Source organism: Rhineura floridana, chromosome 2 (assembly GCF_030035675.1).
Source record: "Rhineura floridana isolate rRhiFlo1 chromosome 2, rRhiFlo1.hap2, whole genome shotgun sequence".
Classification (NCBI taxonomy): Eukaryota; Metazoa; Chordata; class Lepidosauria; order Squamata; family Rhineuridae; genus Rhineura; species Rhineura floridana.
The window spans coordinates 53,201,364-53,489,721 of record NC_084481.1 but is presented as its reverse complement, the minus strand read 5'-3'; the positions used below and the strand labels follow the sequence as shown (position 1 = coordinate 53,489,721).

Below are 288,358 nucleotides of genomic sequence, written 5' to 3'. Positions count from 1 at the left end.
TGAGGTAAACCTGAGGGACACTGGATGGATGCCATCCAGACTTAGCAATTTTTCAGTTTTTATTTTGTCTTTTAAGCCAAGAGCTTAATATTTAGAATCTGTCCAGCTGTCTGGTAATAATATTCTGGATAAAATGCTCTCTGAAGTCTCTAATTGGGAGTTGATAGCGAGATGGAAAAGAATAATCCAGTCATGAGATCTGTGTATCTAATAAGGCAAACATTCTCCTCTGTGTGGAGCTCATAATAAAATAAAAACGGGGAAACAGTATTTGCAGTACTGTAAAATTGAATTAGGAGGGCTATGAAGCAGAAAGCTTGTTTACAGTATGCAGGGAAAAATATTAAACATCTGTGAAGTGAAAGATGACCATTTTCTAGGACAACAGAGCTGTAATAAATAACGATTGCGAAACAGAGCAGAGCAAATAATCAAATGTATGTGTATTGTTAATGATACATATAAGATATATAGGGTAATATGCAACATCTTGGCAGCAGATACGGTGGGACTTTCCCTTATAAACTCCATGCAGCCCCCCCCCGTTCTCCCAATCTGATCTGGACAGTCCCCCAGTCCTCAGGAGCAGATGGGGGTGGCGTGCAGGAGGGCTGCAGGAGGGAGGGGAAGCCCTGCTGTGCAAGCAGAAGTCCATTGGAGGTGAAGAGGGGGAAAAGCGAAACTTACCACAGTAGGGCCTGTCTATGGTAAAGAAGGGTAGCTGGAACATATAGACGCAAAAGCCCAGTTCACAATTTCACATGCAACATTAATCCATAGTTTAAAATAAATGGTGGTTTAATGTACACAAGTGTTTTGCTCCACCCATGCACCTGATTGCGCTACAAGAAACAAGCCATGTTTCCCCCAAATACACCAAAGCCTCATCTGCACCTTACATTTAATCAGAGCTTGGAAGTAACTCATTATTTTTAACGAGTTACTTGTAATTAGTTACAATTTTAGATAACGAGTGTGTAATTCCATTACATTTGGCAAGTAACGGAACGACTAGTAATTTCCCTACTTTTCAGCTGCAACTTTAACGTTTCCACGTTAGGTTGGACGTTACTTGGGGTCGGGAACAAGGGGAAGTCAGCTCCTGGCTGTGATTGGTTAACACAAGACACGTGCCTCACACTGATTGGACCTCTGCACAGACTCTCTCTTCCCTCGTGATCTGTGTTAGGAGGCACGAGGGAAGAGGTGAATAGGCAGGGGGGCCTGCTAGCGTCTGACTCTGAGAGGAAAAAATGGACGCCGGAGGAAAAAGCCAGGGCAAGGAAGGCAGCAGCAGAATGGCGAAGAGCTGTGGAGGTGAGTGATGATGATTTGTGTGTGTGTGTGTGCCCCGGTGTGTGTGTCTTCGGCTGGAGTCTCTGGTTTTGGGGGGTGCCTCCGGCTCTCTGGCTACCACCCCTTACTCTCTGGACTCTCAGCTTCAATTTAAAAAAAAAAGTAAGTTTCTAGGTGGTCTAATTCCCGAGATATACACCAAAACGTCAACCGCCCCCCCGCACAACTTTTTTTTAAACAGATCCATGCTCTAGCTACAACTCCCATCAGCCCAATCCAGTGGCCATGCTGGCTGGGGCTGATGGGAGTTGTAGTTTAAAAAAGTAACTTTTCAAAGCTCTGGCTGTAACCCCGCCCTTTCATGATTGTAGCCAATGACGCCAGAGTTGTGACTTGTTGATCCAGGCATGCCTAGGCTGAACGTCAGAATATGGTGGCTTTGAGTTTTTTGCAGTTTGCGTAAGTAATATGGCTTATTTTTTTCCCCCTCTTCTGTCCAAGTGTCAGACCCTGGGCTATGAAATATGAAAGTATTTAATCCAATATCTGCTTTTCTGGGAGTAAAGCATGTACCTGCAGTAAACCCCATTGAACTCCATTAGGACTTGCTTTTGAGTAGACATGGTTAGGATTGTGCTGTAAATTAATGGGACTTGTGAGTAAACATAGTGCAGACTTGTGTTTGTGTTGTAAATCTCTCTCCCTCCAACCCTATTTTTAAAGAAATTAGGCAGGGTTTATCACAGTTTTTATTATGTAGGAAACTAATACTCATTTTTTAAAAAAATGAATGAAGTTTATTTATTTATTTATTTTTATTATTTGATTTATATCCCACCCTTCCTCCCAGTAGGAGCCCAGGGCAGCAAACAAAAGCACTAAAAACACTTTAAAAATCATAAAAACAGACTTTAAAATATATTAAAACAAAACATCTTTAAAAACATTTTTAAAAGCTTTAAAAACATTTTTTTAAAGAAAAAGTTTAAAAACATATTAAAAAGCAATTTCAACACAGACGCAGACTGGGATAAGGTCTCAACTTAAAGGACTTGTTAAAAGAACAAGTTCCTTATCACTTGAGGCTGCAGTTTTCCCTGGTTGAGTAAGCCCCATTGAATACATTGGGACTTGCTTCTGAGTAAACAAACATAGGATTGCACTATAAATATCTTTACAGGTTATATAAATAAACATATTTGATAGTCATGCTTATATAAATATTTTCATAGAATCATAGAATAGTGGAGTTGGAAGGGGCCTATAAGGCCATCAAGTCCAACCCCCTGCTCAATGCAGGAATCCAAATCAAAGCATTCCCGACAGATGGCTGTCCAGCTGCCTCTTGAATGCCTCCAGTGTTGGAGATCCCACTACCTCTCTAGTAATTAGTTCCATTGTTGTATGGCTCTAACAGTTAGGAAGCTTTTCCTGATGTCCAGTCGAAATCTGGCTTCTTGCAACTTGAGCCCATTATTCTGTGTCCTGCACTCTGGGATCATCGAGAAGAGATCCCAGCCCTCCTCTGTGTGGCAACCTTTTAAGTACTTGAAGAGTGCTATCATATCTCCCCTCAGTCTTCTCCAGGTTAAATATGCCCAGTTCCTTCAGTCTCTCCTCATAGGGCATTGTTTCCAGTCCCCTGATCATCCTTGTTGCCCTCTTTTGAACCTGTTCCAGTTTGTCTGCATCCTTCTTGAAGTGCAGAGACCAGAACTGGACACAGCACTCAAGATGAGGCCTAACCAGTGCTGAATAGAGGGGAACTAATACTTCACATGATTTGGAAACTATACTTCTGTTAATGCAGCCTGATATAGCATTTGCCTTTTTTGCAGCCACATCACACTGTTGGCTCATATTCAGCTTGTGATCAACAACAATTCCAAGATCCTTCTTGCATGTCGTACTGCTGAGCCAAGTATCCCCCATCTTATAACTGTGCATTTGGTTTCTTTTTCCTAAGTGTAGAACTTTGCATTTATCCCTGTTGAATTTCATTCTGTTGTTTTCAGCCCAATGCTCCAGCCTATCAAGGTCCCTTTGAATTTTCTTTCTGTCTTCCACGGTATTAGCTATGCCCCCCAGTTTTGTATCATCTGCAAATTTGATAAGCATGCTCTGTACCTCCTCATCCAAGTCGTTAATAAAAATGTTGAAGAGCACTGGGCCCAGGACCGAGCCCTGTGGTACCCCACTCATTACTTCCACCCAGTTTTGTCATGCTGTGTCCCTATAAGTATCCAATTGCATACTATGGTTGTACAATACTTCCTTTACATTTTAAGTATGCCTTGGGGTAGTCATGGTTCTCCATTGTTTTCATCCTGAGGGGCAGATAGGCTGAGAAATGGTGAGTAGCCCATGGTCACCCACTACACTTTATAGCTTATTTCCATTTTGAAAAATTAATTAAAACAATTTACATGCAGGCAAACTTTATTAAGCGGATTCACACAATATGTGTAAAGCACATCCAACTCGCATTTAAAGCGCATGACTTCCCCTAAAGAATTCTGGGAAGTGTCATTTCCCCCTCACAGTTATAGTTCTCACCACTCTTAACAAACTGCAGTTCCCATGATTCTGTGGTGGGATTCATGTGCTTCAAATGGGTGTTGAATGTGCTTTAAAGGAATGGTGTGGATCTGCCCTAGGTATGATGTTCATTCAAGAGTGAATTGAAAAGAACAATTTTAAAAGATACGTCTTACTCTTACTCATTTTTCAGAACTCTTTCTGAAGTAAAGGGTCAAATCTGTAAAAATATTTGGAGCAGCCACATTAAAAGATAAGGGCAGGGTATTCCAGGCAGGGGGTTGCCAACCCTGCTTGGATATGGATGTCTTTGCAGAAGAACCCTAGTCAAGGTTTACCAACAGCACAGTCCAAACTATATCTACTTAGAAGTCAGTCCTGTTGAGTTCTATGGGGCTTAATCCCTTAGTAAGTGTGTTTAGAATTGCAGCCTTCAGGAGCCTCCATCTTTACTCCCCAAAGCTCCCATCTAACATCTCCACAACACTAGGCTCCTTTGTCTCTGCTGTGGCCTTCTGGTGACTGCCCTAGCCTGAAGGCACTTAACCCTTCTTGCTGAAAGCAAGTAGGCTAGATTAAATGTTCCCTACCCAGGCTCATATATATAAAATATAAAAGATAAATGGCATTTTGTCAAAAGTATTTTTGTCTACATTTTATACCTCATCCTTGGTTTTCCAAGCTTGGCATGGAATGCTTCTCATACAGAATTAATTTGAAATGCTGCATATTTATTATCATAATCATCATATTCAAAATAAAAAATATATGTACCGCCTTCAAGTTGATTCCAATATATGGTGACCCTATGAATAGGGTTTTCATGAGGCTGAGAGGCAGTGACTGGCCCAAGGTCACTCAGTGAGCTTCATGGCTATGTGGGGATTTGAACCCTAGTCTCATTTTGTTCTCACAACAACCCTGTGAGATAGTAGGTTAGACTGGCCTAGGCAGGGTTATTTAGTGAGCAAAAATGATGCAAATAGGATCTCTTTTAATTGTGCTATCGACCTGCTTACTTCCACTCTGACTGGGGGATCTTGCAGCATGGGGAAGAGATGGGGGCACATCACAGCTGAAGTTCACCCATATAGGAGCATTATCTCTTGTTTATTACAGAGACGCCTGTTGCAGGTTTTGCTGCTGAGAGCAGCAGTCAGTTAGTGCGGCCACTTGAGTCACAGCTTGTTGATCCTGAGGAGGCAAAACTAGAAAGTGAGGTTCAGAAAGGAGGCCCTGTGCACGAGGAGGAGGAGGGCATGAAGCAGTGCCAGTTGCCCACAGCCACATCTGCAGAACAGCAAGTACCATGGTTTGGCTTTGAGAAAGCTTGTACATTTGTGAGCCAGAGTGGGAAAAATGTTGTTGTACGATGCAATTACTGCCTTCCAAGGATCAAAAATCTGAGATCAGCTGTTTCCTCCTCATCCAATGTGAAGAAACATTTTGAGGTAAGCCTTTGCCATGCTGGTCCTCAAAGAGTGTCCATTGTCTATTTATGTTTAAATTGTGAAGTTTCTTTTCAATTTTTTCTTGGATTCATGCTTTGTTCTTCTTCCTCAGAGGGCACACCCTGAGAAGCTGAGAGCAATTGAAGAAGCAATAAAGGCAAGGAGACGTGGCCTTCCTGAACCAATGCATGACACCCCTCCTCCCAAAATGCTGAAGCAGCGGCAGACAACCCTTGAGAGGTGGGGATCTGGCAGGGAGCCTGTCACCCAGAGCAATCTCGACAGGAGAATCATTGATTTCAGTGTAGAGGAGACATTACCTCTTCAGACTGTGGACAAACCATCATTCATTAATCTGGTTCGCATTGGACTCCCCAAAGATCTCAGCATCATATGTGCCAAGACTCTGAGAGACAGAATTGAGAAGAGAGCATGCCAAATGAGAGAAACTTGCAAACCGAATGGGTGCTGTGGCATATATAGCAACCACTGCAGATTGTTGGACCAATGGCAAGAAGAGTTACTTTGGGGTAACAGCCCACTGGATCAACCCAACTACCGTGAAACTTGAGGTCGGGGCCTTGGCTTTTAAGCGTCTGAAGGGGCGCCATACATACGATGTCCTTTCAAAAGCACTGCATGATGTACATGTGCAGTACAGGATCCACAACAAAGTTATGTGCACTACTACAGACAATGGCTCCAACTTTGTGAAAGCGTTCAGAGTTTTCATGGCCAAAGAACCAGTGGAAGCTGCAGGCACCAGTGACGATGATGGTGATAAGCAGGAGGAGGAGGAGGCTGAGGTGGAGTTTGTGCCTATCTGTGAGATCCTGGACACAGGACCTGAGGCAGAGGAAGAAGCTGCAGACTCAGGAGAGGATTTTGTTTTACCACCACACCAGAGATGTGCTAGCCACACTCTCAACCTTGTGGCAACACAAGACATAGAGGCCATGCTTTCTGACTCCTCCAAAAGTAGTCTTCTTGGTCCTTTCAAGAAACAGTTTTGTTCCTTGATGGGAAAGTGCAGCAAGTTGTGGTCCAAGCAGAACCAGTCAGCCCAGATTGCTGAGTATATCCATGCGCAATGTGGTGTGTATCTGAAGGTACCGAGTAAGACCAGGTGGAATTCCACCTTTGATGCGTTGAAGCAACTGCATGAGCTCCTGTCAACTGTGCCACTAAAAATGCATGCCATAATGGACCGCTGCTCCTTGTCCAGGATCACAGCTGCTGAGATTGAAGTGGTACAGGAATACACAGAGATTATGGAGCCACTAGCCCAGTCCCTAGATATCCTGCAACGGGAGAACGGCATGTTCATGGGGTATTTGCTACCAACGCTCTGCAATCTGGACCGCAAGTTAGAAGGACTGGAAAACAAACCTGAGAGGTACACATACTGTTTTCAGCTGCTGAGAGGTGTGCGCGAAGCCCTAAGAAAGCGGTTTGCAGCTATCTGGGAGGACAAGAGGCTTCTTCTGGCAGCCTGCCTACACCCTCGCTTCAAACTAGATTGGCTGGAATCGTGTCAGGCCACCACCCATACCAAGAAGTAAGAACATTAGGGAAGCCCTTTGGGTGGATTACTCCAAGGGAAATGTTGTCTCAAGGGAGGCATCAGAGGGCTTAAGGTGGTAGGCAGGGGCTGGTCCTTTTCTTCCTGGGGCTCCTCATCACAACCTTGGGTTGCTGCAGGTAATCCTTAAGGGTCTGCTGTGCTGCCCCATGAGTGTGGTGACTTGGTCACCTTCCTACCTTCCATGTCATCATCCACAGGCTCAGGCTGGACCCTGAACCAGGGGACATGACAAGCATCAGGAAATGAAGAGCAGATGATGGTTTCCTAACATATATGTGTTAACATATCCTCTCTCTTTCTTAGATACACAATGGAAGCCTTGCTGAAAGCTGAAATAAAGATGGGTGTACTTAATGAGGACAGTGATCAGTCTTCAGATAAAGACCAGGAAGGAGATGACTTAGAAGATGACTTCTTTAACTTTCTGCCCCAGGGCAAGAAGTCAGCAGTGGACACTGCTGAGGAGGAACTGGTGAGGTACCTGAGGTCTCCCAGCAGGGAAGTGTCATCACTCCATGGCTTTCCACGTGTGCTGCGGTGTTTTTTGCAGCACAACACAGGCATGCCTTCAAGCGCCGCAGTAGAACGCCTGTTCAGTACTGGTGGCAACGTAATGACTGTAAAAAGACATTCCTTGTCTGACATGCTCTTTGAGCATCTTGTTCTTTTGAGACATAACAGAAACATATTATAAAAGCATTTCAAGTGTAAAATTTGATTTCAAGAGTTGGGGTATCTTCATTGCTTGGGGGGATGTGAGATTCTGTTATGCCATTATGTTAATCTTATGGATAAAATTTTTTATTCTACTACCCCCTGTGTGTGTGTGTTTATTTTTAATATTGTTTTAGGCTTCTTAGATGTGCAGCAGCCAAGGCCAGCACCTTGTAGGAGTTTTTTAAAAAAAAGTAAGTGAAATGTAATTGTAGTGATTACTTTTGAGAAAAAGTAAAGTAATCAGTTACTTTCAGAGCAATTGTAATTGTAACGGTAATTACTACTTTTTTGGGCCAAGTAATTGTAACTAATTTATTACTTTTTAAAAGTAATCTTCCAAGCTCTGCATTTAATGTAGTACTGTGCCACTTTAACAGTCATGGCTTTCAGGGCCAGTTCCAAGGGGCAGCCAGGTGGGGCACTCGCCTGAGGGCCCCTGAGGTTACAGGAGCCCCTGGGGGGGCCCTCTGCTCCCCTTCCACAATTCGCGGCAGGATAGCTGCCGCGGATCGCAGGGTGAGAGCTTCAGGGCTCCGCCATTCCCTTCCTAAACTTACCTTGTTCTGCGGTTGCACACGCAGCGGTGCCCTTAAGAAAGATGGCAGCTGAGGTTTTCCTAAGGGGCTGAAGCCTCTGCTGCCATCTTGGCTGATGGCATGCATGTGTGCTGTGCGCTCTCATCCCTGCCATGAACCAAGATGGCAGCAGAGGCTTCAGCTGCTTAGGGAAACTTCAACCACCATCTTTCTTAAGGGCACCGCTGCATGCGCAACAGCAGAACAAGGTAAGTTAAGGAAGGGAATGGTGGAGCCCCGAAGCTCTTGCCGTGCGCGAGTCACGGAAGGGGAGTGCTGGGGCCTGGGGCAGGCTTTTGTCCAAGGGCTCCAGCGTGTCTGGAACTGGTCCTGGGCGCGCGCACATGTGTATGTGTGCATGTGCACATGCGTGCCAGGGCCCAGGGCAAGCTGGTGCCCAAGGGCCCCGGCATGTCTGGGGCTGGCCCTGATGGCTTTCCCCAAAGAATCCTGGAATCTGTAGTTTGTTGAGGGTGCTGAGAGTTGTTAGGAAGCTCACAAAGCTACAATTCCCAGACTTTGCTGGGAACTAAAATTGATAATTAAAACTACACTGGAAATTGTAGTTTCCAGAGCAGGGATTCACATGTCATGGCAAGCCATATTCTTTGGAGAACTTTGGAGGTCATCTAGTCTAATTGATGTGGGATGCAATTACAGCATCCCTAAAAGGTGTCCACCCAGCCTTTGCTTAAATACTTTCAGCAAAGGAAAGCCTGCCAATTCCTCCCAAGATAGACTCCCAAGGCAGGAAGGAGAGTAGTCAACTCCCAAAAAAGGGACCAGCAAAGAAGGCTTTTGAGTTATATCCCCATAGTTTTACCACTTCACCTACAAATTACTGCTTCAGTTAAGCAGACACTTGATTCCAAATTCACAAGGCTAGTTGGGCTTTCTTTTAGATTTTTCTTCTCGAGTGGAAGGGATAAATTTGCATAATGTTTTAGGCATAAATAGGTCTGGTGTCATTTTTCATCATCAATTTTGCATACACTGTCCTAGATCTAAATCAGTGGAGTTATAATTCCAAGTAACTCATAATAAACTGCTTTTTTACATACCACTATAGATAATTATAGACAACAGAGGCTCACTACAGAGCTTGAGAACCTTTACTGAAGAAAACTAAAGGCCAAATCCACAGTTAGTTAAACTGGAGCACATTATATAATGCATCCTGTTTTGTGAGATTAGGGCTAAGTAATTAGGAAAAAATACTTGGGAGGATGATATAATGAAGATTTTTTTATATAAATCAGTATGATGTATTTCAAATAAATATGCATCAAATGATTGTTATTGAAAGTATGGCCAATTCATATGTGCTATGGCACAGGAGCTACCAAGTGATGCCCAGAGTGTTGGGCTGGAAAAAAGGGGGTCCATAGTTGGCCCTGCCAGGGAGCCAGGGATCTAGCAGCTGCCTGAGCATGTCAGATGCTGATGCTTCCCCTGGTTCTGTTTCTGTGGAAAACTGAAATATAAAAATAAAAGTCTAGCTCTCTGTGGGAGTTCAGGCACCTTCTTCAAACAGTGGAGTGCACAGCTAATTACAACATGCTGGATCTTCCAGTTTCAGTGAGGCCTCTTAAATGCACTTCAGAGTTCACATCTTAAATAGTTTCAATACCCAATATATACACTACTGTAAGAGATCATCATTAGGGCTTAATTTGTAAAAATGGAACTGCTGGTGCTAAAAGCTGGTCACTTTCTCTTATACGAAAGCTCTCATCCAAGATATGCAAAAGGTGGTTGTAGTTACACATTGGGGTGAAATGGGCACTCTGTACATGCTCAATAGTACTCTTTTTGTTACTACTTTTCAAGCTTTAGAGTTGAGGCCTGGCACTGAAAATTAGGCTTCCTGGGCGAGGCCTGACTCACATTAAGTCTCGTCTTTCAAGTTTGTGTTCTGCTTGGCCTCATTTAACCTCAGTTCATCAGTGTAGACAATATTATTAAGGCTCACTCTATGGTTTACAGTATGTCTCATCAGATCAGAGAAAGAGTGAAAACCATTTTTGTATTCTTGAAATGACTTAGATGTAATTGCTCCAGTCCATCATCCATAATAGCTGTTGTCAGACATTACACAGGAGCACAACAGGGGTAACAACAGGGAGCTATGCCTGAAGAAAGGAAAGGATATGATGTTCAAAATATCAAGTATGGGCTTGCAAAGAACTCAAGAATAAAGGAGACAACCTGTTCCTATTTGGGAGTGATGGGGGGGTGGGTTTCTCCAATATTTTCCAGCAAGTCTTGCCCTTAATCTGGGCTATCTGCATGCTGGAATTGGAAGCTGGAAATTGATCACAGATATATGCATTTCCTTTTTATTATGGCATTCAGTTCATTTTATTTGTCTAAGCCATTGGATGTAACCAAAAATAACAAAGTATTGTGGATATATTAAATTCATAAAAACAAACTGGGCAAAATACCATTATTATTTTTACAAGCACAATCAACTCATATTCAGACAGTATGCAAAAAATAAATTATATGAATTCCTCCAGCCCATTAAATTACAGAGCACAAAAATCAGTCCCAAATTTATACATTTGTTGAAAACACTGTGCTTATTTAAATTGCTGCTGCAATGTTGTTCCCAAGAACAGATGTCTCTCTTTTGCAGCTGATTATTGAAATGGTAGAATTTTAAAAAAGTTAAGCAAACAATTTAATATATGGAATTTTATTAATTTTTGAAAAACTACAAGCAAGACGACCCCCCCAATACTACAGGATACATATACATTTCTCTCTTCTTGTTTTAATACTCATCTTAATCCCTGCAAAATGTAGCATGAAAATTAAGTTTTGAGATTACCTGTAATTAGCATATAATTTTAAACATAAGTACGGTAATATATGAAATTTTGAAAGGGCTATTCAAAATTTCATTGCCCCAAAAGTTAAAAAAAGGTAACCACAATTACATAATAGAACAATAATTTTTTTCCTCCTCCCTTTATTTTAAATGATAGAGACATTTCTGAAAATAACTGAACCATTCACCAGTTGTTTCCTAGTAGCTTCCTATTATACCTATTTCAGAATAAATATCTCACACACAGAATTAAACAAGAGAGATTCCACATCTTTAAAGACTAGTTGCCGTCATCCTCTTGAATTTCATCAAGGCCTTCAGAAACAAAGGCATTAAACAAATAATTTCCTCTGCAGGGAGGCTCTTGTGAAGAGAGTCTTGTGTGTGTAAAGCACTTGTGTACTTGAAAAACATTGAATGCAATGCTTTAACCAAGCTTTGTTATTTTTCGTTAGACGTACATTGTGTGGTTGCTGCAGTGAAGAGTTTTTATGTGTACTTGTAGAACCTTTGTATTGACACACAGCATTTTAAAAAAAATAAGAATTAAACTAATAGATGCCACCAATTTAAAAAAAACATTTATTGTGATTTGCTCGGACCAAGCCTACGCAGAGGTTACATTATCTTTGGTCTGATTTGTTTTTTGGGTGGTTATACGACATGAGCATTTGTCCGGCATTAATCCCAATGTTGTCGACAGGTGTTTATATATCTTCCTGTTAATCATTCATTCAGTCCATCACTTTCCAAACCACAAAAAGTCTGATTCTTTTTTTAAAGCGGATTTGTTGTGCTAGGGCAGCAGAGTGCTTGAATCCACTTTGTTTATTTAATTAGATTTCTTTCCTGCCCTTTACCATAAAGTCCCAGGATGGATTACAATGATCAAACATAAGAAGAAAAGTGTAAAAAGAGTTAAAAAGGATTCCATATATAAAACAATTAAAAACAATTCCATATATAAAATCAATGCAGACAATTCCATATATAAAAAGTTTAAAATCGTTCCACGATAAACGCAGACTGGGATAAAGGCCTCTGCTTAAAAGACTTGCTGAAAAAGGAACATTTTCAGTGGTGCCAAAACGATGATAGAGGTGGTGCCAGTCTGATATATAGAAGGAGGGAATAAAAAATGTAGGTGCCATCACACTAAAGGCCCACTTTCAGTAGTGTAGTGGCAAATTCAGAAGTGCAGGGTCCTTTCATGACAGTCATGTCACATCCCTGTCACAGCCACAGGCACTTTCTACTTTTCCTCATCGCCCTTATGCTCTGTGTCATCTCCAAGTCCACACTCCATTACAACAGATGTCCCTACAAACCAATCAGCTTGAAAGGGGAGGCTATGTGTTAGCTACTGAGAAGATCCTTCTCAGTGGCTGACTCACCTCTTCTCAGTGGCTAACATGCTCCCTTTTCATGCTGATTGGCTAATACATAGGGACCTGGCTGGGACCCTATCCAAAAAAAGTAATAGGTCTATGACCCTCCATGACCCTGGATGAGTACATCCCTGCCCACTTCTCATATCATATAGAACTCTTGATAAGATGGTATCTGCAGCATCTGTTCCTTCTACCTCCCTTGCTTCACTCCCTGCACCTTGGAAATAGGGTGCTAGAACCTCCCCCCTCCCTGCAAGACTATCTACTGCAGCTGTGCAAAACCTCAGGCCAAATGTCACCCTTCAGACTTTTCTCTCCAGCCCTCGGGACTCTCCCCAGGCCATATTGTTCACCAGACTGGTCCACATACCCTCAAATGTTCTTGCCTGTAGAAGGGTATGAGTTAGGGATGGAAGGATCGGTCAGTTTCATTTCTCTCAGTTTTCCAGTCTTAAATTCAGTTCTGCACATTTCTGCAGCAATTTGTAATTTCTTTTTTTTTTAATCCTCTTGAAAATTCTCAAGGATTTTAGTGAGAATTTCTCTTACTAAACACATTTTTGTATGCAGTTTTAACTAATAAGACCGCCTCCTTTCCTATAGACCCTCTTGGGTGTTCAGATCAGCAGAGGGGGCCCTTTTGGTAGTTCTGCCACCCTCGGAAGCTTGGGTGGTGGTGGTCCAGGAGAGGGCATTCTCTATGGCAGTCCTTAAACTGTAGAACTCCCTCCCTACCAAGGTGTGTCTGGCAACTTCATTGTACAACTTTCAGCAAATGCTGAAGACACATCCCTTTACCCTTGGCCTTCAACACCTGAGATGTATATTTTTTGAACCTACCCTATTTTCTGTGATGTTGTTTAGGTTGTTTTTAACTGTTTTAAAATTGTTGTAACCCACCCTGAGACCTTTGGGTCAAGGGTGGATCATCGTCATCATCAGGCTATGGTCTGAAGGCACATAAGGCCAGCTCCCTGCTAAAGCTTAGCAGGGTTTGGTCTGGTCAGTGCCTGGATGGGAGACCTCCTGGAATCATATGTAAGCCCCCTTGGGTTTCATGAACAAAGAAAGAAAGGCGGGGTATAAATGTAATAAATCAATAATTCATCATCACATTTTTGCAAGCAATTTCACCTAATATAACGCATTCTTATATGTTATATTCACTAATGTATGCATTTTTGCACACTTTCCCCTAAAATATGCATTTCTGCAAACACTGCTTAGTTGGAGAACTGCATCTCAGAATTTGGATAAGTGCTAATTTCAAATGATGGCTGTGTTTAAATGTGAACTGAATTGAATTTCTCCTCCATTCCTAGTATGAGTCACACATCTTTTGCTCTGCCCACTTTTGCCTTGGTCTCTGGCCCCACCCCCAGCCCCGGTTTATAGGGACTGAGCCCTCTCTGGGATGATCAGGCCCCAAAGACTGTTGTGGTAGTCAAGGCTGATTAATGTTCTGTCATTTTTACTCTGATCAATTATTATGTCAAATTATCTTCGTCATCTTCATTTACATTTGTTATTTGCTTTGTACAAAAAATGTCTCAAAGGCTTGGGTAAATAGAAATGTCTTAGCCTGGTTCCTAAAAACTGACAATGGTGGCACCAGGCACATTTCCCTGGAGAGAGCATTGCACAAAAGGGGGGTCAGCACTGGAAAGGTCTGTTCTCTTGTGGCCACCCTCTGCACCTCCCTAGATGAGGCACATGGAGAAAGTTCTCTGATGCAGGGTCCAGGCTGGTTCATGTGGTTCATGACTGTGTTTTAGTAACTGTGTAATTGCAATAAACTCATTTTAACAGTACTGAATGCAATAGCTTATAACCTTATTATTTGTTCATTAAATAATTGTTCCAGCAACCAACAAGTCTTCAAACCACACCTAATTGCAACTTGTTAGCTTAGCCTTTAAGGTTCTCAGCTTCTGAGGAGACCCTTTACTCCTGGGGAGATCTAATTATTTTGGGCCCTGAGGTATGCAGTCCATTGATGGGTAGTTGTCTGAAACTGTACCTTCTGACATCTCTGTTTTGGGTGCTGGGAGGTAGCTGTCTTCACCTTCTGATCCTGAAGGTGAGAGTGCTGCCTCAGGGGAACCAGGGACCTCATCCACTGGTCCCTCAAAGTCCTCTGCTGCAGATAGGCCTGGTGACTCTTCTCCAGGGATGCTGGGGTAGTGCATGGGTAGGGAGGCCTCCCTAAATCTTCAGACTTTGTATTATCAAGGTCTTCAACTGAGGAGTCATTCCAGCTTAGGCCTGGATAAGGCATAACACACTGATGTCTGTAGTCTGAACAGAAAGAATCACAGATCTGGCACCTTTCAGCACCACCACAGCACAAAACAAGGATCTGAGGCATGGATGATTATAGGTCCTCATGATTCTTTCAAGGAATTCTTCCCAAACCATCAGATCATAGGTCATCTCTTTGTCCACAGATGTGTACAGTGATTAGATGATGGTTTTGTTGGCATCCACTGTAAGAATTAAGATCTATGAGGATCTGTGCCGTGGATTAATATTTTGTGCCTGGTGGCCCTGACAAGCACCACTTGTGATTTTTATTTTGCAGTCTATGGAAACCAATTATTCAGTTTGATGGTGGGTTTGTGGGGGGATCCCATATACAAATCAGAGATTAATGATGATCCATTTTTTTTTATTTACTAGAGCAGCCATTTTATAACTTGTGATGCCCCCATGGTAGTTCTTGTTCAAGGCAAAGCCATTTATCGTATTTAGAAATGGTGTGTGTCTGTTGTGACTTGAAAATATATTTATCCAGTCAGTGTCAGGCAGTGTAATGTGATATCACCCACAATTACATCAATTTCTCTTGGCTGCACCCCTGATTTCTTCCTCTATCTTAAGGTCACTATCAGCGTTTTGGTGTAGTATCTCCAAAGTTCTAAATTGTTTTGTTGGCTGTGATATTCCCACAACAGTCACTCTTTGGAAGAGTTCCTTTTAAAAGAGAAATCTTTTTTTTTTAATTGAACTCTATGTCCTCTTTGTCATATATAGCAACTCTCCCCCACGCTACCTTTCCAGATCCTTTCTGTTGGTTTTATATCCAGGAATAGCCTTGTTCAAATTCTCAGTGTTTTACCAGGTTTCCGATATGCCCATTACGTGTGTGTGTGTGTGTGTCTGTATACATATTTTCACAAGATTGTCATCATGCTGTTTTTCAAGGTTCTGAGGGTGGAGATTAGCAACCAGAAATAAGCAACAGAAACCACCTGCCAAGCCAGCCTGTGTTCCATCCCTGTCTGAACTTCTGTTTTCCAAGGTTCTAAGGGTGGGGATGGGCTGGGACTGAAGGACAACAGCCAGAAATGAGAAAAAGAGCCAACTTGCCAACCAGCCTGCCCTCCGGTGGTGGCCTGGCTGCACCTCTGCTCTGCCTGCATTGCTCTCCTACCACTGACTACCCTTTACCCAGAGGGGCAGGAAAAGGTGCTCTATATGCTCAGGTGAGCCTCTTTGGAATACAGGGAACCTGGCCAGGCATCTTGGACCCCTTTCCATAAAGCCAGGTACTCGAAGCAGCAGCAGCATTTGGTCTCTCTCTCATGCTTTTTGTGTTCTCCCCCTCAAGGAGGGGGGTGGGATGCTACTAAGGTGACAAAGTAAGTGCTTTGACAGGACCCTTCCAACTCTTATTCTATGATTCTGTTCTATGATTTTGCCTCACTTACACTCGCCTGGGAATTAATAAATTCCCAATTCATCCACAAGAGCAGAGTGAATCCAGGTGGAGCTGGCAGGGGGTTATAGTTGTTGAGCAGAGAGAACAGTGTATTTATATCTATATTTTAGAACCAAGTACCAGTTTCTCCTATTTTGGCTTTGAGGTTTTTGGCATTAGAATATTAACATTACATCTCTCTTTAATTGCTCTTTTGTGTGTGCAGTTTTCCTCTGATAATTTGTTTCTGTATGGTCATTCTAACACCTAACCCTACCACAACAATGAGGACCTGAAGCTTCACATCATTGCTACACGACGATGCACTTTGTGTATTAAAAATGCTATGGAAGTTATTACCACTACTTGGTTTTTTAATAAACCTCTGATGCGATTATGAAGCAGGAAAGCATTCCTACCGTTAAACTATATAATGTTTTATAAATTCATGCTCCATCAGATGTCAGCATTATTTGTAAAGGTTTCAAGCTTTGATGCTCAGTCAAGCATGCCAGCATCAAGCTATTTGTAATGTACCATGAAAAAAAATAAGTGAAACCTATATGTGAAGCTATGCTGACTATAGGAAATGCATCTTTTCTTTAGTTCACAAAGACAGCAACATTCTTTTTAAACCTTTATAGTGGATTCTCATGTTAACGGAAGCTGAACAAGGTACCATAATGTCTCAGTCTTCTGAATCACAGTTCTGTCAGAATTGCTCACCTTTATTCCATAAAGGAGTTATTGGATTCCCAGCTAGGAGAATGAAAGGAAGAAAACATGTTGACTTTGGCCTTAGGGCAGTGGTTCTCAAACAAGCGTTTCTTTTTGTGAGTGTGTGTACCACTTGACAATTGCTGGTCATCTTGGTAGACCACTTATTTTGCTGTACAAATCAAAGGATGTAATAACTAGAATTTTAATAACCATAATCTTGCCTTTATAATGTGATGGACTAAATATGAAGCAAAATAAAATGACATTTATTCTTTAGTGCTGGCATCATCATTAAAATCAGTGCATTTTAAAAGCATTAATATTAGGCCAGGCAGCTGAAAAGGGCTACGTTAACTATTTCTTTTGGGGGGGGGAAACATTAGTAGACTATCCCAGTGCTGTATTATGAAAATAAAGGACCCCAGGACAAAGCACCATTCCATCAGGGGAAAAAATCAGTCAGGTGTAGGGCCAAGTACAGATATTCATGACAGTTCTGCAGCCTTTCCACAGACCACCAGAATTGACCACAATATGAGGACAGCTGCTTCAGGGCAATGCTTATTAAACTTTTTGAGCCTGCAGCCCCTTCTAAAGGTCTTCTATTTTCCAAGTCCCTGACCCATTGTCAGCCATCTCTTTTTGGAAAGCAAGCACACGGAATCTGTGCATGTCCACGGTTGTGTGTGTTAACAATCTGTGGCTTAGGGCACTATTATTTACTTGTTAGTTGCCTCATACCCAATGGTCTCAAGGCACGTTACAACACATTTTAAAAACATACAATATAAAATAAATTTAAAAGCATACAATATACAAAATTGAAAACCCAAACAAAAAGGATTAAGACAGCATACCAAAGGCTTGAGTGAAAAGGAATGTCTTTACCTGGTATCTAAAGATGGATAGAGAAGGCACCAAGCATCCCTTTCTGGGGAGAGCATTCCACAGCTGGGGGACCACTACTGATAAGACCCATTCTCATGTTGCCACCCCCTGAGCCTCCTGTGACTACAGTGGCATTGGAAGAGAGGATCTCAAACACCCTCCTAAAACTGCCACCCAAGGAAGGAAGCAAAGAGGACAGAAGTTGTCAGAAACTCCCATACATTCCCAGCTGTCTGCAGTCTTAGTGATTAGCATAGTTTTGATGGCTGCAACAGCGAAACTTTAGTGCCAGGTAAAAAGGTCTCTCTGGCTCTGCTACAGGATCCTCTTTCCCTTGAACTTCAATGAAACCTCCTCAAATTATCTTGTACCCCTTCTAGGGCACCCACTGCATAATTTGGGAACCACTGTAGTAGGGTTAATTCATGTTTATCTTATTCACCCCACCTACATGTGGCCTGTTGAAAAGCTCTTCCATATGGCAGTATTCCATATAATGGTTCAGCTTGCACATCACTGTAAACCATAGCTTAAAACAATCTATGGTTTAGTTTGAATGAACAACCTGATGGTGCACACTGCTCAGAAGTTTCCATTGTGTCTCTCCCTGCTGCAGACAAAGTAAATCAGAATCTGGCTTGTCATGTCATCTGAATCTGGGCTCACGATTTATCTCCAAACCACAGGTGATAACAGAGGTTTGTTCTTGGTTTTCTGCTCTTGGTTTGTATTCAGTAAGTGCTGCGACTGAAGGGTTACTAGATTAAAAAAGAAAAACTAGTTAAGTTACTCATTTGAATTTGTTCCTCTGAACTAAGAGGGACATGCTAGAGTCCTTTTTCAGTTGGTCATGCAAACATTTGACTGCTATGAACTGCAAGCAATAATAAGGTGCAGAATATTTCATTGATGGTCATGTGACAAACACCTATTTGGAACATCGAAAAGTAGCTTCTGATGTAGATCATCTGTTGGCATTCCCCAGTAAAGCTTTTACACTCTTATTCTATCTTATTTTAAGAAAAATTGAGCTTTAATGATAGCCTGAGGCTGCACTTCTAATGTTTTGAGGGCAGGCACTACTTTGACTCCCCGCTATGTAATCTGCCTCTGTTCAGCCACAGACACACACAGTGCCAATAACTACACTTTTTGTAGCATGGCAATGTGACAACACAAGACTATGTAAATATGTAATCCTGCTTTTGCTTATGTTTATTTGCTAACATATGTCCATATTTGGTAAGTAGAGAGGGGAATGGTAAAATGGAATGTTAGGGAGTGAGTGTTTGGTGTGAATGTCTCTGATTGGGTGTTGGATTCTTTGCTTGGGAGGAGGGAATGAGTGAGGGTTTGTGTTTAAAATATACTGAAGATTTTGTCAAGTTCGGGAGTCAGTTGGTTTTGGATAGTTAGATTAGGAATTGGAGTAGAGGGTGATGGTTGGCCTGGGTCTAATTAAGATATAGGGCTCATCCAAATGGAGCGGGATAATCCATGTTTTCCATATCCGGTTCGTCATCTGACAGTCCTCACTTTGCCTGTTTGTTTGTTCTTTCCCAATTAAAAAAACACTTTTTTTGCACCCACACACGCAGCAAGAGGACCCGTACTTCTTACTTTTTCCCAGCTCCTCCCATAACAGCCCCCCATCAGCCAATTGGTCCACAAAAATATGACGTATGCTCCTCTCCACCTTTGCAACAAAGCACAACAAGGCGCATGCGCTTGAACGTAGGAGCGCGAAAGTTTGAATTTCCAGTGGCTGTAATGGAGTTCCTTGCTGCTAACCACTATGGAGCAGGGCCGGGGGTGGGGGTGCCTCCAGGTGCCTATATGTCAATAATTACTGCATTTTGGTTGGCTTGTTTTGCGATATCTCGCAAAACCAACTGTATGCTTTTCTACCTTTATGCAAAAGTGACCGCTCCTCTCCCTTTTCCTGAAACACACGCCGGAGTTTATTGTTTTTAAACACACACAGGGAGAGCAAGCAGGTCTTTGCAGGAGTGGCGGAGGAGGGGGAGCGGGGAGGAGGGAGGTGTGGCTCTGGTGCCCAGCACCAGCCAGCAAGCTGCCACCACTGCCAGCAGCAGCAAAGTGGCTAGGGCCCCCCTCCGAGCCGCCCCGTCCATGCCGGTTTCCAGGCAGTTCCGCTGTGGGGTTAGGATCCGAGCCGGGGGGGGTGGCTGAGAGGCGTGCTCGGAGCTCAAGGGGGTGGGTGAGTGCTAGGAGGGGTGCTATGTTGTGGGGAGGAGCCGAATCAGGGAGTTTCCTCCGCGGTGTGCCGGTGAGCAGGTTGCCCAGAGGAGAGGCAAGTTAGGAGCACTTCGGCAGAGAGCAGTGGTGGGGTGGGGGAGAGAGAGCCGGTTCCCCCCCTCAGGCAGCCGGAGTCCCCCGCGGCCTCACTGTCACTCTGCCGTCCTTAGCACGGAGGGCGCGCTCGCCTCTCCCTTCAGCTCCAGCAGCCTTTGCTCGCAGCCTGTCTCTTTCAAAGTGAACTTAACCTGAAGCTTAAAGCACAAAGCGGGGAGCACACAGGAGGAGGGGAGGGAGCAAGTCAGATCCACAAAGGTGGCTGCTGCCTTTCCCCCACACACCTTGTCCTTTTTTGGGTCAAGTTGGGGCAACAATCCAGTCGATGGGAGGAGATAAGCAGCGCATGGTGTGTGCATGTGGTGGAGATCTCCTCTCCACCCGGGTATATATCAAGTACTATGTAGGTAGATGGAAAGGATAACGAACATGGGCTGCAATCCTAGACATGTCTACTCAGAAGTAAGCTCTATTGGGCGTTATGTGTCTGGGATTGCAGCCTTACATGGGAGTAAATCCCACTGAACCCAACAGAGCTTACTTCCGAGTAGGCATGTCTTGGATTGCAGCCTTAGTCAAGGGAAACGAAAGAGGAAAAGTGATCAAAACAAACACAGATGAAAAACAAGGAAACCTCATTTAAAGCGCAATCCACTACATGTCTACTCAGAAGTAAGTCCCACTGTGTTCAGTAGGGCTTACGCCCAGGTAAGGGAGTTTAGGACTCTTCCCTGAAGCCGGCCGGAGAGAAAGAGGCAGGGAGAGCGAGAGAGAGAGAATGTGGAGGAGCTGGGAGCCACCGCCAAGCACGGCAGCCCAGTTCGCAGGCTGGGTAAAAAAAGACTGCTCTTGCTGCTTCTGCGCAAATGCAGATTTTTGCATCTGCGCAGTAGAAGTTGCAGAGCCCCCCAACACCACACCATTGCTCTGATTGGTTCCTTTCTCCCCCCCCCCCGGGCTTTCGCAACAGTGGAAATACATGATTGGCTGAGAATGAGGGAAGGGGTATGGGGAACTGCCCAAGAACCGCCCATCAAATGCCCACAGCTGTAAAGTCCGTGGTATTGCATCCGAGCGCCTGAAGGTACAGCAGATGATTCCCGATTTAAAAAAGGAAATCGCATTTTTTGCTGTAATGCCAAAGCGGATTTAACCGCGCAAAAATGCACAAAAGCGCGCGAGGTCATCTGGATGACCGAAAAATAATGAACACACAAAGCGATCATGTCACACATTATACAGTCGTCTGGATGAGCCCATAGTTAGATAGTGTAGTGTAGTGATATATTGTGCTGGAGCTTATTTATCTGTAAGGTTTAAAAATTATCATCTGAAGATAATGTGTGTGTTTTTATTGGTCCATACTCACACCTATGATTAAATAATTATCAGTCAGGGAGGTGGTGAATAAACAAATGGTACTGAAACTAAAATTCTTAATTTACAGTGTCTCTCGGCAAATACTATTAAGGTGTTTCATCCTGAAACTGGTGGCAGTATTATACCATAAGGGTATTCCTTGAAGGGAAGGACTGCTTCATATACAACCTAGCAATAACTATATCCACAGTGGCTTTGGGGTATCCAGGATCACCCAGACAGAAGGCTGGGATACTGTGGAGTGCCCAGGCTGTGAGTGAAATTATTGTACACAAAGGTTGGGAAGTGTTGAATAGCTTCTGTATATGTGTAAAGGGTAGATAATACATTGTATAGAGGCTGACATCCCCCTCATCTGCTGCAGGAAGGCAGGCATAGGTGGGTGGGGACGTCACAGTATCAACTAGGTCAGTGCACTAGAAGGGACTGAAAATAATTCAAGCAGTTTGCATTGCCACTTTGTGGTGGAAAATACCCCAAACTTGCCCATCCAAAGCCAATGCAAAAGGAGAAAGCATAAACTAAAAAGGCATAACACACAACTTCTTATACCTTTCAGTGTAAAATGCTCAAAATTGCTAAAGAATTTAAACTCAATAAAATATATTATAAATATAAAATAAGCAAACAAGACTGAAGACAGATGAAATGCAGTATAGCATAGCAGTCTTTATTTTTCAAATTGAACAACAGAGTAAAACAACTTACATGTAAATGCATCAGTGGCACAAATCTGATGTGAAATGGTTTTCAGCAGGTGATAAAAAACAGAAGAGATATTACTGTGTGATACAGATAAAAGCAATGTGAAGAGAATATTCATTATAGTTCAAGAGGAAATGCATAGCTTTCTAAACTTCTGCCAGTTGTACATTTAGAGAAGGAACTTAAGAGCCCTGCTGGATTGGGCTAAAGGCCCATCTAGTCTAGCATCTTGTTCTTGGAGTGGCTACATGACTATGGGAAGCCCTCAAACAGGACCTGAGTGCTACAGTGTTCTCCCAACTTGTGATTATCACCCATGATACTTCTTCTTCTTGGCGATCACTCGTGACCGAGTAAGATTGTCTTAGAAAATACAGTCTTTAACAATGGATCCGTCTGAATCTGTATCCACCGCCAATGTACCAGACCATGACTAGGGGCTTCTGGATTTCACAGTCCTGCCCCCGTCGCCATTTGCCAATTGCCGTGGGACTTTTGTTATGGAAGATGAAGCAGCCTTTGCCAATCTAGTGACCTCCAGATGTTTTAGACTACCATTCCCATCATCCCTAGCCAGCACAACCATTGTAGTCTAAGACATTGCAGTCCAAAACTCAACTCTTATGAGTTTTAAACAATACTCTTTAAGTGAAGGGAACTGACTACGCAGACGTACTTTGTAAAAATAATATCTGCTCCATTGTAAAAACACTGAATCACACATATCAGTGGATCTTATTTGATGTCTTGATGGTTGTAGGACTGGCGAAACCGACTAAGTGTAGTCAATGTAATTTTAACATGATTCTTCCTCCTGCTAAATACACCTGTCAGTCACCACAAAGGTAGTAATATTCAAGCAACATGTCTTGGCAGCAGCTTATTCTCTCCCCCCCCTATTTTATTATTTTATTATTTTATTCTATTTTATTATTTTAAACTGTTTTTGTTTTTCTTGACTATGTAAGCTGCCCTGATAATTAACTGAAGGGCAGAATACAAATATCCAGAGAAATAAATCTTCAGCTAGGCTTCCATGATAGTCAGCATCATTACTCAACATCTTAGGTGCATCCTTGGATCAGGAAACAGATTAATTCTAGATACATCTTTAAAGGGTGTTGATGAGCAAGGCCATACAATTATCTGAAGGGATAGCATGGTTTATAACTGTTCCAGAAAGACTGCAGGGTATAACAGATAGCATGTTGGAGAAATGTAATGGACAGACACCCGAGTTTCAAACAATCAATTCACTGGGTGACCCTGGGGTGATCGATATCCTTCCATCTAATGTAATTCACAGGACTGTTGTGAGGATAAAATGTGGGTGGGTGGGAGAGGGAGAACTATGCTATGCTAAATAAAACTAATGCAGATACTCAGCACCAGCCCTACTCAGAATAGACCCACTCAAGTTAATAGACATAACTAACTTTCAATAGGTCTACTCTGAGTAGGGCTTAGCTGAGTACAACCCATACTGTGAAGGCTCCCCTGTGAACCTCTGGTTGTACTTGCTTTAGGACTGGAAATCCTGATTCCCAATTCTGTCCTGATGTGGGGAAAGTGCCAGTAGCAACCCAAACAGAAGTTGTTTTATGTTCCTTTTAAAATAGCATTCAAAAACGTATCACATCCCTGGAGCTCACAGCCTATTCTAATAACCCCGAAAGGTTCTTAACATCAGCACTGAGCAATATAAAATGGCAAGCTGCATGGTGCTGTCTCATCTGTTCTGTCCTTGAATTCAATGCCACTCAAGTGGCAGTGGGCATATTTTCCTGTAGGGAGATAGTCCTGTATGGGGGGGGGGGATGTCACGTGTGAAGTAAATAGAAGGGCAAGTACCACACAGAAGCTAGTTTTTCCTTGTCATTCCACTTTTATTAGAATAAGAAATTGGCAGGTTTCCGGGTGGAAGCTCCCATAACTGTTTCTGGATATTAAAGGACAAAAAGCTGCCCCATCTGTTTCTTTGTGAGCCTTCCTAATGATTCAGCGGGAGTATGAAACTGTTAGGATTCTTTTTTCTTAATAGCCTTCATACCCACAAAAAAGGCTAGCAACAAAATTCCAGACTAAGCATTCTGATGGTATACTAACAACCCCCACAAACACATAGCAAATGTTGTAGTCTTTCTTCTAAAGCAAAAGCAATAATCTTCCCATAGTCATTTCCAAAAACAAAATAGCTCAGGTGTGATCAGCTGGGCCAAACTGGAACTGAGGAGGTATGAAAGTAGACCCCACCCCCCAAAGTCATATAACATGTCAATTCACCTGCAAAAATTGAATAGCTCCTCTTTCACATAGCCACATCTTTGGTGTTTTCACACATATACTAGTAGTAACCATACTTATCAGATTTTTTCCAATAAGGAAACATCTGTATTTATCATCATCATCAGCAGCAGCAGCAGCAGCAGCGTTTGTATACCACCTCATAGCCGAAGCTCTCTGAGCGGTTTACAACAATTAAAAACATTAAAAACAAATATACAAATTTAAAAACACTTGAAAAAATCAATTTAAAAACACATACTAAAATGCCTGGGAGAAGAGGAGAGGCTTGACCTGGCGCCGAAAAGATAACAGTGTTGGCGTTAGGTGCACCTCGTCAGAGAGATCATTCCATAATTTGGGGGCCACCACTGAGAAAGCCCTCTCCCTTGTTGCCATCCTCCGAGCTTCCTTCGGAGTAGGCATCTGGAGGAGGGCCTTGGATGTTGAACGTGGGGGGCAGATTGGGATGTGTACAACTCAAATGTGGTATTGTGTGGATACCCCCCCTCAAAAAACCCCAAGTGCCTGTGACACTGCAAAAAAACTGTAAATGGCTTGTGTGGAAGTACCCAATATAATGTTGCAACTAAATTGCCCAGTTAACTATGATTTAAATAATCTTCAGAGTACAATAAATTGTCCACATAATGATGTGTGAAATAGTCATGGTCCCACTCTTTTAGCAGGGCCCAAGAATCATCTAGCTTTTTATGGACTGCATCCACTATTTCCCACAACATCAAAACAATATTCTTTGTAATAACTACTCAAACTTTGAAAAGAACACTGATGAATAAACAATGTAAGGCTGCAAAACCTTTCTCAATTTTTCCACTGTGCTATTATCAACAGATTACCTTGCTTTTTGCAAAATTCAAATGCTTCATCAAAGTTTGAGTTTTTGAATACTGTGGAAAAGCTGTAGCAACTTCTTTCAAATTTTATCTAAGGAATAGATTTTTCATCACACAATCCCTTATGTTCAGTTGGTTTCCTTTCTGTGACAGAAGGAATAGTTTAGACAGACAGAACAGAAAGACAGAATTTGTTCCCAAGATCTAAAAATTTTGCATTTGTTTACTGAGACAATTACATGATATAAGGGTCAATCCCATGCAGTGCTTTTTTTCTGATTGAATTTACTGGTATGGCGTATTGGCACCTTTTTTGTTTTGCTGCCCATGGCAGCTATTTTGTGCTGGCTTTTATCAAGGTGTGAGCACTGGGACCTCACTTTTTACCCCCAAAAAGCACTGATCTTATGACTGTAAAAGAGGACTTTGTGTATCCCATGCTTTAGGCAGATTACCAGGAGGAAATGGGGCAACTCTGTTTTTAGTTAATCTTTTCCTTTCTTACAGAATTTCCCCCTAGAACCTTAAAACATGTTGTGACCACATCACACACCATTTACTATTCTTTCACTGCACCATTTTATTTTTTTACCAGGCAATCCCCTCCTTCCAAACTTGCTCTACTGAGGCAACTGGTTGTACTTTTCATTGTATTTGGGTATAGTTTTCTTCTTTTCTTAGGCAGGCATATTATTACTAAGTTTGAATATCTGCTACACAGATGAAATACATCTCAACATGGAGTGTTTCAACAGGGCCCTTTCATCATTTTAATTTCTTCTTTTAATATGATGCTCAAAGGTCAAAATGGGCTGTTTGCTGATAGGGTTTCACCATTTAACATAAGAACCAACTTACTGGGTGGAATATGGCAAACTGCTCCATTCAAAAGTCTCTCACAGTCAGTACATCTCCAGTGTCCAATAGTATCAATGCAAACACAGTTTCCAGAGATATGCGATTCCCCATCTCTCCAGAATGTAACTGAAGGTTTCGTACCATCAGACCACTCAAAATTAAGGCCATTCTGATAAAATAAGTGTTTGATTATCTCTTGCAGTTCATTAAGTTCATTTTTGCCCTTTCTCACAAAATGTAAACCCTTCCTCCCTCTTCCATCAGGACTCTGATGGTCAGGAAATTCTTCACCAAGGTATTTTACCTAACTCTTTAACACTTAATAGGTCATATGACACATCACTATTAGGGATATAAGTCCATCTAGCTCAGTATTATTTACACCAGAAATTTGGAACCTGTGGCCCTACAGATGTTTTGGATTCTCATCGACCTAACCATTAGCCCAGCTGGCTGGGGCTGATAAGAGTTAGAGTCTAACAGCATCTAGATGGTCCATACATTCCCAGTTCCCGAGTGTACACACTGACTGATAGCAAGCAACTCATTAGGGTTTCAGACAGAAGTCTTTCTCAGTCCCAACAGGAGATGTCAGAAATGAAACCTAGGACCCTTGTATGCAAAGCACTTCTACCACTTAACTACAGCCACTCCCAGTATAAATATCAGATGTTTTTAGAGCTAAGGTGAGTGGCAATAAAGACACTGAAAAATATATAGTAGACAATTTTAAGGATCCATCTGCATGGACATTTGAATGGAGTGCTAAGTATTTAGCGTACATCTGACCCTTTTCAATCTATATGCACCTTATATTGATCACCAGCCTACCTGCTTCCCTAAGGTCTGCTAAGGAGGCTGTTTGTGTTCTGGTGGTGGCCTTTCTGTGACTGCACCACAGGAGGTCCAATTGCCCCTCTCTTTGTCTTTTATCATCTAACCAAGACAATTCCATTCCAGTAGGGATTTAATGTGCCAAGTTGAGGACTTTTACCAGCTGCCCCTCTTTATTCATTTTTATCTGCTTTGTGTCTCTATCTTAACTGGGCCTTTTTTTGCAACTATTTAACTGTTTTAGTTAAAATTTGACTGATCTTATAGTTTTATAGGACATAAAATCTTCTAAACAAAATAAACAAAATAAATAAATATTCACACTAAGGAAGAAGTGCAAGCCTGCATAACTAGAGGACAATATTAAAGCAGCATCCTTACATTTCTTATTTAAACCTGGGCTACATGTTACACTCACCTTGGGGAAGCAACCAAAAATTGCATGCTTGTGACATGTTACTCCCCCAACTTCTTATTACAGTAGGGCCCCACTCATATGGCGGAACTCCATCAATAAAATAGTGCTTGATGTCTGAAAAATGCTGTAAAAGCAGAACAACTGCCGTATGAGTGGGGCCTTACTCTAATTGAAAGCCACCGTATTAGTGGAACGGGCCACCGAAAAGACGGCCCTACTGTACAATATTTATGAGTCATTAGCTTGCAATATGGTACCAATGTATTGAATCTTTCTGGCCTTCCTCCACATCACTGGCTGTTGTTGGAAGAGATGGAGCAACGATGGCTATGTACACTACACACCATGTATTTAAAGCACATTTAAAACACATTATTTCCCCCAAGATATCCTGGGAATTGTAGTTTGTTAAGAGTGCTGGGAACTAGCCTTTTAAGTTGAGACCTATCCCAGACTGCATCTGTGTCAGAATTGTTTAATATGTTTTTAATAATATTTTTAGCCCTTTTTTAAAGTTGTTTTTTTTAATGTTTTTAATGCTGTTTTGTTTTAATGTATTTTAAGATCTGTTTTTATGATGTTTTAAAGTGTTTTAGTGCTTTGTTTGCCTCCCTGGGCTCCTGCTGGGAGGAAGGACGGGATACAAACAAAATAAATAAATAAACAAACTGTAGTTCTCTGTGTGTATGTGAGTCCCCAGGCTTCTTTGGGAGGGAAAAGTGCTTTAAATGTATGGTGTACATGCAGCCCAAAGTAGTGACTTGAGCTAAGGATGCAGAAAGTGCTGAATCAAAAGGCAAGATGCTGATTAAAAAGTTATGCAAGGCTGTCAATACAATATTTTCAGCCCAGTAGTCTGACTTCACCTTTTGGGGGGATGCAAAGCCTGACCACAGAACAACTCCTTTGAGCTCTGAGTTCCCTAAAATAGGGTTCATCTGTACCTCCATGTCTGTAGCCATGGGTTTTAAAGCAAGGATATTTTCTGCATCTAGCAGAAATTCCTGTACCACACTGTAGATCTCCAGCACAGCTCACTAGTGCTAGTACTAGTTGACAAAACGTGCTCTGGTTGATGAAACATGAATGATACAAGTACAGATCCACATTCCTGGCTGTCACTGGATATGCTTCCTGCTGCCTTCTTCCCAATATGCACATCTGGAATTCCCACAGCCCTACAGTCCAGCTTGACCTGCTCTGTGTTGGAATACTGCCCTCTGCTCAGGAAAAGCACCCCCCCCCCCAAATTTTGACTTGTTAGGTACAAAAATGTTCCATTTTCAGACTTTTCTGGAAATCAGTGTAGCCTAAGACAAATGTGTACCAAACTCTGGCTTTCTTGGTGGCCTGGAATACCATCCCATTTGGGGAACACACCTCTTGTCCACTCATTTCTAGATAGAAGCTTACAAATATCCCCTTAAAGTCTTTCCTAGCAATCAGTGTGTCTTGTGCTACGTGTATGTGTCCAAGAAGCACCATAACCATTTGGGAATACAATCTGAAAGACAGACAAGTGATGTCCCATTTTCACATTATTTTCTTTTTAGTAATCAGGTGTATTTTGGACTACACTTCTACTATACTTCAGAGCTCCAGCCTATTGGGAAGTACCATGACTTTGATACTCCTGGGAATGAATCAGTGAATTAGTGAGTCCTGACAATATTTTTAATATAAAATGTTGTATTCCTACTGGCGAAGCTTATTACTTGGATATTTTCCCACACACTGCCCTTCTCTGCTCTGATATGCATTTCAACTATCTGAATTCAGAAAGGGTTGAACCAAGTTTTATTTACAAACTCACTATACATCTTTATCTAAGCTACTGGGAGGAAGGGTGGGATATAAAATAAATAAATAAATAAATAATATAGATTATATTTGAAAGTACTTGCTAAATCATAGCAAATGAGCATATATTTTAAATATCTACATCTGAATCCAATCCAATGTGCACAGCCCAATCGATTTATAATTACAGTGAGGAAAGCTTGGAGATAGTGGTCTGAAATGCTGACCAGTTCAGCCCCATTTTCCTTGCAGGTAAAAAGGAAGCTGAAAGGCAAAGTCCAGAGGGTCAAATCACTCCAAAATACTTGGGAGTTGTTTAAAAACACAATATTAGAAGCTCAACTGGAGCGTATACTGCAGCTCAGGAAAGGTACCACCAGGGCCAAGATGATGCAGAGTCAAAGAAGCTATTAGAGGCAAGAAGGCTTTCTTCACAAAATGGAAGTCTTGTCCGAATGAGGAAAATGAAAAGGAACACAAACTCTGGTAAAAGAAATGCAAGAAGTCAATAAGGGATGCTAAAAAAGAATTTAAAGAGCACATTGCTAAAAACAAAAACAACAAAAAATATGTAAATACATTAAAAGATAGCCACCTGTGATCTTTTTGGCGCCTTTTGAAGACTTTCCTCTTTCAAGAAGCCTTTTAAGTTGAGACCTGTCCCAGTCTGTGTCTGTGTTAGAATTGCTTGTTAATATATATTTTTAAATAATATATTTTAACCCTTTTAAAAAGATGTTTTTAAAGCTTTTTTTAAAAAATTGTTTTTAACGTTTTGTTTTAATGCATTTTAAGGTCTGTTTTTATGATGTTTTAAAGTGTTTTTAGCGTTTCTGTTTGCTGCCTTGGGCTCCTGCTGGGAGGAAGGGCGGGATATAAATCAAATAATGAACAAACAAACAAATAAATAAAAAGCAGGAGTTGGAAGCAGTTGAACCCTTGGATGACAAGGAAGTCAAAGGTGTGCTCAGGCAGGATAAGGAGGTTGCACACAAAGTGAGTGAGTTGCTTGAAACTCACATTTAGTAGGCACTAACTCCCCAGAATGCAGTGGGATTTACTTACTTCTCAATAAGATTAAGAGGATTTTGTTAGTAACCATCAGTACTTGGAAAATTCATTTTAAAAAGGAACAAAATAGTTCAAGTTCATCCAAATGCACTTAAAGTTCACAATAATTTCTGCCTGCCACACAGCTGTTAAAGGTACAAGAGTGCTGCTTTTCCCCAGTGTCAGCCCTAAACTATACAAAGAGCTCTAGTGAAGAGTAAAAAGAAAAGAAAACACACATTTGGGCAACTTGATAATATCATTTTAAATTAAAGCTTACTTATCTGTAATTGTATAAATGTAATAGTTAGGATTTTAGACTAGGACTTAGAAGTCCAGGGTTAAATTCTACACCCACTGAAATAAACAGAGTGGAATTATTATAGGGTTATTGAGTTACTACAGCTAAATCACACCTCCTCCTTGGTATAGTTAAATATTACATATGTGAGACTGTAAGTGTCACTTCGATGGAGAAACACAGCAACTATTATGTTCAGGATTATGTTTATTTAAGCTATGCCTGGCTTATTCCCTGGTACACAGACAGAACCTTCCTGACCTGGAGTGGTATATTTAAGTATCATGAATAATAGTTTTTGCCTAAAGATCTCCATAGTTTCTTTTAAAAATAAAATAAAACCAGTTCTATAACGTGTACATTCCTATTGCTCAGAGAAAAACAAATAGCAGTTGGGGAAAAATATATTTTCAGATACTTTAAATAAATAAAAAATGTCCAGCCCAGTCCGTTCTTGGGGCAGTCTGCCACCAAGAATCTCCTCTCCCTCCCATCCTCACAATAAAATAGTCCAGTCCAGGTCCAGGCCTTGAAGAAATCAGATTCTCCCCCCTACACACACACACACTTATGGTGACAGCCAAACATGGAGGGGGGACGGAGAGGCAGTTTGCCACCAAGAATCTCCTCTTCTCCCCCACCCTAACAATAAAAGGCCCAGTATGGCCAATGAAGAAATCAGATCCCTCCCCCATACACACACATCCCTTATGATGCCAGCCAAACATTTTGGGGGCAGTTTGCCACCAAGAATCTTCTCTTCCCCTTACCCTGACAATAAAAAAGGTCCAGTTTGGCTCATGAAGAAATCAGATCCACCCCCACCCCCCCGTGATCCCAGATGTACAAAAAAGGATGGAAGAGAGAAAATTCAGATGAGGAAACTTGAGGCAATTTTTGAGATGGGAAGAGTGAAAAGCTTAACCACCAATATTTATTTCTTATTATTTATTTAGTATATTTGTATGCCGCTTTTCATCACCAGGTGACCTCAAAGCAGCTTCCATAGCAAGTACAAAACAATATAATAAAAACAATTCAGTATATAATAAAAAAACTACAACAGTATCAATAAATAACACCACAAAATATCACAAAACAGGCTGAAATCTCAAATCAATCTAGTCTGCAATAGAGAGAGAGAAAATGAGAGAGAGAAAAAGAGAGAGAATATTAGCCAGTAGTACTGCAGTGTTCACTAGACGTAAAACATTTTACTGTATATTTTGTTGCAAAAGAAGAGATCAGATATATGAACGTAAAATTATAGCCGGATGATTGTAGGTCATTTTTGTCTTGCAATACTGGTTGTGTCTATTATTTGTTAAATAATTAAATTGCTTTACTAAAATTAACTCAGAGTAATTTATGACTCATATGGTATGTTAAAATAGCACATGCTTGTATTTTCTTTAAAATAACTCACTGGGGATTAACAAAACTGAGAAAAAGACATAGAAGGGGAAAAGGAGAGGTTCTATTTTTAGCAGACCTTTAAAACCCCACTACTCCATTTGTTTAAAATCAAACCCTATAAATCTACTCTTGATTGTAAGGTAGACATCAGCAACTGGAGGCCCCATGGCAAAATCTGTATCCCCTGTAGTTCCATTGCAGGAACCAACACAAAGGCAAAAGATATACGTGGGAAGAGCAGCATCTATGGCAAAGAGACTTAATAATAGTTTATACTTTGTTGCACAGGGAAGGCCCAGGCCCATTAGCCTCCAGTTTTTCTTCAAAGTGGCCCTCATGTAAATCCATCTTCTATCCCCAACTGTAAGCATTGACAGCAGATAACATGTTAATTCTGTGTACTGTACAATGACAAGCACTCTGTTGATGCAAAATAAATGTTAATTTAAATCCCATGCCTTGTCCATCATGCCTTCCAAAGAACACAAATGACCCTGAAATACTTTATCACACTGAAAGAAAATGGAATATGCAAATATGCTTTATTATTTGTTTGCTTATTTGTCCCTGGGAGTCACACATTCAACAACGGATTGAGTGCTCATGGCCCACAAGCCGTACACAGACACACATGCAACAGATGTGCACACACTAATTCAATATACATAATAGCTTTACCCAGTTGCAATCCCAGCTATTTACCTGGGAATAAGCGCTCTGAATTAAGTGAAACTTTTAAGATTGTGCTGTTTGTGTATTATACAGCCATGAGAGTGGCTGTATACTATAGTCAGCATGGATTTTTCGCATTCTGCAATGTTAAATTGAAAATACCCCATGCCATTCTGATGCTTCCCATAAGCTCATTTCAAAACAAAACTTTACAAAACGTATAGTCCTGAACTCAGAAATGCTTGTTTAACAACCCTCTAAATTTTCATGGCAATACACAAAACAGGCAGAGAGAATCGAGAGTTCAAACAGTAAAAGAGAGAGAGAGAAAAACCAGACCCCTTTTAGACTTTTTTCTGTTAGAGTTCTCATCATCTGTTGAAATTAATTAAAAATCAGCCATGTTCACAGAGTACCTGTAATCCTGTTATTATTGATCTTGCCCCATACTTTGACCTTCATCTTCTGCAGTTTAAAGTTAAAACAATGCCTGGCTGATTTTTAATTAATTTAAGAAATTTGGCCCCCTCTAGAATGCACATCTTGACGTGGTGAGGGGGTTTAAGAGTGTTGAAGAATCTAAGAGCAATGCCGTCAGGAGTCTAGACCAAGAGGTTAGCCTCCTAGCAGGGGCACCCAAGGCGGAATGGTCAAAGCTGAAACACCAGACTAAGATGCATCCAAACTCAGAGGAAGGCAATGGTAAGCCACCTCTGAATATATCTTACCACGAAAACCCTATGAACAGAGTATCCAAAATGCAACACGAGATAGTGCTAGAAGATGAGACCCCCAGGTCAGAAGGCACTCACCGAGCTACTGGGGAAGAACAAAGGACAAGTATGAGTAGCACTGTGACTGACGCAGCTGGGTCAAAGCTGAAAGGAAGCCCAGAGGCTGATGTGCGCAGATGCGAAAGGAGAGTCTGGAGTTGTACGATGCACACAATAGGAACATGGAATGTGAGAAGCATGAACCAGGGAAAGTTAGAAATTGTCAAGCAAGAAATGGAACGCATGAACATTACAATACTTGGTGTGAGCGAACTAAAATGGACGGGAATGGGACATTTTCAATCAGGCAACTACAAAATATTTTATGCAGGAAATGAGAAATCAAGAAGAAATGGGGTTGCTTTAATAGTGAGAAATGATGTAGCAAGAGCAATTAGGAGCTACAATGCAAGGTCTGAGCGAGTGATATCAATAAGATTAAACAGGAAACCTATCAACATAACCATCGTCCAAGTTTATGCTCCGATGGCAAACTCAGAAGAAGAGGAATTAGAGAGATTTTACACAGAAGTACAAGAAGAAATTGATCACACACCAAAACAAGATGTGCTGATAATCATGGGGGATTGGAATGCAAAAGTAGGGAACAGAGAAGAATTAGGAATTGTGGGGAAATGGGGCTTAGGAGAAAGAAATGAGGCAGGAGAAAGATTTATTGAATTCTGTGAAGCCAATGATTTGTTTCTTGCGAACACATTTTTTGAACAACCGAAAAGACGACTGTACACATTGACATCACTAAATGGTCAATATAGGAATCAAATTGGTTATATAATTGGTAGCAGAAGATGGAGAATTTCCATATTTTCTCCAAAAACAAGACCAGGAGCAGACTGTGGTACAGATCATGAACTGGTCATATCGAAAATCAGAGTAACGCTAAGGAAGACTAACAAAGCAATCATAACGCCAAAATACAATTTAAATAACATCCCAGAAGCATATAAAGATCAAATAAGGAACAGGTTTGAGGCTTTAAACTTAGTTGACAGAGAACCAGAAGAACTATGGAATGAAGTCAGAGATGTTATCAGGGAAGAATGCAAAAAGACAATACCTCTAATTAAAAAGAGAGAAAGACCTCAATGGATGACTGAAAAAACTCTTAAAATAGTTAAAGAGAGAAGGAAAGCAAAAGCAAGAGGAGATAGAAACACAGTCAGAACCCTAAATACAACAATACAGCACCTAGTACTTAAGAACAAAGAGAACTATTACAATAGGTATTGTATAGGAAAGGACAACAAAAAGGGTAGAACAAGAGCCCTTTTCCAAAAGATTAGAGAAATGAAAGGGAAATTTAAACCAAGAGTAGGGATGTTGAATAATCAACAGGGCAACACACTGACTGACCAAGATGAAATAAAAGGAAGATGGAAGCAATACACTAAAGAACTCTATAAAAGAGATGACAGGATGACAGATCCATTCACGGAGGAACCGTATGATGAAGAACCAGAAATTTTAGAATGTGAGGTGAAAGCTGCTCTTAAAATACTTGGAAGAAACAAATCACCAGGAATAGATGGCATACCAATAGAGTTGCTAAAAGCTACTGAGACTGAATTTGTCCAAATTTTGAGAAAAATTTGTCAAGAAATATGGAAAACTAAACAATGGCCCACAGACTGGAAGAGTTCCATATACATCCCAATTCCAAAGAAAGGGGATCCCAGGGAATGCAGTAATTATCAAACTATTGCCTTAATATCCCATGAAAGGTAATGCTTAAGATTCTACAACAAAGGCTCTTACCATACATGGAGCGAGAAATGCCAGACGTCCAAGCTGGATTTAGAAAGGGAAGAGGTACCAGAGATCATATCGCAAACATACGTTGGATAATGAAACGGACCAAGGAATTTCAGAACAAAATCACCCTGTGCTTTATAGATTACAGCAAAGCCTTTGACTATGTAGATCATGAAAAACTATGGAATGCTTTAGAAGAAATGGGGGTGCCACAGCATCTGATTGTCCTGATGCGCAAACTATACTCTGGACAAGAGGCTACTGTAAGTACAGAATATGGAGAAACCGATTGGTTCCCCATTGGAAAGGGTGTGAGATAGGGGTGTATTTTATCACCCTATCTATTTAATCTATATGCAGAACATATCATACGGAAAGCAGGATTGGACCAAGATGAAGGAGGTGTGACAATTGGAGGGAGAAATATCAATAATTTAAGATATGCAGACAATACCATACTACTAGCAGAAACCAGTAATGATTTGAAACGAATGCTGATGAAAGTTCAAGAGGAAAGCACAAAAGCAGGACTACAGCTGAATGTCAAAAAGACTAAAGTAATGACAACAGAAGATTTATGCAACTTTACAGTTGACAATGAGGACATTGAACTTGTCAAGGATTATCAATACCTCAGCACAGTCATTAACCAAAATGGAGACAATAGTCAATAAATCAGAAGAAGGCTAGGACTGGAGAGGGCAGCTGTGAGAGAACTAGAAAAGGTCCTCAAATGTAAAGATGTATCACTGAACACTAAAGTCAGGATCATTCAGACCATGGTATTTCCAATATCTATGTATGGATGTGAAAGTTGGACAGTGAAAAAAGTGGATAAGAGAAAAATCAACTCATTTGAAATGTGGTGTTGGAGAAGAGCTTTGCGGCTACCATGGACTGCGAAAAAGACAAATAATTGGGTGTTAGAACAAATTAAACTAGAACTGTCACTAGAAGCTAAAATGATGAAACTGAGGTTATCATACTTTGGACACATAATGAGAAGACATGATTCACTAGAAAAGATAATAATGCTGGGGAAAACAGAAGGGAGTAGAAGAAGAGGAAGGCCAAATAAGAGATGGATTGATTCCATAAAGGAAGCCACAGAACTTACAAGATCTGAGCAGGGTGGTTCATGACAGATGCTCTTGGAGGTCACTGATTCATAGGGTCACCATATGTCGTAGTCAACTTGGAGGCACATAACAACAACAAAGAAATTTTGCATTGAACTCTATGATGTCAGGCATGCTCAGTAAGAACCAACTGTCAGTGTTCTAAAAGCCAGACTCACAGCTGCTGGGCTTGCCTAATCAGGGGGCCACACCCACACCAGACTTTGATTTCACTTGAGACAGTCATGGCTTCCCCCAGAGAATCCTGGTAAATGTAGTTTGTGAAGAGTGCTGAGGAGACTCCTATTCCCCTGACAGAGGTCCAGTGGCCAGAGTGGTTTAACAGTCAGCCACTCTGACTGAAGCTTTGTGAGAGGAACCTGGCATCTCCTAGCAGCACTCAGCACTCTTCACTAACTACACTTTCCAGGATTCTTTGGGAGAAGCCATGACTGTCAAAAGTGAAATAAAGGTCTGGTGTGGATGTGGCCTAGGGATACCAGATCTCTGGCTTTCAGCTGGAGACTCTGGCATCTGGGGGCCATCTTCAGACTCCGGTCAAATCACCCCGAAATACGGGGATCTCCAGCTTTCCAGGCTCCTGCCCAGCTGTGCATGCATGCTTCACACATACACCGAAGGGGAGCCATCCTTGCTCTCTGCTTGCTGGGAAGGGTTTGGGCAAGCTGCTGCCTCCCCTCCCTCCCTCCTGCCCACCTTCTTGTTTGCATGCTCATTCACTCAGCAACTAGCTACCACATCCCTCCCTCTCTCCCTGGTCCCGCCTCACAGCTGGGGACTCCCTTGCACAAGAAGTAGTGTGCAGCTGCGGCAGCAGGTGGAGGATCACCTGGGCAGAACGTGGCCAAGCGGGTGGCTGTGCCATGCAGGGCTTCCCCTGGGCAGCGGCCGCAGTGGTGGCAGGGCTGGAGGGCGGCAGCAGGCCGTGCAGACAGGGGGCAGCAGCAGCTGGGCGGCTGACAGGATGCGGCCGGGGCTGGGTGCGGGCAGGTGGCATCCCTCTGCCCGCAAGCTGCTCTGCACGTGCAGCCTCTCACTCTGCCTCACCTATGTCTGCTACAGCCTTTCTTACTGGCACACAGGGCCAGTTCTAAAGGGCGGCCAAGTGGGGCACTGGCCCAAGAGCCCCGGAGCTACAGGAGCCCCTGAGGGGCCCTCCGCTCCCCTTCCACGATCCGCAGCACCATCTGTGGATCGCAGGGAGGAGCTTCCACCTGCCCGCCATTCCCTTGCCCCACCTACCTGTCTCCTGCCTTTTAGCATTGCCCTTAATGAAGATGGCGGCCATGGCTTCCCTAAGGTACTAAAGCCGCTACCGCCATCTTAGTTGATGGCAGAAATGTGCACATGTAGCACGCACATGTGACATCAACAAAGATGGTAGCGGAGGCTTCATCCCCTTAGGGAAACTGCGGCTGCCATCTTCATTAAGGGCAATGGTAAAAGACAGGAGACAGGTAGGTGTGGGGGTGGGGGGGGCGTGTGCGCATGCCCCGGCATGCCTGGAGTCGGCCCTGCTGGCACGTCTGTTTAGAAGCAGCCACACTATTATAAAATCTGCAAAGACAGCACAATAAAGTCCATACAGCACAATATAACTTTATATGAAATAAAATTTTAGGCTCAAATTGCTTTGCTGTCACAGGCCTATTAGTTCCAGTGAAATGTTAAGTGCATTTTTATAGATAGCACTTTTAGTTTAGACATAGCTTATACTGTGCAAAGAGCCAAAATTAAACCCCAAATAAGTTTTAGGCTAGGTTCTTATTGAATTATTTTTCCATATGCTTATTTAATTAATAAATAAATATGTAATTCACCCAGATCAAATTCCAGAAGCTTACGTTGATTCCATTTTTAGGTAACAATACTAACTAGTAATCAAGTAATAATGAGATGGTAGAGATTCTTCTACTAAATGTTCATTTCAGGTTGGAGCTCTTTATTGTGTGCCGTTGTATATGTTTATGATAATTTCATTTTTATATAATATAAATAGGAGTTTCCAAGTGACTTCAGTGGGACTTTCTTCTGACTAATGATGCATAGGGTTGGGCTATAACTATTCTGCTGCCCTGGGCTCCTACTGGGAGGAAGGGCGGGATATAAACCACATAATAAATAAATAAATAAAATGTTCTACAGCAAGTATTATGCCTTTGTTGTTGTCATCATCATCATCATTTATTTATATAGTGCCATCGGATATAGCACTGAACATAAAATAAAACAATAAAATCAAGTCCCTGCCCCCAAAGGCATACAATCTAATTAAAATAGAATGCAGATAACAAAGGAAGAGAGGGAAAATAAATAGTGGACAAAGCGAGGACTTCAAATACACATACAAATCATAGAAAATAAAAAACCTAAGTTGAAATTCCAAAGTCCCTCTGAAGTGGTGTTTTGTTTTTGTAACTTAATTCACTATATATTTTATTTTTAAATAGCTTCTATTTTCAATATTTATTATGCAGGTAATAAATCACACATGAGGACTCTTATGCTGAAAGGCCTGTGTCCATCTAGGTTGACAAGAAATGGGTTTACAGCTCTGCATTTAGCAGCTTACAAGGTAAATTGGTTTCAAATTAAAAAATTGTATTAGTGGTCTCATTCTTTCTCTCCCCCTCTGTCTTCCCGTCTCCAGCACTTGGTCTTTGGCAGTGCTATGGCAGTGAGCCAGGTGTCAGGAGCACTGGAAATTAAAGTTGTCTCAGTGCTGTGGGTGTTTGGCTTACTGCTACAGCAGCTCTGGGGCAGTGGAAGGGAAACCTCCCTCTCTTCCTCACTCTTGCTGTTTTTGAAGCAGAAATGGGAACGTAGAGTGACTGGGGTGGGGCGAGTTGAGACAAGCATGTTCTACCTCCACTGCTGGATGCAGTATGCTTCTGAACAGAGCTTGGAAAAGTTCCTTTTTTAAACTACAACTCCCATCAGCCCAATCCAGTGGCCATGCTGGCTGGGGCTGATGAGAGTTGTAGTTTTAAAAAGTAACTTTTCCAAGCTCTGCTTCTGAATACCAGTTGCTGGAAACTGCAGGAGGGGAGAGTGCTATTGCCCTGAGGTCCTCATTGTGGACTTCCCGCTGGCATCTGGTTGGCAACTGTGAGAACAGGATGCTAGGCTAGATGGACCATTGGTCTGATCCAGGAGGATCTTTTTATGGTCTTAAGGAGAGAGCAGAGCTTGGAAAAGTTACTTTTTTGAACTACAACTCCCATCAGCCCAATCCAGTGGCCATGTTGGCTGGGGCTGATGGGAGTTGTAGTTTTAAAAAAGTAACTTTTCCAAGCTCTGGGAGAGAGGAATTGATTTCTTCTGTGTCTCATACTACAATCTGAACTAGAGAATGTGTGGGAGGGTTGTAATGCTTGTTTCATATTTAAAGCAAGCATTATCAGCTGCCAGAATTTATCATGCAAGCCTGGAACGTAACAAACATTTTAACTTCTATTCATAACTGACACAATCAAAACACATGTATTTTGAACCTAAGTATCTGTATTTGAATCCAAAAAGTGTTGTAAAAGTGGCCTTAATGAGCTATACATGACAAGCTCCTAGCCTTTAATTTTTCACTATTGGAAATTGTCTGATGTATCAGATAAATGAAAGATGTACAACATTTTTTGCAATTATTTTCAATATTGCAGCTATGTTATTAATTTTTTTATCTCATGCTATGAAAGCTCATGGAGGGTTATAATAAGGTGAAAGGTTTCATTTGAAGAACTCAACATACATAAGGGAGATATTTGATACAGATTTGTTCTTCCTTGATATTTTTCAGACTCTTACTCATACAGTTAGAAGGATTTTTTTCATAAAGTACAGCTGGGAAAAATTAGAACTAAATCAGGAGATATATATTCATGATCTCTTTATCCAGAATAAAAGTGCTTGATCTTCTAGGACAGGGCTTCCCAGATTGTGGTTAGTGGGCCCCAGGGTCTGCAAGCTACAGGTGGCCTGTGGAATGCCGGCATTAAATACTCATATTGATTTTTAATTGTATTTTTATTGCTTCTTTTATATCTTATATTGCAGGGGTTCCTAAACTGTGGTTTATGGACTACCTTCAGGTGGTCTGTGGCATGCTGGCATTAAATATTCAAATTGATTTTTAATTGTATTTGTATTGCTTCCTTTATTTCTTATACTGTATTTTATTGTATTACAGTTTCAATTCTATAGACTTTATTTCTATGTAAGAAATTTCTATGTAAAAAAATAAAAGAAGCAATATAATACAATTAAAATCATACCGCATCTAGCACAGCACAATTGCTACAACACATAGAAAAATCATTAAGTGGTCCGAAGGTGCCAAAAAGAGTACTATGAAGGCACCTGCTAATGTCAACAGGCAGGGAGTTTCAAAGCTGGATAAACTGACGGGAGTCTTTGCACCTTGTCCATCACTAAAGGACTGATTTCTTACAAGAGCAGAACAAGTACTATGTGGCACTTGTAACCTGGAAAGCACATCTTGAACTTGGCCTTGCAGCAAATTGGCAACCAGTGCAGATTTCAGAGCAGAGGTATTATGTGCTGATAGAGTCTCACTCATGTCAGCAGTCGTGCCACAGCATTCTGCATTAACTGCAGTCCCCGGGTCAGATTGTGCTGCATGGGGATTTCTGTGACCTTGGCTGATTGGCTGCCAGGATTTTTTTAGTTTTGGTTTTCGGTTAGGAATCCTGACTGGTTGCGGGATGCTTAGTTTTCTGCCTTACTCATAGGAATCTTTTGTGATTGGTATGGTATTGCATTTAGGAAAGCATCACTGTCTTTTCTTTTTCTATTTGCATTTCATTTACCTTTATCCTCACTCCCTTTCATCCATAGAAGCAACAACAGTGGTTCTACGTGCTCCGCTCAACCGTCTTAAACCCACTGATGATGCACCTTGTTGTTTGTTTCTTGCCCAATAGTGGTAAAAGAAAATTCACATACTGGGCAGCGTGGCTGCAGTTGTTGTTCCCAAGCTGCTGCCTATGACGGTAGACCAAATTGTGTGTGCTTTCTCTCTGACAATTATATTCACTGGAATGGGGTTGGCTGATGAAGTGAGTTTATAGCGGCCCACAGGGGAGACAGAAGTGGGTAGAGAAACTTCTTACTCATTTCTCAGACCTCTTTCTGAAGTGAAGGATCAAATCTGTAAAGAAATTTGGATGTTAAAAGGTAGGGGCAGGACATTCCAGGCAGGGGGTTGCCAATCCTACTTGGATATGGATATCTTTGCAGAGGATCCGTAGTCAAGCCTTACCAACAGCACAATCCAAACCATATATACTCAGAAGTCCTACTGAGTTCTATGGGCCTTAGTCCCTTAGTAAGTGTGCTTAGAATTGCAGCCCTTCTGGGGCATCCATCTTTACTCCTGAGTGCTCCCATCTAACATCTCCACAACGCTAGGCTCCTTCCTTCCTACAATGGCCTTCTGGTGACTGGGGGCACTTAAACTCTTTTTGCCAGAAGCGAGTTGGGTATATTAAATGTTCCCTACCCGGGCTCCATTTTTTAGGTAAAATTTCTATCCAATCAGAGAAATGTTTTTGTATGATATTTTTGATACACCAAGCAACTGTGGTTGACGCTTAATGTATCATGCTTAATGACATCACTTGGGCCCGCCCCATGATGTTACTTGAACCTGCCCTGTGACATCACTTGGACCCACCCCATGACATCACCCAGGCATGCCCCATGACATCACTTGGACCTGCCCCCAAAATCTCAGGGTTTGGGATGCTTCTGACCTAGCAACCCTAATGTGGCCAGAAACAGTTTTGATTTAAATTTGGGTGGGAGGTTACATGTGCCTGCTGTAGAATAAAAAGGTGGGGGAAACCCTGAAACAGAATGATACAGTTCACAATGTTTTCCTTTTGGAAAGGGGCTTCCCCTCTGCCCAGTGCCCACCCACCCAATCTCCTCTCCTCCCCTCCCTGCCCCCTCTCCCCCCTCCTCCCACCCTTCCCTTCCCCCTTCCTCCCTCCCCATCCTCCTCCCCCTCCCCTCCCCAGGTCAGTTTCACCTATCCTAAGCATGATTGCACAGGAGTAAATCCCACTGAACTCAAAAAGCATGCAAATGATCAAACCTGCTGTTCTCTCCTCCTCCCTCCTATCCCCTCCCTTCCCCTCCCCATCCCCTTCTTCCCTCTCCTCTTCCTTCCCCTCTTCTTTTTACCAAATTCTTCCAAGCTACACAGGAAGTGGATGGGACTGTGAAAGACCAACCCAAATTATGTTTGCATTTTAACAAATTTGTAGGGCAGTACAATATGTCAGAGAGGAGGTCAGGTCTCCTGCTCCCCTTGTGCATTCACTATAGCTGCCCAATTTTCCTGCTTTTTAAAGTTTGATAGAGATATCTGTGGGCTATAGGTACGTTCCTAAACTGCAAGGTTTTTTGCCTATTAGTGAATTTTTACTTTCTAAAAAAAGGGTAAGCAAAAATTATTATTTACCTTGAGCCTTCTGGCAGACAAACCCATAATTTCTTCCACAATTTTCTAGGGACCATTTTCCCATTGAACTGAAACTAGGCTTATTTAATATTGAAGTACATAGCAGAGCTTTTTCTTGAATATCAGCACTGTAATCAGGGTGATTCTGTAATTAATGGATTACGGTGGGAATCAATGTAAGAAGCAATGTACAGGGTTTTTAAAGCCATATTAACAAAATAATCAAGAGAAAAATATATAGAAGATTAGTTACCTGATACAGTAATGAGAAGGTGCTGACAGAGCAACAGATTTTCTAGTATTTTTAAAAAATTAAAAGTTTAATGAAATTACAGTGAACGTAAGACCCACCCTACTGTATGAGAGTAAAGACCTATAACAGTTCAGCAGAGCTTGGAAAAGTTACTTTTTTGAACTACAATTCCCATCAGCCCCAGCCAGCATAGCCACTGGATTGGGCTGATGGGAGTTGTAGTTCAAAAAAGTAACTTTTCCAAGCTCTGCAGTTCAGCATCCTGTTGTCACAGTGCCCAGCCAGAAAGCTATCGGCAGCCCACAAGCAGGACTTGAGTGAGACGACGTTCTCCTCACTTAAGCTCCCCAGCAGCTGCATTTAAATATATTTTCATGTTATTTTAAATTGTATTGTTTTAACATTCGATGTTTGCTTCCCTAGAGAGGAAGGGCAGGGAAGGGGGAAATAAGTAAGTGCCATTTATTAGAAAGGCCTGAAAAGAATGATACAAGAAAGTCCAATGTCAAAAAACACAAACAAAAACTCCACATAAAACCACTTTAACACTTGCCTGCGCTGCTTCTACTGGAGACCAATTGGAATATTCCACTTCTTGCCCATTAACCCATTTTTCATAATCATTACTCTGCAGACCGATCCAGACATTTGATTTAAGCCCAAACAGATTCATTGTTATGAAAGCTAGAGAAATAGATCACAGTTAGAAATAAGTCACCTGTAGATATACATCAAGTAATTCAAGATGGGATACATTGTTAACTCGTTAAAAACAGAAGCAAAACAAGTTAATTTTACTCAATGCCATTTTTTCAGAGTCTCTGAAATCACAGTGAGAAGTGAAAAGGCAACTGATTAAGCCAGTGGGAAATTCCAGGATATTATGACTTGCTGCTGACAGGGTTTTTTTCTTTTCCTGCCTACTCTCTGGTGTATTTTGCCACTTATGCGTGCTACAGCAGAGGCTTGCAGCATGATCTATGTATCTTTACTCAGAAATAAGTCCTGCTGAATTCATTGGGGCTTTTTTTGGCAACTATTCTCAGAATTGTGACCACCCACGTCATGCTTTCTTTGGAAGGGAAATTAAAAAGCTGCCGCAGAATCCTCCACCCCAGCCTGGTCCTCAGCTGTTCCACTATCTTTCCAAAGATGTTGTTTGCTCTGGCAGCAGCCAAAACAAGAAATGCAGCCCAAGCAATAAAAAAATGCAAACCACCGAGGCCTGATGGATTGATGGGGGAAGGACACAACAGTGGCTTCTCCTCCTTTTCCCTCCCAGAGCGAGTGTGAGAGGGACAAAGGTTGTCATGCTACGCACAGTTACATGGGAGTAACTCAATTGGGTTTACTTCCAATTCCAAGTAATCTCTCTCTCTCTCTCCTCCTCGTGCTCTGCCCACCTCCGAGTCCCTTCACCAAGGTTGTGGGGATACTTCACCACTACATGAATAATACAAGATTGGGCGACTAGAGTGGTATCCAGATCTGGCACTTTACCTAGCAAGCACTGGCATTGCTTAGTATCACAAGTTTTGAAATGGAAAAGTTCTTCTTTTCAGTATCAGGTGAGGATCCACCTGCTGACAATGGAAGGCATGGCTAAAGTCATTTTCTGTAGGAGGTGGGAATGCCTTGATCGTCAAATAATAAACCTTTAACTCTGGAAGAGGTTTTACGTGGAAGCAGCAATGAGGCCATGCTTTGGCCATCTGAGGAGGTCTGGCATGGAGGATAGATCATTTGCCCACATGGGTGAAGTGCTCATGACCATGGTAGCTGATGTGACATCTTTGTGGTGGTCTTTTTCATCTCTGCAGTCATTTGGGTCGAACAGCATGTCAGCAGAACACACGGGCAAGAGAGCTTTAGCTGCAAAAACTGCTAAGGGAGGGGTTGACCTTGGGTGTTTTCAGGTCAGTCATTAGGTCTCTGGGTAGAGAATAGGGTTGCCAAGTTCATAGCCTGAGACTCATCCTGTATCTTTAGGAGAAGAGAAAGTAAACCAAGTGCAGGTGTTCTTGCAAATTCTGTAATGGGAAAAACCACAAGGTGGAATTCTCCCTTCCCCCTGCACAACTTTTAAAGATAAAGAAGACCTCTTGGTTGCCAGGCCCGGCCTTCCTCTAACCATTCCTTATCTTGTTTGAACCCCTAGAACCCACATATGTCACAGACTGGGACTCCTAGGAAGGTATAGGGAAGCCCTTGTGTGAACTGGAAGATGCTGATGTAATTCCCTCCAAAAAGCTCCTGAGAGCCATGGATTACTTCAAAGTGGCCAGTTTACTCTCTTGGTCCCTGGACTGTATTCGGGTAGAGAGAGAGAGAGGTCTGCTGCTCTGCACAATGTTAGGGCAACATCTGAAAATGTGGTTGCCTAAGTCACATATTCCCAGCCCTTCCCTTCCTATCTGGGTCAGAGGAAGAGAGTATTGACAGGGCTGGTGCCTGCCACTTGTCTTTCTGCTATTGTTCTGACATTGTCTGAAAGATTTATCTTTCTCCACCCTTTCCCCTTTTTGCAAGGTTCTTAAACAGCTCAACAGAAATCCTGTCTTGCTCTCCAAAGGAGAAAGACGAGTGGGCATCAAGTGTGTGAGGGGGTCACACCTGCCAGGAAATAGTTTTAGCCCTGCTTTCTATTCCCAGGAGGTGGGTCCCTGACTTCTGATAAAAGAGATGAGAATATATATCTCTTTTGACAACATTACTTTCTTAATGGAAATACAGTTTCCCTCTTTTAACTACAGTGTTCAGAGTACTGCTGGAAGACGTGATCTTTAGCACTAACTAAAATGTTGTGCAGTAGTATTTTATAACCATAGTAGAAAAAAGCAAATATTTGAATCTAAAATGGAAAACTATTATTTTAAGAGTTGTAGGAACCTGATTTTTGATCCTCTCACTTTTTATCAGTACCAATAATTAAGAAATAGCCTTCAAAACCATTACAACTCCCTTGTGGTTTTATTTAAGGTGTCTCAGACATCCATTGGTTAGGTCTGGGATCCTGTTCATAAAACCAAGTATTCATAGAGAGAAATATTTATAGCACCTTTATTAAAGTGTTCACTTGTATACCTTGTTCAACTTCATTGATGTTGTATACCTTGTTCAACTTCATTGGTGGCAAAGCAGCTACGGACACACTTGGAGGAAGCAGATTATTTAGATCCTTTCCAGTCGGGCTTCAGGACTGGACACGGAACTGAAACAGCCTTGGTCGCTCTGGTGGATGATATGAGGAGGGCGTTGGATAGGGGAGAACATACCTTCCTCGTCCTCCTGGACCTCTCAGCGGCTTTCGATACCGTCGACCACGGTATCCTGTTGAGTCGCCTGGAGGAATTGGGAATAGGAGGCACTGTTTTACAATGGTTCCGTTCCTATCTCTCCGGTAGATATCAACGGGTAGTGTTGGGGGATGAGGTTTCAGACCCTTGGCCCCTCAACTGTGGTGTGCCACAGGGTTCTATCCTCTCTCCCATGCTATTTAACATTTATATGAAACCGCTGGGAGCCATCATCAGGAGTTTTGGGCTGCAGTGTCACCAATATGCGGATGACACGCAGCTCTATCTCTCATTTAAATCTTCACCAGAGTTGGCTGTGGATACCTTGTCCAAGTGCCTGGAGTCCGTAAGTGGATGGATGGGAGAGAACAGGCTGAAGCTGAACCCCGATAAGACCGAGGTATTACTAGTGGGGGACAAGGGAAGGTTGGGTGATTTTGACCTGATACTTAATGGGGTGAGTTTGCCCCTGAAGGACCAGGTCCGCAGTCTCAGGGTCATCTTGGACTCCCAGCTGTCTATGGAGGCTCAGGTTTCTGCAGTGAGCCGGGCAGCTTGGTACCAACTTCATCTAGTACAGAGGCTGCGACCCTATCTTCCCATACATCTGCTCCCATGAGTGATACATGCCCTGATCTCCTCTCGATTAGACTACTGTAATGCGCTCTACGTGGGGTTACCCTTGAAGATGGTCCGGAAACTTCAGCTGGTACAAAATGCGGCGGCACGCTTAATAAAGCAGACCCGCCGCCGCGATCATATCACCCCAGTGTTGATTGAATTACACTGGTTGCCAGTTGTATACCGGGCCCAATTCAAGGTGTTGGTTTTAACCTTTAAAACCCTATACGGTTCCGGCCCAGTTTATCTGAAGGAGCGCCTCCAGTATCACCAAATATGCCGCCAAACAAGATCAGCCTCACAGGACCTTCTCTTGGTCCCACCGACCAAGACAACTAGGTTGGTGCGGACCAGGGAGAGGGCTTTTTCGATCGTGGCCCCCACCCTCTGGAACTTACTTCCCTTTGACCTTCGGCATGCCCCCTCCCTGTTGACTTTTCGCTGAGCCTTGAAGACCTGGCTCTTCAGGCAGGCCTATGGGATCTCTGGGGTGGGTTAGGTTTTACACTATATCAGCGTAAGATGGTCTTCAGATGAGATGTTATGACATTAATAATGTGATGATTATGTATATAAGGAGATTGTATTTTATATTGTATTTTATATTGTAAGTCGCCCAGAGTGTCCGTTCAGTCGGACAGATGGGCGTCTGCTAAATAAAATTTTATTATTATTATTATTTCAATTGAAGCAAGTGATCCATCATAGTGATTGCAGAATGCTTGGGCAGAATGCCAGCTCTTCAGGTGCTTGGGTCTTTTGGAATCTGCACCAGAAAGCACTAATCTAAAAAGGATATAATTAACTGGAAATCTTAGGATGAGACATGTGATCACAAGAAAGGAACCTACTGAAGACTGAGTATAATATTTTCATTGCCTATATAGTAAGTAGAGAAATTTCAATTGTCTGTTCGTGTGCCTAAAATCTTAAAAGTACTGACAATGGTCTGGTACATGTGTCACATCAAACCATCATTTAAAATAAAACATGGTTTAATGTGAATTATTTTATTTATTTATTTATTATCATTATTTTTACCCCGCCCTTTTTCCAAAACTGGAACTCACGACGGCTTCCAGATAAAAGCACACATATAATTAAAAACATACAAAAGTCTAGATTAAAATCAAATTAAACAATTTGCAGTATTAAAACCATTCATACATACAGTTAAAATAATTCAAACTCAGTTTAAAATAATACAGTTAGGCAACAGCAATGCAGCACCCTTCAAGACCTGTCCTTAACAGCTTTCACTTCCAAAGGCTTGTTGAAATAAAAAAGTCTTTGCTTGCCGACGGAAGGACAGCAAGGAGGGGGCCATTCTTGCTTCCCTAGGAAGGGAGTTCCAAAGCCTTGGGGCAGCCACCGAAAAGGCCCTATCTCGCGTCCCCACTAATCGTGCTTGTGAGGACGTAGGTATCGAGAGAAGGGCCTCTCCTGAGGATCTCAGGGCCCGGGCAGGCTCATATAGCAGTATGTTAGTGGATGTTGCTGAAATCACAAGCGCTTCGCTCCTGCCCTGCCTCTTGCTGCACTCCTGGGAAACAAATCATGGTCTGGCTTGTCATGTCATCTGAATATGGGCTTTTGGTTTGTTTCTCCCAAATAAACCATTACCAGTAATAAAGAACAATCCTTGGCTTCCATTCATGGTTCGTTTGGAGAGAGGTGAGCCACAAGCCTTGTTTGGCTGACATGAGAGCCAGACCAAAGCTTGTTTCCCAGCAGCACAGCAAGAGTGGGTAGGATTGAAATGCTTGTGATTTCAGCACTGTGCAATATATGGTTTAATGTGAGATATGAATAGGGATGAGAAATCTATTGGAAATGGACTATCAAGTGGATTTCCTTCCATCTGCCCCTTTCAACCCTCCGGCCAAACAGGAAAACCCTCAAGGTGCCAAACCAGCAGACAGCAGAGAGTGTTTATTTTTCATTCTGTTTCAGTTTGGTTGTTCTTTCCTTATTAATTGTAGTTTTTGGCCGGCATTATGCAGTTTGTTGTTTCATTCTGAGCAGATGTATTTATGTATTTTTTTATATTTCAGAATTTACTCTGTAATTGATTTTAGATTGCCCTTGACAAAGGGTTCTGTCAACACCCGAAACACTTTGGGCTGCAATAAAAATGTCTATTTTCACTCTCTGCTGTCTGCTGGTTTGGCACCTGGAGGGTTTACCTCTCTTTGGCTGGAGTGTTTTTGGGTGCTTCCCTCCTTGCCTTTTTGCTCCCTTTCAACCCCCATCACAGCACAGGCTATTAGATTCTTGCTATTCACCTTAGATCTCGACAAGGAAAGTTTTTTTTTAACATGCTCATATTATAACTAAAGCAATTTATGTTATTTACACATTCATTAATGTCTAATTGCTGCCATCCTAACAGGGTTCTCTTTTTTCTAAAGTGTTGTTTTTTGATATGGTGTGTATATAAACTGTTTGTTGTTAGAGGCTACAATCCTGACCATGTCTTTTCAGAGGTAAGTCACACTATAGTGCTTACTTCCAGCCTTAATCCGCTTCCTACAGGGAATTTTAAAGACCAATGGAATGCATTATTCATTATTGTTCTTTTCAGATTGAAAGAAGTGATGTCTTTTGTTAACTGTTGACTTTATCTGTGCTCCTCAGTTAAAGACTGGAGATTTCAAGCTGTCAAACACAAAATCATGCTTACCACAAGCATTTAAAATATAAATTAGCTTGAGCATTAAGTTTCAGCAGATGCACACGCATGACTACTTTCTGTATAAAATACACATCTATGAAATAAAAAGTTGCATTATGAGGAAGGACCTGGCCTCGACCCCTTCCCAATATATGTACAAAATAATCAATATGCTTATAAGAGCCAAAAAGGATTTCTATATACTTATATATTAAGCTGCAGTAGCAGAGTTGCAGAGGAAATGGGGAAATAGTACACTGACCCAGCTAGCTGGAAGAAAGCAGAAGCTGTGGTTAAGAGAGGGATTTCACATCTAGTAGATACCTTTTTGGAATTGGAAATAACATGAAATATGAAAAAATGTATGTGACATGCAAAAGGTATGCATCACATGCTCTGAAAACCTCTTCCTCAGTAATATGTCAGTCTCCATATATGGTAAACTTGATGCTTGCCTGCCATGCCTATATAACTATGTGTTACTATGCTTCATGTAGAAAGACTTTCCTTGTGTTCAGGTAACTGTCACTTGACTCTCTCTCTCCTGATGTACATCAGTATTTTCTTTTATTGCAATAAACTTGTCCAATTGACTGCTTCTCCTAAATTTATTGTGAAGTGAGCTTCATTCCACAATTACAAAAATGACTTAAATAAATGGCATTTCACTGGAATTAGAGTACCTATAAAATGTTTAATATGCCCAAAGAAAGTCATACAATCCAGGACAAAGAGCAAAATATCAACAGGGAGCAAACTTCCCTCTCTGAGTGAAGGAAACAAGAAAATATTAAGTTTATGCAGAACTGTAAAACCAAGACAGCAAGGCTGCAGTCCTAAACCTGCTTACTTGGGAGTAAGACTAACTTAATTCAGTGGACACAGTGAGGACTACAGCCATATATGACTTTGTGATCAACCATTAGCATCCTCAGCCTTTCCCAACCAGTGTGCCTCCAGATGTTGTTGGACCACAACTCCCATCAGCCTCAGCCAGCATTGCCAATGGTCAGGAAAGATGGGAATTGTGGTCCAACAACATCTGGAGGCACACTGGTTGGGAAAGGCTGAGCTACCTCATTAACTTTGTCTTTATGGTGTCACAAGACTTCTTGTTGTTTTTGCTGCAAAAGACTAGCCACTCTGGAAATTCACTGAAAGACAACACACAAGGAAGGTAGTTGATTTGTAAGTATCTGTTGGTGGTTCTGTCCCCAGAGGCTGATGGATCCAATTGGTTTCCAGGTGGCTCTGGGGGATTTTCCAGCTAATATGCCTGGCATTCCTATTGAAGCCCTGGTCATCTGTTGAACATCTAGATGGCCCAGGCTATTGACATAATAGCTCCTGAGCACCTTCTCCGTCTTGATAGAGCCCAGCTATCTCCTTGGAATGCAATGATTTTAACTTTTTAAAATTGATTCTAAGTGTCTTTGGGTTCACTTTTGTGAAGAAAAGCAACTAACAAATTTAAGAAATAAAGATGAACACCCAGTGTAACAGCTGCCAGACCAGTTTGGACAACAGCAGCAATACACCTACGCTTCAACTCATTTGCTCACCTAGACCCTTCTCTCTGAGGCAACCAACATATTCATTGGCAATCACTCGTGGCCAAGTTAAGATTGTCTTCCAAGATTAGCTGACCTCTATTTGGGACGTTCATGGGCCAAGACTTCCCAGTTGTTGATGTTCATGTTATATTTTTTTAGATTCGCTTTAAGAACATCTTTAAACCTCTTTTGCTGTCCACCGATATTTCGTGGTAATGCTCTTTCCAGCGCAGTGCAATAGACTCTATCCTTAAGAAGTTTGGTACCATCTATTGAACGTAAGGGATTTGTACCGTACTTTGTTGGTCCATAAATGGCCTTTGGGGCATTAAAAAAGCTCCATGCATCATGAGCATCAGCAAAATGCTGGATTTCTTGAGCTTTCTTTATCCATCAGGTGTTCTTAAGTTCTCTAGTTCTTCTTTGGACCTCAGCCTTGGCACTGGCATAGATTTTTTTCTTAGCAGCACAGTTAATGTCTTTCTGTCATATATGGAACGCTTTCCTTTTCTTGTCAATGTTATGTTCAATCTCACTATCATTCTTATCAAACCAATCCTGATGTTTCTTAGTTTGGTATCCAATAGTTTGTTCACATGCTGCAATAATGGATGTCTTCAGTTTAATCCAGAGTTCCTTGACATTTTCAGGGAGTTCAGTCAGTAGATGTTTCTTGAGAGTAGTTTGAAAGCAAGCTCGCTTAATAGGATCTTGAAGGGCATGGATGTTCATTTTATGCCTTGGTTTTCTTCCTTGGAGCCTATGTTGAGGAACAATATTATTGGCCATTGTGGATCAAATTAAACGGTGATCTGTCCAGCAGTCCTCAGCACTCGTCATGGCCCTAGTGAGGAGTACATCATGACGATCTCTGGCATGGACAATTACGTAATCCAGGAGATGCCAATGTTTACTGTAGTGAGTATAGCTAGGGTAAGTTTTGTTGGGTTGATTGTCTGAATCTCTCACAGTATTATGCAAATATATCTATTGTTTAGCCTGGTTGAGGGCAATCAGCTTTAAAGGAAATATATGCTGCTCTATTTTTGTATGTACCTTTCTTTTCTTTTAAATAAACTACCCTTTTATTAATGGTGTGTATCGCTTGGGGCTATGACTTTAAATTCAGTCCTTGATCACTGGACGCTATGACTACCATTGATTAGTGTGAGGTAATGCCCTAGAGCAGAGGGTGTAACAATAGGTCTGCTCTAGGATCTCCGTTAGTGCTCTGAATTCCCCCTATTCAGAGTGGTAGCTAAGAAAGGGGTGGTGGCAGATCTACTGTAAAACAAATCCTGGAAGAGGGAGAGTTTGCCTGGGAAGCAGTGATCCAAGGGAATTGGGACTGTTCTCAGAAGCAAAGAACCCCCTTGGGGTGCTGAGGTCAAGGGACCCCAGGGGGACAATCTTTGACACCACTACAAGGTGACAATTCAGCGAGGGGAACCGACATATATCAACAGCCAACAAGCCAGTCCTGTGGGAATTGTGGGTTGAAAGAAGAATTTTATACTTTTCAATGCTGCCAACACAGAATAGCACATTTAAAACAAGAAGTTTTAAGTTCCCTGCCCCTGGGCAGCTGCTTAAATACAATATTAAGGCAAAATCTGGACCAAATACAGGGGACACACCAGACCTATTACTCATGGCATGTTCCTTGGCATTCTCCAGAAAACTGAACAATTTCCTCTGTTCCTTAGTATGTAATACACTAAGCTGAGCTGTGGACTAAACCAGACAACAGCAGAACACATAACTGGGGACTTGCCTAACACCTGCCCAATGCACAAAAGTTTTATGCAGCATTAAGCCAGCCACCAGTGATATTAGACTGAGACTAATTCGACAACAGCAACAAAAATCCTACATCGAGCCTGCTGGACACCAGCACGCTTTAAACGACTAGGCATTTTGCCCACAGACGAATGCTATGCTGGCAGCCAAATGAATAATCTTTCATTACTGGAAATCCTGAGCATACCAGGCAAGGACGGTTGGAGCAGGACCTTTTACGATTAGCGGCTTGTGAGAAAATCCTGTTTAGCAAACAACATAAAAGCACATACTTTCAAGAGATTTAGAGTGCCTTCTGAGAGCTTTTGACCAAGTAGCTTGCTGAGCTTGGAAAAGTTACTTTTTAAAAATACATCTCCCATCAGCCCCAGCCAGCATGGCCACTGGATTGGGCTGATGGGAGTTGTAGTTCAAAAAAGTAACTTTTCCAAGCTCTGCCTTGCAACTCGCCATGAGAAGTGGGAGGCACAGCATAGAAATAGGAACCTTAACAATCCACCATTTACTCCACTGACAATATGACAAAATTGATAATATGACAAAATATTACTGAGGCTGTCCACAGATTCAGGAGAACAGTGTGAATATAATTTCAATATGTTAGGAGACTCACCCTACTATACCAGGGTTCTGCCAAATTAAGTAACCACTTTGGTACTACTAGGTTGACAGGCATATTTGTTATTTTCAGGAAGGTGGCTCTTATTGGCTGCAGCTATAACATATGGTATCAATGTGTCCAGTTCCTTCACATATACACTCAACATTTCTGTTGCTTCTGACCTAACCTAATCAGATTTTCCTATAAATCAGGGGTCACCAACCTTTTTGGGCCCATCAGCACTTCTGCAAACAGGATAAACTGTCATGGGCACCACATACATTGCAACTGATTCTACTGGCTAGAATTAGGGGTGGGGAGAAATTTGAATTAATTTGCATTTAAAGCTGAATCTATTAAATTTGCACTTTCTGAAACAATACGGGAACCGAAACAGCTATTCTTTGAAACTCACACTTATCTGAATTTTACAATGCAGTTCTCCAACCAAACAATGTTTTCAAACATACATACATTAGGGGAATGTGCATATAAAAATGAATATACTAGTGAATAACATACATTGTTAAGAGAAATTGCTTGCAAAAATGTATACTTTAGTCAAAACTGCGTAGAAAAATGAGTTCGTTAGGAGAAATTCACACTAAAATACTGAAGAATTTTCATTGGGATTTTTTTAAATGCGCAAATTGCTACAGAAATGTGGAGAACTGAATTTAAGATTGCAAAAAAAGGGGAAACAAAGAGAACTGAAACTGGCAAATCTTTCAATCTCTAGCTACAATAGCATGTTTTTTTCAACCTTAATTTCAATGGGGGTATAGATGGTGGTGGTGGGGACCCTCTCAGGAAACACCTTTGCAGATGCTCATGCACCTGTGGGCAACAGGGTGGTGACCCCTGTTATAAATCTACGGGAACAAGATGTATATGAAAATCTTTTCTCTTAAACACCGGCAGTATTCAAATGCATAAAAGTGTATTTTCATACACTCTGGAATACCTTTGTTTGTTTAGACAAGCAAGAGAGTACCTTGAATGCAAAGTAAAGCCATCCTTTGGGACATACTCCTTGATGACTCTGCTGATTTGGTATTTCTCTCTCAATAGTCCATATATTTTTACGTTTGCAGATACAAGTTAAGAGAATTGGTACAGCTTGCAAAGCCCCAAAACTCTAACAAAAACAATTACATAATTCATAATAAAACTAAACTTAGTGCATAAATACAGATCTAACAGCACTGGATGTTAATTTACATTTCATACATACTTAAAAAAGTAGAACGATATCCAGTGCCCTTGTTCTGTTAGCACAAGGGTTTCTGCTTACACAGCAGAACTTCCTTATCTCCCACCCTTGCATGCATCCCATGCCCTTCCCGGATCTGCTGTGGAGAGTTGGGAAAACCTCTAGAACAGATTTAGAGGGCATAGGAGGAGGGCGAAGGAATGAAATTTCACTGTGCAAGTGTAAATCCTTGAGCTAACAGAACAATGGACTTAGTGCTAATTTGGATACAAGCCGTTATAATTAATGGACAATTATTATTGAGATTTATGTCAGTGCCAGAAGAGCAAAGCAGATGTGGAGTCCTAGCTTATTTAATCAAACTATATTCCCCCAACAGTTGGCGCTGATGCAACACCATGAACACATGAAGAATACTTATGTATTTGTGTTTTTGTTGAAAACTCAGTGTAAGAAACACAACAAGCTTGATTTTGTTCCTGCATTCTCTTTCTTGCAGCTGGCGATTACCAAGATAAAATGTAATTTCTCCATGTGTGAGGACTGGATTTTCACAAATGAAGGACAATTTGGTGCCCATAGTGGAATGAAGCACTTGGATTGTGCCATTTTGATTGTACTCTAATGCTGAAATCCTATGTTCACTTTTCTGAGAGTAAGTCCTATTGAACATAGGAGGCACACTAACTATAGTTCACAAAGTTCTTTGATGAGTAACTTTTGTTAATAGGTGCTTAATATATTAGTAAAAATGACATTTTTTAGCTTGTTTGCTCACTCAAATAGGGTTGCAGAGCAATTGATTTCATGTAGGAAAAGACAGAACAGAGAAAAGGGAAATACAAAACAAGAACATATGGCTCCTAGAGGATTTGCAGTCTGGATGACAAACACAGCACCTGTGATCAGAATTCTCAATACAGCTCTGGCCAGAAAAAAACTAGTTTTTGGCTATGAAATGCATATGCATAATTTGTCATAAAGCCACTTTGTGTTTCTGTATTAATAACCTGGCAGAAATGTTATAAATATCTACAGTCTTATCTTAAAACATATTAGGTTGGATCCAACCTAAATTAGACTGCATTCCTATTCATGTACAATATATTATGCAATAGAAATTGTTTCTTAAATATTTCATTTACTGGAAACTGGGGGCAAGTCCTATGAAGTGAGCCTTGCTTCCAAATAATATGTTTTATGATTTAAGCTTTAGGACACAAGTGATTACCTGATACCCTACCCACTGCCATTTTCTTTGTAAGCTACTTCGAAATGAGTGCTGTGCAAAATAGGAACATCTTTTCTAACCACGTGCAATTTAGTTTTGTCAACAGCCTTGCCTTGAACTCCCAACCCAGCTTAAGTCATGTGTAGTTGGATCACGTGACCAGTTACGCTAGAATGTGGATGAAAATTCACATGTAATAAAAAGTAATGCAGCATGTATACCTGACATCAGAAATTAGATATGCTTCCGAGTTAAGCCTACAGTTACCGAACCAGCAATTGGTATACATACAGAAGCCTGCTTCCATGTGCAGTTCTCCTTCAATGCAATCTTATATAGGTCTATTCAGAAGTGAGCCCCACTGATTCAATGGGGCTTACTCTCAGGTAAATATGTACAGGATTGCAGTTCTTATCTGGAACTTTGTAACAATATAAGATTCAATTACTCATTGATGTATAATATATTGTTACTTTTGAAAATTAATAAAATGTATTTTTTAAAAAATCACTCACTGATGACTAGCCAAAATTTAAGCTATGCTGAGCATGGGGCATACCAACCTCTGTACCTGTGACATGAAAATCATTATGTTGTTATTTGAATGATCCTCACCAGTGTGTACACAAGCAGATATTTTAGTCTAGGATGCAAGCTGTTGTTAAGAAACGTTTCCTAAAATGATCAGGAATACAAGAAATAAAAATATAAAATGAACCTTTTTGGGAAGAAACGAAACCACATTTTTCAGAGTCAGCATAGGTCTCTTTTCACCTTCCTCCCAGTTCTGGCACAATAAAGGTGAGCCACCTGTCCATCTGTGTAGATATTTTAAATATTTAGTTATTTAATTGGAAATGACAGTCAAAATCCTTTATTCTAAGCCTAGGGTCAGATTAATTTGAAGGTAAAATGGAGCCATCTTGACAAGCTAACTATACAATATCTGGGTCTGGTCAGGGCCTGGATGAGAGGTTACCTTGGAATTCCATTGAAGAAAGCCAAGAAATGAAAGAAAAAGATATTGCAAACTCTAGAACAGTGATTTTGCCTTCATTGGTTTGTTTATCAATCAGTTTATCAATTAAGTTTTAAGATTTTTTTTTTAAATCCCATGATCATCAAATAAAAACATAAAAGGAACAGAGTCAACTCTGGTAACATAACAGTCAATGAAGCTTGAAGGTTCCAACATAATGGAATATATTCCATTAACCAATATATTCCAATATAGTCAGCATGGATTTTTCGCATTCTGCAATGTTAAATTGAAAATACGCCATGCCATTCTAATGCTTCCCATAAGCTCATTTCAAAACAAAACCTTACAAACTTATAGCCCTGAACACAGAAACTCTTGCTTAACAATCCTCTAAATTTTCATGGTGATACACAAAACAGTCAGAGAGAATAGAGAGTTCAAAGTGTAGAGAGAGAGAGAAAAAACAAATCCCCCTTTTGGACATTTTTCTGTCAGAATTCTCACAACCTGTTGAAATTCATTAAAAACCCGCCATGTTCACAAAGTACCTATAATCCTATTACTGACCTTGCACCATACTCTGACCTTCATCTCCTGCAGTTTAAATGTTAAAAAAAAAATGCCTGGCTGATTTTAATTAATTTAAGAATTTTTGGCTTGAACTCAATGATAATGTTGGGCATGCTCAGTAAGAACCAACTGTCAGGGTTCTAAAAGCCAGACTCCCAGCTGCTGGGCTTGTCTAATCAGGGGGCCACACCCACACCAGACTTTGATTTCATGTGAGACAGTCATGGCTTCCCCCAAAGAATCCTGGGAAGTGTAGTTTGTGAAGGGTGTGAGGAGACTCCTATTCCTCTGAGAGAGCTCCAGTGGCCAGAGTGGTTTAACAGCTCCTTTCACTAACTATACTTCCCAGGATTCTTTGGGAGAAGCCATGACTGCCTCAAGTGAAATAACAGTCTGATGTGGACAGGGACAGCTTTGGTTTAAATTTGGGTGGGAGGCTACATGTGCCTGCTATAGAATAAAAAGGTGGGGGAAACCCTGAAAAAGAATGATACTGTTCACAATGTTTTCCTTTTGGAAAGGAAAGGGGCTTCAACTCTGCCCAGTGCCCACCCAATCTCATCCCAATCTCCTCCCCCTCCCCTCCCTGCCCTCCTCCCCCTCCCCCCTTCTAGGTCAGTTTCACCTATCCTAAGCATGATTGCACAGAAGTAAATCCCACTGAACTTAAAAAGCATGCAAAGTATCAAACCTGTCCTCCCCTCCCCCTCCTCCCTATCCCCTCTTGCCCCTTCCCTCTCCCTTCCTTCATCCCTCCCTTCCCCTCCCCCATCCCTTTCCAATCCCCTCCTCCCACTCCTCCCTCTGCCCCATGGTCAGCTTTACCTATCCTAGGACTACAATATGGGAGACCAGGGTTCAGATCCCCACACAGCCATGGAGCTCACTGGGTGACCTTGGGCCAGTCACTGCCTCTCAGCCTCAGAGGAAGGCAATGGTAAGCCACCTCTGAATACCTCTTACCATGAAAACCCTATTCATAGGGTCACCATAAGTTGGAATTGACTTGATGGCAGTCCCTTTCATTTTCAAGCATGATTGCATGGGAGTAAATCCCATTGAATTCAGTAAGCATGCAAATGATCAAACCTGCCCTCCTCCTCCCTTCCATCACCTCCCTTTTGCCCCACCCTCCCCTTCCAATCCCCTCTTCCCTCTCCCTCTCCTCCTGCTCCCCTCTCCCTGTTCTTCCTTCCCTCTACTCTCCCCTTTCTCCCATAGTCATTTTTCCTATCCTAGCCATGATTGCATAAGAGTTAATCCCATTGAACTCAATAAGCACGCAAATGATCAGGCCTGCCTTCCCCCTCCTTCGTCTCTCCTCTCTCTTCCTCCTCCCTTCTTCCTCTCCTCCCCTGCCCACTCCAGCCATTTCTCCCCATGGTCAGTTTTACGTATCCTAAGCATGATTTCACAGGAGTAAATCTCACTGAACTCAATAAACATGCAAATGATAAAACCTACCCTCCTATTCCACCTCCTGCCTGCTCCTCTCTCTATTCCCTGTGGTCAGTTTTATCTATCCTAAGCATGATTGCACGGGAGTAAATCCCACTGAACTCAATAAGCATGCAAGTGATCAATTCATTCTCAGCAAACTTGCACAGGATCCCATTTCTTACCTCCCGGGCTAAAAAGGAGGGAAATTCACTAACAGGCAAAAAACCTTGTGGTTTAAGAATGTACCTATAGCCAACAGATAATTCTATCAAACTTCAAAAAGCAGGGAAATTGGGCAGCTATAGTGAATGCACCAGGGGAGCAGGAGACCTGACCTCCCCTCTGAGATATTGTACTGCCCTACACATTTGTCAAAATGCAAACACAATTTGGGTTGGTCTTTCACAGTCCATCCACTTCCTGTGTAGCTTGGAAGAATTTGGTAATGTGCCTGAACTGGCAGTTTGAGTGCTATGGCCAGGCCTTAAACCAGACTGGAATGGATTGAAGTAATGTTTCCTACAAGCATACCTGAAGCAGGACCACCAACACCTCCAACACCTTGCCCCAAAAGGGGTATTCACCACTGGGCAAGCGTTGTTTAACACTTCTGGGTCCAGGGAGGTCCTCTTAAGGAGGGAATGCACCTCCACCTCCTTAAAGGTGAATGGCACTTCCCCCTCCTCCAGTGAAGCATTGATCACTACCTGGACGCATCCAGTTATCTTGCTATGGCTAGTTCTAAGAAGCCAAGATGGGTAAGGGTCAGTGGAGCAGGTGGTCAGCTGAACTACTTAGAATTGTAGAATGATAGAGTTGGAAGTGGCCTATAAAGCCATTGATTCCAACCCCCTCAATGCAGCAATCCAGATTGAAGCATACCCGACAGGTGGCTATCCAGCTGCATCTTGAATGCCTCCAGTGTTGGAGAGCGCACCACCTCCCTAGATAATTGGTTCTATTGTCTAACGTTAACAGTTAGGAAGTTTTTCCTGATGTTCAGTCAAAATCTGGCTTCCTGAAACTTGAGCCCATTATTCCGTGTCCTGCACTCTGGGATGATCTAGAAGAGATCCTAGCCCTCCTCTGTGTGGCAGCCTTTCAAGTACTTGAAGAGTGTTATATCTCCCCTCAGTCGTCTTCTTCTTGAAGCAGCTTGAACACTCCTCTGGCCACAACAATCAAAACAGATCCAATACAGATGGATCAGACAGTGCTTTGGATGCCTCCATTGGACTTGTTTGAACTGTGGCATCCAACTCTGCTTGAATCTGAGCAACTTAGTCCCAAAAATGCCTTGCAAAGTTGTTACAGCAGGCTGTATTAATCAGAGTGCAGTCCTATGCATGTCCACTCAGAAGAGTGAAGAATTCAGTGGGACTAAAGTGTCCCAGATAAGCATGCCTAAGAGGAAGGGCAGGATGTGCTGAATCAGTGCTTGGTTGCAATAATGACTGGATGAAGGACAATAAACTGAAATTTAATCCAATATCTTCTGGAATGCCTCTCCTGATAGGAACCTAACCTTAGATCTTCTTCTGAAGCCCTTCTCCAGGTCCCGTTTTTTTGCCGCTGGGCGCCATTTTGGTCAATGGGATCCGCTTTACAGCAGTTTTCGCTTTACAGCGGGAGTCCGGAACGTAACCCGCTGTATGAGCGGGGCCCTACTGTACATTTACATTTTTTACCGTGTATATACCACTGTGGCATCCTTGGTTTCACACCTGTAACAGAAATAATTAACATTTTATGCCAGCCATGCAATGGGCTATCATAGAAATGATTTAACTGTGTTCCTCTCTTTATCAACCATATCTTTTGCTACACATAAACAGACTAATAAAAAAGACACTACACTCAAAATAAATATACTGCCTTGTAATATTCAAATCCTAGTGACTGTACATATGTTCTGCTGCTGTTTGGAGTGAAGATATCATCAGCTGTAGTCCTCATTCACCATGTACTATATACACATAAACACATGAAGCTGCCTTATTGTCTGATCCCCGCATCCAGCAGTGATCTGGCCTCAAGTTGGAGGTTGTAGGGGCACTGGAAGGGGAGCTGGGTCAGGGCTCAGACTAACTGCTGAAGAAAGGGAGACCATTGCACCTGAGGCTGTTGGACAATCCTCATGGGCTCTTTCCTGAGCCTGAAACACCAGATGCCTTCCACCGCAGATCACCAGTCTGGCAGTACAGGGAATGCGCCAGGAAGGATGCTATGAAATGAAGAAGTGCCCAGGCCAGTGGGTTGACCCTTTAAGGCCCTGGAATTCTCTCAAGGGGGTGGAGCCTGGAGGAGGCAGTCTGGAGACAAAGGCATAAAAGGTCTCAGTCTGGTCCCAACCTTTGTCAGAGGAAGTTGCTCAATTGGACCTGGCTGTGGTCTAGCATTTGCTGATTTCTCCATGGGATTCAGCATGGACCAGAGCACAACATTTATACTGGACCAGACCATCGGCTCATCTAGCCCACTATTCTCTACTCTGACCAGCAGTGGCTCTCCAGGGTCTCTGGCAAGTCTTTTCGATCCCCTGCTACCTGATCCTTTTTAAACTGGAGATAATGGGGTTGAACCCATGACGTTCTGCCAGTCATGGTCAGCAGAGTGGGGTTGCTCACTGGCTTCCCAATGGCACATGTTGGACTGGCTTTACTGCTGTGCCTGCACCATGCTCTCCATTGCCTCGCCCCTCACTCTCTCAGTAACAGGCAGTGATATGGGGAGTTGGGAAGCAAGGTAAACAATGCCACTCTGCCCCACTGATTGCTACTGTCTTCTGCATCCAAGGGATGTGCTTTACTACTCAGCTTTTCTTTATAAAATAGTCATTGTCATTATAGAAGCCACACATATACTGAAATATTTTTATTAAGCTTTTTTACCTTTTGGTATCTTTCATATCCATTCACACTCAGAATTGCAATGTAGTGGCGCAGCCCAGTTCCTCACATTATCTTCAATATAAATGGTTTCTAAAAAGGCAGATGCAACCTGCCACAGAACAGTGCATTAAACTGAATTATGATTTGGAGGCAACGTTTAGTATAATCAGCAAGGAAAAAGACTTTTGGATAGTGCATGGTCTTCCTTTTTATTTACGTTCTTGATTTATTTGTTGTTATTCTAAAGGACTGTTCTCAAAGTGCATTTTATACTCTGCTACAGATACTCAAATATAAAATACATGTGTACTGCGTCAGATATGATGGGCACATTTGTATAAATTACTACTTTCCCCTCTAAACTGCAGAGAAGCAGCAAGCATGAAAATATTAGCCCCCCAATTCTGTGTACGCATGCAGATGCTCTCTAATCATTCTGATTTTGACATTTTACATTTCCTTTGAGTGCAATATTTAAAATCTCACTCCTGAACATATGCATTGCAAGGGCTTATCAATATTTATTTATTTATTTATTTATTTATTCATTTATATCTTGCCCTTTCTCTGAGTAGGAGCCCAGGGCAGCATAGTCCTGTTAAAAGACATAGGCTGCATTTACATGTAATGCTCAGCCAAACTATGGCTTACTCCAAATATGTGAACATGCTGGCTCCCTGGGAGGAGTTCACAATCACTCTGCACCTTCCCAATCTTTTTAGATCAGCAGGGCATGACAGTCAAGCCAAGGTTTGGCTATCCAAATATGGGGATGTGATTAAGCGATACCCTCGTGAAATGTAATCTGTAGTCAAGGTTTGTCCTATGATTATAAATCATGGTTAAGGAGGAGAGAGCTTCATCATGATCTCGTGTTTGGACAACATGCTAAGATGAATCTTGGCTTAGCTGCTGTGCTCAGCTAAAAGGGCCAGGGAGGGACAAATTGGGTGTCAGCTCCTCAGACTGAATCTTGTTTTGAATGGGCAGAAACTTTATATAAGTGTAGCAGGTAGATGTGCAGAAACAAAAAGTTGTATCTAATGGTAACTTAATAGATAGTCTTTCCTCTTACACAACTCGGGGCATCCAATTTTCATCGGTCCCTCCTACATTCTGCAGCTCTTATCTCATTCTGTTCCAGATGATCCCAGCATCATCAGGAGCAGTTTTTTGAGGGATTGGAGACTTAGATGGGTAGGAGAGATGAATGAAAATCGAGTTTGGGCATGCTTCCTACTATGGCAAAGCTACCACTGGATACAATCCAATTTGTTTTCTATTTTGCTATGCCTGTTGTGAGGTAATGAGAAAAAATTACAGGAGTTCTATCAGACCATTCCCAGGATCCTCCAGCTACTGGGTTTCTTTTGTTAAGTCCAATCCATCACTATGCCTTTCTTCATCACTATGATTAAACAAACAAACCCCAGTAGATTAAAAACTGATAGGCACTATTGTATCTTTTCATAAATCAGAATCAGATGTGTGAATGGAGATGAGCAGAAATTACTGCACAGTCCTGAGCTTTTGTGAAAGGGTGACTAAATTTCTGACCTTTTGAAAATAAGGAGCAAGGCGCATGCTGTAAGGGGAAGCCTCAATTAGTCATAAGGAAAAGCAGCCTCAAGAAGCTGCAATTTTGATGGGAGGAGTTGTGGGAGAGAAAGGTGGTGCTTAACACTTTTCCTTCCAGGTAATTTTACACTCTAAAACTTACTACCAAGCTGTTTTGCTTGGCATTATTTGTGGGTAGGAGCCCATTTTCTCAAACGAATGAAGTGTTATCCTCAGTAAGGCCAGAAGACCATGAAATGCAAAAGGTAAAGTCTGTAGCATTTCTGTGTTAATGTTATTATCTCCAATTTACCTACAGTATCAGTACAAGAGAAAAATTATATTCTTTTTAAATTCCAACTTCAAAAGATCATTGTCTGAAAAAAGTACTACAAACCAAACATTCATTTGATTTTTGCCTCTTTTCTGGAAATGTTTCTCTGGTCTTAAATATAAGCCTTACATGTGAAACATTGTCTTCACAAGTTTGTCCAAGAAATCCTCTTCAAAGGCATGTGTAAAACTGGCAAGATGTGCTCCAAAATCTTGACACAATGTTTCTGCTTCATCCCATGACCTTTTTCATCACACTTTTTCACTGTGAAATACCTGTGTAGTAAAACACACACACACACACCAAATCAGTTTGAATTGCACATTGTCAAAACACTATGGGAACTGGGGAGAAAATATATAACATGCTCAAATTGGCAAAAGTTCTGCTTTATAAGAAATAATTTTTTCTCTTTTTGTTTTCTGTAACCATATCTCTCCATACCTTCCAAGTTTTTCCTGCTGAAAATAGGGAAATGTGTCTTAAAACTCCATATCAAGGGTCACTGCCTCAGCTTGGCCCCAACTTATACATTGTTAAAGGGTCTACTCTGCTTGCTGTATGTTGTATTCATCTGCAGAAAGGGTAATGGCAGGTTGTGCACTGCACGGTGCTTTAGTATTTATGTGCCTACATTTATATGCACATGCTCGAAAAACAAGTTGCATCCACCCCTCAACTCAGAAATTCTAGAGACCCACAAATGTAGCTTGAGAATAGCAACTCGAGCAACTCACACTAACAACAGTTTAAGAAGGCATCTCAGAAGTCAAAAACAGCAACAATACAGGGACATTGATTTCCCAGGAAAACGAGAACTTAATGTCATTCTGGCATATATCATATTTATTGTCCCAGAAAGGATTCCTAGGTCCATTTCATTTGAGATTTCAATAGAACTTTGTCCCCTTTTCACCTTGTAGCAGTTGAGCAGATTGCGGTCTGATTCCCATCCAAACATGGATGAATTAAAAGGCTTTTCAAAATGTGGTTCTTCATTAGGGTAATTTTCTCCATGGAATTTGGCTTTTTTGCTTACAAAGTGACATAGCCTTGAACCTTGTACAGTTTTTCACCTCCCAGACACCAATTGGTTCCTGCTGTCGCATAACACACCCTCCAGGATGCCCTATAATGGTGAGGTGGATAGAAGAGAGGGAAGATATTTAGTATTTTGAGTGCCATTATCCTTGTTCCAAATGAGGAACTCATTTTGGTTGGATAGTAGGTGTTTCCCTTCCAGAAGAAAGAAATAGAAGGAAGCTGTCTTCCCTGCAGTTTTTGCTACCATTGGATGCCACTCTTTCTTTTAATAATCTTAAAATAGCTATATTTTCTTTTCCTTACCCCGATTCTGAGTGATGCTTATGGCATCTTCCCTTGCATCAAACATTCAGTGCTACCTAAACAAATATCCATTACCACAACAAAAGCAAAGCAATGTTTAAAAACGTAGCAGGAACATTTAATGCTGTTACTGGTACATAAACATAAAAAAACTTTAAAATGATTTATAATGTCATATTCTAGAACATTGAGCTTTGTTGTCTATTGTTGTCCAAAATAAAGATTTATGATGAGCAGGAAAAGAAAACTATTACTAACCCCAAAACTGTAACCATTGACTTACGATTCCCAGAATAGTATCTAAATGCCAGGGTTTCACAAAAGAAAAAATATATCATTCTGATCCTTGTCAGCAGTCCTTTTTTTTCTTTGCTTTGGAAAGTCTCACTTTCAGATCCTTTTGTCTCCACACTACTATATTCTAAGGAACCAATCCTTGCAAACTTACTATGGAAGTGAGATCCACTCAATACAGTGAGCCTTTTTTGAGTAAACTCATAGGGCGACACTGAGGGCTTATCCAAACTGAGCGGGATAATCCATGGTTTCCATATTCGGTTTGTCATCTGATAGTCCTCACTTTGCCTTTTAGTTCAATCTTTCCCAATTAAAAAAAATGTTTTTTTGCACCTGCACATGCAGCGGTAAGAACCCTACATTCTTTTCGCTTTTTCCAAACTCCGCCTCTAAAACCTCCCCCTATCAACCAGTTGGTCAGCAAAAATATTACATATGCTCCTCTCCCCCTTTGCAAAGAAGCACAATATGGCTGTAAAGGAGTTCTTGTAGCGGAAGGAAAGGGAGAAGGAGGAGGGTGGTTGGTTTCAGCCTGCCTCCGGAAAGCTTTGTCAATTTCATTCTACTTGCTGGGGTTTTTGCTTCAAATCATTTGCGGGAAGGAAAGGGAGAAGGGGGGGGACATGTTTCTTCCTTTTTTGGAGAAATAAGTGCAATTGCCAGCATGTGTATCTCCTTAAATATCCATAAAGGCAAAAAAGCATACATTCATTTAAGTGTAATATCGCAAATACTGCTGGTCAGTTTCAGCCTGCCTCTGGAAAGCTTTGTCAATTTCATTCTACTTGCTGGGGTTTTTGCTTCAAATCATTTGCAGGAAGGAAAGGGAGAAGGGGGGGTGACATGTTTCTTGCTTTTTTGGAGAAATAAGTGCAATTGCCAGCGTGTGTATCTCCTTAAATATCCATAAAGGCAAAAAAGCATAGATTCGTTTAAGCGTAATATCGCAAATACAAACAAGAAAGGGGCTGCTGGTCGGTTTCATGCCTGCCTCTGGAAAGCTTTGTCAATTTCATTCACACACCCCTCCTTCTCCCTTTCCTTTCCCTGGCGAAATGATTTGAAACAAAAACCCCAGGGGCAAGTAGAATGAAATTGACAAAGCTTTCTGGAGGCAGGCATGAAACTGACCAGCAGCCCCTTTCTCACTTGCTGTGCATTGCAGATCTCACCCAGAGCAGCCGCCCAGTTTGCAGGCTGGCAAAAAATAAAATGCATCTGCGCAGTAGTTGCAGACCCCCCCCAACACCCCACCATTGCGATGATTAGTTCAATTTTCCCAGGCTTATTCTCGCACATGCGCAAAAGTGCAGATACGTGATTGGCTGGAATGAGGAGAAGGGGCAAGGGGAAACGCCCAAGAACCACCCATCAGCTGTAAAGTCCGCAGTATTGCATCCTACCTCCTGAAGGCACAGCGGATGATTCCCGATTTTAAACAGCAAATTGCATTTTTGCCAATATTGCAAGGAGCGGATTTAACCCGCGAAAATGCGTAACAGCGCGAGATGTCATTTGGACGACCGAAAAATAATGAACACACATAGCGGGCGTGTCACACATTTTGCAGTCGTCTGGATGAACCCTGAATGTCATTAGTAAGCTAACTTACAGCACAATCCTATGTCTATTCAGAATGGGATCGGCTAGCTGGTGCCACTTAGAAACCATTTTGTAGATCTAATAGGCGGTATCAATTCAAGTTTGTTATTTGTCTGCAATCCATTGCTTTTACTGGTCTGATTTTTTTCTTCCAAAAAACATCAATATTTACATTGATCTGTTGAAAGTAGATATTGATATTCTGAAAAGAAAGTTGCTTCACTGTCTCCTTCTCTTCCTCTGTGACTGAGGCTGGTCAGTTTTCACATTAACAAGCAGAAACCAACTATTTTTCTTTTCAAAAGGAAAGGAGGAAAGCAGCTTTCAGTGTCCCACCCTCCACTATCCTGTCTGCTTGTTGGTCCATCTATCCAACCATCATGCTCCTCTCCTCCTGCCTGCCTGTCCCTCTATCCTCCCACCACCCACCCATCCAGCCTACTTCTCCCCTCCCTCTCCCTCTATTGCTGGTCCCAGCTAGCACCTGGGATGCACACCTCTGCCACCTGCCATGCAGTCTCTCATTGCTGACAACTGCTTGCTGTGCCTCCTCCCTGCCACATGCAGCTCACACACATATGCACACACCCTCGCATATACACTCAATCACACACACAGTATCAGGATGGAGGGAATTAGCAAGCAAAGACAGGCTGATCAGTTTCAGACAGATTCTCCCTCTCTTCTCCTAACCAGTTACAAGTTAGCAAGCAAAGCAGGCTGATCAGTTTAACTTACATCCGATGTGGTAAACATCCAGCGTCAGGAAAAGCAGCAGAAATTCGCAGATTTCAGAATTGGTCCAGAAAGATAGCAGACCTGCGAATTATCAGGGAGTCCAATGCCAATTCTGATTTCAATGAAATCCTCATCTATCTCTACTCAGAAGTAAGTTCTGTTGAATTCAACGGGGGCCCCAGGGTAATGGGAGTTAGGACTGTATCCTTAGCCAGCAGTCCACCCGCAGTATATACAATGAAAATGTCTGGGAACTGATGCATGCATCACTAGACCCAGTGTTCAGATGGCTTAAGTTCATATTATGCTACAAAAATGTGTCTGCTTAATGTGTCAATTAAAATAACTCTGCACTTGGTCATTAAAAAGGTGATGTACCCTTGTGTCTTCCCTTGCCTTTCCCTGTGCTGTCTCTCTTGTTCCCTGCAGATCTGATCATGTTTTCCACTGGATTCAAGACAGATGCCTGAAACAGTGTTACAGAACTACTGTTTGGCGATACTGTCAAGATGCACATGGAACTCAATATAACAACTCGAGCAGAGCAATCCCTGTTGACAAATTATAAAACCTATAGCAGTCCTAGTTATCTAGGAAAAGGATATAAGAAACACCAGATAGCTATACCTTTGAAGCCTGTTAATATTTTCCCTATAATCAACCAGTAGAGGTCACTGTTGAAGGACAAGAGGAATCATTCTCCTTATGAAACCAGGCATGTTTGTCGTTCCAAGTGCACATGAAATGAGTAAGCAAATGAAACTTCAAAATGATGCAAACTAAAATGACTGTGCATTACTAAATGGAGGCAGAAAACAAACAAAAAAATGGTCATAGGGCTGCTGTCTCAAGTGGCAGATAACTGCAAAAGCTTACAAACACCAATTATAGATTTTCAGCCCATCAGTTGTACAAGTACCTACAAGGCAACTGTAATAGTGGGGCCACTAGCGGACTATGTGCTCAAAAAGGATTGCTAATGAGGTAAGTGTATGAGTTGCTAACCATAAGAACGGAATCAGGAAATTACGGATGCAATCTTAAATGCACTTACTAGAGGAGCAAAGTGATTAACTTCTGGTTAAACACTCATAGGATTGCACTGTAACCATGAGGTGTGTGGTGAATATAGAAGATATTTGTTCAGAACTTGCTATTGTATCACCCACAGCTAGAATCCTGGCCCCCAGCCAAGACTCACCTTTGTGAGCCTCACTTCACCAGGCCTAATTCTCTCACTTCTGCTCTCCCTTTCCAGGCTTAATGATGCTCACCATCACATGGCCATGCCCTCCCCCCCTGTCCTGGGATCACTTCTCCTGTACTGTATCTAACACCCTGCTACAAATGGAATTAAGTAATGGTAGAAATACATGGGCTCCTGCTGGGAGGATGGGTGGGATATAAATCAAATAATACATACATACATACATATTTATTATTTATTATTATTTTTACCCCACCCTTTTTCCAAAACTGGAACTCACGGCGGCTTCCAGATAAAAGCACACATATAATTAAAAACATACAAAAGTCTAGATTAAAATCAAATTAAACAATTTACAGTATTAAAACCATTCATACACACAGTTAAAATAATTCAAAGTCAGTTTAAAATAATACAATTAGGCAACAGCAATGCAGCACCCTTCAAGACCTGTCCTTAACAGCTTTCACTTCCAAAGGCTTGTTGAAATAAAAAAGTCTTTGCTTGCCGACGGAAGGACTGCAAGGAGGGGGCCATTCTTGCTTCCCTAGGAAGGGAGTTCCAAAGCCTTGGGGCAGCCACTGAAAAGGCCCTATCTCGCGTCCCCACTAGTCGTGCATGTACATACATACATACATACATGGTAGGAGGAAGAGCAGCTCTTTCTTTACTGAAGCTGTCAATCAACACTTTCCCCCAGTCAATAGTTTTCTTACTTTACATAGCTGTCACCAACCTCCATAATCCCCAGCCAGCACAGCCAATTGTCTGGAATTATGGGAGTTGTCATCCAGCAACATCTCAAAGGCACTGTATTGGTTATCCTTGTTTCAGACTGAAAGACAGTGACTTCCAGATGTTGTCCTCCATGATGGGGGTGTAGTCTAACAACATATGGACAACACCATGTTGACTATCCCCAGTCAAACCCTTAATTTGTACTTATAAAATCCATTATGTTTCAACAGGTTGCTATTAGGAAAGACTGGATTCCTCAGGTAAATTTTAATGTTAAACTGGCACAAATTAAGAAAGCCTGATAATAAGCAGAGAGACAGAAAGTGAATAAAAGTGGTCAGTTTGCTTTTAGGCTGAATTTTTAATCCCATAGGGCGTGCACATGGTGGGCTATAGTGCAGAGGCAAAAGCAGATTTCTAGATATGCAAAGTAAACATGCTAGAGGAAATGCCAAGCAAGCCTGCCAGAGGAAACTAACTAACTACTTGCTCCAAGAAAAACAGTATTCCACCAGATGCCACCGGCTTATGTCTCTTGGAATGTAACTTCAAATAGCTGCTTACATGACACATTCTGTGGCTTGCCCAGAGCCTACCTCTCCTAACTGGTATCATCCTCACACCATGGACTCAGCTGGTTTTGAGCTCTATGGCTCTAAATGACTTAGGTTTTCTGCATGAAGAGACTATCTCTTTCCTGAAGTACAGTTATGATTTCAAAAACATATTAGAGGGTACTTTCAGTTGACATGTTCCATGCACATTAGAATAAGACCATGTAGAAAGCCATTCCTGGTGGTTGTTCTACACTCTGAAACATGCTTCCTATTTAGGTTTGTAAGCCCCCAAACATGGAGTATCTACCAGAAGCAGGGCAAGACTTTTCAAAAAGTGTGCATATCCCGGTGGAGACTGGTCCACTAGGGCAAGTGGATCACTGCCCCATCGACCTCAGTCTGCCCTTAGCCAGACCTCACCTGCCTGCCTTCTTAGTCCAGGGGGAGACACTGCCTCTCAGCTTCATCCTCCCCCTTAGTTTCACTAGGGAGGAGGATGGGAACAAAACTAGAATTAGTTGGCTCCACTTGGCATTGGCTCTGGCTCCATCTATTGGAGGCCTTCCGCCCTTCCAGTCCCAATGAGCACCAGTCTCCACTAACGTGCCCTGCCACATTGTGAGGTATGGGAAACAGAAATATAGGACCAGCCCTTCTCCACCATAGTGGCTAGAATAAAGGTAAAGGTGTCCCTGCACTTATAGTGCGTGTCGTTTTTGATTCTTAGGGTGACGTCTTGTGACGTTTACTAGGCAGACTGTATATATGCAGTGGGCTTGCCAGTTCCTTCCCCGGCCTTTCTTTACCCCCCAGCATATGCCAGGTACTCATTTTACTGACCACGGACGGATGGAAGGATGAGTGGACCTCGACCCCTTTTACCGGAGATTCGACTTCCTCCTTCTGTTGGAATCGAACTCCGGCCATGAGCAGAGCTTCGGCTGCATTACTACCGCTTACCACTCTGCGCTAGAATACTACTCTGGAATCCACTGTCCCAAGAGATGCAGCAAACCACTGCACTTTCTACATTTAGGCAGCAGGTTGAGGTCCAAACCAGGCACAATGTTAAATGCACCTTTACATACAATTTGCACATTAAAAAAAAACAGGATCTGCTGATAGAACTGATCATTACTGGGATTGCAGCAGATTGGAAGGGGAAGTTTAACCCTTTCTTCCCCTGCTGTGGTCCTTATTTAAAAAACAGTTCTGTGAGGCTGCTATTTGCAGTGGGAAGAAACTCCCAGTTAGCACCAATGAGTTTTTCCCCTTCCAACGCAAATAATAACTTAAAAGTAGTGTATGTGTGTGTGTGTGTGTTTAAATCAGGACTGAAGCAGGGAAGAGAAACTCTCCACCTGCTGCGAGCCTGATAATTATTAGCCTCCCTCTTTGCATTTCTAAAACCAGTGTACATTAAAAGCCAATATTTTATAATGAATAAAAATGAGTTGCCATGACCAACGCACAGTTAATTCAGATGTGAAAAACCAACAATGACCAGCCACAAGCTTCCAGGAAGCTCACAAGACCTTAATAAACAGGCCAATTTAGGCTGCAATCCTAAAGACACTTACTTATAGAAAGGGCCATAAGCTCAGTGGTAGAGCATCTGCTTTGAATGCAGAAGGTCCCAGGTTCATCTCCAGAAAGGGCTGGGAAAGACTAGCTGCCTGCAATCCTAGAGAGCCACTGCCAGTCAGTGTAGGCAATACTGAATTAGATGGACCAGTAATCTCTCAGTATAAGGCAGCTTCTTATGTATCTGAGAGCAAGTCCCATTGAACCAAACAGGACTCACTTCTGGGTGGACAGATTACATTGCCTGGAACTTACTCCAATTTGAGAATAAAGTGTAATGAAGAAGAGAAAATCCAATCATCTAAGCAACAGAAGAAACCCTCTTACTGGAGGTGCAATTCAAACATACTGGAACAAAGATGGACATTTTAATGCATTCTTATTATTTCTATATGGTGAAAAGAGGCTGCTAAAGCAAAACTAAAAATGTAAATAGTTTGCATCAAATAGCTGCATGTAGAGTGAATGAGGATATATTTGTCAGGATTGTTTGCAAGCTCTGCATGGTTTCCTGTAACGAAGCCTGTGTAAATCAACACTGAAGGAATTAAAATGTCAGAATTCTTGCATGCATAAATAACTGCATGTCACTGAACATTTCAATCCAGCTAGCAGGTAACTGATTAATTCTATCCAGTTTCATCTTGACTCAAGGAATAACAATCAGAATATTTGAGTTCAATCAGTCTTAACCATTGATTCCATGTAACTGGCTGTTCCATTTCCTTCTCCATTGGCAGAAGAGCATTAAAATACCTTTGTTTGTTTTTAAAAAATTGTTGGAGAGAATTAGCTACCTGTTCATCACTGTTGCAAGTGAATGACAGTAATAACCACTGGATGAGTGTTCAAAGCTTTGAGAGGTTTTGTCAACACTGTTAACAATATCCACCGTGCCTTTCCTATCCCTTCAAAAATAAATATTGGTTATTATAATGTATACACATGAACATAAACATACATAATACTTGGATGCCACCCAAACTGGTTCCAGTGAAGGTGCCTGGGGAGGGAATGTAGCTCAGTGGCATAGCACATGCTTTGCATGCAGAAGGTCCCAGGTTCATTTCCTGGCATCTCCAATAAAAAGGTAGCAGGTGATGAGGAAGACCTTTGCCTGAGACCCTGGAAAGCCAATGCCAGTCAAAGCAGAGAGGAACCAACATGGTGCCCTCCGCATATTGTTGGACTACAGCTCACATCAACCCACCTTCACTACAAATGGGTGAATCTGTCAATTTCAGTTTCTCCCAGTTTCTAATTTTCTACTCTTAGGTTTTCCACATTAACTTGTGGATTATTTATTTATTTAATTATTTATTGCACTTGTATACCGCCCCATAGCCGAAGCTCTCTGGGCGGTTTACAGCAATCAAAAACATTAAAACAAATATACAATTTAAAACACATATTTTAAAAACAATTTAAAACACAATTTTAAAATTTAAAACAATATAAAAACAATTTAAAACACATGCTAAAATGCCTGGGAGAAGAGGAAAGTCTTGACCTGGTGCTGAAAAGATAACAGTGTTGGCGCCAGGTGCACCTCGTCACAGAGATCATTCCATAATTTGGGGGCCACCACTGAGAAGGCCCTCTCCCTTGTTGCCACCCTCCAAGCTTCCCTTGGAGTAGGCACCCAGAGGAGGTTTTGATCTTGAACGTAGTGTATGGGTGGGTTCGTATCGGGAGAGGCGTTCCATCAGGTATTGTGGTCCCAAGCCATGTAAGGCTTTATAGGTCAAAACCAGCACCTTGAATCGAGCTCGGAAACATACAGGCAGCCAATGCAGGGGGGCCAGAATCGGTTTTATATGTTCGGACCGTCTGGTCCCTGTTACCAATCTGGCCGCTGCATTTTGCACAAGCTGCAGTTTCTGAACCATCTTCAAAGGCAGCCCCACGTAGAGTGCATTGCAGTAATCTAATTTGGAGGTTACCAGAGCATGGACAACTGAAGCCAGGTTATCCCTGTCCAGATAGGAACGTAGTTGGGCCACCAACCGAAGTTGGTAGAAGGCACTCCGTGCCACCGAGGCTACCTGAGCCTCAAGTGACAGAGATGGTTCTAGGAGAACCCCCAAGCTCCTTCTGAGGGGAAAAGTCTTTATGAAAATTCAGCAGCATTTTCATGTGAATTTCTCCTAACACATACATCTTCGTTTGCAATTTTTCCTAATATACACATTTTTGCATGCTATTTTCATGAATATTTGCATGTTTATGCACACTTTGGCTATCCCTAGAGTAGACAATACTGGGCTAGATCAATAGTTTGAGCTGGTAAAAGTAAGCTTCTTCTGTTCCTTTTCTATGCCTGCATTTAGCCACTGATCAGGAAAGTATAATTCCTACATGCACATAGAACACCATCCATTCATAGTTTAGGCCACAGTGATTTCAAGAGGAGAGTGAAGCAGAGCCTAGAAGAGCAATGATGTGTATGGTTATTCAGAAGTGAGGTGACTATTCAATAGGGCTTGTTCCCAGGAAAGTGTACATAGGATAGCAGCCTTAAAGTGTCTAACTTTGCCTGGATCATGGCCACCTTTTGCATCTTGAGGAAGAATTGGCAAGACTGGATGCAAATATAAGGATGATCAACATTGCTGTAAAACAGCATATAAAAGATGTAGAAATTTACTCTAAGATCTATTTTGTAAAATACGTAAAGAAGTTTGACACCTTAAAGCATCAGGTCTGCTGCTGAATGTCAGGTCAGCAAGCAGGTAAGAGTGTTTTATGTCGGACCTTCTTATCAAACATCATAGTGGCCTAGCCTGCATTACTGAACCTACTTACGCAAAGGGGGTGGTGTGAACCTCTCCCAAATGTGCCCACCAGGTTTTGACCTGTAGCACCTGGATAGACTAGAGTGCAAGGAGGCACAACTTTAGTTTATAGAGTTATCATCTTCCTGATCTGCAGCCCAGCAGATGATCAGTTTTGAGGGTATGTACTGGCTTCTGGGTTTCCAAGACGGGATGGGCATTATGTTTGGGGAAAGGCCATAATTCAATGCTACAGCATCTGCTTTGTATGCAGAAGGTCCCAGGCTCAATTCCTGGTATCTCCAGGTACGGCTGGGAGAGAACCCTTCCTGAAATCCTGGAGAGCCGCTACCTGCCAGTGTAGACAATAATGAGACAGATAGACCAATCGTCTGACTCAGTAAAGGCAGCTTCTTATGGCCCTATTTTAGTGTACTAACCAACCTGCTGCCTAACAGTCTTCTTGTCTGAGCTGATGGGAGTGGTCTTGAGTGTGGTGTTGAAGACTCTAAGGCAGCCTTTCCCAACCAATGTGCCTCCAGATGTTGTTGGACCACAACTCCCATCTTTCCTGACCATTGTCAATGCTGGCTGAGGCTGATGGGAGTTGTGGTCCAACAACATCTGGAGGCACACTGGTTGGGAAAGGCTGATCTAAGGCTTTTGGTTTTGGGGGACTATAACATCCATGCTGAGGCTCAGGATTTTATGGCTACTATGCCAACTGTCAGCCAATGAATATTGCAACCAATGTATCTGACAGGACACACTCTGGATCTGAGAATATGTTTGGGAAATGATCTGTGGGTGGCCAGAAATGACTCCATTGGCATCACCTAATCAACTTTGACATTAATGCCATCTATAATCTCCACAAGGATGGAGGACCAAATGCAATGGTCTAATCCAGGAGACTGATGGATCTAGATTATTTTCTGAGGTCTCTTCAGGATTTTCCTGCCAGTGGTTCTGCCAAAGCCCTTGGGTTGTACAGTAGGGCCCCACTTTCTGGCGCTTCGCTTCCCGGCATTCCACTAATGTGGTGGTTTTCATTCCCTTTTTTAAATCCGCTTTTGCAGCATTTTGTGGCATTTTCGCGCAATGTGCCCCATTATAGTCAATGGGGTTCCACTTTATGGCGATTTCTGCTTTATGGTGGGGGTCCGGAACAGAACCTGCTGTATAAGCGGGGCCCACCTGTATCCCACTCTGCTCACACAGCAGACTTCCGCTTGCACAACAGATCTTCCCTCTCTTCTCCTGTCCCTTGCAGCCCCCGATATACCCTCAAAGTCTGCTCCAGACAGTTAGGTAACTTTCCAGAAGAGAGTCCCCTTGGAATGCACAAGGAGAGGAAGAGGAACTTCCACTGCATGAATGGAACTCTGTTCATTTAGCATTGTATTAAACCCCTGTTCTTCACTGACACAACCTTATTCACTGGTTTCCAACATTTTTTTCCATACAATTCCCCAGGAAGGGACGGCACATTATAACATACAAGGCTTATTCACAAGGGAGCATACCTTTGTACTAAAGATGCTGCTTTTACCATCGATTTGCAAGGTCCACACTTGGTAGCTTCAAATCCATTCTTTTCCATTCACACTAGTAGGCGTTCCTCTGGGAAGGATTAGTGTCACTGTTTTCTTGTTGCCCTGCCCTCTAATTTTACATGTTTACTCCCTACGGTTCAAGGCTGAAGCAGGGAGAGACAAGAAAAAATGAAACTGACTAGAACACCCTTCCCTTTTTCCATTGTCCAAGCCTGAATGAAAGGTGGACGGGGCGGGGGAGTGAGTGAAAGGCAAAGTTGGCAGTGGCTGTGGCAGCTTTTGTGGGCGGCAGAGAGAGAGGAAGCAGGCTATGGGGCATAAGAGAGCCTGCCCACTAAAAAACCCCCAAAGCAAAGCACCTACAAGGAGCAGCGCAGCGTGGCTGAGACAGTTTTTCCTTTCTTTTTCGCATTATCAGTCGACTGGGTTGATACGGATTTAAAGGGGGAAACTGCGTGATAGCTTGCCTGCAACGTCAATGTGAACCATGCGAATTACAAGGGAATGCAAGTAGCATCAGACACATCATTGCCATGTGAATGAGCCCACAATCTTTTCCTACAAGCATTTTAAAAGGAACTTTTTACTGCATGGTCACAGAGTTGCTCTGAGCAGCTTAATATGTTTTTAAAATTAAAGGAAGAAAAGAGGCAGCCCTCGGACAACCTTGTAAGTATAGTACTGATCTGTATTTGGTCTGTTGATTATTCAGCTCAAACTGCAGATAAGAGTTCAAAACATGAGTATGAGGAAAGTGAAAGTGGAATGTTTGCTCCAAAATGCAGAGCAAACCAGTATCTTTCCCAACCTTAGCTGTGACTGGGGAGACCAACAATTCTAGAAGATGGTTACACCTGGTTCTAAATGGGGTTGCATTCCACCTGAAAAAGTCTGCACACTGTTTGGGAGTTCTTCTGGACTATGTGCTAACTGGGAAAGCTCAGGTAGAAGCAGCAGCCAGAAGTGCATTACACCAGCTTCTGCTGGTGTTCCAGCTTATCTGCAGAGGTCGGACCTGAGCAAAGCAATCCATGACCTAGACACATCCAAGCTTGACTACTGAAAAATGCTCTACATGGGCTGCCTTTAAATATTGCTTGGGAACTTCAGCTCGTTCAGAATATGGCTGCTTGAATCCTGCTAGGCAGTCAGATCATGCAACACTGTTGCTGTACTTTTTCTGAGCCAATCTAAAGTGGTGGTTTTAAACTTTAAAGCTTTGGGTCTGAGTTATTGGAAGGACTACCTGCACCCATACCGTTAAGATCAACTGTGGAGGCCCTTCTTGTCTGCCCACCATCAAAATCAGTGACATTGGTGGGCACGAGGGAACAACTCATTTCAAGCTGATCTCTGTAAAGTTACCACACTTCAGCTTTTCAGAAAGGCTTTGAAAATTCACTTGTCATTAGTGGCTTACTCTCATGAGTGATGTTATTGTGCTCTTTTTAGCTGATGGATTTATTAAAATGGTGTTTTAATTCTTAGCTGGATATATACTTATTATTTCTGGTTTTATTAATGTTGTGGACATATTTGTATTGTATTTTATATTATTTCTATTTAAAGTTATATTTTTATTTGTATGTAAGATGCCTTGAGAGAGTTCTGCTCATAAAGGTGGCCTATAAATATTTTTTAAATAAATAAATTAGCATACTTGGAAGAGTGCCATCCCAGCATACCCTAGATTTTTGCTGCCATTGTCACAACCTCATTCCCTAAGAAGTCCTATAATCTGAAACAGCCCACAAACAAAACAGTTAAGGATAATTAACTGCATCAAATACATACTGAAATTTTACTGGAGCTCACTAAATTAGGATAAAACATATGAGAACTGTGTTCAGTGTAGAAGGCTGTCAACCTCACAGTGAAATAACCAGAAACCGATTATTGAATTAAATACTAGTCTTCATATATTCTGAGAGAGAGACCATTATAAATTAAAGACAATGGCATTTACATCTGGCTGAACTTTAGTGATTCTCAGATCTTGAGCCCACAGGGGACTGGAATGTTGCAGGGGCGGAATGTAACTCCAAAAGTGAACTATTTCTCTTGAGGATTTTCAACTGAAAAAAAGAAGCTAGAACTGTCAAAATAACTTTACAGAATAAGTTCCCAATAATTCTGATACCTTTGTCTAATTAGAGACTAATTCACAGATAAAGGTTTGTTAATGTTTATAACAGTCAAACTCTATTATTCATTGTCCAAATTTATCATAGGCCCTAACAGAGGATTTCCTTACCTGTTTAATAACCAAACCTCCTTCTCCAAACCTTAAATTAAATCATAATATTGAATATCTACCTGTCTCTGGCAATTTGTATAGATGAAGACATAGAATGCTTTACTTTATGTTTATTTATTTTATAGCCCACCCTTCCTCCTAGAAGGAGCCCAGGGTAGCAGACAAAAACACTAAAAACATCTTAAAATCAAATCACCATTAAAAACGTATTAAAACAAAATTTGTTTAAAAGCATCTTTTAAAAAAAGCTTTAAAAAGATCTAAAAAAGTAATTCCAACACATACACAGGCTGGAATAAGGGCTCAACTTAAAAGGCTTCTTGAAAGAGAAAGGTCTTCAGTAGGCTCCGAAAAGATAATAGAAATGGCACTCAGAGCCAGTTCCAGGCATGACTGGGCCCTTGGGCACCACCCTGTCCCAGGCCCATGGTGCCCGCCTGCTTGCACACCCCACCTATCTCTCCATCAGTTCTTAGGAAGGATGCCCTGTGAGCTATGTGCACAAAGCTACCATCAACCAAGATAGCAGTGGGGGCTTCCCTAAGAGGCTGATGCCCCTGCCGCCATCTTGGCTGATGGCACGCATACATGCTACAATACACACATGTGCATGCCTGCCATTTAAGGGGCATTAGCCCCTTAGAGAAGCTTCAGCTGGCATCTTGGTTGATGGGAGGTATGTGCCCCCAGAGTGCACAGCTTTCACGGCAAGGGAGAGGTTAGCAGGGCACATGGATGTGCATTGCAGGCCCATACAGTCTGTATGGGGGTGCTGGGAGCTCTCTCTCTGTTATCTGTGGCAAAGTTGGGAGTCAATGCTGCCACAGATCTTGGAAGGGGAACACTACCCTCTCACCCTAAAGAGGGTCCCTTCAGGGGCCCCTCTGGGCTGCAGGGGCCCTCAATGAGGGCCCAACCAGGCTGCCCACTGGCACTGGCCCTGATGGTGCCTGCCTAATTTTTAAGAGGAGCCAATTCCAAAGGGTAGGTGCCACTACACTAAATGTCAGCTTCTTAGGTTGTATGGAATGGACCTCCTGATAAGATGGTATCTGTAGGAGGCCCTCACTTGCACAGTGCAGTGATCGACTGGGTATATAAGGGGTAAGACAATCTTTCAGGTATCCCGGTCCCAAACTGCATAGGGCCTTGTACACCAAAACCACAATCTTGAACTTGGCCTGGTAGCAAATGGGCAGCCAGTGCAATTCTTTCCGCAGCAGGGTAACATGCTGGCGATACCTGCCCCAGTGAGCAGTCACGCTACCACATTTTGCACCAGCTGCTGCTTCTGGACCAGCCTCAACAGCAGCCCCACATAGAGCACATTACAGTAATCCAACCTGGACGGTATCCTGGTCCAGAAATGGCCGCAGCTGTCTTACCAGTCGAAGATGGTAAAAGGCACTCTTAGTCACTGAGGTCACCTGGGCCTCTAGCGACGATGGATTCTGGAACCACTATGAACATGTTCTTTCAGAGGAAGTATGACCTCATCCAGAGCAAGCAATTAACCAATTATCCAACCTTGGGAACCACCAACCCACAGCACCTTCATCTTCCTAGGATTCAGACTCAGTTTATTGGCCCTCATCCAGCCCAGGCACTGGTCCAGGGTTTGCATAGCCTCTCCTGAATCAGATGTTACAGAGAAATAAAGCTGGGTATCATCAGTGTGCTGTTGACACCTTGCCCAACCTATGAAGCTCTGAAGGGCTTCATATAGATGTGAAACAGCATGGGGGACAAGATGGTATTCTGTGGCACCCTACAGCACAACTGCCAGGGGGTCGAAAGACAATCACCTAATGATATTCTCTGAAACCAACCCGGGAGGTAGGATTGGAACCACTGTAAAACAGTGCCTCCAATACCCATCTCACCAAGTCAGGTCAGAAGGATACCATGGTTGTTTGTATCAAAAACCGACGAGCGATCAAGTAAGAACAACAGGGCTGCACTGCCCCTGTCCTCCCAATAAAGGTCATCCATCAGGGCGACCAAGGCCAATTCAGTCCATAAACAGGTCTGAATCCAGATTCGGATGGGTCATGATCATCTGTTTCATCCAAGAGTACTTGTGATAGCTGTGCCACAACCCTCTCAATCACCTTCCCTAAGAAGGGGATATTTGCAACTAGGCGGTAGTTGTCACAACCCAATGGGTCCAGGGTGGGCTTATTCAGGAGCAGTCATATCACTACTTCTTTCAGGGCAGCTGGGACCACTCCCTTCCTCAAAGACTCTTTGACCACACTCTGAATCCACTCAGTCATACCCTCTTGGTAAGCTGTAATAAGCCAAGAAGGGCAAGGGTCGAGAGAACACATTGCTGGCTACATTGTCACTAGCACCTTGTCCACATCATTAGGCCACATCAATTGAAACTGATTCCAAGAAGTTGCAGCAGAAGTTGCACTGGAACCTCACTAGGGACTACAGTAGATGTGAATGGGGAATCAAGATTGTTATGGAAGTGAGCAACTTTACCCTCAAAATGCCTTGCCAACAATTTACAGTGGCCTGTCTAAAACTCCATTTCCTAGAGTTGATGTCAACAGACCCCTGACAATATGAAAAAGCTCCACTGGATGGCTACTTGAGGATGCGAGGCAGAGAAGTGGGCCTTCTTCGCCACCCTCACCACCACACAGTAGGCACGGTTATGATGTTTTACTCATTCCCAATTAGCCTCACAGCACATCTTTCGCCACTTGTGCTCTAGCTGTTGTCCAGTCTGTTTCATTGACCTTAGTTCACTAGTGTACCAACGTGCAAAATGGGCTCCACAATGCCGGAGAGGGCGCTCAGGGGCATCCATGTTAAGAGGCCATTTCTTACCAAAGTTCAAAATAGGTACTTCATTTCTCCCATGTCTCTTGTAGGCTGCTCTTAGTATAACTGTTCCCTAGAAGATTTCTCAATACAAAAGATCAGGATCCAGGTCTTGTCCATAGGCCAGGAATACTAAATGCACATGGCATTGCTTCCCATTATTTCCACTGAATGCTTTTCTGTTATAAAAGAGAATGATAAACCAATGCACAAGTGGTGGTCCACATGACCAGAGTCACTGAATTTTGAAATTCCTGAAGCTTACTGAAGAGGGTTGCTTTTTTTGCAGCAGAGTTCATTGGAGATATAAAAGGATATGAAAGAGGGTAGTGTTTACCTTAAACAAAATAAACATTTTATTAAGAAAGTACATGTGGATAAGAAAGCCTAGTCATCTACACTAGATGAATTCAAAAGATAGGGAGAGAGAGAACTGTAGGAAGGAGGAGTAACTGGAAGTGATGATAGCCTTGAGTAATATCAGTCTAACCAATCAGAGGCATGCTGAAACTTGAGGAAAGTAACAAGGAGAGAATTCAAGCAGGGGCCCTTTCAACTGACTATATCTATTGCCCCTAATGGTCAGTAGATTCAGAGCACACAGCGAGACGATGCACTGACTGAAGTGAAACTTCCAACACTCCATCTCATTGTCTTGCACTCCAACTCATGACTCCCATCCCTTCATGAAGATCCTGAAGATGCTCTCTGGGCAGTGGCTTGGTAAGAACATCTGCCACCATTTCTTCTGTTGGGCAGTACTTCAGCTTAATGAGCCCTTTCTGTTGAGCATCTCTCATGCAGTGTACTTGGTATCAATGTGCTTTGTTTGCGGTGTCACCCTTTATGACTGGGAGAGCAAAATACAGATCTTGTTGTCTTCATGCATTCTACTTATTTATTTATTTATTTATTTATTTATTTATACCCCACCGTTTTTCCAAATTGGAACTCACGGCGGCTTCCAGATAAAAAACAGATACAATTAAAACCTACCAAAGTTAAAAGCATATAATACACAAGTAAATAAATATAGACAGATATAATTAAAAAATGAACTCTAATTTAAAATAGCATTAAACTGTTTCTGATAATTAAAAACTATACTCATAAAATCAGAATAATTAAAAAATAAACAAGCAAGAGTAATATGACCTACTTTTGGGCCTATCCTTAGCCGCCTTCGGAATCAAAGGCTTGCTGAAATAAGAAAGTTTTTACCTGTCGACGAAAGGACTGCAGGGAAGAGGCCATTCTTATCTCCTTAGGGAGGGAATTCCAAAGCCTAGGGGGAGCCACCGAGAAGGCCCTATCTCGTATCCTCACTAGTTGTACTTGTGTGGATGAAGGTATTGAAAGAAGGGCCTCTCCTGAAGATCTCAGGGCCCGGGCAGGCACATAGAGGGCGATGCGGTCTGACAAATAGCCTGGACCCAAGCCGTGGCTTTGGTTCATTGATTCCAAAGTAAGAGTAGTCTGTGTAACCAGGTTGATTCTTGATATGCTTGTGCTGCAGATATGTATTCTGCTTCTATAGAGGAGAGGGCTACAACTGACTGTTTCTTACTAGTCCAACTCATGACTCCTCCTCCATAATAGAACAGATTCACACTAGTGGACTTTTGGTCTTCTCTGTCTTCAGCCCAGTTTGCATCCATACAGCCCACCAGGCTGAGATTACTGTTTGCAGGTAGTATCAATTTCAGATCTGCAGTTCCCTTTAGATATCTTCCTATCCTCTTGACTGCAGTCCAATCTTTCTTTGTTGGTGCATTAACTTTTCTGCACAGTATCCCAACTGCTGCTGCAATGTCCAGTCTTGTTACAGTTGATCAGAGCTTGGAAAAGTTACTTTTTTAAACTACAACTCCCATCAGCCCCAGCCAGCATGGCCATTGGATTGGGCTGATGGGAGTTGTAGTTCAAAACAGTAACTTTTCCAAGCTCTACAGTTGATAGGTACAGGAGCTTTCCAACTGCTGTCCTGTACTGACTGTGGTCTTGCAGTGGTTCCTTGTCTTTAAAGAAGCCTACTCCCATTGGTGTTTCTGCTACATTGGCTTCTGTCAGCCCAAGATGCTGTATCAATTCCATTATCTTCTGTTTCTGGTTAATGAAGAAGCTTCCATTTTCTCCTCTTTCCATCTAGATTCCAAGATAGTAAGAGATGTCTCCCAAGAATGGGGAATTTTATATACAAAAAGTAGGCAAAATATATTCTTTTGGAAATTATAAGGATCATAATTTTATAAAGGAGCAACAGGCCAGATAAATGATCCTCTCCTTAGTACTGACATCCCTGCCTGTAACTCAAATGTATCCATGGTAACTGGTACAGCATGGCTCAAGAAGATAAGGGGAACAGAACACTGGTACTCAAAGTCTGTCCTTCCCACGTCATGAGAGGAATTAGTACTGGAATGTATTAGCTCATAGTAGAAATGTGCTGGTATGACAACTGTTTAACATTACCTAATTGGCTAAAAAATAATGTAGACAGTGTAACCTCTATGTAATGCTTATGTGTAGCTCCATGATTGGGAAATGTTAATGTGATTTGTCCTGGAATATATAAAACCCCCAGGCAAACAGTGCCATGTTGCAGTGCTCCACCAAGCTCAAGGGAGACTGACCGTGCATACATAACCAATAAAGGCCTACCTTTGCTGCGAGCCTGTATCTTCGTGTTCCTTTAGGACTCCCTGTCCAACGGACCTCAAAATTCTCTGTCTCCAGCTCTTTCACTTCTATCTCATTGTTAAGATTTTTCATCATTTCGTCACTATCTTCCTTGTCTTGGTGACATAAGACTAAATCATCCACATAGTTCAAGATGAATGTTTATTTATAATACTTGAACCTCAAGTATAGGAGGGGTCAGCCTTTCCTTGCATGCACCCCTCCTTAAGTAGTAGTTGGTTTAGTTTGTCATTCCAGGCCCTAGTGGCTTGCTTCAAGTCTCAAATGCTTTTCTGAAGCTTGCACACCAGTCCTTCTTTCCCAGGTTCTTCAAACCCTGGTGGTTGCTGCATATATATATCTTCCTCAGTGTCTCCATATAGGAGGGATATCTTTACATCCAGGTGTTGAACCTGCATCTTCCTTGAGGCGGCAATACTGAACAGTGCAATTATAGAAGTGTGTTTGACCACAGGTGCAAAAGCTTCATAATTATCTTCACCATACTTTGGGGAGTATCCCTTAGCAACTACCCTAACTTTGTAGCACTGGATATCCCCTTCTGCACCTGATTTGGTTGTAAAGACCCATTTCATCCAATGGTTTTTTCCCTTTTGGTAGCTCTGTAAGAGTCCATGTTTTGTTCTTGTGAAGAGATTCTATTTCTTCTCCAGCAGCTTGCAGCCTTTGTATCTGGCATCCTGTCAAACATGGGGGTTCACAGAGGCGTGCAGCTAATTCACAGATAAGGCCAGACCATAAATCTGCCAGGCAGGAGGAACCAGGGGGCCAGCCAGTGTGTTTACCATCTGGGAAGCGCCGAAAGAGGAGACAGAGAAGTCCTTAAGGGAGTCCAAATGTCCAGAAACCAAGAGATCCGATCAGGCAGGGCAGGGTTCAAGGCATGGGTTTAACAGGAGAGCTGGAGTAATGTCTGCAGTAAGGCTTGATGTTGATTCTAGCAAGGAGTCACCTTTTCCTTCCAGCCTTTTGTACTCTGTGTGCTGGCCCAGGTGCCTACAATCAGCCTGTGTTCTTGCGAGCTCTCCTGCTCCTTAATCATGCTGATTGCCTTGGTTGCTGCAACACCTGTTGGTGTCTTCTCTCTGCTGGGGAAGGGGCAGCCTCCTGGTTGCTTCCTGACTCTGACAGGCAGGCTCCCTCTGGTGAAGGGTCCTGGGCTGCCTCCCTGCTTGTCCCCTCTCCTGGGTCTGCAGTCTCCCATTCCTCTTCCTCCTCAGATGAGTCCTCTGAGGGGAGCATGACACTATCTCCCACCCCAGGGCCCTCTCCCTGACCCTGGTTAGGCCAGATAACGAAGGAACCAGCAGACCAGACAGGGCATGCACCTGAGATGCATCTTTCCAGGATCTTTCATCCAGGCCATACCCCTTCCAGTCTATCAGATACTGGAGCCAGCCCTGATGTCTGCAGGAGTCCAGGATCCAGGACACTTCAAACTCCTCCTCCCCATTGACTTTGACAGGGGGTGGAAGCTGCGGCTGAGCACTCAAGGGGTGAGGTGGGCGAGCCGGACTGAGCAATGACCGGTGGAACACTGGATGGATACGCAGGGATGCTGGGAGCTTCAACTGGAAAGCCAACGGGTTGATCTGGCAGGTGATCAGGAAGAGGCTGATGTGTAGCGCATCAGGCTTCCAGGTTGGCCCTTGGGGCTGCAAGTACCTGGTGGAGAGCCACACCCGGTCCCCTACTTTCAATGGAGGGCCAGGCTGGTGATGATGGCCCGCAAAGTGTTTGTATCCTTCCTTTGCCTGGTCTAATTGGTTTTTCAGGACTGCCTGGATGGCCCATAATTCTTGCAGCATAAGATCTGTGGCAGGGACTGGTAAGGGAGGCGAGACTGATGGGAAAAACCAGAGGCAATAGCCATAAGTCGCAAAGAAGGGTGTTTGTTGTGTGGATGCATGCAGAGAGTTATTATATGCAAATTCCGCCAGAGGCAGCAGGTCCACCCAATTGTCCTGCTGGAAGCTGGTATAGCATCGCAAGTATTGCTCCACTCAGAGCTTGGAAAAGTTACTTTTTTGAACTACAGCTCCCATCAGCCCCAGCCAGCATGGCCACTGGATTGGGCTGATGGGAGTTGTAGTTCAAAAAAGTAACTTTTCCACGCTCTGGCTCCACTGTCGCATTTGTGCGTTGCATCTGACCATCTGTTTGAGGATAATGGGCAGAAGACAAATGGAGCCGAACATCTAGGGTTCAAAACAGGGCTGGCCAAAATTGGGAGATTAACTGGACTCCTCGATCCAATATCAGATTATCTGGAAGGCCATGCAGATGGAATACCTGGGCAAGAAACATCTGGGCGGTCTTGGGACCTGAGCGAAGTCCGGTACATGGGAGGAAGTGGCCCATCTTAGCAAACAAGTCTACCACTACCAGGATAGTAGTCATTCCCCTAGAGGCAGGCAAATCTGTGATGAAATCCAGGGAGACCAACCGCCAGGGTCCTGGGGGAGTCAGGAGTGGAAGCACGGGCCCTGGTGGCTTCCCAGGGCATCCCTTTGCCCGCTGGCAGGTATTGCAGGCAGCTATGTAGTCCTTGACATCCACATGGACTCGGGGCCACCAGAACTCTGGCAACACTAGGTGGAGGGTCTTGTAGGACTTGAAGTGCCCAGCTGTCCAGCTGTCATGGCACAGGTGAAGCAATTCTCCTCTTAGGACCCCTGGGGGCACGTATAACCAGTTCTGATGGTACAAGGTGCCATGGTGTAGTGAGAGTGGACTATCAGTGGTTGGGACTCCTGACGCAAGGTCTTGTAGGTGCTTCCATGCATACGAGTCCTTCTGCTGGTGTTCTCACCTGGTCCAGTAGGGACTGGTGTTGCTGGGTGGCTGCAAAATTTTCTGGACTTAGGATGTGGTGCAGGGGAACCTGGCTTGACTCAGGCCAGTACTCTGGTTTGTGGGAGAGCGCATCCTCCTGTTTGTTCTGATGGCTAGGAAAGTAGGAGACGGTGAAATTGAACCAGGAAAAGAAAAGGGACCACCGGATCTGGCACTGATTCAACCGTTAGCAGTCTGCAAGTACTCTAAGTTCTGATGATCAGTCCGTACCTGCACCGGATGATGTGCTCCTTCTAGATGGTGGCACCACATCTCGAAAGCCACCTTGATTGCTAGCAGTTCTTTCCTCCAAATAGTATAGTTTATCTCTGAGGAGTTGAGTTTCTGGGAATGAAAACCACATGGGAGCACAGTGTGTCCGTTGTCTATTGACTGCAGCAGTACCACCACTACGGCTATGTCTGACGCATCGTCTTCCATGATGACAGGCCTAGCAGGGTCGGGCTGCTGGAGGATAGGTTCCAAGGTAAAGGCTTCCTTGAGGCGGTTAAATGCCTGTTGAGCCATCTCAGTCCAGTGGAACTTATATTTAGACTGGAGCAGATGTGAAATGGGCACAGTTAGCTCAGAGAAGTGAGAGATGAACCAGCAGTAGTAATTGGCGAAGCCCAATAAGCGTTGCATGTCCTTGACGCAGCATGGGGGCTGCCATTGTAGTATAGTCTCTACCTTTGCCGGATCCATCTGAATACCGGAGGGGGAGATCTGGTGGCCTAGGAAGCCGACGGTGGTCAAATCAAATCCACACATTTCTAACTTGGCGAACAGGTGGTGTTCCCTCAGACGCTGCAACACAGCTTGAACGTGTTGCTCATATTCTTGGGGGTTTGGGAGTAGATGAGGATGTCATCCAGGTAAATCACCAGGAAGCAGTCAAGAAAGTCCCAGAAGACATCATTCATAAAATGCTGGAAGACTGCTGGAGCATTTGGAAAGACCAAACAACATGACAGTATACTTGAAATACCCGTATCTGGTGCGGAAGGCTATTTTCCATTCATCCTCCTCCTGAATGCGCACTAGGTTGTAGGGCCCCTGCAGATCCAACTTTGTAAATATTCGGGCCTCACGTAACCGCTCCAGGAGTTCTGGGATCAGAGGCAAAGAGTACCGGTTCCAAACAGTGATCCGGTTAAGGGCCTGGTAATCATTGCAAAGTCGGAACTCTCCACACTTCTTTACAAATAATACCGGGGAAGCAGCTGGCAAAGTAGAGGGTCGGATAAAACCTCGGCGTAGGTTCTTATCAATTAACTCCCATAGGGCCACCAATTCAGGTTCAGATAAGGAATTAATCCTCCCCACGGAAATCTTGGCCCCAGGTATCAACTCAATTGGGCAGTCATATGTGCGATGCAGGGGTAGCCGATCTGCCTCCCACTTCCCAAACACCTCACGGAACTCCCTGTACTTGTTTGGCAGTTTGTCCAGTTCGGGGGCCTCTTTTCAGGTACTCATGGCCTGCTCCATCTGGACTCAACAAGCTGTTCAGCACGGTGGGGAAGGGAAGGATATCTGGCCCGTTGACCACTGAATGCATGGATCCTGTTGCTTAAGCCATGCCAGACCAAGCACTAATGGGAAGTGGGGGACCTCCACCAGGTAAAATTGGATCTGTTCCTGGTGTCCTGCCAAGGTCATCTCTAAAGGCACGGTCTCCTGCACCACTGGTCCCAAGGTCAGGAGCCACCCATCAATGGTTTCCACCAATACAGGCTGGGCAGTAGGCTGTCATGACACATGGTGCAGGGTGGCAAAGGAAACGTCCATAAAATTGCTAGTGGAGCCTGAATCCAGCATGGCTTCCACTTGCAGGATCCCCTGTTCAGGGATCTTCAGGGTGACCAACACAGTCAGGTGCTGGGCTGGGGGGGGCCCTGAGTTGACAGGCCCTCTTGACAGTGACCTCACCCCGGTCTAGGGGCCTGTTACGGCCGGGGTGCTGCTGTTTGACTCTTGACACCATGCTGCAAAATGGCCTGGTGCCCCACAGTACAGACAGAGGCCATGTTGCCTGCACCACTGCTTCTCCTCCGGGGAAAGGCGTGGTCAAGCCCCGCCCAGCTGCATGGGCTCCTCGAGTGGTGTTGGGTCCGTGGGCCAGGGACCCAGGCTGACTGGTGTGGAGACAGGCCCTCTGTGGCCTGGCTGGAGGCGGGCTGAGGTTCGCCTGCTGTCCAATCTCCCATCAATCTGAAGGCATAAGCAAATCAAGGCTTTCAAGGTTGCAGGGTGTTCCATCTGAGCCAACTCATCCAGTAGTTCCTCATCCAGTAGTTTCAGCCCCTCCTGAAATTGATCCATGAAGGCTGCTTCTTTCCAAGCTTCTGTAGTTTGAGTCATTTAGCAGTTCAATGGTATCAGACCTCCTAGGAAATTCAGAAGTAACCATCCTTTCTTATCTAATCTGTCTGAATTACAGACTCCACAGACTCCTTTTCCTATTATAAATCTTCAATTATGTCTGGGCCCATGACCCTATGAAGAGCGCAGCTTTGTTTTGAAGCAGAGTTCATTGGAGATATAAAAGAATATGTAAGAGAGTGTTTATCTTAAACAAAACAAACTCATTTTATTAAGAAAGTACATGTGGATAGAAAAGCCTAATGATCTACACTAGATGAATTCAAGGTACTGTGGGAAGGAGGAACTGGAAGTGATGATAGCCCTGTGAATATCAGTCTAACCAATCAGAGGCATGCTGAAACTTGAGGAAAGTAACAAGGAGAGATTTCAAGCAGAGGCCCTTTCAACTGACTAACTATATCTATTGCCCCTAATGGTCAGTAGATTCAGAGCACACAGCGAGACAATGCATTGTTTGAAGTGAAACTTCCAACACTTACTTCCATGTAATATGTTCAGAATGGGGATATCAAAATAGCCAAATTAAATCTGGTTGACAAATCACATAATAAACATATCACATGACCAAAACTCTGTCCTGGTCCTACAAACCACTGCAGAAGGGACTGACATTTTATTTAAGTTCTAGACAAAGCTGTCTCTCTTTGGCTCCTCAACTGTTTATCTCAGCAGAGAATATTTTCTAAGATGAACCTCAAGGGTAATTCCATAGAATAGTTTGTAAATGATATCTATATTTTCTGAATTATAGGTGGGAAACTTTCTTTAACTAGATATGGATATACATGGAGGGGTTAATGTTTTGCGGATCATGTATAATCTCTATCACAGTTGTATTAAAGAATAAAACTTTCTTTTTCCAGCAGAAATTTTAAGGTGGTGTTTAGTTTTATGATGACTTCATTGTTTTGTTGTTTATTTTATGTATGGTTTTTTATGTATACCGCTTAGAAATACAAATGATTAAGTGGTATACAAATGTTTTAAATAAATAAAAATAAAATAATTATCACTTGAAGCACACCACATCTAAATGGCTTGTGCCTCTGAATACTACATTTTTTCTCACAATATTTGCTCCAGAAAAGCTAAATGCATATATTAGACCAGGCATCATCTTTGTTATTTTTATGGTGCCTATTGAAGGCATTCCTCTTTCAAGAAGCCTTTTAAGTAGAGACCTTATTCCAGTCTGTGTCTGTGTTGTAGGTGATTTTTAAGATGTATTTAATTTTTTTTATTAAGATGTTTTTAAAGCTGTTTTGTTTTAATGTGTTTTCAAAGATACTTTGTTTTAATATGTTTTAAAGTATTTTGTTTTTAAGATGTTTTAATGTTTCTGTTTGCCCCCCTGGGCTCCTTCTGGGAGGAAGGACAGGATAGAAATTTAATAAATAAATAATAAATATTTGTTATAACAAGAAGCTATGATTCTTCCTGTGTAAGTGCACTTTGAATTAAAGCCAGGGATACCCAGAAGAATTGGGCGTACACTTTTGAGTGAGCTCCTAATTCTTCTTACTTTTAGTAGTGGCAAAGTTTTATGTTGTGGGTTTAACTTTCCTGCGTTATGTATGATGTCAGGCCAGGGAAAGGTGGGTGTGGTTCATCAAAAATAGACTGATAAGCCAACCACTGAGGTCTCTTGGACCTATTACACCCAATGGCTGGAGATTCCCCAACACTGTTCTATTTGACTGACTTCAATTAGTTCTTATAAGAAACTGTGCTCGGTGATATTTATCCATGCTGTCCTGAATATTTCAAGTTACAGAACACTGATATGAGGGATGCAAAACCACTGATCATGTGAATCATCACCCAATTTGATGCTTATCAGCTCAATTTGATCAACTTCTTTCCCTGGAAGTCAATGGGCGAAACTAGATTAACTGGCTACAGGATTGGCTACTGGCATAAAATTCTGACATTTCAAATGATAAGTATTGTGACCCTAGTATAACCCAAATGTTGTCAGCTTCAAAAGCAAAATTTCTTCCTTTCTTCCTCATCAAGTGTCTGACAGCTCCATAATGCCATTCCAAAAGCTGGTTTAGGGAAAGTGCTTAGATAATCAGTGCTTTAGTGTTTAGACAGCTAGCTTAAGGAATCTGACCTTAGTAATAAAACATTTGCTCTCTGTTAGCAGTTTATGGATTAGGAGAAGGGGGGAAACAGTTTGTTGAATTAGTAATAAAATCACATGGCATATGGCCAACTGAGCAATGAGCACTTTGCTGCAATGTCTAAGAAAGATATAGAATCATCCATTTGTCAGAAATATCAAAATGATTAAAAAATGAAGGCAAATAAGGCAGGATAGTTTTCCAAGCATATATGCCTGAAGCCAAGAACAAATGAGGACGCCCACATGCTACGAATGAAGAGGTGCAGACATGTATCTCATAGAGAGAAATGAAAAATTCGACTAAACTCCTAGCTAGCAGTGTATTAAAATTGGAAGAGGAAGTTTCATATTGGAGTGGAAATATTCAATATTATGAACTACAAATGGCAAGAACATTTGCGTTGGTGTGTTGATCTGGTTGAGATGAATGGCTATCATAACCTGGTTCCTGTTTTAAATTGGTGTATGGATGGATGTATAGTTGTATGAATGTGTGAATGTGTATGAATGTGAATTGGACTGAATTGTATTGATTTAGTTAATTAATTTAATTTGATGTAATTTAGTTAGTTTAATTAATTAATTAATTGGTTTAATTATTTTATTTTAAATTAGTAAATACTGCTGCTATAGGGTACGGAGGCGGGTCTCCGGACTAATTTTATTAGGGTGGGTGGCCTGCTGATAAGTAGATAGGGTTTGAGGCATGTGCAAGCCGGAGAGGGAGGTGGGGGGCCAAGTTATAGGAAGTTTGGGCGGCAGGCGCTGGAAGGGTGCTGTTAGCAGACCACGCCGGAATAGGGGAACACGGGACAGATGCATTATATCTATCCCATGTTCCGGGTCTGCTCAGAACCAGACGAAAACTGGGGGATGCAAGGTTCCTACCGACCTTCGACTGCTGTTATGTAATGCCAGGTCTGTGGCTCAGAAAACCTCGCTCATCCATGATATGATCTTGGATGGGCGCGCAGACCTGGCATGTATTACGGAAACTTGGCTGGACGAAGCCTCTGCTCCAATTCTTGAGGCCATGTGTCCGCCAGGTTTCCGTTACGCACAGCAGCCGAGGGTGGGAAGGCGGGGAGGGGGTGTGGCAGTCATCTATCGAGAGTCCTTGGTTTTTGCCAGACCTCCGCTCCATAGGACTCAATTTGTTGATTGTATGTACTGGAGGTTGGGCCCAAAGGGCAGTTTAGGGATCTTGCTGGTGTACCGCCCATCCCGCTGCATGGCAGATTCCCTGGCCGAGGTGCTGGAGGTGGTCTCGGCTGTACGGGCATTGTCACCAGAGCTGTTAGTTCTGGGTGACTTTAACGTGCATGCCAAGGCCGCTCTCATAGGAGCCCCTCGGGATTTCCTGGAAACCATGGCTTCCTGGGAACTGTACCTAAGTAATACTGGGCCCACCCATGTAGCCGGTCATGCTCTCGACCTAGTATTTGTCCTGGGAGAGGAGAGAAGTGGTCTGAAGTTGGGAGTGATTCTTGCCACTCCTGTGTCATGGTCAGACCACTACCTGGTAAATATGGACTTCTCGTTGCCATGCCCCCTCCGCAGGGGTGAAGGACCTATTAAAATGGTCCGCCCCAGATGCCTGATGGATCCGGATGGATTCCTGACTGCGCTTGGGGAATTGGAGCCTGCTGAAGGTCGCCCGGTCGAAACCCTGGTGAAGGAGTGGAACGTGGGGATCACCAGGGCATTAGACCGGGTGGCTCCGAAATGTCCTCTCCCCCTGAATAGAACTCAGCTAGCACCATGGTATACACCGCGGTTGCATAGTCTGAGACAGGAGATGAGACGACTAGAGCGCCGGTGGCGGAAATCCCACTCCAAAGATGTCCGGACACAGGTTAGAGCAGCAGTAGCTGCCTACCAAGTGGCAATAAAGGTAGGAAAGAAGGCTTTCTTTGCTGCCTCTATTGCGTCTGCGGAGTGCTGTCCCAGGAGGCTGTTCCAGGTGGTCCGAAGCCTGGTCGGTCCAGTTGCTCAGGAACCTTTGGAACAGTCAAAAGCCTCCTGTGACTTATTAGCAAAACACTTCGCCGATAAAATCGAACACTTACGGAGCTCGATCCCGTGCGCCGTGGACACAGTGGATGAACCAGAGTTGGCCAGTTGCATGCCGGTAAATTGGGATCGGTTTCGGCTTCTCCCTTCTGAGGAAGTGGACAAGGTGCTTTCATCTGTGAAGCCAACCACTTGTCTTACTGATCCTTGCCCTTCGTGGCTCCTTGTGAGCTGCAGAGAGAAATTGGGCGAGGGGATCAAAGCGGTGGTAAATGCATCCTTGAAAGAGGGTGTGATGCCATCAGCCTTCAAGGAGGCAATTGTAAAGCCCATCTTAAAGAAGCCCTCCTTGGATCCCCAAGTATTCGATAACTTCCGCCCAATTTCGAATCTACCATTTCTGGGCAAGGTCATTGAGCGAGTGGTGGCCAACCAGTTGTCAGCACACTTGGATGAAACGGATTATTTGGATCCATACCAATCGGGTTTCAGGACTGGTCACGGAACTGAAACAGACTTGGTCGCTCTGGTAGATGATTTGAGGAGGGCATTAGATAGGGGAGAATCCACCTTTCTTGTCCTCCTCGATCTCTCAGCGGCTTTTGATACTGTCGACCACAGTATCCTTCTGCTTCGCCTGGAGGGATTGGGAATTGGAGGCACTGTATTACAGTGGTTCCATTCCTTTCTCTCCGACAGGTACCAACAGGTAGCGTTGGGGGAGGAGGTATCAGACCCTTGGCCTCTCAATTGTGGTGTGCCACAGGGCTCTATCCTCTCTCCCATGCTATTTAACATCTATATGAAGCCGCTGGGGGCAATCATCAGGAGATTTGGGCTGCAGTGTCATCAATATGCGGATGACACTCAGCTCTATCTCTCATTTAAATCTTCACCAGAGCTGGCTGTGGAGACCTTGTCCAAGTGCCTGGAATCCGTGAGTGGATGGATGGGAAGGAACAAGCTGAAGTTGAACCCTGATAAGACCGAGGTACTACTTGTGGGGGACAAGAGAAGGTTGGGCAATATTGACCTGAAGTTCAACGGGGTGAGTCTACCCCTAAAGGACCAGGTCCACAGCCTTGGGGTTGTGCTTGATTCCAGGCTGTCCATGGAGGCTCAGATTTCGGCAGTGAGCCGGGCAGCCTGGTACCAACTACACCTCATACGAAGGCTGCAACCCTACCTTCCTGTTCACCAGCTCCCACTAGTGGTACACGCCCTGGTCACCTCTCGTTTGGACTACTGTAATGCGCTCTACGTGGGGTTACCCTTGAAAATGGTCCGGAAATTACAACTGATACAAAATGCGGCGGCTCGACTACTTACGAATAGTCGCCGCCGAGATCACATCACACCAGTGTTGTTCGACCTACACTGGCTACCAGTTGTTTTCCGAGCCCAATTCAAGGTGTTGGTATTGACCTTTAAATCCCTACACGGTTTCGGCCCAGTTTATCTCACAGAGCGCCTTCAACGCCACCAATTATGCCGCCCGACAAGATCGGCCACACAGGGCCTTCTCTCAATCCCGCCAACAAAAACAGCCAGATTGGCGGGTACTAGAGAGAGGGCATTCTCAGTGGTGGCCCCCACTCTTTGGAACTCCCTCCCACAAGATCTCCGGCACGCCTCTTCCCTAAATGTGTTTCGGAAAGCCTTAAAGACCTGGCTCTTTCAGCAGGCCTTCGGGGTATCCGGGGAGGGTTAATTGTTATAACTGTAATGCCTCCTGCCCAGTTTTAATATTGTTGCTGCAGATGTATTGTTTTTATATTGTATTACTGTATTTTATTAATTGTATTCTAACAATTTTGTAAGTCGCCTAGAGTGGCCATTGGCCAGATAGGCGACGAAGAAATTAAATTTATTATTATTATTATTATTATTCAGTCCTTGTGAATGCAGGATCTCTGCTGATCACATGGGAGTTCCTTCAAATGAATGGCTTCCCCATTGAATGAAGTGCCAGTGAAAGGCTTGCATCCTTAATATACACAGAGGTGTCCAAATAATGCAGCAAGTTAGAAAGCCCATGCATGCTGGCAGCTATGCGTGCATGGTAGAATGTCTGCAACCGTTGCAATGAAGGGACTGTTGTTTCAAACACTGTAGCTAAAATATGTACTAAATTTCCACAATATTAAATACTGTAATCCAATTGGAAAATACATGCAGCCCATTTGCATTAAGTTTGTATCCAAAGACTAGGCAAAGGGAATACCAACATATAAAAATGAACAAATATCTGTGCTGATAGCCATTAGATCTCAATCTACTATTTTATTCAGTTATGATTGCTACCTGTGTCTCACTGGGCACTTTTATGAGCTTCAATTCTCTTGAATTTCACTATTAAATCCTACAAATGGCCTTTCAATAACAATATTGCTATATTTATAAACAAAACAAAAAACAAAGAGAAAAAGCAAGTTATCAAAATTAATATTTCAAAAAGGAAAGTTATTCCCAGAGTCTGATTCATGAATAGAACATTAGCACAGGGGTGTAAGAAAGTTAATTCAGCATGTCAAAGAAATAGATGTTTTCAATCCTGACATTCCTCTAGAAAAGCTATGACAGCCATGGACGAGATAAAACATTGTATAACAGTTATTTGTACAGATGGTCTACAAAAGTGCTCTGTCTTTTGATGTAGAAAGTTAACGGAACTGCATTCAAAACTGCTGACAAAACAAATGACTCATAAAGGGAAAACCTCATAGCCTCAATCCATAAGTGTTCCAACATGCTTATAGAGCTCCTGCATCAGGGCCTTTCCCCATCCACTACGTCAGAGACATAGAAGTTGCTCTTCCAATTAAAATGAATGGGGAGCCCATGTATATGCTGGACTTTAACATGGACATAGATGTACTCTCCATGTAAGGCGCTATTGGATTGGGGTTCTAATTCTGTAGTAAACCTTGATTTTTGGAAAGACACAAATATATGTATGTCCATAAAAAACAGTCTTACCCTTCTAGTGCCTATTCACTTCTCAGGGCAACTCACAACAATTTAAAATCATTATAACAGACAAAACAATAAATTCAATTAAAATACAATTTAAAAAAATACAAGAAAGGCAGAGACCACAGATAAAACACAACCATTAAACAAAAAATCAGTACTTAGCAGGCAGAAGTCTGCTGGACTAAAAATGTCTTCACCAACTGGCAAAAGACATGGGCCAGATCCTTTTCTCCCAGTGGGCCAGATCCAGCGGGCCAGGTCCTTTTCTCCTGCTCCGACATGGGCCAGGTGGGTGCTCCCACCCACCAGTCACCAGATGTCATAATGATGTCAGGTGGCTGACATCTGTCAAAAGTCAATGGAGATTGCTGTAACTGCTGACCAGTTGACTGGAAGTTACATCAACCTCCTTTGCAGGTGTGAGTTCAGTGCAAATCAGCTGACTGGCACTGGGAGTGTGCCTTCAAGCAGAGTGTAATGCTCCTAAAAATGTAGAATTTTTCCTTGTGCAGAGAAAGCAGTTTATATTCAAAGCACTTTCTCCAGTGCTTTGTCCCCAAACTGCTTCCCTGGAAAGGTTTCAAATGGAGCAATTTTTCTCTCTCCTTAGAAAGTAGCTTGGATTTAATAACTGGAGGAAGCTGACTGTGTGGGCTTCAGCTGTTGAAGACTTTCTTCAAGCTTTGAAGCACCGCCAATCAGCTGATAGGGCTTCGAAGCACCTTGCAAAGAGCTTTGCAGGTGCTACCAATCAGCTGATCAGTGGTGTCTGCAAACCTCTTTTTGGCCCGGCCGCAACTTTACCTCCTCCATATCTGACATCATTTGATGTTGGATAGGGCAGATGGGCATGGCTTGGGCAGATGGGCATGGCTTGGCCAAATGGGGAGGCCTGGCAGGCCTGATTAGGCCCACAGGCGAAAGGGTTCTCCATCCCTGATCTATAGCAACAAAACTTGTTTTGGAAACTGGAGTATTAATTTGTTAATGAAGCAGTGCTATGCATACTAACCTGGGAGTAAATCCCATTGGGTCTCAGTGAGATTTATTTCTGAATAAACATACATAAGATTAGGCTGCAAATGGGGAAAAGGTGTGAAATTCTAAATATGTTTGAACTCTATCCTGATATATTCAAACACTTCCAATATTTACTATTTTAAAAGCAGCATAATTGTTTATTTTAGACTTACCTCTGGGCAGCCTGATTTTTCTTCTGAATTAATATTTTCAATTTTTCCTGATCTTTTACAAATATAAAAAAATCTGTCTGTACAACTTTTAACTTTCCAGCGCCCCTCCTAGTTAAAACACAAACAAAAAGAATTAATGCAGCCTAAATATCTCATTCTTTCAGAAAAAAAGTATTAGCTTAATGGGCATACTCATATGAACATGGAAAGAAAAATGTTTTCTTTTTAAAGAGTATTAAAATGCCCTGCAATTAAAAGTACAAGTTATGGCTTCTGCTAGCATTTTTAGACCCCCCTCTCGAGTTTCATACTATTCAATGCATGAGTAGTCTCTACTTCATTAAACAAATGTGTGTTAGTTGTGATATTGGTCAAGAACAAACTGTGAACAATTGCATTTTTGCAGAAAGTTTATCATGGGGAAAATCTGACCTATAGCCCGAGGACAGAAAAAAATGTGTGGGTGAGTAGAAGGTTACAAGAGTAAGAGGAAGGCAGGAACCTGAAGGACAGGAAGCCCAAAGTAGGAATAATGATCCTGAAAAAAGAATAGGTAGAGGCTGAGCATGCAAAAGCCTTGAGATAATGTGGGACGGAGAAAGGATTGAACTGAACAATGAATAGGCCTATGGGGGGAGGGGGAAAATCATAAACCCTAAGAAAGGGAGAGCTGTGTCTTATTAACATGTTTGGACTGGATAGGCAAGGTAACTGTGGATGGATATTGTTCCATTGTGAATTTCTGTATGTACATGGGCAATTATTATATTACTTGAAAATCATCAAGCAAACAGAGCTCTCAGAATATCTTACTTCTGAGGCATTGCACATAATACAACTACACACGCACTAAATCTTAAGACAGAAAAAATACAAAATATTCATTTTTTAAAAGAAAAGTAAGAAAGCATACACGTTGCTGAGCTGAAACACAAAGTTGTTTTTTTTCTCTGATGGACGCTTGGCTCTTGTTAATGCCAGTAAGTGAAGGTTACCAAAGATTCATCAGACCATTCAAAGTCAATTGGGGTCTTATTACTGCTCAGTCCAAGCCACGTTTCTGTCACATTTTCTGTAGTACATAATTAAGTGTATTTTAAGATGATTTGGACATACCAGGCCATTTTTGACTAACAGCACAATTTCTAAAATGTTGTCTGCAAATTTTAGTCTTTTGGAACCAAGGCAGACCTGTAATTTGATGCCCTGTCCAAACATACAGGTGTTCTACTCCTTCTCTGGCCTGCTCACCCATTTTCATTTTATTTAATAAAATTTATATACTGCTTGATTGTAAAAAAATTCAAAGTAGTTTACAAAAGACATTTAAATCCTCAATAAAACAGTTAAAAACAAGTAATTAAAATGTTTTTAAAACGATTAAAACAGCCAATTTTTTTTTAAAACACATCGACATCTGTGTGTCTGGATAGGCTTGCTTAAACAAAAAAGTTTTAAGCAAGTGCAGAAAAGAATACAGCGAAAGCACCTGCCTAGTGTTAATAGGCAGGGAGTTCCAAAGAGTAGGTGCTGCTACACTAAAGGAACGATTTCTTACAAGTGTGGAAAGAATATTATGTGGTACCTGTACCAGGGCCTGTTCCACATATCAAAGCACTCGTGTGGGCACATATAGGGTAAGGCTGGTCCAAGTAAACTGGTCCTAAGCTGTTATATACCAGTAGTAACACCTTGAACATGGTCCTGTAACAAATCAGCAATCAGTGTAGTTCCCTAAGCTGCGGTGTTATATGCTGACAGGGCCTCACTCTTCTCAGCAATCTGGCTGCAGTATTCTTCAATAACTGCAGGTTCCGGATGAAGTGTAAGGGAAGCCCCATGCAGAGAACACTGCAGTGATCCAGTCTTGAAGTCACCATTGCTAGAATTACTGTGGTCAACCTCTCCAGGTCTAGGAATGGTTGTTGTTGTCTTAACAAGTGCAGCTGTTAAAAGGTACCTCAAGCCACTAAGACTACCTGGGCCCCCACTGACCAAGCTGTATCCAGAAGCATCGCAACTGTGTACCTGCTCCTTCAGGGGGAGTACAACTCCATCCATGGCAGGTAATTGCCCAATTTCTCAGACACAGGAACCGCTCACTCACAGTGGCTCCATCTTGCCAGGATTCTAGTTCACCTTATTTTCCTTCGTCTATCCCACTACTGCATTGAGATTCCAGTCCAGGGTCTGCATAGCCTCTCCCAATTTGGGTGTTATAAATAGAGCTGAGTGTCATCAGCAGACTGATGACACTTGGCCCTGAAACTACTAATGACCACTCCCAGTGGCTTCATATGGATATTAAATAGCATTGGGAATAAGATTGTAACCCTGCAGCACCCCACAGCACAACTGCTGGCAGCCAAAAGACAATCACCCAAAACTACTTTTTGGACTTGGTCCTATAGGTAGGACTGGTACCACCATAATATGGTGCCCCCAATTCCCATTTCACAGAGCCTGTCCAGGAACGTACCATGGTCAATGGTATCAAAAGCCTCCAAGAGATCGAGAAGTAGGAGCGAGGTCACACTCCACCTGTACTGCTATCTGTAAGGGTCATCCTTAAGGCGACCAAGGCTCACTCACTCCCATGACCAGGCCTGAACCCAGACCAGAACAGATCTGAATAATCCGTGTCATCCAAGAATGCTTGTAGTTGCTCCACCACTACTCTTTTCACCACCTTCCCCAAAAAGGGGGTATTTGTAGGTGGTTGATAGTTATTCCAGTCTAAGGGATCCACCAGGGCTATTTCTTTAGGAGTGGCCTCACCACCACCTCTTTCAAGGCAGCAGGGACCACCCTCTCACACAATGAAGTGTTAGCCACACTCTGGACCCAACCGGTCAAACTCCCTCTGCTAGATTTAATAAGCCAGGAGGGACAGGGGTCAAGAGGACACATAGTCAGGCATGTCACCACCAGAACCTAGTCCACATCAGTTGAGTGTATAAGTTGAAACCAACCCCACAACACATCACCAACTCCAGCATTGGGTACTTCATGTGAAATAGCAATAGCAGCAGAGTCAAGGTCACTTGATCCTCAAAGCATATAGCCAGTTGGTCACAGCAGGCCCTTGAATGCTCCAGAAGCTCTCCCCACACAGTGGGAGTCAGTAACCTCAGGACCATTCAAAATAACTCTGCCAGCTAGCTGGCTACTAGAGGATATTTATTTATTTATTTATTAAATTTATTAGTCGCCCATCTGGCTGGTTATCCAGCCACTCTGGGCGACGTACAACATAAAAACATACAAATTACATTAAAATATTTAAAAAACTCAAACAATAATGAAAAAAACCTAACTCACCCCAAAAGCCTGCACATCATTAAAAAGCAACAACAACTATCAGAAAATGTACAATGTATACAACACAGTAACTAGATATAAAATAAGGTAATTCCCACATCATATCATAACAGTTATCAGAAAACCAAACCAAACCAAAACAAAGCAGTAAGAACAAAGAATCTTCCATGGTCTTCTTCTCCAAGGCAACCCCAAGGCGACTCCAAGTGCGATGCTAAGTGCGCACTTAGCATCGCACTTTGCGTGGCGCTGAGGCGCTGCAGCAGACAGCCCCTCTCCTTCATATACCTGGAACAGAGAAAAAACAGGATGGCAGAGTTGTAGAGTAAGTGGCCACAGCTGCAGCAGCACACAGACTCCTTCCAAACACAGAGTCCTTCCACACACACCCAGCTTCAGGCAGCCCCTCTCCTTCATATATAATGCAAGCTGCAAAATGAGCCTTCTTCGCAGCCCGCACTGCCACATGGTAGGCACAATTGTGTGCACTAACCAGTGTTCGGTCAGTGTCAGAGCGAGACTTGTGCTCTAGTCTTCGTCCAGCTTGCTGCACAGACTGAAGCTCCCTAGAATGCTAAGGAACTACTTGGGCTCCACAGCTACCTTTTCACTGTCAGAGATTATGCAAGCTCTGGATGGCATATAGGTGTAATCCCCTGATAGTATAGTCCTAGGGGACAGCTGCCCTGTCCTGATTGCTGTAATGATCTAGAAGCCATGAAAAAGCAGCTCCTCTGCTTATATTTTTCCACCAGAGATGCAGTGCACTGGCAGCCAAAGAGATGGAGTGAAAAAAGGATAGGATTTGGATGTGGGAAATTTCACAACTGTACAGGAGCCATTTCTTCCTGGCTTTTCCCCAAGGCATTAATATGTCATAGCCAGAACCACATGAACAGAGGAAAAAAATAGCACAAGTACTTCCTACCAAATCTTAGCTTTGTGTGGTATGTGAAGAAACCATGAGAAAAGCCCTAATAGATCAGGCCTATCTAGTCTAACATCCCAATTCCCACAATGGTCAACTAGATGCCTTTGGAAAGTCCACAAGCAGGACACAAGCACAATACTATTCTTCTATTGTTGCTGCCCAGTCATTGGTGTTCAGAACAGCAGAGCCCACAGAAGCTACCCTAAAGGTAGGATACAAATGGGACATATAAATAAGGAAATTAATATTGGGGAGTGGACTTGTAATAATTTCTATGCATAGAAATGTCAAATAGTTGAGGTATACTTTGTACACAGATGGCCCTGTCCTGTATGTTTTTAGTGACAACTCCTGCTTCTGCTCTGATCTCAGCACATCAGCCTAGAACTAGGGTCAGCCTCAAGGCCACATTCACTCCTGAGTAACCTTACAGAACCCGCCGCCAGCTGTGGGCAAGGTCAAAGCCACAAACACACCCCATTTAAACATCCGTCTACACAAACTCACATCAAGCGATGCTGATGTATTAATCAGATCTATTGATTTGTGATTTATGTTGCACTTGTTTTATGAATATAATTTTTTGTTGATTTTATGCTGTTTACTGCCATGGTATTTTTTCCTCAATATTGGCAATATAGAAGTCTTCGCAAATAAAAGTAAATAAATACTAAATCTCCCTCGGCTTTCACTCCCTCCATCTCCCCATTCTCTCACTCCAATGCACCTCTTCCTCATTGGCCCTCAGAGTGAGAAGGCAGGTGATAGTCCATACCTAATGGAGGTGGGTGGATCCAAAAATCTCTTCATCAGTTTCTGTGGCTGCTGCTGCTGAGCAGTAGGTTAGGGGCTAGTGCAGGTGGGGCACTAAGGCATCTGGGGCACTATGGCTTTAGTAGCTTCCTGATGATGCCAGCTTCTGACACTGGCCCCACTGTGGATGCTCCATAGACTTTGGGCTGGATTAAAAAGTGGCTGCTTGAAAATGAAAACTGCCTGTACCTTACACCAATGTTCAGTATGAACTAATTATGAGAACTCACCATATTCAAGGAGGTTAATGAGCATCTCTGTATCAGCCAAAGAGGTTATGCTAATGAGTGTATGCAGGAAAGCAAAGCTTCATTCCAGTTTTTTTCTTCTTTATAAATTTTATAGCAGTAATGACTATATGGATACCAGTTACAGTCACAGTGAATAGGATAAAATTTCCATGAATCTTTTCAATTAAAATATACAGAAACAAGGCTATATTAATAAAATGAATAGTTTCCTAGTCTTCATAATTGTATTCAGTTTATTTATTCAACACACACATACATATATAGCTCTTTTGACTTTGTTTTCTATTTCTTTGAACAAAAATAAAAAATATATATTTTCTTATATTCTGTAAAGAACTAGCTAAAGTGCAAAAACGTGTTACATAAATATATTTTACGCACATGTGTGCACCCACGCACTACAAAGAAAGAAAATAAGATTGTTCTAGCTAGGAATGTTTGAGAAATTCAATATTAGTGAATTTCAATATGATCTGACCTAATCCACAATGCCTAGCCTAATATGCTGATTAGAACATAGGCTGAAATCCCAGCCCCACTTAACTAGGAATAAGACCCATTGGTTTCAATACGTCTCACTTCTGAATATACATGGTTAAGATTGCAGCCTTAGTCATCCATCAGCTTTCGTGGTTTCCAATGTAGCTCTCACTCAGGAAAAGCATTAAAATACTTAAAAACTATTTTAAGAGAAGTTATAAATAAATAGGATTTTTGGTACAGATTTTTTAAAAAATTACTGATTAATGCGGACTTATGTGAACATGTACAAATGTGACATGGATCTGAAATAGCCTGATTTATCCATACCTTACTCACATTTACTTGGGAATAAGTTTCATTAAATGTAATAGGGCATACTTCTGAGTACTTAGGATAGCACTATTAATTAACAATCAAAACACTGGCTAATAACATACAACTCTTGGCTTAGTAAGACCCTAATAAAGGGGTGAGGAGCCTTTGGCCCTCCAGATGATGTTGGACTCCAGGTTCCATCAGCATAAATGGGCACCGCTAATTCTCTGGAATGGTGGGAGTTATGATTCAGCAACATCTGAGAAGGCTGCAGCTTCCCCATCCCTGCCTGAAGAGAATTAAAAAAAATGTGTGGCTGGAATTAACACCAATTCTAGATTTATCTAAAATTATAAACCTATACATGCTTCCCGAGTTGGGGCTGCATTAAAAGGCCAGTAAAATCTTTTTATTTGTTTTAGAAAGCTTAAATTTAAATTAATATGAAGGCTCACAATTTTTTTCAGAGAGAAAAAAGACAGCTGATTGCTCTTTTGCATACACAAATGATTTTAAATGCATGCTAAATTGAGTTCCTTCAAAGCTGAGCTTTAAGTAACTTTCCAAAGCAGGGAAAAGGAGGGAAAAAGCACATATATGAATGGGTCATAATCCAAGGGTACACAATGAAACATTTTTTAAAAGTAGGTAGCAGGAAATCCCTGTGTTTCAAGATTACAGTCACAAGAATATGAAAAATGTACCTATTTATGCTGAATTGGAATAAAAAGCCAAATTTTAAACACTGAACAATAAGCTAAGAGTATTTTTTGCGTTGCTTACATCCATATCCTCAACACATTCATACCAATTCAGTAGTTCCAGCATGCACATTGATCTCTAGGCATGTAGTGATTACTATTTCCTCTTTGCTGAATTACAGACATTGAAAAGAACAGGGCAATGACTGATCATGCTGATCTCCATTAGGCCCCTCAGTGTTGGAATATTTCTCTTATGTGAAAGTAAGCCCTATAGATTTCAAAGGAACTTGAAAATCTTTAGAAGTCTGCTTAGCATTCTGGTCATAGATTAGAATCTTTAACACTATGATAGGGCCATGGTATTGGATCCAGCTAGCTGGCCGCATTCTTATCTCAACACACACTCCGCTGGCCAAGTGGATGGGGCTACCCATCTGCCAATCACCTGATATCACAATGACATCAGATGATGGCCGCATTCTTATCTCAACACACACTCCGCTGGCCAAGTGGATGGGGCTACCCATCTGCCAATCACCTGATATCACAATGACATCAGATGACCTTTTTTGCTCACATAGTTTAAAATCAAACCATGGGAGCAAAACAGTCTGCAAAGCACAAATCATCAGTTGATTGTTGGCACTTGCAAAGCCCTGTCCACAGTACTTCCCAAGCACTAATCAGTGAAATGTTAAGCACCTTATGCAAGGGCCTTTGTAGACACTGCTGATCTGTGGTGTAGTGGTTAAGGTGCTGGACTACGACCTGGGAGACCAGGGTTCGAATCCCCACACAGCCATGAAGCTGACTGGGTGACAGTCACTACCTCTTAGCCTCAGAGCTTGGCAATGGTAAACCCCCTCTGAATACCGCTTACTATGAAAACCCTATTCGTAGGATTGCCATAAGTCAGGATCGACCTGAAGGCCGTCCCAAGGTGTAGGGCAGGTGGATGTAGCTTGGCCAAAATGGGAGGTCTGGTAGGACTAAGGCCTGTGGGTTGGAAGATTCCACGTTTGCACAATAACATGACAAAAAAAAAGGGATATTATTCTCCACTATATGTGGAAAATGTTTTCCTGCTTCTTCTCTACAATTTGTCCTCTTAAAAATCTAAAGAAATGAGTATGGATCTTGCCTCCCAAATGGTGTTAAGTCTTCAAAGTTTATCTGTTAATTTAAAAACAAATTGATTCTATATACTATAAACGATACTTAAAACTACAATTTGCCTGCATTCAATTGGTATCCTTAGTAGATTTTGTAATTCCCAAATGCTTAACTGTCTGAAACTCAAGATGCGAAATACATATGTCCCCCTATTAAAAGAAGAAACAGATATAAAAAGCCTCACAGATCAAATTATATTACTGGTTAGAGACTCACCAAATGCTTCATGTTCAGTAGCATTTAAATATTTTTTGCATACATATGGTAATCCAGATTCACATGGGTAACTTTGCCAGTCATGCTGTATTTTTGAGTTAAAACACTTTACAATGATGTTGCCCAAGAGAACTGCCAGAGGTATTTGTAAAAATAATTTTATTTTAGCACCATGTGTACATTACAATACAATATGCAGTGGATCTTTTATCTCTGTATCTAAAAGCCAATTCATGACTTTTTGTCCCACTCAAGTTTCCCTAATTCCAGCGCGACCAAGGAACAGAACTCAGAATGGGGCCGTGCACATCTGATCAGACATGATTCTCAATGGCCACAGTTTACAGAGGCAAGGAGCAAGTTTAGCCTTCATCCAAATGGTGTCCGTGAATGCATCGCTTACTTTCTCCGATATTTACATATTTCAAATTTTTTGAATATTACTTTGTTGTTTTACCACCCTGGGCTTCTTTGCAATAGAAATTTAATAAAACAAAAAAAATTTTTAAGCAGATTGTTTATATTCACTCCTACAGGAAAAAAAAGAGTACTCCGTGACAATGCTGTGAGAATAAAACCTTGTCTCCAACTCTGACAGGGTTTAGTCCCCACTGACAGGGATTCCACAGGAGGCAAGATGTTCTCTGTGCACAACAGCACATTGCATTCCTCAGGGATCCTTACAGTATACTAGCCCTAATGTCATAGCAATGGGAATTTCAGTAGTTCACCCATTGCTCGTTGCTCACAAGTTGTATAAGTTGTCTGTAATGAAAATGATGTTTGAAGGACTTGTGACCACTTTTACTTCAGACATTGCTCTATGAGAATTGTGGCATACTGATACCTGAGTACGAAGCCAATTCAGGTGGAGATAACTCTCATTTTTTTCCCTTTAAAAAAGGGTGCAGAGGCGCGCGCACACACACACACAGAGTCAGAGAGACGACCTAGCGTACATGCACATCTACAAACTGTGTGACTTTATTTAAACCTGAGCCAGCTCTGTGCAACCTGGCAAGCAGCTTCAAAATCACACCTATACTTAATCTCGTAAGGTTGCTGTTAGGGTATATAAAATGACAAATGTTTCAGCATAAGCTTGGTACTGAGCACTTCCAAGGAAATGTAGCAAAAACACCAAGCTTTGAATTGCCAGCTCTCTCACATCTCATGTTTATATCTTAGAAGTTCACACAAAACACTGAATATAGTCTTAATTATTCAGTACAGCGAACCATTCCTAATATGTTACTGTGGCAGTGGTTCTTAACCTTTTCCACTGCCAACACCCCTTGGATTTCCAAAATATGCTCTCGCACCCCCTGAAAAAATACAATTCCCTGGGGGTGCATGCACCCCAGGTTAAGAACCACTGGATACAGCAATGTCTGGCCTGGATGTTTTCAGAGCTAGTAAGACTGCTCCTCTGGCACATGAGATAATTAATAGACCATTTCTGGGACTACAGAGCTGAAGAGAAACACAATCTGACTCCATCTGTCAGGCAGAGGATTACAGGTAGTTGGGTGCTGTGTGTGTGTATTATCACAACCTGTTGTAAGTTGCCCTGACTATCATTCTATCAAAAGGTAGGATTTAAATATTCTACAGATATAAGTAATTTCACATGTTCTGATGTCATGACCTCAGAGCCCAAATTTCCCTCTCCAAGGACAAAGCTGTAGATTTGGAAGAAGAACCAGAGGGTGAGAGGGACTTGCCTGCAGAGATGGCCATGGTGGTCTCCACTGCCCTGGAAACTTCACACAGGAGCAGCCTATTCTGCCAACACCTTTCCAGCTTGAGGTGGTCACATTGTTACCATGAAGCGCTGAGGACTCCAGTCCGGAAGCTCCACAAGAATCATCTTCTCCTCTGTAATGTCAAAATCAATGGCTATTGAAATAAGCAAGTCCCCTATACTCTGAAGAGCTTCTTCTATTAGGGATGTAGTTAACCACCTAATGGAAGTGCAGCTTTACTTAAGCTCAGTTGCACACCTTACGTTTAAAGAACAGTCAAAGTACACACCCTTGGGCACTATAGTTTACCTCATACAAAGCTATGAATCCCAGCACCCTTAATAAACTACAGTTCCCAGGATTCTTGGGTGAATGCTTTGAATGTTCTTCAGAGGTATTGTGTGTATGCAGAACCCAACTGGGAATATCTATTGCTAAAGCAGCATTTTAAGTTTGCTCCAGCCTAAACCCGACATGGACCTGTCTGCTACACCTGCTCTGTCGACTACAGTCATTAGCTAGAGCAGAACATCTAGGCATTTCCATTCATGGAAAGCAATTTGAGGTCTGAGCTCTGGTTAGGCTTAAATTATATTAACTTCTTGCATCAACAATAATTCTGATCAGAGAATAGAAAATGCCTGGTCAATGTCTCCTGCTGCTCACGCTGGAGCTCTTGTGATTGTGAGCTATTGTGAGCTCTGCTTATATGTTAATTTTAGTTGCAAACGCCATAGGATTACAGTGCTGTAAAGTATTTAAGGAGGAGGATCTGGGTACCTGATCTCCAGTGCACAAATGCCAAAGGTGCTCCATCAGATCATTGCCAGCCAGCAGCTCCATCTAGTTGATTTAAGCCTGTCCACAGTTGACCTTTTGTATTCAGCTGTTCTGCAATATAATAAGGTAGTTAGCTTGACAATCAGGCACCAATTCAGATCTTCCCCATTTATACAGGAATTGGATTCTCAAACTGGTGGGATACATTCCCCAACTCCCACCGGAAGAATGAGACATCAGCAGGAGGGATGGGTAAGAGCAACCTGCAACTATTACTGTCTATCCCTCTTTATGTGCCCTGGTCCTCCTAGATGTGAACATTTCTCCAATCTTAAATTCAGCTCACATTTCTGCAGCAATTTGTGATTTTTATTTTTAAAAATTCCTCATGAAAATTTACCTGCATTTCAGTGCAAATTTCTCTTAATAAACACATTTTTGTATGCAGTTTTAACTAATGCACACATTTTTGCAAGCAGTTGCTCCTCATATAATTCATTTTATGTTATTTTCACTCATATATTCATTTTTATGCACACTTTCCCCATAGCATATGCATTTTTGTAAATATTGGTTGGTTGGTGAACTGCATTGCAAAATTCAAATTTTGCAAATTTTGAAGAATGTCTGTGTTTCAATTTTCATGTTGTTTTAGAAACTGTGAATTAGATAGATTTGGCTTGAAATGCAAACTGAATCCAGTTTCTCCCCCATTCCTAATCAAGGATAGCTGCAGTCAGCCTTTTTCCTAACGTCCCACAAAAGCTGGACTCCATGGATGAATGTATAAATGCAACTAAGGGGAAATGGTGGGGGTAATAGAAAAGGGGGAGCATTCATACTGAAACTTTTTAATATCCTTTCATCACAAACTATGGATCTTCTTACACCTAATGAATTTCTAATTCCAAGTGAAGGGACCTTTGGTCTTACTGTGAATCAGGCTTCTACGTGCAGGTAAAGATGATCTCAGGTGGGTATTGCACTCCACATAGTGGTTGAATGCAGAAAGACATGGACTGATTTTTCCTTTAGGAGTCTTTTAGTCTTCCCTTGACTCTGTTGCTCAGTTGTTCAATGGTAAGCCAACAATCCTCCTGTACTAATCAACTTCCTTTAAAAGAAATTCTGCCTGTCATGAACCTGTAATGGTCATGAGTTATTAAAAATCTAATAGCAATACTTTGGCTCCAGTAAGGGACTCTGGGAGACGGTTACAGTTAGAAAAGACAAGCCTTTGCCAATTTGCCAATTTGAGTTTCACTTCCCAGCTGAAGATGGTTAGAGAAGCCTTAACAAGCTGCACCTGTTTATCTTTGCTGATTAGCAAGTGCCTGGTACCCAAGGTCATCCTTGGCCTGTACAGTTGGAAAACACAGTTGGGAGGGGGGCCTGAAGGCGCGAAAATGTGAGAAACATCGAGAAGAAAGTTACATCAGCCAATTCCTGATTGGTCAATTAATCTTGGACCGTTAGGATCCTTTTCCCTTAAGTATAGGGCTAGAGACCCATAGCCTTTGTTGTCTGTTCTCTGCCTATGCTGACTGGCACCAGAGTTCCAAACCTTTCTGCCTTATGGTTCCAGGGGTTGCTTATGGGAAGGCAACCTATGTCTGGTTCCATTGCTTTATGTTGAACATCCTTCTCTCTTAGGAGAGGTGCCACACAACCAACTACCTCGTGTGTAAGTAGTTAGGTGAGTTAGTTTGTTATTTTCTTGTTGTGTGTATGAATTCTCTTGTAAGAACCTAAACCCCTGTTGGGTGAATGGTCTTAAAGGATTACTTGCTGCTATATGTTATGTGCACTTATATATCTTAATAAAGCTACTTCTATTTAACCTGGTGTGTTCAATTGAGAGAAGGGGTGGTTCTGGATTCAGTACCTTGACCAATCTCAGTCACTAACTACCAAAGAAGGTTAAGAAGTTAAAGGCTTGGATTTTAAGTGTTAAACCAGAGGTGCCTGGCAAGGAGTGTAACTGTGACTCCTGCCTTTTAGGACCTTGGTTTTATATATCTTCTGGGCTCAGAGATCCCCTGGCTCTGAGTGGACCAATATACAGGGGTGGTGGCAGCCTACCTTCTACCTTGCAGGGTTGTTGTGAGCGTACACAGCCTTGGCAAGGGTGAAGTAATAGCTTTTTGGTTCCACTCTCATTTCCCTAAGGGTGGGGGTCTGAGTCTGATGCATGAACCCAGTACCTTGAGGGTCTGGGGGTCATGACACTGCCCATATACTGTCTGCTATGAACATAAATACACATAAAGAGACAAATACCCTCATCAGACAACATTAGGGAGAGGCCCTGAGATCATCTTCATTCATGTAGAAGGCCATTTCACTGTAAGACCAAAGGTCTTTTCTCCCTTGCTGATCTCAGGTGGGACATACACAAGCTGACCCATATAGGGTGGGAATCAAAAGCTGGAGTGCCTATTGTTAAATAAGCTCTTCTTCTGAATGCTGCCTCAGCCAAGGCATACAAATCAATTTTGCAATGTTTAATGATTGTTTAATTAGCCCACATAGCCACTTAGCATACCTCAATTAGGGGAGTGTTAAGTGCAAATGCAGCTGTGGTTGCAGCAACCCTACTGAAGTGGACCACAATCCTAGGGTTGCCATATTCCAGTTCCACAAATCCGGGCAGGCTAATTTGCATATTTATTTATTTATTTATTTATTTAATTACATTTCTAGACCGCCCTATAGCAGAAAGCTCTCAGGGCGGTGTACAACAAATAAAATCACAATTAAAATATGAGCAAGTGTGGAAAAAATATATATATATAGTACAATTATAAAACATTAATAAAATTGCCATTGAGATTTAAATTAAGATCATATTAAGTTTAAAATGTTAAATTAAAATATTTAAAAATTTACAAAAATTATGCAAATTATCTGCATATTAATATTTGGATTGTCCAGTTGTTTTGTTTTTGTGCCTATGAATTACCACCAAAAACTGGGGAAAGATGTGAGAAATCTTTATTATATGACTATGACAGCAAGATTTTTGGGTGCGTAAAGATGGAAGATGGACCCAATATGGATAATGACAGAAGAGCGATTTGAAATTACTGGACTCAGTAGATTTGATGAGTTGGATTAATTGACATGTTTATTTAGAAAAAAAATTGATTGACATATATCTCAAGGATTGGAAACTTCTCTTTGACTTTTTGTGGAAGATTAAAATGATATGATGTTAATGAGATTTGAAACCAACTAAGATAACTGCTGGAGGAAGGTGATTTTATAATCTATTAAGAGATAGGTCTGTTATATATTATAGATTTATAGTTGAATTATAGTGTTTTGAAATTACTGGATTTAGTAGATTTGATGAGCTGGATTAATTGGCATGTTTATTTAGAAAAAAAATTGATTGTTATATATCTCAAGGATTGGAAACTTCTCTTTGACTTTTTGTGGAATATTAAAATGATATGATGTTAATGAGATTTGAAACCAACTAAGATAACCGCTGGAGGAAGGTGATTTTATAATCTATTAAGAGATAGGTTTGTTATATATTATAGATTTATAGCTGAACTATGACAAATCGGAAGTCAATATTTTTATATATATGTATTTTTTTGTATTGTATTAGTTATTGATTTGTGTTGTTTTCTTTTTGTATTATTTTGGTTTTGAAAATTAGAATAAAAATTAATTGAAAAAAAAAAGAAATAATAATTATAAATTCTTGCTCTTATCACTAATGGGAGTTAATTATCTTGCATATGCTGCTGTTGCTTCTATGGCTGTAACGGAGTGAGGTTAAAGATAAGTGAAATGCAAATAGGAAAACAACAACACAAAAGGCAGTATCACTTTCCTAAATGCAACACCATACCAACCACAACAAGATTCCTATGAGTAAGGCAGAAAACTAAGCATCTCACAACCAGTCAGGATTCCTAACAAAAAACCAAAAATAGGATAAATGAAGAAATATTTATATAAGCATGACTATCAAATATATTTATTATTTACACAAACTGTTTTAATGTATTTTAAGATCTGTTTTTATGATATTTTAAAGTGTTTTTAGCTCTTCTGTTTGCCTCCTTGGACTCTTGCTCAGAGGAAGGGTGGGATATAAATCAAATAATAAATAAATAATAAAATAAATAAATAAATAAATATTGACCATTCATTCTGATTTGTTTACAGGGCGATTATATGACAACAAGCGTTTATTCTGATTCCCTTGTGGTCCATTTACATATCTTCCCTTTTTTCATTCATTCATCCCACACTTTTCAAATGTATTTCCCCTCACTTTCTGAACTGCAAAAAGTCTGTTTTTGGTTATTTAAAGTTGATTTGTTGTGCTAGGGTGACAGTAAATTTCTGGTACCTGTAGTGCAATCCTAGGTAGGAGCAAGTCCGAGTGTATTCAGTGGGGCCTACTCAAACAGGGACAGAAATGCAACCTCAGGTGATAAGCAACATATGGGATTAGCATTGCTTTTACAAAAAGCAAGTATTGGGAAGGTTTTCAAAACACTGCCCAAGATCTGACTCCTGCACACAAGAGGAAAAGAAACTGAAATGTATATACTTACCCAATTTATGAGATTTTCAGATAAATGGGGGGGGGAACCACACCACACCACCATTTTGTTTCTAGATACTGCCTCAGGTCAATGAAACTGAAACAAACCTGGCTTCTCTGATTGGCTGCAATGCTGAACGGGCAGGGTTAAAGCTACAAAGTGCTATAGTACTGTATACAGTACTGTTTAAAGAAAGATTTAACAGTTGGGGGGCGGCTGACGTTTTTATGTATATCTCGAGAACCGGACCACCTAGAAACTTATTTTTTTTTTAAATTAAAGGTGAGAATCCGGGCCACCTAAGGGGTTAGCCGGGCGCTGGGTGGCATGCAAAGAATCCGGGTAAAACCTGGCTAACCGGGCAATATGGCAACCCTACACAATCTGTGCTTGTGGAGATAGGTTCAAAGAAGTGTACACCAACGCTATGCATGCTTTAAGCCATTGTGCTAGCGTGGAAGGGAAAACTCTTTTCCCCAGAGAAGCTGGATGGAAAGATACAAATAGTTAGTCTGACTTACGGAAGGCCTTTGTCCTGGAAATATATACTTTTAGAGCCCTCCGCACATCCAGGGAGTGCCATGATTTTTCAGTAGGATGAACTGGGGACAGACAAAAGGAGGGTAAAACAATTTCCTGCTGACAATGAAAGGAAGATAGCACTTTAGGTCGAAAGAAACAGTGCGCAGGACCACCCTGTCCTTATGAAAGGTACAGAATTGTCTATCCATAGAAAATGCACTGAGTTGAGATACTCTGCTGGCTGAAGTAATAGCCACCAGAAACAAAACTTTAAAAGATAGTAAATGAAGGGAAACATTTCAGGGGCTTGAAGGGGGGCTTCTGAAGAGCCTTTAGAACTTTATGTAAGTCCCAGGTGGGAAATCGATGTTGAACTGGAGGTGCTGTAAGAGCTTCAAAAATGGATGTGGACCTAGTGGTTTGTCCAGAGAAGGCAAAAGTACTGATGTCAAAGCGAGGCCTGTTGTCAAAGTGTATTAGGCCTCAGACCCATGGATAGGGTTGCCATATTCCAATTCCACAAATCCGGGCAGGTTAATTTACATATTATGTAAAGTATTTGCATATTATGCAAATATCTGCATATTATTTGCATATTATGTAAAATATTTGCATATTAATATTTGGATTGTCCAGTTGTTTTGTTTTTGTGCCTAGGAATTACCACCAAAAGCTGGGGAAAGATGTGAGAAATCTTTTTTTTAAAGCAACATTTTCAGCCTTAAATGCCTAGACTCTAGTTTCCAACACTATGGAGTATTTATTGATTGATTAAGAGAATTTATATCCTGCCCTTTTGCTGTTAAAAACAGAGCTCAGCACAGCTTACAAATATAATAAAAACAATAAAAATACACAATCAATATAAAAACATAATAAAAACACAAAATAGCAACAAACATAAAGTAAGTCAGGGCAGCAGTACGGTTAACCATATACGATATATTTCAAAGATGCGGTGGGTGGAGAAAAACAAGAAGCCAAAATGTTAGGAAAAGGAGTCTTTCACACCACATCCTCAGTTCTAAATACTGATGCAGCAAGTTTTACAAGTTCCTCCAGTATTCCACTGGTGCAGGCACTCAGACATTCAAAGTATCTGTATCTTAGGTTTTATAAAAGCAGAGCTTTGCTTAACTCAAAATTTCTTCTCCCTTTGATCAACCACATCTACACAGGTTCCACCTTCATACTCAAAATGAAACTGGGCCTGGAAGTGTGCAACAACCCCACACATACCTTGCTAATTAAATTATCAATGCCAGGATGTCTGTCTTATCGACTACTCTCCTGCTCCCCCCCCCAGGCATCATGAAAGACCCAGCATGACTATCAAATATATTTATTATTTACACAAACTGTAAAGATATTTATAGTGCAATCCTAGGTTTATTTATTCAGAAACAAGTCCCAGTGTATTCAGTGGGGCTTACTCAAACAGGGACAGAAATGCAACCTCAAGTGATAACCAACTTCATTCACACAACCCAAAATTCCGAATCATGCCACTTACGCTGTTTTGCAACTGTTTATACTTGTTTTTATGGTTATTGGATTTTAAATGGCTTTATTTCTTGTTGTGAGCTGCCTTGGTTTCCAACCCTACCTCACAGGGGTGTTGGAAAGACTCCATACACACACACGCACACACTGCAGATGTATAAATACATACAGCCCATATAATAGTTTATTGTCAAACCAGTTGGTCATTGCAGAAAAATCAGTATTAGTTTTAAAAAAATCAGTATTACTTTCCTACAGAATAAAAACTGTAATACCTAAGTAAGCCCTGCCTACTTGCTTTAAAATAGGACTGGAGAAGGGGGCAGAAAGAGTTAGAACACAAACACAATTCTTTTTTACATTCACTCCAAAGTCCCATTGATTTTGAGCACATTCATAACCATGTCTACTCAAAAGTAAGTCCTATTGAATTCAATGGGATTTACTCTGGGCATATGGGATTAGCATTGCTCTTACAAAAAGCAAGCATTGGGAAGGTTTTCAAAACACTGCCCAAGATCTGACTCCTGTACACAAGAGGAAAAAAAACTGAAATGTATATACTTACCCAATTTATGAGATTTTCAGATAAACAGGGGGTGAAACCACCATTTTGTTTTCTAGACACTGCCTCAGATCAATGAAACTGAAACACAATCCCTGATTGGCTGCAATCCTGAACGGGCGGGGTTAAAGCTAGGAAGTGCATACAGTACTGTTTAAAGAAAGATTTAACAGTCGGGGAGGGCGGCTGACGTTTTTATGAATATCTCGAGAACCAGACCACCTAGAAACTTATTTTTTTTTTAAATTAAAGCTGAGAATCCGGGTCACCTAAGGGACTAGCTGGGCGCCGGGTGGCATGCATAGAATCCGGGCAAAACCCGGCTAACCGGGCAATATGGCAACCCTACCCATGGATAAGCCATCTTGTAAAAATGCCAAAACTTCCTGTATGTCTGCTCTCTTGGGTTCAATGCCTTCTTTGTGCACCAGGTCATGAAAACCTTCCAGATACCCTTATACAGTTGGATAGTAGACACACGTCTAGATGCCATCATAGTATCCACTACTGCCTCAGACAGACCTGACTTAATTAAATGTGCCCATTCAATATCCATGTGTGAAGGTTTAGCCACTCTGGAACTGGATGGTGTAGAAGGCCTTGGGACAACAGGTCCTTCCTGGGTGGGAGATGCCAAGGTGGAGACATTGCTAGAGTGCAGATCTCGGAAAACCACTGTCTGTGAGGCCAGAAAGGTACTACTAACAGTATTATTGCTCTTTCCTCTCAGACATTTTGGAGCACTCTGGGTAGAAGTGGAAATGGCAGGAAGGTGTACAGTAGGCCTGGCGGCCACTGAAACACTGATACATCTGTGGCCTCTGCTGTGGGCTCCAAGTATCTGGAGAAGAACCCTTCTATGTGATTATTGCGATGAGTCACGAACAGATCTATAGTGACCTTTCCAAAGCAGGAGACCAGCTTCTTGAATACCTTTGGATGCAATTTCTATTCTCTGTTGACCACCGACTCCTGACTCAGCCAATCTGCCTGTACATTTTCTATTCCTTGTTAAGTGTTCTGCCACCAGGGACTCCAGATGGTCCTCTGCCCATGTGAAGAGAGTTGATGTCTCTTCCGTTGCCAATTTACATGCAGTCACATTGTCAGTCCTTATCAACACTGTTACGAAGTACTGTAGTGTCAGGTGTATGGCACACAGCTCGAGAAGGCTGATTGGAAGGAGAGTGTCCTCCTGAGACCATATTCCTTGTGTCGTATGTTCCTCGCATATTGCCCCCAACCTGAAAGCCTGGCATCTATTGTTACTATCGTTTGAGTCCCGGAATGGAACCCCTCTCTGAAGACTGGATTCTTGCATCCACCACAGCAGGAACCTGCGGATCTGTTGACTCAAAAACACCCTAAGATGGAGGAGTGAAGTGATACTGGTCTGGAAAAGCAAAAGTGCCCACTGAAGTTTATGAGAATGATACCACACCCACAGGGTTGTTTGTATTGCTGATACCATCAGACCTAACACTGCTGTCACATGCATTAGATCCACCAATACTTGTTTCAGAACAGCCTCAACTGCCTGTTGAATTTTGTTGATCCTTCTGCCAGAGAGTGACATAGTTCCCTGAACCATGTCCAGAGCTGCTTACAAGTGTTGTATTGATTTGGTTGGATAAAGGTGACTCTTTTTCTGATCCATGATCCTTGAGACACACCAGCATCACCTGGATGTCTTCCTGTGCTTTTGGATGGGTAGAGGAGCAGCCAAAGCCCAATGTCCATCTTCCACTCTAGGAGGTCCTTCAAATGGGTATCCACATATTTTGGATTCAGAGACGGGTTCAGGAGACCCCATATGGGGGCATCCATCAGAGGAAGTCAAAGGTGATCCATCCATTGTTGCTTTAGGACATAGTGTTTGTTAGCTATAGCCACAGGCTTCTTATTTTGTAAGGGAATGTTGAATTCAGATTTGAGAATTTTAAGCAACAAGATAGGCAGTTTCACAGCTCATGGCTTAGGCTGATGATTTGAGCACACGGTGGCAACCCGTGATGACGGAGCAGGTTGGGAAGCTTCCTTATCCCCTCAGGTCCAGAGTCTCCAGAATCTTACAAAGAAGAGTAAGGAAGTGGAAGTCTTGAAACAGGCAGTTGTAAGCTACCTCTTCTGATTTAGGAGTACCACTCCATTCTTCCTCATCCAAGACCAGTAAATCTCGTTCTTGGTTGGCATGCCTATCCTGCTCCATCTCCCTAGATTGGACATTGTGTAACCTTGTTGCCAATCCCCGCTGAACATCATGAGGGTCTGGGGAGGTAGGTGTTAACTTCAGAAGCTTCCCTTCCTACTGTTGCATGCAACTGAGCAGATAAAGGTCCATGCAGATGTAGCCTCTGCAAGGCTGGTAAAATGTCCTGCTGGCATGGGACTATGCAATTAAGGGCAGGAACTGGTGTGTTGATGGAAACTGCTGAGGTAGTGCTAGCTGGGGATGTAGTTGCTGAGGCACTGCTAGGTTATTATTATTATTATTATTAATAATAATAATAATAGTAATAATAATTGCTTTTATACCCCACTTTTCTTTTCATGATTGAAACCCAAGGCGGCTTACATATGGTTCCCAGGCAGTCTTCCATCCAGGGACAGATCAGACCTGACCCTGAGCTGGCCTCATGTGCCTTCAGACCATAGCCTGGGACCAGGTTTGTTTTAGAAGCCAGTTGTCTAGAGAAATCTGCCCATAGCACCTATCTTATTTGTTGGAGCTTCTGTGTAGACTTTGGAGGGAGAGTTGGGCTGAAAGGAAGTGGAAGGAATAGCCTTGGCCCCTGTGGCCATCTCTTTTAGGGGCTGAGACCTGATGCCACTAGGCTGATAAGTGACCTGCACCTGCTGACAGGTATTATCCATGAAACCTATACATTCCTCAGTGGAGGACTGAGAATACTGCTTGAAGTGAAGTGGTCTGTGGATGCTCCCCCTCATCTCCTGACAGTTGTTGTGTGTGCAAAGACCTGTGCTGCACTCTCTGGGAAGTGCCATTGGCACTATAATTAACACCTGCTGGGCTACCTTCCCCCCCACCTCCTCTGCAATGCTCCCGTGCACTGGTAAGGGAAAAGTTTAAAGGTCCATGTGAACCTGCTCCCCTATCCTGCAGGCCAGATGTGGAGAATGGCCTTAGCTGTGGTTCCATGGTCACCCTGCCAGTATCTATTACTGTGGTGGAGACTGATTACGGCAACACAAAATTTTACTGTCCGAAATGCATAACTGACCGCTGCTGTACTGAGAACTGCTGTGCCAACAGCACAAGGGGTTCTGAAGTAGGTCATGGAACTGGTGGCAACAGCTTGTGATGCTTAGTAGGGTCTGCTGATTAAGCCCTAGCCTTCCCCATGTCCCAGAGTGTGAGTGTTGGCTGAGAATGTAAATGTAAATGTACTGCTTTCAAGTTGATTCTGACTTATGGCGACCCCATGAATAGGGTTTTCATAAGGCTGAGAGGCAGTGACTGGCCCAAGGTCACCCAGTGAGCTTCATGGCTATGTGGGGATTTGAACCCTGGTCTCCCAGGTCATAGTCCAACACCTTAACCGCTACACCACACTAGCTTTCTCACCACACTAGCTCTCTGTTGGCCGAGAAGGGCACTCTTACTGGGACTGATGGGGTCAGTGGGAAAACAGAACTTGCGTGTGTGTGTGTGGGGGGCTGACAAGTGAACGGGTAAAAATATTCCAGTGGTGGGTCTAATAAATGAGGCAGATTAGGCAACAATATGGAAGCCCCAAATTGCAGGTGGGGAATAGGAGCAGATCAATCAATTTTGGGCAGGGAAAAAAGACAGAGTGGCAAGAAACAAAATGGGGGGCAGACGTTTTCCCACTCCAGTGGTAAGCGAGCAGCCTACTTGAGGAAGCTAGGTAGAAGCCAGACAAGGGACAGGAAAAGGTGGAGAAGAGGACCAAAGGATATAGAGAAAAGAGGGCCAAAGGATATAGAGAAAGTCCAAATTCTACAGAGAAGGGAAAGGATTAATTTAAAAAACAAAACAAAACAGGAAATTCAAAGAAAAGCTACACAACCAAAACACTGACAGGACCATTGACAAACAACCAATGAACAAGACTATTCTACAGGCCTCAACCAGGTAATCAGGAGCAGAGAGCACACAATACCCTAATGGTGAAGGCAGAAAGATAACTGAACAATAGAGTCAAGGGAAGACTAGAAGACTCCTAAAGGAAAAACCGATCAGTGGCTTTCTGCCTTCAACCACCAGGTGGAGTCCAATACCCACCTGAGATCAACTTTACATGCACAGGAGAATGGGCTCAGTCCTATTACTCAGCACCACATCTAGGAGATAGAATGAGAGAGAAGTGATTTCCATGTCCTCCAATAGCCATATATGGCTGTGCACAAAGAACTCTGTCGGTTCATCTAGCCAGACAAGGTTGGAGGGAAAGGAAATCTGGATGGTAGATTAAGGTTAGGGTTATGTGCAGGTAGGCTTGTTGAAAAAGTTTTAAAAACACAGACATAATGTCTCTTTCTGAATCAACTAATGATTAGGATTACAATGACATGGCTCTTCACACATAGTGCTAAACCATGGTTTGGAGCTATGTGAACGAGCAACAGTGACCTTTGGGCTTTTGTGCTGCCCCCATCCCTCTCACCCAGCATAGTCATGAAGAAGAGACTGGAAGCATCTGCTTTGTGTTTCAACCTAATTGTGGTTTTTCATTATGCCCTGAAAAGGACAAATTGTGATTACTTTAAACTATGTATTGTTGAAAAAAATAGGATCAAGTTGTGATTAATGATCCTGGCTTGATTCAATAAACCGTAAGTTATATTAACCAGAATTCCCAGTTAAGATATAAAAATAAACTCCAGTTAGATGAAAACAGGAAGTGGATGCTTCTAATCTCATCCTCACAGCTCTGCTGGTACCAGAGGGAGGAACATGCAAAGATGGAAGAGAGGAGAGGAAGAAGCATGTGAGCCCAAGGCTCACTGCTGCTCATTCATGTAGTGTTACACTATGATTTGACATTACATGTAAACCGGGCCAGTGAGTTTTGTCATAGATGGAGGCAAGAGTAACTGGGATCTTGCCGAAATCAACAGTTCTCTTATTCTAGCTTTTGACAGAATCAAATGGAAGGTTTCACTCAAAAATGTGGCTTCAGACCTACCACTTAGACTACCAATATACTTCTGTTCTGTCATATCTGTGATACTTAGCAAATCTGTTCCTTGTCCCTGACATGCAACATGTGCCTCATTCCAAGAGATAACAGAAAGAAGATTGAATTGGTAACAAATCTGTGTCTGCATTCTTCTTCCAAAAAAGTCACAGTCAGTCTCTGTGTGAAAAAAAGTCAAAAACAGCATGATATTACAAAGCAATTAAAGAAGATATCACTCTAAGATAACAATCTAGCTTAATTAACACCAAATGAACAAATTGAACTGCTGCAATGATATTATTACGAATTTGCTTTCAGTGTTCTATATCAGGAAGTAGGATGCACTCTGAAATTTAAAGAGAAAAACCAACTTCGCGCATAGGACTGAATTCCTCCTGTCTTGATAATGTCAGTGAGTAGTACAACTTTAACAATAACACAAGTGGTGACTTGAGTGGATGAGCAAGATCTAACTAAACATTTACTTCCCCATCTCTTCTTCCTCCTTGTCCAGTTATTAATCTGATGTCCACAGACCAAAAGACATGTAAACACTAACTATGGAGTGCATATTAAGATGGAGGTGCATATTAAGTCAGATTTCTTCCCTTTATTAGTGAGTTGCTATGCACTATGGCAACTGCACCAGTGAATAGTTTAAACCCTCAGATTAGCAAAAACTGAGACAATGAAGAAGATGATTAGAACTGCAAGTAGCAGGGGACACTGATGAAAGATAATATTCATTTTCCTAGGGCATCTGTATCCAAGGTGCACTTCAAAGCTTCCACAATTTTTCTGAAATTCCTTCAGCCTTCTATCTTCGACCACATTCATACCATACATTTATTCCACTATTATTCCACTTCAAATTATCATGGCTTCCCCCAAAGAATTCTGGGAAGTATAGTTTGTGAAGGGTGCTGAGAGTTGTTAAGAGACTCCTATTCCCCTCATAGAGCTACAGTTCTCAAGAATTCTCTGGGAAGAGGGGCTGACTGTTAAACCACTCTGGGAATTGTAGTCTTCTAACAATTCTCAGCAGCCTTCACAAACTACATTTCCCAGGATTCTTTAGGGGAAGCCCTGGCTGTTGAAAATGGAAATGGGCTACCTTCAAGTCGATTCCGACTTATGGCGACCCTATGAATAGGGTTTTCATGGTAAGCGGCATTCAGAGGGGGTTTACCATTGCCTCCCTCTGAGGCTAGTCCTCCCCAGCTAGCTAGGGCCTGCTCAGCTTGCCACAGCTGCACAAGCCCACCCTTTCCTTGTCTGCAACTGGCAGCTGGGGGGCAACTGGGCTCCTTGGGACTATGCAGCTTGCCCACAGCTGCACAGGTGGCAGGGCACGTAACCCCTGAGCCACTCACTGTGAGGGTGATCTTTAGCTGGCCCTTTACACCCAGGAGACACGAGCGGGGATTTGAACTCACAGACTCTTGACTCCCAGACAGGCTCTCCTCCCCACTGTGCCATACCAGCTGCTCCCTGGATGTTACAAGTGGGATAATAGTGGAATAAATGTTTGGTGTGAATGTGGCCTTCTAGATCTAGCCTGGAAAGAGGCAAGATTTCTGCTGTATTTACAACCATGTTTCACTTTAATGTGTAGGTTCTTTTTAAGAACTGGGAATTCCTCTTCAAAATCATATTTTTCTAGATTATGGGACTAAATATTTGAAACTAAGATGTGAGCAATAGTTCTTATGATTGGATATGGATGGAACCACTTTAGAAAATAACAAATCTCATGCAAGCAACTTCTCTCCATATTGTCAAGATGACTGCTGGAAAAAACAGAATACAATCTGATTGAGAAGAAGAGTTTAACATTTATATTTTCATGTAGAACTATGAGAAATGTTTAGTGAAATGAGCATGCAGAGTTGCTAGGAGATGCCCTGTTCCCTTCACAGAGCAGCTGACTGTTAAACCACTCAGGCCATTGGAGCTCTGTCAGGGGAATAGGAGTCTCTTCTCAGCACCCTTCATAAACTACACTTCCCAAGATTCTTTAGGAGAAGCCATGCTGTCTCAAGTGAAATAAAGGTCTGGTGTGGGTGTGGCCCCGATTAGTCAAGCCAAGCAGCTGTGAGTCTGGATTTTAGAACACTGACAGTTGGTTCTTTACCGAGCATGCCTGGTTTTATCATTGAGTTCAATATAAAATTTCTTAAATTATTTAAAAATCAGCCAGGCATTTTTTAAACATTTAAACTGCAGAAGATGAAGGTCAAAGTATGGGGCAAGGTCAGTATTAGGATTACAGGTACTCTGTGAACATGGCTGATTTTTAATTAATTCCAACAAATTATGAGAACGCTGACAGAAAAAAGTCCAAAAGGGGTCTGGTTTTTCTCTCTTTTTTTACACTTTGCTCTCCATTCTCTCTGACTGTTTTGTGTATCGTCATGGAAATTTACAGGGTTGTTAAGCAAGCGTTTCTGAGTTCAGGACTATAAGTTTTATAAGGTTTTGTTTTGAAATGAGCTTATGGGAAGCATCAGAATGGCATGGGGGTAATTTCAATTTAACATTGCGAAATGCTAAAAATCCATGTTGACTATAGTAAACGGCCTCTCTCGTGGCTGTATAATTAATAGATTTGTAACTGTGAATGCAGTATTGCTGGCTTCACAGATGAGCATCGGGGTCACTGGTATAAGTGTCACAGAAGTCCAGTAATTGTTGGGCTTAGCCATGTGTAACACATCATGAATTGGGATATAAGCACATAGAAGCTGGTGATTGTGGGAGTCCTTTGAAATTAGAAAGCTAAATGATATTTTAAGAGCACAACAACTACTTTCTGTGCTGAATTAATATTTGAGAATTATATCACACTGATAGCCTAGAGCAGCCTTTTTCAACCAGCATGCCTCCAGATGTTGTTGGACCACAACTCCCATCAGCCTCAGCCAGCATTGCCAATGGTCAGAAAAGATGGGAGTTGTGGTCCAACAACATCTGGAGGCACACTGGTTGGGAAAGGCTGGCCTAGAGAGAGATCAAAGCACTTTGTTGCAAATCAGACTTATGGAATCCACTGCCATGACCTGTCATTGGAGTTTCTCTGTAAGTCACTCTCATAACTGAATATAATGTGAGAATGGTTGGTTATTGTGTTTGCTTGTAACAATGTACAAATCATTTCTGTGCTATGGTTTTCACATATTCTCAAGGAACTCTTGAGAATAAAATACAGAAATGATGTATACTTATTTTCTTGCAAGCCAGGCATCAGTATGCTGAGCCATTCCTGGAGTTTTGGCTTGCAAGAAGATGCATGTTATAATTTTGGTCATGAAAGCAACTTGGAGAAATCCCCTTGTCAATGAAATCATAAAATAAGAAGTGGCCCTAAAAGGCAGTCTGCTTCATCACTCATGAGGCTTGGTGACAGATTCCTCAAAGTGAAGGGATATTTACACTGATTATTGGCCCAATCCACAAAGAGGTTGAACATGCAAAAAGGAAAGACTGAACTAAAAAAACCCTGTAATGTGCTAGCATGACTCTCCTCTCCTCCCCACATGGCAGTGTGTGCAAGCCTGGGCAAACCAAGAAGCAAGGTGCTACTGCCATGGAACAACTGCTGAGACTTTCAAATTACCTGCTGGGAAATTATGAAAGTGCTCTTACCAGTCACGTCTCCTAACCAGAAATGAGGAAGGCCTCGCAATGGTCCATGTCTGCAATATCTGGCTTTACTGAGTTATTTTACACTAGCCTTGCTAGGTCCTGGATGCTTGTTCTGATGCACATGCCATGCCACTGAAGTGCAGAATATTTGTGGATTTGTTTTTACCTGTTAAAACTACTGTGCTATTGAGATAATAAATAGGATTCTATATTTATAGTTATAGTTATCCATCAGTTAGCAAAAAATAAAATCCCAGTTGAAGAGCCACCATTCCTTAAGCATGTTTGGTGGGTTCATCTTGTAAACACCAGTAACGAATATTTATTTAATTTATATCTCGCCCTTCATCCCAAGAGTTCAGGGCAGCAAACAAAAACACTAAAAGCACTCTGAAACATCTTAAAATTAAAAGACTTTAAAACATATGAAAACAAAGCATAGTAAAAAATCTTTAAAAAATCTTAAAAAGCAATTCCAACACAGACAGGGATAAGGCTTGTTGAAAGAGGAAGGTCTTCAGTAGGAACCAAAAAGATAACAGAGATAGCATCTATCTAATATTTAAGGGGAGGGAATTCCAAAGGGTTGGTGCCCCAACAGTAAAAGTCCACTTCCCATGATGTGCGGAATGGCCCTTCTAATAAGATGGTATCTACAGGAGGCCCTCACCTGCAGAGCGCAGTGTTGTTTTTATGTGCCTTCAAGTCGATTGCGACTTATGGTGACCCTATGAATCAGCGACCTCCAATAACATCTGTTGTGAACCACCCTGTTCAGATCTTCTAAGTTCAGATCTGTGGCTTCCTTTATGGAATTAATCCATCTCTTGTTCGGCCTTCCTCTTTTTCTACTCCCTTCTGTTTTTCCCAGCATTATTGTCTGTTCTAGTGAACCATGTCTTCTCATGATGTGTCCAAAGTACAATAACCTCAGTTTCATCAATTTAGCTTCTAGTGATAGTTCTGGTTTAATTTGTTCTAACAACATATTGTTTGTCTTTTTCGTAGTCCATGGTATGCGCAAAGATCTCCTCCACCACCACATTTCAGATGAGTTGATTTTTGTCTTATCCACTTTTTTCAGTCCAACTTTCACATCCATACATAGAGATCGGGAATACCATGGTCTGAATGATCCTGACTTTAGTGTTCAGTGATACATTTTTGTATTTGAGGACCTTTTCTAATTTTCTCATGGCTACCCTCCCCAGGCCCAGCCTTCTTCTGATTTCTTGATTATTGCCTCCATTTTAGTTAATGACTGCACCGAGGTATTGATAATCCTTGACAAGTTCAATGTTGTCATTGTCAACTTTAAAGTTACACAAATCTTCTGTTGTCATTACTTTAGTCTTCTTGACGTTCAGCTGTAGTCCTGCTTTTGTGCTTTCCTCTTTAACTTTTATCAGCATTTGTTTCAAATCATTACTGGTTTCTGCTAGCAGTATGGTATTGTCTGCATATCTTAAATTATTGCTATTTCTCCCTCCAGTTTTCACACCTCCTTCATCTTGGTCCAATCCCACTGTCCATATGATATGTTCTGCGTATAGATTAAACAAATAGGGTGATAAAATACACCCCTGTCTCACACCCTTTCCGATTGGGAACCAATCGGTTTCTCCATATTCTGTCCTTACAGTAGCCTCTTGTCCAGACAACAGTGATTGACTGGGTATATATAAGAGGTAAGACAATCTTTCAGGTATCCGGGTCCTAAGCTGCATAGGCGTTATATACCAAAACTAGAATCTTGAACCTGGCCTGGTAGCTAATGGGCAGCCCCCCCTCCCCCCAGTAATAGTATTAATGGAAGCATGGAAAGAAAACAAATATTTATTGTACCTTTGAATGCATGTTCACAAAGATCCCCTTTGTGTGACATGAACTGTTTCCATCCATAACTGGAATTTCTTTTCGCCGCAACAGATTTGCCACTCTCAAGTGCTTATTTGTACTGTGATGCACCAATCAACCCTTTTCCATGGCAGCTGCACCACAGTGAATGTTGAGCTGAATTGCATTCAGACATGGGCAATGGCTGCTTTTGGTTGCTGATGTTGAGTCCTAGACAAGTGCTCCTGCCTATGTTGAAAAGTTGCTGTTTACAATCCCATGTCCACAACATGTATTTTGAAAAGTTTACCTAACCTGATAGCTTTGGTGGAGCATGAAAGATGGCTGCCACCTGGTAAGACGCTTTCTGCAGAGCTCCTTGTTTTTTTACTTTTAAATCCTTTAATTTTAATTTTTAATTTTAATTTTTAGTTTTAGCTCTGTAAAAACCCTTGCTGCAATACCTTGTCAAACTTCGCCTTGCTTAGAAACTGCCTGTGCTGTTGGACGGCTCTAGCATTTTTACACCACTCCTGTATCAAGTTTCATTATCAAAGCGAAGCTTGGAATTCGGAATTTGGAATTCGGAGCCTTTGTTGGCACGTCTTCTTTCTTGGAAGATATTTATATCTTAGCGTATAATTACGGAGGGTTTATCTGTCGGCTGAAGCTTTGGAATGTTTTTGTTTCCATCGCATTGGCTGTTTAACTCCCGACGGACGCTGAGTGTAAACCTCGTTCCAGCGCTGTTCACTTTTCATTCAAATTTAAAGACATAGACTGCTGGAGAACCTAAGCTAGGTGTAATGGTCTTCACAAGAGTAAGATACAAAGAACTCGGTATGGTCCCGCTCACTGATGATATATCAGCAGTTATTAAAAAGACCAAACAATGTAAAATTACTGATTTCCTCGTCCTTGACAGTCCCGAGTCCCTACGGCTCCTTGTAATGTCTCAATGTTGGCGCGCGATGAAGCCTGCCTGGATTGGTCGCTTGGCCCCCATTGCTTAATGAAGCTGTTGCAAGGGGAGGATATCAAAGCCGGTGAAACTTCTTTGGCAGCAGAGTTGGCAGCAGAGTTGGCGACGGAACGGAAGCATGCTAACACTCCTAATACAAACTCTGGGCTGGCTCCCAGCCCAGTCCATTTCTCTATATCTGTGAGCTCTTTGTGCCCTAATCCAACCAACCCTGATCTGCTAAAGAGATCTTCTATTATGTCGCCACCCTCTCAGTCTCATTCTTCTCTCCTAAACCAGCCCCCTAACCTGGAAGAAGTCTCCTCAGGAGCCACGGATCTTAACATGAACTCGACTACTAAACTTTTGAATATGCAGCTTGATTTAATTAAGAGTCTGTTTTTTAGATGGACTAAGGATTTACAACATATTAAGAACTTACTTATAGAGAGTACGGGGCAACTTACATTACTCACAGATTCTCTCTTGTCCTGTCAAGGGGGTCCAGTCTTGCCCCAGCCTTCCACTCTCACCACGTCTTTCCAGGAACCGGCCTTGCCACCTCACGTAGCCAATGGTCTCAATCCCATACCTGAACATGACTGTCCATCTGACTTAATTGCTAGCAAAATCCATTGCAAGACCGTCTAACACGACAAGCTCAAATAACAGCTGTAGTGAAATTAGGAGAATTGTGGCGACATCACTCAAAAAGAACATTAAACGTAAGAATCCAAAAGCCTCAATACAAAAAGGAAAACAAAAAACATCAAATCAGTGGGGACTTCTAGGAAGGTCTCTAAAATGAATTTTAACAGACTTTTTAACTTAATGGACAAAAAGGAGAAAGTGCAAGAAGCTCTGGATACCTGCTCTAAAATCCGTTCTTCACGTCCTACTGTTATTTCCCCCACGAAATAGCATATTCCTACATTTCCTTTGTCTACAGGAGAAGCCTCTTCTTCTCGAGTTGATACTCTTATCAACCCAGTGGGTATTCAGTCTCTGTCTCCAGTGACCCGAAACTGGCGTCTTCAGTTAGATTACTTGACTTTGGCTTTTGTTAATTTTCCGAAACCCCTTGGACGGATGCTGATGCACAATCGTATAGTACACCTACTTAATTTTCTATCACCAGTAGTCAACTATCGGTTAGACTTCGACTCTTTTAATAAGATCGAATACTTGTACTATAATTGAAGAACTGCCCGTGCCTTGGTTACATTTGCCTCAGCCCATATTGTAGACATAGTGTACTCGTGCAAGGCGAAGTTTCTACTTCAAGGCGTTGAGATCAAGAGATGTTTTAGAGACACCTCTCCTCCTTTTCCTCTGATTAAACGCAACACGAAGTTACGACCTCCTTGCCAATTACCAAAACCGCTGAAGTCCTTACAGAGAGAGTCCGATGTTAGAGCCTGCTCTCCTTCAAATTCACCGCCAAAGGAACCACTGCCCTGTAAACTGGCGCTGACAAACTCCTCTGCTAAGCATAGCATAGGAAATTGTTCCGGGCCCAAGACAGACCCTGCTGCGGAGCTTTTCTACCCAGAAGAACTCCTGCTTCTTAATAGTTTTGGTGCGCTCCCCACGCAAGAGCAGCATCAAATTCTGTCTCGCTTGTCATCTCTAACTGCCCTTCTCATTAACATGATTAACTGTAGTAACACTCAGAAACACAAAGCCACTTGTCAGACTTTGCCTGACACTAATATAAATAACGCTGACTTAAACTCCTCCCTTCCCACGGTCCCTCTTTTACACGAGGTTATGACCATTGATAAGAAACACCTTACTAACTCTTGTAGTGGGAATTTTCCTTTTTTGGTCCATCACAATGTTATCCTGCCAGCAGGCCCTGTTCTAAGTCCTGATATAATTATTCAACGTCCAGCCAAGCTGCCCCTGCTTAAGGCTCCTACTAGTCCACCTACTAGTCCATCTAAAGGAGAATGTCAAATGATACCATCTCTATTAATGGCACCCGAAATAATTCTGGACCCACTCCAAACCTCTGTATATTATGATTATACAAAAAACTCCGTTCCAAAACCTTATGATTGGTTGGCCGTCCAGTCACTGGATCCTCATGAGTTGGGATCCCCAAATACTACAAGCAGATCTCCGATATTCTCGGCTCAACCTCTGATCTCTACTGTTCCTTTTATAAATGGTTGTGTTCAGCCGTCTCCCTCTCTCCAATTAGATAGTATTGAGGAGAGAGATTGACTGGCTTTTCCTTCCTCTCCCCTCTCTCTAAAAATCCTTTCGTGGAATATTGCTGGGTGGAACCGTAAGTGTAGTGATCCTAGCCTACTGGCTTATTTAACTAACTTTGATGTCATTCTACTTCAGGAGACCTGGTGTGAAACCCAGATCTACCTTTATGGATTTGCCTCCTTTTGTACTCCCGCATTTTCCTGTAGGAGCAAAGGAAGAGCCAGACAAGGTTTGTGTACATTGATCTCCTCTATGTTAGATGTGAAAGTAACCGAGCTTTCGACCATTGATTTAACGACAAATGGTCTCATGGTTTCTACTCTGCTTATTCAACTAAGGTCATCTTATACATCCCCCTTAGTGTTTAATATTTACTTTTCCCCCTCCTCAAATAAAGAGGCTATTTGGTCTAATTGGATTAGATTTGACTCCTTGTATGTCTATTGGACATCTCTCTACCCCCAAGCTTCTCCTGTTTTAGCCGGAGATTTTAATGCAAGGACTGGGTCCTACTTAGTTGATGTCCCTCAGCAAGGTTTTCTTTCCAATGTTGATAGAAAACATCTCAAAAGTGGAGCTCGCCACTCGAAAGATAGCTATTTAAATACAGCGGGAATAGCCCTTCTCCAATTTATTTCCAAACACCAACTGTTTATCTTAAATGGATCCTGTGATGGGGATGCATGGGGAGAATATACTTTCGCCTCCTCTTGGGGGTCGAGTGTAGTAGACTATATTATCATACCGTTCGATAAGGATTACAACGGCCACCATTTTAGTGTAGCAGTTCGTACCGACAGTGACCACCTGCCTCTCGAGTATCTATTCCTCACTCGGGGAAAAGTCCACCTTGAAAAACCTTTTTTGCCTCCCACTAACTTACCTGCACTGGATATTTATAATAAAATCAAATGGTCACCTAAATATGATCAGATATTTTCCCAGTTTGTTCAACTTCCCCAAACAACTCAGCTTGTAACTCAGCTGATGCAGTCTGACTTGCCGAACATAGGTCTGGTCACTTATGAGGGTTTGATTAAATCCATTAATGCAGCACTCTGTAAGTCGATACTGCCTTACCATGGCACTCATAAGGCCCCACGAAACCGTTGGTTCAATAAAGATTGCAGAGCCTTAAAACGCACGATCCGCTCTGTTTATCGCACTTATCGTAGTAACAACAAACGTCAGCTTCCCCCCTCTTACTATGTGCTGCGTAGGGAATATAAGAAACTGATAGCCAAAAAGAAATACGAGGCTATGCAGAACTCTTGGCATTTACTAGAGGCGGCAATTGCTACTCGCAGTTCCAAGACCTTCTGGCAGCTAGTCTCAGGTGCTTTATCTAATTATAATGCCAGTCCTTACTGTCTTATAACTACTGAAACTTGGGAGCAGCATTTCCGAGATGTATTTAACAACGAAGATTTCTCAGCTCCAGATCCACATTTTTCCCTTCCTGCTTTGTCAGATACTCCTGAATGGCCCCCAGTTGAATCGGATACCATTGCTGAGCTGATTACGAAATTGAAAACAGGCAAGGCAGCTGGTCCAGATGGTATTCCCCCTGAACTACTTAAGTCCAATATTAGCTGGTGGGCATCTATGTTAGCTTCTTTTTTTACGATCACAAATAACTCCGGATGGATTCTGGCTTCCTGGCTTAAGGCACTTATCATCCCAATCCACAAGAAAGGCCTACGAAATGACCCAAATAATTATCGCCCTATTAGCCTGCTCTCGGTTGTGGGCAAGATTTATGCCAGTCATCTTGGCAATAAGTTAAACCTTTGGGTCAGCTCTAATAATATTCTTGGCCAAGAACAGATCGGCTTTAAACCAGGTCACTCTGCCCTGGATCATTGCCTAACCCACGCCCAGCTGGCTTCTAAATATACCCAGTCAAATGGAGGTAAACTGTTTATGGCTTTTATTGATCTAAAGTCAGCTTTTGACTCCATTTCACGGGCTCATCTTTGGAATAAACTGGAATCCCTTCATATCGATAGGAGACTGCTTTATCTAATAGCTGCTCTATACCAAAATACTTCGGCCTGGGTCCGGTGTAACCTTCAAGGTCATCTTTCCCACGAGATACAGTCTACACAAGGAGTCAGGCAAGGTTGTGTGCTGGCCCCTATGTTGTTTAATTTATACCTGGCTGATCTCCCTTCAGCCTTGGATGATATTCAATCACACTCTCTCAAACTAGGCGATGATAAGGTGCATATCCTGCTATATGCTGACGATACAGTATTACTATCTCGAACCCAGCTGGGTCTGAAAAGACTCCTGACTGGTTTCGCAGCATACTGTATTGATAATACCTTATCTATCAATCACGCTAAATCAAAGGTGATAGTATTTTCAAAGAAAAAGGTTAGATACCCCTGGAATTTAGGCACTACTAGAATTGAGCAGGTAAATTCTTATAAATATCTTGGGATCTGGTTTCAAGAGTCGGGCTGCTGGACCTCCCAGGTTAACTATATTAAAGCAAAGGCGAATACAAACTTGGGAGCTATAACTCGCTTCTACTTTACCAACGGTGGAAAATATGTTCCAGCAGCAATTCGCAATTCACAGTGGAAGATATAGGGCAGATCCCTGAACCTGAACTAACATTTGCAGGAAGGGATTCTGAGGAACTGAGACAAATAGTGGTAACGAGAGAGGAAGTTCTAAGCTTAATGGACAATATAAAAACTGACAAATCACCGGGCCCGGATGGCATCCACCCGAGAGTTCTCAAAGAACTCAAAGGTGAAATTGCTGATCTGCTAACTAAAATATGTAACTTGTCCCTCGGGTCCTCCTCCGTGCCTGAGGACTGGAAAGTGGCAAATGTAACGCCAATCTTCAAAAAGGGATCCAGAGGGGATCCCGGAAATTACAGGCCAGTTAACTTAACTTCTGTCCCTGGGAAACTGGTAGAAAGTATTATTAAAGCTAGATTAACTAAGCACATAGAAGAACAAGCCTTGCTGAAGCAGAGCCAGCATGGCTTCTGCAAGGGAAAGTCCTGTCTCAGTAACTTATTAGAATTCTTTGAGAGTGTCAACAAGCATATAGATAGAGGTGATCCAGTGGACATAGTGTACTTAGACTTTCAAAAAGCGTTTGACAAGGTACCTCACCAAAGGCTTCTGAGGAAGCTTAGCAGTCATGGAATAAGAGGAGAGGTCCTCTTGTGGATAAGGAATTGGTTAAGAAGCAGAAAGCAGAGAGTAGGAATAAACGGACAGTTCTCCCAATGGAGGGCTGTAGAAAGTGGAGTCCCTCAAGGATCGGTATTGGGACCTGTACTTTTCAACTTGTTCATTAATGACCTAGATTTAGGAGTGAGCAGTGAAGTGGCCAAGTTTGCTGATGACACTAAATTGTTCAGGGTTGTTAAAACAAAAAGGGATTGCGAAGAGCTCCAAAAAGACCTCTCCAAACTGAGTGAATGGGCGGAAAAATGGCAAATGCAATTCAATATAAACAAGTGTAAAATTATGCATATTGGAACAAAAAATCTGAATTTCACATATACGCTCATGGGGTCTGAACTGGCGGTGACCGACCAGGAGAGAGACCTCGGGGTTGTAGTGGACAGCACGATGAAAATGTCGACCCAGTGTGCGGCAGCTGTGAAAAAGGCAAATTCCATGCTAGCGATAATTAGGAAAGGTATTGAAAATAAAACAGCCGATATCATAATTCCATTGTATAAATCTATGGTGCGGCCGCATTTGGAATACTGTGTACAGTTCTGGTCGCCTCATCTCAAAAAGGATATTATAGAGTTGGAAAAGGTTCAGAAGAGGGCAACCAGAATGATCAAAGGGATGGAGCGACTCCCTTACGAGGAAAGGTTGCAGCATTTGGGGCTTTTTAGTTTAGAGAAAAGGCGGGTCAGAGGAGACATGATAGAAGTGTATAAAATTATGCATGGCATTGAGAAAGTGGATAGAGAAAAGTTCTTCTCCCTCTCTCATAATACTAGAACTCATGGACATTCAAAGAAGCTGAATGTTGGAAGATTCAGGACAGACAAAAGGAAGTACTTCTTTACTCAGCGCATAGTTAAACTATGGAATTTGCTCCCACAAGATGCAGTAATGGCCACCAGCTTGGACGGCTTTAAAAGAAGATTAGACAAATTCATGGAGGACAGGGCTATCAATGGCTACTAGCCATGATGGCTGTGCTCTGCCACCGTAGTCAGAGGCAGCATGCTTCTGAAAACCAGTTGCCGGAAGCCTCAGGAGGGGAGAGTGTTCTTGCACTCGGGTCCTGCTTGCGGGCTTCCCCCAGGCACCTGGTTGGCCACTGTGAGAACAGGATGCTGGACTAGATGGGCCACTGGCCTGATCCAGCAGGGTCTTCTTATGTTCTTATGTGCTTATTATCCGAGCCGAATATTATTCCGATGCTGACTTATGGGGCCCCAATCTGGATCCCTTATTTCAAAGGCCGTTTAGAAGGAATTCTATACTCCTTCTTAAGATCCATTTTTGGCGTCCCCAGATGCGTTTCTGGGTCCACGCTTCTGCTCAAAGCCGGGCTAAATTCTTTTCATTGTTTAGCCTGGCTATACACCATCTACTTTTGGCTCCGCTGCTCTTCTATACTTACCCCTGAATCCTATGCTAGGCGAGTTCTGACTCTTTCTCCTAATGCATCTTGGTCAGTTTTGGTCACAGGAAAACTTTTATCGGTTGGCCTCTCTCCTTCAAAACTGCTAAACATGGACTTTACTGCTGCTAAGGCGGTGGTTAGGCGTAGGCTATTTGATATAGATAACCAAGAGCTATTGACTAAGGCATCTGGCCCTTGCTGTCCTCGGGCTTTGGGACTGAGTGTCTCGCCCTGTGCTGACGGACAGCGTTATCTGGATTGGCTTAAAATCTTTAAATATAGGAAGGCCTTTACTTTAGCACGTTTTGATACTCTTCCCTCGAGAATTCTCCAGGGCAGATTTGACAAGACCCCTAGAAATTCCAGATTCTGTCCTTGTAAAGCACATGAGATAGAGACCGTTGCGCATGTTTTATTTCACTGTAAATTTTATGATCGTGTCAGAGACGATCTTTTATCTCATATTTTTTTAACCTTTCCAGGCCGACCTAAAAATATATTGTTAACTTTTCTTTTACAGGGTACAGATGAATCTATTACCCTTTCTGTAGGCAAATTTTTAAATCAGGCCATGCATATAAGGAAAACCCTAGTTGGTGTTAAGTCTTGACCTTATGTTTCATGCACTTATTTGTATGTATTTTATTTGTTCGATGCTGAGGTCTGTTGACTATGCAATAAAGAACTATTCTATTCTATGTATTTTGAAAACCAATGGCAGTCTTCAAGGATGAGCTTGGATGTCTCAGCTTTAATACATGAGTTGAGGTAATCACTTTGGGTAACAAATATCCCTTTTTCTAGAATAAAAAAGTTCCATTTCAATTCATTACACTATTATCAGTCATATGCATATGCAGAACATTTAGAGTGTGATCCAGAACATGTCTACTCAGAAGTAAGCCCCATAGAGTGCAATGGGTCTTACTCTCAGTTAAGTGTGTACAATAGATGTGGGAAACCCATGGTCCTCCAAACATTGATGAACTACAACCTCCATCATCCTTGACCATTGGGCATGCCTGCTAGAGCATGCTGACTATAGTATACAGCCACTCTTGTGGCTGTATAATCATACATAATTAAAATACACAATATAACAATGGCGTTAAAGCTATACAGCAATTAAACAGGAGACTCAATGGGGCTTACTCCCTAGTTAAGGCTGTCCACAGGAGGGATTCAAGCACATACTGGAACTTAAGGTTTGTGCAATAAAACTGTATTAAAGCGCTCTGTCGCTGTAGCATAACAGATTTACTTTTTTAAAAAGTCCTTTTTGCAGTCAGGGAAGTGAGGGGGCACTGCACTGAAAAATGTGGGATGAACTATGATTAACGGGAAGACGTGTAAACACCCCACAAGCAAACCAGAATGACTGTTCATTAAAGACCGGATATAGTCTAACCACTGCCTCAGTTCATGCAAGCAAATCAGGATGAATGCTCAATAAAGGGGTCGTCTGGCAGAGCTCTAAGTGTGTTTAGGGTTACAGCCCAGCAGCACAATCCTAATCATAAAGGAAGAACTCTACGTCAGACTCACTGTGACAATAGCTGAAAGCGAAGGGAATCAAAACCAACCAGGAGATGAAAAGGGAGCAGGAAGACAGAAAGAGCAGCGACGCAGCGTAGTCCAAAGCAATTGTACTTTCAGAAGAAAAAAGAGGGTTGCTCAATCCAGCTGACTTACTCAAAAAGTAGGGCACTTGGTCGCGCGTCAAACCAGCAAGCACCTCTTCAGCCAAGCTGGTGCAAACTATCAGCATGGAGCAGGGGCACAGCCAAGAGTTGGAGGAACTTCACACAAAACATTTCTGCAGAGCTCAAAAGCTCATAAGAGAAAACCTTCCTGTGGAGTTGGCAGAAAAATAACAACATCCATCGGGAAGAGAATGAACTGCAATTGGGGGATGCATTTTATTTTTTGCCAGCCTACAAACTGGGCGGCCGCTCTGGGTGAGATCTGCAATGCACAACAAGTGAAAAAGGGGCTGCTGGTCGGTTTCATGCCTGCCTCCAGAAAGCTTTCTCAATTTCTTTCTACTCACTGGGGTTTTTGTTTCAAATCATTTTGCCACGGGAAGGAAAGGAAGAAGGAGGGGTGTGTGATATGTTTCTTGCTTTTTTGGAGAAATAAGTGCAATTGCCAGCGTGTGTATCTCCTTAAATATCCATAAAGGCAGAAAAGCATACATAAGTGTAATATCGCAAATACAAACAAGAAAGCAAGCAGGCTTCAAATGGGTAGACCTGGTGGCCTGGTCTACCCATTCAAATGCATAGACTTTCTGGATGCCAGGTCTACCCATTGAAATGCCAGATCTACTCATTGAAACGCATTGGCTGTTGTGACGCCAGGTCTACCCATTGAGATGCATGGGCTTTTCTGCCCCCAGTTCTACCTGTTGAAAGTAATTCCCTGCCCTGCATATGAGTGGTTTGCTACAGCGTCTCCGCCGCCCGGAACCATAGAGACTGGAGAACCATAGAACAAGAAACGTGTCACCCCCCTCCTTCTCCCTTTCCTTCCCGTGGCGAAATGATTTGAAACAAAAACCCCAGCGAGTAGAATGAAATTGACAAAGCTTTCCAGAGGCAGGCATGAAACCGACCAGCAGCCCTTCTTGTTTGTATTTGCGATATGCTTAAACGAATGTATGCTTTTCTGCCTTTATGGATATTTAAGGAGATACACACGCTGGCAATTGCACTTATTTCTCCAAAAAAGTAAGAAACGTGTCACCACTCTCCTTCTCCCTTTCCTTCCAGTGGCAAAATGATTTGAAGCAAAAACCCCAGCAAGTAGAATGAAATTGACAAAACTTTCCAAAGGCAGGCTAAAACCGACTCCTCCTCCTTCTCTCTTTCCTTCCGCGGCGAGAACTCCTTTACAGCCATATTGTGCTTCGTTGCAAAGGGGGAGAGGAGCATACATCATTTTTTTGCTGACCAACTGGTTGATAGAGGGAGGTTTTAGAGGCAGAGCTTGGAAAAAGCGAAAAGAATGTAGGGGTCTTACCGCTGCGTGTGCAGGTGCAAAAAAGCATTTTTTTAATTGGGAAAGAGCGAACTAAAAGGCGAAGTGAGGACTATCAGATGACAAACCGAATATGGAAACCGTGGATTATCCCGCTCCGTTTGGATAAGCCCTAGGACCACAGAAGATCTGCAGGCAGGCTCTCCCTGCCCTAAATAAATGAACTGTGTGTGGGTACTAGGCAGCAGTAGCTGGAAAATGCGGGCCAGGCTGTTCTTGACTATGGTCTTTTCCAGACAACGTGTTTATTGAGCATTCCTCCACATTTGATTGCAGGAGTTATAGTTGGATGCTTCCACACAGCAGTATCTTGTGGTACTGCTCATGCATGAAAGAGTTTGGTATGTAGGAAGCTGTTGTGTTACCGCTAACATGCAAACGATCTGGTCCATGACTGTGTGGCCTATTTTCTGCAATTCTGGCCTGGTGAAGCAAATATCAGTGAGTTGTAAAGCAAGTTCAGTGAGAGAGGCAAAGCATTTGACCACCGCAGGAATTCTGTCTGGCTGTCATCAGTAGCTGTGGCTCATGCTAAATTCTAACTGTTGGCGCCACATGCAGAGAAAGATTTTATTTATCTGGCAGACTTATAGTTTGCGCCATCCCAAGGGTTTGTGTAGGTAATTATTTTTTACTGTCTGCCCATTAGCTACTGGGCCAAGTTCAAGGTTATGGTTTTGATGTACAAAGTCCTATACAGCTTGGGACCAGGATATCTGTATGATCTTCTTACCTCTTATATGCCAGTCGATCACTGCACTCTGCAGGTGAGGGCCTCCTGCAGATACCATCTTATCAGGAAGTCTGTTCCGCACAACATAGGAAGCTGACCTTTAGTGTGGTGGCACCTAGCCTTTGGAATTCCCTCCCCTTAAATATTAGACAGACACCATCTATGTTATCTTTTCAGCAGCTACTGAAGACCTTCCTCTTTCAACAAGCCTTTTAAGTAGAGAACTTATCCTAGTCTGTGTCTGTGTTGGAATTGCTTTTTAAGATGTTTTTAAAGTTGTTTTTTAAAGGCGTTTTTGAGATGTTCTGTTTTAACACATTTTCAAAGAAGTTTTGTTTTAATATGTTTGAAAGTCTTTTGTTTTTAAAATGTTTTAAAGTACTTTTAGTATTTTCATTTGCTGCCCTGGGTTCCTTCTGGGAGGAAGACTGAGATATAAGTTTAATAAAACATAAAATAAATAATAGTGCCATTTTATACAGTTTATAGCAGGAACTTAACTATGTCTACTAAAAAATAAATCCTAATGAATTCACTGGGGCTTACTCCCAGATAAATGAAGTTAGGATTGCAACCAGGTAAATTACTAGGAGGGAGGCAGTGGACTTAGTATCTGGGTTGAGTTGGAAATGTCCTTTTAACTGTTTTGTTCCTGACTGGGAGTTACTCTGTGTGATTCCAGTCTGTTATTTTCTGGTGGGATTCAGTCTCATACTAGCAAATTGTGGTTGCAAAATTAAACTTGGTGGTCTTGCACAGCAAACACCCTTCCCCCCAAAATCAGACTTTTTGCAATAAGCAAAGTAACAGGAAAATGCACTGGAAAGTGCAGTATAATAATTGCTTGGAGCAGTGTTGTAGAACCTTTCCTCAAACAAATCAGTATGAATACTTAGTAAGCAGCCAAAGTTGACTAATCTCCTGCAAACTTGGTGCAAACACATCAAGATGAATGCTCAATAACAGGTTGTCTGGAAGAGACCTAACCCTTCTATGATACTCTCCCTCCTTGTCAGAAAACAGTTTAAATAAAAGTATCTTACACCACTTCTGGAAGATGATGCTGGGCTTGAGTTTCCAGAGGAATAACATTTCAAATTCTTCTGCAAATTGCTGTTCCCAGTTGTTGTTTTTGCAAACCCTGCTTTTTGATTTCTTATAGCAGCTTGTTAAATGTAGAATTCTATGCATGGTGTTGGCCTAAATATGACATGCATAGCAATGGGAAATCAGTGCCTGCACTGGCTATGAAGGTAGAGATGGTAGTGAGAAGAGACCCAAATCTTGCAAAGAATTTTTCAAACAATGTTCTTAAATTAAATTAGCGGTTTAGAACCCGATTACGTTAGGGTGGTCATTAATGCTTCCAGACTACTAATGGTGAAGTCCACCCTGTTTTTGTTCATTTCATAGGACAGGAATAGCCAGTGTGGTGCCCTCCAGATGTTGTTGGACTATAATTCCCATAATATTGGGCACATTGGTGATAGTGGTTGGAGTTTGAGAGTCCAACATACCTGGAGGGCATCTCATTGGCTACTCGTGTTATAGCTTATCTTTTAGTCATGATGTCAACAAGGATAAACAAGTGTCTGTAGTTAATGTTTCTAAACATATTCATGTTTGCTTATACACAGCTTTATCATGTTTTAGTTGGTTTGTAAGCTGACCCTCATTTTCATCTCTAGTTATGATAGGGAACTTATTCCATAGATCTAATAATTGTTGTTGGTTGTTCTTATCCATATTTTCTCACAATGTTTTCTGTCCCCATTGAGCAGATTATGTGAGTATCACACGACTCTCAAGAAATGGATGTACTTAAGGACATATTTTACATGTTTTTTATCTCATGCTTAATTGTGTCCAGCATTCTCTTTGCTGCTTCATTGACCCTCAGGTTTTGGAGCTATGACTGCAAGAGATTACAGGTAAGTAGTTTATTTTTAGCAGTCCCAGAAAATGAGAGATGATTGGTCAGCATCTCCCTGAGACCTTCTCTGCAGGATTTTATTTATTATCCATTATAAGTTATATTCTTATACAGTTTTATATTGATGGAGGTAGCAGAATTAGTAATCACAATCGTAATATGGTGCTATCAGTATGTCATCGGTTAACCAGTGTGAGAGGTTCTTGCCCAGAAGAGTTCACAAGTTTGACACAGGGGAGACAACAGAGAAAGATTATGGAGATGGAGGTTAGAATAGACAAGGTGAAGAATATCTGTCCAAAGCCCTGCTACTCATGCTGACCAGTGTAGAAGGTTTCTTCTTTTTTGCTGTGCCTGCTGTGGGCTGGCATAACAGATGAGTCCAGATAAGGTCCCTCACAGGGGAATGGAACAGTTTTGGATCTAGTGGATCCATAGCTGGTTCTGATCCACTTTCACCCCCATAACACCCCATTTAGGGCCTTACACTGGCTATTTCTGGTGGGAACATTGCTGTTGCAGGTGCAGCAGCAGACATAACATAAGCCTCCACAGTGGCAGAGTCCTCCCTGCTGGCAGAGGGACATTTCCACCTAATCCTAATCCCCTGTAGCAGTGCTGATCATGAGATAAGGACTGCACTGTTATTTATCGCTAATAATATTAAAATTAAAATAATTTATTCTATAAAAATAACCCAGGCAACTTACAAAAGATAATTACAATATTAACAATATCAAATCTGGAACACTGAAGTCACTGATAAACATGCATAGGCTTTCTCAGCCTTATGCAAATACAGCTTGACTGCCTATAGCTACAGTCCTCTTTCACCTGTGATCTGTCCCTGTGTTCTGATTCTTCATGAACTGAACTACTTTGGTAATGACAGTGAGCTCCTGAGCTTAGATTCCACCTGAAAAATAAATTTGTCCATACTGCAAGCTTAGGGAAGGGCAGAGAGAAAATAAATACTTTAGGGTGTGTTTGTTAATTTCTCCTTGAGAGTTCCTGCTTCTACTCTTGTTCCTAATCTTTAGATTTACCTTCCTGTTGGACAATCAAGGCAAAACGTTTTATAACAAAACTTTATATTGCAGATCTGCTACATAAAGGACTAACTAAGCCATTGGAAACTAATTGTAAAAAGCAATTGGATTTTTTTTTACTGGTTGCTGGGTTGATTTTTCTGTCCAGAAACCCTGAAAAGACCTCATGCTGAGCTCCACACATTGGGAAAATCAGAAAATAAGACCGAGTTACAGCCTAGGTGGCTCGCCAGCCAGCTAGCTAGATAACTGTAGTGTACACATCAATATTTATATTCCTCTATAGGCCTGTTTTCATCCTTTGCCATCAAGTACTCAAGGGGAAAAAAAGAAAAAATAGCCACGATGATTGTGAGTATAGCGAGAGCTTTAAAAGAGTAAAGGGTAACTTAGGTTAGCCATTTTTTTGGATCACTTTAAATTATCTCTTTATTTAACCCTTTGACAATAAGTGCTTGCTCTACTTATTATAATGACTTCAGAATGAACAAACCCTTCCTGCTACAGGCAAACAAACATGCTTCTTGATTGCGGGCTGGGTAGAGAACACAACTGAAACTGAAAAGCAGAACGAAGGAAAGTCCAAGGGGTGGAGTCTTGGCCATAATGCCAATATTTAACTCTTCAAGGTTCATGGTTTTTTCAGGATCACTTAAGTAATTACAGGGTGATTGTGATTGTGAAAAATCCACTCTGTCAGGAAAAGGCTTGAGGGAGCAGACTTTTGGGGGCTCTTCCAGACGAGGCTTTTGTTGTGCACTCACCCTGCTTTATTCACTGAATTTTTCAAAGGGTCCTATTCTTAAATTGCTCCTGTCCTTATTCGGGGGGGGGAGCATAGCTCTGGGTGGGGGTGGTTCCCCCATTTGCATGTACACATCCCAGCTACAGGGCTGTTGGACAGACAAGGTCATATAATTAGCAGCAGTTGGACTGCTCTGCTAGTCTGGTTCCTACAGATGCTAGAATTATAGCACAATCTTAACTGTCTACTCAGAAATGAGTCCTATTGAATTCAGTGGAGTTTACTGTTAAGTAAGGGGTTAGGATTGCAGCCTGAGCAACCTCTGACTATGGGGCTATATGCACACTTAACTTGGAGAATAAGTCCCATTTAATTTAACAGGACTGACTTCTGAGGAAACACAAAGAAGACTGGGCAGCAAGATATAAGTGGACCATTCAAGGGCAAGGGAAATTACAGAAAAATCTGCTTCTATGTTCAGTCCAGATTATACTTGAGAGCTACCCAATACTTAATCTTGGAAAACAGAAATGATAAAAGAAATGTCTTAGCATACCTTATAAAGTATGCTTAGGATCATAGCCTGGCAGCCCCAAATGATAGTTTGTGCCATAAAAGCAGCATTCATTACTTGGCAGGTTGTGCAGGGATGGATTTCATTTGATTCATATTCAATACCTATCTGCTTCCATCGATCATTGCAGCTAAGAGAAGGATATTTTTCAGCAAACTGGACCACATTGTTGGAAAGGAAACTGGATATATTTGCTGACCAAGTCACTGTGAGGAACTAGTTCCAGTCCGCATATATCATTAGAAAAAACATATTGGCAACATTATGAAAAGTACTGTTACAGTAATAGCACAAATGTTCTAAATGACTTGCATGGCATAGCAAGAGCCTTTCATGATAATAATAGTAATTGATCATTATCAATATCATTTGACCAGTGGATTCACATTCCTTTTTTAAAAATAATAAAATTCCAAGCACATCTGTAAATTATAACAAGGAAAAACCACTAAACTAAAAATAGATATTTGCCTATTATAGGAGCTCAGTACTTTTCAAGGAGGATGTTGAGGCAAAAGGCACCAAGTCCCTCTTCTGAGACCTCTAAAATGTAGGGTTTGAGCAGCCCATCCAGAACTTTTCCACTTTCCAAAAAACTTTGTGCAAGATACATCCAACAACTAGGCTTTGTGTTTTTTCCTGCAGTCTTTCATGCCCTAAATATTCCCCCCTCCTTCTACAGAGTTTGCAGCCATTGTCGGGAAATGAAGAGGCTAGACAAGATGAAATGTGGGTAAATCAAGGGCCACGTTTATTTAAATAAAGCCAATTAAGTGCTTGACTGCCTAACAAATGATATGCAGAGAAAAGTACGGGACTGAACTCTTAGCCAGTTGGGCAAGGACACCCTGCCATGGAAAAGGGGGTGGTCCAATCCCAATCCCCTTCTCTGTGCCCCATCTCTGCAGGGTGGTTAGGGAGGCCTTCTTGTTCCACCCCCCCCAGGCCACACAACTCTGAGTGGGTGTTACAGGTTAGCCCCAAAGGTGAACCTTAGCCTGCCAACAGGCCACACAACCCGGAAGGCAAGCCTCAGATCCCACCTTTCACCTTAAAGGGTGCCTAAGGGTGCTCACCAAGACCTACCTTGTGAAATTCCCACACATATCTGCCAAACGTGACCAAATTAACCTATTTACAGGATTAAACTACTTGGCCAGGCAACAAATCAGCCAAATCAAATTAAGCCAAATCAGCTGAATAAAGATGAGCCATTCAGCCAAATTAGAAGTACAGGGTAGGCAAGAAACTTGTCAGCAAATGAAGGCCAATGAGCTAAAATTCCTACTCGGCCGGAGGCGACCAGTTAAACTTGTACTGCCATGTCTTGCCCATGCCTCAATAAGGGGGCTTCGAAGGCATGCCAGGACTTCTCCCGGCATGGCTGCAAAGGCCCGCCATGGACAGAGCTCTCCTGGTCTGTCAATGGGTGGGAATTCCATCAATTGACCAAAAAGCATGCTAAGCTATAAAGCATGCTCAGTAAGGTTTATCTGTAAGGATGAAACATAACCTACACAGATCAAGGATTCTTCCCTCATTCCAAAGTATAGTCAGAAAAAGTTCAAAATTTGTGAAAGTCTTTGGCAAGCTTTTGCTTTTTCATCATGCTTGATGCGTACAGTCATGGTTCTTTTACAGATATCTATCCATCTTTGCCAATTGGTGGCAAAGTGTTAAAACAGCAAATAGATTCCAAAGTATGAACAATTTTCTGGAAATGTAGAAAATGAAGATTTAGAGAGAGGTTCATTGTAGGCAGGATCTGCTACAGATTACAGACCACAGATACCCACTATAGAGCTGAATCAATTCCAGCTTTCGTACCCCACTGTGAAATATAAGCAGACATTCCCATGATGTGCTTGAGAAGTATGATAGAGTGGCAATATAGGCCCTGTCAAAAACAGAGAAGAAATGTGCTGTTCATCACAGCAGGACATTAGCAAGAAAGATAACAATATATATGCATTTGTGTTAGAGAAGAAAAATGAGAAGAAAAGCACTGCAATTTCTCCAATATTTTATAAAGGTGTAGGAAAAAATAATTATATTGTCTTCTCTATCCAACAATTACATATAATTGTGTAATAATCTGTGGAAGCAAGCTGATTATCAAAGTCTACATTTATTTGAAAGTTCATCATAAAGCAGACAGAAATGAGCAGCAACATTTTAGGAAGCTATAATACTGTAATGTTTATTTTCAGAATTTGACCCAGAGTTATATAGATATCGATATTGCTTAAAATAATCAGTAAGGTAACACATAATGGCTTGGTGAGAGACAAGCAAAGCAAAAGCATTGTAGGAACTCAAACTGGAGATGTAAGGAGATTTCTAGGAATAATGAAACTCATTAAAGCAATTTGAGAACTTCCAAGATTGGCAATATCTGTGTGAAATTTAAGCATTGCAAGGCAACACAATCTTGTTTTCATAAAATGTTTTTTTTAATGCAGCTATAAAGAAGATGCACTTGACTTGAAAGGGAGTCGAGGTGAAATTGGAATCTCATAAACTTTTAATATTATGCTTGTGCTGCAAAGTTTCTGCTCTGAACCAGACAACCCAAGCTGTAATATTCTTTGTGTAATGGAGGGCCAAAACATGCATTCAGGATTGGCCGTGTAATATGGCTGCTCCTTGCACAGAACTATATGCATGGAAACCTGCTTTGCATAATCTTCATCGTCTTTTGAGGGGAAGAAATAACACGAATCTGTTGGTCCCACATATAGAGCTTAGCATAGAGTACCTTCAACATACACATTACAGAGTGTATGGATACATGCCCACTTGTCCATAGACATGATCCAAGATATTTTGGGTTACATCTACCTAAGTCACACAGTCAAGAGTAAAGCCATGGAAATCGGTGGACATCACTCACTTCAGACAATTGATTTCAATGGGTCTATTTTGAGTATGACTTAGATATAACCTTTGGATAGCAAGAAAATCCAAACAGCACCCTTCACAGTTATAAAATCACGAGATTGAATGGGGTGGTGGTTGTGTAACCTGTATAGCCTGCAGTAGTCACATATGCATATGATTGCAGCAGCACTTTTCCTAACTGCTGCAGTTGTAGAAATGGTTGCTACAGCTCTGTTTGCTGTACAGCCCTGTTCACTTGCAATTTTTATCTATTTGGTTCCTTGCAAGAAAGGGATCATATGGAGAAAATAACTGGGCTGGTTTGTATATGTGAACCAGATGTATGTCTAATCTTCAGATTCAAAAAAGGTGAAGCCAGAGTACATGTTATAGACTTTCCATGGTATGTGATAACTTTATTGGGAGCAACATGGCTGCAATCCTAACCCCACTTACCTGGAAGTAAGCCCCAGCATTCAGTGGGACTTACTTCTGAGTAGACATATTTAGTACAGATTTTTAAAGGTAAACAAATGCCATCGCACAAGAGCTAGAGTCTCACCCAGTGGATGGTGGCCTACAAAGAGCCATTACTGATTGGTACGATCATTCAGACATCAGTATACCTTTGGTAAGAAGGTCGTCCTGCAAATTCTATTCTAATCAATGTTTTTGTCCTTCGCCCCCAGTAAGTGGCAGTGACATCATTACAAGGAGATTATTATTTCAGTTCTGTCTCACCAGGTGAGGTGCTGCTGTCCCTTTTTAAGCCATCTGAGATAGTAGCCATCACCACATATTTTTGCAAATAATTCCATAAATTATCGTATGAGTCTCCATGCTCCTCCTTCATGTTTCAGGAAAATCCAGAGAGGCATATATACACAGTGATTAAATCTACATGTTATGGCATTCACAGGGATCCAGCACTACACCAAAGCTCTTCTGAGAGAGAGAATTGTTGAAGTAAAAGTGATGTATGCTGGCTCTAAGGTAAGCATTGTGAAAGTGTGATTCCCCCCAAAGTTATTTACAATACAGCAGGAAGCAATACTAAGATATAGCCATATCTAAAGTTGTGACACACCCATAGATAATATTTATGGGTCATATCATGCCCAGGATATTTGATATAATGACTGAGTTCGTTTCTTGGGATTATATTCAGCTGAGTTCTACTTAGAGAAGACCCAGTGAAATTGATAAACCTACGTTGGTCATGTCTATTAACTTCAATGGATCTGCTCTGAGTAAGACTAGTCCTCAATGCTACCCATAAGTCTGTGGGCCTTAACTTTGTTTCAGATTTGCTAGCTTTGGTTCAGAATTGTGAATGCAGAGAATGATGGGTAGAATGTTTGTTTAATGTACTAAGAGAGAAGGCAAAAAGGTGTTCCGAGAAAAATGCTGATGCTGTAATACAAGTAGTGCAAACAAGAGAAGAGCAAACAGGTTAGGAAAACATTTGTAAGCAGCATGTATGTAACCGTTAGACTTTAAACTGCTGCGTGTTTACCCTGATTAATGTTTAATTTCCTCTGTTCTATGTGAAAGACCATATATACATGTCACGCTGACATGCTAAAACAACATATTAAAATGATGACATACTATAATTTGGTTACATGTGCTTTGGGGAATGGTATAAATATGTGCTGTAAAAATTAAGGGGAGTGAGAACTTTGGAACTTCATGGGATTTCTATGTTAGTCTAAATTCTCTCCAAACAGCTGTTTGAACTTGAACAAAATAAAGGTGTCTCTAACAGATCTGATCTAAACACAGACACTTAATTAGAGCAATTCTGTTTATATATCAACATTTTTTAAAATAAAAGAAATACTACTTAAAATGTTTATTTAATGCATGCCATTCACACAATATTTACATAGAAAAAAACCCTCACAACAAAATGCCCATGGGACTACAATGAGTAACAGAATGTTTACTGGTAATGTTTTGGCCTTATTTAAGGTCCAGCCTTGGGTCAAAACTATTTCAATAAAAAGAACTGTTAAGACATTTCCAGTGTCTCCATCGAGTACATTCATAAAATGAATAATATTATAGTGAAAGTTTGCTTTTTTGGGGGGGAATCTCCCAAATACTCCTTGATGGTTAAAAAAAAGACAGACACCTTAGAATCCAACAAAAATACCAGTTGTTCCCCTTTTACCTTTTAAAATGCAACTATACTTTTTTAATATAACATAATGTATAATACATTATTTTTACTCAGATATGAGTATCATTTTGTTCAATGAAATCTACATCCTTATAACAGTGCAATCCTTTTTATACTTACTTGGAAGTAAATGGGTCTTACTTCTGAGTACAGATGTACAGGATTGCATTGTAAGTGTATTCCAGATTGCATTTACAGCCTTAGTTGGGCATTTTGTTAGTCAAGTACAGAAACCTTCCCTGGATCTGATTTCTTTTAGTACTAGAATCCTTTCATTTCATGTGAGGGCTTTAACAACCACGTGAGAGGCAGAAATTTAACAGGTTTATCTTTTCCCAACATGGAGATGCAGTAATATGAAAATGTTAGGTTTCTGTTTGTCATGTGGTTATTCACAGCATAGCATTCATATCACAAAAAAGTCACAGCTCACATCTGCCAAAACTGTTATTGCTCATGTGTAAAGTTTCATTCTGTTTTGTTTTGTAATTTGGACACAAATGCAGCCTTTAATTAACATGCTACATTTTATACGTAGAGAGATGGCTCACATGTATTTGTTACAGTGATCTTGCCTCTGAGGTGGTTTGCAGGCAGATTAAAACTTGTACATTTGCAAAGGAGTGCACATAGCTGCTGCCTTTGTTGAAGTGATTAGGGAAGTATCCTTATGCATACACATCAGAACAGCACAGCTTAAGAGACAGTGAGCTTCAGACAATGGATGGAGATGGATGGAGAAGTTGCAAAATGAGATGATGTAGGGCTGGCCTTTGATCGTCCACGGTAACGACCCTTTATAGCAGAGAGTGTATGCAGGAATATGTGGGGCTAGTTCTGCCCCTCCACTGTACTGAGGGCACCAGTATCCATGCTCCAGTCTCCTATGCGCATTGAAGGTTGCCACCCTCAGACCCATGTAATTGTGTGACAGATCAAGATTGTTGTAAACGTATAAGGTGTCTTTGAGGAGGCAGAGCTAAGCCCACATGTTCCTACAGGTCTTATCAGAATTAAGATGTTCTGAATTATCATTTGTAGAAGGCACAGGAAAGTGGGGCATGTGCACCTATGCATCCGTTCACATTTGTTGCACCCTCTGAGGAATTGCGCATGACACTAAATGTGCCTTTTTAAGTTGCATGAATGTTTTTAGAAATGCAACCACTAGGGGGAGCAATAAGGCTTAATACTGTGGAGGACAGGGAGGAGGAGTTTAACTCCCCCTGCCACATCCTAGCGAGGAAAGACAAATTTGAATAGTTTAAAGGTGAACTTACTTAATTTGCACTTTCTGAAACAATACATGAATCAAAAGACAACTATCCTTTGAAATTCACATATGAATTTTGCAGGCAAATAATGTATACAAAAATATATGTATTAGTGAAAATAGCATGACAATGCATTATATTAGGGAAAATACACTTTGCAAAGGTGAGTATATTACACAAAATTATATACAAAAATATGTATATTAGGAGAAATTTACACATCAGAAAAATGCTGATGAATTTTCATTAGGACTTTTTTATTGCAAACTAATATGAAGAACTTAAGACTGGAAAAATGGGAAACTAAAATTGAAAAATTCATCATTTCTATCATATCCCAATGAAATTCATCTCCCTGAAGCTACTATTAGCCCTGGGAATGAAGCTTTCATTAGTGCCAATAAGAGCTTCCCTTCTGATGCAAATAACAGCGCCCTGGTGGTGGTGGGACAATTTTTATTGGGACCACAGCAAAGGGAAAGGGACAAACTCCCCCTCTCTGTCCCTCAAGTCCCAATCCTGAGCTAGCATCCTGTGGCTGCTACTTGCATTTCTGAAGAATTGCATGCATCTTAAGGAAACAGATTTAGCATCACATGTAGTTTGGCCCTGAGGCATGGCGGTATACATGTTAAGTTTTCTGAAAGAGAACCAGCAGGGAATTTCACTGTATTGTTCCCATCCTAAAAATACTTTCTCTAGAGATAGACTTGTTCATTTTGTTGAAAGCTGTCAAGTAAGTACAGTTCTAATTGTTTTAATTTCCAGTGTATGGTTCAATAACCACAGAGGTCTAGCAGTGGGGGCAGCAGCGGTGCGTGCTTGTGTCCTCCCTTCCCCTCCGTCTGGTGTTCCCTGTGCTCTGAGTTGCCTATAGTAGTCTACTATGCATATAGTGGCAGTAAATTTGTATCGTTTGGGCCAAGGGGAAACTTAGCTTACAGACTGGGGTCATTATGCATTAAATTATATTAATTTTTAAAATAAAAATGCATATCTAAAATAGTTATTGAGTAGCTTCTAAATTTGCATTACTGACCGAGCCCAGACATAGCCAAAAACCTTGATTCCCCACTGTTGGGATCAAATTGTGGTTTATTCTCACTAACCAGAATTTAAGCCACAGTTCCCTTGAGCTCAGAAACTGTGATTAGTTTGAGGAACTGTGATTAGTTTAATATCAAAAGTAGTACACTTTTGATCTCCTCCTCTGGTGCACAAAAGATCAGGAGAGGGGACGGGCATATGCAAGCCTGAGATGGTTTCTCATTATGTCTGAACTGAGCCAATGTATTTCGCTTTAATATGCCCTTTAGTACAATTATCCAAATGGTTGTTAATTTCCCAAGGGCTGTGCATTTTGACTTGGGAACTAGAAATGTACTAGAATTCAGCCCAATTTGGAGTAGGTACCTAATTTGCCATTAATTCACTTATTCTCTGTTGTGGATCGGGTTTTTAGGTAGTGATTTTCTATGGCTATTTTCAACAACTGGTTTTTGTTTTAAAAAATCCACCTCTAAAATATTGATAGTAAGAATGATAATGTTATCACTGTTTCATTTATCAATATGTCTTTTCAAAATATTATTTCCTTTAAAATATTGATACTAATATCAGTATTGGGGGGGAAGGCAAAAGCAGCAGGTAGTGGGCAAAGAACAAACTTGAATCAATACTGGCCTGCTAGGTTGAAAGAATGCTTTCAAAGCAACACCAGCCAATGGATCCCATCTCTGTTGGGAACCTTTCCAGATGTGTGCAGGACACGAGTTATTTAGAGTCCGGAAAAAGCACCTCACACATGCTCACAAGGCAATGCTAAATGTGAGCCCTCAACAAAATACCACCATATGGATCACCCAACCACAACACAGCCTCCATTCCATGGACTTAGGTCACATTCACACCATACATTTAAAGTATTCTTATGCCACTTTAACAGTCGTGGCTTCCCTCAAAGAATCCTGGGAGCTGCAGTTTGTTAAAGAACTGTAGCTCTGTGAGAGGTCTCCTAACAACAACCCTTAACAAGCTACAGTTCCCAGGATTCTTTGGGGGAAAGCCATGACTATTAAAAGTGATGTAACAGTGCTTTAATGTATGATGTTACTGATGTCAGAGATGTTATCATTGTGGTACAGCACTGGTGCAATATGAGGCAAACAACTGTGAACTGCCTGCCATTTTGGCATTCACACAACATCCCAACAAAGTATCACTCTGGGGCATTTTGGGAGTATTAAAATGGTGGCTTTTTGCCCACCTTCCCTGCTGCTCAATAAATCCAAGCAAGGAAATGCAGGATGGCCCAGTTCAGTGGGCATCCCCAGAGTGCTGGGCTGTCAACAGCTCCCTTACCAGTGGTTATTATTATTATTATTATTTATTATTTATTTATTAAATTTATATACCGCCCGACTAGCGATAGCTCTCTGGGCGGTGAACATAAAATAGTATAAAAATACAATGAATAACAAAATAATATTAAAATACAATCAACAATACAATAAACATTATTAAAATTAGATCAATGTAACTTAAAATGCTTCAGAGAATAGGAAGGTTTTGACCTGGCGCCGGAAGGAAAGCAGAGTCGGCGCCAGGCGTACTTCCTCAGGGAGACTGTTCCATAGTTCGGGGGCCACCACTGAGAAGGCCCTAGATCTTGTCATCACCCTCCGGGCCTCCCTGTGAGTTGGAACCCGGAGGAGGGCCTTCGTAGCAGAACGTAGTGCACGGGCCGGTTCATATCGGAAGAGGCGTTCCGCAAGGTATCGTGGTCCCGCACCGTATAAGGCTTTATAGGTTAATACCAACACTTTGAATCTAGCCCGGAAACATATTGGCAACCAGTGCAAGCTGGCCAGAACAGGTGTTATATGCTCGGACCGCTTGGTCCTTGTCAGCAATCTGGCCGCCGCATTTTGCACTAGTTGTAGCTTCCGAACTGTCTTCAAAGGTAGCCCTACGTAAAGCGCATTACAGTAATCCAAACGTGAGGTTACCAGAGCATGTACCACTGATGTAAGGTCCTCTTTACTCAAATAGGGACGTAGCTGGGCTACCAACCGAAGTTGGTAAAACGCATTCCTAACCACCGAGGCTACTTGAGCCTCAAGTGAGAGGGAAGAGTCTAAAAAGACTCCCAGACTACGAACCCGGTCCTTTAGGGGGAGTGTAACCCCGTCCAGGACAGGGTATATATCCACCATCCGATCAGAGAACCCGTCCACCAACAGCATCTCAGTCTTGTCTGGATTGAGCTTCAGTTTGTTAACTCTCATCCAGTCCATTGTCGAGGCCAGGCAACGGTTCAGCAAATCGACAGCCTCACCTGAAGAAGATGAAAAGGAGAAGTAGAGCTGCGTGTCATCAGCATACTGATGACAACGCACTCCAAAACTCCTGATGACCTCTCCCAACGGCTTCATGTAGATATTAAAAAGCAGGGGGGACAAAACTGACCCCTGCGGGACCCCATATTGGAGAGCCCGCGGTGTCGAGCAATGTTCCCCAAGCACTACCTTCTGGAGACGACCCACCAAGTAGGAGCGGAACCACTGCCAAGCAGTACCTCCAACTCCCAACTCCGCGAGCCTCTCCAGAAGGATACCATGGTCGATGGTATCAAAAGCCGCTGAGAGATCAAGGAGAATCAACAGAGTTACACTCCCTCTGTCTCTTTCCCGACATAGGTCATCGTACAGGGCGACCAAGGCTGTCTCAGTGCCAAAACCGGGCCTAAAACCCGATTGAAATGGATCTAGATAATCAGTTTCATCCAATAGCGCCTGGAGCTGGCCAGCAACCACCCGTTCCAAGACCTTGCCCAGGAATGGAACATTCGCCACTGGCCTGTAGCTGTTAAAATTGTCTGGGTCCAAGGAAGGCTTTTTCAGGAGTGGTCTCACCACTGCCTCTTTCAGACAGCCCGGGACCACTCCCTCTCGTAAAGAGGCATTTATCACTTCCTTGGCCCAGCTACCTGTTCCATTCCTGCTAGTTTTTATCAGCCAGGAGGGGCTGCTGGCTGTGCAGGCTCTGGTGCTCCTTTCCATTGTTATTACTTCACATCTAATTCTGAATTCTGACACAAAGTGGGATCAAACTAAGCCATATCTACAAGTCTTCCAACCATGAAAAACATATTCTTTCAACCTGAACTATTGTACCATTAAAGTACGTTAATAATAAATTTAGAACAAATTCAGTAAACTTAGTATTTCTGAAACTATCCCCCCCCCCAAATAAAACCTTTTGAGAATGCTAATAAATATCTGCAGCAGATCCTGGTTGTCTTTCTTTTTGCCTGTATGTTACATTTTTAAACGTCGTTGTTGAGCCTCTGTACAATGGGTTTATTCCCTAGAGAAGAGGGGAAAACAGTATTCAATAAACTATTTCATATTGATTTGATTTTTACCAAGACAACTAATACATATAAATAATGAAACCAATCAATACTTAAGTCTAATGTAAAATGCGAAATGAAAACAAACAATTAAAATAAAGGATTGCTGTTTTCCTGAGAAATGTCATAAAGGTCCTATTTTCTATTTCTACAGACATACAACAGTAACAAGTTGGTCCATTTCATGTAGGGTTGGTAGTATACTATATTAGTTGGTCTATATTACAAATTTAGTTACAGATTACCTTTTTAATTGTATAAGCCTAATGGCCCTCAACATCCAAGGCCCTTCTCCAGGTGCCTACTGCAAGGGAAGCTGGGAGGCTGGCAACAAGGGAGAGGGCCTTCTCAGTGGTGGCCCCCAAATTATGGAATGATCTCTCTGATGAGGTCTGCCTGGTGCCAACACTGTTATCTTTTCGGTGCCAGGTCAAGACTTTCCTCTTCTCCCAAGCATTTTAGTATGTGTTTTTAAATAGTTTTTTTTAAAAGTGTTTTTATATTTGTATATTTGTTTTTAATTGTTGTAAACTGCCCAGAGAGCTTCGGCTGTGGAGCGGTATACAAATGTAATTAATAATAATAATAATAAATTATTAAGGAAAACTATCAGCAGGGACCATAGTGTAAAGTAGCGCCAGTGGTGTCACTACGTGGGTGAGGGGGTTGCGCACCGCACCCGGGTGACACCATGATGGGGGCTGACACCCAGAGCCGCCCTGTCATGGGGCAGGGTGCTGATGGGCTGGCTGGACGGGCCGGGTGTGTGGCAGAGCTGGCCTGAGAGTGCTCCTCTCCAGGTGGCAGGCGCGGCAGCAGCTGCTGCTCCAGGGACCGAGGAACGGGGGCGGGAGCACGAGCCAGCGAGTGAGAGCACTGGAGGAGGGGAGGGCCGGGTGACCGGGAGGAGAAGGAGGGTGAGGAGGCATGATCTGGGCAGGAGCTGCTGTAGTCCCATACCAGTGCAAGGCTCCGCACTTTTTCTAGCGCTGCTCTGACATCATGTCGGGCACGGCGCCCATTGGCTGCTCAGCTCCGGGCCAGGCCCGGCCACCATGTGCTCGCATGGCCTGGGCAGGCAGGACAGAGGCCTGCCGGTGGCCCACCCCCGGGAAGCACCCGGAGACCTCAAGGGCTCTTCCTGTTCGCCCCGTCGAGGCCAGGCCCAGTCTGGTTGCCTCCTGCAAGGGAAGACCTGGATTGAGAGGGTGCAGCCCCCTCCCCCCAGACCAAAGTCTTCGAGGAAGGAGCCTGGTTCGGGGGCCACCCCAAGCCCTCCCCGCTGGGGTGGGAGAGGACAGCTTCCCTCTTGCCTCCCCCAGGAAAGCAAGGCGGCCAGAGGCCCGCGAGATGGACAGACGTGGAGGTGACACCATGAGTTACCGCACTGGGTGACACCAACCCTAGTGACACCACTGAGTAGCGCATTCCTCCTACTCTTAATTGCTCTTTCCTGGAACTTCAATGAAAAAACAAATGGCATGCTCATCCTATTAATGACAATTTCATTTGATATGAAGACAAATATGTTTCTTCCTAGTGGAACAGACTTTTCACATGCCCTTTTCTATGTTCTATATATGCATTGTTTCTTTTAATTTAAAAAAGCCCAGCTTCTAACATGAATAGATCGTAGGGCTAATGGAGATGTGCTCTGTCGATGGCAATAGACCATAGGGCTCATGGATATAAGTGCTCTGTTGATAGCAAGGCAATGTTGGGCTTTAAAACTTAAATTTATACCCAAAAGCCAATTAGCAAGATACACACATTGGGATATCCTTGCTGTAAGACAAACAGGTATCACCTTCATCAGTCATAAGAACATAAGAAGAGCCTGCTGGATCAGGCCAGTGGCCCATCTAGTCCAGCATCCTGTTCTCACAGTGGCCAACCAGGTGCCTGGGGGAAGCCCGCAAGCAGGACCCGAGTGCAAGAACACTCTCCCCTCCTGAGGGGTGACATAGATTTCCCTGGCCAAGCTAATGAGGCTGAATATCCTCAGATGTAATGTCATTGCCTCTTTCCTTCAGCAGCTTGGCCAGGAACAGTCTGCCTCTTCACGCTTAAGAAATTGGCAGGAAAGGGCGCTAGTAAAAAGCTGGGAGAGTTGTATGTGCTTCTTTACCTTTCAGATATGCTATTGCCTTTCCTTTGAGAAGTCAAGTCTACATTAGAGACCTCTGGGATGACATCTCATTTCATGAAGAGAGGGGCATCTGCGGGGTTGAAAGCAGCACATGCATTTGTTGCATGCCACCTTAACCAAATCCAGATTTGACTTGGTTAAAAGCAGCAAACTCTTTTAAACATTACCCATGCATTATAGCTGTGCTGATGTTACTTTATTCTAATCACAAAAAGGGAAGAAAGGGCTAATTTAATGGGAGAGAGGAGTGGGGAGAATCCATGATTGAAAATTTGAAATACATATATATGGCTTGTGCTGGGCCTTAATGTTTGCATATTCTTTTGAAAATTAAGATAACCACAGTATAATGTATATCTGTTTGAGTTTTTTAAATAATGTGTCTCTTCCTAACCTCACTTCCCAGTTTGTGGTTATAATTTAAAAAAACACCAAAACCAAACCAAAAATCCAGTGCTGCCATTCTGCTTGCAGAACAACTTTTGACCCAGCAGAGGCACCTGCTAATGTAAGAGAAAGGGAAATGATTTCTGCCACTTCCTCCTTTCTGCTGCAGCCCTCTATGACCCTTGAAAATCTGTTCCAGCAACTCAGCGCTGTCCCTGAAGGAATTGAAGAGATTGGAGATAAAGATATTATCGGTTCAAAAAAATTCCTGGACTGGAAGGGTTTGATGGAACTTGAAATGGAGAAAGTTAACAGAATTAATCCCTGTTTGGTGTCAATGGAAAAATCTTCAAGAGATGTGCTAGTGTATCATGTAAAAAAGAGGAACAGAGATGCGGCTTTGCAACAATACTTCAGTGATACGTTCGGAATTGATGGCAAGAAAATATCTGTGATAAAGGAAATTCCTATCAGACTCTTATTATATGACTATGACAGCAAGATTATTGGGTGCGTAAAGATGGAAGATGGAAGATGGAACCAATATGGATAATGGAAGAAGAGCGATTTGAAATTACTGGATTTAGTAGACTTGATGAGTTGGATTAATTGACATGTTTATCTAGAAAAAAATCGATGGACATATATCTCAAGGATTGGAAACTTCTCTTTGACTTTTTGTGGAAGAATAAAATGATATGATGTTAATGAGATGTGAAACCAATTAAGATAACCGCTGGAGGAAGGTGATTTTATAATCTATTAAGAGACAGGCTTGTTATATATTATAGATTTATAGCTGAACTATGACAAATCGGAAGTCAATTTTTTTTATATTTTTTTCTTTTTTTATTGTATTAGTTATTGATTTGTGTTTTTTCTTTTTGTATTGTTTTGGTTTTGAAAATTTGAATAAAAATTAATTGAAAAAAAAGAAAAGAAAATCTGTTCCAGCATGGAAGGTGGCACCTTTATAAAGGTTTACATTTGACTTTTAATTCATTGTTTGCTTTAGAGAAGATGTACTTTTAAGCTTGAATATTGCAAGCTGTGGTTGCTTAAGAAATTATAAATATTTTTGAAGGAATCAGCTGTCCACTACATTAGCAGATGTTAATATGTTCTGTCTGGAACACACTGATCTTCAGATATGAATATATTTACTCCTTATTTTAGGTACTTTCAGGAAAGAACTCAGGTTTTCTAGCCTATTATTTTTGTATGTGTTCATGTACACACACACACACACACACACACACACACACACACTGCATGCTGGGAATCTTCATATATTTTAAACATTATAATGCTACTACGTTCAGGTATGTCTTAGTGGAATACTGTGCAGAATGTTCAGTTCTCTTTTGAAATAAAAAAAATCCACAAAACATGTGGCAGTTGCCATCTGGCAACTGGAGAAAAAAAAGAACTACCATACCGTTTGCCATTTGGCCTTTGATCTCTCTGCTTCAAAATTAGCAACTTCTTTGCGGTCATGAAATGAAACAAACAGTTTCCATATGCAAATCAAGACAACTCCAGTGAGGCAGACTGCAATAGAAACGCCCAGCACAATCATTGTAATATTTGGAGGTTGTGGACAGGCTGTAGAAAGAAAGGAAAATTCATTATGATGGTTACAGATGCAGCTATAGAAAGCTTAGTTCTGTATGCTTTTCATTTAAAGAAAAGCACCCAAATCTAGATCCAGATGACTTCTTCTGTGTAGAAAAAGAGCCAGAAGTGACTTGCCAGGTGAGGCAGAGCTGCTACATTAGCTCCCTCGCAGGTGGGTCACCATTGCTTACCAGGAGGGAGAGGAAGGGGTGGCGGGGAAGTCAGCACAGTGCAAACTGGCATTCCTGCCAATGTCCTTGCAGCCTTGCCCTTTCCCCCATCCTTCCCAGTAAGGAACAGTGGCCCACCTGCCTGGAAGTTAGTGTAGTGACTTTGCCCCACCTGGTGAGCTCCTTTTGAAAAGAACTGCTATATACGCTGGTTGTCACATTCTGCATGCATGAAGGGATGCACATGTGCATTTTCACCATTCATGGAAATGAACGGGCCAGCCTTTGGGGGCATCCATAGTGAAGCGCTAGCATCAGATGATGTATAATTGAAAATAAATTCAGCACTATCCACCAGGTTAATTTCTTTTCCTTATTGTGGATAGAGATGGACTAATGGTCTGATTCAGTATAAGGCAGCTTCATATGTTCAGCTTCCTTCCTATGCTTTTTATGAATGGCCACAAAGAACAAATATTTTAAGTGAATTCTCTTAGCTCATTGAAGAATTGTCTCTCTATAACTTACTGGCTTTGTGCTTGAGAACTGGACTCTTCTATTGCCTAACTCCTCTGAAGCTCCCTGTACCCTAAAAAGCTTATCTGGGGGGGTGAGAGTCAGTGGATTCTCCTGAATACTGTGGAATGGAGTGTAGAACCGGGGGATTACTCAGAATTGGGTAGTGCTCCGCTTGCACATGATACCTCTGCCTGATAATTCATTCCTCCCTCCCCCCAGGATAGGAAAGTGTATATTTATGCTACTCAAGGATGACCCAGATGCTCTGGAGAGGATCTTCAAGGGGGGGGGCAGAGAGAAATAGGGATGGAAAAGTCACTTGTGGGGATACCTGCATTACTTCTGGGCAAGGTAAGGGAATAACCCTTAAATTGGCTTCAACCTTATTGATTACAGCAGGTAGGGTTGGCATGGCGTGAGGCAGGAACCTATGTCCCTTCAAACAACATGACTGTTGCTTTACAACTGCCTCAGAACAACTACTGAGAAGCACCCTTGGGAGTTGGCCAGCGTAAAATAGACCCTGTGTTGTGTATGCAAGGCATCTGAAGTCCCACTGGTAACAGGAGTTAAGCGGCATCAGATCCAGCCCCCTGAGCTCAGGCCATACTCTGATTATCATTCTTGGACCTCTTAAGGGAGTTCCCCTTATGTTTATCCTGCCCAATGCCATTTCTGCAATTATAGAAAGTCATGACAACTATAACAACAAACAATATTTGTTATTCACTAAGAGAAAAAAAATCCTTTCTGGCTCTGTTAACTGGCAACTGCATGATACCTCAGTTGAGAGCTCCTATTCCAAGGGTGGGTGGGTCAGGTGAATTTTTCCGAGGCATGGGAGCAAGAGGTTGGAATGGTGTTGCACCAGGATTTTTATAGGCCATGGTGCAGCTCTCCTGCAAGATTCCGCAGGATCTTGTGAGACCAAAGGCGCTTGCACGAGATCCAGCAGGAGTCCTCTGTGATGTTCCTGTATTAATGTATATATGGTAAGTGCTGTTTGTATAGAAGATATGTGGTAAGTGGAATGAAAGAGGAGGGGGGAGTAAATGAGCAGTAGAATGCTGGATGATTGGCTGAGCGTTTGAATGGCTGAGAGTATAAATGGAAGAATGACAGTTGAATCTGGGTGGGTTGTTTGAGAGGTGTTTGATGGGGTTTTTGAGAGGAGATTGTGTGGAGAGTTGGTGGATGTGAGGAAAGTGTGGAGTTCGGATTAATACTAAGACAAGTACCACAGGAATAGATGAAACCCAGAGTTATGAGTTATCTGCATTGATACAAGGGGGTTGGGAACAGCATAGGCACGCAGTCACGAATGTAACCGGATAGAGAGACTCAGGCAAGGTATCTAGGAACATTGGTTGTAGAACGTGACTGGTGGTGCTGCCTAGCAGGGGGATCTATCTGTGCTAGAGCGGAGAGAGAAACCATAAAAAAGGACAGTCCGGACTGGTGGAGTCCCTGGTGGTGCCTAGTGACAGGCAGTAGCCACGAGCAGGTAGGAACCTGACAGGGAGAACCAGGGAAGGATGTCACATGTGGTGGCAGTAGCGGTGGGATACGAACAAAGGAGAATACGTCACAGGTGTTGGCTGTAGCGGTGGGATACGAACAAAAGAGAGTCCAGATACGAAATAGAGAGTCCCTAAACAGTGGTGTGGCAAACAGAAATAACAAATAAAGATTACTTGTGACAGTGACTGGCAAAGAGTGTGTGGCAAAGAGTGAGTGAACTCCAACACCATGGCTGAATATATAAAAATGAAAAGAGAGGAGCTGGTGGAGAAGTGCATAACATTCAATTTACCTCACGAGGGTAAAGGGGTAGATGAATTGAGGGTAGCACTAATAGCTTTTACAACTGTCCAGCAAAAACAACCGGTCAGGGAAGAGACCCCAGAAGGGTACTTAAGCAATCCCGCTTATATAGAGTATTTGAGAGAAAAGTTGAGATGGGAGGCTGAGGAAAAAGATAAACAGCAAGAGTTAGAAACTGAGAAGTTGAGGATGGAAGCTGATGGGAAAGATAAACAGTGAGAGTTAGAAACTGAGAAATTGAGGATGGAAACTGAGAGATTGAGGATGGAAGCTGATGAGAAGGAAAAACAGCGGGAGTTGGAATTTGAGAGAATGAGAGTGGACGCTGAATTACAGGTGGAAAAGTTAAAATTTGAAAGAGAGAAGTTTCTTTCTGATGAAACAAGAAAGGACAGAAATTAAACAAAGATAAAGGTTACACCAAAAGACTTTGCAGTGTTTGAGCTTGGACAAGATCCACAAATTTACCTCAGCACTTTTGAAAAGGCAGCTCAATTGTGGGGGCTACCAGAGGATAAATATATGCAATATTTATCAAACCTGATCAAATGGGAACTGGCTGAGGTATACCAATATTTCCCCTCAGACAAGCCCGTCACATATGCCAAGTTTAAAGAGGCAGTATACAAAAGATTCAGACTGGGAGCTGACCATTTTAGAAAGTTATTCCGAAACTGTCAGATCCAAGCAGGGAGGTCTTTTGTTGAACTGGGAGCAAAGTTGATGGATATATTTGGAAAGTGGATGAGTAGTGCCAAAGCTCAGTCAGTGGAAGAGGTGAAAAGCCTCCTGATACTGGATCAATTATTCCATCAGTTACCACCAGAAATAAGGCTCCTTGTCAAAGACCATTCCCCTACATCGGTGCAGGAGGCCACAGAGATGGCGGATCACTTTGCCTCCAACAGAACTGGCTGGGTGGGGAAAACATCAAGAGAGTTTAAACCCAGACCATATAATGGCGGCAAAAAGTATGTGGTGCCACAGCGAGTGAGTCCTCCAGTAAAATCTGAAGGGCACAGGACACCCCAGAGTGGATCTGTGTACCCTAAAATGGAGGAGAAATTATGCTATAAATGTGGTAGACCGGGGCACCTACGTTTTCAATGTGAGGTTGCCAACCCCATTAGTAATCCTGCTCAGGCAAGGGCAGTAAAAACAGAACCAAAAGATCTAACAACGAAAAAGGTTCAGTTCTGCCAGATAAACTGGACAGAAGTAAAAGACTTGGATTTGAGTCTAAGAGAAGAAGTGTGTGTTCAAGGGGCAAATTATTGGGCATTGCTTGATATTGGTACCGCTCAGACGTTACTGAGGCCAGATTTAATAAAATCTGAGGAAATATTACCTCAGGAAACGGTGACTATCCAAGGAGTGAGGGGAAAACCAGAAAGCTTACCCATGGCCCTAGTGAAAATAATAATAATAATAATAATAATAATAATAATAATAAATTTTATTTCTAGGCCGCCTATCTGGCCGCACAAGCGGCCACTCTAGGCGGCGTACAAGATAAAGTAAAATACAACATACAAACTACATAAAAACCCAAGAACTACAATATAAAACAAAACCGAACCCACCCATAGCTAAAACCAATGGCACCCAAAAGAAAACAAAAACAAAAACAAAAAAACAAAACAAAAGACAAAAACCCAGGCCACCTCAGCCAGCCGGCTTATGTATCCCTCCAAAGAGGGACAGGTGATGGAAATTAGTCACAGCTGGCTGGGTACCTGGGACCTGGTCCTGCAGGAGGCACGTCTGCCAGGCAGCAGTCCCACTGGGAAGGGTGGTGGAGGTGGTGTTCCAACAGCAGCAGCAACAGCAGGCTCTCCTTCCCTGGGACCTGGTAAGCCTTACCATACCTGGTAAGCCTTACCATACCAGGGATGCAAAGGTGTTGCAAGTTACCTTATTCCCTGAGGGAAGTGGGCCTGAACTTCCGGATTTGGTGCAGGAAAGCAAAGACAAAGGAGTGGAGAGGCCGAGAGGGAGAATATAAAGTGGGTATTAATGCCCAACAACAAGAGCCAGTGATACTGGGAAGACATGTAATGGGGGCACAAGGAAAAATATATGTGGTGACCAGACGACAGCTTGGCAGAGAGACAGAAGCCATGTTAACAGAGGCTGAAGAAAACAGGGTGCAACCTGTTTTCGAGCCTACGGTCACCATAGCAACCCCTGGAAGGCCTGCTGAAAGAAACAATTTGTATCAAGTGGGCTCGAGTGATGATGCAGAGCAGTTCAGGGAAGAACTGAATAAGGATACAAGGTTGAATCAAATAAAGGAGCAAGCCCTGACACAAAAGATTCCCTTTACTGACAAGCTGAGGAATCAAATTGTGTGTGAGAATGGGATTTTATATAGACTGTGGATGCCTGCTGAGAGAAAGGATGAATGCGAACCAGTGAAGCAAAGTTACTGGTATGACAGAACAGCCAGGGAACGTGTGTATGATGTGGGAGATATGGTTATGGCATTCATACCCAGGAAACATGATAAATTACAGGCTAACTGGGAGGAACCATATACCATAAGAGAAAAGCTTGACATAGTGACGTATGTAATTACCACAGACCAATTAAACAAAAACAAAGTGATTCATGTAAATATGTTAAAGCCTTACCATACCAGGGATGCAAAGGTGTTGCAAGTTACCTTATTCCCTGAGGGAAGTGGGCCTGAACTTCCGGATTTGGTGCAGGAAAGCAAAGACAAAGGAGGGGTAGATCAATTGGAATGGTCAGAGGAGGTGAAGGAGGAAGTAAAAGAAGAGATTCTGAGAGTTTTGAAAAACTATGGGAATATTTTTAGCAATAAACCTGGCCGAACCAGTATAGCCAAACATTCCATTGATACTGGAGATCATGCCCCAATCAGATCTGTGCCATACCGTGTGAATGGGAAAGTTGTGAGTGAAGTAATCTATTTAAGACATAAGGTGGGGAGTGGGAAAATCACCCCCTTATGGAGCAAGGTGGAGGCAATACAATCGTGGCCTATCCCCTTAACAAAGAAACAAGTTAGGGCATTTCTAGGTGTGGCTGGTTTTTATAGAAAGTTTGTGAAAGATTTTGGGGAAATAGCAACCCCCTTGTATGAGTTGACAAAGAAAAAGTGTTCTGAGCATGTGGTATGGACGGATGAATGTCAGAAGGCTTTTGATCTGCTGAAGTAAGCCTTGTGCCAAGGACCTATATTAATAGCACCAGACTATGAGCAACCATTCATCGTAGCTACGGATGCGTCAGACCTCGCGCTGGGAGTCGTCTTGCTGCAGGAGAGAGAAGGCACCAGACATCCAGTGGCGTATCTGAGTCGCAAGCTGACGTGGAGGGAGAAAAACTATTCGTCGGTCCAAAAGGAGTGCCTAGTGGTCGTGTGGGGACTGAACAAGTTGCGCCCATACGTGTGGGGATGAAGATTTACGGTAACAACAGATCATCGGGCCTTGTTATGGTTACAGACTATGAAAAACCATAACACTATGCTGCAGATGTGGTCCTGGGCCCTACAAGACTATCAAGTGGACTTCCAGTTCATAAAAGGCAAGGACAATGTATTGGCCGATGGACTGTCAAGGCAGGTGGCTGGGACTGCAGTGACATGACCAGACGGAGGAACAAAGAAAGACATTTTCCCCAGAGAGACTTGTTTTACTTGTTAACGTGACGTATGAATCCTGGAACAGGAATAATACTTTGCCGTTATTTTTAAGGGGGGGGAAATGTGATGTTCCTGTATTAATGTATATATGGTAAGTGCTGTTTGTATAGAAGATATGTGGTAAGTGGAATGAAAGAGGAGGGGGGAGTAAATGAGCAGTAGAATGCTGGATGATTGGCTGAGCGTTTGAATGGCTGAGAGTATAAATGGAAGAATGACAGTTGAATCTGGGTGGGTTGTTTGAGAGGTGTTTGATGGGGTTTTTGAGAGGAGATTGTGTGGAGAGTTGGTGGATGTGAGGAAAGTGTGGAGTTCGGATTAATACTAAGACAAGTACCACAGGAATAGATGAAACCATATGCTTATGTGCCTTTATAAAGTAATCTTGTTATTTCTAATATTTAATAAACACTATTTTGGTTTACCGAAGGCCTGATCCCTGGCTGGGGAATATACAGACCAGAGGGGAGGGCAAGGTACTTACCAAGGCTGAAGGGAAACTGTAACAATTGGTGGCAGCGGTGAAGAGAAGAATATAACACCACAAGTATCCAGAGCAACCCAGAGTTGTATGCTTTTTATATAAAGATCAAAGGGATTGGGGACAGCTTAAGCACACAGTCACAGAGATAACCTGATAGAGAGACTCAGGCAGAGTCTCTGGGTATACTGGTTATAGGATGTGACTGGTGGTGCTGCCTAGCAGGGGGATCTGGTGAGGTCTGTGCTAGAGCGGAAAAAGAAACCATAAAAAAGGACAGTCCGGACTGGTGGAGTCCCTGGTGGTGCCTAGTGACAGGCAGTAGCCACGAGCAGGTAGGAACCTGACAGGGAGAGCCAGGGAAGGGCGTCACATCCTCCCCCTCTCTTGCCAGGAGGCAGCCATGCAATCCCATAACCCAGTCCTGGCACACTGCTATGCCCAGTATATCATACAGGAAAATCCTTCTGAGAGTATCCTTCCACTTGTGGCTCCCAGGATCCAAGCCAATATTTCCAGACAGCTTTCTTTATAAACATATACATGTTAGTAGTGTATGTAATGTGATTTACCAAGCTCCAATGACCTACCTTTTTGATTTATGCTATGAATGGTTGTTTTCCCCTGTTCATCAGCTGCCATTAGAAATGTGATAACACATTCATTTTCCCCAAGTAACAAACAAGGAACAAATTTATCTTCCACTATATCTGGGGAGGGAGGAGAAGAACCGATTTTTCAGGTCAAGAACTATTCATCAAGCAATAACCATGCAGATTAAAAGATTTATAACACAAGGCTGTTTTCAACAGGCATCAAAGAAGAAAGCTAAGATACTGAAAAGAATTTCACACAATACTTCTACTACTAAAAAAAAGTATTCCTTGTCATTTTTGTGACACTTAGGTTTCATTTGAGCAGGTCCAGGTGTTGTCAATATGCATTGAACATCAAGAGCACCCATCAGGTCTGCTGTAATTTGAAATTCAATGAATTGGAAATACATCTAAGAGAGTAGCTAAGAAAGAATATAATAGCCTTGGTTAGTACAAAAGTAAATATGTTCTCTTTTGTCTTTTTGCTACTGGTAGTATAGTATGTCTAGACTGTGTTTCGATGCAAAGTATATTCCCATCTCAAAAGAATACTGATCTTTTTAAAAGGAGCTGCCACATGCTGCTTCCAGAAAGCTGTTATAAAGATTAGGGTGATGTGCATTGCTATAGCAATTAAATAGAAATGATAACAAAAATGGAAGCTGTTGGATAAATCTAATGCTATTCAGTGAAATCTAGATAAAAAAGAACCTAAGATGAACCTAAGACTTTCCCATTTTTCACTTGCCTCTCTGCTTTTAATGTAATTCTGCAAGCAATGTCTTCACCTAAATTTCCCATATAGGAAATCCTTGAGGCTCGTTTTCAAGAGCCTAGAAGGTTGTGGGTTTTGTGTAAGAACTCTGACAGACTGCAAAAAGAAATAAGAATGGAATGTGAACTAGCTGACTGTAATGCCAGACTCTCAATGTCTTGTCTACAATCCACAAACTACTTTTTTAAAATAGTAATAATTCTTATTGAAGCTCCTCTGAAATCTGTAGTCATGCTACTAAAAGTATCATATTGGGGTAATTCCAGGTGAAGTGGCTTATGATATAAAAATTCCTTACCTTTAGCAAATGTATTTCATATACATAATTGCTCTCATTGTATTACACATTTTCACATATTTTCACTTTAATATAATATTTCCTCAAACTTTAAATGAAGCCACGCATCAGTGTATTTTCAGAGAGGGGAACAAGAAATATACGTTCATCAGATGGAATCTTGAAAACTAGATTTTTCTGGGGAAGGAGCAGAGCCAAATTTTTGGAGGGCCATTATTTTTGGTAGATCTAAAATGTTTGCAGAAAGACTGCTTGCCCTCCAAATAAACTTTCTTATTTATTTGGTGTTAACTTCCATTGAACTTTAAGGGGTATACTTCCAAGTAAAGATCATAGCATAATTGCTGTGCACATTAAGGAGGGAAGGAATAGCCAAAGATAACAGGGTGGGTTTAATTGTAATTAAGTGCACGAAATGTCCTAACTGGGGCCCAGATGAAGAGGGGCTCTCCCATACCAGTGCAGAAAATGGCAGGGGATTGCTTCTCCCCAAAAGTGTCATGAGTTAGGGTTATGCATATGCCAGTGGAAAAGCATGCCAGCACTACCCCTTGGTCCTGATGGAATGGTGGTGGGTTTGTGGAAAGTAAGCACAACTTGCTTTTCACTAAGTCAGCACCAATAGGCAAGCTGATTCTGGAACATTCTTGGACCACAATGCCAGCTCCCCAGGTCTTCAAATGCAAAGATGTATCACTGAACACTAAAGTCAGGATCATTCAGACCATGGTATTCCCAGTGTCTTATGTATGAATGTGAAAGTTGGACAGTGAAAAAAGCGGATAAGAGAAAAATCAACTCATTCGAAATGTGTTGTTGGAGGAGAGCTTTGCTCATTCCATGGACTGCGAAAAAGACAAATAATTGGGTGTTAGAACAAATTAAACCAGAAGTATCATTAGAAGCTAAAATAATGAAACTGAGGTTATCATACTTTGGACACATCATGAGAAGACATGATTCACTAGAACAGACAATAATGCTGGGAAAAACAGGAGTAGAAGACCAAACAAGAGATGGATTGATTCCATAAAGGAAGCCACAGATTTGAACTTAGAAGATCTGAACAGGGTGGTTTATAAGATGCTATTGGAAATCACTGATTCATAGGGTCGCCATAAGTCGTAATTGACTTGAAGGCATATAACAACAACAACAATGCAAGAAGTGCCTTGCATACAAATTCCCACATGCACAAGGATCATTTTACGTGGCTTTCCTTCGTTCACCCAATTCCCAGCTCCAAAGAAATATATGGTTGTATTTGTTATTTATAATAATGATGTTGGTCCAGAATATAAACATCATTGGATTGTTTCTATTTGAGAAGTCTTTGGTTTGTTCTTAGCAATTTGGGATAATGAACATCAAGATGCAGATGTACTAAAACCACCTAATTTGGGTGTTTGATTTCATTATTATATCTGTCTGATCTAAACATGAGGTCATGTCTGAGGAGTGTTGATAGCATCCTCCAATTATATCACTTGATCTCAAGAACTAGAGTTTTGTCTGGTATTCATATTGGTTGCAAATGGGAATAGAGTTAATGGACAACTTCATGTAGGAGAAAAAGAAAAACCCTTCTTTGTTCTCCTTTTAGAGACGCTGCACTTCTTGGTCAGCTATTTCCAGTTCTCACACTGGAAGTTCTTACTGAATTCAGTCGGATTATTACATAAACTTCTAGGGGAAGAGTTTCAGCTATAGAATGTCAAGCACCTCCTGAGCTGTTTCAGATTAATTTTTAATAGGAATGAAGGAGAAATTTGTTCAATCCACATTCACACTTTGCAGATTTACATATGGATCAGAATGTAATTATACTTTGGATTTTGCATTTCTCCGAATTTTGCACTACAGCTGTCAGTTTTAAAATGGCAGAATACTCATCTATTCTTAAGATTTCTTTATTTTACAAATGAAGCCCTAAAACATTTATTCTTCTCTCTCCCTCCCTTCGCATTGGATCAGATTGCTTTAAAATTAGATAATTGGTTCTGTTTTCAGCAAAAAAGATTTTATTGCATATATTTAGTTGGATGAACATCTGCTCCTGAACACCTGGAGTTACTCTCTGCTCGCTAATTTGATTAGACATACCACTCATGTGTCCAATGCATTATTCAACAAATGTGTTCAAAATATTACAGTATATAATTTATGTTGGTTAATCCATGCTGACATGATTCTCAGAGCAAGATGCAATAGAATAAAATATATATTAACAAAAACATACAACCCAATTTATACTTTATATTGTAAAGCTTTTCCCCCCACCCTGAAGTAGGCTTTAGGTCAGGGATGGGAAGCCGGTGGCTCTCCAAGTGTTTTTGGACTCCCAACTCCCATCACCCCTGACCATTGGCCATGCTGGCTGAGGATGATAAGAGTTGGAGTCCCTCACCATCTGGAAAATCACAGATTCCTTGCCCCTACAATAAAACAATAGAATGACTTGAAAAACATAAGAGTAGCATGTAATAAACCCTACTGGGGGAAAATATGCCTATAACTAATAATGGCAAAGCAATGCATTTAAATAAATGAATGCATTACATACCTTTGTCACTACTGACAGTTGCATCAACCAGGTTACATTTTTCAGTGCATTCTTCCTGTGACTGATCATTAGAAGCTAAATAACATTCTACGCAGCTCCTGAGAAAAATGATTCAGCAGCTCATCAATGTCTATTAATTACAAGGTACCAGGAAAAAAAGGAAATACATATGTAGTGTTCATCTTAAAGGTAACTTACAAAAGATCTGCTTGGGTCAATAAGTAGTTCTTAGTAATTTTATGTGTTCTGCATTTTAAAAAATCAAATAAATATCCTGCAGTTAAGGTTCTCCCTGCTCTTTCCCCCTCTTCAAGCTCTCAGATATAAAACACCAGAGGACAACATTATCCATGCATGTGGTTCTTCATGTATAGCATAAATTAAAACATTGAGTAATCTCAAGGCTTGATTACTATAGTGTGCTCTATGTGAGGCTTCCCTTAGGCTTAATCCAGGAGTGGCAGTTGGTACAGAATGTGGCTGCTAACTGGAACAACCTATCACCAGCACGTAACAGCTGTGCTGAAGGATCTGCACTGACTGCCAAAATGTTACTGGGCTAGGTTTAAGTATTGGTCTATAACACTGTTCTTCAACCTTGGGTCCATAGATGTTGTCAGACTACACTCCCTTCAACCCCAGCCAGCTTAGCCAATGGCCAAGGATGGTGGGAGTTGTACTCCAGCATCTGGGGAGCCAAGGTTGAAGAACAGTGGTCTGTAAAGCCCTAAAGATTTGGGACCAGGCAGGTTGCCTCACCCCCTCCTCATATCATCAGTGGAGGCACTACTTAGTTTAGAGCAGCTTTTCCCAACCTTTGGGTCCCCAGATGTTGCTGGACTGCAATTCCCATTATTCCTGACCATTGGCCATGCTGGCTGGGGCTGATGGGAGTTGTAGTTCAGCAACATCTGGGAACCCAAAGGTTGGGAAAGCTGGTTTAGATGGTTTTTAGTCTAGCAACCCCAACACCTGGAACTCCCATCTAATGGATATCAGACAGATGACAACTGTTTTGGGATTTTGGTGCATATTAAAGATATTTTTATTCCAACAGGCCTACCGAGAAGGGTTATTCTGTCCTAGTCATTGTTAACTTTGGAACAGTATAATGTTTTTAATAGCTTTATATATGATTATTAATATATTGTATTTTACTTCTGCTTGGTGCATCAGTTTTTAAAATATATGAAGCAATTAAGGGAACGATCCAAACCCAAAATCCACCAGGATGAGATGTTTTTAGTGTTTTGTCCTTTGTTTGCCACCCTGGGCTTCTTCTTGGAGGAAGAGTGGGATAGAAGTTTAATAATAATAATAATAATAATAATAATAATAATAAAGGGTATTTCAGGGACAGGGCAGGGGAAGACCGGCCCTTATTCCAAACTCCATTCAGCTTAGTCATGTGATCTAGCAACCCTGCAAAAAGGGTGGTGTTAGTCAAACTCTAGTATAAACGCTTGTTTTCCATGTATCAGGCTTGGGCTTGTTCAGCCAGCATTAGCCTCCCTAGCTCCTGAACAGAGTCTGGAAGACGGTAAATTACACCAGCATAATTTACCCCAGCGTAAATTATGCTGGCTTCTTGCACTTTGGATTGCTCTGTCTGACATTTTGTAAATAAATTAATGAACATACCTTATTTACACAGACTACTGTTACAGAACAGAAGATTGCTATGGATTGGGATATATATATAGTTCCCAAAGTCTATTTAAAATATAGTTAAAAGCTGCAGGCACAATCTAAAATACTCCATTAAAATCAAAGGGATTTAAGAATGCATGACTTTGAGTTTGGTATGGCCTAGGACTTTAGCTTATATTCATAATAAAAACTGGCTTCCTAACAGGTGTTTTCCCAAGTATCTTGGTAAAAGCGTTTCTTCTCTTAACCGAAGTTGCTAAAATATTGCATATCTTAAGGGGTAAAAAAGTATATATTAGGTAAAATAAAATGTGTTTGTTAACTTAAGAGATGATTAAATATGACATAATTTAAGTCATTGGAGAATGACTAAATCATTTATGTACAAAGAAAAAAAATCCCTGAATTGATCTAACACACACACAAATTAGTAAAGTTTGTTAATGATTCATGTGGGATTGAGGCTAGGTCTGAGCTTCCTGGTTAAAGAAAATAATGAATAACATGAATGTAAGGAATTTATTTTCTTACAACCTACCAGAAAAATGACTAATCTAACAATAACTTGAACTGGAGTTGAAGGAGTACAGCTCGGTCATATGAACAATTGTGCCAGCAAATACTTGCTTCATATAGGTCACAATAGCTACTTTGTTTGCAAAAGTCATGATCTGTGGCATTGCGTTGATGTTGCAATTCAAAGCACAGCAGTGCAGCCATGCCAGTACTAGCTGACCTTTATTAATGTGATGTATATGCAAAGTGAGTAATGTACATTTGTTTGCTGTTTTATTGTACAAGTGCATTTTCTTATAGATGATTATCAGTTTCTTCCTCTCAGATGGAACTGAAACAAATCTTTGCAAGTATTCCAAATATAGCATATTTTCTAATTCTGCAGTCCAGATTTTAAGTAAGGCATTTGAAGCAAAATTTGCATTTTGAATATTTTAAACTCAAACTTTGAAATTCAGATGTTTTAGCCTTGTTAGCTTTTATTGTCCATTTTGGTTTTGGCAGTCACACATAAGACATTTGAAACAAAAATTATATTTTGAATTTTTATAACTCAAAATTTGGAATTCATATGTTTTAGCCTTGTTGGCCTTACTGATCATTTTGGTTTTGGAAGTTCACATATAAGAAATCTCTTAAGAGTTGGTGTAGCAATTGGCCAAGAAATTAAACTATGAATCAGGAAATCTTCCAGTTCAAATCTCACCCCTGAAATGAGCTCACACTTATATTGCAGATGTGGTGTTGAAGCTAAGGGTAAGAAACTACTGGCCAACATTACAGGAATTCCATTTACCTCTGGGGACCCACCATCCTAATAGGTCCACCATCCATTTGGAAGATAAAGGTGACCATCAGCCAAAAACTTACCAGGAAGTGATCAGATAAATACTAAAGACTGACAGTATACTGTTCCTAGCAACCTTGAAATAATTAACTGTGAGGGTATGTGACTCTTTTACACGTTTTTAGATATTCTTAATGCTTTTAATGTTTTTAGATGTTTTTAATTATTTAATGCTTTTAGATGTTTTGAATTATTTAAAATATGTTTTTATTTTAATTTAATAGTATTGTTTTACCACTTTTGTGTTTGCTGCCCTGAGCTCCTTTGGGAGGAAGGGTGGGATATAACAACAACAACAACAACAATATGGAGAACACACTGAAAATAAGAAAAATACATTAGGAAATACAGAAACATCAGGTATTGTGAACAAAACTCAGCATCCCTAAAATATTGCTATGCTTTTGGACATGTGACAGAAACAGACATTTCCAGGCATAAATAAATAAATAAATAAAATTTACCTTTTGGAACCACAAGGATCACCATAGGTAGAGTATTTTTCACAAGTGCTACCTGAAACCCCAGGATTTGTGCACACACATTTTCCACAAATGCATTCACCTCTTCCACTGCAAATTGTGCCATCATCAGAAATACAGCTATCAGTGTCAGTGGTACAGTTACAGTGTTCACCTGTCCAGCCACTGTGACATATACACTGACTGCAGTCACAGTCTCCATTGCCTAAGGAAAGCCATGGAGGTTAGTTACTGTTTTAATTTCTATTATATGCCAATCCAAGATTCCCAAACCCAAACTAATTCAATCATGCTCCTCGCACTCCTGTACAATGACCTTTCCCTCTGAATCCCTGTGAAGCCTCAAAGATCAATCATGGAGTTTTACAACAATATATCAGAGAATGTAAATAATTTGAAGAAATCCAAATAGGTACTGCAGTATCATGGTACTTTTATTAGGACCAATTAAAAATAGCAAAGCACTGAGCAAGATTTTTAGGTTCACAGGGTTGATATTTCACAGCCTCACAGACAAGATCCTATACATGCTTATTGAGAAGAAAGTACTGTATTTATTGGCGCTTACTTCCTAGTAAATGAGTTTAGGACTGCAGCATTGGTCCGCTAGAGCTCCCTGAATCACCATGTTAAGAACATAAATGGTACAGCCCCAATTTACATCAACTGTGAATCCAATTCAAGCTTTATGATTAGTAGCTGAAAACCACTAGCCCATCATTTCTTTTCTAAACGTTTGAATATATATATTTAAAAGTGCTGACCCACTTGCAAGTGTTTAAATCAGTGGTTCTCAAACTTGTTTGGTTCGTGGCTCACTGCAAAACATAACAATTTTCTAGTGCACTTTGTGTACAAAATTGAAAATATCTTAATATACTTTAAACTATGAATAAAAATAACTTAAACTAGAAAACTATTACTTACCCTATACAAATGTGTTTCTTCTCATTTTTAAAATATACTTTCATAATATTTGAGGCACACCTAGCCACCTCTTGGGGTGCACCAGTGTGCCTGGGTGCACCATTTGAGAATCACTGGTTTAAATGAAGCAATGTGGCAATGTTTTTATTCCAATGTGTTACATATTTACATGAAAATTATCAAGATGATTTTTAAATGGTGTTCCTGAAACACTGTTCTAATCACGCTTGCCATTCTATAATTTTATTACGTGATTTTTAAAACAAATTTAAAAATGCAGTTTATGGTGGACCTACCTCCACACAGCAATCCTCTAAATCTCACACAAGAGAAATCATCACATTCGCAATATGGCCCATAAATATTCCCATATGCTGACAGGTGGCAGATGCACTGTCCACAATAGCAGTCACCTCTTCCACTACAAGAGCTCTCCTCTGGGGAATTTTTACAGGAACCTGTACTCAGTGAGTCTTTTTCACCACACTCGCAATGAGGACCCATGTAGCCAGGGTTGCAAGCACACATCCCACATTCGAATGAACCATGCCCATCGTTGCACTTGGAGCTGTTTGTCTCAGCTTCTTTTTGACAATTACAGCTGCATTCTGGCTGGATCTCAATTTCCAAGGCTTCATTCAGTCCCACAGGTTTTATTATGATGTTTCTTCTTTTCCCACAAGCAGATAGGCTTAAAGTTACATTAAAACCAACCTAGGAAAGGGGGAAAAACATTTGTATTCAACAATTCATTGATTTAGTATACAAAATGCAAAAGGACATTAAAAATATAAACTAGCAAAACCAACAAAGAAGCCTAAGAGCGGTAGCCAGCAAGGTAATCCTGCTACTGTAAGGATTTCCATTTGTGCAATGAAATGTCCTCTCACGCTTCTTTCCCTACATGCCCCCATGCCCTCCCTAAATCTGCTCTGGAGGGTTGGGGAAATCTCCATAACAGATTTAGGGGTGCATGGGGGTGCACAGGAACAGGAGAGGGAGGGGAAGTGATACTACTACTACTGCTACCACCACCACCACCACCACTAATCTTTGGAACAGTGCAACCAGAAGTATACTTTTGCTGGGAATAAGCACTTATTTGGGACTTACTCCTGAGCAAACAGTGCACTGCACACAATGGAAAACAGGAGGCACTGTATTTCATGTGGTTTTTTTAAAAACACTTTATAAAGTGAGAACACTTTATCTTGGATACTAGAGTATTAATTTCACATTGCTATCACTGTTACATGATAGGATTATATATTCCATAAATGTATTTCTGTATATATTGTGTTCATTTGTGCATACATTAGTTTTAGTTTTCCTTGTTGTGCTAGATTTGACATGGCAAGACCCTGCACAGGTTTTGCTGAATCTCTATAACACAGGAGGAGACTTAGAGAACCAGAGGGTCTGATGGGAAAGGGGCATTTCTGGGGTAAGGTTTTTACTTCAAACTGTTTTTCATACCATGAGGGTTGCTTTCAGTCACAGTGTCTAGCTTGGAGAAAAATAGTTAAGAAAATTATGGGCAGGGGAAAGATTCAGCTCCCTGCTTCCACCCATGCAGAATTTCAAAGCACTCCCACTCCTGACTTGTGCGTGGAGCTCCAGCCTGTGCCCTGCAGGTGCCAGCCTTCTCAGTGAAGTACCTTCAGGCCCACCCTAAACTCTGCCCATCCTGGCTAGCTAATGGATACTCCTAGACAGAAAAGACTATAAGGCTGTGGACACACTAGTTGCTTCATAAGCAGCCAGAATGGCTTTTCTGGTTGCATTTTGAAGTGACTCTGCCCTCTGCTGGCTACACCTCCCTTCCCCACCGCTGGCTTTCAGACCTTTCAGGACCTCCCACAGTGAAGTGTTGGGCCAATCACTATCTCTGCCTGAGCCTGCGGCAGTGTTTCCATTGGCCACACTTGGAAGACAAACAGGTTGCAAAATCTGCCGGTAGCTGATTAAAAAAAAAATTCAGGCTGATCCAACCAGGGTTTTAGAGTAAAAACGGGCAGAGTTTGACTGGTGTTGTGTGTCCCTGTTTTCAGAAAAGAGAGGTGAACCAGGCACAACAGTAAGTGTCTGTCTACCCGGCTAAGAGCACTTCCTGGTCCAGTTTTGCTTGAACAACAAGGTGATCCTGAGCTTTAGTGTGTTCCTGTATTCTTGGCTATTCTTCGGTCCTAGGTTTTGGCTTGCTCCTGTCTCTGTTCTGACTGGTTCTTTGGCCCTGGCTACTGGCTGATCTCACAGCTCCTATTTCCAGGCTCCTGGCTCACCTCAGATTATTGCTGCCCTGTGTCCACTACCCAGCCCTGTAAGGGTTCATTAGCAACACACTCCTGACACTTGGCACTGCCATAGACCCATCTGGCTGCCCTCAGACTCCACTCTGACTGAATTAGGGTCTGGTCCATAGGGATGGGAACTAAGATCCCATTTCATTACCATGCAGATTTTAAAGAGGAAATCCTTTAAAATCAACATGGAAATTCAAATTTTAAAAAATTAAATAAAATTTCAAAGCACTTATGAGGTCTAAGGGCTCCTTGTTGTTGCTGTTTTAATCCCTTTTTAACTACTTAAGAGAGCTATGCTAGTGGGGCGGTATAAAAATTCAATAAATAAAATAAATAATAAATAAATACTTTAGTGGGAGTTTTCTATCCACATGCTGAACTATCACGGCACTGTGGACACAACAGAAACAGCAAGCTGCTGTGGGAATGAAAGGACTTGAAGTCATTCCATCACTCTCAGAGGAAGTTGTACAGAAAAAGAACCATGGCTATTCCCATGTAAAAACCCTGAGTGGTAAGGACTGTGGATTCTAAAGTGGACTACATGATCTGATCAAGGTCATTATCCGCCCCTGATCAGATCATGTGAATCCACTGTGGCAGCCAAGATCTGTGGATTCCTCCTCCAACCCTACTGAACAATGGTGCAAAAAACATTGGCCAGTGGTCCTGCACCACAAAGAGATTCACTCACTTTTCCAACACCAGTGCCAAGCCAAGACATTTTGCTAAGGAGGCCAAATGCCATCCTCCATTAGATCCAACAGTTTGAAAAGGCTTGCCGCTTCATTCAAATGCAGATTTATCTCCTCTTCATTGTCTCCTCTGAAGCAGGTTGCTTTACCCTGCTGCATGGTAGAACCAACCTTGCCCAGCACAACAGTGCCATTAAACAGTAATTGTATAATGCTGTGGGAGGCAAGAAGATATTACACAGAGCAAGAGCCTATTCAATCCTCACCTTTCATGCCCAAGGGAAATAGATAAGTACTACCCTATACATCAGTCTTTCTCAACCTGGTGACTACAAATTCCATTCGCTTATGAGAGTTGTAGCCCATAATGTGTGGAAAGCACCAGATTGGGGGAGGCTGCTATATACATTTTTTCCTTACTAATCACCCCACCCCTCCTAACTATACACACTTCTTGGACACTGATTTTTAGGATCAGGCTATAATTAGTTTTACAGTAAGAAACATGTTTTATGAAATCATAACTTACCGTTTCTCCCACTTGAACATGAGAGCATTTTTTCTGATGTGGAAAAGCAGTGCTGTTACAAATGGCAGTGAAATCAAGGTTAAGTCCATCAGTGTCTCCCAACACCTCCAGCTTGATTTCTGACCGGAGTGCCTGACGGACATAATGTTTGGAGCAATGTCATTTGGGAAACTAATGCTTTACGATTGTGTGACAGAGAATGTCACAGGTACAGATGTGTACCTGACTGGATGCTGAGAACTTTGAAAGCCCTTCTCCAATTTTCCCTGCCAACTGAAGCTCAGCAGAAGGTTATGGGCGAGAGTGCCTTTTCAGTAGTGGCATCCATTCTCCATGGAGAGGCTCACCTGGAACCTCCTGTGGTGTCATTTTGACACCCAGTAGAGAGCTTTTTATGTTCCCGGGCATTATCATCCTCATTATTATTAAATTTATATCCCACCCTTCCTCCCAGTAGGAGCCCAGGGCAGCAAACAAAAACAGCAAAAACACTCTAAAACATCTTAAAAGTAGACTTTAAAATATATTAAAACAAAACATCTTTAAAAAAGTATCAAAGCAAAACATCTTTAAAAAGATCTTTTAAAAAAAACTTTAAAAACATCTTAAAAAGCAATTCAAATGGACACAGACTGAGATAAGGTCTCTACTTAAACAGCTTGTTGAAAGAGGAAGGTCTTCAGTAGGCACTGAAAAGATAACAGACATGGTACCTGTCTAATTTTTAAGGTGAGGGAATTCCAAAGTGTAGGTGCCACTACACTGAAGGTCCACTTCCTATGTTTTGCGGAATGGGCCTCCTGATAAGATGGCATCTGCAGGAGACCCTCACCTGCAGAGCATAGTGATTGACTGGGTATATAAGGGATAAGACTGCTGTAAACCGCCCAGAGAGCTTCGGCTATGGGGCGGTATATAAATGTAATAAATAAATAAGACAATCTTTCAGGTATCCTGATCCTAAGTGGTATAGGGATTTGTGCACCAAAACCAGAACCCTGAACTCGGCCAGGTAGCTAATGGACAGCCAGTGCAATTCTTTCAGCAGCAGGGTGACATGTTGACGATAACCTGCCCCAGTGAGCAGTCATGCCACCTCATTCTGCACCAGGTGCAGCTTCCAGACAAACCTCAATGGCAGCCCCACATACAGCACATTACAGTAATCCAGCCTGGAGGTTACCAGTGCATGGACAACAGGCTTTCCCGGTCCAGAAACACCCACAGCTGTCTCAGCCGGAGATGGTAAAAGGCACTCCTATCCACTGAGGTCACCTGGGCCTCTAGCAACAAAGATGGACCTGCTCTTTCAGAGGAAGTATAACACCATCCAAAGCAGACAGCTGACCAATTATCCAAACTCGGGAACCACCAACCCATAGTGCCTCCATCTTGCAAGGATTCAGACCTTCAGCCAGCCCACCACCTAGTCCAGGCACCGGTCCAAGGCTTGCACAGCCTGTTCTGATTCAGATGTTATAAAGAAATATGTGTATCATCATACTGCTGACACCTCGCTCCAAATCTCCTGATGACCGCTCCCAAGGGCTTAATATAGATCTTAAACAGCATCAGGGACAAGATGGTACCCTGCAGCACCCCACCCCAACAGCCAGGGGGCTGAAAAACAATCACCCAATGATATTCTCTGAAAATGATCCTGGAGATAGGATCAGAACCACTGTAAAAGAGTGCCTCCAATACCCATCTCACCAAGTCAGCAGAGAAGGATACCATGGTCAATGGTATCAAAAGCCACTGAGAGATCAAGTAAGAATAACAGGATTGCACTCCTCCTGTCTTTCATCCATCAGGGCAGCCAAGGCCAATCCAGTCCCATAACCCGGCCTGAACCCAGATTGGAATGGGTCAAGATAATCTATTTTATCCAAGAGTGCTTGCAATAGCTGTGCCACAACCCTCTCAATCACCTTGCCTAAAAAGGGGGTATTTGCGACCGGTGGTAGTTGTCACAAAACAATGGGTCCAGGATGGGCTTTTTCAGGAGTAGTTGTATCACCATCTCTTTGAGGGCAGCTGGGGCCACTCCCTCCTGCAACAACATGTTGACCACACCCTGGATCCGCTTGGTCATACTGCCTTGGTAAGCTTTAAAAAGCCAAGAAGGGCAAGGGTCGAGAGGACATGTTTCTGGCTGCATTGTCACAAGGGCCTTGTCCATATCATCAGGCTACATCAACTGAAACTGATCCTTCACTGCAGACTATAGTAGATGTGGATGTGGCATCAAGATTGCAAAATTAAATCAATTTAATTTTGTTTTAATCTCTGTGACTTGTAGTGTTTATACTAAGTTGTGCTGTTATTTATATATATATTTCTAGACTGCCTGTTGGGCTTCCATAGGCAGGGGCACATCAAAGGCCCTGCATCCAGTCCCCTGACCCTTCTCTTCCATCACACAAATAGTCATAACCACTTGATTGCTCAATTCACAGTTGTTTATTAGGGGCACAGTGTTACATAACACTCTGTTTTCCCTTGGAATACAATCCAGCTGTTTCTTGTTGGGGCATGATTAGGTGTAGCCTGTCAGTCTCTTGACCTCCTCCTCCCCAGCACCTTCTCCTTACTGAGATTTGGCTTAGCTGGACCCTCTCTATCTTGCTCCTTCCTTTCCTCCTCAGTTATAAGGAACTTTGAAGCCTCATTGTCAACAGCTGTGTCTCTTTCCAGTTATTACTTATCTGCCTTATCAGGCTTCACTGCAGGGAAGGGAAATGGTATGTCTTGTCTGACTGTAGGCTTGTTTCCCAGGCATTCTCCACAAGAAAGCCCTACTGATCGGGGGCCTGATCCTCCATCCATGCAAGAGGGAAACCAGAGGACAGTGGGGTGGTCCCTGGTGGTCCTTCACATTTCCTTTCACATTTCCCTTCATCCGAAAGGATCTTAGGGTGGTGTGCAACACATCTAAATTAAAACCATCAATCAAAACATTTCCACAATGAAAAGAGTTCAGCAGCAATTTAAAATAAATCCAAGCAGGATGCAATCTTCACCTAAATGCCTGCAGAAAGAGATGTTTTCATTTGCCATTTAAACATCATTAGTGAAGAGGGCTGTAATATGGATAAGGCCCTATCTTGTGTCACCAGACAGCAGGCGACATCTCTCAATGGGACCGTTGAGTAGGGCCTTTCCCAGGGAGTGCAAAGCCCAATATGGCAGATACGTGAAGGGGCCCTTTAAGTATTTCACCTCTAAGTTATTTAGGTCCGAATATCCTAACATTGAAACCCTGAATAGAGTAGTGGATATTATTGTCATTTTTAAAAACTAGTTTTATTTCTTGTTGTGAGCAACCTTGAGATAAGGTGGCCTATAAATACAATTAATAAAATACATAAACAGAATGGATTCTTAACTGTTCATCATGAAATGAAATATGAACACCAGAGAAGAACACTGCTAATACTTAGAATAGGCTGGAGCATTTAGACTTACAATCAAGGCTTACTTTGAGCCACCACTTTTTCCTCCCTCCAGTATCAGGGCTTAGTTCTAGAACACGTGAAGTTATAACATGAGAAGTAAGAAGAAAGCCTGACTGCACACAATCCTAGCTATGTCTACTCAGAAGTAAGACTCACTGAGTTAAATAGGGCTTACTCTCAAGTAAGTGGGTATAGGATTGCAGTCTAAATCTTCCGATTGTGTATTCTCAACCATCCCTTACAAGAGCCCTTTTCAGATGGCGTAATGGTGGCACTTATGTGTGTTCATTCAAATATCGGTAAGGAATCTCTACATGTACAGCTATAAATGGTGTGCAGTGGATTTTGATGAATCCCAAACTAAAGCAGGATCTCTCTGGAGTCCCCTGAACCCAAGCAATGACCACTGAAGCACTCTGCAGATTCAAACATTGAACAAACACAGCAGATACTGTGTCTGCAAAAACGGAAACATTTCTTCTCAAGCTGGCCATATAAGGAAAATATCAGGGTGGGGAGAGACAGGAAGGAGAGTTAGTGAACATAGTATACACCACTTAGACACTGTTGAAATATTAAGCAGTGTAGAAATACTTGGAAAGAAAGAAAATTTTGTGACCAACAGGTCTAGTTTCTTATCAGACAGAATGGTTTTACTAGGGCTCTCCATTCACAGTACTTTTGGGGGAGGGATGTTGAAGTAATATATCACCGTGTTCTGTCCTGTGTTCTTTGCTAGTTTTGCTAGTGGTGCTTCCACGGAAAATCCTGGACAGTCAAGCCCTTATGTCTCTACATCACATGCCCACACATCCACTCCTTTGCACTTAGTTTTTATGACTTTTGGTGCCAATTGAGGAAAGCACAAACCTCATGCTAAACCCCCTGATTCCTGGACCTATTCTTCTGAAATGTTTTGGGTTACTTTTCTAGGGGCACTTCTACAACATATGCAATTTTCATTTTAAAATCATTTGCCACAAAGCCATAGGAAGACTAGCAGCTAATCCGATAGAGTTCTCCCCCGCCTCAAATTCAAAGACACCTAGCAAAAAACCTTGCACCTATCCTTCTGAAATTTAGCAGGTTTATTGGCAGGGGCACCTCTCTCATACTTGCTATTCTCATACAAATGCTGTAAGCCGTCTTGAACATGGTTTAAGGCAGCATACAAATAAATCATGCTGATGATCAAATTGCCTACAAAACACAAAGCCTATAAATGATGCCCTTGCAGTGAAACCGCTGCAGCTATTGATCTGGAATTTGGCATGAAGCATCCCCTCAGAAGGGCCTACCGAGCAGCAAATTTCACCCACTTCTGTCAAATCATAGAAAAATTATGGATATTCCCTTAAAAAAAACTTCCAAGCTGCCTATCACAAAATCCCTAGACCTATTTGTCTGTAATTTGTCAAGCTTATCCAATCAGGAGGGGGCTACTAATTCTCTCAAAAGGAAAAATATATATACTTTTTTTAAAAAGTCCTCAGATTAGTGAATGGGGACTTTGTTCTTCCAAATAGGGGTTCTGAGTCAGACAAGAACCAAATTGGGCATCCTCCAAAGTGCTTTGGACTGAGCTATCTTCTGAAGCACCAAATCAGGGTCTGAACCAAATCTTGTGATAGGTGCCCCACCCTTTACAGACTTTGAACAACGATGGATAAGTTGCAGGTGTAAATCTCTTGTGCATTGCTTCTGTATGAGTGAATGCCTGAAAACAGGTTTGGATTAGGTAGAAGGAAATTTATTAATTTGTGTAGATCGGGGGAACTGGCTGTGAGAATGACCTGAGATGTGCGCTGACATCTCTATTTGAAAAATAAGTATGAATAATATCATTTTTAAGTGTCTGAAATTGTATGCTGATCTATTATGACTTTATTTTGCCTTTATCTTTATAAAAAGTTTCATTCTAGTTCTGGTCACATTGCAAACATTTGGAGGGTTAACCTCCAAAGGTAATTTCTTTGACATTATGGTGAGAAAAGCCAGATGATAAACACCAGGTTGAATTTAAATGCGTTGTTCCTGAGTGACCTTAGTGACCCTGAAGGGAAAGTGTTGAAGGTTTCCCAGATATTTAAGCAAGCAGGCAGTAAGAAAATATTGCTCAGTGACCCTTGCAACACATGTGGGCATGTTTTATCTGAAAGGCTTCTTGAATGAAACAATATGCAAAGCCTGTGTTTGCAGTTTAACTTACCCGTCTTCAGTCTTATACATATTAACTGCTGAAGGGACTTAACTGCTGGTGAAGGGGTCAAAGTTATTATTTAATAACTTTGTATTCCAACACTAGTGTTCACTTCATATAGGCTTTGAGTGAAGTGAATGCTCTGAAGACACAAAACATTAGTTCAGAGTTTTTAGTTTTTAACCTCTCAAGGCACATACTGACATGCTTGCTGGCGGCTGTGACTCACATTGGAAGGGAATATGAGAACGCCTTACAACAAATATTTTGACAGCTCAGAGTTCCCTCATATGCTTACTTCCTCTGAAGAATTTAAAAGCTAACACATCTGTGAATAATAATAACTTGGATTTCTGCCACAATTTTAAAGTGGAAAGCCCTAAATACTGAAGAAACTTCAGCATGATTATTCCTCTGAGGGCAAATGAAAATTATGATTCCACTTTTTAAAAAAAGAGCACAATGAGGTGATATGGTGAAGTTGTTTTCTTGGAACGCATACTTAATTATGTAGTACTGAGCTCAACGTAGAGTGGTAGAACTGGAGGTGGAGAAAGAGCCACAATATTTTTGTAGTAGGATTTACATTTAGATCACAGTGAAGGGAATTTAAATATATTATCTAAGGATGCAAAGGTCTGTCAGTTATGATCCTCTCACTTTCTCACTTTTCCAGTCTTAAATTCAGTTCTCCACATTTCTGCAGCAATTTGTGATTTAAAAAAAAAAATCCTGAAAATTCTCCAGTATTTAGTTAATTTCTCCTAATAAACACATTTTTGTAGGCAGTTTTGATTTGCAAGTCACTTATCATCATATAATGTATTTTTGTATGATACTTTCACTCATATATTCATTTTTATGCATACTTTCCTCGAATAGATGAATTTTTGTAAACATTCTTTGGTGGGAAAAGTGCATTGCAAAATTCAAATAAGTACGAATTTCAAAGGATTACTGTGTTTCAGTTCTCATATTGTTTTGGAAATTGCAGATTTGATAGGTTTGGCTTGAAATGCAAACTGAATTGAAATGCTCACCCACTCCCTAGTATTATTCCATTGTGACATGACCAGTACCTTGTCTACTAACCACAGTTAGGCAATCAAGATCATCCTATGGATTCCCCTCCTTCCTTTTCATATGGGCTTCCATTTCAGATTCAGGGCTGACTACGATTGCTGTTATGTCAGCAGTGGCATTTTCACTAATAATAGTTAATCCGAACTACAGTTTGCAAATCAGCTTCTAACCATAATTGCAAATTTTCTAAAACATTAAAAAAGAGAGAAAAAAGTATCTGATGCAGTCATAAGACAAATCTGGATCCTAGAAATCCATTGTATATATAGCATTACAAACAGAATCTTCTGTAAGTATGCCCTTGTAGTAGAGTTGGCATGTCCTGATTGTTTATACTGTTGGTTCTTAAAGTCACTATTACCTCCTCCAGGCTAATGGAATGTGTCACATTCTTCTGCCAGGGATGGAGAAAGGCTAAAACTAGCCCATTTCTCATTTCCAGGACACTTCTAATTGGAAGTACAGGGGTTTCATTACATGGTGAGAACTGTATTTTAAGGCTGTATTTTAGGGGAAGGGCTGTAGCTCACTGGTCAAGAATATATTTTGTAAGCAAAAGGTTTCAGATTCAATTCCTGGCACTTCCATATAAGGCCAGCGCTTTTTGAAAGAGAACACACACTTGGTATGTAAAAGGTCTGAGGTTTCAATTTCTGACATCGTGGAGAGCCACTGCCAGTCAGTGTCAACAATACTGAGCTAGATGGACCAATGGTCTGACTCTGTATAAGGCAGCTTCCTATGTTCCTATAACTCATATAGCTTGCTGTGTACCTGCTTTAACACCCCTACTTGTCTTGCTGTACACCTCTAAATGATGGGTATTACAAAAACAGTACAAGCCTCTTGTACTCTCTCCTTCCAAGGGAAGTGATCCTGTAAGCTGCCCTGGAGCATTCCATTTCTCTCAATGTGAAACATGAAATAAAAAAAGAGAGTCAATGTTTCAAGCAGCTGAATAAAGAATCATAAGGGAAAGCACTTATTTATAGATTGAGGTATGAACTGTGCCTAAAATGTAAGCAAATGGGCTCTGACTGTTTGGAATATTTGTCTTCCCAGCATTATATTTTTCACTGGCTAAATGTGGACAGAAACACAGAGCAAGCTACAACAGTAAAACGCTAAAAACTGTATTACTATATTTTAATTACATTATTGCATACTGCTTTGAAAGCATTGGTAGCATCTGACAAAAGGCAGCCAATATATTTGGCAAACACTATCAAAGGCATAATTTCCTGCCTGCGTTCTGCCTGTTAAGAGATATTTTTGGGGTATCATCATCACATAGCTAAAGCAAGGAAAACTGTTCATCGATATTAGTGCTTTGCATTTTTATATTAGCTCTTTTTTCATTCTGGAACGTTTCTCTGTATGGTTCCTTTGCCTGACATCTGTGCATAACAAATGTTTCACAGACGAAAAAAAGAGTGTGACCAAATTTTCATGTACACCAAATCACAAAGCTTACATAAGATTGAAAACAATTTATTATCATTATTTATACCTTATATGCATCAATGATCAACTGGAGAACATTTCCAGAATCCTCCTGGAGTTTTCCAACAGTAGCTCCAGGAATAAGATCAGCATAGTTCTGCAAAACACAATTATGACCACAAAAATTATAAAGTAATATATAATAACTAACATCTGGTGAAAATAAATATGTTTCTTGAACTCCTTTCAAGAATCTCCTTTTGACTTTCCCTATCCTATCCCCATGCCACAGCCCCTTGTGCACTCCCAGAATCTGCTCTGAAGAGCTGGATGACTCCCTGGAATAGATTGGGGATGCGAGAAACTGCATAGGGGAGGACAGGAAGTTGTGTTGTGTGAGTGGAAGTTGGATGTTATGCTATACATTTCAACAGGACGAGCATTTTATAGGTTACATTTTATATCTGTTTTCATAATACTGTTTCACTGGGTTTTATGTTGTATTTCTGTTTTTATGATGCATTTTATTTCTTTATGCTGTGTTTTTGGATATTGCTTTTAAAATATTAAGCAGTTAAAATGCTTTAAAATAAATAAATAAATAAATAAATAAATAAATAAATAAATAAATAAATAAATAAATAAATAAATGTGTAATATTGTATTTTGCAAGTCACTTAGAATATCTGGTATAGAAAGTGAGGACAATTTTTCAAATTAGAATAAATCCTGTGTGAAATGTTCCAAAATGTTTTGCAAGTGGCAGAAGACATGCTGTGAGGCTGATTGGGCACGAGTAAAACATCATAACCCTGCCTACTGTGTGGCAGTGATGGTGGCGAAGAAGGCCCACTTCTCTGCCTCCATCACATCCTCAAGTAGCTGTCCAGCGGAGCTTTTCTGTATTGTCAGGAGTCTGTTGATATCAACCCCAGGAAATGGAGTTTTAGACCCTTTGGAGGCCCACTGTGAATTGGTTGCAAGGCACTTTGAGGGTGAAGTTGCTCGCCTCCGTAGCAATCTTGATGCCCCCTCCACATCTACTATAGTCCCCAGTGAGGTGTCCAGTGCAACGTCTGCTGCAATTTCTTGGGAATGGTTTCAGTTGATGCGGCCTGATGACGTAAACAAGGTGGTTGCGATGATGCAGCCAGCAACGTGTCCTCTTGACCCTTGCCCTTCTTGGCTTATTAAAGCTTGCTGAGGGGGTTTGACCAAGTGGAACCAGGGTGTGGTCAATGCATAATTGCGTGAGGGAGTGGTTCCAGCCGCCTTGAAAGAGGCGATGATCCAACTACTCCTTAAAAAGCCCACCCTGGACCCATTGGTTTGTGACAACTACTGACCGGTTGCAAATACCCCCTTTTTAGAGAAGGTGATTGAGAGGGTTGTGGCACAGCAATTTCAAGTACTCTTGGATGAAACAGATTATCTTGACCCATCCCAGTCTGGGTTCAGGCCTGGTTATGGGACTGAATTGGCCTTGGTTGCCCTCATGGTTGCCCTCATGGATGGGGAGTGCGACATAGTTATTCTTACTTGATCTCTCAGCGGCTTTTGATACCATTGACCATGGTATCCTTCTGGGTCAACTTGGTGAGATGGATATTGGAGGAACTGTTATACAGTGGTTCCAATCCTATCTCCAAGGTTGCTCTCAGAGAATAGCATTGGGTGACTGTCTTCAGCCCCCTGGCAGTTGTGCTGTGGAGTACCCCATGCTGTTTAACATCTATATGAAGCCTTTGGGAGCAGTCATCAGGAGATTTGGGGTGAGGTATCAGCAGTATGCTGATGATACCCAGCTCTATTTCTCTGTAACATCTGAATTGGGAGAGGCCATGTAAGCCCTGGACTGGTGCCTGGACTCGGTGGTGGGCTGGATGAGGGCCAATAAACTGAGTCTGAATCCTAGCAAAATGGAGGCACTGTGGGTTGGTGGTTCCCAAGTTTGTATAATTGGTCACTTGCCTACTTTGGATGGGGTCGTACTCCCTCTGAAACAGCAGGTTCGTAGTCTGGGGTGCTCCTGTATCCATCTTTGCCCAGGTGACCTCCGTGGCTAGGAGTGCCTTGTACCAGCTTTGGCTGATAAGATAGCTGCGGACATTTCTGGACCAGGATAGCCTGACCACTGTTGTCCATGCACTGGTAACCTCCAGGCTGGATTACTGTAATGCACTCTTGGTGGAGCTGCCCTTGAGGTTGGTCCAGAAGTTGCAGCTGGTGCAAAATGCGGCGGCGAGACTGCTCACTGGGGCAGGGTATCACCAGCATGTCACCCTGCTGCTGAAAGAATTGCACTGGCTGCCCATTTGCTACCAGGTCAAGTTCAAAGTTCTAGTTCTTGTGTACAAAGCCCTATACAGTTTGGGACCAGGATACCTGAAAGACCGTCTTACCCCTTATATACCTAGTCGATCACTGTGCCCTGCAGGTGAGGGCCTCCTGCAGATACCATCTTTTCAGGAGGTTCGTTCTGCACAATATAGGAAACGGACCTTTAGTGTGGCGGCATCTACCCTGTGGAATTCCCTTCCCTTAAATATTAGGCAGGCGCCATCTCTGTTATCTTTTCAGTGCCTATTGAAGACTTTCCTCTTTCAACAAGCCTTTTAAATTAAGACCTATCCCAGTCTGTGTCTGTGTTGGAATTGCTTTTAATATTTTTTTAAAACATTTTTTTTCTAAACAATATGTTTTTTTTAACCCTTTTTATTTAAGAAGTTTTTAAAGCTTTTTAAGGAATGTTTGAAAGTTGTTTTGTTTTAATGTATTTTAAGATCTGTTTTATGATGTTTTAAAGTGTTTTTACTGCTTTTGTTTGCTGCCCTGGGCTCCTGCTGGGAGGAAGGACGGGATATAAATTAAATAATAAAATAAATAAATAAATAAAATGCACAGCTAAAACTAGTTTTAATTTTAACTGGGTTTAGTCCCTGAAACCAGTAGAATAAATTAATCACAAGTACCATTGCTCCCAATGAAAAATGCACTGCCTGATCATATCAAGTTTCACTGTACAACATAAGCACTGAAAAAATGCTTTTGAATCTATATGGAACATTTCCTTAGATTTAAAATAGAGATTAATTCAGCAAAAATTGAGTCATACTGGACTCCAGAACGCTCCTACAGGAAGGCACAGTCTAATTCAGATAGATGCTGGAGATGTAATACTGGAAATGTCTCTCTGAAGTATATGATGCGGACATGTCCAGTGATATTTTCTTTTCAGTCTTGTTGTCCGTACCAATTTGTATTGATACAATCCTTGATATTTGTGGATGTTTGTATACTTTTAAATTATATTCCTGTGGTATGGGGATTAATGGCAGAACAACAACAAAATGGATTTTGCAATTTTGCGAGTCCCTATAGTTGTTAAGTGACTTATATTTTGAGCCTGGAAGGATAAATACTCACTATCTATTATGATACATTGCTACATTTGACCATACTTTTTAGAAACACCAACCTTTGCTTGGATACTTGTTCAAACATTTGGATGGTATGTATCAATCTGTATGTGTGAACCAAGATGGATATAATGATGCTTATTGTATTGTTAATGTCAACTGACTTTTTTCTTCCTTTTGTATCTGTTCTTTAATAAATTTGTATAAAAATAAGAAAATAAAAAGTAGTACATCTCACTGAGTTCAAAAGAGTTTACTCCCTGTTAAGTGTGCTCAAGATTGCAGTCTCAGTCATGACCAACATTAGCAGGTTTGGGGATAAAATGGTTTAGGAATTCAAGGGACAGTTAAAGGTCAAGCACACAAGCCCCAAGAGAGGCAGGGGCAAAGCAATCCAAACCTTTGATCTGCCCTTAAGGAGGTTTGGATGGGCTGGACCCTGCCCTGTACAGTTCTGCTGAACTCCTCTTTTGGGGACCCTAGCAGGTGAGGAGTGCCCCAATGCACCTGTCCAATTGGCAGATGGGTAGAAGCTGTCTTCAGTGGTAACTCTGCTAGTGGTAGCGGGCAACCCCCCCAAAAAGGGCTGTTGCAGGGATAGAAAGGAGCAAGTCACATGATGGCAATGGACCTAATCTGGGGCTCTTCACTGCATCAGGCTGAGAACTGGCACAGTGTATGGGCATTTTTCCTGCCCCCACTTTCCAGTCTGATCAGCACAAGCAATGGAACTGTGAATGTAATGGTGGCTGTGCCACACCATCAAGTCCCACCACTGTCGGCCTGGGGTTAGGATTGCAATTAACTTTTAAAGAGTTTTGGATTAAAGTGTAGAGCAACATTTATCAAGTTACCTCTCTTTCCTTGTTTTCCAGTATTTGGATCTGACGTGCATTCTCTTCTGGACTGCAGTAATTACATGGAAGAAAATTTAAGTTTCCACATAATTGTGTCAATCAAGGTGCCAATCATCTTTAATTTGTATTCTGCAGTATAACTGTGTTGTTGATTTGACTGGAAATTAAGTGTAGCATCACAGCCTTTGTAACTTAATATATTGCAAATAGTCCAATGATGGGGTTTGAAGGAGAACTATACATGTCTTTAGTTGATAGCACACCATAGACTGTCGAGTAAGATCCCTTTTTCAAGTTGAAAAATGTCTCTATGAAGGTGACATTGTGAAAATCTAGTGTGAATAAAAGGCCAGGCCAATGACTTTTTCCTTTAAAACCTTGTGAAGCTCCTCTGTAGTATGCTTAGTTACTCACTAGTTAGGAAGTCTGTTGATCTACAGTATTTTGTTGTCACCACAGCATGCAACTCAGCACCAAACTTGCCTTGATGGTGGCAGCCCCATTTGTATGATCTGCCTGAATCATCTATGAGGGAGGATGTAATTTTTAAGCTAAAGGCAAACATGTATGGTGCTCCCCACCCATGAGTTGCTTCCCTGCAGTCTGTTCCTCCCCACCCCTCAGGCACTTTTCTCCTCAGCTGGGTTATGTTGCTGGATAAAAGTGCTTGGAGCTGCAGAGAAGTGAGCCGAAGTAAGGAGAAGATCACTATCTCACATCTACTCACCAGCTAACAATCCAGTGTACATTCTGGCCAATATAGGATTTTTATATGCGCGTTGGAGATACAGAAGATGCACAAAGCATCTGGGTAGTGTCCTAAATATATCTATAAACTCAGCATTTGATTTCTTCATAGTCCTCTTGTGCACTGTTGACAGTATTATGATCCTGCTGACGTACCATAACATTTTACCAATGCAATGAATGTAAGATATTTCACGCCATATTTTTGCAGTGTATAGTCAGCAGGGTTAGACATATTTTACGTTCTAGCAGTCAAAACAGCAGACGTGCCAAAATCTTGTGCCTAAGTACTCTGGAAGATGATCCTTAAGAGTATAGTGGAACTGCATTTTGGAAAAATGAATGGTTTGTAGAATATAAATGAAGTGAAGTTAGACTCTGGAATAGTGCAGTACAGCCTTTTATCTGTTCCTTGCCAAAATACAGCATTATATAACTTATAAGGGACCATTTAATTTTCACTCGTGAAGTCTCAGTGAGAAATAATACTGGAAATATTCAAAGCTATTTAAGACAACTGGAATAAGAATCCTTTTTTTAATGTAAGTTTTTAATGTTTTGTGTTACTATGGCTTGGTTCATACATAATGTGAAGCTATAGTTTGTTTAGCCAAAGTATAGTTTGCTTGAATGTCCAAACCCAGTCCAGCCATGGTTTGTTTTCTGGCAACAAACCACAGTGAACCATGGCTTTTGAAACCATGATTTGGCATTATATCCAGACCCAACAACCGACCTTAACCATGGTTTTTGTTTGGCCACCCCACCTTGGAACCTGGAAAACAAACCAAGCTTTGGAGAAACATGCCATGGCTTGTTTGCTTTTCTGTGAGACTACCCATGGTTTATAGAATAAACTATGGTTTAAAGAAATCATGGCTTAGCCTGATGTGCAAACACAGCTACTATGTGTGATTCTAGTTGGCAAGATCCAAAGAAATGCACAACTAATTTCACCTGCCTAGGAAATGTTACATTTGTTTCTTTGAACAGTAGCCCCACATGTTGCATCTTTTGAAGTTGAAGGGAACTTTAAAAGCAGACTGTGATATAGATCCAGGGCTTAAGGGTGGAAAGAAAAAAGTCTCCCTTGGCATGTGCAACCCCTTGGACACATCTAAAACTGCAATCCATACACATTTATGTGGGAATAAGCTCTGCTGAACTCAGGGAATTTATTTCTGAGTAAGCATTTGGGATGGGATACACTAGCTGGTGCCACTTCAAAAGCATTCCATCAACCTAACAGGCAGTATCGATTTGAGTTCACTCTTTGTCCACTATCATCTGCTATTATTCATTCGATTTTTCCTCTCTCCCAAAATACTGATATTAATATTGACATTTTCTTTCAGAATATTGATATTATCTTTCAAATATTGCTATTTTGAAAGGAAATATTGATAAATGAAATAAAACATCAATATTTGAAAGAAATAAAATATCAATATTTTGGAAAATGTCAATATTTTGAAAGAAAATATAGATAATTTGACAAAAATATTGATTAAGGAAAGGAAAGCAGTTTCACCACTTCCTCCTCCTCCTTCGCTGTGACTAAGGTTGGTCAGTTTTCACATTAGCAAGCAGAGACTGGCTATTTTCCTTTTGGAAAGGAAAAGAGGAAAACAGCTTTAAGTGACCCCCCACCTCCTTCTAGAGTTAATGTGGGTGAGACTTGGTTTTTGTCTGCTGCTTGGATTTTGGATTATTCGAGGGGGGGAGTGGCAGAGGGGGAGAGAGAGATGTACTTCTGTGCTGTGCTGTGAGTAAGAACAGTAAAAGAAGAATATATTTGAGGGAATATTTGGGGGGGGAATGGTGTTGGGGGAAAGCCACTGACGTTCAGAGCAAACAGGATCACTCTGCAAAGATGGAGAATATGTAGACCATTGAAAAATCTGATGTTAAATCCAAATTCAGCAGAATTCTTGGCCATCCCTAGTAAGCATACAAAGGATCAGGCTGTATCTATTTACATCTTGGCCAATATAGGTAGAAGCAGTAATGTAGTGGCACATTCAGAAGTGCAAGGTCCTTTCATGATAGTCACAGCCACCCCCTCTCCCCTTTTTTCTTTTGCTGCTGAACTGAGAATGAGATCCTTGTTAATGCCTTCTCCCACAACAACAGGTGTCCCTAGGAACCAAACAGCGTAAAAGGGGGGAATGTTAGCTACAGAGAAGGGTCTTCTCAGTGGCTGACAAACTTCCTTTCACTCTGATTGGCTCCAATCAGCAGGAAAGGACAAGGAAGCATGTTAGAAGACTCTTCTCAGTGGCTAACATGGGACACTGGAGACATAGAGGCCCTGTTCCCAAAAAAGTAAGGGGTCTAAGACCCCCCAAGACCCTGGATGACTACAGCCCTGGGTAGATGTCAGTCCAAATAAACACCAGCCTCAGAATATACTGCTGGCATTTGCTATCTCTTTAAAACAGAAAACATCTTGTTTCTGTCAACAACAACAAGGAGGCTAACATGAAAATTTATACTAAAACATAACAAAGAATATAATGTCTAAAGGCAACTAAGTAACATATAGGACAGTAGCAGGATGCAACTTAAATTATCGAACTACATAGACGAGAAAGAAAAGAAACACATCTCAAATCATGCCACATACACAACTCAATCAATGAGCAGGTAAACAATTAGAGTGTGAGCAAAGCACAGTGAGTATGAGAAGCTACTTTTCAGTTGAAGAACAGCAAAGCAGCGTAGCATATATGCATAAAGTGCATATATGCATAGAGTTGATTTCAACAAGTCTGTAGCATGTCAGAAAGTCTGTAAAGCGTCGCTTTTGATTTAAATAGCAGAACAGAACTTCCATGCTAAATTACTAGTAGATTCGACCTCTGCTATGTTAGATCAGTGAAAATTGTAACAATTATGTGTGGCCTACTGCAATGTGTGCTATGTGGGGCTGCTTTTGAAAATGGCATGGAAACTTAAGTGTTTTCATCCCATATCTGCATAAGAACATAAGAAGAGCCTGCTGGATCAGGCCAGTGGCCCATCTAGTCCAGCATCCTGTTCTCACAGTGGCCAACCAGGTGCCTGGGGGAAGCCCGCAAGCAGGACCTGAGTGCAAGAACACTCTCCCCTCCTGAGGCTTCCGGCAACTGGTTTTCAGAAGCATGCTGCCTCTGACTAGGGTGGCAGAGCACAGCCATCATGGCTAGTAGCCATTGATAGCCCTGTCCTCCATGAATTTGTCTAATCTTCTTTTAAAGCCGTGCAAGATTGCAAAATGGGACTGGGGAGCGAGTGGGAGAAATGAGCCTAAAGTACTAGTTGCCAGCTTCACTGCCTCACAGTCTGTTTCCAAGCCCAATTCAAACTGGTGGTTTTGACCTCTAAGGCCCTTATGTATTTTACATTTATTTTTATTATATCGCTGTAAGGCATTCTGAGGGCATGGTTATAGGTAGCATGCACATTTTTAAAAAAAAATAATTGAAAAAATATCTGTCTATCTAAATAGTACATATTTTAACACAACCAAATGAAGAGAAAGGGATTCTGCATCTGTAGCAAAACATCACTCTCACTCATTCCACAGAAAGCAAAATCCTATATTTGTGATGTCAGTTTCAACTTCTTTATAATATGCTAGTATAGTACAGTTTTAAGCTGCTAGATCTAATCTTGGGACTTTTACTTGTGCTCCAGTCTATTTGTATGGGAGGTTTGTATGAGAAGGGACTGCAGCTGATACCAACGCTCTCTATAAAGATGCCCTTCTCTCTATGTATGGAAACACTGCCTCTGCGCAATACTAATTGACTGACACTTGCTGGAAACTGAGCTTTCAGAGGTAGACTTTACTGCTTGCATTCATACATGGTGGTCCAGATTTGTTCACATGGGTACAATGAGGGCTTCCATTGTGTCACCACATAAGGAGTGACATCTAAGGTACAACTGTACCTGCAATTGTGTCTAGCTAAATAGTGAGTTCTTTGTTCAACAACAAATCTTAATTCCTAATTATACATGAATTGCAGAGTTTCAGTTTCTTACAGGGCAACCCTATCATTCATTTACAGTATGGGGTGCTGGGGGAGATGACAGGGCATCACATTGGGTTACTACATCCATTGTCCATTGAGGGGGCATTCAGGCTGACATAATCCCATCATGGGGCAGAGGGAATTAAAGTGCTTTGGATGTAACATATGTAGCCCCTAACATACCCCATTCACCTTCCCTGCTAGTGGAACTGGGGGACTTCCATGAGTAAAAGTGTTGTCCCACCAGCATACCGCTGTTTCTGCTGGCCTAACAGCATTTCCTGAGGTCCCTCAGCTGGCTTCCGGTTGAGTTCAGGACTGCTTTCTTAATGTCACAGTGTTAAATTATTCATCTTCCTCCTAATGTTTCTTTTTTCATATGTGCTACTTTCATGAAAGTGTCTCCAATCCACCCCACATAACAGATGGCCTTGTTAGTTAGTTAGTTAGTTTGGCCATGGCTTTCAGAGCATCCTTTGTCAATAAGAGATAATACCCTAGATGTTCAAAATATCTGGCCTTTGGTGCTTCTGAACAGTTATAGTATACAGTAGCTCGCTATAGTTAGTTTTGGTCTGATAATGAAAAAATCTCTTAATTCATTAGAGATCTCTATAGCTAGACTACTCAAGAAACAAAACAGCTGCTGTTTTTCACTGTCTGGTTTTTTTTGAAGAAGCATAACCCTATGCATGAATTTTCAGAAGAAAGTTCCACTGAGTTCAATGAAACTTAGTCCCAGTTACATACAGTTAAGTATGTATAGGACTACAGTCTAAGGTGTTTTCAGTTATGTGTGTTTGCATGCATGTGACAATGTGGAGTGACCACCCCCACTTTTGGCTCCATCCACCACTGGCATGCATGAATATATATGCACATATCTCTCTCTCTCACATTAACATGCCATTATATAAATTTATGGTATATAACCAGGCTACATTAGATCTATAATAGGTGCCATAATCTCTTTTTGTACCTGTTTTGTACAACTATATTACTCAGTGCTGTGAGACTGGGGAAAACATATTAACATGGCATAACTATGGCAAAAATGTGATCTGGATTGTGTTGTTTGGAAAGCATTCACTGCATGGACTAAACATTACATCAAGCAAAGCACAGGGCTTTCACAACTGAAAAGGAAAATATTGAGTGGATATTTTCTTAGATAAGAAGTCTCTGGCTTCCATTCAGTCTCTACAGTATTATTTCATCCTGAAACACTCATCTCTCAATTGCTACAAAATCCCATTTCCTCCATCCCTCACTATCTGAGTGGGCTGCCACTCTTTTTATAAAGAGCATCATGTTTCAGAATCTCGGTCAGTTTTATCCTAGTATCAGAGTTCTCAGGTGACTCCCTCTGTTCTTTGGGAACATTATACCAAGTTTTATAATGTACAAAACCCTATTCTATTGTAATACTTTCTATGGCATTTTTGTTCTCCTCTTCTTAGAAACACTACCTCTATTTTTTGTGCCTTGTAGAGCATGCAGTTCTGCTAAATAAGTCTTGGTTCCATATTTTCAGTATCGAATTAGACTAAGTGTGCCTATGTGTGCTGAATCTGTACTATTTTAATGAGATTATGCTTTATAATGCTTTTCATACTGGCATGCCATCTTAATATACATTCAAAGCAGGAGCATTAAGTCAAATAAGATTTATATCTCTCACCTTATACAAATTAACCTGTTCCTTTGTTACTGCAAAAATTAATAAAACATTGTTTTGCACAATCTTGTCTATTAATTGTCCCAAACTTGGATATTCCTGAAGACAAACATAAAGAAAAATAAATCAAACAAAAGTTAAACTTTCCATGAAAACCATTGCTTACTGTCTCCTGGCTTTTCAAGAAAGGCTTGGAAAAGTCTAGAAAAGGAGGCCTCTGTATGCTCATCACGGGATTAGTTGGAACTATGAATATCCTTTATATGTGGCTCTGGTGAAAAGTTGCAACCTTTTTAAACTGTCCCTATTCTTGGCCCTCCAACACCAGCTCAGCACATGTCAATTTATCCATTGTAGTTTTTCCCCACCATGTATCTTCATGCATTAAAAAACTAATCCTGTTAAATGTCTCTGTGCTGAAGTACCAATAAAGCTACAGAAACAGGGCCAGTAATAAAACAGGTAGCATCTTGCAAAGAGATTCCAGCAGGGCAGGTGCCAGGCATGACTGAGCCCTTGGGCAGCAGTCTGCCTCAGGCCCATGGTGCCCGCCCATCTGCATGCCCCGCCCACCTCTCCCATCAGTCCTTAGGAAGGATGCCCTGCACACTGCATGCACATGGCTGCCATCAACCAAGATGGCAGCAGAGGCTTCCCTAAGTGGCTATGCTACGCACGCGCACATGCCTGCTGTCAACTAAGATGGTGGTAGGGGCATCAGCCCCTTAGAGAAGCTTCTGCCACCATCTTGGTTGATAGCAGGTATGTATGTGCAATGCTCACAGCATTCACAGCAAGGAAGAGGCAAGTGAGGCATGCAGATGGGCATTGCGGGCCCATTCAGTCTGTATGGGGGGGGCTGGGAGCTCCCTCTCTGCTATATGCAGCAGGGTTGGGAGTCAACACTGCTGCAGATCGCAGAAGAGGAGAGCTACCCGCCCACCCTAAGGAGGGGCCCTTCAGAGGCCCCTCTGGGCTGCAGGGGCCCTCAGCCAGGGCCTGAAGTGGCAGCCCTCAGGCACCAACCTTGGATTCCAGATTCCACATAACAGATTTCACATAACAGCAATGTGCCAGTGATGTGAAGAGATAATGTTGCCATCCACACTCCTAAAAAGGAAAGTGGGTTCCATGCTATAGTCTGAAGGTACATGAGACCTCCACTTTCCTGAAGTTAAGAAGATCTGGATCTGGTCAGTACCTGGATAGGTGACCATATGCCCGTTGCCTTAGATTCCACAACAGCAGAAAGGCAAGATATAAATATAAGTAAGTAAGTAAGTAAATATATAAATGTTTCTGCTCTCAGTTGGATTTTTCTTTCTTTCTGGCATTCTATGACCTAAGTATTTCCAATAACTTCATTCTAATTCAGTTGGGAATGGTCCCAAAATTCATTTCAATTTTTTCCATGAATGGGCATATTATATCTTTCTACAGTTAATTTCTAAAACATGATTAAAATGCTACAACAAATGTAAAACTTGAAGCATATTACCAAAACAGTTGACATGGAGTATTCATTATTATTATCCAAATGGCATTCTCCATCATTTGGAATGACAATTCCTGCCAGTTTACTGTCCATCCCAAAATGGGAATCAGCATCACTCACAAACACCAGCAGATGTAACGAGTCATTCCTCCACCCAATTTTTTCCTACAATAAAAATGTAAACAGGTGATGAAGGAAGACATAGTGCAAATGTATGTATATAATACCTTTATACTGTTGTAGAAATATTATTTGCCTTGTTCCTGTGATAAACAAACTCCATCAGGGATAGCCTGGCCTCAGTAGTCCATGCTCTAGTGACCTTCCATCTGGACTACAGCAATGTATTCTATGTGAGACTGGTCTGGAAGATGGATCCAAAGCTGCAGCTAGTGTGGCTGCCACTTGGTTGGTAAGTGGAGCAGACCATTAGAACCATGTGTCACCAGTCCTGAAAGCACTGCACTGGCTGCCAATTCAAAGGGTTAGTATCGGCATACAAAGCCCTAAACAGCTTAGGATCCAAGTACCTCAAAGATCTTCTTCTCAAGTATTAACTATCTTGGACCTTATGAACAGCACAGGACACCCTCTTGGTGGTACCTTCATTGGTTGCTGCCTGGAGGCCCCTGACCCATGACAAGATCTTCTCGGTACCAGCTTCTACTCATGGAATGTCCTCCTTAGTGAGATGTGTCTGTCTCCCTCAATATTAACATTTAGGCAAAATTGAAAAACATTTCTATTTTGATGACCTTTGATGGCTCAAATATATTATTCTTGACAACCTTGAAATTATTTAGCTATGAGGATATAAGATTGTTTTTAAATGTTTCTAAAATGTGAGTATTGTTTCTGCTGTTTTGTTGTTCTGGACAAACAGAACAACACTCTGGACTCCTTTGGGAGGAAGAGCAGAAATTTAATAAAATAATAAATATGCTGGTTCCAAATGCTCCATTTACAGATGAAGTCTTCTGTGAAGGGAAGGGATACTTCTATGAATGTGTGAAAGAATAGTGAACTTTGACCTTTCTGAGAAGGAGGATACTATGATCAATATGCTTATATCTGCTTATAAAAGCTGAGAGGCTTTTAAGGTACATCTTCACAAAGGAAAATGAGGAAGTTCTGTGTGATGATAGCAGGGGGGAAAGGGAAGTTGTGGGCAACGGAGATACGTGAAATCTTTCTGTTAGAGGTTTGAGTCATTTTCCAGCTAAAACAGTAGGTTAGGAGTATGTAACACCTGACACATGTGAAGAACCACCCAGGAGTGTGATGAATGCATGCACTCAACACATGCCCTGAACACCTCTCCATGTAGGGGATAGAGCTAGGAGGTACTGTGTGACGCGTGTATAACTATATAAGCCTGTAAGTCCACGGTTCGAGACTCTCTGACTCTCTCTCTTGATGTACATCAGTGTATGTTTTTCTTGCCTTTGAATAAACTCTGTCTTTCTGGCAGTCTTGGAAACAATTGGTTTTGGGTTTTTCCTTCCACAAATGGAAGCACCTTTAATATCCAACAAGAGTTGGGACTGAGTAAGCAGGATTTATGTACGCACAGGCTTCTTTTTAGATGGGATTAAATTATCTGAATGGATGGGTCTCCTCTGGAAAACAGTTAGCCTCTTTCCTTTGAGGCTGTGAGAAGCCTGGCTTCCTGTCCTAAATTGGTCTAATTATTTTGTTTGGAAATATATAATTGGAACTTTCAGTCAGTAACTGTGCACGTTAATAATGCTCTGTGCTAAATTATAATCTGAACTAAAACAGTTTGCAAATAAAGACATTATTTTCTGTTATATGTTTAAACTTGATGTCATGTCCCTTTCTGATTCCTGAAACAAAATTTAAAATGTTTTAATTAGGATTTTAATGTTTAATGTGGATTTTTCAGAAACCATCACTGTCATGACCCCCAGACCCTCAAGGTACTGGGTTCATGCATCAGACTCAGACCTCCACCCTTAGGGAAATGAGACTGGAACCAAAAAGCTATTACTTCACCCTTGCCAAGGCTGTGTACGCTCACAACAACCCTGCAAGGTAGAAGGTAGGCTGCCACCACCCCTGTATACTGGTCCACTCAGAGCCAGGGGATCTCTGAGCCCAGAAGATATATAAAACCAAGATCCTAAAAGGCAAGAGTCACAGTTACCCTCCTTGCCAGGCACCTCTGGTTTAACACTTAAAATCCAAGCCTTTAACTTCTTAACCCTCTTTGGTAGTTAGTGACTGAGATTGGTCAAGGTACTGAATCCAGAACCACCCCTTCTCTCAATTGAACACACCAGGTTAAATAGAAGTAGCTTTATTAAGATATATAAGTGCACATAAGATATAGCAGCAAGTAATCCTTTAAGACCATTCACCCAACAGGGGTTTAGGTTCTTACAAGAGAATTCATACACACAACAAGAAAATAACAAACTAACTCACCTAACTACTTACACACGAGGTAGTTGGTTGCGTGGCACCTCTCCTAAGAGAGATGGATGTTCAACATAAAGCAATGGAACCAGACATAGGTTGCCTTCCCATAAGCAACCCCTGGAACCATAAGGCAGAAAGGTTTGGAACTCTGGTGCCAGTCAGCATAGGCAGAGAACAGAGAACAAAGGCTATGGGTCTCTAGCCCTATACTTAAAGGAAAAGGATCCTAACGGTCCAAGATTAATTGACCAATTAGGAATTGGCTGATGTAACTTTCTTCTCGATGTTTCTCACATTTTCGCGCCTTCAGGCCCCCCTCCCAACTGTGTTTTCCAACTGTACAGGCCAAGGATGACCTTGGGTACCAGGCACTTGCTAATCAGCAAAGATAAACAGGTGCAGCTTGTTAAGGCTTCTCTAACCATCTTCAGCTGGGAAGTGAAACTCAAATTGGCAAATTGGCAAAGGCTTGTCTTTTCTAACTGTAACCGTCTCCCAGAGTCCCTTACTGGAGCCAAAGTATTGCTATTAGATTTTTAATAACTCATGACCATTACAGGTTCATGACAATCACCTAAAGGTGTTCCCTTCTGCTTGATATCAGAATATCAGCATTATAGTTTTATATGAATAAATCTGGAAGAAGTTGGAAAGGTGACATTTAAAAGCACAGTCATTATGACCTAGATCCTTTGATTATGAAGTTTGTTGTCGTGTGCCTTCAAGTCGATCACCACTTATGGCAACTCTATGAATCAGCGACCTCCAAGAGCATCTGTCATGAACCACCCTGTTCAGATCTTGTAAATTCAGGTTGTGACTTCCTTTATGGAATTAATACATCTCTTGTTTGGCCTTCCTCTTTTTCTACTCCCTTCTGTTTTTCCTAGCATTATTTTCTTTTCTAGTGAATCATGTCTTCTCATTATGTGTCCAAAGTATGATACCCTCAGTTTCATCATTTTAGCTTCTAGTGATTTGTTGTTGTTGTTATGTGCCTTCAAGTCAATTACGACTTATGGCAACCCTATGAATCAGCGACTTCCAAAAGCTTCTGTCATGAACCACCCTGTTCAGATCTTCTAAGTTCAGGTCTGTGGCTTCCTTTATGGAATCAATCCATCTCTTGTTTGGGCTTCCTCTTTTTCTGCTCACAGAAAAACAGTTTCCCAGCATTATTTTCTTTTCTAGTGAATCATGTCTTCTCATGATGTGTCCAAAGTATGATAACCTCAGTTTCATCATTTTAGCTTCTAATGATACTTCTGGTTTAATTTGTTCTAACACTCAATTATTGGTCTCCGCCAACACCACATTTCAAATGAGGATTTTTCTCTTATCCGCTTTTTTCACTGTCCACCTTTCACATCCATACATAGAGATTGGGAATGCCATGGTCTGAATGATGCTGGCTTTAGTGTTCAGTGATACATCTTTGCAGTTGAGGACCTTTTCTAGTTCTCTCATAGCTGTCAGCCCCAGTCCTAGCCTTCTTCTGATTTCTTGACGATTGTCTCCATTTTGGTTAAGGACTGTGCCAAGGTATTGATAATCCTTGACAAGTTCAATGTCCTCATTGTCAACTTTAAAGTTACATAAATCTGTTGTCATTACTTTAGTCTTTTTGGCATTCAGCTGTAGTCCTGCTTTTCTGCTTTCCTCTTTAACTTTCATCAGCATTCGTTTCAAATCATTACTGGTTTCTGCTGGTAGTATGGTATCATCTGCATATCTTAAATTATTGATATTTCTCTCACCAATTTTCACACCTCCTTCATCTTGGTCCAATCCTACTTTCCGTATGATATGTTCTGTGTATAGATTAAACAGAGTGATAAAATACACACCTGTCTCACACCATTTCCTATTGGGAACCAATCGGTTTCTCCATATTCTGTCCTTACAGTAGCCTCTTGTCCAGACTATAGGTTGCACATCAGGACAATCAGATGCTGTGGCATCACCATTTCTTTTTTCTATAAAGCACAGGGTGTATTTCCTTGGTCCGTTCCATAATCCAACGTATGTTTGCGATATGATCTCTGGTGCCTTTTCCCCTTCTAAATCCAGCTTGGACATCTGGCATTTCTCGCTCCATATATGGTAAGAGCCTTTGTTGTAGAATCCTGAGCATTACTTTACTTGTATGGGATATTAAGGCAATTGTTTGATAATTACTGCATTCCCTGGGATCCCCTTTCTTTGGAATTGGGTTATATATTGAACGCTTCCAGTCTGTGGGCCATTGTTTAGTTTTCCATATTTCTTGACAAATTTTTGTCAAAATTTGGACAGATTCAGTCTCAGTAGCTTGTAGCAACTCTATTGGTATGCCATCTGTTCCTGATGATATGTTTCTTCCAAGTATTTTAAGAGCAGCTTTCACCTCACACTCTAAAATTTCTGGTTCTTCATCATACGGTTCCTCCGTGAATGAATCTGTCATCCTGGCATCTCTTTTATAGAGTTCTTCAGTGTATTGTTTCCATCTTCCTTTTATTTCATCTCGGTCATTCAATGTGCTCCCCTGTTGATTATTCAACATCCCTACTCTTGGTTTAAATTTCCCTTTCATTTCTCTAATCTTTTGGAATAGGGCTCTTGTTCTTCCCTTTCTGTGGTCCTATTTCTATACAATAACTATTGTAATAGTTCTCTTTGTCCCTATGTACTAGTTGCTGTATTGTTGCATTTAGGGTTCTGGCCGTGTTTCTATCTCCTTTTGCTTTCCTTTCCTTCTCTCTTTAACCATTTTAAGAGTTTCTTCAGTTATCCATCCAGGTCTTTCTCTCTTTTTAACGAGAGGTATTGTCTTTTTGCATTCTTCCCTGATCATGTCTCTGACTTCACTCCATAGTTCTTCTGGTTCTCTATCAACTAAGTTTAAAGCCTCAGATCCATTCCTTATATGAGTATGAAGAATTTAAATAAAATAGTTGACATTTTCTCTGCTGCTCATGGGGTATCCAATAAACTTATTCAACAGTCTGTGTAAGCTTGTGTAAAATGACCATAGGTTCAGAGGAAAAGCTGAGTACTAATGCTGCAAACCTGTGTCTGTGTTAGAATTGCTTAATATGTTTTTTAATAATGTTTTAACCCTTTTTTAAAGTTGTTTTTTTAAAAATGTTTTTAACGCTGTTTTGTTTTAATGTATTTTAAGATCTGTTTTTATGATGTTTTAAAGTGTTTTTAGCACTTTGTTTTCCGCCCTGGGCTCCTGCTGGGAGGAAGGGCGGGATACAAATTAAATAATAAATAAATAAATAAAACCTATATATATTTATCTGACAGTAAGTCCCAATGGACACTGTATGGCTTACATCTAAGTGCTATAATGGAAAATCATATCTGACAGCATAATCCTTACCATGTCTATTCAGACATAAGTCCTATTGAATTCATTAGCACTTACTCTCAGGTAAATGGAGTTAAAACTACAGCCTGAGTTCTTAAGTAACTGCATGGTAATTGCCTCAGTAGGACCTAATTCTGTGACAAATAATAAAAGATGTTATCTTTCATTAAGTGTGTTTGCTATGATTTGAGAAGATAGCTAAAGTACAACAGCAATTATTTAGCAGCATTATCTTTGAGGAAACTATTCCATTTATGTCTTAATCTAGAATATCTGTTACTTGATAACACACTTAGCTCATTCTATTTTTTAAACAAAAATAGATGTTGTTAAAAATGCTAAATGTATAATGAAAAAGGTCATGTTGTAAAAAGATCATTTAATGTATTTTCCAAATGTATAGAGATAAGTAATATAATAAAATATAGGAAATGTGAGATATGGATTGTATTATTAGTGATACAGTAATTCTCCACAGGAACATTATTGTTACAGTTGTATGCTTGCAATCATTTCTCATAAAAGCTATAATCTCACTAATCTAAAGTTATATGATCCCTTAAAAATAAATTAGATTCTCTTTGAGACAGGAGAAGAAAAATATTTAGAAGGAGAAACAACATATGAACATGGAAACATTGAAAATATAATTGTGAGTGGGTACTAATTCTGAGAATTCCATTGATTCCTGGATTGTCAGATGAACTGGAGCATGAAAAAATAGCATGAATGAGCATCCTAGATATTTCTGTATGGCATTTACACTTCCAAGCTCAATAGAATCCAGGATGGTGAAATCAATATTTAAGATGGTATTATTGGCATGTATTAAACAGGAACCATCATCTTGGATTCAAATGAGCAATGTAATCTTAGAATAATCAGACTTTATAAACCCAGAAACTAATATTACAATCCAGTTCACATCAGATAAACTTGGAAATCTGATGGAAAATTGTTTACTGAGGTGAAAATAGCAACAGAACTTAACAGTTTTTATTTATATTTCCTTACCTTACAAACAGCTGCCTGCATAATTGCATCAAATCCTCCCTCTGTAGTATCTAGATTAGCACTGATTTTCTGTTTTTTCACAATTTCATTGAATCTTTCAGCATCATTTGTCAGTGAGAGAATGTGCTTGTATCCAAATGTTGGAGAGCAATTGTGTTGGACGCTTCTGCAAAATAAATTGCATATATAAAATGTATATGTGCACACAGACATGAAAACACAATAATGCATGTCACATGAAAAACTTATTAAAGAAATATACCACATGCCACTATACTATTTATAGTGTTCTACTAAAGCAAATTTATTTACCTCTGAATGCTAAAAAACTGGCATAGACTCATTAACAGCCCTAGGAAGGTTTGTAGTCTTTGTAAAGATGTTTTCTGCTTCTACACCCTAGCTTTGTGACTAAAACAGATCATTTAAATGTTGTTAAGACGTTTATTGGCTCACAAGTAAAATGTACAATAATAACCGCATAAGACAGAGTGTTATAGAGACTTCCCAAGACTTGACTGTTACAGAGCCTCAATATTCTACAGCTGTAGTGGGATTTAAATTCATCTCTTCCAGACCAACACATTATCCATTAAACCAAAAAAATCCTGCTGTCCTTAACATTTGTCAATGTTCTCACAATCTAATGCTTTGTATAATTATCCCCACTTCCAACCCAACTGAGGGAAAAGGTGCTGAAAATTTTTCAAGAATTAACATCCTAATCAGATTGTATCAAATCCAGATAAGGAAAGATTCTATGCAGCAAACAGGCAGGTGTCAGAGTTATTAATGTGATTAAACAAATTATGAAACTATATCAACACAGAAAATTGTACTTGGTTACAGAGGTGAAAGAGAGACCAGAGGTGAAACTCAAGAAGAAGGTAAGCCCCCATACATGATATAGGGAATCTAATTGTGGGCCCTCCCAAGTCACAATTCAGCTTTGTATTGTTTTTAAATGTTTTTACGTTGCTGTACACCACCCTGATATATTGTGAGAGGATGGTATATAAATACCTTTATAAATAAATAAGCACTCAGGACAAGAGGCAAGTGAGCCAAATATAATGCAGAAATTCTGAGGTGCCATGGAGCCCCCCCCACATGTATAATCTTTTGATTAAAATAAAAATATAGTCCGAAACATAATTTTCTAAGTCCGCAAGCCCATGTCCCCCCGCTGCACATGTACATATAATCTTTTGACTAAAATAAAAAAAAATAATCTGAAAGATAATTTTCTAAAGGTGCAATCCCAAGAAGCCACAATATGTTTCAGGGTGTTTCACAGTATGTCTCTCTCTGAGGGCAGAGAAAGAGTCCCATCCACAGAGACAGATATCTGACTTCATGAGGCCTTTGCCGTCCACCATGAAGCAGCTCTTGCTCTACCAACCTCAGAGCTCTACTTTGATAGAGGCTGAAAGGGTGTGTGACAGTGGCAGATGGGAAGGAAACATGGATCAAAAGGATTCCTAGCCTTTCCATTCCCCCAACTCATGCCGGCTCACATGATTAAAATAAAAACAGTTCAAAGAAGCAAAAAAAGTCAAAACACTGTTCTGTCCACAGCACACCCCTTCCACCCTTCTAGCAGAAGTGCAGCAGGGCATAGGAAAAGCTGGTTCATCTACCTTCAGGTCTCTTTCCCCCCAGACTTGGTATGCCCATATTTCTATTGTTTTCTTTTAACATGACACAAGTAAAAAGTTAAATACGGAGACTCCAAGAAAATATTAGCTAAGTAGACTGGGTCCCCTTGAAAAAAACTAACGGGGCCTCCCTGCCTCCTAGATCCACCCTATATTCCACCCATGAAAAGGAAAGAAGTTTGATCCGAAGTGTAATTGAACTGTATGCTATGGCTACTCACTGGCAAGGATTCTTGATTTCTTCTATCTTAGTTTTAATGAATGGTGAAACTGGCTTTTCTACAAAAGAACCAAAACCCAGTTGAAAGTTACTTGTCAGTTTAGACATTTCTTTTGACAAGGTAGAACCCAATTCCTTGATGGTATTCAGATCATCAATCATGGAAGCTGAGAGATCCATGAGGTAGTAGAGGTCAACAGGATAATCTTCAGTCTGACGAACATTGATCTGTATTGTTTCTTCATTTCCTTGTGAAGCCACAGGGGAAATAGAAAACAAATTAGCACAGCTGTGGTTAGAGAGTGAAAAGGGAAATGCAATATTGACTCGAGTTATTTATTCTTCATGCTACACAGTATCATTTTTCAGGTCCTTTGTAACAAAGAAGTTCTTGGCAGTATTACCAGCCCTTGCAAAATGCTAGAAGACTAGCAATGCAATTCTAATAATCTCTACTCAGGAACAAGTCCTATTGAATTCAATGGGACTAGCCAGGTAATTGGGTTGCAGCTTAGGTCCTGCTTCACACATTAGTTTAGGGTGTTCCTAAGCATGGATAAAATCATCCAAAACCACATAGGTGGTGCATTAATGTGAGCTTTGTAATAAAATATGGGGAAATATTGACAATGAACACAGAAAATGGCTGCCTGGATGTTACCACTTGATCCTATTATCAATTGTTTGTACTATCTAAAAAGTAAAAAGTAAAATCTAACAAAGTAATTACATAAAGGGTGACACAGAGAGTACAAGTAATTTTAAGCAAAGGTCTCAAGCAGGCCTAAGGGCTTCATCAAGATGTAGCAGGTTCCAGAAACCATCCAGGCTGGCAATCTGCTCTGCTGCCAATCTCATTGGCTCCTTTCTGCTCCTTCCCACTTTCTTAGATGTGGCCTCATGTATACAAGAGACACAAGAAGGACTCTGCTTCCTGACTCCTAACAGAGCAGACCAGAGCAGACCAGAGGGAGCTATCTCAGTTGGTCTACAGGCGAGGACATATAAGCAAGCCAGCTTTCAGAGAGTGAGCGAACAGAGCGAGTGAACAGGGAGAGCAAACAGGAGTTGATAGGGGAGGTCAAGGGGGAGGTCCCTAAAAAAACACACAAGATCCGTTGAGTCACCAGGTATGCTGTCTACCAGGAGGACGGATTAGAGATGTGACAGAAGGGTTGCCATCACTCATCAAGCCCACCGACAGGTATCCATTTCTCCTCATCCATGTAGGAACAAATAATACTGCCAAATGGAGCTATGAAGAAATCACATCAGACTTTGAAGCTCTGGGAAGGACACTCAAGGACTTTGGGGCCCAGATAGTTTTTTCATCCATCCTTCCAGTACTTAGAAGAGGAGTAGAAAGGGAAAGAAAAATACTCCATGTGAATGAATCGCTACGAAGGTGCTGCCAATGTGAGAGATTTGGATTCTGGGACCATGGGCTATGCTTCCTGGAAGATGGACTGCTGGCAAGAGATGGGTTGCATCTCACAAGGACTGGGAAGAATGTGTTTGGCCACAGCATGGAGAAGTTCAACAGGAGGCCTTTAAACTGAATCCTAAGGGGAAGGGAGACGTAAACTTGGTGGTAACGACTGATGAAGGATTGTGCAGAGTAACGGGAACAGAGAGATCGGCTCTAATAGGGCCCAGTAACAGTCCTCAGAAAAAAGTAGTAAGGAAGCCAAGCCATAAATCACATGGCCTTTGATGCCTGTACACTAATGCGCAGGACGAACTTGAACTGTTAATACAGGAGGGCAATTGCGACTTGATAGGTATAACTGAAACTTGGTGGGATGACTCCCATGACTGGAATACAGCAACTGAAGGATATAACTTGTTCAAAAAGAACAGAAGGTATAAAAAGGGAGGTGGAGTCATGCTATATGTTAAAAATGTATATCCCTGCACAGAAATACAGGAAGATGAGCTTGGTAGCTCCACTGAGAGTGTCTGGATTAAAGTTAATGGGACAAGTAATAAAAGGAATGTAGTGCTTGGAGTCTACTACCGACCACCCAATCAAGGAGAAGACAAGAATGTAACTTTTGAAAAGCAAATTGCCAATGTTTTGAGGAGGCATGATGTAGTAGTAATGGGGGATAGAGTGGCCGTTCAGTCGGTCAGATAAGCGACTCACAAATAAAAATTTATTATTATTATTATTATACCGATATCTGTTGGGAGACAAATTCTGCCAAACACGGCCCCTCCAAGAAATGTCTGACTTGTGTTGCAGATAACGTCCTCCTACAGAAAGTGGAGGAAGCAACCAGAGGATCAGCCATCCTGGACTTGATTCTAACCAATAGAGATGATTTGGTGGATGAAGTGGCAGTTACAGGAACTCTGGGGGAAAGTGACCACACCATACTTGAATTCTTGATTTTAACAGAAGCAAAAGCTGAGAGTCATATGCGCACCCTGGACTTCAGGAAAGCTGATTTTAATAAACTCAGAACAATTGTAAGTATGGTTCCATGGCAAGCCACCCTAATGAGAAAAGGAGTCCAAGATGGGTGGGAGTTTCTAAAAAAGGAAATTCTAAAAGCGCAATGGCAAGCAATTCCAACAAGGAAAAAAGGGGGGAAACAGCAGAAGAAGCCAATGTGGCTTCACAGAAAGCTTAGATATGACCTGAAAACAAAAAAGGACACATACAGGAAGTGGAAAGAAGGCCAGGCCACAAAGGAAGAGTACAGGCAGGTATCACGGAATTGCCGGGATGGTGTCAGGAAGGCTAAAGCTGAGAATGAGCTGAGGCTAGCGAGGGATGCTAAAAGCAACAAAAAAGCTTTCTTCAGGTATGTCCATAGAAAAAGACAGAAAAGAAATGGTGGCACAACTACTCAGTGAGGATGGCAAAATGATAACAGATGAGAAAGTAAAGGCAGAAATGCTCAATTCCTACTTTGGCTCAGTCTTCTCCCAAACAAGGGTCTATGACCCTCCCAGGAAACATGAAGTAGAAGGGGCAGGATTGGAGCTTGAGATTGATAGACAAATGGTCAAGGAATACCTAATCACTTTGAACAAGTTCAAATCGGCAGGGTCCGATAAACTGCATCCTAGAGTACTGAAGGAACTGGCTGAAGAACTCTCAGAACCGCTCTCTATTATCTTTGCAAAATCATGGGGGACTGGTGAAGTGCCGGATGACTGGAGAAGAGCCAATGTTGTCCCTATCTTCAAAAAGGGCAAGAAAGAGGAACCGGGGAACTACAGACCAGTCAGCCTACAATCAATCCCTGGAAAAACTCTGTAGCAGATTATAAAGCAGTCAATCTGTAACCACCTTGAAAACAATGCAGTGATTACTAGGAGCCAACATAGATTTGTGAAGAACAAATCTTGCCAAACTAATATTTTCTCATTTTTTGATCGGGTAACCTCCCTTGTAGACTGTGGGAATGCTGTGGACATAATATATCTCAACTTCAGCAAAGCTTTTGACAAAGTGCCCCATGACATTCTGATTAGCAAGCTAGCTAAATGTGGGCTGGATGGAACAACTATCAGGTGGATCCAGAGTTGGCTCCAGAATTGTACTCAAAGAGTGCTTATCAATGGTTCCTTCTCAAACTGGGCGGACGTAACAAGTGGGGTACTACAGGGCTAGGTCCTGAGCCCAGTGCTCTTCAACATTTTTATTAATGACTTGGATGAGGAGGTACAGAGCATGCTTATCAAATTTGCAGATGATACAAAATTGGGGGGGCATAGCTAATACCATGGAAGACAGAAACAAAATTTGAAAGGGACCTTGATAGGCTGGAGCATTGGGCTGAAAACAACAGAATGAAATTCAACAGGGATAAATGCAAAGTTCTACACTTATGAAAAAGAAACTAAATGCACAGTTATAAAATGGGGAATACTTGGCTCAGCAATACGACATGTGAGAAGGATCTTGGGATTGTCTTTGATCACAAACTGAATATGAGCCAACAGTGTGATGTGGCTGCAGAAAAGGCAGGTGCTATATTAGGCTGCATTAACAGTAATATAGTTTCCAAATCACATGAAGTACTAGTTTCCCTCTATTCAGCGCTGGTTAGGCCTCATGTTGAATACTGCATCCAGTTCTGGTCTCCACACTTCAAGAAGGATGCAGACAAACTGGAACAGGTTCAGAGGGCAATAAGGATGATCAGGGGACTGGAAACAAAGCCCTATGAGGAGAGACTGAAAGAACTGGGCATGTTTAGCTTGGAGAAGACTGAGGTGAGATATGATAGCACTCTTCAAGTACATGAAAGGTTGTCACATAGAGGAGGGCTGGGATCTCTTCTCGATCGTCCCAGAGTGCAGGACATGGAATAATGGGCTCAAGTTGCAGGAAGCCAGATTTCGACTGGACATCAGGAAAAACTTCCTAACTGTTAGAGCCATACGACAATGGAATCAATTACCTAGAGAGGTAGTGGGCTCTCTGTCACTGGAGGCATTCAAGATGCAGCTGGACAGCCATCTGTCAGGAATGCTTTGATTTGGATTCCTGCATTGAGCAGGGGGTTGGACTTGATGGCCTTATAAGCCCCTTCCAACTCGACTATTCTATGATTCTATGACTACAACTTTCTTCCACTTTGGAACAATCCTCTGATGCCCCCAGACTAGGAATGGGATGATGTGTCAGTTTCAGTTCTCTCAGTTGCTCATTTTTCTAATGTTAAATTTGGTTCTCCACATTTCTGTAACAATTTGTGAACTTTTAAAAAAAATCTTCATGAAAATTCTTCAGAATGTTAGTGTAAATTTATTCTAATAAATGCATTTTGTATGCAGTTTTGACTAATATACATATTTTTGATTAATGTACACATTATCCTAATATAATGCATTTTGTATGTTATTTTCACCAGTCTATGCATTTTTATACACATTCCCCCTTACTATGTGCATTTTTATAAATACTGGTTGGCTGGAAAACTGCAGTGGATAATTGCGAATTTTGAAGGATGGCTGTGTTTTGGTTCTCATATTATTTCAGAAAGTTTGAATTTGATAAATTTGGATTTAAATGCAAACTGAATTGAATTTCTCACCCATCTTTACCCCTGACATGCAGGACCTCCAACTCAACCATTTCTGCAGCCTTGCCATCTCTAGACTTTCTTTGTGATGTCATAAATCTTGACGTACAGGAGCTCTCATGAACCTCCATGGCCACACCTCCAAGGGGAGTCCTTAAGTCAATATGTTGCAACATGTCATATTAATATATGCTCCAGTTTCTCTTGTTATGCAGCTGCCTAATTTGGTTAACTCCTCTGGCACATGGTGTTTGAATGTTTTACTTTTAAATTATGATAATTTTAAAAGACAAATGGGTTCTGAACTCCAGGAACAATTGAAAATATTGAAGTTGCAATTTCCTCCTCTGCTGTCAAGCCTTGCAAGGCTGATATGAGGGGAAGGGTAAGAACGTATGCTTCTTATAAGAAGCAACTTAGGGCTTCACAAGAATAAATTTTGGATAAGGCTGTGATGTTATTAAGTCAATTTGTAGCACATCCTTTCCCAGACCTTTATCAAAATTTGCGACATGTTAAATATGAACTGAATAACTTACTTTTGGCCAGAGCCCAATTTGCATAAAAATATTTGCATTAAAATATCTGTGTCTGTGATATTGGGAAAGTGGGGAGAGGTTAGGTAAGTTTTTGGCATTTCATTTAAAACAAAACAAAACAAAAAAACAGAATTATATTTTGCTGATTAAGGACGAAAGTAATAATATATACACAATGCCAAAGGATATAAATTTAGAGTTTCAAAAGTATTATTCTAACATGCATCAGAAGGATAGGTCACCTATGTATTGTGAATCTGAAACATTTTTTTCCACAGTTGGTCCTTCCACAGTTTGAATTAAAACAAAGCAAAAATCTTTTAAGAAGGTTATTGGTAGTATGAGGAATGGGAAAGCCCCAGGCCAAAGCCAGATGGCTTTCCTAATAGAATCATATAAGGCATATTCAGGAGTCTTACTTCATGCTTTTCCTTTATTGAAAAGCATTTGAATCAGGTACCCAGCCATTTTCAATGTATGATGCTCATATCTCTGTTATTAGCAGGTCTGGTAAAGACCAAATGATAGGCCGCTATATTTAATTAATGTTGATGCCAAGATACTAACAGCAATTCTTGCTAACAGACTTTAGGCTTTGATAGTTACCTTAGTACAATCATTTCAGGTGGGTTTTATTTGAAATAGGCCGGGAGCAGATAATTTAAAGATGGTAGCAACTTCGGTTGCTTTGATTGCATAAAAGAAATGACATGGCCGTGACTATTTTGCTTGATGCTGAAAAAGCATTTGACAAAATATGTTGTTAGTTTATTTGTATTACTTTGGAAAAGTTTGGATTTCCTCAGGAGTTTATAACTTGGATTAGAGTTTTGTATTTGTCCCCTAAATCACAGGTAAGGACAAATGGAATTCTTCTGAGTGTGTTTGATTTAGAGTGAGGTACAAGGCAGAACTGTCCTCTTTCTCCTTTGATATTTGATTTGTGTCTGGAGCCACTGGTTTGTGCAAGTAGGCAAAATAAAGAAATTTCTGGATTTATACATGGACAAGTAGAATTAAAAATAGCTACATATTATTTATTGAATTTATTAGTCGCCCATCTGGCTGGCTGTCCAGCCACTCTGGGCGACGTACAACATAGGCATACAATACGTAGGCATTAAAAATCTAAAAACAATGAAGATAAAATCTAACCCACCCCAAAAGCCTGCCTGAAGAGCCAGGTCTTCAAGGCCCGGCGGAAGCTCATCACAGAAGGGGCATGGCGGAGATCACTTGGGAGGGAGTTCCACAGGGTGGGGGCCACAACTGAAAAAGCCCATATGAAACTGATGTGCTGTTATTGTTATTATTTACATTAAAAAATAGTAGGCCCTAATAATCTATATCAAAATTAATAAATTGATTTATAATTTTGGTATAATTTCTGGCTATACAATTAATTATCAAAATCCAAATTAAAGCTATGAATTTTATTCACTATAAAGCTATGGATTTTATATTGTAATTCACAATTTCACTGATGCCTAGAGGTGATAACATATAAAGGTGTTATGGTTCCTAGTAATATTTCTCAAATGATTACACTGAATTTAAATAGATTAATGACAGAGATCTCTCTTGACTTAGAAAGATGGGCTTTACCTAGGCTTAGATACCACTTACCCAGTAGAGCTGAATGGCAACATCTTCAGCTACAGCATGTTACAGTTTAATTTTGGACAGTCAGCTTTGAGTGCTTAGGAATCACCTGTGCTGCTGGAGGAAACTACACCCATAATAGTTGTTTATAAATGTTTATTGGAATGTTCAGAATCTTAGAGATGAATGGAACAGAGAGCTAGAGTGTTCCATTTAGTTCAATCAATGAAAAGTTACGTTAGCATCCATATACAGGGTTTCCTTAGATTTTAAATTGAGATTGATCCAACAAAAATGGATATTTCAGGTATATTGGACTCCACAGTGCTTCTACAGGAAGGGATTGGTTAGCTCAGATAGATGTTTGGGATTTAACACTGAAAACACCACCATGAGACATATGATGTGAGCATGCACTCTGGTATTTTTTTTGGTCAGAAAATATTGCTTGTATCAGCTTTGTCTTGGAGAAATTATATTTGCTGATATTCACACATTCTAAAATTATATTTCTGTGGTGTGGGAATTAACAGATGGACAACAAAAGTGGGTTCTGAGAGTCTTTATGGTGGATAAGAGACTTAAACTGCAAGGCTGGAAGGGCAAACATCCACCATCTATCACCCAGTGGTTTGAAGACCTCACTGCCCTTTCCCCTTTAAAATGTATGGCTTATAACAATTTCATTTATTTGCACATTATTAATATAACGTGTATGTTGAAAACAGGATTGATGGAATATTCTTATTGGTAGTATCAGCTGGCAATGGATTTTATTGTTGCTGTTTATTACTTCCCCCCCGTTACAATTGCAGATATCATGCTCAAGGGGGCCATTTTATCCCCACAACAACCCTAAAGAGTAGATTATGCTGAGTGATAGTGACTGGCCCAAGGTCACCCAGTGAGCTTCATGGCTAAGGGGGAATTTGAACCTTCATCTCTCGTGTTCTAATCCAATGCTCTAAACACTAAATAGAATGTGCTGATATACACAACTGGAATTAGTGTAGTAAAATTGTTGAAGAAAAATACTGCCTCATCTTTCAATATATAAATATATTTTGCTTTTTAAAAAATAAAGAAGAACCATTTTTTTGATGTGATTGTAGTTTTGCCTGACTTCTCCTGACAAACCATAATGGTCAATTTTATTTAACCAGTAACCTAACAAGACACTAATCTACATTAGAGCATTCTAAAAGGGAAGTTGTTGTCAGAACAGAGGTAATCACTGCCACATCGAGATTTTAAATGAATTACTGAAGGTGATTAGCATCCAGCTTTCCATCCTTCCAATATAAAACTGAAGCCCATTTCAGATATTATCCTTGTAGTGTCCAAAATGCGTTGGTTCCTGTTGTGTTAGCTGCTTGTAACTAGGGCCCTGTTCATACCTACCTGAAAAATCCACATTTTAAGTCTTCGATTTGTGTTCTTTGTGTTCATATGTGAGCTGTATGTTATTGGTTTTGAACAATAAAAACCAGGAGTTTACTCATCCAAATGTCAAAAGTTATATTGATAAGTTATTTTGATGTTTTGGTAAGCCCTGCCTGTTGCCTGCCCCTCTAAGAGCATTGGTGCACTTACAATCACATGTTGAATGGTCTTAAGTCCACCATCAAGGGAACTGTGTGAACGCAATGTTTCACATTGTTATAACATGCAAAAGCAGATCTCCACAGAATGACGGTGCGAAATCAAATGCTTGCTCAGATTGTGGACAGCTGGATGTTCAGACATTTGAATTTGTGCAAATTGGCACATGTGCAACTCAAAAATTTGGATGTTTATGGTTTCAATAGCCTTATGTCAATAAATTGTTTCTTTACTCCCTTACTGAACAGGGTGTTCTCCACTGCTTGTGTGATTTAACGCTTAAGCGGAAAACTGGGGAAAAAAGGGAACTGTGTTAGGAACTATGGATTATGATGGTATTTTACAGAATTAAGTCCATGCAGTAATCACTAAGCAGTAACTACACTTCAGCTTGGTAGGAATTGCACTGAGAGTCTGGTATTAGAAAAATAACAAACTAAGTTTATTGTAGGAAATACATTTAAATAGAAAACACCTACATCTGACTAACAAGATAGGAGATGCTGCAGAAGAGATGTCTACTGCATCTGTGCTCCTCCACGGGGAGCCATACTGGAAAGAACAAAGGAAGACTGAGATCAAGGAAGGAGCAGGAAGGGAGCTTTGTTTCCTCTGAGGATATCAGTTTACACCTGGAAAGAAAGGTGAGTTTGGGTGAGAGTGGACAGAACAGTCTAGGAATTTAGGAGGACTTCTCTCTACCTCTCTACTTCCCATGTAGCATGCAATCCCCTCCCAGGCTTCAAGCTGAGTTGCACTGTCACATTTCCAACACCTCTTCTCAATGAAGCTTGTACTTCATCCAACAAGGCTCATCTTTTTTCATAGAAGCTGGAAGTGATATCTGGGAAGTGGCTCAGTGAGGACATCCACAATAATATCTTCTGATCGACAGTATTCTAGCTCAATAAGCCCCTTATGTTGTGCATCTTTCAATAGGTGATATTTCACATCTATGTACTTGGTGTGTGAGTTAATCTCAGTCTGTGAGAGCTTTATGCAGCTTTGGTTATCTCCAAAGAACTTCATAGGTTTTGGTTCAACAATCCCTAGCTCCTCAAGCAGGTTGCATAGCCACATGGGTTCTTGACATGCTTGGGCAACTGACATATACTCTGCCTCTGTGGAAGAACTCACCACAGTATTTTGCTTCTTGCTTGACCAGTTTACTGCTCCACCTCCATAGAAGAGCAGATGTCCACTGGTGGATTTGTGGTCTGTGGTGTCGCTGGCCCAGTCTGCATCTGCATAAGCTACTAACTTGGGATTAACAGCGGCCTGTAACTTTAGTTTTAGGTTTGCAGTGCCTTTCAGATATCTGGCCACTCTCTTCACAGCTGTCTAGTCTCTTTGGCTTGGTGAACTAGTTTTTCTGCATAATATCCCTACTGCAGCTGCTACATCTGGCCTGGTATTGGTAGCCAGGTATAGCAACTTTCCAATAACTGTCCTATACTGATTATTACTTGGTAGGAGTGGAGTTTGTTCATTTCCCTTCAGAAAGTCTGTTTCCATGGGAGCAGCCACTGGGTTGTCATCTTCAAGTCCTATGTATATTAAGAGTTCCTGAATCTTTTGGTTCTGGTTGAAGAGGTAGCTTCCATCCTCTTCTCTCTCTATTTGGATCCCAAGATAGTAGGTGACTTGTCCCAGTTGCTTTACCTCAGTCTCCTGGTTCAGATGAAGTACTATCTCCTGACAATCAGATCCTTCTTCATAAAACAGAAGCAAATCATCAACTTATGTCAAAATGTAAGTCCACTTGTTATTTCTGTAGCATGTACATAGACAGGGATCCCTTTTATCTTGTTTGAAGTCTTCTCTGATGAGCATCTAGTTCCATCATTCCATGCTCTTGCAGCTTGCTTCAGACCATATATACTTTTCTGAAGTTTGCATACAAGCTGCTTGTCTCCTGATTTTTCAAATCCAGGAGGCTGTTGCATGTAAATATCATCAGTGATCTCTCCATGTAGAAATGCAGTCTTAACATCTAAGTGTTCAACATGCATGTTTCTTGCAGCTGCTGTACTTAGAGTTCTTATTGTACTGTGTTTCACCACTGGGAAAATACTTCATCATAATCTTCCCCATATTTCTGGGAATAGCCCTTGGCTACTAGTCTTGGCTTGTAGTATTCAACTTTCCCTTCTGCATTTCTCTTGGCTTTGAATACCCACTTGCATCCCACAGGATTTTTTTCCTGTTGGCAATTCTGTGAGTGCCCAAATTTGATTCTTGTGTAGAGCCTCTATTTCCTCTTGTGCTGCCTTTCTTCATTTATCAGCTTCAGCTATAGGTATCCCTTCAATATCTTCCCATGCTGAAGGTTCGCACAGTGACATCTCCCTTTCAAGGTAGGACAGTCATCTGGCTGGTATACCTTTGTTGCATTGGGATGAACACCTGAGTTCTGGTTCAGGAGCCTCAGCTACATTCATTGTGGCTCCTGGACCTTGCCCAGTATCCCCTTCTGCTTCTGCTTGGGTCCCCATCTCTTCATCTTAAGCTGCTGAGGGAGGCTTGTGGACTTCACCTCTGTATATTGATCTGTACACTATCAGGTTCTCTTGGTTAGGAATTCCTTCCACTAAGTCAGTTGCATCAGAATGATGCACATCAGTTTTCTGACTTTCATCAAAGTATACTACAGAGCTTACTGTGATTCTTCCAATCTTAGGGTCTAGGGTTCTGTAGCCTTTACATCCTGGCTCATATCCAACCATGACTCTCTTTGCAGCTCTGTCATCCAGTTTGGATCTTTTTTCTTTTGGTATGTGGGCAGAAGCCTTGGACCCAAACACTCTGATGTGTCTCATATTTGGATTTCACCCATGCCATAGCTCATATGGAGTTTGGGCTGTTGCTTTAGTTGGCAGTCTATTTTGTAGGTATGTGGCTGTGATCACTGCCTCTCCCCAGTAGTGGTTGGAGAGCCCTGCATCTAGCAACATACATTTCACAGTTTGCATAAAAGATCTAAATCTTGTCTCTAAAACACCATTCTGTTCTGGTGTATATGGTACTGTGCATCTATGTGTTATACTTTGCTCTTTCATGTGTGTCTGAAAATTGTGTGACAATGGTACTCACCTCCATTGTCTGATTGCAGCACTTGTGGTCTTCTGCCAAACTTACTGTTCATGGTTGTAACATACTGCTTGAACCTTTCCAGCACCTGGCTTTTCTCTTTCAGGAGATAAGTGATACAATATCTGGAATAATCATCTATGAACACCAAAATAAAATAGTTTCCAACTTTTGAAGTTTTAATTCATATATCTGAATGAACAAGTTGCAGGACTTGAGTTGATTGCCTTTTGCTTTGTTTTGGGAAAGAGGGTCGTAGACTCTTTCCTTTTATGCAATTCACACATCTCTCCTCACTGTTTTTGCACATCTTTATTGTCATGCCTTTGGCTAAATCATTTCTTTCCATGTCTAGTATTGTACTTGTATGTGCATGTGCAAAACGTCTTTGCCACAAATCAAGACATTTGTCACTTCAACAGCACTTCATTACATTTGCTTGTTCTCTTACATAGTCCAGTTCAAAAACACCTTGACTCTCAAAGCCTCTGGCATGCATTTTTCCATCCATACTGATTGTGCACCTTTTATGATAACACTGAAGCCTTTCTTAGCAACACTTAAAACATTTCCATCCATTTGTGAGATATATCTGACATCTTTGATTTGTATCATGCAGCTTCCTTCATCAGTTAAACATTTCAGTGTGCCTGATCCAGCTCCTCTCACTTCAACAGATGTCCATCAGCTAGAAAAACTCTTGCAGTTAAATCTGGATTCAAAGTCTCAAAAAAGTTAATATCTGAAGTCATGTGGCTGGTTGCTCCACTGTCTATCAGCCATGCAGTGTTTTTTGAGCTGCTTTGAGTGAGAGAGAAAGCCTTCATCTTTTGACGATGATAAGGATTGCTCTGTTTCTCTCTCTGTTTACTGGCAGTATGGCTTTGTTAAGCTGGGCAGTTTCTTTTGAAGTGGCCCCTTTTCCCGCATGCATAACATTCAAGCCCATCCCCCTTTCTCTGAGTGGCTGCTAGGTGGAGCTTTCCTGAAATGCTTGTCCCTTTGTTTTTCTTTAGCTGTATAATTTGAGCCACTTGAACTTTCCTCTTTGTATTGAGAGTGTCTCTCTGATTCTCTTTTAAAGTCTCCAAGAATCGCTCAGAATTCAGGAGAAGGTTTAGCATCAACAATGGATGCATCAACAATCAAGCAAACTCCTGTGGTAAGGAAGCTACAAAAAATGCTATTTTCCGGGCATTATCCAGATTGCCTCCTGCAACCTTCAGTTTATCAGTTAAATTCAGGAAACTTACTCTATGCCTATGGGGGCATTGACCCTCCCTTAGCCTCATGGTAGTAATTTCTTTATATACCCAAATTTGGTCTTGTATCCTGGTTCTCCCATACACTTCTTTCAGGGCTTCTAGCATACCTTTTGCAGTTTCCTCCCCCTTCACATGCACGAGTTGAGAATCTGTTAAAGTGCCAGCAATAAGAGATTCTGCCTTACTGTTTTCGATGTCCCAAGATGCTATGGTTTTTGCATCTTCTTTCTGCCTTGGTCTCTCCATCTTTAAGGCTTGCACCAGTCCTTCCTCAGCCAAAACAAGGTTCACCCTGTACATCCAGGCTTCAAAGTTGTCTGATGTTTGCTTTGGGATCTGACCACATCCACTGGAGTGTGCAGGACTCTCAGCCATATTTTTTTCTCTGTTTTTGCCTTTTAGCTTTTGTTCCTAGTCTCAGCAATTTCTCTTAGATTTACTCTTTCACCACTTTGTGCCCTGAGCCCAATAACCTGTTAGGATCTATGGATTATAATGGTATTTTGTGGAAGTAAGCATGTGCAGTAAACACTAAGCAGTAACTACACTTCAGCTTGGTACAAATTGTACTGAGAGTCTGGTATAGGAAAAATAACAAGCTAAGTTTATTGTAGGAAATACATTTAGATAGAAAAGACCTACATCTGACTAACAAGATAGGAGATGCTGCAGAAGAGATGTCTGCTGCATCTGTGCTCCTCCTCAGGGAGCCAGGCTGGAAAGAACAAAGACTGAGATCAAAGAAGGAGTAGGAAGGGAGATTTGTTTCTTTTGAGGATATCAGTTTACACCTGGAAGGAAAGGTGAGCTTAAGTGAGAGTGGACAGAACAGTCTAGGAATTTAGGAGGACTTCTCTCTACCTCTCTATTTCCCATGTAGCATGCAATACCCACCAGGCTTCAAGCGGAGTTGCACTTTCACATTTCCAACAAACTGAACCCAGAAATGGCAGCATTTCCTACTGAAATATGAATGGCTAGTAGGAAAGAGGAAGGGGGCTAGACAAGTGATGGATGTCCCCAAGTGTTCCACCTACACTGTAAAAACAGATGAAATGCATCCAAGCAACTAAACATCAATGCAGATGATGATTGTTTCAGCACAGCTATTTGAAGGTTTCTGAAATGCAGATTTTAGAGTGCAAAAACCTGCAATTGCAATGGACATCATATGCATGATGGTGTATTAATGAGAACACAAAGGAATTGCATTGCAGATTAAACAGAAGTATGGATGGGCCCTAAGTGGGGCCTATTATAATCATGCCAGGGGAAGACTAAATTACAATTATAATGCATGAAACAGATATCAGTCTATGACAGGAGCCTGGAATCTTTTTCAGCCCAACAGTTGCATTGCCTCATAAGCAACCTTCTAGGGCAGTTGTGCTAGTGGCGGCCAGGGCCAGACACTAAAAGAAGAACAAAGAATGTGACTTACCTTAGTACAGTTGGTGATGTTTCAGCCATGGAAAAGTCAAAAGTTTGTACACACACAAACACACACCTCTATCCATTATCCATCCAGGCAAGCAAGAGGCACAATTTTATCACAATTTCAGGACACATTCCATCCAGGCAAGGAGGGTGTAGATCTGGGCTGGTGACTGTGTAGCCTAGGTAGAGGGACTGTGGCCTGGGGCGGGGGCATGGCCAGTAGAAGCAGAAGGTCCCAAGCGTCTGATGGAGAGGCCTGGAGTGTCACATTCAGTCCCTGGGCCTGAGGTTCCCTATCTGTGCTGAAAGGGCTGGTAATACTACCATGATTATTCTTGACCTGAGTACATGTGTCACATTTTCAAAGTGTTCTTCAACCTCTGTGCCTCATTTTATTAGACTGTATTTAGATTTTATTTAACCTACAGTAACTCCTGGAAAGTGCCATATACACTGATGGCACTCTATAAATAATAAAATATGATACTGAGATCTGGCCCTTATTCCATATTTGTAAATATGAGATACGATCAATATGATCAATGAGATATGTGGAATGCTCTCCCCAAGGAGGCACACTTGGCATCATCATGATCTGTTTTTAGGCACAGGCAAACACATTTCTTTTCACTCAGGCTTTTGTCCCTTAATTTGGAGGGTGTGAGGTATACTTGTGGCCTCTTTCGTGTTTATCTTTTAGTGACATGGGTTGTGTTAGATCTGTCTTCTTATAAATACATTATGGATGTGTTTTTAGGTTTTCATTTTGTTCTCTTTCTTAATAGTTGGTTTTAATGTTTGTATCATTTTGTAAGTTGCTTTAGGTCACTTCTCATGAAAAAAAGCAACTAATAAATAAATGCAACTAATAATAATAATGATAATAAATAAATAGGTTAGCAAAGCAGTCTAAGATCCATGTGTGAAAAACAATAATAGGAAAATTGTCTGAGGAGGAAAAAGCTTACATAAATAAGCATGTTGGTTATGATAATGCCTCATTTTTTTCTGCAGCTTCATCCTCAGCCTGTTATTGGTATGAGGCTGTTACATGTGGAAGTTATTACATGTGATGACAGCTTTCACCGATTGCCACTGCTGTTGTGGAATATAGTTTATTTGCTGTCATCATAGTCAAGTCAATACGCTACTTTAGAAAAAAGACTGACCCATATTATAATAGGCAATTCCATTGGAGAAATTGTGGGAGATATGATTTTGTGTGATATTTATGGATATTATTATTATTAGTGCTTTTTTTACTAAAAATGCGGTGCTAGTACTTATATCTTGATTAAAGTACCATGGATGACAGCACAAAATGGCTGCCATGGGCAGGAAAAAAAGAGGTACTAGTACTGGGGAGTATTGTAACAAAAATGCCATCATCATCATCATCATCATCATCCTAACCTACCTCACAAGGTTGTTGTGAGGATAAAATAAAATGGAGAGGGGGAGACTTATCTATGTCACCTTGAGCTCCTTGGAGGAAAGGCAGGATATAAAAGCAGTCACTCAATCAATCAATAATATTAAAATCAGTTTTGCAATCAAATGAACAGGATGGGTCCTAAAAATACTGCTTTTGTGCCATATAAATATTTGCAATAGAATACAAAATAAATTCTCCCCTATACAGATGCAGTTGTCTGGGGAAAAAGATGAACCCTTACAGAAGTGCATCTGCCTTACACATATTCATCAAGTATTCTTTCACAAGTTCAATTTTTAAATATCCTAAGCATGTTTACTCAGAAAGATGTTCCTCTAAGTTCAGTGGGACCTACTCTCCAGTAGGTGAGTTTAGCATTGCAGCCTTAATATATCACATTTCACACCTTAAAGTTTAATATGAACAAACTAAACTATGTACAAAGTTACAAAATAAAAATATTCCCATTTAAGAACTATGCAACTTACCAGGCCGCAGTAGAATAGTTAGCTTTTGAGGAGAAATCTGTGTAACATCTGAGTTGTTTTCCTGTGGCCCTTCACTAAGTGGGTTGTTTTTATGAATTATCACTTTAGAAGTGGGGAATTCAATGAAATCCAATTGGCAGCCTTTGGAAATAAGCTCTTCAGGACTGTCACACCTTATATGAATTTCAGATGGATTGGTAAAATTCTATAACAAAAAGAGTTGAAGAACAGAATGTAATGCTGCACAACATGAAGTATGTCAATTATGCAGATTACGTTGACTGTAGGGATAGCATAATATTTTTTTCTATAAGTCATGTCATAGTGGGTGTACATTTGTAAGTGGGGGTACCAAGGAGAACAGCGCAACAATGACCACTTTAAAACTTTCATGTGTAAAAAGAGTGTATTTAGAATTCACCTTTTCAATAGATTAGTCCCTTACCCTTCCAACAAGAAGGATGATGTACACTCATTGAGCAGTTAAATCAATGCAATAGAGCCATTGCTTATAATTTCATAGTCATTCATACCATTAGATCCATCACCAATATTTTCAGCACTGTATAATTTAATACACATTACAGAGAGAGCTTAGAATTTGTGGACAGGGGATCTCTTCACATATTGATGATGAACATCTAGTTCTCAAGGTGTGCCTAGATTCTGATTGCCAGAAGCTGAAAGTCAAAAACTAAGAATGAGTCACTGTGCATTGAGTGCATTTTGAGGCATCACAACTGAAGGAGGTGTATTTGGAATACATGGAAATCTGAGCCACAGAACTATTCCAAAATATTCAAAAACTCTTGTTTACCCAAGGGAGAGAAGTTTTGAAACAACTTAGATACATTTTTTTCTTTGTTTTATAAAGCCTTTACACAAAGTAGTGTATTTGGCAAAGGAACTGAGGGTGACAGGAAGCAATCTGATAATATTAAGCTTAAAAAGGAAGCAGTTTGAGACTTTCCCGATTTAATGTTTTTCTCCTTGGGAGTATCCTTGAAATCGCACCTATATTATATTGTTGTCCTAGTATAAAAATATTTTCAAAAACTCTACTTTGTTACGTGAAATTTGTCACAGGGCACCAGTTAACATTAGAACCAAGAATGATTTTATTAAGTGATCGAAGGGAAGTTGATGAAAAAACCCAAATAGCATTATTGATTAGTAATCTTTTATTAATAATAATAATAATAAATTTTATTTCTAGGCCGCCTATCTGGCCGTGTCAGCGGCCACTCTAGGCGGCGTACAAAATCAAGTAAAATACAACATATAAAATACACATATAACCCAAGAACTTTAATATAAAATTAAACTAAAACCACCTACAACTATAGTCGATGAAATTAGGCTACCCCAGGGATCTTGTAGGCCTGCCTGAATAACCAGGTTTTCAAGGCTTGGCGAAAACTTGGCAGGGAGGGGGCATGGCGAAGATCATAAGGGAGAGAGTTCCAGAGGGTGGGGGCCACAATTGAAAATGCCCTCTCTCTGGTATTAGCAGTGAGACTTTGGGTAAATGGAAAACGGCCACTATGCCCTCTATCTTGGAATAGGTAAATAGCATATGGCTAAATTGGGAGAGGGAAAAAAGATACCATGACAAAAATAATCATTTGTGTGTATTATTGGGTCCTTTTGTGCAATATTGCATGGCATATAATAATTTATTTCCAATAATTATATTTCCAATAATTTGGAAATATATTTGAAATGGTAACCATAGAGACAGTCATTTGAGAAAAATGTTTGGCCCAATTTGCCATCTGCATAGGATTTTAAGAAGGACCCAACAGCAAGTGCCACTGTAGCCTCGTGGTCCACTCACACAGGCCTTTCCTAGAAAAGCCACAAGAATGACTAGTTCCAATATAGCCTCTTCTATGTTAGGTGGGGTGTGATGGAGTGGATTCTAAAAGGAGGCGAAATATTTTTGCTTTTTATTTATTTACATGATTGTTACATTTATTTACATATTTATTTACATGATTGTTACATTTATTTACATATTTATTTACATGATTTTTAAAATACGTTTTGCAAGTGTTTCAAAATTCAGAAATAATAACAAACAAAAGAATTTACTGAGTGCAAATAAAACCAACCCTGTATTAATGATATATGAGGTGGTTCTGGTTTCTAGTTTTAAGGTTCCATTAAGTTTTGACTCTAGTCTTCTAGTTGCTCACGTGCAGAAGCAAAGTAGAAGGGGATTGTGGGGCTGCACTTTTTATCATGTCCCCTAGTGCACAGCTGCCCTACCCTGGTCCTGCCCCTGCTGTGCATGTGTTAGCATGTCTGTCTGGGGCAAGGATGACTTTGCACATTTACATATTTGAGCAAAGGTTTCCCTGGATCCTGGGAAAATGCCTGAAGATTTGTCTGCCTGAGACTGTTATGCTAGCATGTGTATAGTGGGAGCATGGCTGGGGGGTGGGGGGAGCCATGTGCCAAAGGGGTGGAATGAAAATTGTGCCCTACAGTCCATCTCTACTCACTTTTACTCTTGGTTCAAGTAACATGTGAAGAGAGCTTCTGAGTGGGCCATTTTTGTCCCACTGTGAGGTATTTCCCCCCAATTACTTTGGAGTAAGTCCAACTGCATCATTTGAAAGGTCTGGCTTGGATATGTCTCTGTGGCCTTTGTCAAGCTTTGGAAAGAAAGAACATTCTAAAGCACATTTACCCCTGAAATGATATAGTTCAACACCGGGCAACTGTGGAAATAACAGTGCATGGCTATTTGTAATCCAGAAATATAAGATCTGCCTTTGTATTCTCCCCCCAGAATACACCATAATAATATTAACACAGACTTTTCAATGATTCCATCTACTGTATAATTTCTTTAAAGGTTGCTGTTTCTCAAATTTCCACAAAAATCAAACTTTGTTAATTGATATATGTCAGGAAGGGTTGTCGCTCAGTGGTTGAGTGCCTGCCTTGCATGTGGAAGGGCTGGGAATGTTTCCTGCCTGAAAACCTGGAAAGCTGCTGCCAGTCAGTGTAGACAGTACTGGGCTAGATAGACCAATGGTCACATTCCATATATGTCAGCTTCCTCTGTTCCAAAATGGGATATTAACGTATTTTTGATTTGGCATTCCAGCTTTCACATCAGAACCAGTATATATATAAAATAACCTACTGTTATGAAATGCTTAGAGACAAAAACACATGATCATCTCCAGAAAAACATTGTGAATTTGCTGACTTAAAAAAAAAAAGCACTACCATGTAAGCCCATATTTTAGGGATTGTTAGTATTTTTACCAACAGTCTGTGAGGGTGCTTGTAGACACTTAAAAAAGCCACGTTAAGAAAAAATTGCAAACAGCAACAGTAGCCTAATGACTTTATTTGGGATTAAGTAAAAAATCACAGATTATTCATACAGATCTTTCTCAGGCTAGCTATTAAACACAAAACAGATTTCACATGGGCCTTCCATTCTCTACACTTGTGTTGGTGTGCGGGCAGGCAAAACAGGGTTCTGTTGAGTCTAGTGTGCCTCCTTTACAAACCAGTAGTGTAGTGGCAAATTCAGAAATGCAGGGTCCCTTTATGATAGTCACAGCTCTACCCCCTCACAGTCATGCCCCCTTCTAAGATTATATAACCTTCTGCAAGCATGAAAGGGGAGTGTGTTAGCTACTGAAAAAAGTCTTCTCAGGGGCTGACTCATCTCCTTTCACTCTGATTGGCTCAATTTTTATGCACACTCTTCTCAGTGGCTAACACACTTCCTTTCCTGCTGATTGGCTCATAGGATGCTAGAGACATAGAGACCCTGCTAGGACCTGGATGCCAAAAAAGTAAGGGGTCTAAGACGCACACCCCGAGACTCTGGACAACTCCATCCCTTTTACAAGCATCACTATATCTGCACTTGACTGGATTGAGCCCAATATTTTTCCAAAGGAAGCAGGCAAATTTTCTGACTTTAAACACTCATTTCTGTGGAATATCTAGATGGATTAGCTGGCCAACAAGCAGGGATGGATGAATCTGTCAGTTCTGATTTCTCCCCGTTTCTAATTTTTCCAATCTGAAAAATTAGTTCTCTGCATTTCCACAGCAATTTGCAATTTAAAAAATGCGAATAAATATCCATCAGTGTTTTAGTACAAATTACTGTTAATAATTCTCCATGGCACAGAGTGGTAAGCGGCGGTAACACAGCCGAAAGCTCTGCTCACGGCCGGAGTTCGATTCCAATGGAAGGAGGAAGTCGAATCTCCGGTAAAAGGGGTCGAGGTCCACTCAGCCTTCCATCCATCCGTGGTCGGTAAAATGAGTACCCGGCATATGCTGGGGCGTAAAGAAAGGCCGGTGAAGGAGCTGGCAATCCCACCCATATATACGGTCTGCCTAGTAAACGTTGCAAGACGTCACCCTAAGAGTCGGAAATGACTCGCACTACAAGTGCAGGGACACCTTTACATTTACCTTACTCTTAATAAACACATCGTATGCAGTTTTGACAAATGTACAAATTTTTGCAAGAAATTTCCTGCAATATACTTAATTTGTGTATGTTACTTTCTCTAATATATGCATTTTTATGCACACTTTCCCCCAATGCATGCATTTTTGTACACATGGTTTGGCTGGAGAGCTACATTGCAAAATTCAAAGTGCAAATTTTGAAGGACAGCTGTGCTTTACTTTGCTTATTAAAATGCAGGCAAAATTGAATTCCCCACCTAACCTACCTGCAAGGCTTCCTCTAACTCTGTGATTCTATTTTTCCATAAGGCAGGGTTAATGTGCCATATAGAGCCAGAGCCTTTCCTATTATCACAATGGCTAGAAAAAGGTTATGCTATAATCATGGAAACTGATACCATACAGTGATAGCACTGCTAGGAATATTACTGTCCAGATAAACAAAGTATACCCATACCATGGAAACTAGGATGCCAATCATAGCACAATTTTGCAAACAAACAATGGAATATTCATCTATTTACATAACAAAATTGACACAAATTAATCCTAGCGGATCAAAAAGAAAAAAAGAAAGAAATCATAAAGGCTACCTATGTATATAGGAATTTTATTTTCAAAAATATTGTACAGATTTTTTTAAAAATGTGGCTTTTAAAAATTTGAAAGGCTGTATGGCATAAATGAAGTAACTGAAGAACAAATTCTGTTTTTCCCATATCTTTGCTTTATCAAGGAGGTTGCTCATTCTTTCTCAGAATGCCATCCAATACAAAACGAGTGTTCTGAAAGTGAATATTGTAGTTCACTTTCAGGAACAATCAAAACTATCAAGGCTTGGGATTAACTAAGAAAAGCAGAACAATGGAACATTGAATGATACACAGTAGGCCATAATTTCTGTATTGGGAACTTCTGAATACAAGAAACAGTTTCATAGACTGTTTTCTCCAGCTAATACATATGTTGTGAAAACAAAGCCTGATGCAGTTACTTAGAAACTGTCAGTGAAAGCCAAAAGTACTAATTTTCTGCAATTCTGAACATGCACAACTCTGCATAGAACTTGGTATGTGGCACAATATTTATATTCCTCACAAACTCAGCTTTCACTTTAAACGAAAACGAAGAGCATGGTTTAGTCATCCTTAAGCCCATTCAGTTCCTTTTGATTTCAATGCTGAGAGTAAAGCACATGGTTAAATATCCCAAAGTAAATAGGATTTTAAGGCCATTTACCAAGGAGTAAGCTTTGCTGAACTCAATGGGACTTAAGTTTGAGTAGGCACATATTAAATTGCACTGTAAAAAAATGTGGCTGGATCATGCCCAACGTTTCAAGCTCTCTTAACTGTGGAGAGGCTTTAGAACACATATGCAGACTGTATATTTAAGAGCTTCCAGACTCCATTCAAGATATATTTTCATGTAGTTGTTACAGTGTGTGAGAATCTCCCCTCCAGGTGCTTGGTTTATTTCTTCTCATCCACACTCTTTAGCACAAGCAAGATCGGATTTAGAACATATTTTCTGGCAAGGCATGGCCTTACCATTAAGCAAAGTGATGCCGCTGCCTCTTGTTGCCCTCATGAAAAAGCAACATTTTTTTGGCTTAGTTTATTATTATTGCATTTTACTGCCTGGAGCAGTGAGGAGAGTCGCTTGTAGGATTTTTTGTTTTAAGTGCCAAAATAACTTGGCTTGGCTTGGGTACTATGCACATTTTCTTGGAAGGGGATGGGTGAGTTATGCCATATACTTCTACTGATAGGGCTCTGCTTTGTGTCATTTATCCACCTCTCTATTTCTGTCATCATATTTGTTTTTACCCAAAACTTTCACATTCTGCAAAATCTAAAAAAAGTATACATTGAACAATCTTTAGGAAAATATTTCTATATGTTGTACATTAGGCTTATTCTAGCAAGAATTCTAATATATTATTTGAAACTTTCTCCTTGCCACACATCTATTTTTGAAATGGGAGTTTAAACAACCTAGTTTTTGTGTTGGATTAGGGTTTAGGTGGGTTTAAGATTGGGGACCAACTACTTGAAAGAGGTGGGGAGTCAAATATTTCACTGGGTGTGCACAATCCCTCAGGCTCTGAGGTAAATCTTTTGGTCCAGCTTGTGAATTACTTCCCTGAGGGCAGGATTTGAACTGGACGAGAGTTGAACAGACTTTTGTCATAACAAACTAAAGTATTTGTGTTACTTTAAAATATTTGACATAATTCACTTTACCTCTTGAAAACACCAGCCACAGCGTGGTCCAGAAAGCAAACACTCTTCACAGTTTACTGCACTCCCTGCATCACAATTTGCTGTATTTCAAAATCAAGAACGTATAATAGATTAGCACACGGTTTAATTATTGCAGGTACAAAATGTTCTGGGTAATGTTCTAACTTCACAGAAGACAGCCTGTTAGTTTACCCATTTCCATCCTTCGGCTCAAATGTATTTCAATACTCAAAACAGTGACCAAAAGTGCCATGAAAACTGCAGTCATTACGAAACAAACTTCTTGTACCAAACAATTTTTTAAATTGCGATTAATAGTTGGCTTTTCCCAAGATGATAACTGGCAAAAGAAAGAATGTATTGATATCTCTGTACTAATAATTGATCCTGTTTCGTGCCCTTGACCGTTCACTCATTCCTGATGCAACCAGATCATCAACTCTTTGTGCTCTGGACATTTTCCCCCCTGTTGTGCTTTTCAAGATATTTATTCGTTCTGTAAGTTTAAAAAGTATCAGGTTTTGTAAAGTGTAGAATGTGGTAAAAATTATCACACTGGATTGTATCTAACTAAATTCTGCTCCAAGTAGTTCTGTTGAACTTAAATTAGGCATGTCTATTGATTCAATGGGTATATTCTGAGTTGAACTAACATTGGACACAACACACTATCTATATGTAAAATGACACAGTCCTTAGGTCTCTGTTCAATACATGCCCTAAATACAGTCACAGGAACAAAACAATCTGGACTCAGTTAAAAACAAATGTATAGGAATCAAGCAGAAAGCTACCTAACAGGACCAGCTTATTCACATAAAAAAATGTTAAGAAGAAAGCAATGTAAAAAAAATAAGAAAAGAGCAGTGAAGAACATGTTTTCAAAAGGTGACGTGTCACCTGCAAGCCTTACCTTGTATATTAGTATTTCTTTGCAGAAATAGGAAAAAAAGGCAAAGCAGTTCAATCCCCATTCGCTTTCAGTTCTGGCTGCACATGTAAAACATATCAAAATTAATTATGTCCGGCGTAACGAGATCAGTGCAGAAACTTTCAGAAGTCATGAATTCTTCCACTGCACGTTTCAAGAACTTCAGCCTAGGCAGGTTTTAGAAAAATCCTTTGAAGTTACCAGAACACTACATCAATATAAACAAAGCAACAACACAAAGTGGCACCTGGAAAGGTAAACGGCAAGCTGTGCAAAAGGACTATCAGCGTGGTTATGGAATTTAACACAGTTCTTTATCTTACTTCCTTGTTTCCCTTATAAGGAAGACAGGTATATAGTCAGACGAAGGTGGGGGAATTCATGCAGATACAGTGCTGGTTTGTTTGTTTTAATCCACAGACTCGGTCTTACAGAGTTCTGAGAGTTTCATCAGGAACCCATAAACTTCAGAATATAATACTTTTAGGGTTCATATACAGGCCCAATTTTAAAAAAATTGCTAATTATATTAGCTGAATGATTATTTTAGTTAACTACCTGGAGTAGATGTGTACAAATTCCATTTTGATCAACTTCCTTGTTGGATCGGAACCTTTAAAAGCAATTCTGAAATGGGGAAAAAAGTATATATCCCCATTGTGTAATCCTGACCAGCAACATAGGTATTTGTCCTTAAACGTGTAGAGAATGTCTACTTTTGTGTTAGAAGGATAAAAAGAGCTACATTTGTGTGGTTAAAAAGTAAAACTACTAGGAGATACAGCTAAATGTCAGTTTGCTGTAAGCATTTTGAAATATAACCATGGAAATTATTTACATGACCCTTGAAGCTTACTAAAATGTGGGGAAACATCTCTGTTGAAGAATCAGGACTTAGGACATGCAGTCAACCAATTAACTAATTGCTTAAAATAACCACAGACATAAATGCTGTTCATGCACTGCCAATCAATGTTTTAGTGTGCTTCTAAGTTATGTGCGTGAGCCTGCAATTCTACAGGTTTATTCCACATGAGTGGATCTAATGCCTCTTCTGAGAGAAAAGGTTAGCCCTGTTGAATGTGAAAATCACTGGAGTGAACTTCACTTTTAGTGTGCTGTCTATGGGGCTTAAATGATTGGATTAATGCTCCACACTGTATTGGCAAATAAACAGGTTCATTTCGTTGGTTTATATACAGTTCCCTGGTGGGCCTCTTAACAAGCCTTCAAAGGATTTGTCCTAGTTTAAAGGATGAGAAGGAGGGAGGGAGGAGGCTGGGCTTAAGGGGAAAGTATAGAGTTCATTCACTATGAATTATACAATATATATCAAAAGGGACTCATTTAGCCCTGAATTGACCCCCTTTTGGATTCCATTTGTTTATATGAAACTAACATACTTATTTATTAATTTTTAATGTCACTCTGTCCCAAAGTTTCAGAACATTTAGCAAACTGTTAGTTCACTCTAAATAGCTTTTGTGATGTCTGTGGATTTTATATGCTGAGTACAAAGAAAAGAAGAGAGTGTGTATTTCACAACTGGGTTACTAGACAGGTACTGAACACACAGTTGCATGCCACCCCTATCTCCGAGCAGTGAGAGATCTCCAAGGGTCCCTGCGCTTCACCAGGGTTTGGTTTCCTTGGAAAGAAGGTCAGCGGAGACTGTGGAGTCTTTATGAAATACGGTTTATTTATTTACACACATTCCAACCTGAGCTTAAGATGGAGGGGTTGAAAGCATCAGCAGTCCAATAGATCTTGCTTTTCCATCAGGCTTACAGGAGGCATCCTAAAGCTATGGTGCAGGGAGCCAGCCTCTCTGCATGCCTCCAGTTCCCAGCCTTTCCTCAGGCTGGGAAAACTAAAAAACACAAGCCTCTCTTTTGCCCCAGGAGGGGGAGCTCTCCAAAACAGTTTCAATAACAATAGGATATCCCTGGCCCATTTGCCAGTTACTGGGCACTTGAGAGACCCATTACTCACCTGGCCACTCTATTAGACTAAAAAAGGGGACTCATCAGACCAGCAGAGCGGGTTTCTCAGCTGCAGAGCCCACCTCCAGACACAGGGTTCCAAATTAGAGGCTGGAAGGGGACTCATAGAAATCATCTATCCCAACCCCCAAACCCATAACTGTACAGAGAATGAGAGGGATCTCACCTCCTATCTGACTTCTATGCATTCAGAGGAAGATATGAAAGGGCCTTTCATGTGAGTCCTTTACAGACATTTGGCCAAATGTGCAGAAGTTAAGGCTGGATCTGTTAGTGAACAACCTCAGTCATCTCTCCATGCATTCTGTCTATGAGCAGTTGACAGGGCTGGTTTATACAATACTCAAAATGTCTAATCTGGCTTCGTGCATGTAGCTGGTTACTGTCTCTGTCTCTGCTGTACATACTTCTCTGAATGAGACCTACGTGCATAAAATCCTAGGCCAAAATCATATGGTTGATTCTTGGATTTTTATCTGGAAATTTACTGCACAACTTTGGCCTAGATTTTTGAAAGAATATAAAAACCTATTTTTTGTGTATGTAAGTGAGTTTGAAACAATATTTTAAGTTCAGACTTGCTCTCTTGCTTATACTGTACAGTAAGCTTACTACTCTTCTCTGTCCCATTCTCAGGTACTGCATTTCCTACTACCATGCCTTTGTGACTTGTGCAGGAGCTGGGTCTTAGAAGCAGCAAGAAATTATTGGGTTTACTCTATGTTAATAAAATTCTCATTTATCAAGACTAGGGATAGGATCTGTTGGCCAGTGCCAGTGTGAAAACATTCCGTTGACCGAACAGACTGGTATTGATTTAAGTTCATTCTTTGTCTGCTAGCTGCTGCTTTTACCAGTTTGTTTTCCCCCTTACAAAAACATTGATATTAATAAAGATATTAATACTGATATTTTGAAAGGAAATATAAAATTATTGCTCTTAGTATCGATATTTTAGAGGCAGATTTTTTCAAAAGTAGCCACAGAAAATTGCTATATAAAAATCCACTCCGTAACAATAGAGAATAACCAGATTAATGGAAAATTCTGAACCAAATCTGAATTGGATGGAATTCTGGCACATCCTTAATCAGAATATCTCAGGTGAATAAAACTTTTTTATTTTTATTATGCAACTGATAAAACTTTTTCTCCCCTAATGGTTCAGATAACTAAGTAATTAAAAGTTATCACTAGGGGACAACATTTGGATCATTGCTAAAAATATATGGCACACTGTTTGCAAAACAGATTCAATCAGTCTTGTAATCCAAACCACAGAGAGAAGTGGCAGTTCCTAGCAAAGGAGTGTCTTACTGTCTCAAATTTTTCACACTTTAAAAAAAGCTTTCCATAAACTACACAGAATGCTCTCTCTCTTTGTGTGTGTGTGTATGGTTGTTGCTAAAATTGCACCAGAGCATGTATTATTTTCTGTCATTATGTGCGAATGGAGGGTTCTCTGCATTTACAACTTTGATCTTCTGATAATTTGACCACATCAGTTATTACTATCCATGTAGTATCTCTTCATTTTCCACGTTAATCATAGGAGTACTATCTTTTTCTTCTTTTCTTCTTTTTCTTCTCTATGCCTTTAACAGCAACTTCATCTGTAGGTATCAGCAGATGATAGTGCTCATCTCCATGGCTTGAAAAACTTCACCTGATGATTTCTGCAGATTGAGTTGTGGATGGTTAAAGGCACACAAGCAAGCTAGGCTGTTTCCCCTAGCCTGATGTTGTCAATATTGATATCATATTTAAATTTCTTACCCATCCTTCACTGTGAGGTCCCAGGGTGGGTTACAACATTAAAAAAAAAAAAATAGAACAAAGCCAGAGTAGTACATCATGCAGATATGTCAGTGAGGAAGAGACGTACTGTTCGGTTGCAGAAGAAATTATTATATATATAAACAAAAATTTTATCACACACTCACAAAATGTGTCCTTGAATGAATCAAATACGAGGCTAAAGCACAATTTTCTGGAAAACCTCTTTGTCCCTGCTCCCCAATTGACAGCTGACACAGTAACCCTGCTATTTTAGTTCCTCCCCCTAATTATGTCAAGCTACAATCAACGGCTTTATTACAATGCTATTCATTTTAATTGCTCCTTTCCCATACCAGAGACATTGACTCACCCTTTACCTGAATGGTCAGAACTGTGCCCCTCAAATGATACTGCTCCTTTCTGCATTAAGAGCTTGGAGCTCTCTGATTTTCACATAATGAGAAGACATGATTCATTAGAAAAGACAATAATGCTGGGAAAAACAGAAGGGAGTAGAAAAAGAGGAAGGCCAAACACGAGATGGATTGATTCCCTAAAGGAAGCCACAGACCTGAACTTACAAGATCTGAATAGGGTGGTTCATGCCAGATGCCAGATGACAGAGGTCGCTGATTCATAGGGTTGCCATAAGTCGTAGTCGACTTGGAGGCACATAACAACAGCAACAGGCATGAGTCAAGGGTAGGAGTCATAGTAAATTCAGGGTACTCAGTGGATCATTTGGAAGGAAAATCCCCCTGAATGCAATGCATTTCCTTTCTATTGCAATCTTGCCTAGAATTTATTCTTTCACTCTTTCATTCATCATTTGCTATATTTATACACCACCGTTCAACTATTAATGGCTCTCAAAGCAATTTACCATAAAAACAAATCAATTTGCAATTAAAGGGTTAAACCAACCAAATAAATAAATTTGAAAACAAATATGCAAAAGGTGTAACCCCATTTAATAATAATAATAAAAAATCAATCAAAGCAGAGTATCAGAATGACCAAAACATCAAAGGGAAAAAACTAATTCCTTCATCCAATTGCTATCAACACAGTGGAAATGGTATGTTTTGACTCCTCCTTGAAAAGAGAGAAGACACTGTGCCTTCTGAACCTCTAGTGTGAGGAAGTTTCAAAAACAGGTACCAACACAGAAAAAGTCCTGCTTCTTGTTGCTTGGCATCCACAACTGATGATACCCAATGTAAGGCTTCACTGGAAAAAGGTGCTGTTCTGACTACATAAGGATCAGTACTTAACAGAATTATTTATTTATTCATTTATTTATTTATTGTATTTATATACCGCCCCATAGCCAAAGCTCTCTGGGCGGTTTACAGTACCTAAGAACACTAAAAACACATATACAAATTTAAAACACATCTTTTAAAAACAATTTAAAACACAATTTAAACATGTAAAACAATTTAAAAACACATGCTAAAATGCCTGGGAGAAAAGGAAAGTCTTGACCTGGTGCCGAAAAGATAACACTGATGGCACCAGGTGCACCTCGTCACAAAGATCATTCCATAATTTGGGGGCCACCACTGAGAAGGCCCTCTCCCTTGTTGCCACCCTCCGAGCTTCCCTCGGAGTAGACACCCAGAGGAGGGCCTTAGATGTTGAGTGTAGTGTACGGGTTGGTTCATATCGGGAGAGGCGTTCCATCAGGTATTGTGGTCCCAAGCCGTGTAAGGCTTTATAGGTTAAAACCAGCACATTGAATCGAGCTTGGAAACATACAGGCAGCCAATGCAAGCGGGCCAGAATTGGTTTTATATGTTTGGACCGTCTGGTCCCTGTTACCAATCTGGCTGCTGCATTTTGCACAAGCTGCAGTTTCCGAACCATCTTCAAAGGCAGCCCCACATAGAGTGCATTGCAGTAATCTAACTTAATTTGCTATTCATATATGGGATATTTTCACAATGGCTTTGGTCCTTCATCAGCTAAATTCTGAACTAGTTACGCTGTCCAGACTTTCTTCATGGGCCATCCCATATACTGTTACTGCCCAGGTTCTTAATCCCATGTTTACCAAAAATAGTGCAGCATCAAAAGAACATGTCACTCATGCCCTGGGCTCCTGCTGGGAGGAAGGGCAGGATATAAATCAAATAATAAATAAATAATAAAATAATAAAATGACTACCCTGCCTATTACAAATCAGCAGTAACAAAAAGTCCAAATCTTGGTCAATGGTATCAAATAGAAAAGGTATGCATCAGGTGTGACATGAAACCAGACAAAAATATATCCTTGAGGCATAACTAAAACATTTAATCTCTAGAGTTACATGTGTCTTTCCTAATAAGCAAGATCTTGTTTTATTCACAGATTTAATATCATCCACAACAGCAGAATTTTAGCTGTATTAAAAGCAGGAGATGTATGGATATTGAGGGCGTGATTCAGTGTCCCAGTGATTTCAATAGGAGAAAGTTAAGCAAGGGCTCAGTTTTGTTCCATTGAAACAAATGAAACTTAGAAGTGCTTAATACTGCATGGATCATGCAATAATAAAATAATAATTATTACTACTATTACTATTTTAAAAATGGTGCTTTACAGAGTTTCATAAGTAAATAATAATAATAATAATAAAATAATAATAATAATAATAAAATTAATTTGTGTGTCGCCTATCTGGCCAATGGCCACTCTAGGCAACGTACATATAGTAAATACAGCTAAATACACTATAACAATATAAATTATAAATTATAATAACAGCAGAATACAGAGTAGGAAGCATTTCAAACATAAGAACACTATGCCTCCCCAGAAGTCCCAAAAGCCTGTTGAAAAAGCCAGGTCTTTATGGCCTTGCAGAACATATTCAGGGAAGAGACGTGCCGAAGATCTTGTGGGAGGAAGTTCCAGAGGGTGGGGGCCGCCACTGAAAAGGCCCTCTCTCTAGTTCCCACCAACTTAGCTCATTTGGTTGGCGGGACTGAGAGAAGGCCTTGTGTGGCCGATCTTGTTGGGTGGCATAATTGGTGGCGTTGTAGGCGCTCCTTTAGATAAACTGGGCCGAGACCGTATAGGGATTTAAAGGTTAATACCAACACCTTGAATTGGGCCCAGAAAAAAACTGGAAGCCAGTGTAGATCGAACAACACTGGCGTGATGTGGTCCCGGCGACGACTGTTTGTAAGTAGTCGAGCCGCCGCATTTTGAACAAGTTGTAGTTTCTGGACCGTCTTCAAGGGTAGCCCCACATAGAGCGCATTACAGTAATCTAATCGAGAGGTGACCAGGGCATGTACTACCAATGGGAGCTGATGATCAGGAAGGTAGGGTTGCAGCCTACGTATAAGGTGTAGTTGATACCAAGCTGCCTGGCTCACTGTCGAAATCTGAGCCTCCATGGACAGCCTGGAATCAAGTACAACTCCGAGGCTGCAGACCTGGTCCTTCAGGGGTAGACTCACCCCATTGAACTTCAGGTCAACAGATCCCAACCTTCTCTTGTCCCCCACGAATAGTACCTCGGTCTTGTCGGGGTTCAGTTTCAGCCTATTCCTTCCCATCCATCCACTCACAGACTCCAAGCACTTGGACAAGGTCTCCACAGCCAACTCTGGTGAAGATTTAAATGAGAGATAGAGCTGAGTGTCATCCGCATATTGGTGACACTGCAACCCAAACCTCCTGATGATTGACCCCAGCGGCTTCATATAGATGTTAAATAGCATGGGAGAGAGGATAGAACCCTGTGGCACACCACAATGTAGAGGCCAAGGGTCTGAAACCTCCTCCCCCAATGCCACTTGTTGGTACCTGTCAGAGAGAAAGGAACAGAACCACCGTAATACAGTGCCTCCTATTCCCAATCCCTCCAGGCGACATAAAAGGATACTGTGGTCAACAGTATCAAAAGCCACTGAAAGGTCAAGGAGGACAAGAAAGGTGAATTCTCCCCTATCTAATGCCCTCCTCATATCATCCACCAGAGCGACCAAGGCTGTTTCAGTTCCGTGACCAGTCCTGAAGCCCGATTGGTATGGATCTAAGTAATCCGTTTCATCCAAGTGTGCCAACAACTGATTAGCCACCACTCGCTCAATGACCTTGCCCAAGAATGGTAGATTCGAAATTGGGCGAAAGTTATTATAAACTTGGGGATCCAAGGAGGGCTTCTTCAAGATGGGCTTTACAATTGCTCCTTGAGGGCTGATGGCATCACACCCTCTTTCAAGGATGTGTTTACCACCGCCTTAATCCCCTCACCCAACTTCTCTCTGCAGCTCATAATGAGCCACGATGGGCAAGGGTCAGTTAGACAGGTGGTAGGCTTTACAGTCGAGAGCACCTTGTCCACATCCTCAGAAGAGAGAGGCTGAAAATGATCCAAACATACCGGCGTGCAACTGGCCAACTCTGGCTCATCTATAGATCCCTGTTGGAAGGAGTTTATAATCTAAAATCGTCAAGAGTAAGACAACAGTCAAGAGTAAGACAACAGAGGATGAAGAGGAAGATATGAATAGTAAGGATGACTGTTAGTGAATGTAGTTACCTATTCTTAAACCCAAATACATTTGGCCATGATAATTAAGGTGTTAAGCCACACAGAAATGCAGCCCTGTAGCCAGGAAGGGGCAAATGGGTGCACTGCTCCCCAGAGCTGTGCTTTGTCCCCCCCCCCTCAGATTTTTATTTTTTTGGAAAATTTACTTTTTGATTTGTGACATGATTGACAATGACAGCTCCATTTAAAGAATGGCAGTTTGTTTTAACAACAGGAACAATTTAAGAAGGCTCTCTGAAAAAAATAAGTGAATAAAGCAGGGTGAGTGCAAAACAAGTCTCATCTGGAAGAGTTCTGCTCACACAAGTCTTTCCCCAACTGACAGTGGAATTTTCATGATCACAATCATCATATAATTACTTAAGTGATGCTGAAAAAACCAGCCTGTATAGTAACATGGCAATTGAAGAGTTAAATATTAGAACTTGGTATTATGGGCTAGAGTTAGACTCCACCCCTTGGAGGTTCCTTTGCTCTGCTTTTCAGTTTCAGTTGTGTTCTCTATGCAGCCAGACACAAAGAAGCATGTTTGTTTACAGGCAGTAAGAAGTAAGAGTTTGTTTATTCTTCAGTTACTATGATGAGTAGAGCAGGATTGGGTGCTTATTGCTACAGGGTAAAATAAAGAGATAAAGTAAAGTTATTTGAAAAAAAAACCCTACGCTAAGTTACATTTTTAAAACATTCACTATATTCACAATCACAGTGGCTATTTTTTCTTATCGTTCTTGAATACTTGATAGCAAAGGATGAAAAATGTCCAAGAGGAATAGAAATATTGTTGTGTACACTACAGTTAGTTAGCTAGCTGTTTGGCCACCTAGGCTGTTCCCAACGTGTGGAGCTCAGCATGAGGCCTTTTGAGGGTTTCTGGTCAGAAAAATCACCCTAGTACAAAAAATCCTATTGCTTTCCACAATTAGTTTCTAATCACTACGTTAGTCCTTTTTATAGCAACCAGTTAAAAGGTTTTCCCTTGATTGTCCAACAGGAAGGAGAGTCTAAAGGTCAGGAACTGTCCTGCCCAGAGTATGAATCATGAAATGGAGGTGAGACTGGAATCAATTCTTGTTTTATTAAAGTAACATCAAAGGCAAGGCGCCTCATAAAGGTCACTAACTAGCTCACTGTAATCCTTAACTAACTACTCAGGCTTACTCTGCAGCATGTAAGGGAAGTTGACTCAGCACTCACAACAGGGAGAGTGCAGGCTTATATAGGAAAGGTTTTTGCTCGCAACCTTTGACTCCTGCGCGGTGCCTCCTTCTGACCAAGCCTCTTTTATTGGCGTCGCGCATGGGGTGACAGAGGGCGCGCACATGTCTGTTCATCGGACAGTCTAGACTCCTCAGGTGCTGGCTCCATTGAAGGGAGAGGAGACATTTCTGGCGGGGAGGCATTTGAAGGGCCAGCCAAGGACTCTGGGGGGGGGGTGGAGTGGCTGCGCATGCGAGGTCTTGCTCCAACGGCTCTCCTGGGATGCTCAGCAAAGGAGGGGTCTCTGCATGAGCGGGTGACATTCCTGTGGGAATCGCAGAGCGGTTGGGCATGTCTCCTCCCCCCAGATCTTCAGGAGCATCCTCCCCATCTGACATCTCTCCCATCTGCGGAGTTGGGGGTGTGCATTCCCCCCCCCCAGAGTCACTCTGCGCTGGGAAGGGATCCTGGGGCTCCCCCAGCCCTGGATCCAGGCCCCCCTGGGTCCCCTGGGTCTCAACAGGAACTAGGAGGGACCCTCAAAAAGGAGTTAACACCTTTTGGTATCCCCTTGTTCACAGTAACATCTTTTTTCTTATTAAACAAAAATATTCAAGATTCAATTCCTGGTGTTCCCACTAAATTTTCTGTTAACATGACCTTTACATAGCCCACTTTCTGCATGGAGAAGGAAGGTCATTGCCTTTCCCTTCCCCTGGCTTTGCCATCACATCCGTCAATAAATCCTAATTTCTTGGTTTCAGGAAATGGCTCTTATGCTCACATTTCTGGAGGAAGGGCTGGCCTGTGTAAAATAAAAGTTTCCTTCTACCAGCTTCTCTAGTTAATTGGCTGTATGAGATCATTTCTTGCCCCTGTGTTATCTCTGATATGAGTTGACCCGCAAGACTGTTATGATTCTGCTAATTAGGTTCACATGGCAGTGTGGTGAGAGTCCAGAGCTTGGAAAAGTTACTTTTTTGAACTACAACTCCCATCAGCCCCAGCCAGCACTGGCTGGGGCTGATGGGAGTTGTAGTTCAAAAAAGTTACTTTTCCAAGCTCTGGGTGAGACTCTCATATACCCTAGTCATGGAATGTTCCAGCCAATTGCCCCTTCGATTGGGTAGGGTATATCCCAGGTCTAGGATGTTCTAGTCAATCTTTTTTGATTGGCCCAGAATACCCAAGGTCCAGAAGGTTCTATCCAACTGCCTCTTCGGTTGGTTAAGGAATCTGCCTTGCTGTTGCAAGGCTTTTCCTATAACAGTATTTTGGGATCCTTTGTTCCTTGCCCCACATCTTGATTCCTGTTCTGGATGTTGAAACCTCTACTACTTGCTGACTATTTGGTCATCTGCTCTAAATTGGGTTGTATTTTAGAGTAGGCAAGTTAGCCTTTGTCTTGTAATTTCCCTACTTTGCTTTGAAGCTCAAGAGACAGAAAGTCTGGTTTTAACTATTGTTCCAGTGAATCTCAAAGGATGTCTAGGAATTAACTGCTTGGGAGTGTCCTAGTCCAAGATGGGGGGGGGGGGAATAAGAAGTTGTTACAGTTAGCATTACTATCTGGCAGGGTGGGTTTTACCCTAGTTGTTTGGCACCAGCTACACCAAGGACATTGGCTCGTGGTCTGGGACCCATGGACCATGACAACATTCTCTTCACTGGTGAGCTGGGTGGTAGTGGCTGGTGCTATCTGCCTGCCCCCCCCAAAGCCCCACCTTGAAATGTGGCTGCCCCACATAAGAAGGAAGACTGGCTACAGGGCTGTAGAACAGGTGGGTTTTGAGGAAAGATTTGGAGGGGAAGTTGCTCCTTCTACATGTTCTGTTAGGGAGTACAAATTTACAAATGGACATTACTTAACAGAAGCATTTAATCTAAACATATATTCCACATTTGGGAAAAAATGGTGCATACCCCTTTAACTGTGAAGAATAAAAATGAATACCTTTTTATTTATGGTAGTTAAGAACGTATTTCAAGATAAGGCAATTGCACATTTGTTTTTTCAGCTAAGCAAATCTAGGAAGAGGGATATTTGTTATGAGATTTGTATCCTGCCCTTCCAAATTATTTTTTTCAAGGGTGACAGTGGAACAGAACAAACAGTAAAAATACAACAACTTAAAACACATGTCAAATAAAACAGTATCTAAAAACAGCATAAACGCAATTTGATAGGGAGTAAAACTGTTATAAAGATCTGACCAACAGCTCAACTTTATATTTTTAATATATAGGGGAACAGTCATTGTTGTTTCTTTGTTTCAGAAATCTCTGCATCCTGAAGTCTGTTCTGCACTTAGCAGGGACTAATAAAATAGAGTAGAGGACCAAACTAGATGTTACACAGTCTTTGGCGTCAATGAGGGATTTCATCCAAATGCTACTAGCAATGTCAGAGGAGTGACATTTTCAATAGAATCTCAGCAAGCCATGAAAGGGTTAAATCCCCCTGCTCTGATTCCCTTAATCATCAGCATATCTCCCCATCCCCCAGTGGATGCAATTCATGTCTAGTTTGGCCCTGAGTCTTTCTAATACCTCCTGTATTCCACCTGAAGACTCTTGCAATCTGCAGACGTCTGGGCTCTAACATCATGATGAGCTCTTTCTCTCCTTCCGCCCCATTTTAACTTAACATCCACCTTGAAGAAGAGATTTAAGAACTTGAAAGCTTTGTTGCTATTTTCTGACATTTTTCTTAGTCCCACTAAAGACGTTACTCTAGTCTGCTGTGATTTTGGGAGTTGTTTGGAAGTTCTTGTGGGGAGAAAATCAATATCTCATGCAATGCTAAAGGCAAGGTTTCACAGGAGATATATTAACTTCACGTGATACAAGAAAAGAGGCATGTGCAATGTGTTAATTATGTCTCATGCATAATAACATCTGAAAGAGAAGACATCTGCACAGCAAACACGTCATAAACACAGGCCCAAGAGCTTTGGCTAATCACAGTACCACATTGCAAGCACCTCTTTCTTATTGTGTCAAGTACACTTGGGGAATGCTTCCCACATTCCAATTTGCTATGTGAAGATGCTTTCTTTGGTGGGAAATATGCCATTCCAAAAACATGTTGAGTGTGGTAAGAATGTTCTTTGTGTAATGTGCAACAGTTTATCTGTCACTAGGCAGCACCGGACAGAATTGTATGTGGGCGTAATTGGGAACTTCCTGGAACTGTCTTGTCTTGTTTAAAAGTGAAACGTTCTTGTCTAGTTTCTGGACTACTGTGTCCTGTAAGCCAGAAGGTAGATCAGGATCTACTGGTAGATGTTTGAGCAATTTGTTGTAGACTGGCAAGGATTTCTGACTTCCAATTTTCTAACAGCAACAACTAAAAAGCTTCCAAGTCCCCCCCCCCATACTCCCAAATTAGGTTGCTCGAAAAGAACATTTTGGGGAAAAACCTGGAGTGGATTTTTGTGTGGAAAGCCTTGTTACCTTGGTTCTGGTACTGATCATAATTCCTAGGCTGTCCTTTATTCTTAAGGTATGAATGCTTGGCTGAGGTGCTATTTTGCACCTGGCTCTGATTCTAACAGAAAACAAAATACATCCTGGAGGCTTGAAATCTGCTGACCTCTGCTCTCGGCCTTATGTGACAGAATGCCTACGTCAATCAAAACAGTCTATGTGAAAAAACACTGCATCTCAATTTGCACATGCACTGCAAATATGTATTTTCTTAGGCTAAGCTAATCTCCATGCAGGAAAATTGTACCTCAGTAAATTGGTCCAAAGAAGTGCTGGGGAAAGCCATGTTTTATTTTTTAAAAAAGCACTTTGGCTGTGCTGGCAATATATGCAAACATGGCTCCACAATAGTCAGTTGATGGTGCTACACAGACTAATGAATGCACACCTGTAGGAAAAAAGTTCCTTGTGACTGTAGCCCTACACCTTAGTGGGAAAACTCTGACTTGTTTTATATTTAGTTTCCAGTAACTCCTATCCTTAAAACTTAAATCAGACTATTAAGAGTTGAAAGGAAAAGCTGAAGGAACAGGAGCTTCAGTGGGTGTATAAAATCAAACAGTCAGGGTAACATAACAAGTTTTAGTGGAAGAGGCTGAGCAACATTCCTCCAACCTGTCCATGCAATCAGTGTGCAGCAATCCAAAGCTCTCCTGAAGGTTGATTGCATATTGATGAAAATATGTGTGGAGAGATACCTGCTTTGCCCTACCTAAATGCTATCCTTGAAGCATGGATGTCCACAGGCAGGCAAACCCCCCACACACACACACACACGAGCCATAATCTCCAGACTGCCAGCTTTCATTTTAAAAAAGCAAATCTCTAGCCCATGTTAAGGAGAAATATATGGGTACTATTCTGTTCATTCATTTTGTGGGAAACTAGACTTGCTGCCACCTTTCAATACTTTTAATCCATGAATGGAATCATAGCAATGATTAACATTTTGAAAAGCAGATCTAGATGCCAATTAGACAAATTGAAGGCTAGGGTGACACACCCAGTGTCTAAAGAAAGCCCTGCTTTGTTCATTTTTAAACCTTTATTTTGATGTTCCATGGTGGAGGTGATGGCTACCCCATTTAAATCAATTTACATATCCATGACTAGGTAGTACTAAATCTACCAAAAACAAAACGTAGCAGGAAAGATAGGACTTCATCATCTTTCCAGATCAGGACTTATTTAATACTAGGGGCTAGCCCCTTGTTAGGAGAGCGCTATTCCCTTCACAGAGCTACCTTTACCAGAGTTCCCTGGGAAGAAGGATAGACTGTTAAACCACTCTGAGAATTGTAGCTCTGTGAGGGGAATAGAGATCTCTTAACAACTCTCAGCACCCTCAACAAACTATAGTTCACAGGGTTCTTGGGGAAGCCAAGACTGTTTAGAATGGTATGATACTGCTTTCAATGTATAGTGCCAATGGGACCTCCTGTTTCTGGGCTTGGGAGCTGCAGCTCCCCTCCCACACAAGGCTTGTCTAGGTATCAACTTTTTTTTTAAGAGTTGGTATCTTTATATGCAAGGCAGTTTCCTACACAGTCCCGAAGCAAAGTGTTGGAGGACCTGTGACTCACAAAGTCTCTCAAATGGTTCTCTTGGCTGCTTGCAGAGAGGTGCAGTTACATGCTCTTAGTCATATTCAGGAAAGACTGGCAAACCGTGTCCTCACCCTGAGTAAACACAAGTAATCGTAAGAGCAAAATGAGAGAGAGGGGAAAAGGAACCGAGCAAGCTTAAGAGTGGTTTTAGTTGACATGTACAAGTCACAGTCAGATGGCTGCACAGTCAGATGTGTATAAACCTGTATTCTAAATTGGCTTTGTGGGGTGAAAGTCTTTAGTGTTCTTTAGCTTGCAGGCAGGCTGCTGAAGTTTTAAAATGGAGAACACCAGGATTCAGTCAAACCTGCCTGAGCTGGGAGTCCATTCCCCAACCTCAGATATGTAGCTGGCAGGCTGCTTTTGGTAACAATAATAAATATTTAGGACAGGGTTAGGGAACCTGTGTGCCTCCAGATGTTGTTGGACTCCAACTCCCATCAACTCCAGCCAGCTTGGGCAGTGGTGAGGGATGATGGGAACTGCAGTCAACAGCTAGAGGGCTAGGGGTTTCTCATTCCTGGCTTAGGTTTTATAAAAAGGTACCATCCACCTTTTCACAAATGCATAGATGGCATGGCGTGGGGGAGGGAGAATTTCTTCTCCACTAAACGACATACTCCTTCCTCGCTGCTGTAGCCCTGTGAAGGAAATGCACTTTTCACTTAGAAATTGTAACCAAATAATAAACTGGTTATTAAAATATTGGCTGCAATCCAATGCATGCTTACACAGCAGGTAACTCTATCAAAACCAGGAGGTCTTATTTCAGAGAAAATGGGTTGTATCCAATGCTCCATAAGTGTAGTTCCACTGGTACAACAGCACTTCCATTTCCTCTACTCCCTCCCCCTGCACACTCCCAAAAATCCACTCTGGAGGGTCCCTCTGTGACTGATTTTAAGGATGTGCGGGGGGTGGGCTAGGAGGTAGAAGAGGAACCTCTGTTGTGTGTTTGGTGGGTCGGTAGGAAAGTGGTGTTGATGTTGTTGATGTATTATGTTGTATATCCCCTTGAGTTTCTTTGGAAAGAAAGGTACTATATAAATTTAATTAATTAATAATAGAGACTGCCAGAGTTGCTGTTCTCCCTCCTACTGGGTTCTCTAGGTGGGAGAGAGTTGAACCCTGGAGAATGTCAACTCTCGCACCTTACACTAAAATTTGAACATGACATTCTCCACATGAACAAATAAGGAAAAATGTGGTAGTGAATGATCAGGGGCAGGGATGACAAAATAGGGACTGTTTAAGCATATTATCATATGATGTGCAGTGGATTCCCATAAATGTTTTCTCTGAAATACGTCCTGTTGTATAAGCATGTATAGTGATGCAGCGTAATTCATGTATTTCAGGACTCACAAGTGGTTCCTGACAATAACTCTCAGTGTTTTAAGGGAATACAATTCATAGAATAGTAGAGTTGGAAGGGGCCTACAAGAACATTGAATCCAACCCCCTGCTCAGTGCAGGAATCCTAGTTAAAGCATACCCAACAGGTGGCTGTCCAGCTACCTCTTGAATGGCTCCAGTGTTGGAGAGCTCACCACCTCCCTAGGTAATTAGTTCTATTATTGTACCACTCTAACAGTTGGGAAGCTTTTCCTGATGTTCACCCAAACTCTGGTTTCCTGCAAGTTGTGCCCATAGTTCTGTGTCCTGCACTCTGGGATGTGTGAGGATTAGAACTGTGTGCCTGTAAAGTGCATGAGAAGCAGCACATTCTGTGGGGAGGAGAACCAAGGAAGGATAGTTTATCCCTCCTCTTGTCCCTGTAAAAGAACTGGGTGATGTGAACACATAATAATATCTGTTTGACCCTCCCAATGGCCTCATCAATATACTCAACAAGCATGAGATATGATGAAACCCTGGGGGAATGGTGAGCAATCATGTGTAATCAGCCTTGGGACCTGCTGAAATGAGAGTGAAGGAATGATCCTGTGAATGTTCACCAAGCTCCACAGTGGTGACATTGTCACCTTCTCATAGTACCAAAGGTTGAAGAAACATCTAACCAAATCAACAGAATACATTGTTCTCTATAAAAACCACAGGTGAAAAACATCAGTGAAAATCATAGGAACCTCTATTATAACCACTGGAAACTAAGCTGATAGGGGCCCAAGTAGGCAATACTATCCAGATGCCAACTGAAATTGCTGAGAACTCAGCAATATCTTTCAGAAAAGGGGAGGCTGAATATGGGGCTATAGGCAGTGAGAGAGGACATCTGGAAGCAACAATGTTTTCCCTTCATATCTGAAGTTCAGCCATACCATTGACAGAGAAGTTGTGAACTTCTGTGGTGATCCTCTACATATGTAAGAGAAACTATGATGCTAGTTTTCAATGTTTCAGATCAGTGATCCATTTAACTAGAATCAATAGGATTCATGTGGTATGTCAAACCCCTGCAGATCATTATTAGACTTTGCTGACCTGCTACAATAAAATAATTACATTTTAATTTTTTTGTGATCCTGTCTTCTATGAATCCTTATGAAAGTGGTGGTGCTAGATTGTTTCCTTTACAATTTTCAGGCCATGTTTATTCATTCTACTGAATGTGGTGTTTTAAAAAACAACATTCCAAAATGGTGTGGTGTTGCTAATGTGATTGGATTGCACCTTGATTTATAGTCAATTTTAGGTCACAACCCAACAACTGAAGGCAAATGTTCTACATGTATCTGATGTAAAACGGTCTTTAAGGTATCACATCAGTGAAAATGCTAGATTTTTTCCTAGGATTATCTATAGTGTGGTAAATTGCAGCTGTTTCATGTGAAAATGGAGAGATAAAATCTCCACATATGGGCTTACAATTAAAACAGGGGTTTGCTGAGAGTATATCTTCTCCAAGTGGCAGGACAACCCATTTCCAGCTGCAGTTCTAGTATTTGTGTAGGGATTGGGGAGTATGCCCTTATCATTTAGTTCTAGTGTTTCCTAGTGATCTAATACACTAACTCCTTTGGCCACCCAACAGACTGTTTTATTGTGTCCACTTGGGAGTTTTACAAATCTGATACTGAAGCACTCCTGAATGACCAGCAGATAACAGTCTAAAGCTGTTGTTTTAGAGGACAACTTGATATATAGGTTGTGTGTTTACATATAGTGCTGCCATCTCCTGGTGACATGAGTATTTGGCAGACAAAAATATGCCGTGCCCTTTGCAGTTTAGGAATTAAGGAATTTATATACATGACTGGCACAATCTTGCAATGTTCAAACATCTTTCATATGGTTGACTCACGCTTATTGATCCTGAGATGGCTTTTTAGTCACTGCTGAAGGGAATAATGGAGACAAGAAAGATGAATTCAATTCTAAACAAATGTGCATGCAAACAAACTCTTTTCTGGAGGTTTTCATTTTTATTTTTTGTTAGTGAAACATAAAGTTGGACAGAGTTTCACAAGTAATACAAGAAATATATGAGGGGTGCAAAAGTCAGCATAGATTCTTTGGGTTTGTACAGTGACAAAAAGGATTGGTGTCAAGGGAGATAGTCCTGGAGATTATTTTAAATGGTCTTTTATACTGATCTTTTAATTTTTCTTTTAAAATAATGTGAGTGGCATGAAGGCTTTGAGAAGCCAAAGGGTGGGATAGAAATGCAATCAATCAATACTGTGGGCTGAACAGAAGAATGCACATATTGATCAGTGATGAGCTGAATCGCACATCTCTTCATCTACCAAATGTCCAGTGTGCTAAACTGACCCTCAAGAAACAAGGTATCTCAAATGACTATCTCACTGTAAGTAATCAAAAAGTAATCTGGCAACTATCAGTATGGACATTTGTCAATCCAATGGCAGAGGTTTACCTCATAGTACCTGTGGTGTGTGTATGTGTGTGTCAGTAATTATTAGAATTTCCCAAATAATGTATTTCATGTTACTGGAAGTTATTCATGATATATTCTGTAATAATAATTATTTATCAGTAAAACATTTTCCAGTAATACAGTGTACCTTTTTGATGTTAAAAATGCTGAAGCAGTTACCATAGCATATTTTCTAACTTGATAATTGTGGATAATTAAATGTTGAAAGTTGATCCTTTGATTTATAATTATAACTTAAGAGGATGATCCATCCCTTCCCCCACACACTGCTGCTGGACAGAGAAAATTCTCTACATTTGTTTGCAAGTAATAGTTGTTTAGTATACATAAGGGCTGTGGTTCTATACATAAAATTAAAATGAAGAGGTTAAAATTATTTTAAGAGCAATTTTTCTGAAATATTAATTTACCATTAAATGCATATCTTAATTACCATTAAATCATATCTTAATTTAATCTTACAGATTTTGCATTGGTTCTGAAACTGAAACATTCTTTCAGAATTGACAATGTTTTGTCAAAGAAGTTGAAGAAAGACTTTTGCTTTTTCACTGTGGTGCATTCATACTTCACACCAAACTATGGTTTTGTGCTATGAAGACAAGCCCTGAAGAGTTCTGCGCTCACGTATTGTCTCCTCCTATTGGGATCCTGGTTTAAGGGCAAAGCATAGTTTTGTTTGGAAATAATAATGACTAGCCAACATTTGATGCTGGTTTGCAGTCAAGCACCAACCAAAGGTTTGGGTTTTTGGATACTGAGGCAAACTGTGTTTTGCTCCAAAAGCTAGCAGTGTGCACCAATCACAGTATTTGATTTAGATTACAATTTGGTACTTTGGAAAACAGTCTGATTTCAGTCCTGAGCACTTGGGAGGCTGCTCAATTCAGTTCAGGGTCAAATTCAAACTTTGATAGGAAAAATGATGATTTTGTCCTCCCACATTTGTTATTTTGGGGAAATTAAAAAAAAACCCAGCTATGGCTCCCTCTCCCTTTTGACAGCATTGATTGAAATTCGCTGGTATAGGAGTCCCTCTTGAGTGGACACAGCCTGGCAAACGTCAGACAAATATATTCAGGAAGTTGTATGCTGGGCACCTGTAAAGTTTAATGAACATTAAAAATCTCCTTTGGAGGGGATTAATCTTGACAAATTTCAGAAGGATAGCTGCAGTAGTTTTCCAGCAAAGGCAGCCTTTACAGTTCTGGGATGGTTAAAAAGGAATACCTTAATATCCCTTATTATTTTGTGGGCAATTTTTATGAAAATATCATACATCGTAGAGTTATCCTAGGTAAGAAACCTGACAAATTTCAGAAGGATAGATACAAGGGTTTTGTGATAAATGCCTTTACATTTCATTTATATTTAGGTGTAGGGAAAACTAAAAGGGAATCACTTCCCTCCTTGTGTTTTAGTGGCAATGATTTTAGTATGAAAATGGCATACATTGTGGAGTAACTTGTAAATTTCAAAAGAATGGGTCCAGGGGTAGGAGTTAAGATGAATGAAGAAAACACTTTCAGGCTTGAGTTTGGCTCAGTTGGTACCAAAAATAAGTGCAAAGCTGATTTTACAAGAGGGGATGAGCAAGCATGTGGTAGAGACAGAAGGATATGAACAGCCAGCAATTTACATGTAAGCACTATTAGCAGAACTAAGAAAGATCACAAAACAGATTGAGGTGATATGTTACTTCAGTATCCCTTCCCTTTCAAAGCACTGTAGTTGAAGAGTCCTGGTAAAATGTTTCAATTTTGCAGAGATACTATCTGCTATTTTTTTTAATGTCTGAATCTCTGAAGCACTCCGAATCACTTTGGAGGTCCTGTTTCAGGTCAGGTTGCTATGGAAGGATGCTGCTTTAGCTCAGACAAGCTCCAAATCTTTCTGAAGTGGACTGCTTCAGTTCATGATTTGGGAGTAATCCAAATCCACTGCGCACCTCTGGCAAAAACCAGGATCACAATATGCAAAGGAAGAAGAGAATGGCATACAGGATAAACTCTCTTCAGGTCTTGTTCTCTTAGTGCTAAACTGTGGTTTGACATTATGGATGAATTCAGCTATAGGATCCTGAACATATGTCTACAGGTCAAATTACAGTTGATTGGATGTGTGCACAAAGTAATTTCAGCTTATGGCTATATGATAGGTCTGGAAATGTTTCATAACAGTGGCTGACATGTACCATTTTCTGCCACACTAGAGAGGGAGATGTCTAAGCTGATATAAGTGGTCAGGAAACAACACTCTGATAACAAAATTCATTTAGGGACACAAACATATTAAGTCAGGCCTGCAGAAGTAGTAACTTACCAAGATGGGTCCCTTGTTTTTGCAGTCCCAGGCAAGTGGGTTTAAAAAAAGAGAGAAAAGGCAATGATGTGCCATCACACATGTCAGTGGCTAGGAGTGCCTTTTACCAGTTTCGGCTGGTGAGACACCTAAGGCCGTTTCTGGACCGGGATAGCCTGACTACTGTTGTCCACGCACTGGTAGCCTCCAAGCTGGATTACTGTAATGAGCTCTATGTGGAGCTACCCTTGAGGTTGGTCTGGAAGCTGCAGCTGGTGCAAAATGCAGCAGCAAGACTGCTCACTGGGGCAGGGTATCACCAACATGTCACCCTGCTGCTGAAAGAATTGCACTGGCTGCCCATTTGCTACCAGGCCAAGTTCAAGGTTCTAGTTTTGGTGTACAAAGCCCTATTCAGCTTGGGACCAGGATACCTGAATGATTGTCTTACCCCTTATATACCCAGGCGATCACTGCACTCTGCAGGTGAGGGCCTCCTGCAGATACCATCTTATCAGGAGGTTTGTTCTGCACAATATAGGAAACGGACCTTTAGTGTGGTAGCACCTACCCTGTGGAATTCCCTCCCTTTGAATATTAGGCAGGCGTCATCTCTGCTATCTTTTCGGCGCCTTTTGAAGACTTTCCTCTTTCAACAAGCCTTTTAGGTTGAGACCTATCCAGTCTGTGTCTGTGTCAGAATTGCTTTTAATATGTTTTTTAATAATGTTTTAACCCTTTTTTAAAGTTGTTTTTTAAAATGTTTTTAACGCTGTTTTGTTTTAATGTATTTTAAGATCTGTTTTTATGATGTTTTATAGTGTTTTTAGCATTTTGTTTGCCGCCCTGGGCTCCTGCTGGAAGGAAGGGCAGGATACAAATTAAATAATAAATAAATAAAATAAGTTTCCTTGCTTTTTTAAGTTGCAGGTTATAAATTACAGTATGCTAAAAGGCTAGGCTTTTCCCTGTTTGGAAAAGGTGATATTTTGCTTCATGCAAAGCTCTTGAGTCAAGTATTATCAGCCACATGGCTTGAAGGATCACTTGCATGATTATGACACATCTCTTTCTGCAGGAGAAAGCACAGACAATATTACCCTTGTCGGGCATGTTGTTGGTGTTGCTTTGTGTGCTGCAGGCGATATGATGAGTGTTCCTAAAGCCAGGGGATTTCCTAGGTTTCATGTATTGTTGTTTTTTTAAAAAAAGTCCTCAGGTAGCTGAAATCATTCTTCCCTCTCTGACTTAACAGCTGCCTTCCCCTGCTTGCCCACCTACTTTTCCAAAGATTAAGGACAAAGTAGTGGCTTGTCCAAGGGCTTCTGCCATACTGCAACATAACAACATTGTAACGGTACTAAAATAATGCTACTGTATTTGGCCATTCCCTTTTTGCAGCATTTGTAATGCTACTCTTTTTAATTTCTGAAAATTAGCTGCATTATCCACCTTTCCGTACAGCCCAAAAACTTGCACATGCTTTCACAAATGAAAGCTGGTATATATAAAAACCAGCCAAATGTCTTTGACTAATGATTGCTGTCTAGAGCCCAAGAAAGATAGGAGACTCAGTGGAAAATATTGGTCAGTTGCTGATAGGTAGCTGTTCACTGTCCAAAAAAAGGGAGAGTTGCAGGAATTACAACTCTCACAGAGGGGCCCCCTTCAGTCTGGTGTTTTATTGCAGAAGTATTCTGCAACAAGTTATTGACAACAGTAACAGTGTGTTAGTGGTGGATTAATTTTCTGCTTTAGTTTGTTCTGTGATGTGTTCGGCATGCTACCATATTATTGCTGTCTGGAGGGGCTATAGCGCAACAAAAATGGAACAAAACTAAACCGGAACATTTATCATATAAAAAGTTCCAGGATTTCAGCAAGAGGTTATGGGACATGCACTGATTGGAAATGAAGTTGTGACCACCCCAGAACTTTACAGGTGCAAACAGTATGGAAAGTGGGATGGCATGTGATAGTCCTGATACCATCATGAACACAATCATAATGAACGTGCAATAAAAGAATGTCTAGAAGGGCCCAGAATGGAAGAATCTGGGAGCAGAAGGAAGGTGGATATAGTTGGACTGACTTAATGATGTGGCGTTCCTATATTCAGGATGCCATATGGAAGCCTCTGGAAAAGCTTCCATGTGGCTTTGAAAGAGGATTAGACAAATTCATGGAATTTAAGACTATCAGTGGCTATTAGCCATGATGGCTACATTCTACCTCCACTTTTGGAGTCAGCATGTCTCAGCATACCAGTTGCTGGGAATCACAAGTGGGGGTTTCCCATAGGCACCTGGTTAGCCAATGTGAGGACAAAATGCTGGACAATGGGCCTCTGGCCTGATCCAATAGGACTCTTCTAATGTTCTCATGCAGAGACAGTAGTCCCACCAGATAGCTATAGCATGACAGCTGCAAGCCCAAATGATCTGATTCATCCTGAATTGCTTGCACAAAGCTTATGCAGAGGTTAGAATAGGTTTTGTCTTTATTGAGCATTTGTTCTGATTTTTTTGCAGGGAGGTTATGCAACAATGAGCATCCATCCTGATTTTCTTGCATGGTGTTATATATCTTTCTGTTAATTATTCCATGACTTAGAAACTCCCCATGCAATCAAGGTGGATACCATATGGAATGCTGCACATAGCCCCTGGAATGTGGAAGCTTTTTCAGTAGCTTTCTCTCTGACACCATTATTGTATGAATTGACTGTGGAATTCATAAGGGACAGGGTGAAGATGAACAAGGCAGAGCTTGTGGGGATAGGGGGAGGATCTCAATTATATGCCACAATTTTGAAGTATTCTAGTTTGATCATTTCTGGCATCTGAAGGTCTGGACTAGTGCACTCCAAGTTCAGTCACTGGAAAGCAAATCAGGCCAAACCACCATGTGGGTGAACAGTTGCATCCTCCAACAGCTGCAGTTTCTTTATCATCCTCAAGAACAAAAACCTTAGGCCTATTAATTCATTCCCAGGTCTCTGACTCAGCAAGGCATAAAACGTTTCTCCACCTGTTTCCTATGAAAAAGATATTTGGAATTTTATCATTGTAACTTTATGCAAGACTGAAGTTAATTCTGATTTTTTTTTAATAATTGGGATGCAAGCTTCAGTTGGTTTAATAATCACCCAAGAGATAACAACCTGAATAAGTAACTTGGGCTCTTTATTCATTTATGGCACATGGCTGAATTTCTGTGATCAGACTTCTGCCTCCCCCAAAAAAGCCTTTATAATCAGCACTAAAACTGCAGTTTTATACACACTAATAACTGTTATTAGAATAAGGGTGCTAAGTATATTGCATTTTAAAATAATATTTAAAATTTAAATAGAATAAAGGTGATAATTATACTGCATTTTAAAATCTAATTTTTTTGCTTAGGTAGCCTCCCTGGTTGACTGTGCGGAATGCTGTGGACATAATATATCTCGATTCAGCAAAGCTTTTGACAAAGTGCATTGCCCCATGATATTCTGATTAGGAAACTAAATGTGGGTTGGATGGAACCACTATCAGGTAGATGTGCAGTTGGCTACAGTATCATAGTCAAAGAGTGCTTATCAATGGTTTCTTCTCAAATTGGGGGGAGATAATGAGTAGGGTACTGCAGGGCTCAGTCCAGAGCCCAGTACTCGTCAACATTTATATTAATGACTTGGATGAGGAGGTGCAGGGAATACTTATCAAATTTGCATTTGATACATAATTGGGAGGGATAGCTAATACAGAAACAAAATTCATAAGGATCTTGATAGGCTGGAGCATTGGGTTGAAAACGACAGAATGAAATTTAACAGGGATAAGTGTAAAGTTCTACACCTAGGAAAAAGAAACCAAATGCATAGTTATAAGATGGGGGATACTTGGCTCAGCAATACTACATGTTAGAAGGATCTTGGAATTGTTATTGATCACATGCTGAATATGAGCCAACAATGTGAAGTGGCTGTGAAAAAGTCAAATACTATTTTAGGCTGCATTAACAGAAGTATCATTTCCAAATCCCATGAAGTACTAGTTCTCCTCTATTCAGCTGTGGTTAGGCCTCATCTTAACTACTGCGTCCAGACACCACACTTTAAGAAGGATGCAGATAAACCGGAAAAGGTTCAGAGGAGGGCAACAAGGATGATCAGAAGACTGGAAACAAAGCCCTATGAGGAGAGACTGAAAGAACTGGGCATGTTTAGCCTTGAGAAGAGAAGACTGAGGGGAGATATGATAGCACTCTTCAAGTATTTGAAAGGTCATTTGAAAGGTCGGGGTCACTTCTCGATCATCCCAGAGTGCAGGACGTGGAATAATGGCTCAACTTAAAGGAAGCTAGATTTCGGCTGAACATCAGGAAAAACTTCCTGTTAGAGTGATACGATAATAGAACCAATTACCTAGGGAAGTGGTGGGCTTTTCAGCACCGGAGGTGTTCAAGAGGCAGCTGGATAGCCGCCTGTCAGGTATGCTTCAAGTTGGATTCCTGCATTGAGCAGGAGGTTGGCCCCTTCCAACTTTCCTATTCTATTATTATATGTATCCGCTTTAAAACAATATATATTAATAGATAAAAAGATTAGTGAAAAACTATTCTAAAAATGTGCCCCCATTTTTCAACTTAACTAGCTCAATGTAACTGTTCAATAGTTCAAGATTTCTTCTAAAAGTTTTTTGGGCACTTCTGGTTAATAATTAGCTGATATTATGCGGAAAATTGATGCAAAGCCAGTGCACTGTTTGCTAAAAATAAAAGCAGACAGCTGAGTCCTAACTTTTGATTTAACATTTCCCAAATTATATGTTGTTTGGGACATTGTTGTCATGTTGATCTCGCACAGTGTAAGTGTATGCAACTCATTTGTTTGCATTTACAATCCAGTGTGTCCAGAATCACTCGTGTACCTCTTATACACATTGCACTATAGACAATAACCCCATCTAACACCAGTGAAGTCCCAAGTGTTTGCTATCTGTTGGCTTCCTTTCCTACCTCAAAATTTCCTCATTGTGGCTTAGGCTACTTCTCAACCATGGCCATATTTCACATTACACTCAGGCAGCCAATGCTTTATCACTTCCACCTGGAGAATCCAGTTTCTCATTTGCTGCCACCTTGACCATGATTGCCTAAGACAGAAAGTGAAGTCTGGGGAGCTTCACTGGGACTACTTGGCTCCCAAGCTGCAGTTTGACCACTCCTGATGAAGATATAAAAAATCTTAAGCTGCAGGAGAACATGTGGAAGAGAGACGAAAACAAAATTGCAGTCACTGTGTCTGCTCTTGACCTCTGCATGTTCAGTCAAAGGTGTGAAAGAGCCTATATAACTGTCCTGCCCAAACCCACTGGAGTCTGACATGAATATGGAGGTGTGCTTTTCATTATTAGTTTTAATAAACAGTTCCAGTGCTTCATGAATCAGCTTGCAGGTTACACAGGATTCAGCATCTTTACTAGGAATAACAAGACACGACTACACTGTACTAAGACATTGTTGCAGCAACTAGACTTGGCCTCCTTACCGACCTTAAGTAAGTATGGGTGGGCACCCGACTTGAGTGGATTGAGTGTCACTGTGGAGAGCAGGCCCACAGACAAACACTCCTCAGGAGGATAGTGAGGGCTTGTTGAGATTGTCGGCACTACCTCCTATGTGTCCAAGGTGACGGTGGCTGGACGCCCTGCTCTACATCACCCTGAGGGGGCCTGCTTGGCGATGATGGCAGCGGCAGGGTGAGTGAGGAAGGGGGTGAAGGCAAGGGGGAGAGACAACTTCCTGATTGGGCAGTGTCTTTCTGGTAGTAACTGGAGCTATAGGGGTGGAACTGTCATTGTAAGAAGCTCACCTGTGTCTGGAGATGCGTCACCAGTGCCTTCCCATTGGTCCAAATCTGTCTCATCTTCCTCCTCCCCATCACTCCATTGCCAACCCATGGGACTCATGACAGTAAGTTGTATGCAAAAGGGAGGGTCTTCACATGGCCAGAGCCAGGAAGATGCCACCAGGTGCAATCCTAATCCTCACACCATGTGTTCAGTACCTGTGTGAACACCATGCAAACAGGGCTCTAGAGCAACGCTGAGCAATCTGTGGCCCTCCAGATGTTGATGGACCCCAACTTCCATCAAGCCATCAAGCCAGCATGGCCAATGGTCAGAGATGATAGAAGTTGTAGTCCAGCAATAGCTGGCAGGCCATAGGCTCCCTGTCCATGCTGTACCTGGTGGTACTTTTCCTGACCCCAAAACAGGCAGGACAAGAAGCTAAGAATAAGTCCAGTTCTTCCCCCACTTCATTCATAGCCTGTCACTTCTTGTAGTGGCTGGACTGACAGGCCAGGAGAAGCTGGTTCCATATGCTGACAACTGTTGAGTTCAGATTGTCACAGGACTTTGAGAGAGACATCTGCTCATACATTTACAGCACTCTTATACCACTTTACTGGTCATGGCTTCCACCAAAAAAATCTGGGAACTGTAGTTCATTAAGGGGGCTAACTGTTGTTTGGAGACCCTATACTTCCCATAGAGGTACAATTTCCAGAGTTCCTTGGGAAGAGGGATTGATCATTAAGCCACTCTGGAATTGTAGCTCTGTGGGTGGAACAGGGGTCTCCTAACAACATTCTGCATCTATAACAAACTACATTTCACAGGATTCTTTGGGGAAAGTCATGACTGTTATAGTGGTATCATAGTGCTATAAATGTAGGGTACGTATGTGGCCATAAAGTGATTTGGAAAACTAAGGACATAGGTGAGATTCTGAGAAATTGTCCTTAGTTTTCTTCTTTAAAAGCATTCATTTGGGTACAGAATATCTAAAAAGAAAGAGGGTTGGGGTTGCTGTGAAAAAGATTGAAAATCCACTAAGCTCTTATGTTAATAATTACTTGCAAAAAAAGATGTACAAAATCATTCTTTTGCCGATGGATTTGGTCATACTTAGGTAATGCATTTTAGTATTTGTGTGTGTGTGTGTGTGTGTGTGTGTAGGATATTTGCATTTTTAATGGCTGGCTGTTATGAATGAATTTGTGGCTATAGTTGTGCTTTATTATATTTTGTTTGTAAGGCATCTTAAGAGGGTAAGGATTTTGCCCTTAAAGGCAAAATAGAAACATTTAAAACATAATTAATAAAATAAGCTGTCACCAAATTACTTTTGTGGTTCACTGTTGCAGATGTTGCTATCTGCTTGCTTGGCTGATTTTGCAGCATCGTGTATTTTCACCCCAGAATACATCTGAAAGATCTGGGTGACAGTAATGTGGTGACAGCGGGAGAGGATGTGTTTAGGTGTCTGAGCAGGAGGTGGTGGTGAGGTTGTTAGTATCCATAAAGCAGCCTGTATATCTAATAAGGCCTATGAGGCCTCCCTATTTGGCTCTTGAGGCCATTTTGGCCAAGCCACACCCATCTGCCATCATATATGACATCAAATGTGGTGGGGCAGGTAAAAAACTGGCTTGGCCAAAACAGGGTTTGCAGGCACCTGACTGACGGCACCTGCAAAGCCCTGTGCAAAGAGCTGTGACCAGGGATTTGCAAGACCAGATGAGCAGCTGATTGTTTGGTCTTGCAAAGCCCCTTTGAAAGAACTCCACACGACTGCTGAATGATGACTGTGTCTTGAGGAGTTTTTCAAGACCTGACAATCAGCTGATTGTCAGTGCTTTGTGGGCTTTGCTCTTGCCTGCTTTGATCTCAATCTGTGTGGGCAAAAAAGGGTCACCTGACATCATTGCGGTGCCAAACGTGGCCTATAGAGGTGGATGGGTGGGAGAGCATAATGGTATATGGCATACCATTATGGCATAAAGCATTATAACCTGTTGGCCGTCTCGTTTGGGAATGAACTACGTTTACTAGTTCCTTAACTGGTAAAGACTTGTGTCAATAAGGATCCTTTGCTTCCTGCCTCTATTAATTTTTTATGGACTCATTATCTTAATGGATTCACAAAGGATGCACTCAAATATATTCTAATGTTCCAGATTCTGTGTTTCGCTAGTTGTTGTGGTGATCTGCTTTAGAAAGAAAGGGAAAGAACCTTGACTGCAAGGTTCAGCCCTCTGCGGAAGGCAGCTCCAGCTGAGACACAGTTTGTCATTAGCAGTTTTGCATCAACTGTCTTTTAAACCAAAGCTAACTTCTTCGTGTCTTCTCTGTGCAAAGTTTTCACACATCAGTTTCTTGCATTTTATGCAAATTAATGTTATATAAAGTCAAAATTCTAGGAGTGGTGATGTGCAGAGGACCACTCTTTTATGAGCTTGATGTCTAATGAGCTTGAGGGTAAAGTATGTTTGTGTTCTCCATTTCAGTGGAAGAGACTGAAATCAGTTGCAAAGATTTAGGCTCATGACATTGCTAGTGATGAGTTTTATAGCTTCTCCCATATACTTGGACAAGGGCAAAGATGTTTGGAAAAAGTAAGTTTTAATCATCCAACATATTTTATGCTAATACATTGTATTTCTGCACTGAGCAGGGTGCTTGTACTTGATGGCTTTATAGGCTCCTTCCAACTCTATCAGTCTATGATCATTACATGCCAGTAATTGTTTAATTCCCAGAGGGTGAAAGAACCTGACACAGAAGCTCCAATTGCCCCCAAATTTTGAAGATAAAACTGTGCTACTACTACTCACTATTAAAGAAAAAAAGGAAATATCTCTTGTCAGTGCTTTTATTGTTGTTACAAAATGAGGTGCCGATGTTGCACCTTGATAAAAGTGCTTTGGTTGCCATCACAAAATGGTTGTCATGGGCAACCAAAACAGGCGACAGTACTCTGTCCCGGTGAGTACCATCACAAAAAGGCACTGCCTCTTGTGAGAGGGGTCGTTATCTGCAGCAGCAGCAGCACGTCAGCAAAAATCCATTACTCGTCCACTTCAGTGATCTAGCACCACGTGCCAAATTCATGGGCTGATTTTGAATGCCATCAGCACTAAGACGGCAGTCTGGGTTATGCTGTCTTGCTTCTTAGACTGGTTTCATACGTCAACATAGCTGCTGAATCACTCATACTTAACAACATTCTGTCTGTTATATAAAGAGTCAGTCAACTAGAGTTAATTTTCAGCCTGATTAAGAGGAAATAAATGTCTGAATAGCCAATGTAGATAAAATATAATGGGTGCTCCTTTTATTTATGTTCAAGTGAGAATATTAGACATCTGAGTCAGTTTCTATGGAAGACAAATGTGATTTTTGTACTTTTGTTTGCACAGAAAAGGTTCAGACATGAGATCATTATATAAATACATAAATGACTGTCACAATGTACCCCCAATGACTGTTATTTTTCAGAATGTTATTTTGCAGGCTAATGATTTACTATCGATATTTGAGCTGCTGAGGAAACTATTTCTTAGGTTCCTGAGGTTAGGCAGCTAAAAGTGCTAATTTAATGGTCTGTGTTTTTTTCCCCTTTCAGATATGTTCACATACACCTTGGATTGAAATAAATTGACCTAAGTGTGTTTAACTCTGGGTGAAACCCACAGCTGCTGTTCTCCTTGTGAAATGGCTTCTCATCCAGCAGAAGTACCCACTAATGTAAGACATCCTTTTTATTGTGTGTTCATTATGATTTGTGCTCATGATGCTATTGGGGTGGTCACATGCTATTTCAATAATGTTTGCACCTGCACAAGTTTTGGGGTGGGCACATAACTTAGTGCTGAAATCCCATAACTTTTCATACCCCAAATGTTATGGTTTATTTTTTTCCTGTTTTTGTTGTGCTATGGCCCATCTGGAGAGCAATAATGCGGAAGCATTCAGAAAGCATCACAGAGCAAACTAAATCAGAATAAACCCACCATTAATGCACTATTATTGTTTCAATAACATGTTGCAGAATACACTCACAATAAAATACCTGTCTGAAGGGGCCCTAAGAGAAGGCAAGGAGATATCAGATTCTCTCTTTCTGCTGCAGCATGTCTTGGTGCCTTTAGATGACAATGTATTGCTAAGAGTGCCTTCTGTTTAATTTCTCCTAATGTTCACTAGTATATTCATTTTTATGCACACTTTCCTCTAATACATGCATTTTGTTGCGTATATTGAGTGGTTGGAGAACTGCGTTGCACAATTTGGATAAGTGCAAATTTCAAAGGATAGCTGTGTTTTGGTTCTCATGTTGTTTTGGAATGTGTGAATTTGATAGATTTGTCTTTAAATGCAAGCTGAATTGAACTTCTCCCCTATCCCTACTCTGGGAGCTATTCCAATACATTGTTCCACCTATATGTACTCTTTTGGTACAAAAGGGCTTGCTTCCAACCATTTTTTAAAAATAAAACAAAGGTAGAGGTTGGCTCCTTACATTTTTCCTCAGTTGGTCTCAGTTTCAAAACTGAGCATCAGTCCTATAATTAAAGAGTGTCATACTCAAATGAGTTTCAGGGCCACCAAATTCCCCAACCAACATTTGGGATGCATATAATTGCTGTAAACCGCCCAGAGAGCTTCGGCTATGGGGCGGTATATAAATGTAATAAATAAATAAATAAATATACACCATGCATTTAAAGCACATTATTTTCCCCAAAGGATCCTGGGAACTGTAGTTCATAGAGCTACAGTTTCCAGTATCCTTAACAAACTACAATTCCCAGGATTCTTTGGGGGGAAATAATGTGCTTTAAGTGTATAGTGCATACACAGCCTTAGTCAAGGACCGTGATAAAGAGAATTTGTCACTGAAAATAAGCCCCATAAGGTTTAATGGGAGAGAGCTATCAGTTCACATCTAAAAACAACCCTCAGCATCCAATCCTAGCATGTCACTTTGAGGACATAAGAAGAGCCCTGCTGGATCAAATCAAAGGCCCATCTAACCTCGCATCCTAATCTCACAGTAGCCAATGAGGTATCTATGGGAAAACTGCAAACAGAACACACCTTTCCACATCTTGGCTGCCAAGGTTCCTTTATTAGCACTCAGACAACAGCAACCCACCCACCCCTGGCCTGAGCACTCCCAACTTCTTACCAGCTTTACAAATGTTGCTGCTTGCCCATCAGAATTCATTCTCATATGAGGGCAGTTGCCCTTGCCAGTCTTAACAGTTTGCTTATCTCTGCAATCCAATTATTCTTTTCTACTGACATTGGCCCATTTCACCACCTAGTCACACCATTTCGCTTGGCTCCAATTAGGGTTGGGCGAGAATTTTTCTGAATTCGAATTTGGTATATTATTTCCTGATAGTTTGCACATTCACTGTCTACATGCACTGATCTTTTATACTATGAGCTTCTGTGGCAGATCCTGATGCCAGATTTTTTTTTAAAGAAAAACTGCAACAAATATAACATTAAACTACTTTGCTTTGCTGTTTGCTTTACTAAGGTGACAGTGAAACTGATTAGCCTGCTCTTTGCTTTATCCTGGGGGTGGTGGTGATCAAATACAATTCAGGAGGAGGAGGTGAAGGGTGAGAGATTGGGTGGGTGGGAGAAAGGAGAGAAAGAAAGAGTGGAGAGACAGAGAGAGAATGGCAACTAGAAGAGGCCCACGGGGGAAGGTTTGATCTGTGCTCTGCTGAGAAAAGAGAGAGGCAGGGAAAGCATCAGTATCAAATCATATTAGTGAGCAGTGGGGGGGGGAGAGACTGACAGAGTCAGCACATTCAACAGTGCACTCCTATACCTGCCTACTCAGAAGTAAGCCCCACTGAGTTCAATGGGATTAACTTCCCATGAACAGGTTCAAGGACTAAGTTCTCTGGAACAGGTTCAGAGGAGGGCCGCAAGGATGATCAGGGGACTGGAAACAAAGCCCTATGGGGAGAGACTGAAAGAACTGGGCAAAGTCTTGAGAAGAGTGAGGGGAGATATGATAGCACTGTTGAAGTACTTGAAACGTTGCCACAAAGAGGAGGGGCAGGATCTTTTCTCGATCTTCCCAGAGGGCAGGACACAGAATAATGGGATCAAGTTAGAGGAAGCCAGATTTTGACTAAACATCTGAAAAAACTTCCTAACTTAGAGTGGCAGGGCAATGGAGCCAATTACCTATGGAGGTGGTGGGCTGTCCGACACAGGAGGCCTTTAAGAGGCATCTGGACAGCCACCTGTCGGGGATGCTTTAAGTGGATTCCCGCATTGAGCAGGGGGTTGGACTCGATGGTCTTATAGGCCCTTTCAGCTCTACGACCCGATGATTCTATGATCCCAAGTAAGTGTGCATAGTGACAGCTGGGTGAGACTCCTCTCTCCTCTTCCCACAGTTGTTGTTGGCAGGGAGGGTTTGGGGCTTTGTATGTGTGTGTGTGTTTGTTTTTGCATGTGTGGGAGGAAATGATGCTGCTTTGGCAAATGGAAAAAAGTTTTGCTGAGCAAGTAGCCTCTCTTCCCCTTCTCTCTGTCTCGCCCCCGCCCCGACGTGTGTGTGTGTGTGCATGCAAAAGCAATCTCAATCCAAGAAGGAGGCGACTGAGTAGGTGGACAGGCAACCATTTCCCTTTCCTTTATTATTCGGAAGAAAAAAATTGAATGGGGAACTGCACAAGATAGCGATAAATACACAAATAGGGAAAGAAACTGCCTGTCAGTTTGATGGAATGCAATGAAAATGGCAACATGTGGATTCCAACCCTAGCACCAATGGAGGCAATTGCAAGTTCCTAACCTTTACATATACACATGGCCATTTAAATGGAATGGGGATGAAGCTGATGTACACAGCAGCAACCATTTGTAGGTCAACCAGAATATATTTGACAGACTAGAAATAATGAAAGTATTGATGAAATCTGGTAGGTATCCTAGATAACTAACGTACTACATGCTTACAGGTACTTTCCACTGGACATGTTTGGTGCTGCCATTAATTATTATTTAAGGCAGGGGTGGGGAACCTGTAGCGCACTAGATGTGGTTGGACTATAACCCTCATCATACATAACAATTATCCATGCTGGCATACGTATGAGGGTGTTTGGATTAGTGCCCTCCAGGGTATCACAGGGCAACCTGAACTCCATTTTTGTTAATAGCAAAATGCTCTAGATTTTGCGGGTTTAGTGTTCTACACCCCAAAGTTGTCATGCTGTCTAGAAATGTTGAGGAATTTCCACAACAATATTAGAAGTCGGAGGGGAATGCTATCACAGCTCCTTCCCCATTTATAGAAGGCAATTGATATCTTTTACACCCTGCCCCCACCACCCCCAATCACAGGAAACAGCAGGGGGAAAGTTAATGCAGAAAAAGTACAAATACAAAGGTGGAAAATGCTCAAGCATCTGGTAAGTTTTCTAAAGTTATGAACCTTTGAATATTCGATGTTACACTTGGGCAGTTTATCCAGATGTGTCTTTTTTTGGCTATCCCCAGGCTATTCCATCAACATCTCTGGGTACATTGCAATGCTGGAGGTTCATTTCCCTCTGTTTTTACAGATGTGCTGACTCACAGCCAAATGAAAAACTCCTGTAGTCTATTAATATTCACCCTTAGGCCCCTGTATCTATTGGGCCTTTCCTTACACCATCAGTAGGGGCATATTTCATATTCAGAACAGCAAAGATGCAGGCCAGAGCTGACAATGTTATTTATGCATTTAAAAGGCTGCTCTGTGCTCTTTGCACCTCTGAGTATCTGAGGAGTGAAGGCTGGAGCAAGGATAGGAGGGGGAAGATGAAGCAAAAAAAATAGTGACTGAAGAAAGACAGCCGACAAAAAAATGTAGAACTGTTGAGAAGGGGTGGGTGGGGTGGAAGCAGAAGAGAAAAATGAAAGTGCACATTTAAAAGGTCGGATTGTGCTCGTCCAGCAGTCTACGGTGGTAATGCAAAATGGAGGATGACACGGAAGACAATGAGAGAAAACAAATAAAGCAGCAACATAATCAATTGTAGTAGAAAGAGTAGAATTAAGTAATGGACCTGCCATATTACATGAAAACATAGAAGAGGATGTAGAAAACAGAAGGAAAGAAAGGGGAGTGCCCTGACCGGTGTTTCCATGTAGACCATTTAGCATGGAATTGTCATATTTTGTTCATTTTTTTCCTGGGGCATCTACCTGACCCAGTCATTTCATACCTCTATTTTCTTTGTGATCGGGACGGAGAACCAGATCCCACTGGTAGGCCAGGTAGTCATCTTCAGAGCTTGGAAAAGTTACTTTTTAAAACTATAACTCCCAACAGCCCCAGCCAGCATGGCCACTGGATTGGGCTGATGGGGGTTGTAGTTCAAAAAAGTAAATTTTCCAAGCTCTGGTCATTTCGTCCACACTTTGAGGCCCTTTGCATAGTGCTCCACAAGTCTGACAGCCATGTCTTTACCTGCCCCATATCTGATGTCATGGAGCAGGTAGGTGTGACTTGGCCAGAATGGCCTGGTGGACCTAATTAGGCTTACAGGCTTGAAGTTCCCCACCCCAGCTTGTGGTTCTTCTGTCTTTTTTTCCAGACAGCAGATAGCCCAATTAATTTGCACAAGACTGAAATCTTCACAAGTTTAGATGCCATCTTTTTAAATGAGTGGAATTTGACATGGGCAGTGGCGTATCCCAGTTTTTGTTTTCTTTTTAATCAATTGCTAAAACAATTTTACAGATTTTTTTAATGGAAGAGATGTATAGCACTATAATACAACAATGCTATGTTATCAAACCTTCCCAGTCACTACCATTAACTGTGCTGCTAAAATAGCTGTGAATGGAAAGGTTTTAAAAAATATTAAATTAGCATTTTTATAATACCATAGTATTACCATAGTTAGTATTATAGCATTTGAATGTGCTTTAACAATAATTAATAGATTGATTAAAAACAAACAAAAATGGGGTAATAAAATGGCATCCATTTCAAAGGTTATAGTGCATGTGTGCTGAGCTGAGCTTCAGATGGCTCCACCCACAGTAGCTATGTCACATCCCCTGACCTGGGCAGAACACAGTGGGATGTACACATAGTAAAAGTGCAATTTTCCCAATAGTGTGAAAAGTCAGTAGCAATTCTGTTTTGGAGTTCACAACAGAAAAGTAATCATTGGGTAGTGTTAAGAACCATCTGCCTGTGGTTCAGCAATGCGCATGTTAAAGTTGCTAAAACAGGTACCAGAAATGGAAAAAGCCAGAGATTCAAAAGCCCCAGTTCCAAATCTGGAAAAAATGTTTTGCAGGGAACCTGGGAGATGATCTATCATAGCAAGGAGAATATTAGGTGGACCAAACAAATAAACATGGTCATACTTGAAAGCAAGAGAAAAGCAGCATAGTAGGAATAGTAAATTGGCCAATAATAACAACAATAATAATAATTTGCATTTTAAAAAATGAACTCAAAGTGACTTACAAACATTAAAAACAGTTACAAAAAGAATAGAAGCAAGCTAAAATACTTGTAGAATGCATAAAAAGCAAAATCCAAGTGCTCCTGAGGGCAGGGGGAATTAAAGGTGCTATTTAAAACACCAAGGGAGCTAAGGTGTTCCTGTCTTTCCTAAACAATGGCTGCTGATAAAAAAGGGAGGCATAGCAGTCACTCTGCTACCATCATCACTACTGCCACTATTAGTAATTTGTACTTAATATACTTGATGTTTATGTAGTAGAGGTTCTAACCTGTGGCCTTCCAGATGTTGTTGGACTCCCATCACCTGAGCCAATGTGGTCAGTGGTCAGGAAGATGGGAGTTGGAGTCCAATTCACTAATAGACAAAAAACCTTGTGGTTAAGAATGCACCTATAGCCCACAGATATTTCTATCAAACTTTAAAAAGCAGGAAAATTGGGCAGCTATAGTGAATGCACCAGGGGAGCAGGAGACCTGACCTCCTCTCTCAGATATTGTACTGCCCTACAAATTTGTCAAAATGCAAACACAATTTGGGTTGGTCTTTCACAGTCCAATCCACTTCCTGTAGAGCTTGGAAGAACTGGGTAACATGTGCCTCTGAGCATATGATGAATGGTGGCAATACCTGCAATCTCCAAAGATGGAGAATTACATTTTTGTATGTTTGTTGGTGTTTTTCTTACTTTGCTTCATTCCTGTGTTACTATTGTTTCTACAGAGAATCTAATCTAGACAATTTTATTTCTCTCATTATTCATCCTAGAAACCTGTGTCAAATTTATTTTTATTAATTTCAATGCCTTTTTATTGGTCAGTGTCACATGATGGTGAAGACAGCCTTTTGTGTTTCAAGTTGGAGGTTATGTTCTATTTCTATTTTGGGCGCATTAACAGTTGAATCTGAAACGGCAGTTTGGTGTAAAATCAGACTGATTACAATATGTTTCTACTTCAGCAATGACTCTAGTTGTTGGGAAAAAACAGACTTAGCCTGCCCAAGATGCATGTTTTCAGCCTACTATGTTTAAACCACTTCATTTAAGGCAAAGTGGACATGGTCAATTAAAAACACAGAGCACACCTAGAATTTTGCTAGAATATATTTCACCTCCTACTGTTTTATCTTGTGCAAACTGAGACACGCCTGATGTCCACTGGAGACTACTCTGCAGAATAGTCAGTGCCATTATTCCACAATTATGTTTGGAGTTTTTTAAATGTAAATTTTGCAAAGTGTTGCTGTACTTCATATATTCACAGAAATAGAAGCAAAAGAAAATGATTTCCTATAGGAAGGGGCATGGGGGGCCTAAGGGGAAATGCCGGGCCTCCAGGTTGGTTGGGGAGCCACCTCCTTCAGGTGCTTCCAAGGCAGGGGATGATGGACCGCCGTGGGCTGTTATCTTGGCTTGTTTGGAGGCCTTGGAGGGGGCTTCCCCTCAATGGTCCACCCCCGCTCAGCTGGTTGCTGCTAAGGCAAGCAAGCCCCCAGCTAAGCGTGCTAAGGGGCATGCGCAGCAGGTGGCAAGTCCAAGCGCGGCTGACCAGGCGGCTCTTGCCTCGTGTAGTGCTAACCAGTCAATTTTGATTTTAGCTCAACTGGATGCACTTGAGGCAGGGCCCAGCAGGATGGCTGCAGGGACTCCCACCTCAGAGCTGGCTGCGACTTCGACTCAGCAGTCATCTCGGGATGCTGTCTCGGAAGGTAACCCTGGTGAGTGTGCAACTGCTAGCTCTCAAGGGTCAGGTTCCCCATGGGGTTTTCTGTATTGGGGGCCTGGGCAAGCTTGGCCCTTCTCTGCACCAAGGGGGACGGAGACTGATTGCCAAGCTATGCCTGCGCATATAGAGGCCAGTGGCGTACAGTACCAACAGCCCCCATTGCTTGAGGCCTGTGACCAGGTATGGGGGCCTTCCCAGGTGGGAACCACAGTGGGGGTCTACCTCCCCCCAGCCCACCACTCTGTCAGGGGTTGCTATGGACCCCCTTGGGGTGGCCTCCACCTCGCATTCCACCTCTCTTCCTGAGGTCACGGGGGACCCTCTAGGGCATATTAAGGAAGGGGTCATTCCATTTGGGGAGACTTCAGCCCCTTTAGGCTTCCATCTGCTGCCTGCAACTAGAGAAAAAAATTGGAAAAGGGAATACATTGATCTGTTTTCCCTTTTGTATAGGGAGCCAATTAAGAAGGACAAGGATAAAGGGGATGAACAGGATGTGGATAAGCCTAAGAGGTGTCAGGTTGAGCGCACTTGGGCTAACTGGCTCCCTGCATATTTAATGTATATTGGGGTAGTCATGCAAAAACAGCCACAGCAAGGTTCAGTCCTGATCAAGTATCTGGACATCATCTACCTGGGCTACATGGAGTTCCTGGGGGCGGCGTGGCTCTCATATGATGAGGTTTTTCGTATGAGGGCGGCTTATGACACCTCCCTCCCCTGGGACAAGAAGGAAGCTGACTTGTGGTTGTAATTCATGTTGCATTCACAGCTGGTAGCCAGCAATAGGACAGATAGTGGCCACCTCCTGGCTAAGCAGTTGGCACCAGCCCCCTCCTGCAGGCCAGTGGGAGAGGGGGTTCAATCCCACCTGCTCTGCTGGGAGTTTAGCTCCCGGGGTTCCTGTGGCTGCAACTCATGCCGGTTTTGTCATAAGTGTGTGATCTGTGGAGGCCAACATGCCTGCACTGCTTGCCCCAGGTGCTGGCTCTTTGGGGGGGGGAACAGGGATCCCTCCAGCCCTAGGAAGCACGGACCTCCTGGGGCAGCTCATGGAAAAGGGCCCCAGCCCAGTTAAATTACTGGAGTTACAGTGTTTGCTGAGTTTTTACCCCTCTGTTCAAGAGACTCAGTTTCTGTTGGAGGGCTTCACAGTTGGTTTTCAGATCCCTTACACAGGGCCTAGGCGTGCCTTCCGGTCCAAGAACCTTAAGTCAGTCTTGGGCATGGAGCAGGTTGTCCAGGAGAAGATTAACAAAGAGAGGGACGTGGGTAGGGTTTTGGGCCCCTTTTCTTCACCCCCACCACTTCCCTTAGGGTTTCCCCACTGGGCATTGTGCCCAACAAAATACCAGGCGAGTTCCGTTCAGTGCGCTACACATCTTTTGACTGTGTGGTACACATGTTTAGGAGTTGCAGAATTGGCACCCTCATGGGAAAGTGCAATATAAAATCTGCATTCTGCCTCCTCCCTGTCCACCCCGGGGATTTTGATTTGTTGGGATTCGCTTTTGCGGACAAATTTTATGTGGATCATGCATTGCCCATGGGCTGCTTGATCTCATGCTCAGTCTTCGAGCATTTTAGCTCTTTCCTGGAGTGGGCTGCAAGGAGGCGGTCGGGCTTGCGTTCTGTGGTTCACTATTTAGATGACTTTCTGTTTGCGGGCCAGGCACACATGAATGCAGGGATCTTATGGATCACTTTGCGGGCTTGTCAGGGGAGCTTGGAGTTCTGCTGGCGGGGGAAAAAACGGAAGGCCCATCCTCTGTTCTCACCTTCCTGGGAATTGAAATAGATACTTTGGCCCAATGCTGTAGGCTCCCGCTCGCCAAGCTGAGGCTGCTGCGGGAGTTCTCACATGTTCTGGCCTCCAGGAAGGTAACCCTGCTTACTCTGCAAGAGCTAGTGGGTTCATTGAACTTCACATGCAGGGTGGTTGCACCCAGGCGCGCTTTCTTGAGATGGGTATATGATGCTATGCCAGGTTTGTCCTGGCCCTGGCATCATATTAGGGTTTCGGCTGCACTTAAGGCAGATTTGACAGTTTGGTCTGCCTTCTTGCAGGGATTTAATGGGGTTTCCTTTTGGAGGTGGGATCGTCTCCTGGAGGCTGAACTCCAAGTGCATTCAGACGCATCGGGGTCATTTGGTTTTGGGGTGCTCTTCGATAACTCATGGTACCATGGCAGCTGGCCACAGGCCTGGGTTCAGGAGGGTTTGATCAGGGAGTTGACTCTCCTGGATTTTTTTCCGATAGTGGTGGTGGTGCATCTATGGCTGGACAGGTTGCGTGACTCCACAGTCCATTTCTGATGCAACAACCTATCCACAGTTCATATTATTAACTCCTTGCCATTGAAAAATTCTGGGGTCATGCGCCTAGTGCGCGCCTTCATTTTACATTGTCTCCATTTTAATATTCTATTCCTGGCATGCCACGTCCCTGGTATTGATAATAGTATTGCTGATGCTCTGTCATGGAACCAGATGGAGAGTTTTTGCCAGCTGGCTCCGTGGGCCAGGGCCCAGCCGGACGTGGTCCCACCAGAACTATGGGAGATTGGCGGCTTGAGTCAGAGAGGGCAATAAGCCTATCTATTATACCCAGTACTATGGCCAGCTACCAGAGAGCAGGTAGGGAGTTATTGGTTCTCAGGGCAGAAAGGGGCTATGTATGGCAGTGGCCCATCCCGGTGGAACACCTCATTGAGGTGTGGCTATTCCACGCAGCTGCCCTTACCCTGTTCTTTGGGGCATTTTGGATTGGTGAGGTGGTGGCGGGGTCCAAGGCTGACTTATCTCCAGACCTTGGAAAAGTTACTTTTTTGAACTACAACCCCCATCAGCCCAATCCAGTGGCCATGCTGGCTGGCGCTGATGGGAGTTGTAGTTCAAAAAAGTAACTTTTCCAAGCTCTGCTTATCTCTGCGGGCTCTTTTGATCTCTGACCTCAGTTGGAGGGAGGAGCAGGCTCTCTTGTGGTTGCGCTGGTCTAAGACCGACCAGCGACGGAGAGGACGACTGGTGGTGCTCTCCCCTCACAGATGGGCAAGATTTGCCCAGTGGCTGCATTGAGGAGCTTTATAGCAGTTCGGGACCAGCAGCCTGGATATCTTTCTGTTCACAAAGATGGCCAACTCTAGATATCAGTTTTGCGTAGTAAGCAGGATAGCCCTCAGCAATATGGGTCTGGACCCCAAATTTTTTTGGACACACTCTTTTCTTATTGGGGCGGCCTCTACAGCAGCACACCTGGGCTTCTCACAAGAGAGGTTGCAAGCACTGGGGAGATGGTGTTCTAATGCCTACAGGTCCTATATTAGACCATTCCATGGGGTTCAGAAAACTAGCCGTTGAATTGTTATTGTTACTGTTATGAGTTCCTATTGTTTGTTTTGACAGGCCGCTGGAAGGGAGACGAGAGAGAGCGCATCCTTCTCTACGGCCATAGTATGGTGCCTTGGGCAGGCCGCAGGGCAGCAAAGTGGCATTTTGGCATGCAGCTGGGGCTTAGCCAATAGGCCTCCATGCAGTGGTTGGGCTGCTGAGGGATGCGCTGAGACGGGCTCCTTCCTACGCTTTTCCAGCCAGCTTTGGTTTGGGATGTGCCACAGTTTTTGGTCATTCACCTGGGTGGTAATGACCTTGGTATGCTGAAGGGCAGAGCCCTTACTGGGCAGGCGTGCGCTGACTTCCAGGCCATTGCACAGCGTTGGCCAGGGGTGCACTTGGTGTGGTTGGATATCTTGCCCCGTAGACACTGGAATTGTATGCGTGACCCCGGGGGATAAATAGGAACTGCAAAAAAGTGAATACGCAAATCCAGCTGGCACTGTTGGACTCTGGTGACTCTGTCATTCATCATCCAGAGATAAGACACAGTAGGGTAGAGCTGTATCGGTCAAACAGCATTCATATGACTGATGTAAATAATTATATACTTTTAGCGGACCTGCAGAGGGGTCTGCATTATATAATAATAATAATAAATTTAATTTTTGTGTCGCCTATCTGGCCGAAACCACTCTAGGCGACGTACAACATTAAAGTTCAAATACAATATAAATACATAATAAAATACAGTGCAGTCAACAATAATCATTTTAAAAGCAGCAGTACAGAACAGTTTAGGGCCATCAATAGACAGTTTTAAAACAATATAGAGAAATTAGCCCACCCCGGGGATCCCAAAGACCTGTCCAAAGAGCCATGTTTTCAAGGCTCGGCGAAATGTATCTAGGGAAGGGGCATGACGAAGATCGAACGGGAAGGAGTTCCAGAGAGTGGGGGCCGCCACTGAGAATGCCTTCTCTCTAGTCCCCACCAACCTAGCTGTTTTCGTTGGTGGGACGGAGAGAAGGCCCTGTGTGGCTGATCTGGTCGGGCGGCTTAGTTGGTGGTACTGGAGATGCTCCTTCAGGTAAACTGGTCCAAGACCGTATAGGGATTTAAAGGTTAAGACCAACACCGTGAATTGGGCCCGGAAAACAACTGGAAGCCAATGTAGATGAATTAACACCGGCGTGATGTGATCACGGCGGCAGTTGTTTGTAAGCAGGCCTGCCGCCGCATTCTGCACCAGTTGTAGTTTCTGGACTGTTTTCAAGGGTAACCCCACGTAGAGCGCATTGCAGTAGTCTAATTGAGAGGTGACCAGGGCATGTACCACCAGTGGGAGCTGATGAATTGGGAGGTAGGGTTGCAACCTCCGTATGAGGTGTAGTTGATACCAAGCTGCCCGGCTCACTGCCGAAATCTGAGCCTCCATGGACAGCTTGGAATCAAGAACAACCCCGAGGCTGCGGACCTGATCCCTCAGGGGTAATCTTACCCCATTAAGATTCAGGTCAGCAACACCCAACTTTCCCCTGTCACCCACAAGTAGCACCTCAGTCTTATCAGGATTGAGCTTCAGCCTGTTTCTTCCCATCCACCCACTCATATTTTGTTCTGATGTGGGGCAAAGGGAGACTAAACAGAAGGTTGTCCCCCTTTTTGTGGCTAGGAAGTGTGGGAAAGGTTAAAAGTGAAGGGCAGCTAGGTGACACCTTTAGGCACTTTTGGGGGTGATAGGCTGTTCTGGAGGCCTGCAGCTTAGGGCTATATGGCCCGGGGGCAGGATACAGGTCACCTTTGGGGCCAACATGACTCATCCACTCAGAGTTTTAGGGCACTGGGGGACAGTGACGCAGGTGGCCTCCCTACGCACCATCTGGGTGTGGTTGGGGGCAAGGGGGTGGCAGATTGGCAGCCCCTTGCCCTGGCTGGGGTTGGGTCACCCAAATAGCTGCAAGCAGGCTTTGCTTGACTCTTCAGGAGGATCCCGCACTTAAGTCCCCCTCTGCAGGTTCATTATTCTAATATGAATTTGGTTAATAAAGTGGCCCGTTATTTAACCTAACATATGTGTCTGTGTCTTATTTCGCCCCTGGGCCGCAATAGTCAGTGCTGTTATCCCACAATTATTTTTGGAGGTTTTTTAGTGTAAATTTTAATGTAAAGTGTTGCTGTGCTTTATATATTCACAGAAATAGAAGCAAAAGAAAATGATTTCCTATAGGAAACTTCAATGAAATTGCAAAGGAAATCAGACATATTTAAAGTGACTATCTGAACTATGTCAACTGTCTTAATAATGTTGCTTCCTCCCTGCTAAGACAAGATCAGCACAGCACATGTCTTCTGTCTGTTATTTGGGCTGATTGTAGATGTTGTCACCACTCATCATATCCTCAGAGGCACATGTTACCAAATTATTCCACGCTACACAGCAAGTTGATGGGGCTGTGAAAGACCAACCCAAATTGTGTTTGTATTTTGACAAATTTGTAGGGCAGTACAATATCTGAGTTCAGGTCTCCCGCTCCCCTGGTGCATTCAATATAGCTGCCCAATTTCCCTGCTTTTTAAAGTTTGATAGAAATATCTGTGGGTTATAGGTGCATTCTTAAACTGCAACGTTTTTTGCCTATTAGTGAATTTCTCTGGTTTTTAATCTGGGAGGTAAGAAATGGGATCCTGTGCAAGCTTGCAGAGAATGGATCGATCATTTGCATGCTTATTGAGTTCAGTTTACTCCCCTGCAATCATGCAATAGGTGAGACTGACTGGAGGGGTGGGGGAGGGGAGGAAGGGCAGAGGGGAGGAGGGGATGGGAACAGGAAGGATTTCCAGACTTGCAGACTTGATGGAAAAATAAACTCAGTGACAGTACAGTTCAATGGTCAACAGGAAGGAGGACAGGTTTGATAATAATAATAATAATAATAATAATAATAATAATAATAATAATAATAATTTAATTTATGTGTCGCCTATCTGGCCAATGGCCACTCTAGGCGACGTACATCTCAGTTACAATAAAATACATAATAATAACACAATACAAGCGATAAAAACTATGAAACAATGACAGTTCAGAGTAATAGGCAATTAGTCATAGAGATTAACCCTCCCCGGAAGTCCCAAAGGCCTGTCTGAAAAGCCAGGTCTTCAAGGCCTGGAGGAATACATTCAGGGAAGGGACATGCCGAAGATCATATGGGAGGGAGTTCCAGAGAGTGGGGGCCGCCACTGAGAATGCCCTATCTCTAGTCCCCACCAACCTAGCTGTTTTAGTTGGCGGGACTGAGAGAAGGCCCTGTGTGGCTGATCTTGTCGGGTGGCATAATTGTCGGGCATGATCATTTGCATGTTTATTGAGTTTAGTGGGATTTACTCCTGTGCACTCATGCTTAGGATAGGTAAAACTGATGGGGGTCGAGGGAGGGATGGCTGGAGCGGGCAGGGAAGGAGGAAGAAGTAAGAGGGGAGGGGAGTAGGAAGGGAGAGGAGAGGGGAAGGAAGGCAAAAGCCAGGTCTGATCATTTGCATGCTTATTGATTTCAATGGGATTTACTCCTATGTAATCATGGTTAGGATAGATAAAACTGACTGTGGGGGAGGAGCAGGGGGAGGGGAGAGGGAAGGAGAAAGGGAGGGGAGAGGGGAGCGGAAGGAGGGGGAGGGGGAAGGAAGGGATTGGAGGGGCAAAGGAAGGGGCAGGGGAGGGCAGGTTTGATCATTTGCATGTTCAGTGGCATTTACTCCCATGCAATCATGCTTTAGGTAAAACTGACCATGGGGAGGGGGATTGGAAGGGGATGGGAAGGGAGGGTAAGGGGCAAGAGGGAGGGAATAGGAGAGAGGAGAAGGGAGGGTAGGTTTGATCAGTTGCATACATTTTGAGTTCAATGGGATTTATTTCTGTGCAATCATGTTTGAAAATGGAAATGGACTGCCTTCAAGTCGATTCCAACTTATGGCGACCCTATGTATAGGGTTTTCATGGTAAACGGTATTCAGAGGTGGTTTTACCATTGCCTTCCTCTGAGGCTGAGAGGCAGTGACTGGCCCAAGGTCACCCAGTGAGCTTCAAGGCTGTGTGGGGATTCTAACCCTGGTCTCTCAGCTCATAGTCCAACACTGACCTGGGGGAGGGGCAGGGAGGGGAGGAGGAGGGGAGGAGACTGGATGGGTGGGCACTGGACAGAGGGAAAGATCTTTTCCTTTCCAAAAGGATAACATTGTGAATAGTATCATTGCTCTTCAGAGTTTCCCCCAACTTTTTATTCTACAGCAGGCATATGTAGCCTCCCACCCAAATTTAAACCAAAGCTGTCCCTGGCCACATCCACTTGTTGTTGCTGTTATGTGCCTTCAAGTCGATTATGATTTATGGCGACCCTATGAATCAGTGACCTCCAACAGCATCTGTCATGAACCACCCTGTTCAGATCTTGTAAGTTCAGGTCTGTGGCTTCCTTTATGGAATCAATCCATCTCTTGTTTGGCCTTCCTCTTTTTCTACTCCCTTCTGTTTTTTCTAGTGAATCATGTCTTCTCATGATGCGTCCAAAGTATGATAACCTCAGTTTCATCATTTTAGCTTCTAGTGACAGTTCTGGTTTAATTATTCGTCTTTTTTGCAGTCCATGGTATACACAAAGCTCTCATCCAACACCACATTTCAAATGAGTTTATTTTTCTCTTATCCGCCTTTTTCACTGTCCAACTTTCACATCCATACATAGAGATCGGGAATACCATGGTCCGAATGATCCTGACTTTAGTGTTCAGTGATACATCATTGCATTTGAGGACCTTTTCTAGTTCTCTCACAGTTGCCCTCCCCAGTCCTAGCCTTCTTCTGATTTCTTGACTATTGTCTCCATTTTGGTTAATGACGGTGCCGAGGTATTGATAATCCTTGACAAGTTCAATGCCCTCATTGTCAACTGAAAAGTTACATAAATCTTCTGTTGTCATTTCTTTAGTCTTTTTGAAGTTCAGCTGTAGTCCTGCTTTTGTGCTTTCCTCTTTAACTTTCATTAGCATTCATTTCAAATCATTACTGGTTTCTGCTAAGAGTATGGTATCGTCTCATATCTCAAATTATTGATGTTTCTCCCTCCAATTTTCACATCTCCTTCATCTTGGTCCAATCCTGCTTTCCGTATGATATGTTCTGCATACAGATTAAACATATAGGGTGATAAAATACACCCCTGTCTCACACCCTTTTCTATTGGGAACCAATCAGTTTCTCCATATTCTGTACTTACAGTAGCCTCTTGTCCAGAATATATGTTGCGCATCAGGACAATCAGGTGCTGTGGCACCCCCATTTCTTTTAAAGCATTCCATAGTTTTTCATGATCTACACAGTCAAAGGCTTTGCTGTAATCTATAAAGCACAGGGTGATTTCCTTCTGAAATTCCTTGCTCCGTTCCTTTATCCAGCATATGTTTGCAATATGATCTCTGGTACCTCTTCCCTTTCTAAATCCAGCTTGGACGTCTGGCATTTCTAGGTCCACATATGGCAAGAGCCTTGTACATTACTTTACTTGCATGGGATATTAAGGCAATAGTTCGATAATTACTGCATCCTCTGGGATCCCCTTTCTTTGGAATTGGGATATATATTGAATGCTTCCAGTCTGGGGCCATTGTTTAGTTTTCCATATTTCTTGACAATTTTTTGTCAAAATTTGGACAGATTCCGTCTCAGTAGCTTGTAGCAACTCAATTGGTATGCCATCTGTTTCTGGTGATTTGTTTCTTCCAAGAATTTTAAGAGCAACTTTCACCTCACATTCTAAAATTTCTGGTTCTTAATCATATGGTTCCTCCATGAATGAATCTATCATCCTGTCATCTCTTTTATAGAGTTCTTCAGTGTATTGCTTCCATCTTCCTTTTATTTCATCTCGGTCAGTCAGTGTGTTTCCCTGTTGATTATTCAACATCCCTACTCGTGGTTTAAATTTCCCTTTCATTTCTCTCATCTTTTGGAATAGGGCTCTTATTCTTCCCATTTTGTTGTCCTTTTCTATTTCTATACAAAAACTATTGTAATAGTTTTCTTTGTCCCTATGTACTAGTCGTTGTATAGTTGCATTTAGGGTACTGACCGTGTTTCTATCTCCTTTTGCTTTTGCTTCTCTCTTTAACCATTTTAAGAGTTTCTTCAGTCATCCATTGAGGTCTTTCTCTCGTTTTAACAAGAGGTATTGTCTTTTTGCATTCTTCCCTGATAATGTCTCTGACTTCACTCCATAGTTCTTCTAGTTCTCTGTCAACTAAGTTTAAAGCCTCAACTCTGTTCCTTATTTGATCTTTATATTCTTCTGGGATGTTATTTAAATTGTATTTTGGCATTATGATTGCTTTGTTGTTCTTCTTTAGCTTTACTCTGATCTTCAATACGACCAGTTCATGATCTGTACCACAGTCTGCTCCTGGTCTTGTTTTTGCAGAAAGTATGGAACTTCTCCATCTTCTGTTTCCAATTATATAATCAATTTGATACCTATATTGACCATCTGGTGATGTCCACGTGTACAGTCGTCTTTTTGGTTGCTCAAAAAATGTGTTGGTAAGAAACAAATCATTGGCTTCACAGAATTCAATAAGTCTTTCTCCTGCTTCATTTCTGTCTACTAAGCCCCATTTCCCCACAATTCCTAATTCTTCTCTGTTCCCTACTTTTGCATTCCAGTCCCCCATGATTATCATCATATCTTGTTTTGGTGTGTGATCAATTTCCTCCTGTACTTCTGTGTAAAATCTCTCCAATTCTTCTTCTGCGTTTGACGTTGGAGCATAGACTTGGATGATGGTTATGTTAATAGGTTTCCCGTTTAATCTCACTCGCTCAGACCTTGCGTTGTAGCTCCTAATTTCTTTTGCTACATCACTTCTCACTATTAAAGCAACCCCGTGTCTTCTTGATTTCTCATTTCATGCATAAAATATTTTGTAGTAGCCTGATTGAAAATGTCCCATTCCTGTCCATGCTGATACGCTCCATTTCTTGCTTGACAATTTCTAACTTTCCCTGGTTCATGCTTCTCACATTCCATGTTCCTATTGTGTGCGTTGTACAACTCTGGACTCTCCTTTCACATCTGTGCGCATCAGCCTCTGGGCTTCCTTTCGGCTTTGACCCAGCTGCCTCATTAGTCACAGCACTACTCGTCCTTTGTTCTTCCTCAGTAGCCCGGTGAGTGCCTTCTGACCTGGGGGGTCTCATCTCCCAGCACGATCTCATGTTGCATTTTGGATACTCTGTTCATAGGGTTTTCATGGTAAGAGATATTCAGAGGTGGTTTACCATTGCCTTCCTCTGAGTTTTGATGCATCTTAGTCTGGTGTCTCAGCTTTGACCATTCTGCCATGGGTGCCCCTGCTAGGAGTCAAGCCTCTTGGTCTAGACTCCTGACGGCATTGCTCTCAGCTTCTTCAACACTCTCAAACCCCCTCACCACGTTAAGATGTGCATCCTAAAGGGGGGGCACATCCACACCAGACCTTTATTTCACTTTAGACAGCCATGGCTTCTCCCAAAGAATCCTGGGAATTGTAGTTAGTGAAAGGTGCTGAGAGTTGCTAGGAGATGCCCTGTTCACCTCACAGAGCTTCAATCAGAGCAGCTGACTGTTAAACTACTCTGGCCACTGGACCTCTGTCAGGAGAATAGCAGTCTCCCCTCAGCACCCTTCCCAAACTACACTTCTCAGGATTCTCTGAGGGAAGCCATAACTGTCTCACGTGAAATCAAAGTCTGGTGTGGGTCTGGCCCCCTGATTAGCCAAGCCCAGCAGCTGTGAGTCTGGCTTTTAGAACACTGACAGTTGGTTCTTACTGAGCATGCTCAACATTATTCACTTCAATGCAAAATATGTTTATTAAATATCAGCCAGGCATTTTTTAAAACTTTTAAACTGCAGAAGATGAAGATCAGAGTATGGGGCAAGGTCAGTAACAAGATTACAGGTCCTGTGTGAACATGGCTGATTTTTAATAAATTTCAACAGATTATGAGAACTCTCAGAGAAAAAAGTCCAAAAGGGCTCCAGGGTTTTTCTCTCTCTTTAGGCTTTGAACTCTTGATTCTTTCTGACTGTTTTGTTTATCGCCATGAAAATTGTGAGGGTTGTTAAGCAAGCGTTTCTCAGTTCAGGACTATACGTTTTGTAACGTTCTGTTTTGAAATGAACTTATGGGAAGCATCAGAATGGCATGGGGGTATTTTCAATTTAACATTGCGGAATGTGAAAAATCCACGCTGGCTATAGTATACAGGCACTCTTGTGGGTGTATAATAACATTATATTAGCCACCTCTGTGGTACAGCACTGTAATTTACAGCATTCTATACCACCTTTATTGTATTGAACCAATATACAAAACTGAGATGTGGGTCATTATTATCTCTGTTTTATGATGGTGAATGTTGGACTAGAACACACTTACTGCCAAGAGTCATAGTGGGCGCATTAGCTCAGTCATTATATTTTTCTGAGTCATCAGAAATCAGTGCCAAGTGCATCAGAACACTTGTGTCTCAGGGCTCGTCCATACGACTGTATAATCTGCAATGTTATTGCTTTGTGTCTTCATTAATTCACCATTATCCATATGACGTTGCAACCTAGTATGGATTTTCGAATTCATGAATCTGCATTAGAAATACCACCAAAAACCTGATATGCTTTCCTATATCAATAATCAATCACATTAATGACTGTGTACTCAGATGCAATGTCGCAGGCTTTCCTGCAATAGGCAGTCCATGGGTGGTCCCCTGTACTGAAGTTGGATCCACCTCTCTCTACGCCTCCTCCTCCTCCTTTAAAGTTCATTCCTACTTCTGGTACTGAACTGGGGTATTTCCTCCTTTTGGCTTCTGTAGCTGTATCGCACTGTTGTTGTTTTTTACGACCATTTTGAGATGAAACGTAAAATCAAATGTTTAATGAATAATATTTCCACTTAACAGCTATTTTGTGATGTTACGCAAACAATTCATTGAAAACACTGAGTTTAAAGGAGGAGGTTTTTAACTGGGCTTCCTTGGGCTGATTGGGGGAAAGGGGAGGGGAGAGGAGCAAGCTCTAGTAGTATAATGTGGCATTGAGCTTGCAGCCGATCCAGCAGCAGGCAAAGGCTCTCTTTTCCTGCCCATCAGCTGATGGGGATGGGAGGGGAAGCCAAACAGACCAAAGAGCAAGGCAGCCACATCACTCTCTCTCTCTCTCTCTCTCTCTCTCTCTCTGTGAGTGCACACACTGTAAGTTGTGTTCAACTTGATCTTGGGGTTCAGTTCAGCTATTTTTAATGCTAGCTCTGAAAGAAGTGAATTGGAAGAATGTGATGTTGATCCCATTTCTCATCTATGGGTAACCACAACCAATACCCACACATCTAGCTTTAGGGCTTGGGGTTTTCCAGGTGTAGGACATGGTTTCCAGGCAATAGAGATCCTCCTGGCATGTCTTATTTTAGATATTAAGCTTAGCTTGGCATGTAATGCCATTAATTGAAGTTAAAATCCGACAAGGGCTCAAGTGTGTCCTAGAAAAAGCTTTTGGCAATTTCACCTCATGACTCATGCTGTGTGTATCTATGCGCTTGATATTTAGATTGTACAGATGTCAGTAGGTTTGTAGGCATAGTATAATTAAACAGACAGGACTGACTGGTAAATATATCTTCGAACAAAAGGCACAATCCAGGCAAATTAAATACTTCTCCCATTGATTTAAAAGGCAGAGTCAAGCACAAACTTATCTCTCTCTCTTTGAAATCAATTTCATATCAGCTTCAATATACCCTCAGACTACAATCAAAGTTAAGCACTTTAATCCCATTGATTTTAATGGGCAAATTAAGGGTGTGCTAAAGCTCTCCAATAAACACAATGGTTTAAAAGTGTCTAATTTTGGCTGGATCATGCCATTTATTTTGTTTGTAAGGGATTTGGGCTGTAGCTCAGTGGTGGAGCACATACTTTGCATGCAAAGGTCCCAGGTTCAATCCCCTAGCATCTCCAAGTATGCCTGAGAGGGATGCCCTGCCTGAAACCTGCTGATCTGCTGCCAGTCAGTGTCAACAATGCTGGACTAGATGGACCAAGTGTCTAGTTCAGTATAATCCAGCTTCCTAAAAATAGCATGCTGTCTCGTTCAGACATTGCTCTAAATTGTCTTCTTTTACCAAGGTCATGTGTGCTAAAAACCAGCATCTAGAAAGCAAAGGAACCATGCAATTCTCAGTGAAATTGAAGCCCCTACAATACACGTATTGTGCTGAAAGCCTTCTAACCTAAGAGGTTCTTTTTTAGGCAAGATCATTCAGAGCAAAAACATTATATGATGAAACCAGTGCTGTTATATTGGTCTGCTAGGATGATTACAGGACAAAGGAGTTGATCTGTAATCAGTTTATGTCTCCTGTCCAGATAGTTTAGCTCCTAGTTATCTTCTATAATCCTAAGATTATATGGTTTGACAAACTGGAGCAGCAAAAGTAATAAATCCACTCGCATTTTCAGTAGCCACATTTTCCACTTCCAAAGAGCTTCCTTTCGCATGATCTGTGGAATGGAATTGCACGCCCTCCACTGCATGCTACACAATCTCTTCACCATCTGGAATATGAGAGAGTTTGCAAGGTGCAGGATTCTCTCCCATTTTGAAGTTCTGTCTTGAGATACTATCTAACAGCTTCTGTGAAACAGGAACCAATACTGAACTCAGCAAATTTGCGGTCACAGGCTTTTATCTAAAGCTAATGTGGCAACAGAAATTGCAAAAGAAGTGATCTCTGAGAAAGTGTCTCACTATTTATTTCCAATGCAGCCCACGCCTAAAATTGTGCTGGGAAGTAAGTCCATTGCTTTCAGTGAGATTTACCTCTTCAGTAAGTGTGCACCCTTGATGTGATCGAGCACAGCAGTTCTTTTGTGCAAGGGTCATAGCTCAGAGTGCTTTGCACTCATAGGCTTCCAAGCACAATTGTTGGCATCCCCAGATAGAGCTAAGGAGCATTCCTGTCTAAAACCCTGGCGAGCTGCTCCCCTGCCAGTCAATGTAATGCAGACCTAGATAGACCAGTGGCAGCTTCCTAGGTTTTTGAACTTCCAGAGACATCTGCCTGGTTGCAGCTTGAAACAGAGTGCAAGACTCGATGAAGTCTGGTCTCACAAGGCAATGCTTACATGTAAACATCTTGAGCCACTTCATCTGACCCTCACAACAGTGTGCAATGCAAACTGACAAATGAGTAGTACACTCAAGAATGCTAACGTTGCTGATGAAATACAAATTACATTTTATTTAGTATATTAAAAAGGGAGCACCCTCTATAAAGTATCAAAACAACCAGTGTACAAACAAGCATTCAGCGGCAATGAAAGGTGAGACCCAACACCCTGCTGTGACAAGTCTTGGTACGTACGTGTAAGCAGTACACAAACAAGAGAGTCTTTTTCCTTTCCTAATACTGCTCTTTTTGTTACTGAACTTCCACCCGTGATCATCTGCTGCCTTCAGTTCGATCCATGGGCCTCATAGATCCAAATGGACTTGCAAATTCAAGGAGGTTGACTCGAAATACACTGCTGAACCCTCATAAACTAGCCAGTCTAAATATAGTTCTTTTGGGTCTTCCAAGTGTATCAAATATGTTTAACGATTTGTGACATACATCATTAGCATAAATAGATTAACCGTGATCTAACGAGTTATTCTTTTCAAAATGGGAAAACTTAAATTATATACAAACACCAATTTTTCCTTTTCAATTTAGATATTTGTTTGTGTGCAATTTGCATCTTTGTGGGAGAGAGAAAAAGCCGTAGCCAAAATATGCAACTTCCCAGGTGAGTTCAGAACACTAGGCACTTCAGATTGTCTAGCGGACACTAACAAAATTAGTTGAATTTGGCAAATGTTCTGCAAAATGAATGCAGACTGTATATTTTAACCTAGCTGTTGTTAGATGCTATTCACTAATAGGCAAAAAACCCTTGCGGTTTAAGAACGTACCTATAGCCCACAGATATTTCTATCAAACTTTAACAAGCAGGGAAATTGGGCAGCTATAGTGAATGCACCAGGGGAGCAGGAGAACTGAACTCCTCTCTCAGATATTGGACTGCCCTACAAATTTGTCAAAATGCAAACACCATTTGGGTTGGTCTTTCACAGTCCAATCCACTTCCTGTGTAGCTTGGAAGAATTTGGTAACGTGCCTCTGAGCATATGGTGAGTGGGGGGCAACACCTGCAATCAGCCCAAATAATAGAAAGAAGACATGTGCTGTGCTGATCTTGTTTTAGCAGGGAGGAAAATACCCCCTATGCCATTCTGATGCTTCCCATAAGCTCATTTTAAAACAAAACCTTACAAAACATAGTCATGAACTCAGAAATGCTTGCTGAACAACCCTGTACATTTTCATGGCGATACACAAAACGGTCAGAGAGAACTGCGAGTTCAATGTGTAAAAAGAGAGAGAGAGAAAAATAGACCCTTGCTGGACTTTTTTCTGTCAGAGTTCTCATAATTTGTTGAAATTAATTAAAAACCAGCCCTGTTCACAAGGGACCTGTAATCCTATTACTGACCTTGCCCCATACTCTGACCTTCATCTTCTGGAGTTTAAAAGTATATAAAATGCCTAGCTGATTTTGAATTAATTTAAGAAATTTATTATTGAAATAAATGATAAGCCTGGGCATGTTCAGTAAGAACCAACTGTCAGGGTTCTAAAAGCCAGACTCACAGCTGCTGGGCTTGACTAATCAGGGAGCCACACCCACACCAGAATTTGATTTCACTTGAGACAGTCATGGCTTCCCCCAAAGAATCCTGGGAAGTGTAGTTTGTGAAGGGTACTGAGAGGAGACCTCTATTCTCCTGACAGAGATCTATGGGCCAGAGTGGTTTAACAGTCAGCTGCTCCAACTGAAGCTGTGTGAGGGGAACAGGGCATCTCCTAGCAACTCTCAGCACCCTTCACTAGCCACACTTCCCAGGATTCTTTGGGAGAAGCTATGACTGTCTAAAGTGAAATAAAGGTCTGATTTGCCCAGTGACAGCTTTGGTTTAAATTTGGGTGGGAGACTACATGTGCCTGCTGTATAATAAAAAGTTGGGGGAAACGCTGAAAAACAATGATACTGTTCACAGTGTTTTCGTTTTAGAAAGGAAAGGAGCTTTCCCTCTGCCCAGTGCCCACCCAGCAAATCTTCTCCCCTCCTCCTCCCTCCCTGCACCCCCCAGCCAGTTTCACCTATCCTAAGCATGATTGCATAGGAGTAAATCCCATTGAACTCAAATATGCAAATGATCAAACCTGCCCTCCTCCCTCTTATCCCCTCCCTCTTGCTCCCTCCTTCCCCATCCCATCCCCTTCCAATCCCCTCCTTTCCCCTCCATCTTCCTTCCCCCTCCCCCTCCCCCATGCTCAGTTTTACCTATCCTAAGCATGATTGCATGGGAGTAAATCCCATTGAACTAAATAAGCATGCAAATGATCAGACCTGCCTTTCCCCTCCTTCCCCTCTCCTCTCCCTTCCTCCTCCCTTCTTCCTCTCCTACCCCTTCCTTCTTCTCTGCCCATTCCCTCCCTCCCTCCCCCCCATGGTCAGTTTTACCTATCCTAAGCATGACTGCACGGGATTAAATCCCACTGAACTCAGTAATCATGCAAATAATCAAACCTGCCTTCCTCCTCCCCTTCCTCTCCTGCCTGCTCCCATCCTTCTCATCCCTTCTGCCCTTTGTCTTCCTCCCCTCTCCATCCCCTGTGGTCTGTTTCACCTATCCTAAGCATGTTTGCAGGGGAGTAAATCCCATTGAACTCAATAAGCATGCAAATGATCAATCCATTCTCAGCAAACTTGCACAGGATCCCATTTCTTACCTCCAAGATTAAAAGCAGAGAAATTACCAAATTCTTCCAAGTTACACAGCAAGTGGATTGGACTGTGAAAAACCAACCCAAATTGTGTTTGCATTTTGACAAATTTGTAGGGCAGTACAACATGTCAGAGAGGAGGTCAGGTCTCCTGTTCCCCTGGTGCATTCACTATAGCTGCCCAATTTCCCTGCTTGTTAAAGTTTGATAGAAATATGTGTTGGCTATAGGTATGTTCTTAAACCACAAGGTTTTTTGCCTATTAAAGGTAAAGGTAAAGGTGTCCCCGCACTTATAGTGCGAGTCGTTTCCGACTCTTAGGATGACATCTTGCTATGTTTAAAAGGCAGACCATATATATGGGGTGGGTTTGCCAGTTCCTTCCCTGGCCTTTCTTTACCCCCCCCCCATTGTGTGCTGGGTACTCATTTTACCCATCACGGATGGATGGAAGGCTGAGTGGACCTCGACCCCTTTTACCAGAGATTCGACTTCCTTCTTCCATTGAAATCAAACTCTGGCCGTGAGCAGAGCTTCGGCTGCGTCACTGCCGCTTACCACTCTGCGCCTATTACTTAATATAAAATAAATACAGTGTGGTGTGAGCAAGTCAGAACTTACAACAAAATAGCAAGCAACATATTTATTGACAAATGGGCTTTGTTCGTTTAATTTTCTTTTTCTTTTTTTCTCTCTCTCACTAGAGGCTTGGAGGGTGGCAACATGAGAATGGGTTTCTTTAGTGGTGGCCTCCCAATTGTGGAATGCTCTCCCCCGGCAGGTACACCTGGCACCTTCTCTATCCATCTTTAGGTGCCAGGCAAAAACCTTGTTTTTCACCAAGGCCTTTGGTATGTTGTCTTAGCCCTTTTCATTTGGGTTTTAAATTTTGTATATTATATGTTTTTAAAATGTGTTGTAAGTCACCTAGAGACCACTGGATATGAGGTAATTCACTAAATAAATAAACAAACAAATATTCTGGAATGAAAAAGTGACAGATAGCAACAGACTAAAAATATTAAAACACATCAACATCTATGTGTCTGGATAGGTTTGCTTAAACAAAGAAGTTTAAGCAGGTGCTGAAAAGGATACAGCAAAGGTGCCTGCCTGATGGCAGTAGGCAGGGAGTTCCAAAGAGTAGGTGCTGCCACGCTAAAACAACAATTTCTTACAAGTGTGCAACGAGTATTATGTGGCACCTGTAACAGGGCCTGTTCTGCAGATCAAACACTCAAGTGGGCACATGTGGGGTAAGGCGGTGCTCTAAGTGAACTGGTCCCAAGCTGTTAAGGACTTTATATACCAGTAGTAACACCTTGAACTTGGCCGGTAACAAATCAGCAACCAGTGTAGATTCCGGAGCAGTGGTGTTATATGTTGACAGGGCCTCAGCAATGTTGTCAGCAATCTGTCTGTAGCATTCTGCACTAACTGCAGTTTCCGGGTCAGGTGCAAAGGAAACCCCACATAGAGTGCAGTCATCCAGTCTTAAAGTTACCAGTGCTTGAACTACTGTGGTCACGCTGTCCTGGTCCAGGAATGGTCATAATTGTCTTGCCAGACACAGCTGATAAAAGGCACGTCTAGCCGCTGAGACTATCTGGACCTCCAGTGACAGCTAGATCCAGAAGCACCCCCAGACTGTGTACCTGTTCCTTCAGAGGGAATGCAGCCCTGTGCAGGGCAGGCAACTGACCAATTTCTTGGACACAGGAACCACTCACCCATGGTTCTTCCATCTTGCCAGGATTCAAGCTCAGCTTATTTTCATTCATCTATCCCACTATCAGTCCAGGGCCCGCACAGCCTCTCCTGATTTGAATGTTATGGAGAAACAGAGCTCAGTGTCATCAGCTTTGATGATACCTTGCCCTAAATCCCTACTGACAGCACCTAAGAGCTTCATGTAGATATTAAATAGCATTGGGGAAAAGATGGTACCTTGCGGCACCTCACAGCACAACTGCCAGGGGGCCAAAAGACAATCACCTAACACTTGCAACAATGAGGGGAGAGTTAGGCAGATGTTCCAAGGTGTGACAATACATGACTGCTACTCCTGAAGGGATTTTTGTGTGTGTATGTGGTACATGAATTTGGAGTGTTCATTGGTGTGATGGGTAGATTGTGTCAGTGTGGCAAAAAAAGATCTGAGTTCTTTGGTGAAGCTTCTGAACACCTCTACTGTCTCTATCAGCCTTCAATAATTAAATCGTTCAAAAATTAAATTGTTTTTTTAAAAAATGTGTTTTTAAATTTGTATATTTGTTTTTAATTGTTGTAAACCGCCCAGAGAGCTTTGGCTATGGGGTGGTATACAAATGTAATAAATAATAATAATAACCTGGTGCCTTGCAGATGTTTTTGACTACAAGTCCCATCAGCCCCAGGCGTCCAAAACACCTGCAGGGCACCAGGTTGGTGAAGGCTGGTCTGTTACATTGGGAACAATTATTTTAAAGAAGAGAATACTTCAATAAGAGACCTGCTTGAGCTACTATAAGCCTGGGTTATAATGTTTAATAAGTGTTGTCAGGCACAATCATTTTGAACCTCAGACAGTGAAATATGTGTTTCTTGGAACTGAGTAAGTCAGTGTAAGCATTTTGCCTTGATGAATGATAATCTGCTGCTGAGTGCTCCGAAGCTGTTAACAGGAAAATAAAGATATTGAATGGGACTGAATTTATTGATAATTGGGACTGAATTTATTCCAGCACAGTTTTAAGATACTTTTCAAATAATAAATTATTTTAATGTGGTATAACTGTTTGAAAACACCCAAATGTGTTTTATAATAGTGTAATCTAGACATTAGGTATACTGAAATAACTGAGAATGTAAGTGTTTTAACTGTGTGTGTAATTTACACTGATTTCCATGAGACTTAGGTGCACTAATTTTGGGGGGGTTGGAATTGTGCCCAAATATCCCCTGGCACTTCATTAATCAAAATAAAATTATCTAATTAAATTGATCTTGAGAAACAAATCAAAGGGAAGTCATGTTAGTTTGATGCAGGAAAAAACCCAGCAAAACCTTGTAGGATCCTAAAGATACATTTTTAATACTATAAGCTTTCATGGACTAGTGTCTACTTCATCAGATACGTGGAATCTGATGAAATGGACTCTAGTTCACAAAAGCTTATGCCCTAATAAATATGTTAGTCTTTGTTGTAAATCAAAGTGGAATTAAAGACTCAAGACATTGCCAAATTATTCTCTCTCTCTCTTTCTCTCTCTCTCTCTCTCTCACACACACACACACACATACACACACACCCTACCCTTTGATTTAAAACCCATATGGCTATTCAGGACCAAGAGCAGCTGAAGAAAACCATTCACAGAAGCCAAATACAGTTCTACATATTCCAGACTGTCACATTCTTGGGAAATTGGCATTAATAGCCCACATGAAGAAAACCTTATTAGTGGTATCTGTGGTTTCACCAAATATATGGGCCACAGTTCCTTTCACTTCAGTTATGCCAAGAATGTTCTTTAGACTAAAATAAACCAAAATGGGATTATTTATAAATACATTGATGGATTCATCCCCAATGATCCCGGGGTGGGGGGGAATCCAGGGACAAGAATAGACCTAGGCATCTGTACTGTAAGTTTATTCACCATGCATTTATCAAAGCACTTACCTTTCAAGGTGAGCAGGCCTTTCATTTTGGAAAGTGCCAAAACACTTTAGCTGCATCCATTATCAATAGTTTTCGCCACACATATCATTTATCCTTGGTGTAGAAATGAACAGATTCCTGTATCAGCAGTCAAGAGATAAGAGAGAGCCTATTTCATTTTCTTTCTGCCACCTACAAGGAATGTTTGATAAGGCACATTAAATGAAAATTAAAAATAAAGGACACTACATGAAGACCATGGAGTAGTGAACAACAGAATGACTGGTTGATTTACAAGTGCTTGCATGAGAAAAGGTTAAAATTAGATTGACGAGCAAATGTGTTCTCAGACTGCTGGCTGACAAATGGCAAAGCTATGCCAATGTATTACTGAGGCAGGAGATGTAGTGGAAGTATGCAGAAGGATCCTATCTGTGTGTTCATCAAATGCATTCAAACTTGCTGTAAACAAAGAATGCTTGGGCGGGCACAACAGACGCCTGCTGGAGATGCATATACTTTTTTTCAGCCATACGTAACTGGATGAATTGAACTGGATAGAGATTACTCATCTTTTGTGGACAAGTCAAGAAGGATGACTTTGTTATCCTATTAATGGTAAAATTCTCTCTGGATGAGTTTCCAGCAGCTTACAGATAAACCACTTCCACCAAACCACTGATAAATGGTTCTTTCCTGCTCTAAGAGAATTCA

At 41.6% G+C, this 288,358-nt stretch overlaps 2 protein-coding genes across 5 annotated transcripts; both read right to left on the bottom strand.

Annotated features, from left to right (window-relative positions):
• Nucleotides 1–25,206: 25,206 nt before the first annotated feature.
• PLA2R1 (phospholipase A2 receptor 1) lies at nt 25,207–135,651 on the bottom strand. Its single transcript, XM_061612696.1, is given in 39 exon segments — nt 25,207–25,382; nt 26,097–26,265; nt 27,638–27,645; nt 29,291–29,412; nt 32,030–32,276; nt 42,754–42,898; nt 43,560–43,690; nt 46,119–46,134; nt 47,604–47,674; nt 47,677–47,704; nt 54,546–54,662; nt 54,664–54,689; nt 56,714–56,752; nt 56,755–56,813; nt 60,676–60,711; nt 61,908–61,987; nt 63,200–63,265; nt 63,268–63,286; nt 63,899–64,044; nt 64,686–64,793; nt 64,795–64,898; nt 67,754–67,834; nt 68,132–68,304; nt 72,637–72,719; nt 72,721–72,747; nt 97,495–97,602; nt 98,408–98,440; nt 98,442–98,566; nt 102,790–102,852; nt 102,855–102,965; nt 105,702–105,810; nt 105,812–105,833; nt 105,899–105,905; nt 108,227–108,337; nt 120,559–120,729; nt 126,043–126,325; nt 134,537–134,637; nt 135,530–135,617; nt 135,619–135,651. Coding segments are annotated over 39 exon segments (3,642 nt in total).
• A 16,434-nt stretch (nt 135,652–152,085) lies between these two features.
• ITGB6 (integrin subunit beta 6) lies at nt 152,086–287,834 on the bottom strand. Of its 4 annotated transcripts, none has more exons than XM_061608663.1 (16): nt 287,666–287,834; nt 228,873–228,949; nt 227,960–228,039; nt 221,256–221,460; nt 204,757–205,003; nt 202,878–203,043; nt 196,067–196,228; nt 194,572–194,667; nt 183,916–184,005; nt 175,665–175,796; nt 172,434–172,851; nt 171,193–171,415; nt 167,716–167,813; nt 164,074–164,193; nt 156,638–156,804; nt 152,094–152,617 (listed from the first exon to the last, which is right to left on the bottom strand). In XM_061608663.1, exons 2-16 carry the CDS (start codon nt 228,931–228,933, stop codon nt 152,519–152,521), a joined length of 2,364 nt encoding a protein of 787 aa, XP_061464647.1. In that variant the 5' UTR covers nt 228,934–228,949; nt 287,666–287,834; the 3' UTR covers nt 152,094–152,518. The 4 variants fall into 4 exon arrangements, with proteins under 4 accessions (XP_061464650.1, XP_061464647.1, XP_061464649.1 ...); XM_061608665.1 differs by lacking the exon at nt 287,666–287,834 and adding an exon at nt 229,449–229,520; XM_061608664.1 differs by lacking the exon at nt 287,666–287,834 and adding an exon at nt 229,138–229,227.
• Between the last annotated feature and the right edge of the window lie 524 nt (nt 287,835–288,358).

Coding starts and splice junctions, on each gene's coding strand:
- ITGB6 (XM_061608663.1), bottom strand. CDS start 228,933: ATGGGGATTGAACTGCTTTGCCTTTTTTTCCTATTTCTGCAAAGAAAT. Junction 205,004..221,255: donor AACTATTCTACTGCGGCCTG/GTAAGTTGCATA, acceptor TGGCTTCACAAG/GAAATGAAGAAACAATACAG. Junction 184,006..194,571: donor AACAGGTTAATTTGTATAAG/GTGAGAGATATA, acceptor TGTGTTTTGCAG/AACTATGCTGATCTTATTCC.